Genomic DNA, 288358 nt, shown 5'->3' on the forward strand with positions numbered 1-288358 from the left:
AGCAGAATGGGCAAGAGAAAGTGATCGCATACGCAAGTAGGAAGCTCCGTCCGACTGAGAGGAACCCAGAGAACTATAGCAGCTTCATGTTAGAGTTCCTGGCCCTGGTCTGGGCCATCACTGAACGGTTCAAGCACTACTTAGCCTCCAGCAAGTTCACTGCCTACACTGACAATAACCCCTTGACCCATCTTGAAACAGCCAAGCTAGGAGTCATGGAGCAACGGTGGATGGCTCGGCTGTCAAACTACCAATTCACAATAAAGTACCGGGCGGGCCGCAAGAATTCCAACGCCGATGCCCTGTCTAGGATGCCTCACCAGTCAGACACTGAAGAAGAAGTCGATGACCAGGAAGAGATTGAACTACCTGCCTTTCACCGGAATGGGATGATCCACGAGCAACGAGCCTCCATGTGGCAGCATGGAAGACGTTAAACCCTTTGCCTCACCACAGCTGGAAAGAGACCCAGGACAGCGACCCGGTTGTCAGCCGTATTAAGGAGCTGATAACCCAAGAAGGTTCCTCCCTGGAGTAGGATGCATCTCTTCAAGCAAAACAGCTCTGGATCGGGAGAAGCTGTGCCGGATGTATGTCAACCCAAAGACCCATGAGATGGTATGACAGATAGTGGTCCCCAAGACAGACATCTGTGACGCCCTCCCTGAGCGAAGGGTTTACTCGGTACCAGGCCAATGTATGTTGGTGGTGGGATGTCGTCGTGGCCGTGACCCGATCCGTGCCCAGGGCTGTCACATGAACAATGGGCTTATTTGAGTAGTAAAGTTTGACTACGACACCTGTGGTGTCTGGTGAAGGCCACCAGCACTGCAGCAGTCCTCTGAGGCCGGAGTTATGGCAGCGGTGTTGGTATAGCTCCCCACAGGTGGAGCTAGGCTTCAGGGCAGAGTTTGTGGAACAGTGTGGAGGGAATGGTGGGTGCGGTGCCGCTCAATAAAGACAGATGGAGGCAGTAGATGAAGTCATCCCGGTCTTTTACTCACGTTAATGAATGGGGCAGCTGCAAAGCTTCACTCTGCCTCTTGCGGCGCGCTGAGGCCACCAGGTAGGGGTTCGGCATTCTACGGGTAGATCAGGAGCACCTATCAAGACCCCGCTCCAGAATGTTCCTTTTTGGTAGTAAGTTCTCCCACTGAGTCCTTTCCTGACAGTATGTGATGTGAACGTGGTGTAAGGCTGGGTCCCACTGGATAAACGCAGGTGGTGAGTTACAGGTGGCGACTCCGCTCCGTCTGTATCCCCATGGGAAACCTCTCAGCCTCCGGACTTCTCCAACAGTGACATAAAGTACAAAGTCAGATATCGGGGGCCGGTCACCCCTTTTGCGGCAGGAGTCCCTCTGACTAGGCCAGAGTGAAGAATACAGGTGGCGGCTCTGCTCCATCCGTATCCCCCTGGGATCCTTTTGCTTGTGGAGCCTCTCTCCTCTGCTCCCCTCCAAGGCCTTCTTAGTTCAGGACCCTGACCAGGGTAGAGTGCTCTAGTTACCTCCACCCTGCCCCTCGTCTCAAGGCCAGAGAGCGAGGGCCGTGACTCTTCAGCCAGCTACAGACACTTGCTGAGCCCCAACTGAAGAACTCACAATCAAAGACCTTGAACTTAAGATAGCTGGCTATTTTATATGCTCCTATTAAGTGCTTCAGTAAGTGTGTCCTCCACCCTCACCAACTACATGGTTCCCCCTCACTTTGGTTCTCCCCATCTCCACTATCCTGGCCCGGGGCAGCACCCTGGTGCTATATGGCCCCGTACAGAACTGGAGTGGTGTAGTGTTGAATGCGAAGGTGGGGTCCTGTGTGATGCTCCATCCTTACCTGTAGGAGGAGATACCACACCTCTTTATGAGGTGCAGTACCTCTGTGGCAACCGAACCCTCAGGGGCGCCACACATCCAGATGGTGTTGGAGGCCTACCACGATCAGGCGGGACACTTTGGCTGGAAAAAGCTAGAGACCCTGCTGAATTGTCGATTCTACTGGGTGGGAATGCGCAGCTCCATTGAGAGGTGGTGCCGAAACTGTGGACCCTGTAGCCTCAGAACAAAAGACTACAGCAGTCAGAAGGCTCCCCTGCACCCCATCAAGACGACTCGGCCCTTAGAGATTGTGGCCCTGGACCATGTCAAGCTGGCACCCAGCAGGTCAGGGTACTCCTATGCCCTGACCATGGTGGATCACTACTCACGTTTCCTGGTGGTCGCCCCCGTCAAAGACCTGACGGCAGAGACAGCAGCAAAGACGTTCCAAGCGTATTTCTGCAGACCCCATGGATACCCTGAGCAGGTGCTGACGGACCAAGGCCCGGCCTTTGAGGCCGAGCTGTTCAAACAGTTCTGCCATCTGTATGGGTGTAAAAAGATAAGAACTACACCGTACCACCCCCAAGCCTATGGTCTCTGTGAAAAGATGAACAACATCGTCATCGACCTGCTGAAGACCTTACCACTTGAGGAGAGAAATCAGTGGCCAGACCTACTACCTGACCTGGTAGATCTGTACAATCACATACCTGTAAGTTCCACCAATTGCACTCCAGCCTATCTCATGCGAGCAAGACCAGGAAAGTTGCCTATGAACCTGGAGCTTGGTGTTGTAGAACCAGAAGCAGATGTAACCACTGAGGACTGGGACACGTCCAGACAGGAGCAGTACAGAAGAGTGTCGAATACAGTCTCACTCGGGTGAGAGACAAGCAGGAAGCCCAATACAATAGAGGTGCACCAGCAGAACCCTTCACACCTGGAGAGGTAGTGTTAAAAAGAAAGAGAAGAAACCACAAACTTGATGACCAGTGGGAGAGAGAACCCTACACTGTGTTGAATTCAAGATTTGATTATAAAAAGACTTGTCTGATTAGCAAAGATGGGGGAAGAACAACTGCAACGATATCTAGAGACCACCTGAAGTTGTGTCCAGACCTGCTAAAGCCCCAAGAAGAAGTGCCGCTTATCATACCGGAGGAGCCTAAAGAAGCAGTAATACGCACTGAATTAGGAGATTTCCCGGCAGATTGGCCTCAACTAGAAGGAGCATTGATAATACCTGTGCTCCACTTCTTCCAACAGCCAGAAGGTCTGTGACGCCTCGCTTCCTGGCCCTACCCTGAGAGATGGGGGTACTCGGAACCGGGCCTCCTGGTGTACGGTGGATGCAGTCATGGCCTAGGCCCGGTCCGTGCCCAGGGTCGTCACAGTAAAAATAAGGGCCAGGAGGGACGGTGGTAATCGAGTGGATGTAATGACTACGCCACCTGTGGGGCCTGGTGATTCGCCACCAGCGCTGCGGCAGTCTTCTGAGGCGCGATGTCGTGGCAGCAGAAGATGGTACTACTCCCCACAGGCGGAGCAGGGCCTCAGGGCAGAGAAGACGGATCAGGGGGGTCGTAGTGGGTAGTGCGGTGTGGTGTGGCGCTGAAATGAGGAACCGGAGGCAATGGATGCAGTCTTCCAAACTTTACTCTCGTTGTTAGGTGTCAGCTGCAAGGCTTCTCCTTGCTCCTCACGGCACGCTGCGGCCACCAGGAAGGGGTTCAGCACACTCCGGGTAGTTCGGGTGCATCAATCAGGACCCCCTGCACCAGAGTGTTCCTAGACCTTCCCACTAGGTCCTCTCCTGTCCGTATGTGGTGCGTGTTACAAGGCTGGGTCTCCCTCTGGCTATACACAGAACAAGGGTATGTGTGGCGACTCCGCTCCGTCCGTTACCCGGCGGGATCCTCTAAGCCTCCGGGCTTTTCTGACTAGGACATGAAGTAGCAAAGCCAGATATCGGGGGCCGGTACCCCTTTTGCTGCAGGAGTCCCTCTGACTTGGCCAGAATAGTGAGGACAGGTGGCATATGCCGCTCCGTATGCATCCCCCTGGGATCCTTTTGCCTGTGGAGCTTGTCTCCTCTGCTCCCCTCCAGGCCTTCTTAGGTAGGGACCTTGACCGGGTAGAGACAGCCTTTAACTCTAGCCCGCTCCTCGCCTCAAGGCCAGAGAGCGAGGACCATGTATCTTCAATCAGCTGCAGGTTCCACCGGAAAGCCACGTTCAGTGATGAAGACCACAATCAAAGGACCATGAACCTAAGATGGTCGATGATTAAATATGATTGAATGAGTTCAACCGGGCGCCACATTCCCCCCTGGTGAAACACAGCACGTCCGCGGGCTGAAAAGAGAGCAAAGCATTGGTATAGACTTTTTAAATTTTTGCTTAACAGTAAAACCATCTTCCCTTTATGGGAGGCTCAATTCTTCAACGTTGCAATAATATATATACAATATAAATATAGAAAAATATTAAGTGACAGTTCTGTAGAAAACATTGTAGAATAGAGTCAGTTCAGCAGCATGAGGGACCTGTCCCAAACCCTAAACGTAGGCCCTGGGGTGGCTGCAGGGCATGGAGATGCTGGGTTGGACCTCCAGGAGAGCCACTGCAGACAGGTTTTGCTTCCGAGGTCTGAGGTAGTAGTAGAGCGGTCTTGCATAAAACCAATAGGGAGCACCTAAAGAGATGCAGAGCTATTTACAAAGTGAGTCTGTCTACTGCTTAGTGTCCGCAGGGACAAATGTCTCTTTAAACCAGGAGGAAAAACAAAATAACAACTTAAAACAGTAACTTAGTCAACAGGGAAGTACATCCTCCGGGGCTGCTCAGAAACGGTATCCCCACTTAGGAAAAGGCTCATTCTTGCCACCTGAGCCTGACCGGTCCTCTGTGGGCAGGGGAGCGGGGGCATCCCCTTTGAACACCCTGTGGACGTCCAGGGCGTACTACCCACGCTCCCTGTGGTGGCGGGTGTAGGACACCAAGTCGCCCGGGTAGAGGTTCCGGTCAGGGTGGCCTTGCTCCAGTTGTGGCTCGACGTCCCGCCGATTCACGAAAATGTCCCGGTGGAACTGGGAGCTGCGAATGAAGCCCCATCCGGCCTCCTGGTGGAATCTGACTATCAGGCCTTCCTCCCGGGGGCTTGGACGGGTGGCCTCTGCCTGGCGGGCCTGTGACTTTGAGGCCTTGGTCCGCACCTCCAGGCGCTCACAGCGGACCTCTGTTTGGCGTCGCTCTTTATCAAATTGGAGGAGCTGCCTTCTGCACATCTCCTCCCTCCTCCACGCTGCAGCCCGGGTCTCCTGGGGAAGCCCATCAGGTCCCCCCCCCTGGTTGTCCCAGGCCATCTCTTCTGCCGCCGGGCAGGTGACCAGGGGCGCGGGTAGCGGCGTCAGCAGGGGTTGCTGCTGGTCCTCGACCAGTACGGACCAGTCCGGGTTGGAGCTGGGAGTCTCCTCAGTAAGGGCAGGAGGTTGGCCGGGAGTCGGGAGACACAGCAGGCCTCCGGTGGTGGCGGTAACTTGGGCCTCCAGCTCCGGAGCTAGAAGCTGCTCCCACTGGATGGCGCCCGGGGACAAGGGTGCCGGCAGGATACTCAGGAGAGGTACAGTACGCCCTGCGCCTGGGACAGGGATTTCTTGCTTACCCGCTCCTGGGCTGCACGAGGCCTCCTGGGTTTCCTCTGTCTGGGCTACGGTTCCGCTGGACAGGCTTGCAGAGCTCTGGTGGCGGGCCCAAATCATGCGGAGCACCTCCTCTCGCCACTCTCCAGAGACCAATCGTTGCGCCTCTGCGATCCTCCTGGTGAGGTCCTGCGCTTCCTCGCGGAGGAACTCGGCTTCCTCCGGGGTCAAGTGGATTCCTCCCATGCCACGGAAGGTAGCAGCTTGTGGGCCAGCGCTGGAGGTTTCGGGAGAAATCTCCTCGGCGGCGTCCATCACTGCTGCAGGGTGCGGTGAGTCTCGGATTGTTGCGGCCACACCTCGTTGTTGCCTTCGTCTCCTCCTCTTTTCGGGGCGGCTGGCTGACAGGCACTCCCAGGGACATCCCATCTGCTTTGATGGACATTACCTTGCGGAGTGTCTCCACTGCAGGGGGCGGTCTGCACTTCAGAGTCCCTCTGACTAGGCCAGAATAGTGAGGATAGATGGCGTATGCCGCTCCGTCTGCATCCCCCTGGGATCCTTTTGCCTGTGGAGCTTGTCTCCTCTGCTCCCCTCCAGGCCTTCTTAGGTAGGGACCTTGACCGGGTAGAGACAGCCTTTAACTCTAGCCCGCTCCTCGCCTCAAGGCCAGAGAACGAGGACCGTGTATCTTCAATCAGCTGCAGGTTCCACCGGAAAGCCACGTTCAGTGATGAAGACCACAATCAAAGGACCATGAACCTAAGATGGCCGTTGATTAAATATGATTGAATGAGTGTAACCTAAAGTGCGTCCTCCACCCTCACCCACTACATGGTCCCCCCTATCTTTTGGTTCCCCCCATCTCCTCTCTCCCGGCTGGGGCAGCACTATGGTGCCTTAAAACCCCCCTCAGGACAGGAGTGGTGTAGTGTTGAATGGATCGCTGAGTCCTGAGAGGTGCTCCACCCTTACCTCAGAGAGGAGATACCACACCTCAGTCTGAGGTGCAGTACCCCTGTGGCGACTGAACCGTCAGGGGCACCACAGACCCTCCACAGCAAGTTGAACCTTTAAGTGCTGCAGAAGAGCCAGCTCCAGAAGAATCCCCGGGTGAAGGATCCCCGGCAGGAGAAGAGCAAGAAGGCCCAGCCAATGCTACACTTGCCAGGCCCAGAGAGAGGTTAAGGCAGATTTACAATTCCATCACATGTAGAGCAAACCGGGTAGCTGAAAATACAGATACCACACAGGCCACTGCACTACGCAGATAAACACGTAACACGAGAGGTCAACCCCCTATCAAATATACTGAATAGTTAAACTTCTGACAAGTGTAGATAGTTACCTCTGGGGTATTGTATAATATTGTATTATATTATATTGTGTGTCATATTGTGTCTTTTCCTATGTATGCATATTAACTTATATTTTTCCCTAATGGACAATTCAAGTGATATGGACACTTACCCCATTTACTTCCCATTACCCGTATGGGTACTTAAGAACTCTGTGGCTGAGGACTTTGTGCAGCCCAAAGACTTTTGCCTGTAAATATTTGCACTCCCTGGAGTGCCCCTTTGAGCAACCTCTCCGGAAGAGACTTGGACTTTCAAGGTTGCTTATTGCCCTGTATATATCTATTTATTACTTACCTATGTTTATATGCAATGTTTAAGAACTGAGCCTCCCATAAAGGGAAGAATTGTTATGGTTATTGTTATTGTTTATAAAATTTACTTCAGCCCGGGAGTGCTGAGCTTTGCTAGGGGAAAATGTGGCGCCCTGCTACGCATTGGTGCCACAGATCCCAGAGGGGTGCATGGACGGATTTCTCCACAAGAGGCCCTTACAGCATACACACACCTCCACCCTACCACCTCAGACCACCAGAGGGAGCCCGGATAGGGATATATATACGGAGGGTGGAGTTAGGCAGCTCAGAACAGAGTCCCTGCTCAGAGTCAGAGAGGGACAGTTCTCAGTCAGTTTCTAGTTCAGACTCAGTGAACTCAGAAAGCTCAGAATAGTGAGCCTAAGGTGTGCTGACGCCGTAAGAGCAGTGAAGAAGCAGCCAGCTAGCTGCTAGTGTGTAGCCTAGTGAGGGCCCCAAGTAGGCCAAAGGCTAGTGGAGTGAGTAGCATTGGGGGCAGAGGAGCTTTACCAGCTCACCCCAGAAAACATATACCGGACACCGGGTCCGCATCTACAGGGCCATATATTCCCCTGTAGAGACAACCCGGAATCCCCTGGAAGACTTCAGGTCCCAGGATCACCCAAGAGCTGATACGTACCAGAGCTAGGAGACACAAAGGCCCCGCATGCAGGGAGTGTGGACTCCAAGAGAAGGCCCTACAACAAAGTCAGCCGGTGCAGGACAGAGAACAAGTTAGGCCTAGCTCCAGGCAGGTCAGAAACTTACCAAGCAAAGGCAAGAGACAGGAGGCCCTACACCCGCTCACTGGGGAGAGTCCTGATATGCACCCCTCACCCTACAGTGCTCTGGATTGTGCCTTTAATACCACCAGTAAAAGGTACTGAAGTGACTATCGTGTGTGTCCCTGTTCTTACTCTGACCCGGCTGGGTCCCCTCTGTCCTGCAACCCCTGCTTCCACGCTGCCCTGAGGCCATGCTCCACCTGTGGGGAGCCATACCATCTTAGCTGCCAGAACACCTGCCTCAGAGGACTGCTGCAGCGCTGGTGGTCCTCACCAGAAACCACAGGTGGCGTCACGAACTTTCATTATCCCCTTTTTTAGAAGAGACCCCAGGGTACGGGCCCAGGAGCCGACTACCGCGACATCCCCTAACACCAGGCATCAAGGCCCGGGTGCCGAGTCGTCCCCATCCCCTGGGTGCTACGTGCTCTTCAAACTGATATAGTTACTTTGCTGAAGGCTGTAACTTGAGCCAAGTGGGCATGTCTGCCACTGGAAAGGTCTCCTGGATGTTATGTGTATAACCATGCCGGTGAGCCACTGAGATGGACTATGTTATGTGCAGTTATGAAGTGTAATAAACTTCTGGATGTCGTGTTACTGGAAAACGTGGCATGTATGCTTTAATTGACCCGGTGAAGCGAGTGTCCCCCAGCGGGATGAATAGCGCTACTGTGACACCCCAGGGGTCTGGTTGCCACAGTGATAGAGATATTACGTCTGAGAGCAGGTGGGAGGTCTCTTGGTCAGGGATCCTATGCATGCCACACCTCCTGCCCAGTCCTGGGAGGGGAAGAACTTCCCCTATATAAACCTAGGGCTGAGGCAGGGTGAGTGAGTAGAGAAGAAGTAGAGACAGAGAAGAGAAGCAGATCTAGGAAAAGAACATCAGGAGCTCTGTGGGAGCAGTGCTATAAGGAGTCAGGGGCTGGCAGCTGCAGAGCTCGCCCTGACTGGGAAGCTATCACCGGACCCGGAGTCCGAGGCTGTGGGGACTAATCTTTACCCAGCAGCAGAAACCGCCCGGCAGGGAATTTCAGGTCCTCTGGCCAAGAAACCCGAAGGCACGGTCACACGCGTGGGACCAGCACCGCCGTCGTGGAGCGGACGCCACTAGAAGGCCCCGAGTCACCGGCCATACGGGTGAGCACCACACAGTACACTCAGGGACGTGGGCTACTTATACCCGCCTCTAGCAAGGTAGCCAGAAGAGTACAGTCAGTTTGGGAGGCCTACAACTCCGCCTGGCCAGGGGAGATCCCATCTGCTCAAGGACTGACCAGGCCCCGTTCGCTAGCCAGTACTCCGGGGGGGTCTATCTTTATCACCAGTAAAGACCCTGAACTACACCGCATCGTCTCTGAGTGATTCCTGCTCCCCCATCATCCACGTCGGCTGCCCTGAGTCCATACCCCTCCCGTTGGGGGTGATACTATCACGCTTCACAATCCTACCACCGGCCTCAGCGGTCTGCCCTGCAGCGGCAGCTCCTTCGCTGCATTCAACGGGTGGCGTAGTCGTCCAACACCTACCGCTAATACAACGCTACTTAGTCTGACTCCCTGGGCACGGACCGGGTCACCGCCACGAGACTACAACCCTCAACAGATCCGGCTCCGGGTAAGCTCCTGCATGCGCAACGCTGTGCGACACAGGCCCAGGGGTGCGTCAACTTTTGGCGTAGTCGGCAGGATCTCGTGCCCGCAACCACCGGGTACTGCGTGCCTGAAAATGACTGTTCAAACTTACCAGTGGTGAAGATTCCCGCCATCCGTGGAGGTTTCCCGCCATCCGGCGCCATCTTCTACCTTCTTCCCGCCATCCGCGAAGTTTTCCCGCCATCCGGCGCCATCTTCTGCCTTCTTCCCGGCATCCGTGGAGTTTTCCCGCCGTTGGACGCCATCTTGAAGACGCCGCGCGGGAAGAAGAGGGGCATGGACTCCGAAAGCGCGCGAGAGCTGAAGCCCCGCCTCACGTCCGGACGTTGCGTAAGGTCCTGGAAGGAGCCCAGCAGACGCCGACGTCACAGGAGCGCGACGGAAGGTCCTCAACCCTGACGATCCACTGCGGAGCCGCGGCCTACGGAAGAGGATCATCGGAAGGTTGGCCACGGTCCACTAGGGGGGAGGAAGATGTCGGATACGGAGGAGAGCTTCACTGCCTCAACCCCCGCCAGCGCCACCGCTGCTGTAGTCATGCCTTTCACCATGCCCTATATCCCGGGAGCGGCCTGGCTACCCCAGTACTCAGGGGAGTCACATACCCTGCATGACTTTAGAGAAAAGCTGGATAGCCTCTTCCAGGTGTATCCCCTCACAGAAGAGCAAAAAGTGAGCATCCTGGTGGCCCAATTAACCGGGGCAGCCCAAAGGGAGGTAAAGTCCTGGCCACCTGGGGGGAGGACTGTTGCAGGGATACTAACCCAGCTGAGGGACACCTTTGATACCCGCACCTCAGCCGAGATCAAGCTTAGATTCTACGGGTGCAAGCAGCGAGCACACGAGAGTATAAGGGACTATGCCCTGAACCTGCAAGAGGCCCTGAGAGCCATTAAGCAGACCGACCCTGACGGCGTGGGAGACGAGGACAGGCTGTTGACTGAACAATTTATAGAGGGTTTATATTGCAATGCCCACCGAACCCAGTTGCGGGCAATGGCCTTACAGGACCCTCATCTGGGATTTGCACAGTTCAAGGACAGAGCCATCCGGGTGCTCCGAGAACCGGCACCAGGTGGCGTTGTGACCCATAGACGCCCCACTACCACTTACCACCAGGAGGCGGCACCCTTGTCGGCAGGGCCTGTGGGAGCTGATGCGCAGGCTTTGAACAATGACCCGGCTCCAGACCTGCACCATCAGGTCCAAGAGCTAGCTAAAAGCGTTGCCGCGCTAACCCGAACTGTGCAGTCTTTACAGGTTTCCACTCCAGTGAAGATCCAGCTGGCATCCGGACCGGAGGACATCCCGTGGCGTCGACCAAGGAGGACCCCACCGGCCAGAGGAAGACCCAGCGACCGATACAACGAGGACGGACAACCCATCTGCCGCCGCTGCAATCAACCCGGACATATGGCAAGGTACTGTCCTTTAAACTGGCACAACCTGGGGTAGAGGGCCAAACCCCAGGAAAAAGATCATCAGGCCCATCGAACTGGCGCGACAAATATGTGGGAGGACGTCCAGTCTTGCCTGTGGTACTGGATGGCATCCCCATGAGTGCCCTACTGGACACCGGGTCACAGGTTACCACTATCCCGTACGTGCTCTTCAAGCAGTACTGGAATGACTCGGATATCACCCGCTACCCTGACGACGACTTGAGTATCATCGCCAGCAATGGTCAGCCCGTGCCACAGATTGGATTTAAAGAGGTGACCATTAAAATCGGTAGAGTCGAATTGGCGGCACAGGGACTGATCATTGTAGACATTGACAAGCACGAGAGTCACCCAAAGATAACTCTAGGAACTAATGTAATTGAAAATTGTCTTGCAGAGGTGATTTTCCTTTTACAGCAGGTTGCCAAGAACGCCAGCTCCGGCCAGCAGCGAGTGCTCCAGAAAGAGATCCGGGCACTGATGCGACGGCAACAGATAGAACTCTCCGGTGGTGAGATTGGTAGCGTAAGAATGTGTGACCCTTTCCCTATTGCCATGCCCCCAAAAAGTGAAATGATGATTTGGTGCCGGGCAGCTATTGGTCTGAGAGGTAGAGATTACCAGGCAATGGTAGAACCAGTTTACTCAGACAGTAGGCCCACCATTTTGACAGCACGGGGGGTGGTCAATGTACGCCATGGGAGGGTGCCCGTTCGCATAATAAATATCGGGAAGAGGGAAGTGTACCTGCCCCGGTATGCCACGCTAGCCAAATTGTATACCATCAATCAAAATTCCATACAGTCCGTAGAACCCTTGCCTCCATCTTCCCCGGAGGAAAGTAACGGCTCTAAGGAAACAATGGAGGACTGGTGTCAGCAACTACATTTGGGTACTGACTCCACTCCCTCACACCAGAGACAGGGAGTCTATCGGGTGGTTCGAGAGTACGAGAGAGTGTTTAGTAAACACCCGTTAGACTTCGGGCGAGTCAAGGGGGTAGAACACCACATCCCCACGGGAGACCATCTTCCCATAAAAGAGAGGTATCGACCCGTACCCCCTGCACACTACCAACACGCCAAGGGGATGCTTAGGGACATGAAGGAGGCTGGGGTGATCAGGGATAGCTGTAGCCCCTGGGCAGCTCCACTAGTCTTAGTCAAAAAGAAAGACAACACCATGAGGATGTGTGTAGATTACCGGAAAATCAACCGTATCACACACAAGGATGCGTACCCCTTACCAAGGATAGAGGAGTCTTTGGCTGCTTTAAGATCTGCTAACTTCTTCTCTACCTTGGATCTCACTAGCGGGTACTGGCAGGTTCCTGTAGCAGAGGCGGACCGGGAGAAGACCGCATTCACCACCCCGATGGGACTTAGCGAGTTTACCTGCATGCCGTTCGGACTCTGTAACGCACCAGGAACCTTTCAACGATTAATGGAGTGCTGTCTGGGCCACAGAAACTTCGAGACGGTCCTGTTGTACCTGGACGATGTCATCGTATATTCCAAGACTTATGAGGACCACCTGAAACACCTGGCGGAAGTGTTCGAAGCTCTGGCAAACTACGGCCTAAAGGTAAAACCCTCCAAGTGTCACCTCCTAAAACCAAAGGTGCAGTACCTGGGACACGTGGTGAGCGCCGACGGAGTGGCTCCCGACCCTGATAAGATCACCGCAATTAAGGAATGGCCAAGTCCCTCCAGTGTAAAGGAAGTGCGGCAGTTCCTCGGGTTGGTAGGCTATTACCGCAGATTCATCCCCGGTTTCACCAAAAAGGCAGCTCCTATGCAGGACCTCCTGATAGGCCAGTCCCGGAAGGCCAAGAACCAGAAGCCGCCCTTCAAATGGGAGAAGTTAGAAGAAGAGTCCTTCCGCCAGCTGAAGATGGCCCTCACGGGGGATGAAATCCTGGCGTACCCTGATTACAGCCAGCCCTTTATCCTCTACACCGACGCAAGTAACATCGGGCTAGGAGCCGTACTGTCCCAGATCCAGCAGGGGAAAGAACGAGTAATCGCTTACGCCAGTCGAAAACTGCGACCCACCGAAAGAAACCCTGAGAATTACAGCTCATTTAAGCTAGAGTTCCTGGCAGTGGTGTGGGCAGTCACCGAACGCTTTAAGCACTACCTCGCTTCTTCCCGGTTCACCGTGTACACGGATAACAACCCGTTGACACACCTGGACATGGCAAGACTCGGTGCCCTAGAGCAGAGATGGATGGCCCGTCTGTCCAACTACGAGTTCACAATCAAATACCGGGCAGGACGCTCCAATACCAACGCGGACGCCCTGTCCAGGATGCCAAACCTACCGGACGTAGGAGAAGATCCAGAGGGACTGGAAGAAGTCGAACTCCCCGCGTTCCACCGTCATGGGACTATCCAGTATTCCCATCGGGTAAGGAGTAAGCAAGCCGCTACGTTTAACCCCTTGCCTCACTACAACTGGGAGGAAACGCAAGACAGTGACCCTGCCGTCCGACTGGTGAAGGAGATGCTGACTCGGCCAGAGGCTCGCCTTGACCCGGACGCTCCGGAGGAAGCCAAACAACTGTGGGCTGAGAAGAGTCGACTGTTCCTTTACAAGGGGAAGTTGTGCCGCAGAATGGTTAACTCCCGGACGCATGAACTAATCTGGCAAGTAGTGGTGCCACGAAGAGACGCAGCCATGGTGATGGAGGCATACCACGACGGGGCTGGACACTTCGGATGGAAGAAGCTGGAGTTCCTGCTGCGCGGGCGGTTCCACTGGGTAGGCATGAGGGGAACCATCGAGAGGTGGTGCAGAGACTGTGGCCCGTGCAACCTGAGAAGGAAGGACCGTGCCAGCCAGAAGACCCCCCTTCAGTCCATCGTCACCAAGCAGCCGTTGGAACTGGTAGCCTTGGATCATGTAAAACTGACCCCAAGCAGAAGTGGCTACGTCTACGCGTTAACCATTGTGGATCATTACTCCCGGTTCTTGGTTGTCGTCCCCGTTAAGGACTTAACAGCTCAAACAGCAGCTAGAGCCTTCCAGCAGCACTTCTGCCGTCCACACGGGTACCCGGACCAAGTGCTGACGGACCAGGGACCTGCCTTTGAAGCGGAGGTCTTCCAGGAATTCTGTAATCTGTATGGCTGCCGGAAGATAAGGACGACACCCTATCATCCGCAAACTAATGGACTTTGTGAGAAAATGAACCAGGTGGTAATGGATCTTCTGAAAACGTTGCCCCTGGAAGAACGCAGTCTGTGGCCTGAGAAGCTGCCCGACCTGGTGGACCTATACAACTACATCCCTGTAGGTTCCACCAACTGTACCCCGGCTTACCTAATGAGGGCAAGGCCTGGTAAGCTACCTGTTGACCTGGAGATGGGAGTCCTGACACCCGAGGACACTTCACCGGAAGCAGACTGGGACACAGAGAGGCAGCAGCAGTACCGGAAAGTACAGGAGAGCGTGGAGCGAAGTCTCTGTCAAGCTAGGGAAAGACAAGAGAAAACTTACAACCAGTATGCTCCCGCTGTTCCCCTGGTACCTGGAGAGCAGGTCTTGAAGAGGAAGAGACGGCTCCACAAGTTGGACGACCAGTGGGAGAAGGACCCGTACACCGTACTGCCCTCAAGCCACGACAACCCAAAGGTCTGTACCATCAGTAAAGACGGAGGGGAAACCACAGCCATTGTATCCCGGGATCACCTAAAGAAGTGTCCCGAGCAGCTACGGAACCCAGAAGGAGAGCAAGAAGCCCCTCGACCCGTAGAGGAAAGGGAAGATATGGTTAGTACTGTGCTCGGAGACTTCCCTCGGTCCTGGACTCAAGTCAATGGTGCAGTTGTGGTACCCGTCCTCACGTTCCTCCAATCAGCATCCCAAGTGCCTACGGAGCAACAGGTGGAGCTGGAAGAGCAGCCGGTCCAGGAGGCAGCAGACTCCACACAAGCAGAACAGGAGGATCAACCCTCTGCTCATAGTGAGCCTGCCGTACCCCTAGTGAGCCAAAGAGCCTGTAGACAGCTGCCCAGTTTACCCTTGACAGCTCCTACACCCTGTAGTTCAGGGCCAGATAGTCAGCTCCGTAGGTCCACTAGGGCCACTAGAGGCCAGTTACCCGCACGTTGGAGGATTTGAAGTGTTTAAATTGTTTTATTTGTGGTCACCTGTCTGTTACTTGTAAATAATTATGTGCTTCTAGTTATTTTTAGGAGTCCTTGGTGGATTTACTGGGAATCCTTGTACAATTAGTTGGAGCGTAACCCAGGATGGACTAAAAGACTGTTAAGGACTCGGGGCAGGACAGACCGCTACCTGGTTACGTCTCCCTGTTTTGGTGAAATGGACACCTTTGTTTTCTTCAAAGACTGCACCCGGTTGCGGACATGCCGTGACCATCCTAATGTCTTTCTTTATTGTACTGTTTTTGTTTATACCTTGTTATGTTTTTCTAAAAATATGTTTAGTCCCGGAGTACTAAATTTCACTAGGGGGGAATGTGACACCCCAGGGGTCTGGTTGCCACAGTGATAGAGATATTACGTCTGAGAGCAGGTGGGAGGTCTCTTGGTCAGGGATCCTATGCATGCCACACCTTCTGCCCAGTCCTGGGAGGGGAAGAACTTCCCCTATATAAACCTAGGGCTGAGGCAGGGTGAGTGAGTAGAGAAGAAGTAGAGACAGAGAAGAGAAGCAGATCTAGGAAAAGAACATCAGGAGCTCTGTGGGAGCAGTGCTATAAGGAGTCAGGGGCTGGCAGCTGCAGAGCTCGCCCTGACTGGGAAGCTATCACCGGACCCGGAGTCCGAGGCTGTGGGGACTAATCTTTACCCAGCAGCAGAAACCGCCCGGCAGGGGATTTCAGGTCCTCTGGCCAAGAAACCCCAAAGGCACGGTCACACGCGTGGGACCAGCACCGCCGTCGTGGAGCGGACGCCACTAGAAGGCCCCGAGTCACCGGCCATACGGGTGAGCACCACACGGTACACTCAGGGACGTGGGCTACTTATACCCGCCTCTAGCAAGGTAGCCAGAAGAGTACAGTCAGTTTGGGAGGCCTACAACTCCGCCTGGCCAGGGGAGATCCCATCTGCTCAAGGACTGACCAGGCCCCGTTCGCTAGCCAGTACTCCGGGGGGGTCTATCTTTATCACCAGTAAAGACCCTGAACTACACCGCATCGTCTCTGAGTGATTCCTGCTCCCCCATCATCCACGTCGGCTGCCCTGAGGCCATACCCCTCCCGTTGGGGGTGATACTATCACGCTGCACAATCCTACCACCGGCCTCAGCGGTCTGCCCTGCAGCGGCAGCTCCTTCGCTGCATTCAACGGGTGGCGTAGTCGTCCAACACCTACCGCTAATACAACGCTACTTAGTCTGACTCCCTGGGCACGGACCGGGTCACCGCCACGAGACTACAACCCTCAACAGATCCGGCTCCGGGTAAGCTCCTGCATTCGCAACGCTGTGCGACACAGGCCCAGGGGTGCGTCACTACCTTACATGAGATTATATATATAATCTCATGTAAGGTAGCGCTATTCATCCCCCAGTAGCGTTGGACGGAGTGAGGCCTGGTGAGGCAAGAAGCCTCGTCCCTGTGTATGGGACTCTACTAGCCTGAAGGCGAAGGCTGGATCCCTTATATACATACAAATGTACCATACACATGAAAAAAATAATAAGACATACTCATCATATCGTTATATGCATACTCATACTCACTTAGCGCTTGTCAAAAAACACTCCTAAAGTGAGCTTTCACTCAATAAAAAAGACTAAAGTTTGTAGTGCATTTAATATTTAACTTTTGTCTTTTAGGTTACAGATGAAAAAATGCAGAAAAAAATGTTAAATAAGAAAACTTGCTGGTTGCTGTCCACTATGCTGATAGCGCATTGTCACAGCATGGGTTGCAAGTGACACGCCCCCTGGGCCATGTTGTTAGGGATACCCGGAGCCGGATCAGATGGGGGTTGTAGTCTCCGAGTGGCTGTGACCCGGTCCGTGCCCAGGGTGTCAAACTCAGTGTGCGGCAGTCCTGGTAGTTGTTGTTTCTGTGTCGACTACGCCACCCGTTGATTTGCGGTCAAAAGGCCGCCGCTGCAGGATGGTCCGCTGAGGCTGGTGGTGTGTGTGCAGCTGTGGTAGTATAACCCCCAACGGGAGGGGTATAGCCTCAGGGGGTCAGACGTGGAGGATGGTGGTTGTGAAGGTGCAGCAAGGAGACTCAGAGGCATAAAATGCAGTTCCAGGGTTTTACTTACTGGTGTTGCTCGGGTCACTGTGTACAGCAGTGACCACCCAAGCCGTGCTGCGTCCACCAGGTGCGGGACTCGGTCAACTCCCGGGCAATTCCGGAGCGTGGTCCTGAGCTCCTTTCTGACTCTCCCTTCCTCTGGCCGTTCCCACCAGGGATCCACTTTTGGCCGGCTCCCTCGGGTCTCTTGGTGGTCAAGCCTCCTCTGGGCTCCCTGACCCTATGCTTGGTATGCCTTTCTAGTGGATTTGGTGAGGGTCGTGGCAGATCCTGCCCACGACCTCCGGTTCCTGGCTAAGGTGTGCTGTAGCCTCCGCCAGCTTGGGATCCGGTACCCTTTTGCCGACCCTTCACCCTTTTGTCCTTATTCTGGGATCTTGGGGTCCCCTCTCGTCCTGCGCCTCTGGGTCTCTCTTCCTTCTCCTCTGCTCTGCTTCTCAGGCTCTCAGACAGACTGTCTGACTGACTCACAGGCTGACTGACTGACTGACCCTGATCTAAGATGTTGCCCACCTTATATACTCCCTCTATGTGTGAGCTCAGGTGACCAGCACCCAATGAGCTCCTAGCTTTACCCAGGCTGCTCCCCCTATCTGCCCCTACACTACTGGGATGTTCCACCCCCCTCCCACTCCAGCCGGGGACAGACGCTGTCGTACCTGCACATATACTGGTGGGAGTACCGTTGTTCTGTCCCCCGGAAATGGGATGTATGTAGTGCATGCAGCCTACTAGCTCAGTTCCACACTCCATCCTTACCCGGGAGTGGAATACCACACCTCTGGGTTGAGGTGCAATACCCCTGTAGCAGCCGAATCCTCAGGGTGCTACACAAGCACCAGGACAAGACAAGTATGTCCCCCCCTAACTATGAACCATCAGCACTCCTTGAGTCCTTTCCAAAAGCCCAGTATTGCACATGTATTGCAATTAAAGGAAAATACTGATGTAATTATACTTTGCATTTTTATCTCTTAATTTTTTTCTACTTTTTGCTGAAATCAGATCTCAAATTTTAAAAATATAAAACTTTATACATTATTTTATTTGATTGCTTTTTATTTTCTTATTATATTTTTTATGTAACAATTTTATTACATTAGCCTTATTCCTAACCCTAACCATAATCCTAATCCTATCCTTAACCCTATTCCTAACTTGATCCCTAACCCCAGCATTAAGCCTAGCTCAAGCCCTAACCATAAGCCTAATCCTAAACCAGTCCCTTGCCTTACTTGTAACACAAGTTCGGGTGAGAAAAAATGTAAAACTATAAACGCAGCTCTAAGTAATAAATGAAGACAGTATTGAGCGGCAAAGCGAATGCCCAACCAACACTACTTATGCAGAGCACAGAAGAAGAGATGAGTTTGCCATGAGCGGCTGCTGCTCTCTACATAAGCAAAGATGGAAATTACAATGCTTATTATAATGAAATGAGCTTTATCATATAAGTTTCTGCCTATGCAGAGCACAACAGCCTATGTCAAACTCATCTCGAGTGCTTCACTCTACATAGGCAGAGACTGAGACAACAGAAACTCAGTAGCGAATGAATGAACATTGGTTATATGCACTGCACATGATTATAGCTGTCTCCAATAATTAGCTGCTCATTTCCTTTCATCTTGATCACTGCTTATACATAGCACTGAAGTCGAAATGAGTTTATCATAGACTTTTGCGCTCTGCATAGGCAGCAATCAAAACAAACATTATTGCACTTAGCTTTATCATTTCAGCCGCTGCTTATGTTGAGTACAGGAGTGGATTAGAAACTCATTTTGCTTGCTTTGTTCGCAGCCACTCGATGCAAATAAAGTAGAGCTCTCAACTCTTTCTCAATAAATACAATGGTCAGATATTTAGTTCATTGATTTTCATTTGGATAAATAATACAGCATATTGTTAAAATGGGCCCTAAAATCCTAAAATTATCTGTGAGATAATACTGAAGTGATGGAAAATAGAAAAAATAAAGTTTAAATCAACTAATTAAAAACAGTAGAACAGAAACAGATTTAATTTTATTACAACCCTTGGATCAAACTGATACAGTCCAATACTTATACTGTAGCATACACCTTGGAATCTTATTGGTCAGTTACTGATCACATGACCAGTGCCATCCAGGTGCCCGTGCGCTCAGTTGACAGTTGAGGAAAGTGACAGTTGAGGAGTTGACTGGTGATAGTGAAGAAGCTGTCTAGGATTGTGAGCAAAACGTTAATATGGAGAAAGAGGAGGTTGAAGGGAGGAAGAGAGTGAGGAAAAGAAGACATTTGGACTCATCGGCTGATGAGGAGTCTTCAATCAAAAAACCCCAAATGAAGGGAAATAAGAGGAAGAAACCAGACTCAGGACGGAAGATGTTTCCCACCCCAGAAATGGAGCGAGTGGATGAAGACGTCATTGCCCAGAGTGAAGAACTGAAGAAGAGAAGACATTTGGACTCATCGGCTGATGAGGAGTCTTCAATCAAAAAACCCCAAATGAAGGGAAATAAGAGGAAGAAACCAGACTCAGGACGGAAGATGTTTCCCACCCCAGAAATGGAGCGAGTGGATGAAGACGTCATTGCCCAGAGTGAAGAACTGAAGAAGAGAAGACATTTGGACTCATCGGCTGATGAGAAGTCTTCAATCAAGAAGCCCAAAGTGAAGGGAAAAAAGAGGAAGAAACCAGACTCAGGACGGAAGATGTCTCCCACCCCAGAGATGGAGCGAGTGGATGAAGACGTCATTGCCCAGAGTAAAGGACCGAAGAACAGAAGAATCAGCCTGGACTGTTCAGAGGAAGGAAAGACACCATCAATCCAGGCTAATAGCCAGAAGAAAGAAGACGTGGGAGGCTCAGGTAAGTAGAGAAATGTAACTAATAATTATAAGGAACATTATTGTACATGTTTATACCTCCACATGTAATCCAGGGATAAAGTCAGCAAAATGATTCCAAATCTACCTTTATAATGAAAAATTATCAAAAACAGTTTTATATTAGAGCAGATGATTACAGGGGTTGTAGGCAGTTTACCAATACAAAGTGGTCAGAGTTATCTGTTCCCAAATCATGGTGAAATGTTCTTATCATTGTGTAATGTTCAGGTTCAGTGCTGATGAGATTTACCACAATACATGGAAACTGCTGACACCTTTTTAAAGGGAATCTGTCAGAAGTTTTTTTTACCCTATCTGAGAGCAGCATGAAATAGGGACAGAGACTACTCATTGGGCTACATGGTATAATTTTGATAAAATCACAGTTTTATCTGCTACCGATTTACCAGTTCTCTGAATGCTGAGCTCTGCATAACCCTGCTAACAACACTACGCGGAAGCTTTCTGCATGTGTACCCCATGCATAGGCAGAAAGCTCCCGATCAGTGGTTGGGGGCGGGTTATACATAACTCATGAATATGGATGACTACCTGGCAGCAGTCCTCTAGAGATAATCTCCTGCTGATAAAGCTGTGATTTTATCAAAGCTTCAGTAAGCAGCCCAATAAGTGACACATTTATCTCTATATATTATATATCTATACAGTATATCTCTATATACTGTATATTATAGCTCAGATTACTTGTCAAAACCTTGGAGACATAGTCCCTTTAAATGCCGCAGTGCCTGAAATAAAATAAAAACACATACCTCCTGGACAGTTATGCCAAATTACTTTTTATTTTTTCTGGACAGCTTATCAAACAATCATGGACGGACAATATTTTGACAGACACATTGGAAAACCATAATAAATCATTACGATTATAAGCGACACATGTCTACAGCCCATAATTCTGATAATAACATCAGCTGCTTTATCTGTACACTGTAAAATAATGACAATTACAGTCAAAATAATCTGTATAAGTTTCTTCAAAAAAATCATGGGCACCTTACTTTTTTTTACGAACAGGTCTAAAAAAGTGTCCTATTTTTTAAGGACTGTCCTGGAATTTCTGGACGGTTGGCAACTCTGCTCCTGCAATGGCGCTATTCCAACGTTGTTGGCGCTGAGGAAAATATGAAGTGTTTTTACTTTATTTGTTGCACTCTAGCATTTCAGAGGAGGTTGACCAGTAGAGGAAAACCCCTTAAGTGACTCTCTCTGCAGAAAACTGTCCCAAAAGTTGCCAAATTTGTGCAAATGTTAGAATATTGCAATCTCCTTCTCTACTCCCCTCTTATCTCCTCTTCCCACAATCGCATACAAGATTTCTCCCGTGCATCCCCCCTACTCTGGAACGCTCTACCCCAACATATCAGACTGTCGCCTACCGGGAAACCTTCAAAGGAACCTGAAGACCCTCCTCTACTGACAAGCCTACAACCTGCAGTAACCCTCGCTCCACCATACTGCTGCACGACCAGCTCTACCCTCACCTACTGTATCCTCGCCCACCCCTTGTAGACTGTGAGCCCTCGCGGGCAGGGTCCTCTCTCCTCCTGGACCAGTCGCCGACTTGTATTATTCAAGATTATTGTACTTGTCTTTACTATGTATACACCATCTCACATGTAAAGTGCCATGGATTCAATGGCGCTATAATAATAAATAATAATAATAATCCTAGTGATAATTGTAGAGGATTGTCCATCTCTTAGGAGGTTTATTTCATGAGCATTGCAGTTTCTCCTCAGCACCATACGCCGTACATTTAGAAATTCTTGTGTACCTGCTGTAGCGGATGTGCCATGTCTGCGTTATCCGCCATATTGAGGTCTTCTCCTATATGGTTCCTGTAATGCAGACCACATCATCCATATTGCTAGATTCTCATCAATTGTCCTTGATGCCATCTCCTGACAGCAGTGGTGGATCAGTGACATAGAGCTGCAGTCCCCTGATGTATAATGCAGAGTCTCAGAGCCTCATTTATCAAACGGTTCATTACATTGTCTTTGTTGTCCATAGCAACCAACCAGAGCTCAGCTTTCATTTCTCAACCTGCTTTGGTAAAAGGAAAGCTGATCTCTGATTGGTTGTTATGGGCAAAATACTCACTCCTACTGTAAGGCTGTGTGCACACGTTGTGTTTTTGCTGCGTTTCTTTTCAGTGCAGATTTGTCACAAAACCTGAAGAGTTTCCTGATGCCAGCAAAATGAATGAGAATCCTGAAGTCTCATCCACACGTTGCTTTTTTGTGACGTAACCCCTTCACGTCGTAGATAATTTCCGTTTTTGTGCTTCCATTTTTCCTCCCTTTCTTCCCAGAGCCATAACTATTTTTCTGTCCACACTTGCGTATAAGGGCTTGTTTTTTGTGGTACTAGTTTTACTTCTGAATGAGACCATTCATTTTACCACTAGTGTACTCGAAAATGGGAAACAATTCCAAATGCAGTGAAATTGTGGAAAAAACGCAATTTGGACATTGCTTTTTGGGAATTGTTTTCATGGTGTACCTTTTGTAGTAAAAATTTCCTTGCAGTATTATTCTCCTCATCAATGCAATTACAGCGATACCCAACACATCCAATTTTTTTAGGGGTGAAAAAAAAATAAAAATTATGGGTTGTCGTCATTTTCCGAGACCACTAACATTTTGATTTTTCAGTCGATGGAGCTGTCTGATGACTTTTTTTGCGATGTAAGAAGACATTGTTATTAATACCATTTTGTGATCAATGTCACTTTTTTGATCGCTTGTTACAGCATTTTTTGTGGAATTGCAGAGACTAAAAAAATGAAACCACATATGTGTATTTTTTATTTTAATCTCTTTACTTTCAATGGGGGAAAGAGGTGATTTGAATTTTTATTTTATTTTTTTTTATTTGACCAACTAATAGCATATCAAACAAAGGGTGAATAAATATTATTTGCATATAAAACTCTTAAAATGTAACCTTAATTAAAGATAATTACAATTATCCATAGAAACAAATATTCCGAAGATCAAAGTGAAAAATAATAAATGTGCAAAACTAGTGATATAAAAATACAAAAGTATATGGATGATACACAATATACTGTATCAATGGGAACTAGTCTGCTCCTTTTGTCACCTATGATGACCCTTCCTGACCGCAAGGCTTGGCACCCTAAAATATAGTACGACAATGACGCCCCACTCACAAGTCGTCTATCCCTCAAAGTACCTATAAGTATAATCAACAGTGAGCAATAGATAAGGGCACCTTGGCGTCAGAGGATTACAGCGGGGGACACTTAGGACAGGTGAGTACATGGATTTTATTATTTTATTCTTGTTATAGGAGGAGGGGGATGAGTATGCACTCCATGCTACATACAGGGAATACCAATTACAAAATGTCCATATATGATAAATTGCATAAAATAATATTATACATTATATGATTAAATTTAAAATGCATATACGAAATCTTAATGTCATAACTTCATTGACCCCACTGAATAATATCAATATAATTTTATTTTTAATAAATATAGACCAAAAAAAGGATATATTGCACAAACAAGTATTATATTAAGTCTAAAGATTTAATGCTTAGATTATATATACCTATGTGCAAAAAAACTATTGTTCATCCAATGGATATAACCCAAGAAATATGCATAATGCATGTTATATATAAGTCTGCATGTCCAAACGTAATTCCACTGTTAATGCACAAAAATCTGCTATTTATAAAATGGATTTTATCCAAAAAATGCATTGTGCATGTTATATATATGCATGTGCATATCCATATATATTTAAATTATTTACGCAAAAATACAAATGTATGTATGTAAGGAACTATACATATCCAAACCACATGGTGAACAGTAAAAGTGATCACCATGTAATATCAAATGTCATAATGCAAAAAATAATCAAAGAGCAATAAGATCATAGTAAGTTTCATTTGTGCATATGAATAGGTACTGACCAGAGGCACATCATCACCCCCTCCACCTGCTCCAACGCACGTTTCGCTACCGCTTCATCAGGGAGTGAGGTGGAGGAGGAAGGGGCGATGTTTTATAGGGGGATTACGGCTGTGGTTACTTACAAATCAAGGGTGCCATGTTACCAGGCTCCATTACTGTCCCTCGCGTCCGGATAGCTGTCCTGTCTGCGACCGGATGTGCATCACCGAAGCGCGACCAAAGGTCGCAGTTCAATGACCAGACCCCAGTATCGGGCGCGAGAGCACACCGGAGCATGCGCAGTGTGGTGCACAGCAACCCTGCAGCCATAGTAGAAAAGGCCAAAAGTGTGGGTCAACATCAAAGCCGAAATATAATGAGAATAGCAAAATAGAACTGTATGAAATACAGAAAAAGATCTCTATATAATATAGTTAATGTGCGCACACACAATATTATGCCATATATAATGTGTATATGTCAAAGTGTATAAACACACTATAAACTCTCACCATGTATATGATACAGGTGAATAATTTGCTTAAATACTCTGTGCAGCACATGCGTAATATAACACACAGCGCCAGCGCAGCCAGGGTAAATCAGAGCAAAGATGGAGACAAAAAACCATAATAAAGTATGACTGTATGTATTAAAATGTTGATTCTTGTACGAACCCACAAAAATATGACATCTACAAATGAATATATCTAATTACCTTGTGTATGTATAGAGGTAAATGAATATACTAGCAGCTATTTATATGTGATAATTTAATATCCTTAATTCAATGTATAAGTGTATGTAAGTGATAGTTATATATGTGTATATACGAAAATTAAAAAAGCATAAAATATAATAAGAATATATATATGAAAAAGAGACGTGATCATGATAGAGAGGATAATACAAAAAATATATATCCAATGTTATACTTAGTGACGGAATTCATGTGAAACTGTATGGCTGTTTGGGCGATGATGATGATACAAAGAGTCCTCCAGTCTGAAAGAGATAATAAAAATTAGTATCCACATATATCCCATAAAAATACCTCCACAAACTCATAAACTACCATTTATATATACAATAAAACTAATAATACATGTATATATTATATTATTCAATCAAATCCACTATGACTATATAAATTATATGATTCGATTGATAATAAGGACAAGACACTGAAGATGAGAATATACCAAAAAATCCAAGTGTATATGTAGCACCCTGAGGATTCGGCTGCTACAGGGGTATTGCACCTCAAGCCAGAGGTGTGATATTCCACTCCCGGGTAAGGATGGAGTGTGGAACTGAGCTCAGTTAGCTGCATACACTACATACATCCCATTTCCGAGGGACAGACCGATGGTACTCCCACTAGGTATATGTGCAGGTACGACAGTGTCTGTCCCTGGCTGGAGTGGGAGGGGGGTGGAACATCCCAGTAGTGTAGGGGCAGATAGGGGGAGCAGTCTGGGTAAGGCTAGGAGCTCATTGGGTGCTGGTCACCTGAGCTCACACATAGAGGGAGTATATAAGGTGGGAACCATCTTAGATCAGGGTCAGTCAGTCAGTCAGTCAGTTCAGCCTGAGGAGAAGCCGAGCAGAGGAGCTCAGCCAGGAGGGCTGACAGGGAGCTGTGGCTCCTGCTGGGCCCAGCTCCAGGGCCAGGCTTGTAGTGGAGGAGGAAGAAGAAAGGCCCAGAGACGCAGAGCCAGAGGGAACCCTGAGATCCCAGAATTAAGCCAAAAGGGTGAAGGGTTGGCAGAAGAGGGCACCGGATCCCAAGCTGGCGGAGGCAAAAGTAACCCTTAGCCAGGAACCGGAGGTCGTGGTCAAGCTTTGCCACGACCCTCACCACATCCACCAGGAAGGTACACCAAGAGTAGGGTCAGGAAAGCCAGAGAAGGTTTTGCCACCAGGAGGCCCAAGGGAACCGGACAAAGGTGGATCCCTGGTGGGGACGGCCAGCAGAGAGAGAAAGAGAAGGGAGCTCAGGACCACGCTCCGGAACTGCCTGGGGGTTAGCCGAGTCCCACACCTGGTGAATGCAGCATGGCTCGGGTGGTCACTCAAGGCCAGAGTGACTGAAGGAACACCAGTGAGTAAAAACCCTGAAACTGCATCTCACGTCTCTGACTCTCCTTTCTGCACTATCACTACCCCCATCATCCGCACCAGCTGCCCTGAGGCCATACCCCTCCCGTTGGGGGTTATACCACCATCGCTGCACCCATACTACCGGCCTCAGCGGACTGTTCTGCAGCGGCGGCCTTGTGACCGCAAATCAACGGGTGGCGTAGTCGACACTTAACAACATCTACAAAGACTGCCACACACTTAGTTTGACACCCTGGGCACGGACCGGGTCACCGCCACGAGGACTACTACCCCTGTCAGATCCGGCTCCGGGTATCCCCTGAACATGGCCCAGGGGGTGCGTCATATACTTAAAGAAAACTCGAAAAACCCCACTGTTCGTTTAAACCTCTGAGGGTCATACTTCTTCGAGTGGTGATCCATTTACATTCAATCTGGGCCAGTTTTTTGGCTAGATTTTCCCTCCTATTCCCAGGATACAGATGGTCAATCCCTTTGACACGTAAGAGATGCCATTGATGAGGGTGGCAATCCCGAAAGTGTCTCGCCAAAGGTTTAAGTTTAGAAATAGCACCCACCTCATCTTGAGAAATTTTCTCGCTGCTCTAATATGTTTGATGTGTTACAAAGTACGTACCCTCAGCTCCTGAGTTAACATATCAATATACAAGAGTCCACAGGAACATGTGGCTTGGTAGATGACCATAGATGTTCTACAATTGATGAAATGCAGGATCTTGTAAATCTGCTCACCCATCGAATCCTGAAAGGTATCTGTTTTTTCAATATATCTGCCCACTTTGCAGTTGCCACACTTCCATGTGCCCCATTTGGGGCCCTTTGAGGCAAAGATATATGAAGACGTATCATGTACATGATGATTATGAACCAATATATCACGTAGTGTCTTATTACATTTAGCCGTAATAAATGGACGATTTGATAGAAAAGGAATTATTGTCTGATCCTGTTGGAGAATTGGCCAAAATTTGGAGATGATATTGGTCATCTCCTTCCACCTTGAATGATAATTCTTGATTGATCGAACATGCCCATAAGATTCCTTTTTCCTTTTAGTAATGAGAAGAGATTGTCTATTGGTGTGTTTGGCCCGATAGTAGGCCTGTTGAATATTTTACATTTTGTTCCCACGATGTAATATCACATGCCTGCTCTTCAAAAGCTTTGTCTTGGTCACAAATACGATGTGCCCTAATAAATTGCCGGTCGGTATTGCCCGTATTACATGTGCCAGATGTGATTTGGCATGCAAGAAAGCATTGACACTAGTTTTCTTGCAATAAATATTTGTATGCAACTGTCCATGGTCATCAACACGAATATCCAAATCCAGAAAATCACTTTTCTTTAGCTCAATGTGATGGGTTAGTTTAATATTCCATGCATTTGTCATTGAGATGTTTTAAGAATTTTTCAAGTTCCTCACAGGAGCCCTGCCAACTAAACAACACATCGTCTATGAATCTCATCCAAGATATCACTGATGCCAATGACTTATGTTCAATGTTTTGGATGTATTCACGCTCCCAAAATCTCAAGAAGAGATTGACGTAAGACAGAGGCATATCTAGGTGGGGCGCAGTCGGTTCGATGTGTCTTCTTTGCCGGCGGCTGCGTTCTGCCACCCCCCGGACTGGGAGTCGGCAGTTCTCTGAGCAGAGACCGCGCTCAGAGTAGCTGCATTGTGCCGGCTCCCAGCGCTGAAGCTCTGACCTCAGGTCATGTGATCACGCTGCTGATGTCGCTCGCCGGTGGGCAGCTGCAGAGGCGGCCATTGGTGAAAACTGCTCTGTGCTTCAGAGCTGAAGACACCGAAGATGGAATGGAAGTGAAGATTCATTGTGGGGGGTGATTTATAGTATGGCTGACGGCTGATTTGCTGTGGGGGGTGATTTATGCTAAGGCTGGGGGGGTGATTTACTATAGGGGGTGATTTATGCTAAGGCTGGGGGGTGATTTACTATAGGGGGTGATTTATGGTATGGCTGGGGGGTGATTTATGGTATGGTTAGGGGGTGATTTACTATTGGGGGTGATTTATACTATGGCTAGGGAGTGCCATACTATGGGGGTTGATTTATGGTGTTGCTAGGCTGTGATTTACTATGGAGGTGACAAAGGGTATGCTGGAGGGTGATTTATGACATGGCTGGGGCAAGATTTACTATGGGGGGAGATTTATTGTATGGCTGGGGGAAAATTTATTGTATGGGTGGGGGGATTTACAATGGGGGGTGATTTATGGTATGGCTTGGGGGTGACTTACTATGGAGGGTGATTTATAGAATGACTAGGGGTGATGGGCGGCACGGTGGCGCAGTGGTTAGCACTGCAGCCTTGCAGTGCTGGGGTCCTGGGTTCAAATCCCACCAAGGACAACATCTGCAAGGAGTTTGTATGTTCTCCCCTTGTTTGCGTGGGTTTCCTCCGGGTTCTCTGGTTTCCTCCCACACTCCAAAGACATACCGATAGGGAATTTAGATTGTGAGCCCCGATGGGGACAGTGACAATAATGTACTGTATGTAAAACGCTGGGGAATATGTTAGTGCTATATAAAAATAAAAAGATTTTAAAAAAAGAAGATTATTTACTATGAGGGGGGGTGATTTACTATAGGGGGTGATTTTTGGTATGGCTAGGGTGTAATTTACTATTGGGGGTGATTTATTGTATGGCTGTAGGGTGATTTACTATGGGGGGTGATTTACCATGGGGGTAATTTACTATACAGGGTGATTTATGGTATGGCTGAGGGGTGATTTACTATAGGGGGTGATTTATGGTATGGATTGGGGGTGATTTACTTTGGGGATAATTTATGGTATGGCTTGTGGTGATTTACAATGGGGGGTGATTTACTATAGGGGGTAATATATGGTATGGCTAGGGGAAGATCTGTGGCATGGCTAGGGGTGATTTACTATGGGGATGATTTATGGTACGGCTGGGGGATGATTTACTATAGGCAGTGATTTATGGTATGGCTGAGAGTGATTTACTATGAGGGGTGATTTATGGTATGGCTGAGAGTGATTTACTATGAGGGGTGATTTATGGTATGGGTGAGGGGTGATTTACTATTATGGGGGTGATTTATGGTATGGCTGGGGGTGATTTACTATGGGGGGTGATTTATAGTATGGCTGGGGGGTGATTTACTATGGGGGTGATTTATGCTATTGCTGTGTGTGTAACTTACTATAGGAGTGATTTATGGTATGACTTGTGGTGATTTACAATGGGGGGGTGATATATGCTGTTGCTGGGGGGTTGATTTTGCTATAGGGGGTAATTTGTGGTATGGTTGGGGGAAGATCTGTGGTATGGCTAGGGGGTGATTTACTATGGTGGATGATTTATGGTATGGCTGGGGGATGATTTACTATAGGCAGTGATTTATGGTATGGCTGGGGGTGATTTACTATTAGGGGTGATTTATGGTATGGATAGGGGGTGATTTACTATGAGTGTGATTTATGGTATGGCAGGGGGGGTTATTTACTATGGGAGGTGATTTATGGTATGGCTGGGGGTTGATTTATGGTATGACTGGGGGGTGATTTACTATGAGGGGTGATTTATGGCATGGGTGGGGAATGATTTACAAAGAGGGGTGATTTACTATAGAGGGTGATTTATGGTATGACTAGGGGGTGATTTACTATGGGAGGTGATTTATAGTATGACTGGGGGGTGATTTACTATGGGGGGTGATTTATGGTATGGCTGGGGGGTGATTTACTATGGGGGTGATTTATGGTATGGCTGTTGGGTGATTTACTATGTGGGTGATTTATGCTATGGCTGTTGGGTGATTTACTATGGGGGGTGATTTATGGTATGGCTGGGGGGTGATTTATGCTATGGCTAAGGGTGATTTACTATGAGGGGTGATTTACTATAGAGGGTGATTTTTGGTATGGCTAGGGGTGACTTAATATGGGAGGTGATTTATGGTATGGCTGTGGGGTGATTTACTATGGGGGTGATTTACCATGGGGGAGTGATTTATGGTATGGCAGGGGGTGATTTACTATAGGGAGTAATTTATAGTATGGCTTGGGGGTGATTTATAATATGACTGGGGGTGATTTACTATAGAGGGTGATTTTTGGTATGGCTAGGGGTGACTTAATATGGGAGGTGATTTATGGTATGGCTGTGGGGTGATTTACTATGGGGGTGATTTACTATGGGGGGTGATTTATGGTATGGCAGGGGGTGATTTACTATAGGGGCTAATTTATAGTATGGCTTGGGGGTGATTTATAATATGACTGGGGGTGATTTACTATAGGGGGAGATTTATTGTATTTATGGGGGAGATTTATTGTTTGGCTGGGGGCAATATACTATGATGGGTGATTTATGGTATGGCTGGGGGGTGATTTACTATGGGGGTGATTTATGGTATGGCTGAGTTGTGCTTTACTATAGGGAATGATTTATGCTATGGCTGGAGGTCATTTATGGTATGACTAGTGGTTGATTTACTAAGGGGATGATTTATGTTATGTCTTGGGGGTGACTTATTAGGGGGGGTGGTTTATGGAATGGCTAGGGGTGATTTAATATGGGAGGTAATTTATGCTATGGTTGGGGGGATGATTTACTATAGTGGTTGATTTATGGTATGGCTAGGAGGTGATTTATTATGGGGGGTGATTTATGGCATGGCTGGGGAGTAATTTACTATGGGGGGTGATTTATGGTATGGCTAGGGGGTGATTTACTATAGGGGGTGATTTATGGTATGGCTGGGGGGGGAGATTTATTATGGGGGGTGATTTGTGGTATGGCTAAGGGGTGATTTACTATAGGCGATGATTTATTGTATGGCTGGGGGATGATTTACTATGGGGCGTGATTTATGGTATGCTTGGAGGTAATTTACTATGGGGGTGATTTATGGCATGCTTGGAGGTAATTTACTATGGGGGTGATTTATAATATGGCTGGGGGTGATTTACTCTAGGGGATGATTTATGCTATGGCTGGGGGGGTGATTTACTATAGAAGTGATTTATGGTATTGGCTGGAGGGTGATTTACTATGGGGGGGATTTATGGTATGGCTGGGGGGTTATTTACAATAGAGGGTGATTTATGTATGGCTCGGGGGTGATTTACAATAGGGGTGAATTATGCTATGGCTGGGGGGTGGTTTACAATAGAGGGTGATTTATGGTATGACTAGGGGGTGATTTACTATGGGGGTGGTGATTTATGCTATGGAGGGGGAGGTGATTTAATATAGGAGGTGATTTATGTTATGGCTAGGGGGCGATTTACTATGGGTGGTGATTTATGGTATGACTGAGGAGTGATTGATGGTATGGCTGGGGGGTGATTTATGGTATGACTGTGGGGTGATTTATGGTATGGCTGGGGGGTGATTTACTATGGGGGTAATTTACTATTTAAGGTCATTTATGGTATGACTGGGGGTTGATTTACTATGGTGGGTGATTTATGGTATGGCTGGAGGGTGATTTACTATGAGGGGTGATATATGGTATGGCTGGGGAGGTGATTTACTATAGAGGGTGATTTATGCTATGGCTGGGGGGTGATTTACTATAGGGGGGTTATTTATGGTATGACTGGGGCTGATTTATGGTGTGTCAGGGGCTGAGGGGAGGATTTACTATGGGGGTGATTTATGGAATGGCTGGGGGGTGATTTATGGTATTGCTGGCGGGTGATTTACTATAGGGGCGTGATTTATGGTATGGCTGGGGGGTGATTTATGGTATAGCTTGGGGGTGATTTACTATGGTGGGTGATTTATGGTTTGGCTGAGGGGTGATTTATAATATGACTGGGGTGCTTTACTATAGGGGATTATTTATGATATGGCTAGGGTGTAATTTACTATTAAGGGGTGATTTATAGTATTGCTGGGCAGTGATTTATGGAATGGCTAGGGGTGATTTACTAAGGGGGTGATTTATGATATGGCTGGGGGGTGATTTACTATGGGGGTGATTTATGGTATGGCTGGGGGGTGATTTACTATAGTGGGTGATTTATAGTATGGCTTGGGGTGACTTAATATGGGGGGTGACTTATGGTATGACTGATGGGTGATTTATCGTGTGGTTGGGGGTGACTTACTATTGGGGTGATTTATGGAATGGCTATGGGTGATTTACTATGGGAGATGATTTATGCTATGGCTGGGGAGGTGATTTACTATAGGGGGTGATTGGTGCTATGGCTGGGGGGGTGATTAACTATAGGGGGGTGATTTATGGTATGACTAAGGGGTGATTTATGGTATGGCTGAGTGGTGATTTACTATGGGGGTGATTTATGGTTTGGCTGGGGGTGATTTACTATAGGAGATGATTTATGGTATGGCTGGGGGGTGATTTACTATGGGGGTGATTTACTATGGGGGGTGAATTACTATGGGGGAGTGATTTATGGTATGGCTGGGGAGTGATTTACAATGGGGGTGATTTATGGTATGGCTGGGGGTGATTTATGGTATGGCTGGGGGGTGATTTACTATAGGGGGTGATTTATAGTATTCCTGGGGGGTGATTTACTATGGGGGTGATGTATAATATGACTGAGGGTGATTTACTATAGGGGATGATTTTTGGTATGGCTAGGACGTAATTTACTATTGGGGGGGAGATTTATTGTATGGCTTGGGGGTGACTTTCTATGGGGGTTGACTTATGCTATGGCTGGGGGGGGTGATTTACTATGGGGGGTGATTTATAGTATTCCTGGGGGGTGATTTACTATGGGGGTTATTTATAATATGACTGAGGGTGATTTACTATAGGGGATGGTTTTTGGTATGGCTAGGACGTAATTTACTATTGGGGGGGTGATTTATTGTATGGCTGGGGGGTGATTTACTATGGAGGATGATTTATAGTATGGCTGGGGGGTGATATACTATGGGGTGATTTATGCTATTGCTGGGGGGGTGGATTTACTATAGGGGGGTGTTTTATGGTATGGATGGGGTCATTTATGGGATGACTAGGAGGTGATTTACTATGGGCATGATTTATGGTATGGCTTGGGGGTGACTTTCTATGGGGGTTGACTTATGCTGTGGCTGGGGGGGTGATTTACTATGGGGGCTGATTTATGGTATGGCTGGGAGGTGATTTACTATGGGGGATGACTTATGTTATGGCTGGGGGGTGATTTACTATGGGAGGTGATTTATTGTATGGCTGGGGGGTGATTTACTATGGGGGGTGATTTATGCTATAGCTAGCGGGTGATATACTATTGGGGGTGATTTATGGTATGACAGGGGGTGATTTACTACAGGAGGGTTATTTATGCTTTGGCTAGTGGGTTATTTACTATGGGGGCTGATTTATGGTATGGCTAGGGGGTCATTTATGGTATGACTAGAGGGTGATTTACTGTGGGGGTGATTTATGGTATGACTGGGGGGTGAATTACTATAGAGGGTGATTTATGGTATGGCTCAGTATTAATTTATGGTATGGCTGGGGGGTGATTTACTATGGGAGTTTATTTATGGTATGGCTGGGGGTGATTTACTATTGGGGTGATTTATGATATGGCTGGGGGGTGATTTACTATAGGGGGTGATTTAAGGTATGGCTGGGGGGTAATTTATGGTATGGCTGGGGTGTGATTGATGGTATGTCTGGGGTGATTTACTATGGGGGTGATTTATACTATGGCTGGGGGGTGATTTACTATAGGGGGTTATTTATGGTATGGCTGGGGGGTGATTTACTATGGGGGTAATTTATGGTATGGCTGGGGGGTCATTTATGGTATGACTAGAGGGTGATTTACTATGGGGGTGATTTATGGTATGGCTGGGCGTTGAATTACTATAGAGGGTGATTTATGGTATGGCTAGGGGTGATTTACTATGGGGGTGATTTACTCTGGGGGTGATTTATGGCATGTCTAGGGGTGATTTACTATGGGGGTGATTTATGGTATGGCTGGGGCGTGATTTATGGTATGTCAGGGGGGATTTACTATGGGGTGATTTTTGGTATTGCTAGGGGGTGATTTACTATGGGGGTAATTTATGGTATGGCTGGGGGGTGATTTACTATGGGAGGGTGATTTATAATATGACTGGGGGTCATTTACTATGGGAGGTGATTTATATTATGGCTGGGGGTGATTTATAGTATTGCTGGGAGGTGATTTACTATGAGGGGTGATTTATGGTATGGCTGGGGGGTAATTTATAATATAGCTGGGATGTGATTTACTATGGGGGGTGATTTATGGTATGGCTGGGGGGTGATTTACTATGGGAGGTGATTTATAGTAGGGCTGGGGGGTGATTTACTATGGGGGGTGATTTATGGTATGGCTGAGTTGTGATTTATTATAGGGGATGATTTATGGTATGATTGGGGGGTGATATACTATGGGGGTGATTTATGCTATGGCTTGGGGGGTGATTTATGCTATGGCTAAGGCTGATTTACTATGGGGGTGATTTATAATATGACTGGGGGTGATTTACTATAGGGGATGATTTATTGTATGGCTAGGGAGTAATTTAGTATTGGGGGTGATTTATTGTATGGCTGGGGGGTGATTTACTATGGGGAGTGATTTATGGTGTGGCTGGGGGTTGATTTACTATAGGGGGTGATTTATGATATGGCTGGGGGGTGATTTACTAGGGGGGTGATTTATGGTTTTGGCTGGCGAGTGATTTACTATGGGGGGTGATTTATGCTATGGCTGGGGGGTGATTTACTATGGAGGGTGATTTACTATAGGGGGTGATTCATGATATGGCTGGGGTGATTTACTATAGGGGGAGATTTATTATATTTAAGAGGGAGATTTATTGTTTGGTTGGGGGCGATATACTATGATGGGTGATTTATGGCATGGCTGGGGGGTGATTTATGATATGGCTGGGGGAAGATTTACTATGGGGGGAGATTTATTGTATGGCTGGGGGAAGATTTAGTGTGGGGGATGATTTATTGTATGGGTGGGGGGGATTTACAATGGGGGGTGATTTATGGAATGACTAGGGGTGACTTACTATGGGGGGGTGATTTATGCTATGGCTGGGGAGGTGATTTACTATAGGAGGTGATTTCTAGTATGGCTAGGGGGTGATTTACTATGGGAGGTGATTGATGGTATGACTGAGGGGTGATTTATGGTATGGCTGGGGGATGATTTACTATGAGGGGTGATTTATGGTATGGCTGGGGGATGATTTACTATGAGGGGTGATTTATGGTATGGCTGGGGGATGATTTACTATGAAGGGTGATTTACTATAGGGGGTGATTTATGCTATGACTAAGGGGTGATTAACTATGGGGATGATTTATTGTATGGCGGGGGGATGATTTACTATGGGGGTGTTTTATGCTATGGCTGCGGGGTGATTTACTATGGGGGTTATTTATCGTATGGCTGGGGGTGATTTATGGTATGGCTAGGGGTGATTTCCTATGAGCGGTGATTTATTGTATGGCGGGGGGATGATTTACTATGGGGGTGATTTATGTCATGGCTGCGGGGTGATTTAATATGGGGGTTATTTATGGTATGGCTGGGGGTGATTTATGGTATGGCTAGGGGTGATTTCCTATGAGGGGTTATTTATTGTATGGCTGGGGGATAATTTACTATGAGGAGTGATTTACTATAGAGGGTGATTTATTTTATGGCTAGTGAGTGACTTACTATGGGGGGGGTGATTAATGGAATGGCTAGCGGTGATTTACTATGGGGGGTGATTTATGGTCTGGCTGGGGGGTGATTTACTATGGGGGTGATTTATGGTATGGCTGGGGGTTGATTTACTATGGGAGGTGATTTATGGTATGGCTGGGGGATGATTTACTATGGGGAGTAATTTACTATGAGGTAGTGATTTATGGTATGGCTGGGGGGTGATTTACTATGGGGGTGATTTATGGTATGGCTGGAGGGTGATTTACTATAGGGGTGATTTATAGTATGGCTGGGGGGTGATTTACTATGGAGGTGATTTATGCTATGGCTGCGGGGTGATTTACTATGGGGGTTATTTATGGTATGGCTAGGGGTGATTTCCTATGAGGGGTAATTTATTGTATGGCTGGGGGATGATTTACTATGAGGGGTGGTTTACTATAGAGGGTGATTTATTTTATGGCTAGTGAGTGACTTACTATGGGGGGTGATTTATGGTCTGGCTGGGGGGTGATTTACTATAGGAGGTGATTTATGGTATGGCTGGGGAGTGATTTATGGTATGGCTGGGGAGTGATTTATCGTATGGCTGGGGGGTGATTTACTATGGAGGTAATTTACTATAGAAGTTGATTCATGTTATGGCTGGGGAGTGATTTATGTTATGGCTGGGGAGTGATTTATTGTATGGCTGGGGGGTGATTTACTATAAGGGGTGATGTACTATGAGGGGTGATTTACTATAGAGGGTGATTTATGGTATGGCTGGGTGCTAATTTATGGTAAGGCTGGGGGGTGATTTACTATAGGGGATGATTTATGGAATCGCTGAGGGGTGATTTACTATGGGGGGTCATTTATAATATGGCTGGGTGTGATTTACTCTGGGAGGTGATTTATGGTATGGCTGGGGGCAGATTTATGATATGGCTGGGGGGTGATTTAGCATAGGAGATGATTTATGGAATGGCTGAAGGGTGATTTACTATGGGGGGTGATTTATAATATGGCTGGGGGTGATTTACTATAGGGGGTAATTTATGGTATGGCTGGGGGAGATCTATGGTATGGCTAGGGGATGATTTACTATGGGGGTTGATTTATAGTATGGCTGGGGGTGATTTACTATGGGATTGATTTATGGTATGGCTGGGGCGAAATTTACTATGGGGAGTGATTTATAATATGGCTGGGGGTGATTTACTATAGAGGATGATTTATGGTATGGCTAGGGCGTAATTTACTATGGGGGGTGCTTTATAGTATGGCTGGGGGGTGATTTACTATGGGGGTTGATTTATAGTATGGCTGAGGGGTGATTTACTATGGGAGTGATTTATGGTATGGCTGGGGGTAATTTACTATGGGGGGTGATTTATAATATGGCTGGGGGTGATTTACTATAGAGGATGATTTATGGTATGGCTAGGGCGTAATTTACTAGGGGGGGTGATTTATGGTATGGCTGGGGGGTGATTTACTATGAGGCGTGATTCATGGTATGGCTGGAGGGTCATTTATGGTATGACTAGAAGGTGATTTACTATGGGGGGATTTAAGGTATGGCTGGGGGTTGATTTACAATCGGGGGTGATTTATGGTATGGCTTGGGGATGACTTACTATGGGTGGTTATTTATGGAATGGTTAGGGGTGATTTACTATGGGGGGTGATTTATGCTATGGCTGGGGAGGTGATTTACTATGGGTGGTGATAGATGGTATGACTGAGGGGTGATTTATGGTATGGCTGGGGGATAATTTACTATGAGGGTTGATTTATGGTATGGCTGTGGGATGATTTACTATAAAGGGTGATTTACTATAGGGGGTGATTTATGCTATGATTAAGGGTTGATTAACTATGGTGGTGATTTATTGCTTGGCGGGGGGGTTGATTTACTATGGGGGTGATTTATGGTATGGTTGGGGGTGATTTATGGTATGGCTGGGGAGTGATCTATGTTATGGCTGGGGAGTGATTTATGGTATGGCTGGGGGGTGATTTACTATAGAGGGTGATTTATGGTAGGGCTGGGGAGTGATTTACTCTGGGAGGTGATTTACAGTATGGCTGTGGGGTGATTTACTATGAGGGGTGATTTATGGTCTGGCTGGGGGGTGATTTAGTATAGGAGGTGATTTATGGTATGGCTGGGGGTGATTTACTATGGGGGTAATTTACTATAGAAGGTGATTCATGGTATGGCTGGGGAGTGATTTATGGTATGGCTGGGGGTGATTTACTATAAGGGGTGATGTACTATGAGGGGTGATTTACTATAGAGGGTGATTTATGGTATGGCTGGGGGGTGATTTACTCTGGGAGGTGATTTATGGTTTGGCTGGGGGCTGATTTATGGTATGGCTGGGGGGTGATTTACTTATAGGGGATGATTTATGGAATGGCTGAGCGGTGATTTACTATGGGGGGTGATTTATCATATGGCTGGGGGCGATTTACTATAGGGGTGATTCATGGTATGGCTAGGGGGTTATTTATGCTCTGGCTGGGGGATGATTTACTATAGGGGGGCGATTTATGTTATGGCTGGGGGGAGATCTATGGTATGGCTACGGGGTGATTTACTATGGGGGGTGATTTATAGTATGGCTGGGGGGTTATTTACTATGGGAGTGATTTATGGTATGGCTGGGGGGTAATTTACTATAGGGGGTGATTTATAATATGGCTGGGGGTGATTTACTACAGAGGATGATTTGTGGTATGGCTAGGGTGTAATTTACTATGAGGGGGTGATTTATAGTATGGCTGGGGGGTGATTTACTATGGGAGCGATTTATGGTATGGCTGGGGGGTGATTTACTATGAGGGGTAATTTATGGTATGTCTAGAGGGTGATTTACTATGGGGGTGATTTATGGTATGGCTGGGGGGTGAATTACTATAGAGGGTGATTTATGGTATGGCTAGGGGTGATTTACTATGGGGGTGATTTATGGTAGGTCTAGAGGGTGATTTACTATGGGGGTGATTTATGGTATGGCTGGGGGGTGAATTACTATAGAGGGTGATTTATGGTATGGCTAGGGGTGATTTACTATGGGGGTCATTTATGGTATGTCTAGAGGGTGATTTACTATGGGGGTGATTTATGGTATGGCTGGGGGGTGAATTACTATAGAGGTTGATTTATGGTATGGCTAGGGGTGATTTACTATGGGGGTGATTTATGGTATGTCTAGGGGTGATTTACTATGGGGGTGATTTATGGTATGGCTGGGGCGTGATTTATGGTATGTCAGGGGGGATTTACTATGGGGTGATTTTTGGTATTGCTAGGGGGTGATTTACTATGGGGGTAATTTATGGTATGGCTGGGGGGTGATTTACTATGGGGGGTGATTTATAATATGACTGGGGGTCATTTACTATGGGAGGTGATTTATATTATGGCTGGGGGTGATTTATAGTATGGCTGGGAGGTGATTTACTATGAGGGGTGATTTATGGTATGGCTGGGGGGTGATTTATAGTATAGCTGGGATGTGATTTACTATGAGGGGTGATTTATGGTATGGCTGGGGGGTGATTTACTATGGGAGGTGATTTATAGTAGGGCTGGGGGGTGATTTACTATGGGGGGTGATTTATGGTATGGCTGAGTTGTGATTTACTATAAGGGATGATTTATGGTATGATTGGGGGGTGATATACTATGGGGGGTGATTTATGCTATGGCTGGGGCTGATTTACTATGGGGGTGATTTATAATATGACTGGGGGTGATTTACTATAGGGGATGATTTATTGTATGGCTAGGGAGTAAGTTAGTATTGGGGGTGATTTATTGTATGGCTGGGGGGTGATTTACTATGGGGAGTGATTTATGGTATGGCTGGGGGGTGATTTACTATAGAGGGTGATTTATGATATGGCTGGGGGGTGATTTACTAGGGGGGTGATTTATGGTTTTGGCTGGCGAGTGATTTACTATGGGGGGTGATTTATGCTATGGCTGGGGGGTGATTTACTATGGAGGGTGATTTACTATAGGGGGTGATTCATGATATGGCTGGGGTGATTTACTATAGGGGGAGATTTATTATATTTAAGGGGGAGATTTATTGTTTGGTTGGGGGCGATATACTATGATGAGTGATTTATGGCATGGCTAGGGGATGATTTATGATATGGCTGGGGGAAGATTTACTATGGGGGGGAGATTTATTGTATGGCTGGGGGAAGATTTAGTGTGGGGGATGATTTATTGTATGGGTGGGGGGGATTTACAATGGGGGTGATTTATGGAATGACTAGGGGTGACTTACTATGGGGGGGTGATTTATGCTATGGCTGGGGAGGTGATTTACTATAGGAGGTGATTTCTAGTATGGCTAGGGGGTGATTTACTATGGGAGGTGATTGATGGTATGACTGAGGGGTGATTTATGGTATGGCTGGGGGATGATTTACTATGAGTGGTGATTTATGGTATGGCTGGGGGATGATTTACTATGAGGGGTGATTTATGGTATGGCTGGGGGATGATTTACTATGAAGGGTGATTTACTATAGGGGGTGATTTATGCTATAACTAAGGGCTGATTAACTATGGGGATGATTTAATGTATGGCAGGGGAATGATTTACTATGGGGGTGTTTTATGCTATGGCTGCGGGGTGATTTACTATGGGGGTTATTTATCATATGGCTGGGGGTGATTTATGGTATGGCTAGGGGTGATTTCCTATGAGGGGTGATTTATTGTATGGCGGGGGGATGATTTACTATGGGGGTGATTTATGGCATGGCTGCGGGGTGATTTAATATGGGGGTTATTTATGGTATGGTTGGGGGTGATTTATGGTATGGCTAGGGGTGATTTCCTATGAGGGGTTATTTATTGTATGGCTGGTGGATAATTTACTATGAGGGGTGATTTACTATAGAGGGTGATTTATTTTATGGCTAGTGAGTGATTTACTATGGGGGGTGATTTATGGTATGGCTGGGGGGTGATTTACTATGGGGGTGATTTATGCTATGGCTGCGAGGTGATTTACTATGGGGGTTATTTATGGTATGGCTACGGGTGATTTCCTATGAAGGGTGATTTATGGTAAGGCGGGGGGATGATTTACTATGGGGGTGATTTATGGTATGGCTGGGGGTGATTTCCTATGAGGGGTGATTTATTGTATGGCTGGGCGATGATTTACTATGAGGGGTGATTTACTATAGAGGGTGATTTATTTCATGGCTAGTGAGTGACTTACTATGGGGGGGGTGATTTATGGTCTGGCTGGGGAGTGATTTATGGTATGGCTGGGGAGTGATTTATGGTATGGCTGGGTGGTGATTTACTATGGAGGTAATTTATTATAGAAGTTGATTCATGTTATGACTGGGGAGTGATTTATGGTATGGCTGGGTAGTGATTTATGGTATGGCTGGGGGGTGATTTACTATAAGGGGTGATGTACTATGAGAGGTGATTTACTATAGAGGGTGATTTATGGTATGGCTGGGGAGTGATTTATGGTATGGCTGGGTGGTGATTTACTATGGAGGTAATTTATTATAGAAGTTGATTCATGTTATGGCTGGGGAGTGATTTATGGTATGGCTGGGGAGTGATTTATGGTATGGCTGGGAAGTGATTTATGGTATGGCTGGGGGGTGATTTACTATAAGGGGTGATGTACTATGAGGGGTGATTTACTATAGGGGATGATTTATGGAATCGCTGAGGGTTGATTTACTATGGGGTGTTATTTATAATATGGCTGAGGGGTGATTTACTCTGGGAGGTGATTTATGGTATGGCTGGGGGGTGATTTAGTATAGGAGATGATTTATGGAATGGCTGAGGGGTGATTTACTATGGGGGGTGATTTATAGTATGGCTGAGGGGTGATTTACTATGGGAGTGATTTATGGTATGGCTGGGGGGTAATTTACTATGGGGGGTGATTTATAATATGGCTGGGGGTGATTTACTACAGAAGATGATTTATGGTATGGCTAGGGCGTAATTTACTATGGGGGGTGATTTATGGTATGGCTGGGGGGTGATTTACTATGAGGCGTGATTCATGGTATGGCTGGAGGGTCATTTATGGTATGACTAGATGGTGATTTACTATGGGGGGGATTTAAGGTATGGCTGGGGGTTGATTTACAATGGGGGGTGATTTATGGTATGGCTTGGGGATGACTTACTATGGGTGGTTATTTATGGAATGGTTAGGGGTGATTTACTATGGGGGGGTGATTTATGCTATGGCTGGGGAGGTGATTTACTATGGGTGGTGATAGATGGTATGACTGAGGGGTGATTTATGGTATGGCTGGGGGATGATTTACTATGAAGGGTGATTTACTATAGGGGGTGATTTATGCTATGATTAAGGGTTGATTAACTATGGTGGTGATTTATTGTATGGTGTGGGTGATTTACTATGGGGGTGATTTATGGTATGGTTGGGGTGATTTATGGTTTGGCTGGGGAGTGATTTATGTTATGGCTGGGGAGTGATTTATGGTATGGCTGGGGGGTGATTTACTATAAGGGGTGATGTACTATGAGGGGTGATTTACTATAGAGGGTGATTTATGGTATGGCTGGGGAGTGATTTACTTTGGGAGGTGATTTATAATATGACTGGGGGTGATTTACTATAGAGTATGATTTATGGTATGGCTAGGGCTTAATTTAGTATTGGGGGTGATTTATTGTATGGCTGAGGGGTGATTTACTATGAGGGGTGATTTATGGTCTGGCTGGGGGGTGATTTACTATTGGGGGTGATTTATAATATAACTGGGGGTGATTTACTATAGAGTATGATTTATGGTATGGCTAGGGCTTAATTTAGTATTGGGGGTGATTTATTGTATGGCTGAGGGGTGATTTACTATGGGGACTGATTTTTGGTATTGATAGGGGGGATTTACTCTAGGCAGTGATTTATGATATGCCTGGAGGTGACTTACTATGGGGGTTGATTTATGGTATGGGTGAAGGGTGATTTATGGTATGGCTGGGGGGTGATTTACTATGAGGGGTGATTTATGGTATGGCTGGGGGATGATTTACTATGAGGGGTGATTTATGGTATGGCTGAGGGGTGATTTATGGTATGGCTGGGGGGTGATTTACTATGGGGGGTGATTTATGGTATGGCTGGGGGATGATTTACTATGAGGGGTGATTTATGGTATGGCTGGGGGGTGATTTACTATGGGGGGTGATTTATGGTATGGCTTGGGGGTGATTTACAATGGGGAGTGATTTATGGTATGACTGGGGATGATTTATGGTATGGTTGGGGGGTGATATACTATATGGGGGTGATTTATGGTATGGCTGGGGGGTGATTTATGGTATGGCTGGGGGTGATTTATGGTATGGCTGGGGGTTGATTTACTATGGGCGGTGATTTATGGTATGGCTTGGGGATGACTTACTATGGGTGGTTATTTATGGAATGGTTAGGGGTGATTTACTCTGGGAGGGTGATTTATGCTATGGCTGGGGAGGTGATTTACTATGGGTGGTGATAGATGGTATGACTGAGGGGTGATTTATGGTATGGCTGGGGGATGATTTACTATGAGGGGTGATTTATGGTATGGCTGGGGGATGATTTACTATGAAGGGTGATTTACTATAGGGGGTGATTTATGCTATGATTAAGGGTTGATTAACTATGGTGGTGATTTATTGTATGGTGGGGGTGATTTACTATGGGGGTGATTTATGGTATGGTTGGGGTGATTTATGGTTTGGCTGGGGAGTGATTTATGTTATGGCTGGGGAGTGATTTATGGTATGGCTGGGGGGTGATTTACTATAAGGGGTGATGTACTATGAGGGGTGATTTATGGTATGGCTGGGGGATGATTTACTATAGGGGGTGATTTATGCTATGATTAAGGGTTGATTAACTATGGTGGTGATTTATTGTATGGTGGGGGTGATTTACTATGGGGGTGATTTATGGTATGGTTGGGGTGATTTATGGTTTGGCTGGGGAGTGATTTATGTTATGGCTGGGGAGTGATTTATGGTATGGCTGGGGGGTGATTTACTATAAGGGGTGATGTACTATGAGGGGTGATTTACTATAGAGGGTGATTTATGGTATGGCTGGGAAGTGATTTACTCTGGGAGGTGATTTACAGTATGGCTGGGGGGTGATTTACTATGAGGGGTGATTTATGGTCTGGCTGGGGGGTGATTTACTATGGGGGGTGATTTATAATATGACTGGGGTGATTTACTATAGAGTATGATTTATGGTATGGCTAGGGCTTAATTTAGTATTGGGGGTGATTTATTGTATGGCTGAGGGGTGATTTACTATGGGGACTGATTTTTGGTATTGATAGGGGGGATTTACTCTAGGCAGTGATTTATGATATGTCTGGAGGTGACTTACTATGGGGGTTGATTTATGGTATGGGTGAAGGGTGATTTATGGTATGGCTGGGGGGTGATTTACTATGAGGGGTGATTTATGGTATGGGTGAAGGGTGATTTATGGTATGGCTGGGGGGTGATTTACTATGAGGGGTGATTTATGGTATGGCTGGGGGATGATTTACTATGAGGGGTGATTTATGGTATGGCTGGGGGGTGATTTACTATGGGGGGTGATTTATGGTATGGCTTGGGGGTGATTTACAATGGGGAGTGATTTATGGTATGGCTGGGGGGTGATTGTTAGAACCTTGCTGTTAGGTTTTTTTTCCTTTGCTGGTCACATGACCTTGTTGGCCTATTTAATCCTGCTCCGCCCTTCTGGCTTTGCTGGACTTCATTGTATATCTACTTTCTAGCTAGCCTGTGCTCTGTATCTAACTCTGTTAGTTTGCTTGGTCTACGGACCTCTAGGTTCTATCTATTTTGTTTGTTCGTCTGTCTGCTGCTATTTCTGTTAGGAGGTGTCCCATATTCCTCCCAGTCCTTAGTACTTGTAGGGATTCCCTCCCCAAATCTATAGGTCTCCGTACAGACTAGATTAGGACTTTAGCAGGTCTGATCGCAGGATCAGGTTCCCTGTTACATCGTAGGGATTCAGCTGAGTCTTATAGTAGGGACAGATCTCCTCTCTTTCCTTAGCTTTGGTAGCAGAACATAACAGTAAGTCCAGCCTGTAAATTCTCTAAGGAAAGATTTTTTTTTGTTCCATCATGGTGTCGGTTCAGGATTTGGCTAAACACCTGCAGGGACTCTCTCTGGAAGTGGCCGAGCTCCGTCAGCACGTGAGTAACTGTCCTGGAGCATATTTCTTGGAGCCTAAGGTATGTTTGCCGGATTTATTTTTTGGTGAACATCGAGAATTTTTTTCATTTAAAAATGCTTGCTTATTGTATTTTCGTTTGAGACCCAAGTCCTCTGGGGATGAATCCCAGCGCGTAGGGTTCATAATGTCACTTTTGCGCAAAGAGCCTCAGGAGTGGGCCTTTTCTTTGCAACCTAGTGATACATGCTTCAGATCAGTGGATAGTTTTTTTTCTGCTTTAGGACTATTATATGATGATCCTGACCGTGTGGCATCAGCTGAGACTGAGTTGAGACGTTTAAAACAAGGATCAGGTAATATGGAAAAATATTGTACACATTTTCGTCGTTGGTCCACTCAAACAGGGTGGAACGATTCTGCTCTGAAAAGTCTATTTCTTGCTGGGCTCAGTGAAAAGGTTAAAGACCTGCTAATTGCTTATCCTACACCTGAGGATTTGCAACAGGCTATGCAATTAGCTATACGGGTGGACAGAAGACTGCGTGCTAGGGTTAATGAGAGCAAATCCTCTGCTATGTCAGTTTCTGGTTATGATAATGTGTGTACTAACAGTGGTGAACCGATGGAGATTGGATCGGTGGCACCTCGCTCTCAAGAAAAACACCGTCGTTTTTCAGAAGGCTTGTGTTTCTATTGTGGAAAATCTGGTCATTTGATTAAAGGCTGTGAGCTTCGTATGAAGAAAGAAAAAAAAATGGTCAGTCACGCCCGTATTGCCTGTTTAAATTCCAAGGGTATATTTTTAGCTGCTTCCACGATTGCTCAGGAAAAATTAATGGAATTTCGGGTGTTTGTTGATTGCGGGTCTACACTGAATGTTATTGATGGGGGATTCGTGGAAAAACTCAATTTAAAACCTGAACCTTTATCATCCCCCATTGCTGTGGTTTCTGTGGATGGCTCCCCTTTGAAGAATATTACTCTCAAGGTCAGTGAATTTCCTCTCACTATTAATGGTGTTCACCATGAGAAATTGGATTTGGTAGTGTTGAATAACTTGCCTTCTCCAGTAATATTGGGTTTGCCCTGGTTAAAATTTCACAATCCTGTACTGGATTGGTCTACCAGTGAAATTAAATCCTGGAGCCATAAATGTTATGACAAGTGTTGTAACGGGCGTATTGCAGCTTTGGATAGGGGAGAATTGCCTGTTCCTATTCAGGATTTTTGGAGAGTTTTTTCTGAGAAAGAATCGCAGGTTTTGCCTCCCCATAGAGACTATGATTGTTCTATTGAATTTGTCCCTGGAGCGACTCTTCCTAAAAGTCGTTTATTTAACCTTACTATTCCTGAGAGGAAGGCTTTGGAGGAATACATACAGACAAGTTTGGCCGCCGGTCACATTAGGCCCTCTAAGTCTCCTGTGGCGGTTGGATTTTTTTTTGTAAAAAAAAAGGACGGCGGTTTACGTCCTTGTCTGGATTTTCGTGAGATTAACAAAATTACGGTACGCAATCCTTACCCACTGCCATTGATTCCTGATCTGTTTAACCAGTTATTGGGGGCCAAGTGGTTCTCTAAAATTGACCTTAAGGGGGCATACAATCTGTTGCGCATGAAGGAGGGTGATGAATGGAAGACTGCTTTTAACACTCCTGTGGGTCATTTTGAGAATCTGGTTATGCCTTTTGGTCTTACTAATGCTCCTGCATTTTTTCAGAATCTGATTAATGACATCCTTAGACCTTTGATCGGTAAAAATGTGGTTGTGTATTTGGATGACATTTTGATTTATTCGCCAGATCTGGAGTCTCATTGGCGGAGCGTGCGTGAGGTATTACAGTTATTAATGGACAATTCGCTTTTTGCTAAGCTGGAGAAATGTGAGTTCGCTGTACAGAGAATTAGTTTTTTGGGCTACATTATCTCCAGCAAAGGTTTTGAGATGGATCCGGTTAAGGTTCAGGCTGTGCAGGAATGGCCTAGGCCTATTGGTTTGAAATCAATACAGAGGTTTTTGGGTTTCGCCAATTACTATAGAAAATTCATAAAAAATTTTTCTAGTATTGTCAAACCTCTGACTGATCTCACCAGGAAAGGTGCTGATGCGGTTCAGTGGTCTTCTGAGGCCATTGAAGCTTTTGTGTATCTCAAGGAGAGGTTCACCTCTGCTCCCATCCTTATGCAGCCTGATGTTACTAGGCCGTTTTTGGTTGAGGTTGATGCTTCCTCTGTGGGGGTTGGCGCAGTATTGTCTCAGGATAACGGGGATGGATTACATCCCTGTGCATTTTTTTCAAAAAAATTTTCGGAGACTGAATTGAATTACGATATTGGTAATCGGGAATTATTGGCTATTAAACTCGCATTTGAACACTGGCGCCACTTCTTGGAAGGTGCGGAATTTCCCGTTCAGGTTCTTACGGATCATAAAAATCTGATATATCTTGACGCTGCCAAGCGCCTGAATGCCCGTCAGGCTAGGTGGGCACTGCTTTTCTCGCGGTTTAATTTCTCCGTTACTTACATCCCTGGTACTAAGAATGTTAAGGCGGATGCCTTGTCTCGCAGTTTTTCTCCCATAGTCGGTGCTGAGAAAGAGGAAAACATTTTACAAGAAGGTGTTGTGATAGCTGCTTTAGACTCCGTTTTGGAAGATGAGATTCTTAAAGCTCAGGAGAATGCCCCATCTAACACTCCTCATGGGAGGTTGTTTGTGCCTGGGACCTTTAGGAGAGATTTGTTTGTTGAGTGTCACGAATCTCGGTTGGCAGGTCATCCCGGAATCTCTGAGACCAAGAGACTGGTGGGTCGCAGTTTTTGGTGGCCTGGATGGCAGAAGGAAGTCATTAAGTGGGTGCGCCAATGTACTATATGTGCTAGATCTAAGTCCTCACATACTCCTGCTGCGGGGTTGCTTTGTCCTTTGGAGGTCCCCAGTGCTCCTTGGACACATTTGGCTATGGACTTTATAACTGACCTTCCCCCCTCTGAGGGTTTTACTGTCATCTGGGTGGTCGTGGACCGTTTTAGCAAGATGTGTCACTTGGTTCCCTTCGTCAAACTGCCCTGCGCTAAAACTCTCGCTAAGGCCTTTGTCAAGGAAATTGTCAGACTTCATGGCGTTCCTACTGACATTGTTTCTGATAGGGGTCCTCAGTTCGTGGCTCGTTTTTGGCGTGCCTTTTGTGACAGGTTGGGAATTCATTTGTCGTTTTCGTCCGGATATCATCCTGAATCTAATGGCCAGACAGAAAGGAAAAACCAGGATGTTGAGCAGTTCTTGCGTTGTTTTGTGGCAGACAATCAAGAGGGGTGGTCTGAGTTTCTGCCACTTGCCGAATTTGCTCTGAACAATCATACATCTTCTTCTGCTGGTTGTTCGCCTTTTTTTTGTTGTTCTGGGAGACATCCGTCGTTTGGGTCGTTCTCCAAGTTGGGATCTGCCGTGCCTGAGGAGGAGAATTTTTCCGGTGATTTGGAAAGAGTTTGGACGGATGTGCGTGGTAATCTTCAGGAGGCCAACAGAAAATCTAAAGACTACTTTGATAGGAAACGACAGGAGGTTTTGTTCGCTGTTGGTGACATGGTTTGGTTGTCCTCTAGGAATCTGCGGTTGAGGATTCCTTCTAAGAAATTGGGTCCCAAGTTTGTAGGGCCCTTTAAGGTGCTTCAGGTTGTCAACCAATCTGCTGTTAGGTTGGAGGTTCCTACCTCCTGGAGAATTAATCCGGTCTTTCATGTCTCTCTGTTAAAAAAAGCTGTTGTGTCGGATGGTGACGCCTCTGCCTCTGTTCCTCCGGTGGTGGAGGACGGGGAATATGAAATTTCTCGCATCCTTGACTCTAGACGGTATAGAGGTAGTTTGCAGTATCTTGTGGCCTGGAAAGGTTTCGGACCCGAGGATAACTCTTGGGTGAGGTCAGATGATGTTTCCGCGTCCAGACTTATCAGAGCGTTTCACAGGAGATTTCCTGATAAGCCTGGTCCTAGGGGATCCGGAGGATCCTCTTAGAAGGGGGGGTACTGTTAGAACCTTGCTGTTAGGTTTTTTTTCCTTTGCTGGTCACATGACCTTGTTGGCCTATTTAATCCTGCTCCGCCCTTCTGGCTTTGCTGGACTTCATTGTATATCTACTTTCTAGCTAGCCTGTGCTCTGTATCTAACTCTGTTAGTTTGCTTGGTCTACGGACCTCTAGGTTCTATCTATTTTGTTTGTTCGTCTGTCTGCTGCTATTTCTGTTAGGAGGTGTCCCATATTCCTCCCAGTCCTTAGTACTTGTAGGGATTCCCTCCCCAAATCTATAGGTCTCCGTACAGACTAGATTAGGACTTTAGCAGGTCTGATCGCAGGATCAGGTTCCCTGTTACATCGTAGGGATTCAGCTGAGTCTTATAGTAGGGACAGATCTCCTCTCTTTCCTTAGCTTTGGTAGCAGAACATAACAGTGATTTACTATGGGGGGTGATTTATGGTATGGCTGGGGGATGATTTACTATGAGGGGTGATTTATGGTATGGCTGGGGGGTGATTTACTATGGGGGTGATTTATGGTATGGCTTGGGGGTGATTTACAATGGGGAGTGATTTATGGTATGACTGGGGATGATTTATGGTATGGTTGGGGGGTGATATACTATATGGGGGTGATTTATGGTATGGCTGGGGGTGATTTATGGTATGGCTGGGGGTTGATTTACTATGGGCGGTGATTTATGGTAGGGCTGGGGGGTGATTTATGGTATGTCTGGGGGGTGATTTACTATAGGGGATGATTTATGGTATGGCTAGGGCATAATTTTGTATTGGGAAGATTTATTGTATGGATGGGGTTTGATATAATATGGGGAGGTGATTTATGGTATGTCCTGGGGTGATTTACTATGGGAGATGATTTATGGTATGGCTGGGGGTGATTTACCATGAGGGGTGATTTATGGTATGGCTGGGGGGTGATTTACTATGGGGGGTGATTTATGGTATGGCTTGGGGGTGATTTACAATGGGGAGTGATTTATGGTATGACTGGGGATGATTTATGGTATGGTTGGGGGGTGATATACTATATGGGGGTGATTTATGGTATGGCTGGGGGGTGATTTATGGTATGGCTGGGGGTGATTTATGGTATGGCTGGGGGTTGATTTACTATGGGCGGTGATTTATGGTATGGCTTGGGGATGACTTACTATGGGTGGTTATTTATGGAATGGTTAGGGGTGATTTACTCTGGGGGGGTGATTTATGCTATGGCTGGGGAGGTGATTTACTATGGGTGGTGATATATGGTATGACTGAGGGGTGATTTATGGTATGGCTGGAGGATGATTTACTATGAGGGGTGATTTATGGTATGGCTGGGGGATGATTTACTATGAAGGGTGATTTACTATAGGGGGTGATTTATGCTATGATTAAGGGTTGATTAACTATGGTGGTGATTTATTGTATGGTGGGGGTGATTTACTATGGGGGTGATTTATGGTATGGTGGGGGTGATTTACTATGGGAGTGATTTATGGTATGGTTGGGGTGATTTATGGTTTGGCTGGGGAGTGATTTATGTTATGGCTGGGGAGTGATTTACTATAAGGGGTGATGTACTATGAGGGGTGATTTACTATAGAGGGTGATTTATGGTATGGCTGGGAAGTGATTTACTCTGGGAGGTGATTTACAGTATGGCTGTGGGGTGATTTACTATGAGGGGTGATTTATGGTCTGGCTGGGGGGTGATTTACTATGAGGGGTGATTTATAATATGACTGGGGTGATTTACTATAGAGTATGATTTATGGTATGGCTAGGGCTTAATTTAGTATTGGGGGTGATTTATTGTATGGCTGAGGGGTGATTTACTATGGGGACTGATTTTTGGTATTGATAGGGGGGATTTACTCTAGGCAGTGATTTATGATATGTCTGGAGGTGACTTACTATGGGGGTTGATTTATGGTATGGGTGAAGGGTGATTTATGGTATGGCTGGGGGGTGATTTACTATGGGGGTGATTTATGGTATGGCTGGGGGATGATTTACTATGAGGGGTGATTTATGGTATGGCTGGGGGGTGATTTACTATGGGGGGTGATTTATGGTATGGCTTGGGGGTGATTTACAATGAGGAGTGATTTATGGTATGACTGGGGATGATTTATGGTATGGTTGGGGGGTGATATACTATATGGGGGTGATTTATGGTATGGCTGGGGGTGATTTATGGTATGGCTGGGGGTTGATTTACTATGGGCGGTGATTTATGGTAGGGCTGGGGGGTGATTTATGGTATGTCTGGGGGGTGATTTACTATAGGGGATGATTTATGGTATGGCTAGGGCATAATTTTGTATTGGGAAGATTTATTGTATGGATGGGGTTTGATATAATATGGGGAGGTGATTTATGGTATGTCTTTGGGGTGATTTACTATGGGAGATGATTTATGGTATGGCTGGGGGTGATTTACCATGAGGGGTGATTTATGGTATGGCTGGGGGGTGATTTACTATGGGGGGTGATTTATGGTATGGCTTGGGGGTGATTTACAATGGGGAGTGATTTATGGTATGACTGGGGATGATTTATGGTATGGTTGGGGGGTGATATACTATATGGGGGTGATTTATGGTATGGCTGGGGGGTGATTTATGGTATGGCTGGGGGTGATTTATGGTATGGCTGGGGGTTGATTTACTATGGGCGGTGATTTATGGTATGGCTTGGGGATGACTTACTATGGGTGGTTATTTATGGAATGGTTAGGGGTGATTTACTCTGGGGGGGTGATTTATGCTATGGCTGGGGAGGTGATTTACTATGGGTGGTGATAGATGGTATGACTGAGGGGTGATTTATGGTATGGCTGGGGGATGATTTACTATGAGGGGTGATTTATGGTATGGCTGGGGGATGATTTACTATGAAGGGTGATTTACTATAGGGGGTGATTTATGCTATGATTAAGGGTTGATTAACTATGGTGGTGATTTATTGTATGGTGGGGGTGATTTACTATGGGGGTGATTTATGGTATGGTTGGGGTGATTTATGGTTTGGCTGGGGAGTGATTTATGTTATGGCTGGGGAGTGATTTATGGTATGGCTGGGGGGTGATTTACTATAAGGGGTGATGTACTATGAGGGGTGATTTACTATAGAGGGTGATTTATGGTATGGCTGGGAAGTGATTTACTCTGGGAGGTGATTTACAGTATGGCTGTGGGGTGATTTACTATGAGGGGTGATTTATGGTCTGGCTGGGGGGTGATTTACTATGAGGGGTGATTTATAATATGACTGGGGTGATTTACTATAGAGTATGATTTATGGTATGGCTAGGGCTTAATTTAGTATTGGGGGTGATTTATTGTATGGCTGAGGGGTGATTTACTATGGGGACTGATTTTTGGTATTGATAGGGGGGATTTACTCTAGGCAGTGATTTATGATATGTCTGGAGGTGACTTACTATGGGGGTTGATTTATGGTATGGGTGAAGGGTGATTTATGGTATGGCTGGGGGGTGATTTACTATGAGGGGTGATTTATGGTATGGCTGGGGGTGATTTATGGTATGGCTGGGGGTTGATTTACTATGGGCGGTGATTTATGGTAGGGCTGGGGGGTGATTTATGGTATGTCTGGGGGGTGATTTACTATAGGGGATGATTTATGGTATGGCTAGGGCATAATTTTGTATTGGGAAGATTTATTGTATGGATGGGGTTTGATATAATATGGGGAGGTGATTTATGGTATGTCTTTGGGGTGATTTACTATGGGAGATGATTTATGGTATGGCTGGGGGTGATTTACCATGGGGGTAATTTACTATACAGGGTGATTTATGTTATGACTAGGGGTTGATTTACTACGGAGGTGATTTATGGTATGGCTGTGAGGTGATTTACTATAGGGGGTGATTTATGATATGGCTGGGTGTGTGATTTACTAGGAGGGTGATTTATGGTATGGCTGGGGGGTGATTTACTTTGGGGGGTGATTTATAGTATGACTGGGGGGTGATTTACTACAGGGGTTGATTTATGATATGGCTGGGGGGTGATTTACTATAGGGGGAGATTTATTGTATTTATGGGGGGAGATTTATTGTTTGGCAGGGGGCGATATACCATGATGGGTGATTTATGATATGGCTGGGGGAAGATTTACTATGGGGGTAGATTTATAGTATGACTGGGGGGAGATTTATTATATGGCTGGGGAAGATTTACTATGTGGGGAGATTTATTGTATGGCTGGGGGGAGATTTATTGTATGGCTGGGGAAGATTTAGTGTGGGGTAAGATTTATTGTGTGGGTGGGGGGGATTTAGTGTGGGGGGAGGGTGGGGAAGATTTTGTGTGTGGGTGATTGGTGCGGACACAGAATGGGGAGAATGGGTGCGTACGCAATATGGGGAGTGAAAGAGGTGAATGTATACGGACACATCATGGGGAGCGAGGGTGATGTGTGCAGACACAGTATGGGGAATTGGGGGTGTGTGTGAGGGTAAATATATGAGGTGACAGTATGGTTAGCAGTGGGATGTGAGAGAAGACAGTATGAGGAGGAGGGGGAAATAATGGGTGGAGAAAAGTGAGAGTGGACACAGAATAGAGACTGAGTAGTGTTGGGGGTATAGTATGGGGGGACAGTGTAAGGGCACAGCCAGGAAGGGACAGAAAGTCAAGGAGGGGGAGTGTGATGAGGGGGCACAGTATAGACACTGGGTCCTATAGGGGGGACACCGTGTGAGAGGGCAGTGTGAAGCGGAGGCCCAGTATGGTAAGGGGAGGGCAATGTGGAGGACATGTAGCATAAGAGGGGCACTGTGGGGGTGATATTTTGTGCAGGGAATATAGTGAGGGGCAATTATTTATTCAGGGGTTCAGCGTAGGGCAGATATTTTTATTCAGGAGCATCTGCTATCTTTAAGGGCATTGTGTGGGGATGTGCTGCAGAAGACCGGAGAAGATGAAAGTCTACAGAGACCAGCTGTGGATGAGAAAACTCATCATGGCGTTTGGTCAAGATGAAGAAGAAAGAACGATTCCAGAGACAACGTCATCTATCAGGTACCTGGATGTAAATGTTTTTTGTGATACTGACTAATTCTCATATTTTTATTTGTTAGAAGCATTAAAGGGGTTATTTAAGTTTGTGATGAGTCTGCAGTCATTCTATGTTACTGCAGACTTCTGACTTCTCACAGTGCGCACTGCACATTATCAGGATTCTCTCGTGCCGGCGATTTGTATACTTGCGGTCAGATGCCGACTAAACATGCGTGGCCTCACTCAATGACAACGAATTGAGCAATGCCGGACACGTCTAATCGGAATGTGGCCAGACATGTACAAATCACATACTTGTTCAAGGCAGAATCCTAAAAGTGTGCAGTGCATGTGCTGTGAGAATTCAGAAGCATGCAGTCACATAGAGTGACTGCAGACTTTAATCTCAAACCTGGACAAGCCCTTTAATTATACAATGAAGACTTGTAGCCAATCCTAACTGTGTGTAATATACTCGCTGTCAGGATTCAGCTCTGCTTGCAGCTGCCAGCAGCCATCACATGGATACCTCACTCATATGCGATTTTCATACTTACAGTCATGTGACAACTCGCTTCTCTTTCTGGTTCTCTCAGTTTTTCACTGAACATTGAGAGAATTAGGCAGAACAGCTCATCAGCACGTGACTAAGTGTGCAAATCGCATATGTGCTTGGGGGGAGGGGGGCGCCAAACTGAACTGTTACCCCGGGTGCCAGAAAGCCTAGATACACCTCTGTGGAAGATGAGGCCCAAGCGCCCATTGCCACTTCTCTCTTCTGTAGGTAATAGTGACCTTTGAATACAAAATAATTATGTAACAAAACATATTCCAAAAGAATCATGAGAAAATCCACAAGAGATTCATCCAAACGCAGTCTGATAGCAAAAACCTAGTAGAGGATAATCCATATTCATGTGAAATTCAAGTATATAATGATTCTACATCACGTGATGAGAAACATATCCAAATCAATATGAATATTATCCAATCTCTGTTAAACTTCTGTACTGTCTTTGATGAAAGATGGAAGTTCCATAGCAATAGGTTTTAGATAGTAATCCAAGAATCTAGAAATTGGTTCAGATAGACTCCCATTGCCGGAGACAATGGGGCGTCCTGGAGGGTCTTGAAGACTCTTATGGACCTTGGAGAGCAAGTGTAGGGTGGGAACAGAAGGTTCGTCCACCCGTAATATGATAACAGCGGGATTGAATAAATATCATAACATATCAATGATACTAGTCATCTCCTATTGTCCTCTAGGATGACCCTTCCTGACCACAGGGGTTGGCACCTTAGAATTTGTACAACAATCAGGCCTGGCGCCAGCACCCTGTGTACCCGGGCAAGTTCCGAGCCCTGAGCAGGCGGGGGGGGGCCCACTCGACTTCGGGGCACCCTGCTGCACTATGGGACCCGTGAGCGGAGGAGAGTGCTTACTCAGGGCCCCGGCAGCTGGCACAATACTTACCCCTTTCCGTGCCTCCGCAGCAGCTCCAGTCTCTTCCGCGTACTCTGACTGTGATGTCTCAGGACAGAGGGCGTGGACACACAGTGACATCTTTCCACCGTGCCTTCTCCTGAACCGTCACAGCGGGAAGATGCCGGCAACGCTGGAGTCCAGAGCTGAGCAGCGGCAGCAGGTGAGAAATGAGGTGTGTACTTGGGGCATTATAAGGGGGGGTGACATAATGCATGGGGCATTATAAGTGGGGGGTGACTTAATGCATGGGGCATTATATGGGGGGAACAGCATGCATGCGGCATTATAAGGGGGAACAGCCTGCGTGGGGCATTATGTGGGGGGGGACAGCCTGCATGAGGCATTATATAGGGGGAACAACCTGCATGGAGCTTTATGTGGGGGCACAGCCAGCATGGAGCGTTATATGAGGGCCAGTATTCTGTATGGAGCATTATATGTGGACCAGTATCCTGTATGGAGCATTATAAGGGGGCCAGTATCCGTATGGAATGTTATATTGGGGCCAGTATTCTGTATGGAGCATTTTATGGGGGCCAATATTGTATGGAGCGATACACCGGTTTCTGAGCTATTGTGGAATTTACTATAGATATCGCTCATGTAATGTAAGTGAATTATTTGGCCTTGTACTATATATACAGTATATATTTCTCTGCGGTATCTGTGCATCATGAATCGTGGCATGTGTTAAAGGGGCCCACTGAGACTCTTTCGCCCAGGGCCGACAAAAACTTGGAGCCCGCCCTGACGACAATGAAGCCTCCACTCACAAGTCGTCTATCCCTAAAAGTTCCTGAACACCAAAAGAGAGGGATAGCACAGGGCTAGTATGATAGTAACAGGATTATAAATATATATATATATATATATATATATATATATATATATATATATATATATATATATATATATATATATATATATATATATATATATATATATATATATATATATATATATATATATATATATATATATATATATATATATATATATATATATATATATATATAAATCATCCACTGTAACCACATAGAAACAATGTCTGCAGGGTATGAAAACAATATATAATATAAGACTAAGAGACAATCTCGAGTCCAAAATATGCAGAAAGGTCAGCAAGGCAGCAATATAATATTGAATATGCTTCAATGTCGATATACAGTGGGTACGGAAAGTATTCAGACCCCTTTACATTTTTCACTCTTTGTTTCATTGCAGCCATTTGGTAAATTCTAAAAAGTTCATTTTTTTATCATTAAAGTACACTCTGCACCCCATCTTGACTGAAAAAAAACAGAAATGTAGAAATTTTTGCAAATGTATTAAGAAAGAAAAACTGAAATATCACGTGGTCATGAGTATTCAGACCCTTTGCTCAGACACTCATATTTAAGTCACATGCTGTCCATTTCCTTGTGATCCTCCTTGAGATGGTTCTACTCCTTCATTGGAGTCCAGCTGTGTTTAATTAAACTGTTAGGACTTTATTTGGAAAGGCACACACCTGTCTATATAAGACCTCACAGCTCACAGTGCATGTCAGACCAAATGAGAATCATGAGCTCAAAGCAACTGCCCAAGGAAGTCAGAGACAGAATTGTGGCAAGACACAGATCTGGCCAAGGTTACAAAAGAATTTCTGCATTACTCAAGGTTCTTAAGAGCACAGTGGCCTCCATAATCCTTAAATGGAATACGTTTGGGACCACCAGAAGTCTTCCTAGACCTGGCCGTCCAGCCAAACTGAGCAATCGTGGGAGAAGAGTCTTGGTGAGAGAGGTAAGGAAGAACTCCAAGAACACTGGGGCTGAGCTCCAGAGATGTAATAGGGAGATGGGAGAAAGTTCCAAAAAGTCAACTATCACTGCAGCCCTCCACCAGTTGGCCCTTTATGGCACAGTGGTCCGACGGAAGCCTCTCCTCAGTGCAAGACATATGAAAGCTCGCATAGAGTTTGCTCAAAATCACATGAGGGGCTCCCTGACTATGAGAAATAAGATTCTCTGGTCTGATGAGATGAAGATAGAACTTTTTGGTGATAATTCTGAGCAGTATGTGTGGAGAAAAACAGGCACTGCTCATCACCTGCCCAATACAATCCCAACAGTGAAACATGGTGGTGGCAGCATCATGCTATGGGGTGTTTTTCAGCTGCAGGGACAGGACGACTGGTTGCAATTGAAGGAAACATGAATGCAGTCAAGTACAGAGATATCCTCTTCCAGAGTGCTCTGGACCTCAGACTTGGCCGAAGTCCAACAAGATAATGACCCTAAGCACACAGCTAAAATAACAAAGGAGTGGCTTCAGAACAACTCTGTGACCATTCTTGACTGGCCCAGCCAGAGCCCTGACCTAAACCCAATTGAGCATCTCTGGAGAGACCTGAAAATGGCTGTCCACCAATGTTCATCATCCAACCTGACAGAACTGGAGAGGATCTGCAAGGAAGAATGGCAGAGGATCCCTAAATCCAGGTGTGAAAAACTTGTTGCATCATTCCCAAGAAGACTCATGGCTGTACTAGCTCAAAAGGGTGCTTTTACTCAATACGGAGCAAAGGGTCTGAATACTTATAAATTTGCAAAAATTTCTACATTTCTGTTTTTTTCAGACATGATGGGGTGCAGAGTGTACTTTAATAAGAAAAAAAAATGAACTTTTTAGAATTTACCAAATGGCTGCAATGAAACAAAGAGTGAAAAATTTAAAGAGGTCTGAATACTTTCTGTACCCACTGTATATACAAGATATTACATCTCACAAATATGCCCATTGATTCATATGTAAATTCTTAGCCCTTGACCTCAAACGAGAAGTTATCCTGAACTCAGATAGAAGTCACAGACATCTGTTGTCTTCTGCTATGCGCTGCGCACATACGGTGCATAGCAGTGACGTTCAAAGGCCGCCGGCCAATCAAAGCCGCACGCGTCAGCGTTCGGCCACTGATAGGCCGGCGGACATTGAACGTCACTGGTACGCGCCGGGCGCTGATGTCAGTGCGCAGCGCATTGCAGTGATCTGAAGAGGCCTCTGGCCGGCGGGCTGCAGCCAGCGAGCAGCCTTTGATCGGTCGGCGGCCCTGTAGAAGACCACACCGACATGAAGCTGCAGAAGACGTGGGGAGCACAGGAAGGTATTTTTATTTTAATGAATGGGCAGGGTAGTGAGTGAATGGGGGGGGGGGTGATTCTATGTAGGGGCACATGATGGGGAGAGAGATGCTATATAGGGGCACATGATGGGGAGGGAGATGCTATATAGGGGCACATGATGGGGAGGGAGATGCTATATAGGGGCACATGATGGGGAGGGAGATGCTATATAGGGGCACATGATGGGGAGGGAGATGCTATATAGGGGCACATGATGGGGAGGGAGATGCTATATAGGGGCACATGATGGGGAGGGAGATGCTATATAGGGCACATGATGGGGAGGGAGATGCTATATAGGGGCACATGATGGGGAGGGAGATGCTATATAGGGGCACATGATGGGGAGGGAGATGCTATATAGGGGCACATGATGGGGAGGGAGATGCTATATAGGGGCACATGATGGGGAGGGAGATGCTATATAGGGGCACATGATGGGGAGGGAGATGCTATATAGGGCACATGATGGGGAGGGAGATGCTATATAGGGGCACATGATGGGGAGGGAGATGCTATATAGGGGCACATGATGGGGAGGGAGATGCTATATAGGGGCACATGATGGGGAGGGAGATGCTATATAGGGGCACATGATGGGGAGGGAGATGCTATATAGGGGCACATGATGGGGAGGGAGATGCTATATAGGGGCACATGATGGGGAGGGAGATGCTATATAGGGCACATGATGGGGAGGGAGATGCTATATAGGGGCACATGATGGGGAGGGAGATGCTATATAGGGCACATGATGGGGAGGGAGATGCTATATAGGGGCACATGATGGGGAGGGAGATGCTATATAGGGGCACATGATGGGGAGGGAGATGCTATATAGGGGCACATGATGGGGAGGGAGATGCTATATAGGGGCACATGATGGGGAGGGAGATGCTATATAGGGCACATGATGGGGAGGGAGATGCTATATAGGGGCACATGATGGGGAGGGAGATGCTATATAGGGGCACATGATGGGGAGGGAGATGCTATATAGGGGCACATGATGGGGAGGGAGATGCTATATAGGGGCACCTGATGGGGAGGGAGATGCTATATAGGGGCACATGATGGGGAGGGAGATGCTATATAGGGCACATGATGGGGAGGGAGATGCTATATAGGGGCACATGATGGGGAGGGAGATGCTATATAGGGCACATGATGGGGAGGGAGATGCTATATAGGGGCACATGATGGGAAGGGAGGTGCTATATAGGGGCACATGATGGGGAGGGAGATGCTATATAGGGGCACATGATGCGGAGGGAGATGCTATATAGGGGCACATGAGGGAGATGATGCTATATAGGGGCACATGAGGGAGATGATGCTATATAGGGGCACATGAAGGAGATGATGCTATATAGGGGCACATGAGGGAGAGGATGCTATATAGGGGCACATGATGGAGATGATGCTATATAGAGGCACATGAGGGAGAGGATGCTACATAGGGGCACATGAGGGAGGATGCTACATAGGGGCACATGAAGGAGATGATGCTATATAGGGGCACATGAGGGAGATGATGCTATATAGGGGCACATGAGGGAGATGATGCTACATAGGGGCACATGAGGGAGTGGATGCTATATAGGGGCACATGAGGGAGACGATGATATATAGGGGCACATGATGGGGAGGGAGGTACTATATAGGGGCACATGATGGGGAGGGAGGTACTATATAGGGGCACATGAGGGAGATGATGCTATATAACGGCACATGAGGGAGATGATGCTACATAGGGGCACATGATGGGGAGGGAGATGATGCTACATAGGGGCACATGAGGGAGACGATGCTATATAGGGGCACATGTTGGGATGGGAGGTGCTATATAGGGGCACATGAGGGAGATGATGCTATATAAGTGCACATGAGGGAGATGATGCTACATAGGGGCACATGAAGGAGATGATGCTATATAGGGGCACATGATGGGGAGGGAGGTGCTATATAGGGGCACATGAGGGAGATGATGCTATATAGGGGCATATGAGGGAGAGGATGCTATATAGGGGCACATGAGGGAGATGATGCTATATAGGGGCACATGAGGGAGATGATGCTATATAGGGGCACATGAGGGAGAGGATGCTATATGGGGCACATGAGGGAGAGGATGTTATATAGGGGCACATGAGGGAGATGATGCTATATAGGGGCACATGAGGGAGATGATGCTATATAGGGGCACATGAGGGAGTGGATGCTATATAGGGGCAAATGACGGAGATGATGCTATATAGGGGCACATGAGGGAGATGATGCTATATAGGGGCACATGAGGGAGATGATGCTACATAGGGGCACATGCGGGAGTGGATGCTATATAGGGGCACATGAGGGAGACGATGCTATATAGGGGCATATGATGGGGAGGGAGGTGCTATATAGGGGCACATGAGGGAGATGATGCTATATAAGGGCACATGAGGGAGATGATGCTACATAGGGGCACATGAAGGAGAGGATGCTATATAGAGGCACATGAGGGAGATGATGCTATATAGGGGCACATGAGGGAGATGATGCTATAAAGGGGCACATGAGGGAGTGGATGCTATATAGGGGCACATGAGGGAGACGATACTATATGGGGCACATGAGGGAGAGGATGCTATATAGAGACACATGAGGGAGATGATGCTATATAGGGGCACATGAGGGAGATGACGCTACATAGGGGCACATGAGGGAGATGATGCTATATAGGGGCACATGAGGGAGAGGATGCTATATAGGGGCACATGAGGGAGAGGATGCTATATAGGGGCACATGTTGGGATGGGAGGTGCTATATAGGGGCACATGAGGGAGATGATGCTACATAGGGGCACATGAAGGAGAGGATGCTATATAGGGGCACATGAGGGAGAGGATGCTATATAGGGGCACATGAGGGAAATGATGCTATATAGGGGCACATGAGGGAGAGGATGTTATATAGGGGCACATGAGGGAGAGGAGGCTATATGGGGCACATGAGGGAGAGGATGCTATATAGGGGCACATGAGGGAGATGACGCTACATAGGGGCACATGAGGGAGAGGATACTATATAGGGGCACATGAGGGAGAGGATACTATATAGGGGCACATGAGGGAGAGGATGGTATATAGGGGCACATGAGGGAGTTGATGCTATATAGGGGCACATGAGGGAGAGGATGCTATATAGGGGCACATGAGGGAGAGGATGCTATATGGGGCACATGAGGGAGAGGATGCTATATAGAGGCACATGAGGGAGATGATGCTATATAGGGGCACATGAGGGAGATGACGCTACATAGGGGCACATGAGGGAGAGGATACTATATAGGGGCACATGAGGGAGATGATGCTATATAGGGGCACATGAGGGAGATGACGCTACATAGGGGCACATGAGGGAGAGGATACTATATAGGGGCACATGAGGGAGAGGATGCTATATAGGGGCACATGAGGGAGAGGATGCTATATAGGGGCACATGAGGGAGAGGATGGTATATAGGGGCACATGAGGGAGTTGATGCTATAAAGGGGCACATGAGGGAGAGGATGCTATATAGGGGCACATGAGGGAGAGGATGCTATATAGAGGCACATGAGGGAGAGGATGCTATATAGGGGCACATGTTGGGATGGGAGGTGCTATATAGGGGCACATGAGGGAGATGATGCTATATAAGGGCTCATGAGGGAGATGATGCTACATAGGGGCACATGAAGGAGATGATGCTACATAGGGGCACATGAAGGAGAGGATGCTATATAGGGGCACATGAGGGAGAGGATGCTATATAGGGGCACATGAGGGAGAGGATGCTATATAGGGGCACATGAGGGAGAGGATGCTATATAGGGGCACATGTTGGGATGGGAGGTGCTATATAGGGGCACATGAGGGAGATGATGCTATATAAGGGCTCATGAGGGAGATGATGCTACATAGGGGCACATGAAGGAGAGGATGCTATATAGGGGCACATGAGGGAGAGGATGCTATATAGGGGCACATGAGGGAAATGATGCTATATAGGGGCACATGAGGGAGAGGATGCTATATAGGGGCACATGAGGGAGAGGAGGCTATATGGGGCATATGAGGGAGAGGATGCTATATAGGGGCACATGAGGGAGATGATGCTATATAGGGGCACATGAGGGAGATGACGCTACATAGGGGCACATGAGGGAGAGGATACTATATAGGGGCACATGAGGGAGAGAATGCTATATAGGGGCACATGAGGGAGAGGATGGTATATAGGGGCACATGAGGGAGTTGATGCTATATAGGGGCACATGAGGGAGAGGATGCTATATAGGGGCACATGAGGGAGAGGATGCTATATGGGGCACATGAGGGAGAGGATACTATATAGGGGCACATGAGGGAGATGATGCTATATAGGGGCACATGAGGGAGATGATGCTATATAGAGGCACATGAGGGAGATGATGCTATATAGTGGCACATGAGAGAGAGGATGCTATATGGGGCACATGAGGGAGATGATGCTATATAGAGGCACATGAGGGAGATGATGCTATATAGGAGCACATGAGGGAGATGACGCTACATAGGGGCACATGAGGGAGAGGATACTATATAGGGGCACATGAGGGAGATGATGCTATATAGGGGCACATGAGGGAGATGACGCTACATAGGGGCACATGAGGGAGAGGATACTATATAGGGGCACATGAGGGAGATGATGCTATATAGGGGCACATGAGGGAGAGGATGCTATATAGGGGCACATGAGGGAGAGGATGGTATATAGGGGCACATGAGGGAGTTGATGCTATATAGGGGCACATGAGGGAGAGGATGCTATATAGGGGCACATGAGGGAGAGGATGCTATATGGGGCACATGAGGGAGAGGATGCTATATAGGGGCACATGAGGGAGACGATGCTATATAGGGGCACATGAGGGAGATGACGCTACATAGGGGCACATGAGGGAGAGGATACTATATAGGGGCACATGAGGGAGAGGATGCTATATAGGGGCAAATGAGGGAGAGGATGCTATATAGGGGCACATGAGGGAGATGAAGCTATATAGGGGCACATGAGGGAGATGATGCTATATAGGGGCACATGAGGGAGATGATGCTATATAGGGGCACATGAGGGAGAAGATGCTATATATGGGCACATGAGGGAGAGGATACTATATAGGGGCACATGAGGGAGATGATGCTATATAGGGGCACATGAGGGAGAGAATGCTATATAGGGGCACATGAGGGAGAGAATGCTATATAGGGGCACATGAGGGAGAGGATGCTATATAGGGGCACATGAGGGAGAGGATGCTATATGGGGCACATGAGGGAGAGGATGCTATATAGAGGCACATGAGGGCGATGATGCTATATAGGGGCACATGAGGGAGATGACGCTACATAGGGGCACATGAGGGAGAGGATACTATATAGGGGCACATGAGGGAGATGATGCTATATAGGGGCAAATGAGGGAGAGGATGCTATATAGGGGCACATGAGGGAGAGGATGCTATATAGGGGCACATGAGGGAGATGACGCTACATAGGGGCACATGAGGGAGAGGATACTATATAGGGGCACATGAGGGAGAGGATGCTATATAGGGGCAAATGAGGGAGAGGATGCTATATAGGGGCACATGAGGGAGAGGATGCTATATAGGGGCACATGAGGGAGAGGATGCTATATAGGGGCACATGAGGGAGAGGATGGTATATAGGGGCACATGAGGGAGTTGATGCTATATAGGGGCACATGAGGGAGAGGATGCTATATAGGGGCACATGAGGGAGAGGATGCTATATGGGGCACATGAGGGAGAGGATGCTATATAGGGGCACATGAGGGAGATGATGCTATATAGGGGCACATGAGGGAGATGACGCTACATAGGGGCACATGAGGGAGAGGATACTATATAGGGGCACATGAGGGAGAGGATGCTATATAGGGGCAAATGAGGGAGAGGATGCTATATAGGGGCACATGAGGGAGATGATGCTATATAGGGGCACATGAGGGAGATGATGCTATATAGGGGCACATGAGGGAGATGATGCTATATAGGGGCACATGAGGGAGAAGATGCTATATATGGGCACATGAGGGAGAGGATACTATATAGGGGCACATGAGGGAGATGATGCTATATAGGGGCACATGAGGGAGAGAATGCTATATAGGGGCACATGAGGGAGAGAATGCTATATAGGGGCACATGAGGGAGAGGATGCTATATAGGGGCACATGAGGGAGAGGATGCTATATGGGGCACATGAGGGAGAGGATGCTATATAGAGGCACATGAGGGCGATGATGCTATATAGGGGCACATGAGGGAGATGACGCTACATAGGGGCACATGAGGGAGAGGATACTATATAGGGGCACATGAGGGAGATGATGCTATATAGGGGCAAATGAGGGAGAGGATGCTATATAGGGGCACATGAGGGAGAGGATGCTATATAGGGGCACATGAGGGAGATGACGCTACATAGGGGCACATGAGGGAGAGGATACTATATAGAGGCACATGAGGGAGAGGATGCTATATAGGGGCAAATGAGGGAGAGGATGCTATATAGGGGCACATGAGGGAGATGATGCTATATAGGGGCACATGAGGGAGATGATGCTATATAGGGGCACATGAGGGAGATGATGCTATATAGGGGCACATGAGGGAGAAGATGCTATATATGGGCACATGAGGGAGAGGATACTATATAGGGGCACATGAGGGAGATGATGCTATATAGGGGCACATGAGGGAGAGAATGCTATATAGGGGCACATGAGGGAGAGAATGCTATATAGGGGCACATGAGGGAGAGGATGCTATATAGGGGCACATGAGGGAGTTGATGCTATATAGGGGCACATGAGGGAGAGGATGCTATATAGGGGCACATGAGGGAGAGGATGCTATATGGGGCACATGAGGGAGAGGATGCTATATAGAGGCACATGAGGGCGATGATGCTATATAGGGGCACATGAGGGAGATGACGCTACATAGGGGCACATGAGGGAGAGGATACTATATAGGGGCACATGAGGGAGATGATGCTATATAGGGGCAAATGAGGGAGAGGATGCTATATAGGGGCAAATGAGGGAGAGGATGCTATATAGGGGCACATGAGGGAGAGGATGCTATATAGGGGCACATGAGGGAGATGACGCTACATAGGGGCACATGAGGGAGAGGATACTGTATAGGGGCACATGAGGGAGAGGATGCTATATAGGGGCAAATGAGGGAGAGGATGCTATATAGGGGCACATGAGGGAGATGATGCTATATAGGGGCACATGAGGGAGATGATGCTATATAGGGGCACATGAGGGAGATGATGCTATATAGGGGCACATGAGGGAGAAGATGCTATATATGGGCACATGAGGGAGAGGATACTATATAGGGGCACATGAGGGAGATGATGCTATATAGGGGCACATGAGGGAGAGGATGCTATATGGGGCACATGAGGGAGAGGATGCTATATAGAGGCACATGAGGGCGATGATGCTATATAGGGGCACATGAGGGAGATGACGCTACATAGGGGCACATGAGGGAGAGGATACTATATAGGGGCACATGAGGGAGATGATGCTATATAGGGGCAAATGAGGGAGAGGATGCTATATAGGGGCACATGAGGGAGAGGATGCTATATAGGGGCACATGAGGGAGATGACGGTACATAGGGGCACATGAGGGAGAGGATACTATATAGGGGCACATGAGGGAGAGGATGCTATATAGGGGCACATGAGGGAGAGGATGCTATATAGGGGCACATGAGGGAGATGATGCTATATAGGGGCACATGAGGGAGATGATGCTATATAGGGGCACATGAGGGAGATGATGCTATATAGGGGCACATGAGGGAGAAGATGCTATATATGGGCACATGAGGGAGAGGATACTATATAGGGGCACATGAGGGAGATGATGCTATATAGGGGCACATGAGTGAGAGAATGCTATATAGGGGCACATGAGGGAGAGAATGCTATATAGGGGCACATGAGGGAGAGGATGCTATATAGGGGCACATGAGGGAGTTGATGCTATATAGGGGCACATGAGGGAGAGGATGCTATATAGGGGCACATGAGGGAGAGGATGCTATATAGGGGCACATGAGGGAGATGACGCTACATAGGGGCACATGAGGGAGATGATGCTATATAGAGGCACATGAGGGAGATGATGCTATATAGGAGCACATGAGGGAGATGACGCTACATAGGGGCACATGAGGGAGAGGATACTATATAGGGGCACATGAGGGAGATGATGCTATATAGGGGCACATGAGGGAGATGACGCTACATAGGGGCACATGAGGGAGAGGATACTATATAGGGGCACATGAGGGAGATGATGCTATATAGGGGCACATGAGGGAGAGGATGCTATATAGGGGCATATGAGGGAGAGGATGGTATATAGGGGCACATGAGGGAGTTGATGCTATATAGGGGCACATGAGGGAGAGGATGCTATATAGGGGCACATGAGGGAGAGGATGCTATATGGGGCACATGAGGGAGAGGATGCTATATAGGGGCACATGAGGGAGATGACGCTACATAGGGGCACATGAGGGAGAGGATACTATATAGGGGCATATGAGGGAGAGGATGCTATATAGGGGCACATGAGGGAGAGGATGCTATATGGGGCACATGAGGGAGATGATGCTATATAGGGGCACATGAGGGAGATGACGCTACATAGGGGCACATGAGGGAGAGGATACTATATAGGGGCACATGAGGGAGAGGATGCTATATAGGGGCAAATGAGGGAGAGGATGCTATATAGGGGCAAATGAGGGAGAGGATGCTATATAGGGGCACATGAGGGAGAGGATGCTATATAGGGGCACATGAGGGAGATGATGCTATATAGGGGCACATGAGGGAGATGATGCTATATAGGGGCACATGAGGGAGAAGATGCTATATATTGGCACATGAGGGAGAGGATACTATATAGGGGCACATGAGGGAGATGATGCTATATAGGGGCACATGAGGGAGAGAATGCTATATAGGGGCACATGAGGGAGAGGATGCTATATAGGGGCACATGAGGGAGTTGATGCTATATAGGGGCACATGAGGGAGAGGATGCTATATAGGGGCACATGAGGGAGAGGATGCTATATGGGGCACATGAGGGAGAGGATGCTATATAGAGGCACATGAGGGCGATGATGCTATATAGGGGCACATGAGGGAGATGACGCTACATAGGGGCACATGAGGGAGAGGATACTATATAGGGGCACATGAGGGAGATGATGCTATATAGGGGAAAATGAGGGAGAGGATGCTATATAGGGGCACATGAGGGAGATGATGCTATATAGGGGCACATGAGGGAGATGATGCTATATAGGGGCACATGAGGGAGATGATGCTATATAGGGGCACATGAGGGAGAGGATGCTATATGGGGCACATGAGGGAGAGGATGCTATATAGGGGCACATGAGGGAGATGATGCTATATAGGGGCACATGAGGGAGATGACGCTACATAGGGGCACATGAGGGAGAGGATACTATATAGGGGCACATGAGGGAGAGGATGCTATATAGGGGCAAATGAGGGAGAGGATGCTATATAGGGGCACATGAGGGAGATGATGCTATATAGGGGCACATGAGGGAGATGATGCTATATAGGGGCACATGAGGGAGAAGATGCTATATAGGGGCACATGAGGGAGAGGATACTATATAGGGGCACATGAGGGAGATGATGCTATATAGGGGCACATGAGGGAGAGAATGCTATATAGGGGCACATGAGGGAGAGAATGCTATATAGGGGCACATGAGGGAGAGGATGCTATATAGGGGCACATGAGGGAGAGGATGCTATATGGGGCACATGAGGGAGAGGATGCTATATAGAGGCACATGAGGGCGATGATGCTATATAGGGGCACATGAGGGAGATGACGCTACATAGGGGCACATGAGGGAGAGGATACTATATAGGGGCACATGAGGGAGATGATGCTATATAGGGGCAAATGAGGGAGAGGATGCTATATAGGGGCACATGAGGGAGAGGATGCTATATAGGGGCACATGAGGGAGATGACGCTACATAGGGGCACATGAGGGAGATGACGCTACATAGGGGCACATGAGGGAGAGGATGCTATATAGGGGCAAATGAGGGAGAGGATGCTATATAGGGGCACATGAGGGAGATGATGCTATATAGGGGCACATGAGGGAGATGATGCTATATAGGGGCACATGAGGGAGATGATGCTATATAGGGGCACATGAGGGAGAAGATGCTATATATGGGCACATGAGGGAGAGGATACTATATAGGGGCACATGAGGGAGATGATGCTATATAGGGGCACATGAGGGAGAGAATGCTATATAGAGGCACATGAGGGAGAGAATGCTATATAGGGGCACATGAGGGAGAGGATGCTATATAGGGGCACATGAGGGAGTTGATGCTATATAGGGGCACATGAGGGAGAGGATGCTATATAGGGGCACATGAGGGAGAGGATGCTATATGGGGCACATGAGGGAGAGGATGCTATATAGAGGCACATGAGGGCGATGATGCTATATAGGGGCACATGAGGGAGATGACGCTACATAGGGGCACATGAGGGAGAGGATACTATATAGGGGCACATGAGGGAGATGATGCTATATAGGGGCAAATGAGGGAGAGGATGCTATATAGGGGCACATGAGGGAGAGGATGCTATATAGGGGCACATGAGGGAGATGACGCTACATAGGGGCACATGAGGGAGAGGATGCTATATAGGGGCAAATGAGGGAGAGGATGCTATATAGGGGCAAATGAGGGAGAGGATGCTATATAGGGGCACATGAGGGAGATGATGCTATATAGGGGCACATGAGGGAGATGATGCTATATAGGGGCACATGAGGGAGATGATGCTATATAGGGGCACATGAGGGAGAAGATGCTATATATGGGCACATGAGGGAGAGGATACTATATAGGGGCACATGAGGGAGATGATGCTATATAGGGGCACATGAGGGAGAGGATGCTATATGGGGCACATGAGGGAGAGGATGCTATATAGAGGCACATGAGGGCGATGATGCTATATAGGGGCACATGAGGGAGATGACGCTACATAGGGGCACATGAGGGAGAGGATACTATATAGGGGCACATGAGGGAGATGATGCTATATAGGGGCAAATGAGGGAGAGGATGCTATATAGGGGCACATGAGGGAGAGGATGCTATATAGGGGCACATGAGGGAGATGACGGTACATAGGGGCACATGAGGGAGAGGATACTATATAGGGGCACATGAGGGAGAGGATGCTATATAGGGGCAAATGAGGGAGAGGATGCTATATAGGGGCACATGAGGGAGATGATGCTATATAGGGGCACATGAGGGAGATGATGCTATATAGGGGCACATGAGGGAGATGATGCTATATAGGGGCACATGAGGGAGAAGATGCTATATATGGGCACATGAGGGAGAGGATACTATATAGGGGCACATGAGGGAGATGATGCTATATAGGGGCACATGAGTGAGAGAATGCTATATAGGGGCACATGAGGGAGAGAATGCTATATAGGGGCACATGAGGGAGTGGATGCTATATAGGGGCACATGAGGGAGTTGATGCTATATAGGGGCACATGAGGGAGAGGATGCTATATAGGGGCACATGAGGGAGAGGATGCTATATAGGGGCACATGAGGGAGATGACGCTACATAGGGGCACATGAGGGAGATGATGCTATATAGAGGCACATGAGGGAGATGATGCTATATAGGAGCACATGAGGGAGATGACGCTACATAGGGGCACATGAGGGAGAGGATACTATATAGGGGCACATGAGGGAGATGATGCTATATAGGGGCACATGAGGGAGATGACGCTACATAGGGGCACATGAGGGAGAGGATACTATATAGGGGCACATGAGGGAGATGATGCTATATAGGGGCACATGAGGGAGAGGATGCTATATAGGGGCATATGAGGGAGAGGATGGTATATAGGGGCACATGAGGGAGTTGATGCTATATAGGGGCACATGAGGGAGAGGATGCTATATAGGGGCACATGAGGGAGAGGATGCTATATGGGGCACATGAGGGAGAGGATGCTATATAGGGGCACATGAGGGAGATGACGCTACATAGGGGCACATGAGGGAGAGGATACTATATAGGGGCACATGAGGGAGAGGATGCTATATAGGGGCACATGAGGGAGAGGATGCTATATGGGGCACATGAGGGAGATGATGCTATATAGGGGCACATGAGGGAGATGACGCTACATAGGGGCACATGAGGGAGAGGATACTATATAGGGGCACATGAGGGAGAGGATGCTATATAGGGGCAAATGAGGGAGAGGATGCTATATAGGGGCACATGAGGGAGATGATGCTATATAGGGGCACATGAGGGAGATGATGCTATATAGGGGCACATGAGGGAGATGATGCTATATAGGGGCACATGAGGGAGAAGATGCTATATATTGGCACATGAGGGAGAGGATACTATATAGGGGCACATGAGGGAGATGATGCTATATAGGGGCACATGAGGGAGAGAATGCTATATAGGGGCACGAGGGAGAGGATGCTATATAGGGGCACATGAGGGAGTTGATGCTATATAGGGGCACATGAGGGAGAGGATGCTATATGGGGCACATGAGGGAGAGGATGCTATATGGGGCACATGAGGGAGAGGATGCTATATAGAGGCACATGAGGGCGATGATGCTATATAGGGGCACATGAGGGAGATGACGCTACATAGGGGCACATGAGGGAGAGGATACTATATAGGGGCACATGAGGGAGATGATGCTATATAGGGGAAAATGAGGGAGAGGATGCTATATAGGGGCACATGAGGGAGATGATGCTATATAGGGGCACATGAGGGAGATGATGCTATATAGGGGCACATGAGGGAGATGATGCTATATAGGGGCACATGAGGGAGAAGATGCTATATATGGGCACATGAGGGAGAGGATGCTACATAGGGGCACATGAGGGAGAGGATGCTATATAGGGGCACATGAGGGAGAGGTTGCTATATAGGGGCACATGAGGGTGATGATGCTATATAGAGGCATATGAGGGAGATGATGCTATATAAGGGCACATGAGGGAGAGGATGCTATATAGGGGCACATGATTGGGAGGGACAGGATGCTACGTAGGAGTCCATGATGAGGGGGGAGAAGATGGTAATATGTGGTCTGATCATAGTGTGACGGTATTTGTCCCCTTCTATGTGGTATTATTGGTCTTGGTATAGGAGTTTACGTTGTGTTTGGAGGATTCACTTGTTCTCTCTCATATCAATAAGTATAAGATCCTTTATTTTCAATAGAGATTAATTACATTGACATTTAACCCCTCCCTGTCCTGTGTCTATTACACAATAGCAAATATGCACTAAGAGAGGTTCTCCAGTGGAAACACATAATCGCTTATCCTAAGGCCACATTCACACGTTCAGTATTTGGTCAGGATTTTACATCAATATTTGTCAGCCAAAACCATGAGTGGGTGATAAATACAGACGTGGTGACGTGATTCTATTATACTTTTCCTCTGATTGTTCCTATCCTGGTTTTGGCTTACAAATAAGTGATGAAAAAATTCTGTGAACGTGACCTAAAAGTTATTGATTGGTGGGGGTCTGACTGCTGGGACCTGCACCTATCTGCTGAATGTAAAGTTTTTCTCCCCATTAGACTGGAGCTCATGGGCAACTCGACCACCGATCCATTCATTCCCTCAGTGGCTGCGAGCTCTGCTCTTGTTTTTTTCTGGAAGCCCCAAAGAGAATAAATGGAGCTGCGGTCAGATATCCCACATGCAGCTCCATTTTAAAATGGACATAAAAGTGTCCTGTCAGGGATAAAAGTTCCCCATTCTTCTGATCGGTGCGGTTTCCAATGGTCGGATTCCACCGATCAATAAGATATCTCCTACCTAACCTGTGAATTGGTGATAACTTGTTTTCATCAAAGAACCCCTGTAATATAAACTACCAGAATTGTACATCCCAGTTATAATGGTGCACAGTAGATGTGCAGGAGCTGCCTGTATTTTACAGGCGACGCTCCACTATAACAGGGGTAACGGATAACAGGTATTTGCATATAGCTGTAGGGTGGGTCCTTAGAGTCAATTTTTCCTGTGGGCCCCAGACACCCCAGTCCGACCGTGCGCATGTTTCACCCCCACCCTATCAAATGCCCTCGCACTGGTCGACTGCAGGTGTCTTGTTCTAGTGATCATGAGGGTCCCAGAAAAGGTGATAAGTAGAGAATGGATAATTTATTCAAGTGAAGTTGAATTTTACAAAAATCAGTATTCTTTTCCATATTTTTGTAGCTTGTAGGAATTCAGCAAAATGGTGGCCACCATCTTGTTGAACTGTACAGGGGCGACAAAAGGTTAAAAAACGAATGTCTCTGCTACTCATTCTCTCCCGTACGGTCCTCAACACCTCTACTTACCATCAACGTGCACTGACGCCTCTTCACACTAGGTTGGGAGTAGACCCTGGATGTCCCTGTGTCTGAAAGTCCTGGTCTAGAGCGCTCATCGTAAGATCGTGGCGCATGTCTTAACATCATGACTTGCTTCGTGACTCTAGACCAGAACTTCCAGCTGCGAGTAGGCCCGGGAAATTCCTTCGCACATGCAAGGACATCCCAGGCCTAGTCACGGCCAGAAGTCCTGTCTTAGTGTGAAGATGACCGGATTCCATCAGTGCACTCTGGTGGTAAGGAGCAGCGACAAGGACCTTGCGGGGGACAGAGAGCAGGAAAGGTGAGAAGTGAGGTGAGTATTAGTTTTTTGGGTTCTTTTTTTCTACATCTTACCTTTACTATGCTTTGGGAGTCTTTCCACACCCCAGTACTCCAGAGCTTAATAAAGGAAATTGAATTTGAGGAGTATAAATTCACTGTAAATCGAATGTCCTGGTAAAATCTATGCGATTTGTCGCTAGTGATAAGTGTCATTATGGAAAAACCCTTTAAATGTTCATATTGTTCAACCTAATCACAACCAAGTGTATAATGGAAATGGAATTATTTTATGACTTCTCCTCTTTAACAGACAAAACTATGTCAGATTGATTACATGAATACTAAGTTTCTTACTAATAAAATCCATTAAGACAATTTATAAAATGAAGTACAAGCTTTACTTAGAACAGAAGATTTCCTCAGTCTAAATAATGTCCTGTAAATGTTAGATTTATTGTAATATTTCCTATTTTTCTCCCCTGATAGGATGCAGCGGTGTTCGGCCATCCAGCTCCAGCACAATCTCTCATTCCATCAAAGAGAGATTATTATTCCACCATGTGCTCGGCATCGGAAGCTTTGGAAAGGTCCTGATGGCGGAAGATACTTTAACCCGCCAAGAATTTGCTATTAAGATCATCAGCAAAAGAGCCCTGCTAGCCGGAGGTGATAGGCTGGATGTCATGGTGGAGAGGCGAGTTCTTCAGCTGGCATCTGGAAGCCCCTTCCTCGTCCACGCGGACTTTGGATTCCAGACCAAGGTAGAATTGTGACTACTTAGTGGCCACTTCTCTTATGTTGATGACCTATTTGCCTAAATAGGAGCTATCCTGCTGTACCAGGAGCGACCACTAAACCTTGTTTGCTCTGTACACTGTTTACATCCGGCTTTTGGCAGAGATGGTAGCAGCTGATCGGACCCCCACAAAACTGATATTAATGACCTATTCTAAGGATAGGTACATCATAAGAGTGGAAAACCCCTTTAACAAATGTCACTGCATGCACTACAAGCTTCACTGCTCAATGGACAATACCTCTGCCAGGGACAAACTCTACAGAGGTGATGTACGGGGTATTAATGTTCAGAGCAAAATGGTTCTGTATAATCTTGAATGTGGCTAAGCTGAAATACCAGGCGCAGCTCATGGGCAGAAATACTTTTTTTCTGGAAGAAAAGCAAGTCTTTTTCCTAACCTGAACAACCCCTTTATCCCCATAAAGAAGGAGCAGAGGCTGTAAGAGAGCAGCAATTTTCATTTTTTTTTTCATCTCTGCAGTCTTAGGCTGCGTGCCCACTATGCGTTTTTCAAGCATTTTTGCCGCAGAATTTCCACAGCGAAAACGCTTAAACGCTTGGTTATACGTGCCCCATGGTCCCCAATAATAATCCGCATGTGCTGTGCATGTCCATTAATTTTGCGGACACGCAGCGTAATTGCCGCCATTGACTTGCATTGAATCGCTTAATATCCGTGTCAGCACATTTGCACACACGGATATTAAGCGTTTCAATGTGCGGATGGTACCCGGGGCTGGAGAAGAGGAGACTCTCCTCCAGACCCGGGTACCATAGAACCTGTAAAAAAAAAGAATTTAAAATTAAAAAAATAAAGATCATACTCACCTTCTGATGTCCCCCGGCCTCCTCAGCGATGCGCCCGGTCTCTTGCTCGCCTTGCGGTGGTGTGAGGACCTGTCAAATGACTCAATGACGTAATCGCAGGTCCTTTCACACTACCGCGAGACACCGGGGAGACCGGACGGAGCGGAGAAAACACCAGGGGCCATCGGAAGGTAAGTATAATCATTATTTTTTATTTTTTACCATTCCTATTCTTTTTTTTAACTATTACTTGGTCACAATATATAAATCCATGCCGGTTGCCTGGATTTATATAGTGTGACAAAGTTGTCAAGCACTTTCCAAGTGATGCTAAAATCGCTTGGAAAAGCGCTTGATAACCCGCATGCAGAAATGCATGGAAAAATGCTTGACAAACTCTTCTACCTGGCGGGAAAAACGCATGTAAAATCCGCATGCATTTTTCCTGCCAGGGAGAAGTGGAAAAAATATGCAGCATTTCTGCATCATGGGCACATAACCTAAAAGTGCAACTTTTCTATACTTCTATCACTATAGCTGTTTGAAAGTCTATATTTAATTTTGCATGACGTGTTGTATTTTTAATTGCACCATTTTAGAGTGCACATATTGTACTGGATAACATTTATTCATTTTCTAGGGTTGGATTGAAAAAAATAGCAAGTATGTTAGTATTTTGGGGGTTTTATGCTACTTACATAATATGTTAACTTTATTCTCAGGGTCTTTAGGATTATGGAAAAAACAGATTTATATAATTTTTATGTTTTGCTACATTAACATAGTGAAAAAATAAAACCAAACAAAAAAACAAACAAATATTTTTTGTGTTGCTGTTTTACAAGACTCATTGCTTTGTTGTGGTTATTAACATAGCTGTTTTTTTCTGCATAGCCTGGACTTTACTTTAGTATTATTATAAAGTACACAGGACTTTATAACTGTCTTTTAGGCTAAGTGCCCACGATGCAGAAATGCTCCGGATTTTTCCTGAGCGTTTCTGCATCTCCCTGGCAGAAAAAACACATGCGGATTGTACATGCGGATTTTACATGCGTTTTTCCTGCCAGGGACAAGCGTATGTGAAGCGTTTTTCACATGCGATTTCGCATGCGGGTTGTCGAGCGCTTTCCAAGCGATTTTAGCATCACTTGGAAAGTGCTTGACAGCTTGGTCACACTATATAAATCGATGCAACTGTCATTGATTTTTATATAGTGTGACCAAGTTAGTTAAAATAAAGAATAAAAATGGTAAAAAAACAAACAAAAACATATACTCATCTTCCGATGGCCCCCGGTCTCCTTATCCGATGCGTCCAGTCTCCCTGGTGTCTCGCGGTTGTGTAAAAGGACCTTCCATCTTCCATGACGTCATTTAGTCATGTGACAGGTCACGCGATTGTCAACGTCAGCGTGGGAGCCAGGACGCATCGCTATGGAGACCGGGGCCCATCGGAAGGTGAGTATAATGTATTTTTTTATTTTAAATTCTTTTTTTTTTGCAGGTACTATGTTACCCGGGTCTGGATGAGAGTCTCCTTTTCTCCAGACCCGGGTACCATTCACACATTGAATCGCTTAATATCTGCATGTACACATGTAGTCATGCGGATATTAAGCGATTCAATGCAAGTCAATGGCGGCAAAATCGCCGCGATTCCGCGAAATAATTGGCAGTGCTGCGGATTTTTCGGCAATGATAATCCGCAGCGGAAATTTCCGCAGCATGTGCACAGCACAAGCAGATTATCATTGGGGAACATTGCAGACTTTCTACCAAGCGTTTTTTAAGCGTTTCTGCTGCGGAAATGCGTAAAAAACGCATAGTGGTCATACAGCCTCATTCCACTTTTTGGGAAACAGAATGCACAGAAAACAGCTACTGTATAGCAGCTTTATACAAAACAGAGAGATAACATTATGTCCTTGATTCATCATTGCCTTTACGTCTGTTTTTTGTCTGGTTTTGCCCCTTCTTTTGTTTGAACTCAATTCTTCACTTTATTAGCGCCTTTTTTGAAGTCTATTTTATATGAGCTTGCCTGCTTTTCCACTTTTTTTTGCCAGAGTTTAGTGATTCCAGATGATTTTATCTAAATCATCAATTGTGAAGTCGCAAATATGACACAGCCTTCATTTCAGTCCCCCTTGGCGTATTTTTTGAGAAAGCCAGTTTTTTGGCCAAATTTTTGGGCCAATTTGCAATTTGTGTGATTTTTGAGGCCAAAAAGTTGCAAAAACAGTTCAAGGCAGAAACAAGACTATTTTTGACTTTTCACCAAATTCTTTAATCGTGTGCGCCATTTTGAAGAATTTAGCACCAAAATCAGCAACAAATACGGCAAGACAAGACAGGAAAGTGATTAAAAAAATGCAAATTATGAATCTGGGCCTATGTATCAATCAAGGTGAGGGAAGGAATAAGTGTACAAGAACAGGAAGAATAGGGGGAGCCCAACAACTAGGGCAAGGAGGAGTGGAGACCCCTATGCAGATCTAATATCACCCTGCCTACCCTATCGTCCCTATATAGGTTCTGCACATATCGCTGAGCAGGAACCTGAGCCCTGAATGTCCCTAGAGCTAGGCCCTAGATAGGAAGGGGACAGGGTGAGCACTAGTCAGGCCCCACTACAAACTAAAGACAACAAGGTAAACAAACAAAGGAGATACAATTAGCTTGAGCAGAAAGCAGAAAGATAACACCAACTGTCCCCCAAGAGCACCAAAAATGAGATTGGCTGACTGCTAGTACTCCAAGCCTGTACAGAGGTACATAGTGCCATCACTGGCGAGTCTCTGGAGAAACTGAGAGTTTTTAACTACCAAGCAAGGGTGTGTCAATCAGCAGCAGAAGGTGGAGGTCGCTGCTGGGTCCTGAAGGGCGAAGGATATAACTATACTGCAGAGATGAGAGGATTAAGAAGGTGTCTGCAATGCCAAGCGCAGTGACCTTCTACAGCTGGATCCAGAGCGACTGTCTGTCACACCTGACACATCCGTGACACTATGTCTATAATTAAATGAAAAATAATTATTACCAAACATTGGTTGAAACAAGAATTTCTAAATTTATTAATATATTCTATATCATTGTTTAGAATTTTATGGGTCGCAGCAGTTAAACCACCTTTTTATTGAGTGACTACATATCTTTGCAATATACTTTAACTTTCTTGGATGGAAACCCCCTTAAAGTACTGAATTGTGTATTTGCCTTTACTGTATAATAAATGAGAATGTTCCATGTTACAGATGAATGTTTTTCTTGGTATGGAATTCATGAGCTGCGGGGACTTTTACCAACTTCTACACAGGAAGGGGCCGCTTGACATCACCAGTGCCAGGTAATGTGTTAAAGGAGTTGTCCGGTCTCAGAAGAAAAGTCAGCAATCACTCTACATGATGGCAGACTGCCAAATCGTGTAAGTGTGCAATGCCCATACATAGAGTGACTGCAGACTTTTCTTCTGAGACCAGATAACCTCTTAAAAAAACCCTCTAAGTTACGTTGAATATAAAAGGGCAGTTAGATACTGTAGGTCACAGTGTTACTTCCACTCCTGACATGTCAGGTCCTGACTCCTGAGATTTTCTCTACTTCTGAATGTGGAAATACTTTATAACAGTCAAGAGCTCAGATTCATTCTCATTGTTGTGTAAAGTATCTGAAATGAAAATGCTTAGAATAATGAAAGAAAATTGTCCAATGACAGAATAATATAGAATGATGCTCCTATTGACTAATATCAATTCCTAAGTTTACTATTTATGGGATCTGATACTTATTAATTTTCTCCTTGTCAGATTTTATGCCGCCGAACTAGTGTGTGGGATCCAGTTCCTCCATTCTAAGGGCGTCATCCACAGGTAATGTAGTCAGTGTGAGGGTATGTGCACACGATGCAGAAATGAAGCAGAAAATTTCTGCATCATTTCTGCATCTCCCTGGCAGAAAAAATGCATGCAGATTGTGCATGCGTTTTTCCTGCAGAATACATGCGGATCCACATGCAGATTCACATGCGTTTCCGCATGCAGATTGACAAGCGCTTTCCAGGCGATTTTAGCATCACCTGGAAAGTGCTTGACAACTAGGTCACACTATATAAATCCATGCAAACAGCATGGATTTATATAGTGTGACCCGAGAGAGTGTATATACTTACCTCCGATGGCCCGCGCTGTCCTGCTTTACAAAGTTCCCGGCTGCCGGCAACTTTGAATTGAAAGACCTGCCGACATCAGCGTCACGTGACCCGTCACATGACTCTGACGTCCGCGCAGGTCCTACAACTCACTGCAAGTGCCGGGAACCAAGCGGGAGCGCTGTGCGGGCCGACAGAAGGTAAGAATACATTTATTTTTTATTTTATTCTTTTTTTACAGCTTTTTTAATGGTACCTGGGTGTGGATGAGACTCTCCTCTCCTCCACAGTCGGGTACCATCCGCATATTAGAACGCGCCAATAGCGCAAGTACAGATGCTGTCTTGCGGAATTGGCGCGTTCTAATGTAAGTCAATGGCGGCGAAATCGCCGCATTTCCGCAAAATTCATTGACATGCTGCGGATTTTTGACCGCAGCGTTCACGCTGCGGAAAAATCCGCATCATGGGCACAGCACATGCGGATTTCCATTGGGGAACATTGCTTCCCTTCTACCATGCGTTTTTCATGCGTTTCCGCGGCGTTTACGCAACTGCAAAAACGCCGCGGAAACGCATGAAATACGCATCGTGTGAACTCAGCCTGAGGCTGGGTCACACCAGCGTATATTCTCTCCAAATCGGGCATGCTGCGATCGGTCCGAGGAGAAAATCGACATGTACACGGGCCCATAGAATAATATTGGTCAAAGTGCTATCCGATGTTTTGTCAGATCACACTCTTTCCAAAAATACGGTCATGTGTACAAGCCCTTAAAGCTTGGCTGCACTCAGCTCCTCAACCCTGGTGATCCGCAGACTGATGTCCTGTAACTGGGGTCTAGTAGTCCTATCTGGTATCACTGTCAGGAAGCTGCAGCTGAGCGGCCGTCACATATAATACAATGATCCCTACAGTGATACAGTTAGGGCATACTGTAAAGGAGTTCTCAAATGAGGAAAGTGCAGCAGGAAGAGAAAATATGTTTATTCACGAATGTCATCATATGACCACCGATATAAGGACACTTACTTTATACTCAGGTTACTTTTATTTTTTCTTTCAGAGACCTAAAGCCCGAGAACATCCTGGTGGCTGATACGGGCCACATTAAGATCACGGATTACGGTCTCGCACTTGAAAACATGCATGGAGACCGAACAGCCACCGGTTTCGCTGGGACCATGGGTTACATGGCTCCTGAGGTGAGAATAGAATGTTTTTATTTTTTGTGTTTAGAAGGTCTTTGGATACTTTCACATTGATGAGCTTTATTTAGGCTAGTTCATCAATATAAAATCATTGGGGGACCGATCACACTGATTAGCTGTTCTTATCTCTGACTGCAACCTGATGTAATCAGAGCAGAACATCGCACCTCTGTACTGTATATTGGTCAGGACTGAGATCTGTAGATCAGTCCGTGTTCATTTCAGTAGGGGCTAATATGTAATACCAGCAGCTGCCACTAACCAGTAAACGGAGCTGTGACCTCTGTTTATTCGTTATTTTCAACCACCGGCGGAGGAGATAACAGCTAATCAGTGGGATTGCCGGGTGTTCCACCAATCTTATATTGATGACCTGTTCTGATCAACAATATAAAAGTAACCCCTTCATGACAAATGGCATACATGTTGGTCATATGTCATGTCCCTGCCTTTGATGCGGGGTCGCACGCCGAGCCCGCATCTTTTCCGGCTGATGATGGCTGATTTAATTGGAGATTGTGATTTTAACTATACATAGCAGTGCATCAGCAATCAGATAGTCGCAGCTTTAATTCCCCTAAAGGGACTAATAAATACAGTAAAAAGTAAAAAATGTTTTTACAAATATGAGGAAACTAAAAAACACAGAAAAGTTCAAATCACCCACCCATTTGCCCCATTAAAAATAAAAAAAACATTAAAAAAGTAAAAATACACATATCTGGTATTGCTGTGTTGGTAAAAGTCCGATCACTCTGCAACATTTTAATAAAATGCAATAAGAGGTGATCAAAACATTGTATCTACCTCAAAATGGTATCAGTAAAAATTTAATCACGTTTAGTATCTGCGTAATTGTACTGACCTCGATAATCATTTTGCCAGATCAGATTTATAGTGAACATGCTAAATAAAATAAAATGTAAAAAAAAATATTGAAATTGAATTTTTTTTGCAATTTTAATACATTTGATTTTTTTTTTACCACTTTCAAGTGCATCACATGATAAAATCAATGGTGTCCTTCAAAAGTACAACTCGTCCCGCAATAAACAAGCCCTCATATGGTTATGTAGATAAAAAATAAAGCTATTGTAAGAAGGGGGCGAAAAAATGAAAAATCACCCAGGGTGAAGAGGTAAAAGTCTGAGCCAGTAATACACTGAGCTGAGTGTTGTGTGTGCCATCACAATCATACATATTACATTCATTCTGATTTTTAATAACCTTTATTAATTTAATTTATGGCGCATAATTATGAGAGATACTTTTTGTCTCTTGATTAAGTAATAAGACTTCCTGTCATTTACTGTAGAATCACATAATAATATGAGTGACATATAAGTACGGTGACATACAAGAGGTAGCACTACTAATAATGCTTCTCTATGGCAGATCCTGGACATGGAGGAGTATAACGCCGGAGTAGACTGGTATTCGTTTGGAGTCATCTTAAACGAAATGCTGACCAGTGAGTGTAATTACCATCCAACACTCTTTGATGAATCTTCCTCCGGCGCCAAGGACATCATTGAACAGCTCCTCCAGGAAGATCCTGTCCAGCGATTAGGAGTCAATAGTAACATCCGAGAACACCCCTTCTTCCAGCGAATCGATTGGGTCTCAGTGGAAGCCCTTAGGATGGCCCCACCATACATCCCTGTAGTAAGTGAATGTACAGAATTGTTACATGGATCTGAATAAGATACTCTCCCACAAGCTTCCACGCTTTGGGCTCTGTGATACATTATGTTTAAGGTCAGGGTTGGAAAATGATTTAGACAGCGCTAATCTTTATATTACTATTATAGACGACTGGGCTGGTTGGACTATTTAATTTATTAGTGTGCATATCTAGTCTATAGTATTGTACTTCTTTCAGACTCTTACAGGTTATATGCAAATAAATAACTAGTCATATGTTCTGTCAGGTGCAAGCCATTTAATCTGGCAAAGCATTGCAAAGGGATCTGCAGCTGTAGCTAAAGAAGAAGATTCTTGGCTAAAAATAAATTTAAATGAGCTCTCCATAAGGACCAGTTCACAAAATTTTGATAACTTTTCAGGCAAACCTGGAAGTGCATCTAAAGAAGATTAGTTTACATTTTTCAATAATAATTCTCCTTTTTATAGTCTCCACTGGTGATTTTGACTAGAAGAAAAAATAAAACAAAAAATATGAACACATTTTTTAAAAACAAATGACTGATGGAGCTAGACCAATTTGGAAAGAGTCTGTTAACAGGTCAAAGTGTTCAGAGTTGAAGTAATAAGTACAGATTGTACTTATTTAGAAACTTCTCGTACTACCTGCACATAATTCTGCATCCTATGCATGATGAGACAGAAGTATGATTGGTCATAGAGATGATTAGTGGCACTGCAGCTCTTTGAAGTGACTCGACTGGAGCTGCAATACTCATGGTGCTGGTGTTGTCTCTAAGATATTTTATTTACATTTGAAAACATTCATTTAATATTGAGCCATTTTTTTCAATACTTCAAGTCAAGACTGTTTTGATTAGTCACCAAGTTCACCATTACTTTTTTCTGTATCTTTTCTATAGCCAACTAAGCCTAAACCCAGATTCCGTGCTTTTAAGCTTGACAAGATCCAAGCGGCAGAGGCTGCATTATCTATAACACCAAAGGACCAGGCCATGTTCAGAGGGTTTTCATTTGTCAACTAGAAAACCCTCAACAAGACACCAGCTCAATAATCTCAGAGCAAGCTGTGTACCTGAGCTTCCAGAAGACCATGGAGAGAAGACCAGAAGATAGGACGTCCAACATCATCAGGAACCTCCACATAGATATATCTATAAATGATAAGTGTAGGTAAATATAAGAAAGGATAAGTATAGGTAAATATAAGTAAGAAAATATAAGTAAGGATAAGTGTAGGTGCAAGAGGATAAGTATAGGAAAAAAATAATAAGTCTAAGTAAGATAGAATAACTATAGGTAAGTATTGGTAAGAAAGTATAAGTATAGGTAAATATAGGTAAGAAAGAATAAATATAGGCATCTATAAGTAAGAAAGTATAAGTATTGGTAAGAAGAAAGGATAAGTGTAGACAAAAAAGGATTTAAAATAGGCAAGAAGGTATATTTATAGGTTAAAAAGGATAAGCATATGTAAGTATAGGTAAAGAAGAATAAGTTTAGATAAAAAAGGATAAATATAGGCAAAAAACGAAGCATAGGTAAGTTTAGGAAATAAAAGGATTAGTATAGATAAAAAAGTGTAGGTAAGATAAGTATAGGTAAAAAAGGATAAGAATAAGTAATGAAGAAGTATATTTAAAATTTAATAAAAAAAAGATAAGTATAGGTAAAAGAGGAGAATTATAAGTGGGAAAGGATTAGAATAGGTAAAAAAGGATAAGTGCTGATAAAAAAGGATAAATATATTTAGCATTCAATAAAAAATAAAAAAGGATAAGCATAGTTAAGTAAAGTATATGTAAGAAAGGATAAGCATAGGTATGTAATAAGTATAGGTAAACCCCAATTCCCAAAAATCGACCAGTGTAGTGTCCCCTTGGTTAGACATAAGCATTAAAGGTTAGACATAAGCATTAAATAGCCTAGATATAAAGATAAGATAGACATATATGTGTTAGATTCATATAAAATATTCCATGTAAAGGTGTGACAGGGTCCCATCCAGAGCTGACACTGCAGTGAACCAGGGACTAGCCGATCGCCACTGCTTGGGGTCAGGAAGGAATTTTTCCCCACACATGGGGTTGTTTTGCCTTCCTCTGGTTCATATACTTTTTATGCAGTAAATCCTTTAAATGGCACTGGATGAAAAATGTAACTAAATTTGATAATAGATGAGAATAAAAATAAATTAATAAACTCTATTCATTGTGTCTGTGTCTTCTTTATATTCTATTCATTCCGCTGTGACCAATTTAATTTTTGACTGCTGTAGTGAATATGCACATGGCAAGGAATTTAGAGTTAATTCAACTTTTTTTTTGTGGGGAGTTGGGTCACATGATCTCGCTGCCGATTCTTTCCCATCATGACAGTGATGTTATGGCCATCTGTCATATGGCTTTCCCGAACTAATGTCACTGCCCCAATATGCACCACATCATCAACCACATGTTGTACATGAGTTACGTGCATGCTGCTAGGTTTAGATTGGGGTGAGACAGGTCTCATGAATTCTTGGAATCCTGGGATAACAGTTACTCAGAGCGTCCATACATTACAGCTTTCTCAGGCATAAGATGTATTCACTTGCTGGCACAGACACACTTGACAGAGTCCTCATGATCAGGTGAACAGTAGAATTTAATATAGAAGCACAGCCAGTACAAATCAAGTCCTTCTTCAACATTAAACAGCTTCTTCACAAAGGCACAGAAATCAACAGCATTCTTTATAGTACAGTGAGATGGAGGAGGGGGGAGGGTTTGGTGAGGGAGATGATCCCTGTGACACAATTCCTTCCAGTCTTTATCTTCTTGCCCGATGATAGACTTCCTCAACTAGCAGTACAATGTGATTCTGACCTTTTCCCAGCTTCACTCTGTACTGGAATCTTGATCCATTATGGTTCACTTGCCTGAACTTCTGTGAGAGACAGATCACACACCACTCATCCCTTTGGTTGCTGCCAGAATAGTAAACAAGTTCCCCACAATCGCCCTGGGGATCTGCTAACCACTCCCTGTTTCCTGTGACTGTGTTAACCCCTCTAGTTGCTGGATGCTTCTGAAGCAAACCACTTCCTGTCCCTGTGATTGTGTTAACTCTTCTAGTTGCTGGATGCTTTTGAAGCAAAAGCACTACTTCACACATGGGATAGGGCTAACATCATCAGCTACTGCTCTGTAACCCCAGTATAGTCTCCTCCACTAAATTCCCTGCATATCACAGTTCATGTTGAGAACGGTCATATTCCTTAGTCACTGTACTTACCCCACAGTCGCTCCAAACTGTGCACCATTTCAGTAGCCTCCAGCCCATCACATATGGAAAGGTGGACCTGGTGCAAGGGGATGTAATGGGAATCTATAATATAACTCTGCAAGTGTCCCTCTGTCTGAAACCTCTATAGACTGTGCATGCGTGATGTGCAGTCTGGCTCCAGACAGAAGAACGCATAGAGCCGTTACAGGAAAGAGGAGTGTATGGCACTGGAGATCACGGTATGAGTGGACACTGAACGAATACCGCGATCTCTGGCGCCATACTTACATATTTACCTGACCGGGAAGAGTGTTGCCGCGGTGCCTCTCTTCTCGCCGGACACCGTGGCAAGAGTGAAGGAGTCGGCGCATGTGCATAGCGCTATCCGGCGCCATTTTACTGAAGACACATTTGCAGTGTGTCTTCAGCAAAATGGCGCTGGACAGCGTGGTATGGGCATGCACATACTCCGGCGCTCACTCCTCCCCTGGCCTCCAGCAGAACATGACACTGCAACACTGGAGAACAGGGAAGAAAGGTGAGTATAAGTGTTTTTTTTGTATGTGTGCAGCGTGAAAGGGATGAGGGGTGCCATACATACCCGGATTGGGGGATGAGGGGTACGATACATACCAGGATTGGGGAATGAGGGGACCATGCATACCAGGATTGGGGGTTGAGGGGTACCATGCATACCAGGATTGGGGGATGAGGGGTACCATGCATACCAGGATTGGGGGGTGAGGGGTACCATGCATACCAGGATTGGGGGGTGAGGGGTGCCATGTATAACAGCATTGGGGATGAGGAGTACCATACATACCAGGATAGGAATGTGCGGTACCATGCATACCAGGATGATGGATGGGGTGCCATGCATGCCAGGATAAGGGGTACCATGCATACCAGGATGAGGGGTACCATGCATACCAGGATGAGGGGTACCATGCATACCAGTATTGGGGGTGAGGGGATGATGCATACCAGGATTGAGGGGTGAGTGGACCATGTATACCAAGATTGGGGGATGAAGGGTACCATGTATACTAGGATTGGGGGATGAGAGGGGCCATGCATACCAGGATTGGGGGTGAGGGGTGCCATGCATACCAGTATTGGGGGGTGAAGGGTGCCATGCATACCAGCATTGGGGATGAGGAGTACCATACATACCAGGATAGGAATGCGGGGTACCATGCATACCAGGATGATGGATGGGGTGCCATGCATACCAGGATGAGGGATACCATGCATACCAGAATAGGGATGAGAGGTATCATGCATACCAGAATCGGAATATGTGGTGCCATGCATACCAGGATTGGGGGATGAGGAGTGCCATGCATACCAGGATAGGGATGAGGGGGCCATACATGCCAGGATTGGTGATGTGGGAGCCATGCATACCAGGATGAGTGGTTGGGTGCCATGCATATCAGGATTGGAGGATGAGGAGGCCATACATACCAGCATTGGAGGATGAGGGGTGCCATACATACCAGAATTGGGATGTGGGGTACCATGCATACCAGGATGAGGGATGGGGAGCCATGCATACCAGGATGAGGGATGGGGTGCCATGCATACCAGGATGAGGGATGGGGTGCCATGCAAACTCGGATGAGCGGTACTATGCATACCAGAATAGGGATGAGGGGTACCATACATACCAGGATAGGAATGCAGGGTACCATGCATACCAGGATTGAGGGATGAGGAGGCCATACATACAAGAATTGGGATGAGGGGTGCCATGTATACTAGGATGAGGGGTACCATGCATACCAGAATAGGGATGAGGGGTACCATGCATACCAGGATTGAGGAATGAGGAGGCCATACATACCAGAATTGGGATGAGGGGTGCCATGTATACCAGGTTGAGGGGTACCATACATACCAGAATAGGGATGCGGGGTACCATGCATACCAGGATGAGGGATGGGGTGCCATGCATACCAGGATGAGGGGTACCATACATACCAGGATAGGGATGAGTAGTGCCATACATACCAGGATTTTGGATGAGGGGTACCATGCATACCAGTATTCGAGATGAGGAAGCCATGCATAGCAGGATGAGGTATTGGGTACCATACATATCAGGATTGGGGATGAGGGGTGCCATGCATAACAGGATTGGGGATGAAGGGTGCCATGCATACCTGGATTGGGGATGAAGGGTGCCATGCATACCTGGATTGGGGATGAAGGGTGCCATGCATACCTGGATTGGGGATGAAGGGTGCCATGCATACCAGGATTGGGGGTGAGGGGTGCCATGCATACCAGGATTGGGGATGAGGGTGCCATGCATACCAAAATTAGTGGTGAGGGGTGTCATGCATACAAGGATAGGAATAAGGCGTGCCATGCATACCAGGATAGGGATGAGGGCAGCACATAACAGGATGGAGGAACAGGATTGGGGAGCACAAATACCAGGATGGGGGCAGCACATACCAGCATGGGAGACCATATATTAATAAAAAAATGCTCACCACCCGGGCGTAGAACGGGCTCAATAGGTAGTAGAATATATTAGTGCAGCAAGAAAGGTATTCTGTGGTTATAGATGGAAAAAGGAGGTATAGTGGTGGGATAAAGATGATGGGAATGGAATACCACAATGTAAAGTTATAATTATGGTAAACTGAACTGGCAACATGACTTCAAACCTGAAAGCCAATGAGAGGCATGTGCCCAGGATAATGGTACCAGAAAAAACATCAAATCAAGAGAAAATGCATTGAAATAACTTTCAACACAAAAACATTTCAGGCTAAGAATTTCTTAACTCATAGAAAACCCCTTTAAGCATTAAACAGTCTAATAAAAGGGTATTTCCAACATAAATAGTTATTGCCTATCCACAGGATATGTCATCACTGTCTGATAGATGCACTCCAATTTACTATGAATAGAAAGATGATCGTGCATATTCGTGGTCTTCTTAATTGATTTACATGGGAGTTACGGAAAAAAATATAAAAGCAGGAGAGGGAACACCCATTCTGAAAAAAAGGTGTGGAGTACAAATGTGAAAACGGCATTTGTCAGACATTTATGGCATATTCTATGGACACAACTGTCTAAGATGGGAATACACCTTAAGAGTGGATCTGTTAGTCATGTCTTTTAAAGCTGATGAGACTGGTGTGCTTACCATGTAAATCAATATCAAAATGGCTGTCTAATTCTGAAATTTAAAACAGCATTTTATGAGTCCAGCTAGACCTAGACTCATAAAAACTCATTTTCAAATTAGGCAGGAAAGCTTTCATATAGCATCATACAGCCTGTCTTAAAAGGATATTCAAAGTCTAAGATAATGTATTCAGAATGTATCACGAAATTTGGTGACAGGTCCACTTTAACTTCTTTTATTTACTCCTTTTCCAAGTATATTTATGTAAAATTTTATGCCAACACTTCACGTAGCCTTCCTCTTGACACTGAAGTAGTTAAACCTCTCTGAACTGTTGTTAGGCCAAGCTAAGGGGTTCGCTTCAGTGGTTCAGTCAGTAGAGTAGAGGGGGAACTTAGTGCCCTGATCAAGCCTTGAGTGTTATAGAGCTTGTTCCTGGCATAATTCCTTGTGGGCTGCAGTACCTGTAACCAGCCACAAGATGCCACTGTCCTGGGTGCAGATGTCAGGTTGAGTCAGCTAGCAGTGTTACAGGCAGTGATGGGGTTAATGCTGTCTGATGGCAGCCCACAGAGGGTGGGCACATTAGGAAAATCCCTGCTTAGTTCCAAGAAGCAGGAAGTGATGGGCCAGAAAGAGTTAGGACAGTGAACTGTACGGGCAGCCTAACAATATGGTGGCTGCTAGGGTAGACGGGAGCTCCATACCCTCAGACAGTGGGATCACCAGTGCAAAGGTCTCCCTGCGCAACAGTCCTGTTAGACGGCCGGAGAAACTCAACAGAGATATTGAGGACCCGGGGCACTTCTAGTCTCCAGGTAGCAGAGGAAGATAAATAGGACTCCAGGCTAAGACGTGGGGGAGATATCAGATCCAGAACACTGTTGGTATTGCAGAAGAGTCTCTTGGGCTAGAGATAGAGTCACAGAGACGCTTCACTCAAAGAGAGAACCAGGGCTGAAGATGTTGCTGTAACGGGTCTGGGAGGTGGAACCTCTGAGCTACTATACAAAGGGGCAGTCCTTGTAAGGAAGCAGGTGGCTCCCAGGGAAGGCGGGCAGGTAGTCACGGCAAGTGACAGGGACAGTCTCTGGGTAGAAGGGCAGGAGGATACGGCAAGTGACAGGGACAGTCTCTGGGTTGAAGAGCAGGAGGACACGGCAAGTGACGGGGACAGTCTCTTGACAGACGGGTGGTCACGGCCTGTGACGGCAGAGCCTCCAGGTAGGCTAGCAGGCAAGTAGCAGATGTGCGCTCCCAGGTGAGCGGGCAAGAGTCTCTGGACAGGCAGGTGGTCACGGCACGTGACGGCGGAGCCTCCAGGTAGGCTAGCAGGCAGGTAGCAGGTAAGCGCTCCCAGGTGAGTGGGGAAGAGTCTCTGGACAGGCAGGTGGTCACTGCACGTGACGGCGGAGCCTCCAGGTAGGCTAGCAGGCAGGTAGCAGGTAAGCGCTCCCAGGTGAGTGGGGAAGAGTCTCTGGACAGGCAGGTGGTCACGGCACGTGACGGCGGAGCCTCCAGGTAGGTTAGCAGGCAGGTAGCAGGTGAGCGCTCCCAGGTGAGCGGGCAAGAGTCTCTGGACAGGCAGGTGATCACAGCACGTGACGGCGGAGCCTCCAGGTAGGCTAGCAGGCAGGTAACAGGTGAGCGTTCCCAGGTGAGCAGGCAGACAGATCCATAGACAGACTGGCAGGGCTGGTAGGCAGACTGTCGGACCGCAGGTAGATAAGAAACAGGCAGGAATCTGGCAGGTGACTGGCAGGTAACGGGACCTGAGGGCTGAAGCAGAGTTGAAAGGCATTGCAACAACATTGCTCGGGCACCTCCATCTTGGAAGAGGTGCCTTATATATGGAGAGGTCCTCCGGCCATCGGCCGGGGACTCCTTAGGGCGGCGCGCGCGGCCCCTTTAAGAGAGGGGGAGCGCGCGCGCGCCCTAAGCACAGTGACCGGGGAGGAGCGCGCGCTGCCAGCAGAGCAGGAGGAAGATGCCGGGCACGGAGCGGAGAGGTGAGGGGAATAGCGTCCCTGCCTAGCAGGAGGCAGGGACGCCGACGCTACAGTTGCCAGTGCCTGTGAGGGAGATAATAACCTGTCGGGCCTTATCCATTATATCTGCCTGTAAATATTGTACATATTCCTCTTCCCCAAGTAAAGTCACAGTTATGGTTATGAACATTGTATCCTCTGAATTTATTGCTGCCCTGGTCCCAGAAGAGAAATGCCTGGAGACAGCCATGATCGGATGGCTTGAAGTAAGTGGAGAGCACCACATACACAGCAACACTTCAGAGGGAGGACACGTATTGTCTGTAGGGTGCCAGAGCGAGCAGGGTCTACAGCTCGCCCACGACTACCTCGCTGAGGCACCCTACATTTGGCGAAGTCGGCAGGATGTGAGCTCCTCGCATGAAGAAAACGGGGAAGAGCCGACGAAGAACACTGAGGAGAAAGTGTTGGAAGACATGCGGCCCAAGATGGCGGCCCGAAGCATGGATTCCAAGATGGTGACAGTGGCGGTAAAGTCTAGGAGAAGAACCCCCTATCGTGGGAGTGGACGTCACCGGAGAGCATGAAAAGATGTCCAGCCCCTACGAGTTCTGGCCCAAAGAAGGATGGGCCCAGCAGTGAAGATGCGTCCCAGAATGGGACGTCCAGTGAAGAAGAGGGCACGGCACAAAACGAAGTCCGGCCCAGTGAATACCAGCGCGCCCAGAGAAGGGGCACGGCTGAAGGCGGAGCTGCTGACAGTTAGGTGTGACGCGATGGTCGCATCAGAAGGCCAGCCCAGAAAGAGGAGGAGTTGGACGCGCAGGACGCGCGTCATCAGCGAGCGACCAGCACCATTTTCGTCCCAGCGCATGTTATGATCTGCTACAAGCACTAAGGAAAGACAGGAGATCTGTCCCTACAATAGAACTAAACTGGATCCCTACGATGTAACGGGGAACCTGATCCTGCGATCAGACCCGCTAAAGTCCTCGGCTAGTCTGTACGAAGACCTATAGATGCAAGCGAGGGATCCCTACAAGAACTAGGGACTGGGATAAAGTTGGACACCTCTTAGCAGAAATTGTAGTAGTAAAAGACAAACACACAACATAGAACATAGAGGTCAGAAGACCTAGCAAAACTAACAGAGAAAGGTAACAGAGTACCAAGCTAGCTCAAGAGTAGAAAATACAATGAAGTCCAGCAAGGCCAGGAGGGCGGAGCCGGAGTAAATAGGCAAAAATGGTCATGTGACCAGCAAACTAGAAAAAACCTAACAGGAGAGTTCTAACAGCGCATGAGAGGTAAGGAGCTGGGGAAGATATCAGTTGTGATGACACACCGTGTTTACGAGCCAAGAGCCCAGCCTGTATTGAGAATGAGCATTGGCGGTGATGATGAAGAGATGGAAGGCATGAGCGGTGAGAGTCAATATGGGGACCCGTATGCAGTGGACGAGTACTGGCGGGGACTTGGAGTCTTTTGTCTGCCCTGGGGACCTGATCACCGCGATCAAGTAGTTCCAGACATATTACCATTCCCAGTTATTGTGGCTCAGCCTAAATGGAGGCACTCCGCGTACACCGCTCCAGGGACTGGAGCGTCCATGACCTCTCTAGAATACCAAGAAGAGGTGTGTCCCACTGCAGAAGTTATGCAAGCCTCAGCTCCATCCTGTTCAGTAAGGCCGGACGCAAGCCAGCAACTATTGCATGCTGCTCAGTTGCCAACCCAAAAAAGCTGCGGTGAATTCCTCAGTAGCATAGAGCGGTGGTATGCTGAGGGGAGGAAGATGGTAGAGGAGCTTCAGGAAGGACTTTGGGCCTTGACTTCACTCTGGGAGTCTGATGCAGATGTGCAGGTAGTTCCAGTGATAACTTCAGCTGGAAGTGGCTTGGTTCTGCCTGAGAGGAGTCTGGAAGAAAATGGAGAAATTCTGTGAGACACCTGAGCAGTGACCAAGGTGCCCTCTGGGCAGTTGCAGTTACTCGATTCATCCAGCAGGCTATTTTGAGGGGTCGAGTTTCGAGGAACCCCTAGTTAAAGGTTGAAGACCAGTCGAGTCTCAGGAAACGAAGTTTAAGGCGCCTCGCCTTTGTTATTCTAGGAAGGACTGTTGATACCTTCCTGGCCAGAAGGCCTGTGTGTTTTCTCTTTCTGAAAAGGAATCAGAGGGACTGTTTGAGATACCCTCGAGGCCAGGTGGGCCTGTAGTAGCAGCAGACAGTTGAAGGTTGGTTTGCGCCTTTTTCTGCTGGAATTTGCAACGCTGAGGCACACCTTGATGATGGCTATCTTCTAAACCTAAGAGACTTGCGGCCTAGCGGGAAGAACCGGTGACCCCCGCTAGGGCCAAGAAGAGAGAGACTCACGGGGTGTTCCCTGTGACCGTGTGCCTCAGAATGTAGCCTTCAAAGGAGATTGAAGGCCATTAGTGGGTGACTTGTCTTAAAAAATATGGACATGAACATTGCGTTTCCAGGGTCCTTACCAAGAAGGACCAGTATTGTTGAGCAAGAGTCAAGTGTTATAACAATGGACTGTCCTGAATTTCAGTTCCGGGGCCCTTAACCGAGAAGGGCCGGTCTCCTTCCCAAGAAGAAGACTTCAGGACCAGTCTTGTAGTAAAATGTTTTAGTAATATAGTAATGTGATATGATGCCATAAATGCTGATCTGTATTGATTGTTTAGTGTGGTCGGGGACGACCAACATTAAAGTGTGGGGGAATGTAATAGTGGGGAAGGATGTAGCCTTCCTCTTGACAATGAAGTAGTTAAACCTCTCTGAACTGTTGTTAGGCCAAGCTAAGGGGTTAGCTTCAGTGGTTCAGTCAGTAGAGTACAGGGGGGACTTAGTGCCCTGATCAAGCCTTGAGTGTTATAGAGCTTGTTCCTGGCATAATTCCTTGTGGGCTGCAGTACCTGTAACCAGCCACAAGACGCCACGGTGATATTGAGGACCCGGGGCACTTCTAGTCTGCAGGTAGCAGAGGAAGATAAATAGGACTCCAGGCTAAGACGTGGGGGAGATATCAGATCCGGAACACTGTTGGTATTGCAGAAGAGTCTCTTGGGCTAGAAATAGAGTCACAGAGATGCTTCACTCAAAGAGGGAACCAGGGCTGAAGATGTTGCCAGTGCCTGTGAGGGAGATAATAACCTGTCGGGCCTTATCCATTATATCTGCCTGTAAATATTGTACATATTCCTCTTCCCCAAGTAAAGTCACAGTTATGGTTATGAACATCGTGTCCTCTGAATTTATTGCTGCCCTGGTCCCAGAAGAGAAATGCCTGGAGACAGCTGCGATCGGATGGCTTGAAGTAAGTGGAGAGCACCACATACACAGCCACACTTCAGAGGGAGGACACGTATTGCCTGTAGGGTGCCAGAGCGAGCAGGGGCTACAGCTCGCCCACGACTACCTCGCTGAGGCACCTTACACATAAATTATTTATTCTGATGGTGAGTGGTATCTGGAGGTTTGGTCCATGGTGGGTAATAGATACAGTATACATCACAGGAGGGGCTTCTGCTACTGCTGTGGGTGGGACCGGAGGGCAGAGTACGCCGATACCATCCACAAAGTAGGATGTAATCATTTATTTTATGCACCGCAGCATTAAGTAGTGCCGGCAGTCAGCACAGAGCGCTGTGATCCCCGGCCCAAGCACTGCAGTCCCCAGGAACCTGCCCGGGGGCGGGAGAAAAGGAAATCTTGGGCCGTAAATGGCCTGCGAGCTGATGGTTCCCCACCACTGCCCTAATACATCATTTGGAGAGGGGTTGCCTTATTTTTAAAATCCCAGTAATGTATGATGTAAATGAAATATAGTGTTAAATAGTGTATATAACCAGGTCTTCATTGTACTCTGGAGTTTGTTTTTGCCATGATTCTACATTTTCTGAACCCTGGAAATATACAATTGCTGCAAAACATAGTAAAGTAGCCCAAAAGATAAAAAAAGCCAGCTAACCCATCATTTCTACAACTGTTGTAGGGCATACTGGTTTTACACTTTCTGTTTTTAGTCAGAGTAAAGGCAGCCATACACCTTAGATAGATGTCAGTGAAAGGGAATCTGTCACCAGGTCTTTGCTTCCCCATCTAAGAGCATTATAATACAGGGACAGAGACGCTGATTCTAGTGATGTATCACTTACTGCGCTGCTTATTGCAGTGGATAAAATCACAGTTTTATCTGCTGCAGATCTATCAGGTCTCTGAATGCTGAGCTGTGTATTACCCCGCCCACACCACTGATTGCCAGCTTTCTGTGTACACTGTGCATAGGCAGAAAGCAGCAGCCAATCAGTGGAGTGGCCGGGGTTATACAGAGCTCATGAATGTTGAGGACTACGTAGCAGCAGGTTTACTAGTCTTCTAGTGATAATCTGCTGAGAACTCCATAATTTTATAAAAACTACAGCAAACAGCCCATTCCATCACTGGAATTAGGGTCTCTGGTCCTACATTATGCTGCTGTCAGATTACATGATAAAAGTCTGGTGACAGATTCCCTTTAAACACTTCTTTGATTGACAGTTATCATCACTCACTAGTCCCCCATATGCATGCACTCCTGGAGCGGACAAGCGTGCACTTGTACAGCTGAACATGAGAATAAGCCGCTGCCAAGGTCTTCAGGATTATTTTGTCTCCTGTGAAAAGGAAAGATTCTGCATGCTGAAATCCAGCGCACCCGATCCGTATTTCCTACAGTATCTGTCATCGATGGAAATTATATAGCCTGCAGGTATGGGCTCATTAATATTATTTTCCCAATTGTAGAGGAAATTAATACAAATGTCATCTAAGTTTCTTCTTAATATTTAAAGAACTCATGTCTCATTTTTTTGATTGATGAGTCATTTTGTTGCATTAGTCATTTAGATCGTTCTCAGTTAGCAGCTCATGAGGAACCCCTGCCCCCTTTACAAGCCCCTCATCAGCCGCTGAGATAAACATACTTTTGATTACTGGTGAACAGACAGATTAGAAAACTAGTTAAATGGCCTGTGCATTACTTTATTTATACTTTAAAACTGGGTATACTGGATTTAAAATAATATATTATATTATATATATATATATATATATATATATATATATATATATATATATATATATATATATATATATATATATATATATATATATATATATAATGAAAAAATAGATATTCAACTACCTGACCCCTGCCATTTCTCCAACCTGCTGACTGCGTATCTTGCTGTAGAGCCACTGCAGACAGTCAGCAGCCACTGACTGAATGTCAATGTTGCAGCCAATCTGAACCAGGAAGAAACAGGGGATCTGTATGGGTAGGTCTGTGAAGGAGCGGTCTTGTAGTTGAGTATCTATTTATTTTCTTCATATTTTCAGACCACAATAGGCTTATTTTTAAAAAATAAAACTATATAGAAGACAACCTGTAGCATAGTGAGATAATCCAAGTGGTTCCAACTTTTTGTGACTTGCTTGTTGTGGTTGTGTGGCACCCCAGGGGTCTGGTTGCCACAGTGGTAGAAATACCATGTCTGAGAGCGAGCATGGGTTTTCCTGGTCAGGAGCAATACTGCATGCCACACCTCCTGCACCAGTCCAGGGAGGGGAGGAACCTGCCCTTTATAAACTGGATCTGGGGTGGTGTTAGGGAGTCTAGTTCCAGAGGAAGGGACAGAGCAGCAGCAAGGAGCTCTGTAGGAGCCAGGAGCTGAAGGCCAGGGATTGGAGCTGATAGAGCTCATCCTGGCAGAAGACGCAGAGAACCGAACACCGGAGTCCGAGGCTGTGGGGATATCTACATCCAGCAGCAGAAACCACCTGGCAGGGGATTTCAGGTCCTCTGGCCATAGAAAGCCCGGAGGCTCAGTTACACGCAAGGGACCGACACCGCCATCGAGGAGCGGAAGGAACCAAAGGCCCCAAGTCACCAGTCATACGGGTGAGCACCACACGGTACACTCAGGGACGTGGGCTACTACACGACTACAGCAGGGTAACCAGGAAGAGTGCAGTCAGACGGGAAGGCCTATACCTCCACCTGGCCAGGGGGACTCTTGTTCGCTCACAGACTGACCAGGCCTCTAATGTTAGCCAGTACTCCCGGCAGGGCCTTCTTCATCACCAACAGTAAAGACCCTGAACTGCACTGCACGGACTCTGAGTCATTTTTGCTGCGCCCACGCACCACAACACTCACCGTCTATAGACGCTGCCCTGAGGCTATACTCCTCCCGTGGGGAGTTATACTACCCTCTGCTGCGCACACAACATCGGTCTCAGCGGTCTGCCCCGCAGCGGTGGTTCTCAGTGACCGCAATCCACGGGTGGCGTAGTCAGACAATTAAACATTACCCTGAGCCACGGGACCGGGCCGCCACCACGGAGACTACAACCCCCAGTATTACACAGAGACCCAGCTCCAGGTGTTCCCCTACACACACGGCCCAGGGGGTGAGTCATTTGCGGTATACTAGAGGTCGTAATGCGATCTTTGGCTATGAAACCTGGGTTATGGTCAAAGTCACCAAGTAGCACCAGCCTTAGTAATGCCTAAGGATCTGAAACTTTCCTGGTGATATCCTCTATTGCATTCAGGTTCTTTTATTTTTTTATATAGAATTATATTTATAGATTACTTCTAGCTTCTATGAAAGTAATTAGAACTGCCATATACTACCAGGTGTTACGGATCCGGGTGGTGGAACCTCTGTGTTAGCGGTGCAAGGAGGGACCAGAGGGGCGTAACTGTGTATCAACTCGGACTGACTGGGGTCGTACGGCGGCTCAATCGACTCTGTGACCAGAGAAGGACCGAGCAGAGGGACCAGGTGCTACTCTGGGCCAGACCTTGTATGAGAGCAGGTGACTCCCACGGGTCAGAAGGTAGGGACTGACCGGTACAGCGGATGAACACGGCAGGCGGGCTTGACTGGTGATCCGGGTAGACAAGCTGGTGGCACAAGAGGTTGCAGGCAGGTGCTTCCAGGTAAGCGGGCTGGCAGGCACAGCAGGTAACAGGCAGGTGCTTCCAGGTAAGCAGGCTGGCAGGCACGGCAGGTAACAGGTAGGTGCTTCCAGGTAAGCAGGTGGGCAGAGCCCATAGACAGACTGGCGGACTGGACTGTAGACAGACTGTCGGGCAGAAGGGGGGTCAGGCTGGCGGACAGGACTGGTAGTCAGACTAGCAGCGGGACCTGAGGGCTGAAGCAGAGGTAAGTAGACAGAGCTACAACCTTGCATGGGCACCTCCATATTGGAGGAAGTGCCATTTATAGGGGAAGTCCTCCGGCCATTGTTCGGGGACTTTTCAGGACGGCGCACGAGGCCCCTTTAAGAGAGAGGGAGCGGGCGCGTGCGCCCTAAGCACAGAGCGGGGAAAGCTGCATGCACCAGCAGCAGCTGCAGGGAGGCCGGAAGACGCCGGAGCAGGACCATGGCGGTAAGAGTGACGGCGTCTCTGCCGGGCAGGAGGCAGAGACGCCGATGCTACACCAGGTATGACTCTGAATGAATGAACTGTAGGCAAAAACCTGGTGAACAACTAAATTGGAGCATGTCACTTGTGATGAAAGCCCAGACCAACTACATTATATTAGATACTAATCCTAATTTTCTGCCTATTTCTGAATTGCACGTGCATAAACTGTAATACATTCATATGTGAACAAGTCTCATTTAGTGATGAGCGAGCATGCTCGCTACTGATCGGTACTCGCCCGAGCATCTCACTGCTAGAGATGCTCGGCGCTCGCCGAGTATTTCCTGACTTGCTCAGCGGGAGCTCGGGCCCCCTCTCTGCATGTTTGGCGCTCCTTAGAGAGACAATGAACATGCAGCAATTGTCTGCGACACACTGTAATGCCACAGCCTTGTTGGTTGTGGCATTACAATGATTGGTTGGCCGCACAGAGTCATCGGGTCTATATCAGACCTTGTGCCGCCATGCTCGTCACAGTCACTGCATCATGCAGTGTAGGGAGAGGTGAGCTAAGGAGAGATTTGCTTGTTTCTTAGTTAGTGTAGTTATACAACCATATATTATACACATATCCATCTCTACTAACAGTCCTTCTGAGGACTAATCCAGCTGCATAGATATCAGTGCTAGGCAGGCAGGCAGTGTATGTGGCAGATTACAGTGCATATAGAAAGAGGGTCCATTCCAGTTCTGTCTGCTGCTGGTGCTTTTACAGATATTTCTAGAAATAGCTCCAGGTATCAGGGGCCAGGATTATTTTTTTTGGGATCTTAATCCTCATTATTTGCTTAAAAAGCAATCCAGAGAATACCATTTTTCTGCTCCATTTCCTTGTTGGCACTGCAGAATACAGCCAGATCCTTTCCATATTACAGTGCTAAAAATCCATCTACTTAAAACTGTGGATTGTCCATAACACGGATCACATATAAGTGCGCTGAAAATTCTGCCATTTCTGGCCTCCATTGAAATTTTCCTGCAGTGTGTCAGTGAAGTTTTTGACACGAGGTTGCTGTTAAAAATAGTTACCTACAGGTCAGCTATTTAAAACTGTGGTTTTCCGTCACACATATCACATATCGCTGTGGTTGATATCCAGCCATTTGTAGTGAACGTGGAAAATATTGTCCTCCATTTAAAATGGGCAAGTAGCTTGGCAAGGGACGGGGAAGTGGACGTGATGTTGATGATGGTGCATGCAGAGGACGAGGCTGAGGCCGTTGGCTAGCTGAAATTGTGCCACAACAAACATCCACATCTTCTCGCTCGACCTTCCTGTCCCAATTAATAGGGGACCGCAGAACACCACTATTGAACACAGAGCAGTGTGAAAAGGTTATTGGTTGGATAGCAGATAATGCTTCACTTTGCCACCACCACAACCACGCTGTCTTCCACACAGTCAAGTCTCAGTATACGCGAGTCTGGACCGCATATTCCTCACCCTGCTCCTCCTTTCTCACACCATGCAGAGCGCCCGGAGACAACTGATCCCACACTTGGACAATCCGAAGAGCTGTTCACTTTTCAATTTATAGATTCGGGCCTCTCACTCGGTCCACTTGAAGCGGGGCAAGAGGAGATTGCATGTAGCAATGCCCAAATATTTGAGCAGCCACGGTGGGAAACTGTCACAAGAGGTGGACGATGATGAGACACAATTGTCAGAAATTTAGGAGGAGGACCAGGGTGCGGAAGTGAAAGACGAGGTGGCGGATGATATCATAACTGACCCAACCTGACAGGGGGACATACAGAGTGAGGACAGCAGCACACAGGGGGAGAGAGGCATAGCACCCCAACAGGCAGGAAGAAGCAGTGTGGTGGCAGCAGACAGAAGGCGGGCAACCGTTCCCTGTAACATCAACTCAACGGAAGTTGCCAGTACAATTGTTAGGTCTTCCCGAGTCTGGTTGTTTTTCAATGACACTGCTGATAAACCCAAAAAGGTCATTTGCACCACCTGCCAGGCCAGCATCAGCAGGGGTAGCAAAGCTACCAGCCTGACCACCACCAGCATGATCAGGCATATGGCAACAAAGCACCCTAAGTGGGCTGAACCTCAGGGTCCAGGAACAGTGTCTGTGGGTGGCACCACTGCTTCTGACTCGCCCCCTGGGCCGAGAGGCACCCGGAGCCGCGCTTCTGGGGGGTTGTGGTATCCGTGGCGGTGACCCGGTCCCGTGGCTCATGGTGGTTAGGCCAATGACGGTATTTTGTGGGGTTTTAGGTTAATTGTCCGACTACACCACCCGTGGATTGTGGTCAGGGTGTACCGCCGCTGCGAGGCAGTCCACTGAGGCTGGTGTGGTGTGCGCAGCAAAAGATGGGATAACTCCCCACGGGAAGAGTATAGCCTCAGGGCAGGGAATGTGGATGATGAGGGTGATGGTGCACGGGAGTCCCAGTACTAGTAGTGCTGTATGAGGTGGGAAAGCAGGAATGACTCAGAGTCTTTGCAGTGCAGTTCAGGGTCTTTACTGATGATATTAAGGCAGACCCTCCCGGGAGTACTTGCTAGCATAAGGGGCCTGGTCAGTCTGCGAGCAAGCAGGAATTCCCCTGGCCAGGTGGAGCTGTAGGCCTCCCCGTCTATCTGCACTCTTCCTGGCTACCTTGCTGTAAGCGAGTGGAAGTAGCCCACGTCCCTGAGTATACCGTGTGGTGCTCACCCGTATGGCTGGTGACTTGGGGCCTTCTGGTAGCCTCCGCTCCTCGATGGCGGTGCTGGTCCCTTCTTTGTGGCTGAGCTTCCGGGCTTCTATGGCCAGAGGACCTGGAATCCCCTGCCGGCTGGTTTCTGCTGCTGGGTGAATATACGTCCCCACAGCCTCTGACTCCGATGTCCGGTACTTGGATTCTTCTGCCAGGGCGAGCCCTGCTCAGCTCCAGCCCCTGGTCTTCAGCCCCTGGCTCCTACAGAGCTCCTGCTGTAACTCTCCCTCTCCAGGCTCTGACTCCCTAATCCCGCCCCAGACCCAGTTTATAAGGGCAGATTCCTCCCCTCCCAGGTCTGGGCAGGAGATGTTGCATGCTTAAGGGCCCCTGACCAGAGAAACCTCCCACTTGCTCTCAGACGTAATATTTCTATTACTGTGGCAACCAGACCCCTGGGGTGCCACATTCCCCCCTAGCAAATTTTAGTACTCCGGGACTAAACACATTTTCAAGAAAACACAAATACAAGGGTATAAACAATAATACAACAACATATTTACAAGAAGCTTTAGTCTTTAGAGGTCACGGCGTGTCCGTAACCGGGTGTCCATGTCACCCAACAAGGTGAAGTCTTGGAACAGAGTAGGGGGACCTGTCCAAAGCAAACCCCAAACGTTGGCCCTGGGCGTGGCTGCAAGGCTGAGGCTAGCTACTTTGGGCCACATGGAGGGCATGACAGACAGGTTTTCTCTTCCGCGGCCATCTTCGTAAGAGGCACCAAGGTGCAACTATCTACAATGTAGTTCCGGTTATTCAACGTCCATAACCTGTCAGTCCAAATAAACCTGAAGGGTAACTAGAGAAACATAATTAGTAACCAGGTAACAAAATCATAAACTATTTTCAACATTTGCAATTTACAGATGACATTTTAGATTCTCCAGCGAGCGGGCATTTGTCCTCTAGTACTCCTGGTGGACCTACGTAACCCACTATCTGGCTCTGCACTACAGGGTGTAGGAGGTGTTGCGGGTAGGTCTGGCAGCTTTCTGCGTACTCTTTGGCTTACTCGGTGCACGGCAGGCTCACTACTAGCAGAGGGTTGATTCTCCTGGGCTGCTGGTATGAATTCTTCTGCCTCCTGGGCCGGCTGCTCTTCTGACACTCCCTGTTCCTCTGTAGGCCCTTGAGGGGCTGGCTGGAGAAAGGCGAGGACGGGTACCACGACTGCGTTGTTGATCTGAGTCCAGGACCGGGGAAAGTCTCCGAGTACGGTACTGATCATTTCTTCCCTTTCCTCTGCGGGTTGAGGGTTTTCTTGATCTTCTTCAGGGCTTTGTAGCTGCTCGGGACACTTCTTCAGGTGGTCTCTGGAGACAATGGCTGTGGTTTCTCCTCCATCCTTACTGATGACACAGACTTTTGGGTTCTCATGGCTTGAGGGCAGTACGGTGTACAGGTCCTTCTCCCACTGGTCGTCCAATTTGTGGAGCCGCCTCTTTCTCTTCAAGACCTGCTCTCCAGGTACCAGGGGAACAGCGGGAGCATACTGGTTATAAGCCTTCTCTTGCCTTTCTCTTGCTTGAGACCGACTCCGCTCGATGCTCTCCTGTACTTTCCGATACTGCTGCTGCCGTTTTGTATCCCAGTCTGCCTCTGGCGAGGTGGCCTCAGGTGTCAGGACTCCCATATCCAGGTCAGTAGGCAGCTTACCAGGTCTTGCTCTCATTAGGTAAGCCGGGGTACAGTTGGTAGAACCTACGGGGATGTGATTATATAAGTCCACCAGATCAGGCAGTTTTTCAGGACAGAGACTGCGTTCTTCCAGGGGCAACATTTTTAGCAAGTCTATCACCACCTGGTTCATTTTCTCACATAGTCCGTTGGTCTGAGGGTGATAGGGCGTTGTTCTCATCTTCCTGCAGCCATACAGATTGCAGAACTCCTGGAAGACCTCCGCTTCGAAGGCTGGTCCTTGGTCCGTCAGCACTTGCTCCGGATACCCGTGTGGACGGCAGAAGTGCAGCTGGAAGGCTCTGGCTGCTGTTTGAGCCGTTAAGTCCTTGACAGGGACCACCACTAGGAACCGGGAGTAGTGATCTACGATGGTGAGGGCGTAGACGTACCCAGATTTGCTTGGAGCCAGTTTCACATGGTCCAGAGCTACCAGTTCCAGTGGCTGCCTGGTGATGATGGGCTGCAGGGGAGTCTTCTGGCTGGCACGGTCCTTCCTTCTTAGGTTGCACGGGCCACAGTCTCTACACCACCTCTCGATGGCTCCTCTCATGCCTACCCAGTAGAACCGTTCACGCAACAGGAACTCCAGCTTCTTCCATCCGAAGTGCCCTGCTCCGTCGTGGTATGCCTCCAGAACCATAGCCGCGTCTCGTCTTGGGACCACTACCTGCAAGGCCAGCTCATGTGTTCTAGAGTTGACCATTCTCCGACACAGCTTCTCCTTGTAGAGAAACAGTCTACTTTTCTCCTTCCACAGTTGCTTGGTCTCCTCCGGAGCGTCTGGATCAAGACGGGCGTCAGCCTGTGTCAGCATTTCCTTCACCAGACGGACTGCGGGATCACTGTCTTGTGTCTCCGCCCAGCTGTAGTGGGGTAAGGGATTGAACGTAGCAGAGCGCCTGTCCCTTACACGGTGGGAATACAGGATAATCCCATGACGGTGGAACGCAGGGAGATCGACTTCTTCCAGATCTTTCCCTACGTCCGGTAAGTTTGGCATTCTGGAGAGGGCATCTGCGTTGGCATTTGAGCGTCCCGCCCGGTATTTGATGGTGAATTCATAGTTGCACAGGCGGGCCATTCATCTCTGCTCAAGGGCACCAAGTCTTGCAGTGTCCAGGTGTGTCAACGGGTTGTTATCCGTGTACACGGTGAACTTGGAAGAGGCAAGGTAATGCTTGAAACGTTCGGTCACTGCCCACACCACTGCCAGGAACTCTAGCTTGAATGAGCTATAATTCTCAGGGTTTCTCTCCGTGGGCCGTAGTTTTCGGCTGGCGTAAGCGATTACCCTTTCTTTCCAATGCTGGATCTGGGACAGTACGGCTCCTAGCCCGATGTTGCTCACGTCCGTGTGGAGGATAAAGGGATGGCTGTAGTCAGGGTACGCCAGGATTTTATCCCCCGTGAGGGCCATCTTCAGCTGGCGGAAGGACTCGTCTTCCAGCTTTTCCCACCTGAAGGGCGGCTTCTGGTTTTTGGCCTTCCTGGATTGACCTATCAGGAGGTCCTGCATAGGGGCTGCCATTTTGGTGAAACCGGGAATGAATCTTCGGTAGTAGCCTACCAACCCGAGGAACTGCCGCACTTCCTTTATGCTGGAGGGTCTTGGCCAGTCTTTAATCACGGTGTTCTTATCGGGGTCAGGAGCCACTCCGTCAGCACTCACCACGTGTCCCAGGTTCTGCACCTTTGGTTTCAGGAGGTGACACTTGGAGGGTTTCACCTTTAGGCCGTAGCTTGCCAGGGCGTCAAACACTTCTGCCAGGTGTTTCAGATGGTCCTCGTAGGTTTTGGAATAAACGATGACATCGTCCAGGTATAACAGGACCGTCTCGAAATTCTGGTGTCCCAGACAGCATTCCATCAACAGCTGGAAGGTTCCTGGTGCGTTGCAGAGCCTGAACGGCATACAGTTGAATTCGCTGAGACCCATCGGGGTGGTGAATGCAGTCTTCTCCTTGTCTGCCTCTGCCCAGGAACCTGCCAGTACCTGCTAGTAAGATCCAAAGTGGAGAAGAAGTTAGCAGATTTTTAATGCAGCTAAAGATTCTTCTATTCTAGGTAACGGGTACGCATCTTTGTGTGTGATACGGTTGACCTTTCTGTAGTCTACACACATTCTCATTGTGTTATCCTTCTTTTTCACTAGAAATAGTGGAGCTGCCCAGGGGCTACAGTTGTCCCTGATTACCCCAGCCTCCTTCATGTCCCGCAACATCCCCTTTGCATGCTGATAGTGTGCAGGGGGTACAGGTCGGTATCTTTGTTTTATGGGCGGATGGTCTACTGTGGGGATGTGATGGTCTACCCCCTTTACTCGCCCGAAGTCTAGTGGGTGTTTACTAAAGACTCTCTCATACTCCTGAACCACCCGGTAGACTCCCTGCTTTTGGTGTGAGGGAGTGGAGTCAGTACCCAAATGCAGTTGCTGACACCAGTCCTCCATTTGTTTCTTAGAGCCGCTACCTTCCTCTGGTTGAGATGGAACCAAGGGTTCTACGGCCTTTACAGAATTTTGTTTTATGGTGAACAATTTGGCTAGCGTGGCATACCGGGGCAGGTATACTTCCCTCTCCCCGATATTTATGATGCGGACAGGTACCCTCCCATGGCGTACATCGACCACCCCGCGTGCTGTCAAAATGGTGGGCCTACTGTCTCAGTAGACGGGTTCTACCATTGCTTGGTAGTTTCTACCTCTTAGACCAATAGCTGCCCGGCACCAGATCATCATCTCGCTTTTTGGGGGCATGGCAATAGGGAATGGGTCACACATTCTCACGCTACCTATCTCACCACCAGATAGTTTCACTTGTTGCCGCTTCATCAGTGCCCGGATTTCTTTTTGGAGGACACGCTGCTGGCTGGAACTGGCGTTCTTTGCAACCTGCTGTAAAATGAGAATCACCTCTGCAAGACAATTTTCAATCACGTTAGTTCCCAAGGTTATTCTAGGGTGACTCTCATGACGGTCAATGTCCACAATAATCAGTCCTTGTGCCGCTAGTTCGACTTTACCGATCTTAATGGTCACCTCTTTGAACCCCACCTGCGGCACGGGCTGACAATTGCTGGCGATTATACTCAGGTCGTCATCTGGGTAGCGGGTTATGTCCGAGTCATTCCAGTACCGCTTAAAGAGCACGTACGGGATGGTAGTCACCTGTGACCCGGTGTCCAGTAGGGCACTCATAGGAATGCCATCCAGTACCACAGGCATGACCGGACGCCCCCCCCACGTATTTATCACGCCAGCTCGATGGGCCTGATGATCTTATGCCTGGGGGTTGGCCCTCTACCCCAGGTTGTGCCCGTTTAAATGACAGTACCTTGCCATAAGTCCGGGTTGATTGCAGCGGCGGCAGATGGGTTGTCCGTTCTCGTTGTATCTGTCGCTGGGTCTTCCTCTGGACGTTGGGATCCTCCTCTGTCGGTGCCATGGGACGTCCTCCGGTCCGGATGCCAGCTGGATCTTTCCTGGAGGAGAGACCTGTAAAGACTGCACAGTTCTGGTTAGCGCGGCTACGCTTTTGTCAGTTCTTGGACCTGGTGGTGCAAGTCTGTAGCCGGGTTGTTATCCAAAGCCTGCGCATCAGCTCCCACAGGCCCTGCAGACAAGGGCGCCGCCTCCTGGTGATAGGTAATAGCAGGGCGCCGGTGGGTTACAGTGCTACTCGGTGCCGGTTCTCGGAGCACCAGGATGGCGCTGTCTTTGAACTTTGCAAATTCTAAACCAGGGTTCTGCAAGGCCATTGCACGTAACTGGGTTCGGTGGGTGTTGGACAGCAGACCCTCAATAAATTGCTCAGTCAACAGTTCATCTGCATTCCGCACACTGTCAGGGTCTGCCTGTTTAATGGCTCCCAGGGCCTCTTGCAAATTCAGAGCATAGTCTCTTATACTGTCTTGGGCCCACTGCTTGCACCCATAAAATTTCATTTTGATCACTGCTGAGGTGCGGGTGTCAAAGGTGTCCCTCAGCCGGGTTAAGATCTCTTTTATAGTCTCCTTGTCCCCGACTGACCAGGACTTCACTTCACGTTGGGCTGCCCCGGTTAGCTGGCCTATCTATATGCTCACTTTTTGTCCCTCTGTCAGGGGGTATACTTCAAACAGGCTGTACAGTCTCTCTTTAAAGTCGCTTAGGGTATGCGACTCCCCTGAGTACTGGGGCAGCCAGGCCGCTCTGGGGATATAGGGCATTGTAAATGGCATTACTGCGGCAGCGGCCGCGCAGGTGGTAGAGGGTCCCTCCGTGTCCGTCATCTTCCTCCCCCCTAGTTAAGTGTGGCCTACCTTCCATTGCTTCTTCTCCGTAGGCTGCGGCTCCGCAGACGATCGTCAGGGTGGAGGACCTTGCGTCGCGCTCTGATGACGTCAGCGTCGCTCTCTCTCCCTTCGAGGACCTTGCGCAGCGTCGGTGCGTAGGGCGGAGCTTCAGATCTCGCGCGCTTTCGGCGTCCACGCCCCTCTTCTTCCCGCGCGGCGTCCTGAAGATGGCGTCTGATGGCGGGAAACCGACTGAAGATGGCGGGGAACGGCTGAAGATGGCGGGATACGGCTCCGGATGGCAGGTACCTTCACCAGAACAGGTAGGACAGTCTTTTGAAGGCGCGCAGTACCCGGTGGTTGTGGGCACGAAATCCTGCCGACTGCGCCAAAGCTGACTCGCCCCCTGGGCCGACGGGCACCCGGAACCGGGCTTCTGGGGGGTTGTAGTATCCGTGGCGGTGACCCGGTCCCAGGTCAGGCCAATGACGGTATTTTGTAGGGTTTTAGGTTAATTGTCCAACTACGCCACCCGTGGATTGCGGTCAGGGTGTACCGCCGGTGCGAGGCAGTCCGCTGAGGCTGGTGTGGTGTGCGCAGTAAAAGATGGGATAACTCCCCACGGGAAGAGTATAGCCTCAGGGCAGGGAATGTGGATGATGAGGGTGATGGTGCACGGGAGTCCCAGTACTAGTAGTGCTGTATGCGGTGGGAAAGCAGGAATGACTCAGAGTCTTTGCAGTGCAGTTCAGGGTCTTTACTGATGATATTAAAGCAGACCCTCCCGGGAGTACTGGCTAGCATAAGGGGCCTGGTCAGTCTGCGAGCAAGCAGGAATTCCCCTGGCCAGGTGGAGTTGTAGGCCTCCCCATCTATCTGCACTCTTCCTGGCTACCTTGCTGTAAGCGAGTGGAAGTAGCCCACGTCCCTGAGTATACCGTGTGGTGCTCACCCGTATGGCTGGTGACTTGGGGCCTTCTGGTAGCCTCCGCTCCTCGATGGCGGTGCTGGTCCCTTCTTTGTGGTTGAGCTTCCGGGCTTCTATGGCCAGAGGACCTGGAATCCCCTGCCGGCTGGTTTCTGCTGCTGGGTGAATATACGTCCCCACAGCCTCGGACTCCGGTGTCCGGTACTTGGATTCTTCTGCCAGGGCGAGCTCTGCTCAGCTCCAGCCCCTGGTCTTCAGCTCTTGGCTCCTACAGAGCTCCTGCTGTAACTCTCCCTCTCCAGGCTCTGACTCCCTAATCCCGCCCCAGACCCAGTTTATAAGGGCAGATTCCTCCCCACCCAGATCTGGGCAGGAGATGTTGCATGCTTAAGGGCTCCTGACCAGAGAAACCTCCCACTTGCTCTCAGACGTAATATTTCTATTACTGTGGCAACCAGACCCCCGGGGTGCCACACTTCTTCTGCTGTTGTGCATGCAAGTCAATCCTCTGTCCATGGCACATGCGAAGATGCTTCCTAGCCTTCACCTGTTGTTGCACACTCTCAACTAGCACCATCAGCAAGCATGTCTATGTCCTTGTCCCAGCTCAGAATTCAGTTGTCCCTACCATAGTCCTTGGAACGCAAGTGTAAATACGCAGCCAATGCCCCACAGGCCACACTACTAAATTCACACATTTCGTGACTGCTTGCGCTCGAAATGTTGCCTTTTAGGCTTGTGAAGACGGAAGCTTTCCACAACCTGATGGCGGCGGCCGTCCTTTGGTACTCGGTCCCCAGCCGCCACTATTTCTCACAGTGTGCCATCCCCACATTACATGAGCATGTGTCCCTCAACATTAGCCGTGCCCACAAAAAAGCAGTTACTGGGAAAGTCCACCTAACCACGGACACGTGAACAAGTGCTTGTGGGTAGGGACGGTAAATCTCACTGACAGCACACTGGGTTAACATAGTGGAAGCCGGGACCCAGTCAGACTTTGGGACGGAACATGTCCTCCCGACGCTGAGGATTGCGGGCCCTGGGTCAATCAGGGTTGCCCCCACATTCTACAGCTCTTGCACCTTCTCCTCCTCTTCAGCATCCATCTCTGAAATTACCACATCAGTCGCAAGATGGAAGCACTGCAGCATTGCTTGGGCCAAGCGGCAGCAGGATGTGCTGAAGCTAATATGCTTAGGTGACAAACCACCCAACACTGAAGAGTTGTGGACAGCTCTGAAAGAGCAGGCAGATCTGTGGATGACACCGCTGAACCTACAGCTAGGCAATGTCGTGTGTGACAATGGCTGGAACCTGGTGGCAGCTCTGAGGCGAGGCGAGCTCACACACGTACCATGCCTGGCTCAAGTGCTTAACCTCGTGGTTCAGCGGTTTCTCAAAACCTACCCGGAACTGCCGGATCTGCTTGTCAAAGTACGCCGCCTGTGTGCCCATTTTAGAAAGTCATCTACAGCTTCCGCTGCCCTTGCCGTGTTTCAGCAGCGTTTGCAGTTTCCAGCTCACCGACTGATGTGTGATGTCCCCACGCATTGGAACTCTACATTGCAGATGTTGGAAAGGATTTGCGAGCACAAGAGGGCAGTTGTTGACTACCAGCATCAACAAGGCCATCGGTATTCAGTTCAGACTCCACACATAAGACCTGTCAAAAATATGTACTATCCTCCAAAACTTTGAGGACTCCACCAAGATGGTGAGCGGTGATGATACCATAATTAGCATCACCATCTTGCTTCTCTGTCTTCTGAAACTCTCTGCTCACAATCAAAGAGGATGCATTGCAGGTGGAGCATGATGAGATGGAGCAAGGAACCATACAGGGTGATTACACACAGCCCAGCCTCACCTCATCCCAATGTGTACTGGGTGAAAATGAGAAAGATTAGGAGGAGGAGCTAATTTCATGCTCTATAGATGGTACTACCTGCACAACTGTCATACCGTCTGTTTAGCGTGGATGGCCTGAGGACATGGAGGAGGAGGAGAGCATGGTCAGTCGTCCTCTTGGTGAGGACACAGAAGTCTTGCCTGTTAGCAATCTGGCATGCATGGCTGAGTTTATGTTACACTGCCTTTCCCATGACCCTCGCGTTTTCCAAATTTTGGATGACAGTCATTACTGGTTAATGACACTTCTAGACCCATGCTACAATGAGGACTTTCTATCTCTAATTCCCAAGGCGGGCAGGTCTACTAAAATGGGGCAGTACCAGAAGGCCCTTGTTGCGGAATTATTAAAAAAATTCCCATCTGAAAACGCTGGCGGTAGAGGTCACAGTTCATTGGCAACCAAGGAGTACAGACGAGAGAGACACAACTCCAATCCAGCAGAGGCAGGGGAACACTGCCAAAGTTCTGGGACAGTTTTTTCAGACCCTCCCATCTTACAGGTCTTGAGGCGCGGGCTACTCTCACAAGGAGTGCAAAGTTTGGGAAGATGATGAGGGAATACCTTGCTGACCATACCAACGTCCTCCGTGATTCCTTTGTGCCTTATAATTATTGGGTATCCAAGCTGGACACGTTGCATGAACTGGCTCTCTACGCCTTGGAGGTCCTGGCCTGCCCTGTCGCTAGCATTTTGTCAGAGCTGGTTTTTAGTGCCACTGGTGGAATTATAACTGATAAACACATCCGCCTGTCAACTGAAAATGCGGACAGGCTGATTCTTATAAAAATGAACAAGAGCTGGATTGGGCCAGACTTCTCAACACGACCGAATGATAGCTAGCAGTGTAACATAAACTCAAATCCAGTGTCTTTTTTTTGGGAGGTCTATTCCCATGCACCTCTTCACACCTATACATGGGTATACGCTTCCTGATATTGTCTATTTGCTCTTGTTCTCTGCCTTCTCCTCATCCTCTATCACCATAACATTCACCACCATATCTACCATATCACCTCCTCTACGTGTCTTGCAAGTTCCTCCAAATTTGTGGCAACTTTTGCATTCACTGCTTAGGAAAACACTATGGGAAACACACGTCCTAATAATAGGAACATTGTTTTTAGGAGGCTCTTTGACCTCTACGTCTCTTGCAAAGGGCATTGGAGTGCCTCCAAATTTTTAGCAGCTTTTGCATTCACTGCATAGGAAAACACTATGGGAGACCCACTTCCTAATAAACATTGTTTTTAGGAGGCTCTTTGACCTCTACGTCTCCTCCAAGGGGCATTGGAGTGCCTCCAAATTTTTGCCAGCTTTTGCATTCACTGCATAGGCAAACACTATGAGAGACCCACTTCCTAACAATGGGAAGATTGTTTTTAGGAGGCTCTCTGGCCTCTACGTCTCTAGCAAGGGGCATTGGAGTTCCTCCAAATTTTTGGCAGCCCCTTCAATAACTGTATAGGAGACCCACTCGTTAATAATGGGAACAACAAAGCATAGCCGGCTGATGGCTCTCTAATAATAGCGAGGGCCGACTGCTGGCCCTATAAAAATAGGCTTTGGGACTTTCAGAGTCCAAAAATGAAACAGGATGTGTCTGATCATGTCTCACACACCACATGGCCAATGTTAAAATGACATTTCCCGGTGAATGCATATGTCTTGGTTGAAAGCAATGCAAAAGTGCAAAAACGCATCAAAAACGCTACATGTGAACATAGCTCAAGGTGTGGAGGAGCATTTTGTTTTTGGTTATTCATTTTGCCTTATATACAAGTCATTTTCCTGGAAAGGATGTTCCTTAACATATTTCCCAGGAAAATCCATTTTGGTTTAGTTTTTGTATGTTTTATTGTGAGTCCGTAAAAGTGGCGTAATAGCTCTGACAACATTGTTGACAGCAGTGACATGGGAGTCAGAAATGCTTCCAGGTGTCTTCCCCATGCTGTTCCCATGTCATTTGAGCACTGTTCCCATCAATTTGTGCAAGTTTTAGGCCCTCTGCAGACCGCTGGGGGTAGTCACCGGAAAAATGCTTGAGTTTATATTGGGCTCATTGCTCTGGTCGAGCACCCGAGCATTCCAATTTGCTGGACCCGAGCATCGAGCACCCGAGCATTTTAGTGCTCACTCATCACTAGTCTCATTCCAGAAAAATCTCTGTCATAAGTGCCTCAGTTATAATACAAATAAAGGGACATGGGTCATTGCAGGTTTTGCTTCATACGTAGTGATTTTTGTGCCTTTTTTTCCTGCTGCTTTTTAGCGACGTCTTCTACAGGTGTCCACACCAAAATACTCAATAACAATTTTGTCTTATTGCATTTTTTTGCTGCATTTTCCTCTTTATTTGAATCAGCATTTTCAATGCATTTTTGGTACAGAAAAACTGCACAACTGCAAAACTCAACTGTGTTTTTTTCAAGATCCCCATAGATGACTGTAGAGAAAAAATGCACCAAAATATGCACATTTCAGCTGAGGTTATAGATGTACAGTGGGCAGTTTTCATGAAATTGTATTCACTTTGCTTGGACCGTTAAGGATATTTTTATTTTGTGGGAACATGACCTAACGGGATTGTTCCCTGGTAAACCACACAGGCATCTTAGACATGGCTTGTTTATTCCAGTAGGGTTTCCCACCTGCAGTAAGACACAACCATGATAGGTATCACTATGAGAGTCTTCTATGGATTAGTATAAATTACAGTGGCGTGTAAAAATTTGGGCACCCTTGGTCAAAATTACTGTTATTGTGAACAGTTAAGCAAGTTGAAGATGAAATGATCTCTAAAAGGGCTAAAGTTAAAGATGACACATTGCATTTGTATTTTAGGAAAAAATATATATTTTCATCTTTTACATTTTAAAAATTACAAAAAGGAAAATGGGTCAATGCAAAAGTTTGGGCACCCTGCATGGTTAGTTCCTAGTAGCACCCCCTTTTGAAATTATCACAGCGTGTAAATGCTTTTTGTAGCCAGACAAGAGTCTTTCAATTCTTGTTGGAGGGCACTGGCATATGGCCCATAGTGGCAGACTACGCTGCTGCTATGGGGGCCGTGAGACAGGGGGCCCAGGAGTCAGGAGAAGGTATCCACCTCTGAAAAAGTTGTGTTGTTCTGCACAAAGGATGCCTCACTGTCTGCTCTGTTAGAGAAGGAGAGGAGGTTCTAGCCTCCAGCAGAGCAGAGAGGCTGCTTACAGCATGGCCACTGCTCTCTCTGCCCACCCCTCTGTATATTATAGCGCCGCTCTCCCCCTCCAGCCCTGTAATCAGGGGCGTACATAGGAATCATGGGGCCCAGTAGCAGAAGTTCTAACTGGGCACCCCCCCTCCCCCAAAAAATATAAATAATTGTGGGGGTCACAGAAGAGTAGATCTCACAACTTTCCATCCTTTACATAGTAATTTTCCTCCTGCTGAAGTACTAGATTCCTCTTTTCTTGCCCCATAAAGTGTGATCCCAACAAAAGTGCACCCCAAACACAGTATGATGTCCCCATGGTGAATTCCTTCACACGCGCAGTATAATGACCCTACTGTACCCCACCTCAACTCACAGAGCAAAGTTTGCTGACCCCAACACAGTATGATTTCCCAACTGTGACCCCCTAGAGCTAGAGATAATGGTACATAATAAGGGAGGGTGTTATACATAATAAAAGAGGAAACTATATAACTAAGGACGAAGCTATACATAATAAGTGAGTACACTATATACTAAGGGAGTATGCTATACATAATAAGTGAGTACACTATATACTAAGGGAGTATGCTATACATAATTTGGCTACAATCCTGCATCTGTGTGCAGTGTCGGTGTGCTGCCCGCTTTTACAGACTCATTGAGCATGTCCTATTCTAATCCTCAAATTCGGATCTGAACAGAACTTTATCTGACCCTCACAGATCTCATTCTCACATCCGTGAATTTTCAAGGATGTGTGAATGGATTTATAAAACTGTACGAGTCCGTGGACCATCCGATGAAAAAATCTGGCAGCACACGAACATTTCACACAAATAAGAGAATGCAGCCTAAGGGATTTTACAGACAACATTATCACTCAAAGTCAAACAGTGCAGATACAGAATAATATTTACATCCAGGCACTTACCGCTGACGTCTCATATGATCAGAGTCTGTTTCTGCTGCTTCTTCTCCATCTGGTCAGACCTTCATGTCGACATCTCCCAGCCACGACTCATCTTGTCACGATGATCTCCAGCCTAGAAAATAACAAGGTCACATAAATTGTATAAATACATGCGCCCCTGAATACAGATATGCACCACCCACCCATTAATATACTATTAGCCACTTAGTAATCAAAATATAACGTGATAAGCAGCACTATGCTCGCCATTAACTATAATCTCCGGCGCCCAATTATATCAATTATTCAGTCTCTGTGACTCAATTAACTGAAAGGTTACGTTCACACGGAAAATATATAAGGCTTTACAGTACCAGTAAAGTGAAACCCCCATCATTGCTCTCTCCTAGCACCTCCATCATTGCTCTCTCTAGGATCCCCATCATTGCTCTGTCCCAGCACCCCCATCATTGCTCGGTCCCAGAACCTTCATCATTGCTCTCTTCCAGCACCCCCATCATTGCTCTCTCCCAGCACCCCATCATTGCTCTCTCCCAGCACCCCCATCATTGCTCTCTCCCAGCACCCCCATCATTGCTCTCTCCCAGCACCCCCATCATTGCTCTCTCCCAGCACCCCCATCATTGCTCTCTCCCAGCACCCCCATCATTGCTCTCTCCCAGCACCCCCATCATTGCTCTCTCCCAGCACCCCCATCATTGCTCTCTCCCAACACCTTCATCATTGCTCTGTCCCAGCACCTCCATCATTGCTCTTCCTCCTGCTGAAGTCCTAGATTTCTCTTTTCTTGCCCCATAAAGTGTGATGCCAAAAAAAGTGCACCCCAAACACAGTATGATACCCCCATGGTGAATTCCTTCACACGCGCAGTATAATGACCCTACTGTACCCCACCTCAACTCACAGAGCAAAGTTTGCTGACCCCAACACAGTATGATTTCCCAACTGTGACCCCCTAGAGCTAGAGATAATGGTACATAATAAGGGAGGGTGTTATACATAATAAAAGAGGAAACTATATAACTAAGGACGAAGCTATACATAATAAGTGAGTACACTATATACTAAGGGAGTATGCTATACATAATAAGTGAGTACACTATATACTAAGGGCGTATGCTATACATAATTTGGCTACATTCCTGCATCTGTGTGCAGTGTCGGTGTGCTGCCCGCTTTTACAGACTCATTGAGCATGTCCTATTCTAATCCTCAAATTCGGATCTGAACAGAACATTATCTGACCCTCACAGATCTCATTCTCAGATCAGTGATTTTCATGGATGTGTGAATGGATTTATAAAACTGTACGAGTCCGTGGACCATCCGATGAAAAAATCTGGCAGCACACGAACATTTCACACAAATGTGAGAATGCAGCCTAAGGGATTTTACAGATAACATTATCACTCCAAGTCAAACAGTGCAGATACAGAATAATATTTACATCCAGGCACTTACCGCTGACGTCTCATATGATCAGAGTCTGTTTCTGCTGCTTCTTCTCCATCTGGTCAGACCTTCATGTCGACATCTCCCAGCCACGACTCATCTTGTCACGATGATCTCCAGCCTAGAAAATAACAAGGTCACATATATTGTATACATACATGCTCCCCTGAATACAGATATGTACCACCCACCCATTAATATACTATTAGCCACTTAGTAATCAAAATATAACGTGATAAGCAGCACTATGCTCGCCATTAACTATAATCTCCGCCGCCCAATTATATCAATTATTCAGTCTCTGTGACTCAATTAACTGAAAGGTTACGTTCACACGGAAAATATATAAGGCTTTACAGTACCAGTAAAGTGAAACCCCCATCATTGGTCTCTCCCAGCACCCCCATCATTGCTCTGTCCCAGCACCCCCATCATTGCTCTGTCCCAGCACCCCCATCATTGCTCTCTTCCAGCACCCCCATCATTGCTCTCTCCCAGCACCCCCATCATTGCTCTCTCCCAGCACCCCCATCATTGCTCTCTCCCAGCACCCCCATCATTGCTCTCTCCCAGCACCCCCATCATTGCTCTCTCCCAACACCTCCATCATTGCTCTGTCCCAGCACCCCATTATTGTTCTGCCCCAGCACCTTCATCATTGCTCTCTCCCAGCTCCCCCATTATTGCTCTCTCCCAGTACCCCCATCATTGCTCTCTCCCAGCACCCCCATCATTGCACTCTCCCAACACCTCCATCATTGCTCTGTCCCAGCACCTTCATCATTGCTCTGTCCCAGCACACCCATCATTGCTCTGTCCCAGCACACCCATCATTGCTCTGTCCCAGCACACCCATCATTGCTCTGTCCCAGCACCTCCATCATTGCTCTCTCCCAGCACCCCCGTCATTGCTCTCTCCCAGCACTTCAATCATTGCTCTCCCAGCACCCCATCATTGCTCTCCCAGCACCCCATCATTGCTTTCTCCCAGCACCCCATCATTGCTCTGTCCCAGCACCTCCATCATTGCTCTCTCCCAGCACACCAATCATTGCTCTGTCCCAGCACTCCCTTCATTGCTCTGTCCCAGCACCTCCATCATTGCTCTCTCCCAGCACCCCCGTCATTGCTCTCTCCCAGCACCCCCGTCATTGCTCTCTCCCAACATTTCAATCATTGCTCTCCCAGCACCCCATCATTGCTCTCCCAGCACCCCTGTCATTGCTTTCTAACAGTACCCCGTCATTGCTCTGTCCCAGCACCCCTATCATTGCTCTCTCCCAGCACCAACGTCATTGCTCTCTCCCAGCAACCCCATTATTGCTCTCTCCCAGCACCCCGTCACTGCTGTCTCACAGCAACCCCCGTCATTGCTCTCTCCAAGCACCATCATTGCTCTCTCCCAGCACCCCCACCATGGCTCTCTCCCAGCACCCCATCATTGCTATCTCCCAGCATCCCAATCATTGCTCTCTCCCAGCAACCCGTCATTGCTCTCCTCGTCCCCACTATACCAATAATTGCTCTCTCCAGCCCCAACATCACCATCATTGCTCTCTACAGCCCCATCACTGCTCTCCCCATTGCCTCTATTCCCATCATTGCTCTCCTCAGCCCCCAGCCCCATCATTGCTTTCCCCATTCCTCCCTATCCCATCATTGCTCTCCCCAGCCCCACCATCCCATCATTGCTTTCCCCAGCCCCACCATCCCCATCATTGCTCTCCCCAGCTGCATCATTGCTCTCCGAAGCCCAATCAGCCCCATCATTGCTCCCCCATCCCCATCAGCTCCATCATTGCTCTCTCCAGCCCTATTATTGCTCTCCCCAGCCCCATCAGTCACATCATTGCTCTCCCCATCTCCATCATTGCTCTCCCCAGCCACATCATTCCTCTCACTAACACCTACAGCCCCATTATTGCTCTCCCCAGCCCAATCAGCCCCATTATTGCTCTTCCTAGCCCCACCATCCCATCATTCCTTTCCCCAGCCCCATTATTGTTCTCTTCAACCCCACCGTCCCATCATTGCTCTCCCCAGACCAATCAGCCCAATTATTGCTCTTCACAGCCCCAGCAGCCCCATCATTCCACCCCCAGCCCCATTATTGCTCTCCCCAGCCCCACCATCCCATCATTCTTCTCCCCAGCCCCAATATTGCACTCCCCAGCCCCACCATGCCATCATCGCTCTCCCCGCCCTATCATTGCTCTCCCAAGCCCCATCAGCCCCATAATTGCTCTCCCCAGCCCCACCAGCCCCATCATTGCTCTACCCAGCCCCATGATTGCTCTCCCCAGTCCCATCAGCCCCATTATTGCTCTCCCCAGCCCCATCAGTCTCATCATTGCTCTCCCCAGCTCCATCATTGCTCTCCCCAGTCCCATCATCGCTCTCCCCAGCCCCATCATTGCTCTCTCTAGCTCCCAAAAGCCCCATTATTGCTCTTCCCAGCCCCATCAGCACAATCTTTCCTATCCCCAGCCCCGTTATTGCTCTCCCCAACCCCACCATCCCATCATTGCTCTCCCCAGCCCAATCAGCCTCATTATTGCTCTTCCCAGCCCCACCATCCCATCATTCCTTTCCCCAGCCCCATTATTGCTCTCTTCAACCCCACCGTCCCATCATTGCTCTCTCCAGACCAATCAACCCCATTATTGCTCTTCACAGCCCCAGCAGCCCCATCATTCCACTCCCCAGCCCCATCAGCCTCATTATTGCTCTCCCCAGCCCCACCATTCCATCATTCCTCTCCCCAGCCCCAATATTGCTCTCTCCAGTCCCACCATCCCATCATTCCTCTCCCCAGCCCCATTATTGCTCTCCAAAGCCCCACCATGCCACCATTGCTCTCCCCAGCCCTATCATTGCTCTCCCAAGCCCCATCATTGCTCTCCCCAGCCCCATCAGCCCCATTATTGCTCTCCTCAGCCCCATCAGTCTCATCATTGCTCTCCCCAGCTCCATCATTGCTCTCCCCAGCTCCATCATTGCTCTCCCAGCCCCATCATTGCTCTCCCTAGCCCCTATAGCCCCATTATTGCTCTTCGCAGCCCCACCATCCCATCATTCCTTTCGCCAGCCCCATTATTGCTCTCCTCAACCCCACCATCCCATCATTGCTCTCCCCAGACCAATCAGCCCCATTATTCCTCTCCCCAGCCCCACCATCCCATAATTGCTCTCCACTACCTCCCTTCCCCAACGTTTCAGTAAAACAAAACGAAAAACAACAACTTACCTCAGCTCGGTCCCCTGCAGCATCCTCATGGTTGCGGCAGTATTCTGCCTAACCCAGGAGCGCCATGCATGATGACGTCATCAAGCTGCGCACGCCTGGGTCAGGGAGAAAGCAGAGGATGGATCCCTCCAGCTCTGCTGCTATTCTTCTCCTGTCAGCAGCGGAGCTGCAGAAATCGCTCCCTTCGTGCCGTGTGCAGGGAGAAGCTGGACTACTATGGGGCCCCGAAGACTCATGGGCCCCATAGCAGTTGCGTGGTCTGCTGCCATTGGCGGTACGCCACTGCCTGTAATTATAGTAAGACAGGAGCCAGCTCTGCAGTCGTGCCCCAGAGGAGTGGAGGCTGCACCACAGAGAAGATGGTGCATTCAGCAGGTTCTTCTCTCTGAAGACTGTACAGTGGGTACAGAAAGTATTCAGACCCTTTAACATTTTCACTCTTTGCAGCCATTTGGTAAATTCTAAAAGTTCATTTTTTTCTCATTAAAGTACACTCTGCATCCCATCTTGACTGAAAAAAAACAGAAATGTAGAAAAGTTTGCAAATTTGTTAAAAAAGAAAAACTGAAATATTACATGGTCATAAGTATTCACACCCTTTGCTCAGACACTCATATTTAAGTCACATTTCCTTGTTATCCTCCTTGAGATGGTTCTACTCCTTCATTGGAGTCCAGCTTTGTTTAATTAAACTGATAGGACTTGATTTAGAAAGGCACACACCTGTCAATATAAGACCTCACAGCTCACAGTGCATGTCAGACCAAATGAGAATCATGAGCTCAAAGGAACTGCCCAAGTAGCTCAGAGACAGAATTGTGGCAAGGCACAGATCTGGCCAAGGTTATAAAAGAATTTCTGCATTACTCAAGGCTCCTAAGAGCACAGTGGCCTCCATAATCCTTAAATGGAAGAAGTTTGGGACCACCAGAAGTCTTCCTAGACCTATTCGTCCAGCCAAATTGAGCACTCGTGGGAGAAAAGCCTTGGTGAGAGAGGTAAAGAAGAACCCCAAGATCACTGTGGCTGATCTGCAGTAGGAAGATGGGAGAAAGCTTCACAAAGTCAACTATCAGTGCAGCCCTCCACCAGTCGGCCCTTTATGGCAGAGTGGCTCAACGGAAGCCTCTCCTCAGTGCAACACATATGAAAGCCCTCATAGAGTTTGCTCCAAAACACATGAAGGACTCCCAGACTATGAGAAATTAGAATATCTTGTCTGATGAGACGAAGTTAGAACTTTTTGTTGATAATTCTAAGTAGTATATGTGGAGAAAGCCAGGCACTGCTCATCACCTGCCCAATAAAATCCCAACAGTGAAACATGGTGGTGGCAGCATCATGGTATGGGGTGTTTTTCAGCTGCAGGGACAGGACAACTGGTTGCAATTGAAGGAAACATGAAACATGAATGCGGCCAAGTACAGACATATCCTGGATGAAAACCTCTTCCAGAGTGCTCTGGACTTCAGACTTGATCGAAGGTTCACCTTCCAACAAGACACTGACCCTAAACACACAGCTAAAATAACAAAGGAGTGGCTTCAGAACAACTCTGAATTCTTGACTGACCCAGCTAGAGCCCTGACCTGAACCCAATTGAGCATCTCTGGAGAGACCTGAAAATGGCTGTCCACCAACATTCACCATCCAACCTGACGGATCTGGAGAGGATCTGCAAAGAAGAATGGCAGAGCATCCCCAAATCCAGGTGTGAAAAACTTGTTCCATCATTCCCAAGAAGACTCATGGCTGTACTAGCTCAAAAGGGTGCTTCTACTCAATACTGTAACATCCGTGGTGGCGTGCTTGCATAGTGCACCACCTCCCACTATGCAAGATCGCAATGTTACCCTTCAGTCCAGTCTGCAAACCTTGCTCCTGTTCATGCTGTGTGCATGCCTCTGGTCTGATTGCTTAGGGCGGCGGCCCAGTTACTTCCTGATTCTTATACCTGCTGTGGGCACACTCCTAATGCGTCCCCAGCCTATTGCTGTGAGTCACTGGATATTTAAACTCACTTCACCCTGAAGGAGGTGCCTGAGTAACACTATCATTCAGTGTGCTCCTTCGCCTCTGAGTTGCCAGGTCTTGTTCTGTTTCTTGTCTGTTTCGCCACTCTGGGGGCCGTTTACCCAGACCTGTTATCTGTGACTTCTAGTCTCTTTCCGCCATCCTGGGGGCAGTATGCCCAGGCCCGTTATCTGTATCTGTGACTTCTAGTCTGTTTCCGCCACCCTGGGGGCTGAGTTCCCAGGCTCGTTCCTTTACCTTGTTCCTGGTTCAGTCTCTGTCTGAACAGTGTCCTAGCTCGTTAGCTGTTTGTCTCTATGTCCGTACCTTCCCTTTTCCTGCAGTGTCTGAACCTGCCCCTAACTCCAACTCATTGTCTCTGTACTTCTGTTTGTGAGTTTAGAGTCCACTCGCTACTTCATTGTAAGTACCTTGTGTGTATCTGGTTCTGCTTGTCCCTTCCAGTCTGTTCCATGTGAACAGAGCCCTGTCCTCTCTGCCTGCACCTTCCGCCCTGTTCTGCTCTGCCTTGTCCACCGCACCCGAGGTTTCGCCCTGGTCCGCTTGCTCACCGCTCCAGCGGTTCCTCTCTGCTCTGCCTTGTCCACCACACCAGCGGTTTCGCTCTGCTTGCTTTCCGCTGCAGCGGTTCCCCTCTACTCTGCCTTGTTCACCGCTCCGGCGGTTCCTCTCTGCTCTGCCTTGTCCACCGCTCCGGCGGTTTTGCTCTGCTCTGCCTTGTCTACCGCATCTGCGGTTTCTCCCTGCTCTGCTTGCTCACTGCTCCAGCAGTTCCTCTCTGCTCTGCCTTCTCCTCCGCTCCGGTGGTTCCGCTCTGCTCTGCCTTGTCCACCGCACTTGCAGTTTCGCTCTGCTTGCTCACCGCTCCGGCGGATCCTCTCTGCTCTGTCTTGTCCACCGCTCCGGCGGTTCCTCTCTGCTCTGCCTTGTCCACCGCTCCGGCGGTTTCGCTCTGCTCTGCCTTGTCCACCGCACTTGCGGTTTCGCTCTGCTCCACTTGCTCACCGCACCAGCAGTTCCGCTCTGCTCTGCCTTGCCCACCGCTCCGGCGGTTGCTCTCTGCTCTGCCTTGTCCACCCCTCCTGTGGTTTCGCTCTGCTCTACCTTGTCCACTGCATCTGCGGTTTCGCTCTGCTCTACTTGCTCACCGCACCAGCAGTTTCGCTTTGCTCTGCCTTGTCCTCCGTTCCGGCGGTTTCGCTTTACTCTGCTTGTCTACCGCATCTGCGGTTCTGTTCCTGAATTCCAGTCTGTACTGGACCCTATCCAGCCTGCGCTCCAACCTGCTAGTACCTCCCTGTCTGCACGCCAGCTGTGCCTGCCAGTACCTCCCTGTCTGCACTCCAGGCATGCTTACCAGTACCCCCCTGTATGCATACCAGCCGTGCTTACCAGTATCCACCTGTCTGCATACCAGTCGTGCCAGTCAATACCCACCTGTCTGTATGCCAGCCTAACCTGCCTGTTCCTGCATTCACCGGTGTGGGTCAACAGCGGTGTCCGGGGTCTGATCTGGAGTAGCACATGGTCCCTCTGCTCGGTTCCTCCCTGGTGCACGGAGTCGACTGAGCCGCCGTGCGACCTTGGTCGGATCGGGTTGATACTTAGTTACGCCCCTCCAGGCACTCCCCGGTTCATGGTACAGTGGGATCACTAAATACACACACGCCAGTCAGTCCGGGCGTGTGCATAACAAATACTGAGCAAAAGGTCTGAATACTTATGACCATGTGATATTTCAGTTTTTCTTTTTTAATAAATTTGCAAAAATTTCTACATTTCTGTTTTTTTTCAATCAAGATGGGGTGCAGAGTGTACTTTAATGAGAAAAAAAGGAACTTTTTAGAATTTACCAAATGGCAGCAATGAAATAAAGAGTGAAAAATTTAAAGGGGTCTGAATACTTTCCGTACCCACTGTACATCCATGTGCAATCATCTGCAGGGAGGGTAAGTCCATGTGTAATGTGTGGGTATATACGGTATTTATATGTATGTATGTGTAATATGTTTGTATAGAGGTGTGTTATATGTCATCTCTATGTATTTGTGTACATACTAGATGGTGGCCCGATTCTAACGCATCAGGTATTCTAGAATATGTATGCGGCCGACCGGGCGCGACTAATCAGCGAAGCAATATTTAAATGGGTTGTGCACTACTTTAAATTAACCCCCCAATGTATCCCCCCGGGGCCCCTAATGAATTTTGTAATTATGTCATGTTGTCAATACTGCTTGTGACAACATCACTGACCACGCACAGCCAGCACGTAATTCCCCCGGCTGCAGCCGGCTCTTGCTTCCGCTTACATCACGACTATTTGCTGCTGCAGCCAGGAGTCTCCTGTTCCGCGTACCACGGTGAATGACTGACTGTGGGTGGGGTTATCCCCCATCGTGTCACACCCAGCATCCACTGCGCGCTCTGTCAATGAATGTGCGTGCTTGATCTCCCGACGGTGGCCTGTGTGTTTCAAATCCGGCGCCAATTCGTGGCCAGGCTGCCGCAACCAATCAGCAGAGGGGTGTTTAAATTTGGCGCCAATATCGACAATCGGCGAACAGTGTAAGTGAGGACCGGTAACCTCCATGCAGCTACCGTCAGTAGATCAGCGGCTAAGGCCGCTGATATCCCGACGGCAAGAGTGAAAGGAGGACCGGCGCCGCCTAGGCCGCCGGTCGGGGTACTTCCGCTGAGAGCAGCTAGCGCCGATCATCTCCCGGCTGCATCGCCGCTGACCTCCATGCGGCAGGACGGCCGCCATCTTGTTCTGAAATCCCGTGTCGCTGATTGTCCGCGGCCGGACCAATCAGCGACGCGGGATTTCCTGGACGGACAGAAAGACAGGATAAGCAGATTATATAGTAGATGTGTATGTGATGTCCATGTATTTATCTGTGGTACATCCATGTATTCTCCTGTGTTCATATGTAGCATTTCAGCTCCATTAAAACTTTGAGAAAGACCTGGTGTGGTGGGGCTGAAGTGCCACATATAAACATACAAGTGAATAAATACATTTTATGATGTCTGTGGTGCAGCACGCCCTAAAGTGAACCTGACATGATACATGCTGCTCCATCCACAGGCTCCGGCTGCTCCATCTGGCAGGATGATCTCAGCCAGCAATGTTTTACTCTGAAACGTGGCGGAGTTTCAGATAAAAACATACTTTAAAAGCCACAATGGAACTAGCCGCACGGTAGACTAGTTGGACAGACGTGACCCGATGGCTTTTCCCACCCGCTGCCAGTGACTGACCGGTCTCTCAATCATGCATGCAGTAATACTGGCAACTTGTCAGTCACTGGCAGCCGGTGGGGAGAAGCCGCAGAGTTATGTCTGTCCGATTCATCTGTGGTGCCCTGCTGCACATTGGTGCCACAGATCCCAGAGGGGTGCATGGACGGATTTCTCCACAAGAGGCCCTCACAGCATACATACACCTCCACCCTACCACCTCAGACCACCAGAGGGAGCCCGGATAGGGACGTATATTTACAGAGGGTGGAGTTAGGCAGTCAGTCTGCTGCAGCCAGTGAAGTGCTAAGGTCAGTTCAGACTCAGGTAGCTCCAGTTAGTGAGCATAAGGCTTGCCGACGCCATGACAGCGGTGAAGCGCAGCAAGCCTGCTGCTAGTCTGTAGCCTAGTGAGGGCCCCGAGTAGGCCGAAGGCTAATGGAGTGAGTAACATAGGGGGCAGAGGAGCTTTACAAGCTCACCCCAGAAAACATATACCGGAAACTGGGTCCGTGTCTACAGGGTCCAATATCCCCTGTAGAGACAACCGGAACCTCTGGAAGACTTCAAGTCCCAGGTTCACCAGAAGCTAATACGTACCAGAGCCAGGAGTCACAGAGGCCCCGCTACCAGAGAGTGTGATCTCCAACCAAAGGCCCTACCACAAGATCAGTCAGTGCAAGACAAAAAACAAGTTAGGCCTATCTTCAGGCAGGTCAGAAACTTACCAAGGAAAAGGCAAAGTACAGGAGGCCCTACACCCGCTCACTGGGGAGAGTCCTGATATGCACCCTTCACCCTACAGTGCTCCGGAACGTGCCTGAAATAACACCAGTAAAGGTACTGTAGTGAACTGTGTGTTTGCCTATCCTTCTTCCGACCCGGCTGGGTCCCCTCTGTCCTGAACCCCTGCACTTATGCTGCCCTGAGGCCCTGGTCCACCTGTGGGGAGCTACAACATCTAAGCTGCCAGAATACCGGCCTCAGAGGACTGCTGCAGCGCTGGTGGTCCTCACCAGACACCACAGGTGGCATCACAAACTTTCATTATCCCCTTTCTTTTAAAAGAGACCCCAGGGTACGGGCCCGGGAGCCGACTACCGCGACATCCCCCAAGACCAGGCATCAAGGCCCAGGCGCCGAGTAATCCCCATCCCCTGGTCATTACATCTCTCTTTCCTGGCGTCACGAACAGGATATCGTGCCCGCGACAATGACAGAGTGTTGTGCCCATTGCCACCGGGTACTGTGTGCCTTTAATAACGAACTGTATATTGAACTGTGGCGAAGATCGCCGCCATTGTTATGTCACTGCGCAAGAAGAAGGGCGTTACCGCAGGAAAACTAAGAAGCGTACCTGCAGTAGCGCGCAAAGTCTCAGACCCGCCCCACGCAGGTCCTGGCAGGAAGCCCCAGCGAGCGCTCTGACGGAGGACGCAAAGCGACGCAGGGTCCTAGCTAGAAGACCGTCACATGCGGCGCTGCGGCCTACAGAAAAAAAGGTAGGCCACGATTCGCTAGGGGGGCGCCACAATGTCGGAGGAGCAGCCCGACGCCGGGGCCCAGGTTAACAGCCCCGATAATCCACACGCGCTCAATGCCGCGCAGGCCGAAACAGCCGCTCCATCAGCAGGGCCTGTAGCCCCTGTCATGCCCATGGCCCTACCGTACGTCCCTGGAGCGAAGTGGCTCCCCCAGTACAGCGGCAAACCAGATACCCTGTCTGGATTCAAGCGGAAAATATGCGGTATACTGGACATGTACTCTATGACGGGCAAACAAAGAGCCGCTGTAGTTTTGGGACAATTGACTGGTGCTGCGGAGAGGGAAGTAGAAACTTGGTCGGCTGCAGACCAGGAGTCAGTGCCCGTAATCTTTAAAAAGTTACAGACTGTATTTGAGGATCGCACTGAGACAGACCTCCGGATGAGGTTCTACCACTGCTCTCAGCAACCGGAGGACAGTGTTCGGGACTATGCCTGGCGCTTACAAGGGGCGCTGCAAGCTCTGAAACAGATTAGTCCAACCAGCATAACTGATGAAAATAAAATGCTAAAAAAACAGTTTGTCCGAGGGCTGAGGTCCCAAGAGGAGAGCAGGACTGTGCGTTGGTGGTCCTTAGATCATCCAGATGCCACCTTTGACACCCTTAAGGACATTGGAAAAGTAATAAGGTAACACCAGCTCACCTGAACAATGACGTCCTGAAGCAAGGTGCAATGAACCATTCAAAGTAGTTCCACAGTATAAGGAGAAAGGATTACCAGCTTCATGAATAGTTCAAAAATAGGTTTCTTTATTGTGAAAAAAGCTCTGTAAAAACAGATTCCATAGTCACATAGTGTAGCCAGGGCAACACGTTTCGAACGCTAAAGATGCATATGTGTTTTCTTCTTTGTCATGTGATTGTTTTTACTATGCATATACTCTGCAAATTGGTTTTATATTTTTTGTATGCAAATTTATGTATCATGTGACTTCCATTTTGTATGCGATTGGTGAACAATGGTTTATATACCATGGGTATGCCATTTGCAAGCCGGTCTTGACAAAGAACGCATCTTTAGCGTTCAAAACACGTTGCCCTGGCTATACTATGTGACTATGGAATCTGTTTTTAAAGAGCTTTTTTCACAATAAAGAAACCTATTTTTCAACTATTCATGAAGCTGGTAATCCTTTCTCCTTATGCTGTGGAACTACTGCGAATGGTTCATTGCACATTGCTTTAGGACGTCATTGCTCAGGTGAGCTGGTGTTACCTTATTACTACTCCATTGTTGAACTTTATCACCGTGCACTCCAGATAACTAATTCTAAGTTGGAAGAAATTATGCTTATTTAAGCTTATTTCTTTGGACATTTAAAAAAAAAACTGAGTTTTTTTTTTTTCCTTCACTAAGACGTCTTGTAATAGTCCAAATATGACTGATATAAATGAAAATAGAGTTCGCAAAGCAGTGGAGGTATTTTCATTGGACACAAATTCCAGCAGTAGTTTACCAACAAAATTATCTGATGAATTTCATGACATAGAAAAATTAATTATGAGTGAAACAAAAATATGGTGGGATCACAAAACCCTCGAAAATTATGTTTCTAAAAACATGATACCTAGAGGACTTCGTTTAAAAAAAGTACCAACTACAGTTTATTCCCCTGCTTTTGTCAACAAGTGGAATCAAGCACTTTCAGACTGTTCTATAGTGCTGATCAAACTGATTATTGCGGAGGAAGAACTAAAATTGTCAAAATTAAATACTGATATTAAATCCCTAAAAAATTCACTCAAAGAGCGTTTTGATAAAACTATTTTTGAAAACAAAATGCAAAACATATATGTCAATGTCTCAAAGTTAGAAGAAGTTATTACTTTGAGAAAAAAAATCTAAATTCATCAGAGATAATAATGACTACCAGCTGGATCAGGTGTATGAATGGGGAAGGTGGGAAAAAGTCCACACACCCAGATCAATACTAAAACGTACACCTTCCTATAATTGTAAAAAACTCCACAGAAATCACATGTCAGTTTTAGTTCATTCGATCCAGATATATCGGATGGTAACACTAATGACTCAGATTCCAGTCACTTAACTAAGGATTTTTCCTATTACCAGAATATAAAAAAACGCAGAAGAAACGCAAACGAGGTGGACGGAAACATTCCAAGCACCTCAAGAATGACTTCTCGCTACAGAAAGTAACATGTGATTCATCCCCTACAAAGAATTTCCTGAATTTATCCAAACACCAGCTCACAAGTGAACAAATACAAGTTCTATCCTATGGACTGAATTTTGCACCTGATAGAAAATTTGATCTCTTTGGGACCTTGAAAGATGTCAATAAATTTGTAAGAAACCTGACGGTAAAAAGACATTTTTTGATGAGACTGAATCTGCACCTAACAATATAGATCATGACAAAATAACCAATGAATTTCGGACTCTTAATTTTCAGGAACAATCAGCATTACTACACCTTCAAGATTTGGAAAAAGAAAATTGCTCTCCACAACCTAGCACCAATTCAGCAGAGTTTTTTTCAGGGCGGAATCCTTTTTTTTATCCTATACAATCAAGAACGGGAGCAATGGATAAATTTCAGTAAACTATTCAACGTGAACTAAAAAATCTCCATATGCAGGTGGAAAATAACAGCTCAAAAAGTAATTTGAACAAAAAACAAATGAAGGCATTACAGGAACTAAAACGGATGGAGGATATCATTATTAAGATGTCAGATAAAGGCGGACTAGTAGTAGTTATGGATGCAGACATGTATCACAACCAAATGTTGGAGCTTTTCTCTGATACAACTACTTACACAAAGGTTCCATCAAATCCCTCCACAGATTACAAAATAATAACCCATGCTATAATAAACGAAGGCTTTGTTTTAGGGGTTATTACAGCTAAACAAAAAGACTTTCTCAATGTTGAGCATCGCATATGTGGCACCCCAGGGGTCTGGTTACCACAGTAATAGAAATATTATGTCTGAGAGCAAGTTGAGGTTTCTCTGGCCAGGAGCCCTAAGCATGCAACACGGCCCGCCCAGACCTGGGAGGGGAGGAATCTGCCCTTATAAACTGTGTCTGGGGCAGGATTAGGAGAGAAAGAGTTCAGTTCCAGACACAGGGAAAGTTACAACAGGAGCTCTGTAGGAGCAGGAGCGAGTGCCAGAGGCTGGAAGCTAGAAAGCTCGCCTTGGCTGAAGACACTAACCCGGACACGGAGTCCGAGGCTGTGGGGACATCCAGGTCCAGCAGCAGAATCCAACAGGCAGGGGATTCCATGTCCTCTGGCCTTAGAAACCCGAAGGCACTGTCACAAGCAAGGGACCAGCACCGCCATCGTGAAGCAAAGGCTAACGGAAGGCCCCAAGTCACCGGCCATACGGGTGAGCACCACACGGTATACTCAGGGACGTGGGCTACTTCTACCCGCATAGAGCAAGGTAGCCAGGAAAGAGTGCAGATAGTCGGGGAGGCCTACAACTGCACCTGGCCAGGGGAGATCCTGCTTGCTCACAGACAGACCAGGCCCCTACTGCTAACCAGTACTCCCGGGAGGGTCTGCGTTATACCATCAGTAAAGACCCTGAACTGCACCACACATCTCTGTGATTCCTTGTCGCACCAGCACCATTACTACCGGGACGCTCACACCATCACTCCCATCATCCACATTAGCTGCCCTGAGGCAATACTCCTCCCGTGGGGAGTTATCCCATACTCGGCTGCGCAAACAACATCAGCCTCAGCGGTCGGCAGCGCAGCGGCGGTCCCCACTGACCGCAATCCACGGGTGGCGTAGTCGGACATTGTTATTACTTAAGACCGCCACTGGTTTGACCGCCCTGGGCACGGACCGGGTCACCGCGACGGAGAACTACAACCCCCAGCGATCCGGCTCCGGGTATCCCCCTGCACAGCACAGGCCCAGGGGGCGCGTCAACTTTGGCGTAGTCGGCAGGATTTCGTGCCCGCAACCACCGGGTACTGCGTGCCTGAAAAAGACTTTTGAACTTACCTGTGGTGAAGTTTCCCGCCGTCCGGAGTAGTTTCCCGCCATCCAGAGCCGATTCCCGCCATCAGACGCCATCTTGGACCATTTCCCACCATCTTCTGCCTTCTTCCCGCCATCCGCGGCTGCTTCCCGCCTTCGGATGCCATATTCGGGACGCCGCACGGGGAGAAGAGGGGCGTGGACGCCGAAAGCGCGCGAGATCCGAAGCTCCGCCCCACGCTCCGCCCCACACTCAGACGCTGCGCAAGGTCCTGGAAGGGAGGAAGAGCGACGCTGACGTCATCGGAGCGCGACGCCAGGTCCTCAACCCCGACGATCGACTGTGGAGCCGCGGCCTACGGAAGAAGAGCATCGCAAGGTAGGCCACGGTCCACTAGGGGGGAAGGAGGATGTCGGACACCGAGGGGAGCTCCACTGCCACAGCCACTGCCAGCGCAACCGCTGCAGCAGTCATGCCATTCACCATGCCCTATATCCCGGGGGCAACCTGGCTACCCCAGTACTCAGGAGAGTCACATACCCTGAGTGACTTTAGGGAAAGACTTGATAGCCTCTTCCAGGTATACCCCCTCACAGAAGAGCAAAAAGTGAGCATTCTGGTGGCCCAGTTAATCGGGGCAGCCCAAAGGGCGGTAAAGTCCTGGTCACCTGGGAAGAAGAGGACTGTCAGAGAGATACTAGCCCGGCTGAAAGACACGTTTGACACCCGCACCTCAGCCGAGATAAAACTAAGATTTTATGGGTGCAAATAACGGGCACATGAAAGTATAAGAGACTATGCTCTAAACCTACAAGAGGCCCTGAGAGCCATTAAGCAGGCAGACCCTGACAGCGTGGGAAATAAAGACAAGCTGTTGACCGAACAATTTATAGAGGGTCTACTGTGCAATGCCCACCGAACCCAGTTGCGGGCAATGGCCTTACAGGACCCTGACCTGGACTTTGCACAGTTCAAGGACAGAGCCATCTGGGTGCTCCGAGAACCGGCACCAGGTGGCGCTGTGACCCACAGGCGCCCTGCTATCACTTATCACCAGGAGACGGCGCCCTTGTCTGCAGGGCCTGTGGTAGCTGATGCGCAGGTTTTAAACAGTGACCCGGCTACAGACCTGCACCATCAGGTCCAAGAGCTGACTAAGAGCGTTGCCGCGCTAACCAGAACTGTGCAGTCTTTACAGGTCTGTTCTCCAGGAAAGATCCAGCTGGCATCCGGACAGGAGGACGTCCCGTGGCGCCGACTGAGGAGGACCCCACCGGCCAGAGGAAGACCCAGCGACAGGTACAATGAGGACGGACGACCCATCTGCCGCCGCTGCAATCAACCCAGACATATGGCAAGGTACTGTCATTTAAACGGGCACAACCTGGGGTAGAGGGCCAACCCCCAGGCATAAGATCATCAGGCCCATCGAACTGGCATGACAAATACCTAGGGGGACGTCCGGTCTTGCCTGTGGTACTGGATGGCATTCCTATGAGTGCCCTACTAGACACTGGGTCACAGGTGACCACCATCCCGTACGTGCTCTTTAAGCAGTACTGGAATGACTCGGACATAACCCGCTACCCAGATGACGACCTGAGCATTATCGCCAGCAATGGTCAGCCCGTGCCACAGATAGGATTTAGGGAAATGACCATCAAGGTCGGTAAAATTGAACTGCCGGCACAAGGACTGATCATTGTGGACATTGACCGGCGCGAGAGTCACCCAAAAATCACCCTAGGTACTAACGTAATTGAAAACTGTCTTGCAGAGGTGATTCTTATTTTGCAGCAGGTTGCCAAGAACGCCAGTTCCAGCCAGCAGCGTGTGCTCCAAAAAGAGATCCGGGCACTGATGAAGCAGCAACAAGTGGAACTATCTGGTGGTGAGATAGGTAGCGTGAGAATGTGTGACCCGTTCCCTATTGCCATGCCCCCAAAAAGTGAGATGATGATTTGGTGCCGGGCAGCTATTGGTCTAAGAGGTAGAGACTACCAAGCAATGGTAGAACCCGTCTACTGAGACAGTAGGCCCACCATTTTGACAGCACGGGGGGTGGTCGATGTACGCCATGGGAGGGTGCCCGTCCGCATCATCAATATCGGGGAGAGAGAAGTATACCTGCCCCGGTATGCCACGCTAGCCAAATTGTTCACCATAAACCAGAATTCTGTACAGGCCGTGGAACCCTTGCCTCCATCTCAACCAGAGGAAGGTAACGGCTCTAAGAAACCAATGGAGGACTGTTGTCAGCAACTGCATTTGGGTACTGACTCCACTCCCTCACACCAAAAACAGGGAGTCTACCGGGTGGTTCAAGAGTACGAGAGAGTGTTTAGTAAACACCCGCTAGAATTCGGGCGAGTAGAAGGGGGTAGAACATCACATCCCCACGGGAGACCATCCTCCCATAAAGGAGAGATACCGACCCGTACCCCCTGCACACTATCAACACGCCAAGGGGATGCTAAAAGACATGAAGGAGGCTGGGGTAATTAGGGACAGCTGTAGCCCCTGGGCAGCTCCACTAGTCTTAGTGAAAAAGAAAGACAACACCATGAGAATGTGTGTAGACTACAGGAAGGTCAACCGTATCACACACAAAGATGCGTACCCGTTACCAAGGATAGAAGAGTCCTTAGCTGCATTAAAATCTGCTAACTTCTTCTCTACTTTGGATCTCACTAGCGGGTACTGGCAGGTTCCTGTAGCAGAGGCGGACCGGGAGAAGACCGCATTCACCACCCCGATGGGACTCAGCGAATTTAACTGTATGCCGTTCGGGTTCTGCAACGCACCAGGAACCTTCCAACCGTTGATGGAATGCAGTCTGGGACACCGGAACTTCGAGACGGTCCTATTATACCTGGACAATGTCATCGTCTATTCCAAAACCTATGAGGACCATCTGGAACACCTGGCAGAAGTGTTTGAAGCCCTGGCAAACTATGGCCTAAAAGTAAAACCCTCAAAGTGTCACCTACTGAAGCCAAAGGTACAGTACCTGGGACACGTGGTGAGTGCTGACGGAGTAGCCCCCGACCCTGACAAGATCACCGTGATTAAGGACTGGCCAATACCATCCAGCATAAAGGAAGTGCGGCAGTTCCTCGGGTTGGTAGGCTACTACCGAAGATTCATTCCCGGTTTTACCAAGAAGGCAGCTCCTATGCAAGACCTCCTGATAGGCCAGTCCAGGAAGGCCAAAAACCAGAAGCCACCCTTCAAATGGGAAAAGCTGGAAGAGGAGTCGTTCGGCCAGCTGAAGATGGCCCTCACGGGGGATGAAATCCTGGCGTACCCCGATTACAGCCAGCCCTTTATCCTCTACACGGACGCAAGCAACATCGGGCTAGGAGCCGTACTGTCCCAGATCCAGTAGGGGAGAGAACGGGTAATTGCTTACGCCAGCCGAAAACTGCGACTCACGGAAAGAAACCCGGAGAATTACAGCTCGTTCAAGCTAGAGTTCCTGGCAGTGGTGTGGGCAGTAACCGAACGTTTTAAGCATTACCTTGCCTCTTCCAGGTTCACCGTGTACACGGACAACAACCCGTTGACACACCTGGACACTGCAAGACTGGGTGCCCTGGAGCAGAGATGGATGGCCCGCCTGTCCAATTTTGAGTTCACGATCAAATACCGGGCAGGACGCTCCAATACCAACGCGGACGCCCTGTCCAGGATGCCAAACCTACCGGACGAAGGTGAGGATCCAGAAGAATTGGAAGAGATCGAACTCCCTGCATTTCACCGTCATGGGATTACCCAGTATTCCCACCGTGTAAGGGGCCAGCGATCCGCTACGTTCAACCCCTTACCCCACTACAACTGGGCGGAGACGCAAGACAGTGACCCCGCAGTCCGTCTGGTGAAGGAAATGCTGACCCAGGCTGACGCCCGCCTAGACCCGGACGCTCCGGAAGAGACCAAGCAACTGTGGACGGAGAAGAGCAGACTGTTCCTCTACAAGGAGAAGTTGTGCTGCAGAATGGTCAATTCCCGGACACATGAGCTGATCTGGCAGGTGGTGGTACCGAGACGGGACGCAGCTATGGTGCTGGAGGCCTACCACAATGGGGCAGGGCACTTCGGATGGAAGAAGCTGGAGTTCCTGCTGCGTGAACGGTTCTACTGGATAGGCATGAGAGGAGCCATTGAGTGATGGTGTAGAGACTGTGGCCCGTGCAATCTAAGAAGAAGGGACCGTGCCAGCCAGAGGACTCCCCTGCAGCCCATCATCACCAGGCAGCCGCTGGAACTGGTCGCTCTGGACCATGTTAAACTGGCTCCAAGCAGAAGCGGGTATGTCTACTCCCTAACCATCGTGGATCGCTACTCCCGATTCTTAGTGGTGGTCCCCGTCAAAGACTTAACAGCACAAACAGCAGCTAGAGCCTTCCAGCTGCACTTCTGCCGCCCACACGGGTACCCGGACCAAGTGCTGACGGACCAAGGACCAGCCTTCGAAGCGGAGGTCTCCCAGGAGTTCTGCAACCTGTATGGCTGCAAGAAGATAAGAACAACGCCCTATCACCCCCAAACCAATGGACTCTGCGAGAAGATGAACCAGGTGGTGATACATCTGCTAAAAACATTGCCCCTGGAAGAACGCAGTCTGTGGCCTGAGAAACTGCCCGATCTGGTGGACCTGTATAACCACATCCCGGTAGGTTCCTCCAACTGTACCCCGGCTTACCTAATGCGAGCAAGACCTGGTAAGCTGCCTGTTGACCTGGATATGGGAGTCCTGATACCCGAGGACACCTCACCAGAGACAGACTGGGATACAGAACGGCAGCAGCAGTACCGGAAAGTACAAGAGAGCGTCGAGCGAAGTCTCTGTCAATCAAGAGAAAGGCAGGAGAGGACTTATAACCAACATGCTCCCGCTGTTCCCCTGGTACCTGGAGAGCAGGTCTTGAAAAGAAAAAGGCGGCTCCATAAGTAGGACGACCAGTGGGAAAAGGACCCGTACACCGTACTGCCCTCAAGCCACAATAATCCAAAGGTATACGTCATCAGCAAGGATGGAGGAGAGACCACAGCCACCGTCTCCAGAGACCACCTGAAAAAGTGCCCCGAGAAGTTGCAAAGCACGGATGAAGATCAGGAAGACCCTCAACCCGTAGAGGAAAAGGAGGAAATGATCACCACTGTACTCGGAAACTTTCCCCGGTCCCGGACACAAGTAAACAACGCTATCGTGGTGCCCGTCCTCACCTTTCTCCAGCCAGCCCCTCAAGTGCCTACAGAAGACCAGGTAGAGCTGGAAGAGCAGCCGGCCCAGGAGGCAGAAGAATCCATACCAGCAGCCCAGGAGAATCAACCCTCTGCTAGTAGTGAGCCTGCCGTGCCCCTAGTGAGCCAAAGAGTGCGCAGACAGCTGCCCAGCTTACCCATAACACCTCCTACACCCTGTAGTGCAGGACCAGTTAGTGAGCTCCGTAGGTCCACTTGAGTCACTAGAGGTCAGATGCCCGCTCGCTGGAAAATCTAAACTAATGCACTGTGAATTTATCTGTTAACTGTTTATGGTTTTTGTTGTTGCCTGTTACTAATTATGTTTCTCAGTTACCCTGCAGATTTATTTGGACTAACAGGTTATGGACACTGGATAACCGGAACAGTTTTGTAGATAGTTGCACCTTGGTGCCTCTTGCGAAGACGGCCGTGGAAAAGAAAACCTGTCTGGCGTGGCCTACTTGTGGCCCAAAGTAGCTAGCTCCAGCATTGCAGCCACGCCCAAGGCCAACGCAAGGGGTTTGCTTTGGACAGGTCCCCTACTTCGCTTAAAACTTCACCTTGGGTGATATGGACACCCGGTTGCGGACACGCCGTGACCTTTAAAGAACTAAAGCTTCTTGTAAATATGTTATTGTATTATTGTTTATACCCTGTTATTATGTTTTAAAAATGTGTTTAGTCCCGGAGTACTAAAATTTACTAGGGGGGAATGTGGTACCCCAGGGGTCTGGTTACCACAGTAATAGAGCTATTATGTCTGAGAGAAAGTGGGAGGTTTCTCTGGTCAGGAGCCCTAAGCATGCAACACGGCCCGCCCAGACCTGGGAGGGGAGGAATCTGCCCTTATAAACTGGGTCTGGGGCAGGATTAGGAGAGAAAGAGTTCAGTTCCAGACACAGGGAAAGTTACAACAGGAGCTCTGTAGGAGCAGGAGCTTGTGCCAGAGGCTGGAAGCTAGAAAGCTCGCCTTGGCTGAAGACACTAACCCGGACACGAAGTCCGAGGCTGTGGGGACATCCAGGTCCAGCAGCAGAATCCAACCGGCAGGGGATTCCATGTCCTCTGGCCTTAGAAACCCGAAGGCACGGTCACAAGCAAGGGACCAGCACCGCCATCGTGAAGCGAAGGCTAACGGAAGGCCCCAAGTCACCGGCCATACGGGTGAGCACCACACGGTATACTCAGGGACGTGGGCTACTTCTACCCGCATAGAGCAAGGTAGCCAGGAAAGAGTGCAGATAGTCGGGGAGGCCTACAACTCCACCTGGCCAGGGGAGATCCTGCTTGCTCACAGACTGACCAGGCCCCTACTGCTAACCAGTACTCCCGGGAGGGTCTGCTTTATACCATCAGTAAAGACCCTGAACTGCACCACACGTCTCTGTGATTCCTTGCCGCACCAGCACCATTACTACCGGGACGCTCACACCATCACTCCCATCATCCACATTAGCTGCCCTGAGGCAATACTTCTCCCGTGGGGAGTTATCCCATACTCGGCTGCGCAAACAACCTCAGCGGTCGGCAGCGCAGCGGCGTTCCCCACTGACCGCAATCCACGGGTGGCGTAGTCGGACATTGTTATTACTTAAGACCGCCACTGGTTTGACTGCCCTGGGCACGGACCGGGTCACCGCCACGGAGAACTACAACCCCCAGCGATCCGGCTCCGGGTATCCCCCTGCACAGCACAGGCCCAGGGGGCGCGTCACATGCTACCACTTTTATATGGTCTACCCAAGACACATAAGGGCATCAATCCCCCCCCCCAGTGAGGCCAATCATTTCTAATATTAATTCTGTTACAGAGCATCTTGGTAATTGGATAGATACATTATTTCAACCGCTAGTGCAGAGATCTGCAGGTTTTCTTGATTCAAGAGACGTTCTGGACCAATTAACAAATATCACATGGCAGGAGGGATATACATGGTTGGGGTGTCATGCAGTGTCTTTGTACACAAGTATACCATATGATGTCGCTCTGCAAGCATTGGATTTCCATCTTAATAGGTATAGTAATTATACCTTGGATTTAATTAATTATCTTTTGTCTTGTACACAATACCTTATGACTAACAATTTTATTATGTACAATCAGGAATTTTATCTCCAATGTAGAGGAGTATCCATGGGATCTAGCTATTCCACATCTTTGGCAATATGGCAATGTCACATTGGGAATATGTTGCATTGTACACCTTTGCCAATCCATGGGCTCGTGATGTTTTCTGGTATGGCAGATACATCGATGATTTGATCTGTATTTGGAGTGGGGATGTGTCTGCCATACCATAATTCATCAAGTATTTAAATAACAATGAATTCAATCTTTCTTTCACTTACACCTTTGATTCTAAGTATATATCATTTCTTGATCTAAAATTGGAGATTCTTGACGGTTCCATCACTACTTCCACATTTTCCAAACCCATATCTGGGAATACCATTCTACACGCCAAAAGCGGACATCCGCGCCATACTATAAAAGCTATACCTGTGGGGGAACTGACAAGAATTAAACGTAACTGTAACAATGCAAATAAATTGGAGGAAGAATTCATCAGGTGTAAAAATAAATTGAAATCTAGGGGTTATCCGGATTGGTCTTTAACCCCTTTACCCCCGAGGGTGGTTTGCACGCTAATGACCAGGCCAATTTTTACAATTCTGACCACTGTCACTTTATGAGGTAATTACTCTGGAACGCTTCAACGGATCCCCCTGATTCTGAGATTGTTTTTTCGTGACATATTGTACTTCATGATTGTGGAAAAATTTCTTCGCTATCACTTGCGTTTATTTATGAAAAAAATGAAAATTTGGTGAAAATTTAGAAAATTTAGCAATTTTCAAAATTTGAATTTTTATGCCCTTAAATCAGAGAGATATGTCACACAAAATAGTTAATAAATAACATTTCCCACATGTCTACTTTACATCAGCACAATTTTGGAACCAAAATTTTTTTTTGTTAGGGAGCTATAAGGGTTAAAAGTTGATCAGCGATTTCTCATTTTTCCAACAAAATTTACAAAACCATCTTTTTAGGGACCACATCACATTTGAAGTCACTTTGAGAGGTCTTTATGACAGAAAATATCCAAAAGTGACACCATTCTAAAAACTGCACCCCTTAAGGTGCTCAAAACCACATTCAAGAACTTTATTAACCCTTCAGGTGCTTCACAGGAATTTTTGGAATGTGGAAGAAAAAAATGAAGATTTAACTTTTTTCACAAAAATGTTACTTTAGACCCAATGTTTTTTATTTTCGCAGGGGTAACAAGAAAAAAATGGACCCGAAAATTTGTTGTGCAATTTCCTCTGGGCACGCAGATACCCCACATGTGGGGAAAAAACACTGTTTGGGCGCACGGCAGGGCTCGGAAGGGAAGGAGCGTCATTTGACTTTTTGATTGTAAAATTTGCTTGAATAATTAGCGGACGCCATGTTGCGTTTGGAGAGCCCCTGATGTGCCTAAACAGTGGAAACCCACAAGTGGCCCCATTTTGGAAACTAGACCCCCCAAGGCACCTATCTAGATGCATAGTGAGCACTTGGAACCCCTAGGTGCTTCACAAATTGATTCGTAAAAATGAAAAAGTATTTTTTTTTCCACTTTTTCATTTTTACGAATCAATTTGTGAAGCACCTGAGGGTTCCAAGTGCTCACTATGCATCTAGATAAGTGCCTTGGGTGGTTTAGTTTCCAAAATGGGGTCACTTGTGGGGGAGCTCCAATGTTTAGGCACACAGGGGCTCTCCAAACGCGACATGGTGTCCGCTAACAATTTGAGCCGATTTTCCATTCAATTTGTTAGCGGACACCATGTCGCGTTTAGGCACATCAGGGGCTCTCCAAACGCGACATGGTGTCCGCTAACCAATTGAATGGAAAATCGGCTCAAATTGTTAGCGGACACCATGTCGCGTTTGGAGAGCCCCTGATGTGCCTAAACAGTGGAGCTCCCCCAAAAGTGACCCCATTTTGGAAACTATATCCCTCAAGGATTTTATTAAGGGGTATAGTGAACATTTTGAACCCAGAGGTACGACACAGAATTTGATAACATTAAGTCATCATATTGAATAAGTTGTCATTACTCTTGAGCGCAAGTGCTCGCTACTTGAGTTTGCATCGGGTACTCAGGTATGCACCATGTATCACGGGTGCTCAAGTGAAATGCTCGAGTCCCCGCCCACATGTTTCACGGTTATTAGACACCCCAAAAAAAACATGCGGGGATCGCTCGTGCATGGCAGGCAATCCCCGCGAGGTTTTTTTGGCCGCGAAGCATATGGGGCGGAGACTCGAGCACCCGCGATACTCAGTGCATACCCGAGCACCCGATGCAAACTCAAGTAGCGAGCACTTGCGTTCAACAATAGTTGCCATATCGTCATCTTTTTTTTTTTTTTTTTTTTACTTTTGAAAAAAAAAACAACCCCAACCCTAACATTAGCACAACCCCAACACCAGCCCTAGCGTTTATTTTTTACGACGTTCCTCGTGCGGTATAAGTGATGAGATTAATTTATTCTTCGGGTCGGTGCGATTACAGCGATACTAGAATCATATCGGGTTTTTATGACTGACAGCTGTCACACACTAAAAAGGCACATATTTTGTAAAATCTAGTTTTTGCATTGCCATATTTTGGCCTACAGAGTCATGTGATGGCTTGTTTTTTGCGGGACAAGATGACGTTTTCAGTGGTACCATTTTTATTTATATTCGTCTTTTTGATCGCGTGTTATTCCATTTTTTGGTTGGCGGTATGATAAAGCATTATTTTTTGCTTCGTTTTTTTTTTTTCTTTTTTTTTACCGTGTTCACTGAAGGCGTTAACTAGTGGAACAGTTTTATAGGTCAGGTCGTTATGGACGGGCGATATCAAATATGTGTACTTTTATTGTTTTTTTGCTTTTTTTTCATAATAATATTTATTGATGGGTACAATATATTTTTATTTTTAGTGGATTATTTTTTTTATTTATTTTTTAATATTTTTACAATTTTTTTTTTTTTTTTTCTTCACTTTCTGGGAGGTTTTTTACTTTTTTACTTTGTCCCACTATGGGACTTTCACTTTTTTTTCTATGATCGCCTGCATGGCACAGGAATGGAGCACCATCCCTGTGCCATGCAGGCTGTCAGCGCTGGACAGGGAGAAGATAGTTTGGAGATGCACTGAACATGTCCAAAAAATCTCCCTGCTTTCTGGTGACCCGGATGTTGTCATGACGACATCGGGTCGTCATGGCAACATCCTGGAAGCCATGGCAGACAGAGCTGGAGGCGAGTATCGGCGATCACCTCCCCTTGCCACAGCAATGCTGCGATCGACTTCGATCGCAGTATTGCGGGGGTTAATGTGCCGGAAGCGGTGTGGGACTGCTCCCTGCACATAGTACTGGGTGTCAGCTGTGACAATCAGCTGACACCCGGCGGCGATCGCGCCCGCACAGCCTGTGTGCGCGCGCGATCGCGATGACGTACTACTGTTCCATTATAGCGAGTAACTTTTCTATGCATATGTGATTTCTTCTTTGTCATGTGATTGTTTTCACTATGCATATACTCTGCAAATTGGTTTTATATTTTTGTATGCAAATTTATGTATCATGTGACTTCCATTTTGTATGCGATTGGTGAACAATGGTTTATATACCATGGGTATGCTATTTGCAAGCCGGTCTTGACAAAGAACACATCTTTAGCGTTCGAAACGCATTGCCCTGGCTACACTATGTGACTATGGAATCTGTTTTTAAAGAGCTTTTTTCACAATAAAGAAACCTATTTTTGAACTATTCATGAAGCGGGTAATCCTTTCTCCTTATGCTGTGGACCCTTAAGGACATGGCTATCAAGGGACTGAAACCCCTGGAAACAACAGATACTGCTATCCAACGTTACCAGGGTGGGGCCACTCCAACGCCTGCAGCACCCACCCTTTCCCCGCTGGCTGCTGAAGCTAAAGTGCAGGCAGCGCCCCCTAGTGAGCTGGACAGTCTGCGCTCAGAAGTGCGCCAGCTGACTAAAAACTTGGCCACTGTGATGAGTGCCCTGCAGCTACGGACGGAGCCAGAGACTGAAGAAAGGATCCTGCTAGCCGACAGCCCTGAGGATGTCCCATGGATGAGCAGGAGGAGGAGGACAACGCCGCCTTGGAGGAGGACAACGCCACCCCGTGGAAGGATCAACGACCAACGACACCCTCAAAGAAAGTTCATCTGCCAACGCTGCCAGAAGGCAGGCCACACAGTGCGTAACTGTCCTTTAAACGGGCAAACCCTGGGGCCGAGGGCTAACACCCAGGAGTAGACTCAGCAGGCCCCTCAGACTGGCACCACAGGTTCGTGGGAGGAAGACCTTTCCTGTCCATTATACTGGACGGCATTGCGATACCTGCCCTGCTGGACACTGGATCTCGGGTAACAATCATGCCTGATGTCCTCTACAAAAGATTCTGATCCATGGACGATCTCCACCCCCCAAATCCAGATCTTTCCGTACAGTCATGGCCAAAAGTATTGAGAATGAGATAAATAGTAATTTTTCCAAAGTTTACCGCTTCATTTTTTGTAATGGCAATTTGCATATACTCCTGAATGTCAAAGAGTGATCAGCTTAACAGCAATTACTGTACTTGCAAAGTCAATATTTGACCAGAAAATGAACTTTAACCCCCAAAACACAATTCAACATCATTGCAGTCCTGCCTTAAAAGGAGTAGCTAACATCGTTTTAGTGATTGATCCATTAACACAGGTGTGGGTGTTGATGAGGACAGGGCTGGCGATCAGTCATGATTAAGTAAGAATGACATCACTGGACACTTTAAAAGGAGGCTGGTTCTTGGTATCATTGTTTCTCTTCAGTTAACCATGGTTATCTCTAAAGAAACACGTGCAGCCATCATTGCACTGCACAAAAATGGCCTAACAGGGAAGAGTATCGCAGCTACAAAGATTGCACCTCAGTCAACAATCTATCGCATCATCAAGAACTTCAAGGAGAGAGCTTCCATTGTTGTCAAAAAGGCTCCAGCGCGCCCAAGAAAGACCAGCAAGCGCCAGGACCGTATCTTAAAACTGTTTCAGCTGCGGGATCGGACTACCAGCAGTGCCGAGCTTGCTCAGGAACGGCAGCAGGCTGGTGTGAGTGCTTCTGCACGCACTGTGAGGCGGAGACTCTTTGAGCAAGGGCTGGTTTCAAGGAGGGCAGCAAAGAAGCCACTTCTCTCCAGAAAAAACATCAGGGACCGACTGATATTCTGCAAAAGGTACAGGGAGTGGACTGCTGAGGACTGGGGCAAAGTCATTTTCTCTGATGAATCCCCTTTTCGATTGTTTGGGACATCTGGAAAACAGCTTATTCGGAGAAGAAGAGGTGAGTGCTACCACCAGTCTTGTCTCATGCCAACTGTAAAGCATCCTGAAACCATTCATGTGTGGGGTTGCTTCTCAGCCAAGGGAATCGGCTCACTCACAGTCTTGCCTAAAAACACAGCCATGAATAAAGAATGGTACCAGAATGTCCTCCAAGAGCAACTTCTCCCAACCGTCCAAGAGCATTTTGGCGCCCAACAATGCCTTTTCCAGCATGATGGAGCATCTTGCCATAAAGCAAAGGTGATAACTAAATGGCTCATGGAACAAAACAGAGATTTGGGGTCCATGGCCTGGAAACTCCCCAGATCTTAATCCCATTGAGAACTTGTGGCCAATCATCAAGAGACGGGTGGACAAACAAAAACCAACAAATTCTGGCAAAATGCAAGCATTGATTATGCAAGAATGGACTGCTATCAGTCAGGATTTGGTCCAAAAGTTGATTGAGAGCATGCCAGGGAGAATTACAGAGGTGTTGAAGAAGAAGGGGCAACACTGCAAATATTGACTTGCTGCATTAACTCATTCTAACTGTCAATATAACCTATTGGTACTCATAATATGTGTAACGGGTCTGGGAGGCAGAACCTCTGGGCTACTATACAAGGGGGCGGTCCTTGTAAGGGAGCGGGTGGCGACCAGGCAGGCAGTCACAGCAGGTGACCGGGACAGTCTCTAGAAGAACGGGTAGGAGGTCACGGCAAGTGACTGGGGCAGTCTCTGGATGAACGGGCAGATGGTCACGGCAAGTGACCGGGGCAGTCTCTGGGTGAACGGGCAGATGGTCACGGCAAGTGACCGGGGCAGTCTCTGGGTGAACGGGCAGATGGTCACGGCAAGTGACCGGGGCAGTCTCTGGGTAAAGAGTTGGTACGACCTGTGGCGGCTGATGGTAGACGTGAGCTCCCAGGTGAGCAGGCGAGAGTCTCTGGATAAACGGGTGGTCACAGCATGTGACGGCGGAGCCTCCAGGAAGACCAACAGACAGGCGGCAGATGAGCGCTCCCAGGTGAGCGGGCAGAAGTCTCTGGACAGGCGGGTGGTCACAGCACGTGACGGCAGAGCCTCCAGGTAGGCTAGCAGACAGGCAGCAGATGAGCGCTCCCAGGTGAGCGGGCAGGAGTCACTGGACAGGCAGGTGGTCACAGCACGTGACTGCAGAGCCTCCAGGTAGGCTAGCAGGCAGGTAGCAGATGTGCGCTCCCAGGTGAGCGGGCAAGCTGGTCCATAGACAGACTGACAGGAGTAGTAAGGCAGACCGTCGGACCTCAGGCAATCAGGCAAGTAGTTGATGTGCGCTCCCAGGTGAGCGGGCAAGCTGGTCCTTAGACAGACTGACAGGAGTAGTAAGGCAGACCGTCGGACCTCAGGCTAGCAGGCAGGTAGCAGAGTATCAGGCAGGAATAAGACAGCAGGCTGGCAGGAATCTGGCAGGTATCTGGCAGGTAACTGGCAACGGGACCTGAGGGCTGAAGCAGAGTAGTGAACAGTGCAACAACATTGCTCGGGCACCTCCATTTTGGAGGAGGTGCCTTATATATGGTGAAGTCCTCCAGCCATTGGCCGGGGACTCCTTAGGACGGCGCGCGCGGCCCCTTTAAGAGGGAGGGAGCGCGCGCGCCCTAAGCACAGTGGCCGGGAAGGAGCGCGCGTTGCCAGCAGAGCGGGAGGAGGACGCCGGGCTCGGAGCAGAGAGGTGAGGGGAACAGCGTCCCTGCCTAGCAGAGGGCAGGGACGCCGACGCTACAGTACCCCCCCCTTTAGGCCCCCCCTTTTTTAGGCCAGACAGAAATTTAGCAAGGATGAGAGGGGCATGGATGTTCTCCCGGGGCTCCCACGTTCTCTCTTCAGGACCAAACCCCTTCCAATCTACTAGAAAAAAGGTCTTCCCTCTTAGGCTTTTGGTGGCCAGAATGTTCTCTACCTCAAATTCGTTTTCAGCGGAAACCGGAGCAGGAGGCGTGCCTGTAGACTTGGAAAAAGAGTTAAGTACCACAGGTTTGAGGAGAGATACATGGAAGGAGTTAGGGATCCGCAAGTTGGCCGGAAGTTTCAATTTATAGGCCACCGGGTTGATCTGACTGATGACCTCCAGAGGACCGATGAACCGAGGCCCTAACTTATAGGAAGGAATCTTGAGCCGGACATACTTGGATGAGAGCCAGACCTTATCCCCTGGACGGAATTGAGGAGGATCCAGACGTTTTTTGTCAGCATGTCTTTTCATACGCTCGGATGACAGAAGGAGTGCGGACCGGGTACTCTCCCATGTGGAGGAAAATTTGTTAACAAGAGATTCCGCAGCCGGATTGTCCACCGAGGTGGAGACGGGAAACGGGATCCGAGGATGCTGACCGAAGACTACAAAAAACGGGGATTTGGAGGAAGATTCGCTCTCGTGATTGTTGTACGAGAATTCGGCCCATGGCAGGAGATCCACCCAGCCAGAATGGTGGGCATTAACGAAGTGCCGGAGGTAACTGGTCAGGATCTGATTGATCCGCTCCACTTGACCATTAGACTGTGGGTGGTAAGCGGAGGAGAAGTCCAGGGTGACGTCTAGCAATTTACAAGTGGCTCTCCAGAAACGAGAAGTGAACTGTACCCCACGATCCGACACGATGTGACGGGGCAGGCCATGAAGACGGAAGATGTGGCGGATAAAGTCTTTAGCCAGCTCGGGTGCAGACGGGAGGCCTGGCAGGGGAATGAAGTGAGCCATCTTGGAAAAGCGGTCAGCGACCACCCAAATGACCGTACAACCGGCAGAGACGGGAAGATCAGTTATGAAGTCCATCGCTATATGCTGCCAGGGGGCAGCAGGTACTGGCAGAGGAAGAAAGCGACCGGCTGGCAGGTGTCTCGGAACTTTGTTGCGGGCACAGGACACACAGGCAGAAACAAAGTCTATTACATCCTTGCGCAGGTTAGGCCACCAGTAGTGCCGGGAAATAAGCTGGAGGGTCTTTTTCTGACCGGCGTGGCCAGCTAGTTTAGACGAATGACCCCAGTGTAGGATCCTCTCCCGATCAGGTACCGATACGAACGTCTTACCGGGAGGGAGACTATTTAGACTCATGGGAGCCACCTGCATTACTCTGGCGGGATCGATGATATGTTTAGGTTCTTCCTCGAGATCAGATACCAGAAAGGATCGGGACAAGGCGTCTGCTTTGATGTTCTTGTCAGCCGGGCGAAAATGTAGAACAAAATCAAAGCGAGCAAAAAACAAGGACCACCGGGCTTGGCGTGGATTAAGTCTCTGGGCATGCTGGAGATAAGCCAAGTTCTTGTGGTCAGTGTAAATTATTACCGGATGAAGAGCCCCCTCGAGTAGGTAACGCCACTCCTCCAATGCCAGCTTGATGGCCAATAACTCTCGGTCTCCTATGGAATAATTGCGCTCTGAGGAGGAGAAGAGTTTAGAGAAGAAGCCGCAAGTTACCATCCTCCCGGAAGAAGATTTTTGAGTAAGTACAGCTCCGGCTCCAGAGGAGGAGGCGTCAACCTCCAGAAAGAACTGCTAGTTGCCGTCCGGACGATGCAGCACCGGGGCGGAAGAGAAGGCCTGTTTTAAGGAAAGAAAGGCCTCCTCTGCTTCGGGCGGCCACTCTTTGGGATTAGTACCCTTACGGGTGAGCGCGGAAATTGGGGCAGTCCGGGAAGAGAAGTGCGGTATGAAGAGGCGGTAGTAGTTGGCGAAGCCCAGGAACCGCTGAATGGCCTTCAACCCCTCCGGTCGGGGCCATTTCTCGATGGCAGACAGTTTCTCTGGATCCATTCGTAGGCCGGTCTGAGAAATAATGTAGCCCAAAAACGGAAGCGAGGTCTGCTCGAAGAGGCACTTCTCATATTTAGCGAAGAGGTGGTTCTGCCTGAGCCTGAGCAGGACCTGACGAACGTCCCTCCGGTGAGTCTGGAGATCCGGAGAGAAGACCAAGATGTCGTCCAGGTACACCACAACGCAGGAGTAGAGAAGGTCCCGGAAGATGTCATTGACCAACTCTTGAAAGACGGCAGGAGCGTTACAGAGACCAAAAGGGCATTACCAGATATTCATAGTAGCCGTCCCGGGTGTTGAATGCAGTCTTCCATTCATCCCCTTGACGGATACGGACCAGGTTGTACGCCCCACGGAGGTCCAGTTTGGTGAAGACTCTAGCCCCCCTCAGGCGATCAAATAATTCTGGAATGAGCGGAAGGGGGTACTTATTCTTCACCGTGATCTGGTTAAGGCCTCTATAGTCTATACAGGGACGGAGAGAGCCGTCCTTCTTTTTTACGAAGAAGAAGCCTGCTCCCGCCGGGGAGGTAGATTTCCGGATGAATCCCCTGGCCAAATTCTCCTCAATATATTCGGACATAGACAGGGTCTCAGCAGCGGACAATGGGTAAATACGCCCACGGGGAGGAGTAGTACCGGGTAACAGGTCGATAGGACAGTCGTATGGTCTATGAGGGGGTAATGTCTCTGCCTCCTTTTTATTAAAGACATCAGCAAATGACCAATAGGGAATCGGAAGTCCAGGTAGATTAGTTGGGGTAGGAGAAGGACGGACGGGATGAACAGGAACCAAACAAGTCTTATGACAGTCCTGTCCCCAGCGAAGGACTTCTCCGGTCTGTCAGTCAAGCACGGGTGCATGTCTCTGGAGCCAAGGTAGACCTAGTAAGAGGGCGTGAGAGAGTCCAGGCAGAACATGAAAAGAGATGCTCTCAGAATGCAGCATTCCCACCTGCAGAGTTACGGATTCGGTGATGAGTTGGATGGGACGTGGTAAGAGCCCCCCATCCACAGCAGCGACAGATATTGGTACAGCCAGAGGTTTGGTGGGAATGCGGTATTTTTCTACCAGGGACTGTGAGATAAGATTCCAGGCCGCTCCAGAGTCAAGTTGGGCTAGTTCGAAATAACGATTCTCCCCGCAGATAATAGAGACTGACAGTAGCAGAGATGGAGAGGATTTATTCTTGTCTAGGTTGACCTCTCTGAGCGAACCTAGACACAGGCGTTTCCCGACCTCTCCGGGCAGGTACGGATCCGGTGCTCCTTACTGCCACAGTAGAAGCAGCTCCCTTCGGCACGGCGTAAGTCCTGACGGGTTTTGACCATCTTGGTCTGGTCGACCTGCATAGGCTCAGGAGAGTGTACCTGGGGAGAGACGGATTTCTGAAAAGTAGGAGCTAGACGTGGAAACCTCCTCTCACGGGTGACCTCTTTGGCACGCTCCTGGAACCGTAGGTCAATCCGGGTGGCAAGAGTTATTAGGTCATCGAGAGTGGTAGGAATGTCCCGACCGGCAAGTTCATCTTTAATACGGCCGGACAGACCCTCCCAGAAGACGGATACCAGAGCGTCGTTATCCCAGGCCAGCTCCGAGGCAAGGGTACGGAACCGTATGGCATATTGGCCCACGGTGAGACTTCCCTGACGGAGGCGTAGCAGAGATGATGCGGATGAGGTCTTCCGTCCGGGTTCGTCGAAGACTTTCCGGAAAGCCATGAGAAAGGCAGGCAAGTCGGACACCAGGGGGTCTCCTCTCTCCCATAGAGGATTTAGCCAGGCCAGGGCCTCCCCGGTGAGATGGGACATGATGAAGGCAATTTTGGCCCGGTCGGAGTTAAACTGGTGGGACAGGAGTTCAAAGTGCAGGGTGCACTGATTTATGAAGCCCCGAGCCTGGGCGGAGTCGCCTCCGAAGCGAGGAGGTGCAGAAAGCCGGGGTCCGGGGTAGGATACCATGGTATTGGTGGACAGCGGAGCTGCCGGGTTGCGAGTCATGGCACTGGCGGTGGTTGCTGGTGGAGCAGTCAGAGTGTCCAGACGAGAATTGACATTCCGCAGGTGACCCAGGATGGACTCCTGTAGGGACCTCTGACGGGACAGTTCATGACAGAGGTCCGAGAGCGAGGGAGCTTGGGTGCCACCGGGTTCCATGGCCCGAGCAAACTGTAACGGGTCTGGGAGGCGGAACCTCTGGGCTACTATACAAGGGGGCGGTCCTTGTAAGGGAGCGGGTGGCGACCAGGCAGGCAGTCACAGCAGGTGACCGGGACAGTCTCTAGAAGAACGGGTAGGAGGTCACGGCAAGTGACCGGGGCAGTCTCTGGGTGAACGGGTAGGAGGTCACGGCAAGTGACCGGGGCAGTCTCTGGGTGAACGGGTAGGAGGTCACGGCAAGTGACCGGGACAGTCTCTGTGTGAATGGGCAGATGGTCACGGCAAGTGACCGGGGCAGTCTCTGGGTGAACGGGCAGATGGTCACGGCAAGTGACCGGGGCAGTCTCTGGGTGAACGGGCAGATGGTCACGGCAAGTGACCGGGGCAGTCTCTGGGTGAACGGGCAGATGGTCACGGCAAGTGACCGGGGCAGTCTCTGGGTGAACGGGCAGATGGTCACGGCAAGTGACCGGGGCAGTCTCTGGGTGAACGGGCAGATGGTCACGGCAAGTGACCGGGGCAGTCTCTGGGTGAACGGGCAGATGGTCACGGCAAGTGACCGGGGCAGTCTCTGGGTGAACGGGCAGATGGTCACGGCAAGTGACCGGGGCAGTCTCTGGGTAAAGAGTTGGTACGACCTGTGGCGGCTGATGGTAGACGTGAGCTCCCAGGTGAGCAGGCGAGAGTCTCTGGATAAACGGGTGGTCACAGCATGTGACGGCGGAGCCTCCAGGAAGACCAACAGACAGGCGGCAGATGAGCGCTCCCAGGTGAGCGGGCAGAAGTCTCTGGACAGGCGGGTGGTCACAGCACGTGACGGCAGAGCCTCCAGGTAGGCTAGCAGACAGGCAGCAGATGAGCGCTCCCAGGTGAGCGGGCAGGAGTCACTGGACAGGCAGGTGGTCACAGCACGTGACTGCAGAGCCTCCAGGTAGGCTAGCAGGCAGGTAGCAGATGTGCGCTCCCAGGTGAGCGGGCAAGCTGGTCCATAGACAGACTGACAAGAGTTGGAAGGCAGACCGTCGGACCTCAGGCAATCAGGCAGGTAGTTGATGTGCGCTCCCAGGTGAGCGGGCAAGCTGGTCCTTAGACAGACTGACAGGAGTAGTAAGGCAGACCGTCGGACCTCAGGCTAGCAGGCAGGTAGCAGAGTATCAGGCAGGAATAAGACAGCAGGCTGGCAGGAATCTGGCAGGTATCTGGCAGGTAACTGGCAACGGGACCTGAGGGCTGAAGCAGAGTAGTGAACAGTGCAACAACATTGCTCGGGCACCTCCATTTTGGAGGAGGTGCCTTATATATGGTGAAGTCCTCCAGCCATTGGCCGGGGACTCCTTAGGACGGCGCGCGCGGCCCCTTTAAGAGGGAGGGAGCGCGCGCGCCCTAAGCACAGTGGCCGGGAAGGAGCGCGCGTTGCCAGCAGAGCGGGAGGAGGACGCCGGGCTCGGAGCAGAGAGGTGAGGGGAACAGCGTCCCTGCCTAGCAGAGGGCAGGGACGCCGACGCTACAATATGATTGCAATTATATTTCTGTATGTGATATAAACAACAGACAAACACTAATAAAAACCAGAGGCCAGCAGATCATGTAAAAATATAATTTTGGTGTCATTCTCAAAACTTTTGGCCATGACTGTATATGCCTCTAACGGCCTCCCCCTTAACCTGATAGGGGTTAAAGATGTGGCGGTAAAGGTGGGGAGAGTGGAGCTGAAGGAGCAGGGACTCATTGTAGTAGAGACTATCTCTGATGAAACTGGACTGTATATGGTACTAGGCACTAACATTGTTGGTAACTATTTGGAGGAAGTGTTGTTTTTGCTCCAACAGCTAGCTGACGCGGCCAGACCGGGGTAGAGGAGAGCGCTCCAGAAAGAGATCCGAGCCCTGATGTACCAGCAGCAAGTAAAGCTATCCGGTGGTGAGATTGGTAATGTGCGGGTAACAGACCCGATACCTATTGTGATTCCCTCAATGAGTGAAATGCTTATTTGGTGTAGAGCAGCAATAGGTCTTAAAGGGCAGAACTACCATCCGGTAGTAGAACCCCTTAGCTCAGAACACAGACCTACGCTCTTAACTGCCAGAGGGGTAGTGGATGTATGCAATGGGAGGGTGCCCGTCCGTCTTTTAAACTATGGGGAAGACGAGGTCAGATTACCACGCTAAGCCACTGTTGCTAAACTACATACTGTAGATAACAACTCCATTCACACGGCGGAGTCCTTAACCTCACCAGATCAAGTGAAGGATAATTACCCGGCAACCCAGGTGGAGGATTGGTGTCAACAGATCCATATTGGGACAGACACCACGCCTGCCCACCAGAAACAGGGGGTACACCTGGTGGTACAGGAATACGTGCATGTATTCAGCAAGCACCCACTTGACTTTGGGAGGATTAAAGGGGTACAACACCATATCCCCACAGGCAACCATCCACCCATCAAAGAACGTTACAGACCTATACCACCAGCACACAACCAGAAGGCAAAGGAGATGTTGCACGACATGAAGAAGGCAGGGATAGTTGTAGTCCCTGGGCAGCTCCCCTAGTGCTAGTCAGGAAAAAGGATGGAAGCATGAGAATGTGTGTAGATTACAGACAAGTAAATCGCATTACACATAAAGATGCATACCCTTTACCATGTATTGAGGAATCCCTGGCTGCCTTAAAGTCTGCAAATTACTTCTCCACCCTTGACCTCACTAGTGGGTACTGGCAAGTAGCTGTTGCTGAGGAGGATCGGGAGAAGACGGCCTTCACCACCCCGATGGGACTCTGCGAGTTCAACAGTATGCCGTTTTGACTCTGCAACGCCCCCGGAACGTTCCAGAGATTGATGGAGTGCTGCCTGGGACACCGCAACTTCGAGACTGTACTACTATACCTGGATGACGTGATAGTGTACTCCAAGACGTACGAGGACCACTTGAAGCACCTGGCGGAAGTATTTGAGTCGCTGTCCCGGTATGGGATGAAGCTGAAGCCCTCAAAATTCCACTTGCTAAAGAGAAAGGTACAGTACCTGGGGCACATTGTCAGTCCAGAAGGAGTAGCACCAGACCCGGAGAAGGTCACTGCCATCCAGAAAAGGCCGGAGCCGAAGAACCTCAAGGAGGTGCGTCAGTTCCTGGGACTAGTAGGATACTACCGGAGGTTTGTGAAAGACTACACCAAGAAAGCAGCGCCTCTGCAAGACCTCCTGGTAGGACAGTCCCCCAAAGGCAGAAATCCCCCATTCCATTGGGGTAAGGAGCAAGCTGAATTGTTTAAGGAGATGAAGGAGATCCTGACCGGCGAAGAGATCCTAGCCTACCCTGACTACAGCCAACCGTTCCTGCTGTATACTGATGCCAGCAACGAAGGATTAGGAGCTGTACTGAGTCAGAAGCAGAATGGCCAAGAGAAGGTGATCGCCTATGCAAGCAGGAAGCTCCGCACAACCGAGAGTAACCCAGGGAACTATAGCAGCTTCAAGTTGGAGTTCCTGGCCCTGGTCTGGGACATCACTGAACGGTTCAAGCACTAGTTAGCCTCCAGTAAGTTCACTGCCTACACTGACAATAACCTCTTGACCCATCTTGAAACAGCAAAGCTAGGAGCCATGGAGCAACGGTGGATGGCTCGGCTGTCAAACTACCAATTCACAATTAAGTACCGGGCGGGCCGCAAGAACTCCGACGCCGATGCCCTGTCTAGGATGCCTCACCAGTCAGACACTGAAGAAGAAGTGGATGACCTGGAAGAGATTGAGCTACCCGCCTTTCACCGGAATGGGATGGTCCACGAGCAACAAGCCTCCAGGAGGCCGCGTGGTAAGACGTTAAACCCTTTGCCTCACCACAGCTGGAAAGAGACCCAGGACAGTGACCCCGTTGTCAGCCGTATTAAGGAACTGATAACACAAGAAGGTTCCTCCCTGGAGAAGGATGCATCTCTTCAAGCAAAGCAGCTCTGGAACGAAAGAAGCCGGCTGTTTATCTATTGTACGGCAGCGCTAGTCATCATACTGGGGTTACTCGCTTCGCTGCGTCAATCAATGCACACGTGCAATGTCTTTACGTATTTTCTCACAATGCTGCAGTTTATTACTTCATAAGCCACAGTTCGCCGGGTCCAACTCCGTGGCATGCCGACACACATTAACACAATGTTCATGAGCCAAGTGGCACACAGGCCCACTTGCACCAGGTTACAGCTTACGGCAAGGTAAAAATAGCAATGTTCATATCACAATGTCCATATAGCACAGGGTATTACCTTTACCGGGTTTAGCTGCTGCAGTCCATTACGCTTGCCACCACTGTGGCTTTGTGGCTTCCCAGTTAGGGGTCTCTTGCGGTCTTCCCCTCGTAGGCTACTGGTATGTCTTCCACACTTGACATCCAGCCTGCGCCTTTCAGGGTTCCTCAACAAGCCGGCTCTCCCCCAAAGGCCACTGGCATCCACGCACAGGATCCGGGCTCAGCCTTTCAGGCTGCCAGGCTTCACGCTCGGCCTCACTAGGCCTCTCAGAAACGGTGTCCCACACACACGGAGCACAGGCCTCACACCGAACACACCTGTCTCAAATCACCAGGGTTTATATATCCTGTGCACAGACACCCACATACTGACAGGACCTTGCTGATGTCACAGTCATGTGATCAGTCAGCTGTGTGTATAGGTCCTGTGTGCTGTCCCAGTCATGTGTACAGAGCTTTACTGTGCATACAGGACCTGTGTGATGTCACAGTCATGTGACCAGTCAGTTAAAGAGGAAGGTACATGGTCAGGTAAAACACATCCTGGGACCTTTTACAGTAATGCTAGCAAGCTGCTGCATTACACTATCGAGAGAAGCTGTGCCGGAGGTACGTCAATCCCAAGACCCATGAGATGGTGTGGCAGATCGTAGTGCCCAAGACAGACATCCAAATGGTGTTGGAGGCCTACCATGATCAGGCGGGGCACTTTGGCAGGAACAAGCTAGAGACCCTGCTGAAGTGTCGATTCTACTGGGTGGGAAAGCGCAGCTTCATTAAGAGGTGGTGCCGAAACTGTGGACCCTGTAGCCTCAGAAGAAAAGACTACAGTAGCCAGGAGACACCCCTGCAACCCATCAAGATGACTCAACCCTTGGAAATCGTGGCCCTGCACCATGTCAAGCTGTCACCCAGCAGGTCAGGATACTCCTATGCCCTGACCATGCTGGATCACTACTCCCGGTTCCTGGAGGTCGCCCTCATCAAAAATCTGACGGCAGAGACAGCAGCAAAGACATTCCAAGCGTACTTCTGCAGACCCCATGGATACCCTGAGCAGGTGCTGACGGACCAAGGCCCAGCCTTTGAGGCCGAGCTGTTTAAAGAGTTCTGCCATCTGTACGGGTGTAAAAAGATAAGAACTACACCGTACCACCCCCAAACCAACAGTCTCTGTGAAAAGATGAACAACATTGTCATCGACCTGCTGAAGACCTTACCACTTGAGGAGAGAAATCAGTGGCCAGACCTACAACCTGACCTGGTAGATCTGTACAATCACATACCTGTGAGTTCCACCAATTGTACTCAAGCATATCTCATGCGAGCAAGACCCGGAAAGTTGCCCATGGACCTGGAGCTTGGTGTGGTAGAACCAGAAGCAGATATGTCCACTGAGGACTGGGACATGACCAGACCGGAGCAGTACAGAAGAGTACAAGCCTGTGTCAAAGACAGTCTCACTCGGGTGAGGGACAAGTAGGAAGCCCAATACAACAGGGGTGCACCAGCCGAACCCTTCACACCAGGAGAAGTGGTGTTAAAAAGAAAGCGGAGAAACCACAAACTTGATGACCAGTGGGAGAGAGAACCCTACACTGTGTTGAATTCAAGGTTTGATAACAAAAAGACCTGTCTAATCAGCAAAGATGGAGGAAGAACGACTGCAACGGTATCTAGAGACCATCTGAAGTTGTGTCCAGACCTGCTAAAGCCCCAAGAGGAAGTGCCTCCCATCATACCGGAGGAGCCTAAAGAAGCAGTAATACACACTGAATTAGGAGATTTCCCGGCAGATTGGCCTCAACTAGGATGAGCAGTGATAATCCCTGTAATCCACTTCTTCCAACAGCCAGAAGACCCTCCACAGCAAGTAGAACCTGTAAGTGCTACAGAAGAGCCTGCTCAAGAAGGATCCCCGGTTGGAGCAGAGCAAGAAGGCCCAGCCAACAGTATACTTGCCAGTCCCAGAGAGAGGTTAAGGCAGTTTTACAATCTAGTCTCACATAGAGCTGGTAGGGCAACTGACAATGCAGACACTGATACCATGCAGAACCCCACACTACGCAGATCAACACGTAGCACGAGAGGTCAACCCCCTTTCAGGTACAGAGAATAAAGTAGAAACTCTGACAGTATAGATAGTTGCCCCTGGGGTATTGTATAGTATTGTGTATTATACTGTGCATGTATTTATTGATTCATGTGGTTATTAACTTGTATTTTTTTCCCTTGAAAATGTACAATTTAAGTGAAATGGACACTTTCCCTTTTATTTGCTTCCCATTACCCGTAAGGGTACATAAGAACTCTGTGGCTGAGGACTATGTGCAGCCCAAAGACTCTGCCTTGTAATTAGTTGCGCTCCCTGGAGTGCTCCTTTAAGTAACCTCACAGGAAGAGACTTGGACTTTCGAGGTTGCTTATTGCATTGTGCATATGTACATATTTATTCGTGTTTTATATGCAACGTTTAAGAAACTGAGCCTCTCATAAAGGGAAGATTTGTTATTGTTACTTTTATTGTTTATAACATGTGCTTCAGCCCGGGAGTGCTGAGTTTTGTTAGGGGGGAATGTGGCGCACAGCTGCGCATTGGTGCCACAGATCCCAGAGGGGTGCATGGACGGATTTCTCCACAAGAGGCCCTCACAGCATACATACACCTCCACCCTACCACCTCAGACCACCAGAGGGAGCCCAGAGAGGGACATATATATACAGAGGGTGGAGTTAGGCAGTCAGTCTGCTGCAGACAGTGAAGTGCTAAGGTCAGTTCAGACTCAGGTAGCTCCAGTTAGTGAGCATAAGGCGTGCCGACGCCATAAGAGCGGTGAAGCGCAGCAAGCCTGCTGCTAGTCTGTAGCCTAGTGAGGGCCCCGAGTAGGCCGAAGGCTAGTGGAGTGAGTAACATAGGGGGCAGAGGAGCTTTACAAGCTCACCCCAGAAAACATATACCGGACACCGGGTCCGCGTCTACAGGGTCCAATATCCCCTGTAGAGACAACCGGAATCCCTGGAAGACTTCAAGTCCCAGGTTCACCAGAAGCTAATACGTAACAGAGCCAGGAGTCACAGAGGCCCCGCTACCAGGGAGAGTGATCTCCAACCAAAGGCCCTACCACAAGATCAGCCGGTGCAAGACAGAAACCAAGTTAGGCCTAGCTTCAGGCAGGTCAGAAACTTACCAAGGAAAAGGCAAAGAACAGGAGGCCCTACACCCGCTCACTGGGGAGAGTCCTGATATGCACCCTTCACCCTACAGTGCATCGGAACGTGCCTGAAATAACACTAGCAAAGGTACTGAAGTGAACTGTGTGTTTGCCTATCCTTCTTCCGACCCGGCTGGGTCCCCTCTGTCCTGCACCCCTGCACTTACGCTGCTGTGGCTCCCTGCTGCGCAATGGAGCCACAGATCACTGAAGGGTGCATGGACGGATTTCTCAACATGAGGCCCTTACAACATACACACAGCTCCACCCTACCACCTCAGACCACCAGAGGGAGCCCGGATAGGGACATATATAGGGCACTGGAGGGTGGAGTTAGGCTGTCTGAGAGGAGCTCCTGCAGAAGTTAGACTGCAGTGAAGCTCAGTTAGGTCTAGTTCAGTTCCTGCTCACAGTCAGAGCAGAACAGTTCTCAGTCAGTTTCTAGTCAGACTCAAGTAACTCAGGTTAGTGAGCCTAAGGTGTGCCGATGCCATAAGAGCGGTGAAGAAAGCGCCAGCTAGCTGCTAGTGTGTATAGCTTAGTGAGGGCCTCGAGCGAGGCCGAAGGCTAGAGGAGTGAGTAGCATTGGGGGCAGAGTAGCTGTACAAGCTCACCCCATAAAACATATACCGGACACCGCGTCTACAGGGCCCTATATTCCCCTGTAGAGACAACCGGAGACCCCTGGAAAACTTCAGGTCCCAGGATCACCCAAGAGCTGATACGTACCAGAGCCAGGAGTCACGGAGGCCCCGCAAGCTGGGAGTGTGTACTCCAAGAGAAGGGCCTACCACAAGGTCAGTCGGTGCAGGACAGAGACAAAGTTAGGCCTAGCTCCAGGCAAGTCGGAAACTTACTACACAAAGGCAAGAAACAGGAGGCCCTATACCCGCTCACTGGGGAGAATCCTCAGATGGACCCTTCGCCCTACAGTGCTCCGGAATGTGCCTGAACTTCCACCAGTAAAATGTACTGAAGCGAACTGAGTGTGTTTGCCTATCCTTCTTCAGACCCGGCAGGGTCCCCTCTGTCCTGCATCCCTACATTTTCGCTGCCCTGAGGCCCAGCTCCACCTGTGGGAAGCTACACCATCCAAGCTGCCCTAACATTGACCTCAGCGGACTGCAGCAGCGCTGGTGATCCTGACCAGACACCACAGGTGGCGTCACGAACATTCTATAAACTTCCTTTACCCGGTGGCATCACGAACATTCTATAAACTTCCTTTACCCCCCTTTTAGGAGTTTCACCAGGGTACGGGCACGGGAGCCAACTACCGCGACATCCCCCAAGGCCAGGCAACAAAGCCCAGGCGCCGAGTCATCCCCATCCCCTGGGCTTGACAACTCTAACTGGCGTCACGAACAGGATTGCGTACCCGCGACAATGGAGGAAGTTGTGCCCGTTGCCACCGGGTACTGTGCGCCTTTAACAATAAACTGTATATTGACTGTGGCGAAGATTGCCGCCATTGTTACGTCACCGCGCGAGAAGAAGGGCGTAACCGCGGGAAACTTGGAGGCGTACCTTAAAAATCCCGCGAAGTCTCAGACACGCCCCACGTACTGACGCAGCGTCAGGTCCTGGCAGGTAGCCCCAGCGAGCGCTCCGACGGAGGACGTAAAGCAATGCAAGGTCCTAGCGAAAGACAGTCACCTGCGGAGCTGCGGTCTACAGAAAAGAAGGTAGGCCACGGTTTGCTAGGGGGGCGCCAGGATGTCACAGCAGCAGCCCGACGCCGGGACCCAGGTTGACAGCCCCGATAACCCACCCGCGGACGCAGTCGCGCAGGACCGAACAGCCGCTCCATCACCAGGACCTGTAGCCCCTGTCGTACCCATGACTCTACCGTACATACTTGGAGCGAAGTGGCTCCCCCAGTACAGCGGCAAACCAGACACCCTGTCTGGATTCAAGCGGAAAATATGCAGCATACTGGACATGTACTCTATGACGGGCAAACATAGAGCCGCTGTTGTTTTGGGACAATTGACTGGTGCTGCGGATCGGGAGGTAGAAACTTGGTCGGCCGCAGACCAGGAGTCAGAGTCCACAATCTTCAAAAAGTTACAGACTGTCTTTGAGGACCGCTCTGAGATGGACCTCCGGATAAGGTTCTATCACTGTGCTGAGAAACCGGAGGACAGTGTTCGGGAGTATGCCTGCCGTTTACAAGGGGCCCTGCGAGCTCTGAAACAGGTTAGTCCAACCAGCATAACTGATGAAAATAAAATGCTAAAAGAACAGTTTGTCCGAGGGCTGAGGTCCCAAGAGGAGAGCATGACTGTGCGTTGGTGGTCATTGGATCATCCAGATGCTACCTTTGACACCCTTAAGGACATGGCTATAAAGGGAAACAGCAGATACTGCTATCCAATGTTACCAGGGTGGGGCCACTCCAATGCCCGCAGCATCCACCTTTTCCCCGCTGGCCGCTGAAGCCAAAGAGCAAGCAGCGCCCCCTAGTGAGCTGGACAGTCTACCTTCAGAAGTGCGCCAGCTAAGGACGGAGCCAGAGAGGGAGGGAAGGATCCTGCTAGCAGACTGCCCTGAGGATGTCCCCTGGATGAGAGGGAGGAGGAGGACGCCGCCGCCCCGGAGGAGGATGCCACCGCCCCAGAGGAGGACAACGCCGCCTCGGAGGATTACAACGCCGCCCCGTGGAAGGACCAACAACCAACGCCACCCTCAACGAGAGTTTGTATGCCACCGCTGCCAGAAGGCAGGCCACACAGTGTGCCATTGTCCTTTAAACGAGCAAACCCTGGGTCCAAGGGCCAACACCCAGGAATAGACTCAGCAGGCCCCTCAGACTGGCACGGCAGGTTCGTGGGAGGAAGACCTTTCGTGTCCATAATCCTGGACAGCATTGCGATACCTGCCCTGCTGAACACTGGATCTCAGGTAACCATAATGCCTGATGCCCTTTACAAGAGATTCTGATCCATGGACAATCTCCAACCCCCAGATCCAGATCTCTCCGTTTATACCTCCAACGGCCTCCCTCTTAACCTAGTCGGGGTTAAGGATGTAGCGGTAAAGATGGGGAGAGTGGAGCTGGAGGACCAGGGACTCATTGTAGTAGAGACTATCTCTAATGAGAATGGACTGTACATGGTACTAGGCACTAACATTGTTGGTAACTGTTTGGAGGAAGTGTTGTTTTTGCTCCAACAGCTCTCTAACGCCGCCAGACCAGGGCAGAGGAGAGCGCTCCAGAAAGAGATCCGAGCCCTGATGTACCAGCGGCAAGTAAAGCTAACGGGTGGTGAGATTGGTAATGTGCGGGTAACAGACCCGATACCCATTGTGATTCCCCCAATGAGTGAAATGCTTATTTGGTGTAGAGGAGCGATAGGTCTCAAAGGACAGAGCTACCAGGCGGTAGTAGAACCCCTTAGCTCAGAGCACAGACCTACACTCTTAACTGCCAGAGGGGTAGTGGATGTACGCAATGGGAGGGTGCCCATCCTCTTCTCAACTATGGGGAAGACGAGGTCAGATTACCACGTTATGCCACTGTTGCCAAGTTACACGCTGTAAATAACAACTCCATTCACACGGCGGAGTCCTTAGCCTCACCAGACCAAGTGGAGGATAATGACCCAGCAACCCAGGTGGAGGATTGGTGTCAACAGATCCATATTGGGACAGACAACACGCCTGCCCACCAAAAACGGGGGGGTATACCGGGTGGTACAGGAATACGCACAGGTATTCAGCAAGCACCCACTTGACTTTGGGAGGATTAAAGGGGTACTACACCATATCCCCACAAGCAATCATCCACCCATCAAGGAACGTTGCAGGCCTATACCACCAGCACACTACCAGAAAGCCAAGGAGATGTTGCACGACATGAAGAAGGCAGGGGTAGTAAGGGATAGTTGTAGTCCCTGGGCAGCTCCCCTAGTACTAGTCAGGAAAAAGGATGGAAGCATGAGAATGTGTGTAGATTACAGACAAGTAAATCGCATTACATATAAAGATGCATACCCTTTACCACGTATTGAACCCTTTACCACGTATAGAGGAATCCCTGGCTGCCTTAAAGTCTGCAAATTACTTCTCCACCCTTGACCTCACTAGTGGTACTGTCAAGTAGCAGTGGCTGAGGAGGATCAGGAGAAGACGGCCTTCACCACACCAATGGGACTCTGCAAGTTCAACAGTATGCCGTTTGGACTCTGCAATGCCCCCGGACCTGGATAATAATAATAATAATTTTTATTTATATAGCGCCAACATATTCCGCAGCACTTTACAATTAAGCGGGGACATGTACAAACAATAAATTCAATACAGGTGAGACACTTTAACAGTAACATCAGGGGTGAGGTCCCTGCTCGCAAGCTTACATTCTACAAGGAAATGGGGGGACACAATAGGTGGAGAGTGCTTGTTATATCAGGTCAGGCAATTATAATAAGTCGGGATTGTCATATAAAGCTGTATGATCTGGTCATCAGCCTGTATGTTTAAGTGCAGTACTCAATTACCGGGTGCAGTTATGTGCATGGAGGGTATAGAGAAGGATGAACAGTGGGGAGTGATAGTGTACTCCAAAATGTATGAGGACCACTTGAAGCACCTGGCGGAAGTATTTGAGTCTCTGTCCCGGTATGGGATGAAGCTGAAGCCCTCAAAATGCCACCTGCTCAAGAGAAAGGTACAGTACCTGGGGCACATTGTCAGTCCAGAAGTAGTAGCACCAGACCCGGAGAAGGTCACTGCCATCCAGAAAAGGCCGGAGCCGAAGAACCTCAAGGAGGTACATCAGTTCCTGGGACTAGTAGGATACTACCGGAGGTTTGTGAAAGATTACACTAAGAAAGCAGCGCCTCTGCAAGACCTCCTGGTAGGACAGTCCCCCAAAGGCAGAAATCCCCCATTCCATTGGGGTAAAGAGCAGGCTGAATCATTCAAAGAGATGAAGGAGTTCCTGACTGGAGAAGAGATCCTAGCCTACCCTGACTACAGCCAACCGTTCCTGCTGTATACTGATGCCAGCAATGAAGGATTAGGAGCTGTCCTAAGTCAAAAGCAGAATGGCCAAGAGAAAGTGATCGCATACGCAAGTAGAAAGCTCTGCCCGACAGAGAGGAACCCAGAGAACTATAGCAGCTTCAAGTTAGAGTTCCTGGCTCTGGTCTGGGCCATCGCTGAAAGATTCAAGCACTACCTAGCCTTTAGCAAGTTCACTGCCTACACTGACAATAACCCCTTGACTCATCTGGAAACAGCCAAGCTAGGAGCCATGGAGCAACGATGGATTGCTCGGCTGTCAAACTACCAATTCACAATAAAGTAACAGGCTTGCCACAAGAATGCCAACGCCGATGCCCTGTCCAGGATGCCTGACCAGTAAGACACAGAAGAAGAAGTGGATGACCTGGAAGAGATTGAGCTACCTGCCTTTCACCGGAATGGGATGATCCACGAGCAACAAGCCTCCAGGAGGCAGCGTGGAAAGACGTTAAACCCTTTGCCTCACCACAGCTGGAAAGAGACCCAGGACAGTGACCCGGTTGTCAGCCGTATCAAAGAACTCATAACCCAAGAAGGTTCCTCCCTGGAGAAGGATGCGTCTCTCCAAGCAAAACAGCTGTGGAACAAGAGAAGCCGGCTGTTTATCTACCATGAGAAGCTGTGTCGGAGGTACGTCAATCCAAAAACCCATGAGATGGTATGGCAGATAGTGGTCCCCAAGACAGACATCCAAATGGTGTTGGAGGCCTACCATGATCAGGCGGGGCACTTTGGCAGGAACAAGCTAAAGACCCTGCTGAAGTGTCGATTCTACTGGGTAGGAATGCGCATCTCTATTGAGCGGTGGTTCCGAAACTGTGGACCCTGTAGCCTCAGAAGAAAAGACTACAGCAGCCAGAAGGCACCCCTGCAACCCATCAAGACGACTTGACCCCTGGAGATCGTGGTCCTGGACCATGTCAAGCTGTCACCCAGCAGGTCAGGGTACTCCTATGCCCTGACCATGGTGGATCACTACTCCAGGTTCCTGGTGGTCGCCCCCGTCAAAGACATGACGGCAGAAAGAGCAGCAAAAACGTTCCAAGCATATTTCTGCAGACCCCATGGATACCCTGAGCAGGTGCTGATGGACCAAGGCCCGGCCTTTGAGGCTGAGCTGTTCAAAGAGTTCTGCCATCTCTACGGGTGTAAAAAGATAAGAACTACACCGTACCACCCACAAACCAACAGTCTCTGTGAAAAGATGAACAACATTGTCATCGACCTGCTGAAGACCTTACCACTTGAGGAGAGAAATCAGTGGCCAGACCTACTACCTGACCTGGTAGATCTGTACAACCACATACCTGTGAGTTCCACCAATTGCACTCCAGCATATCTCATGCGAGCAAGACCAGGAAAGTTGCCCATGGACCTGGAGCTTGGTGTTGTAGAACCAGAAGCAGATGTGACCACTGAAGACTGGGACAGAACCAGACAGGAGCAGTACAGAAGAGTACAAGCCTGTGTCGAAGACAGTCTCACTCGGGTGAGAGATAAGCAGGAAGCCCACTACAATAAAAGTGCACCAGTAGAACCCTTCACACCAGGAGAAGTGGTGTTGAAAAGGAAGCGAAGAAACCAAAAACATGATGACCAGTGGGAGAGAGAACCCTACACTGTGTTGAATTCAAGATTTGATAATAAAAAGACTTGTCTGATTAGCAAAGACGGGGGAAGAACGATTGCAACGGTATCTAGAGACCACCTGCAGTTGTGTCCAGACCTGCTAAAGCCCCAAAAAGAAGTGCCTCTCATCATCCTGGAGGAACCTGAAGAAGCAGTAATCCATACTGACTTAGGAGACTTCCCGGCAGATTGGCCTAAAATAGGAGGAGCAGTCATAATCATAATCCCGGTACTCCACTTCTTCCAACAGCCAGAAGACCCTCCACAGGAAGTTGAACCTGTAAGTGCTGCAGAAGAGCCAGCTCAAGAAGAATCCCCGCATGAAGGATCCCCGGCAGGAGAAGAGCAAGAAGGCCCAGCCAATGGTGAACTTGCCAGGCCCAAAGGGAGGTTAAGGTAGTTTCTCAATACCATCACTAGTAGAACAAACCGGGTAGCTGACAATACTGATACCACACAGACCACCGCACTACGCAGGTCCATACATAGCACAAAAGGTCAACCTCCTGTCAAGTACACTGAGTAAAGTAGAAACTCTGACTAATGTAGATAGTTGCCCCTGGGGTATTATATAGCATTGTATTGTACAATATTGTATTATCTTGTATATTGCCATGTGTTTATTGATTTATGTGCTGACTAACTTATATTTTGCCCCCTAATGGACAATTCAAATGATATGGACACTTACCCCATTTACTTCCCATTACCCGTATGGGTACCTAAGAACTCTGTGGCTGAGGACTATGCGCAGCCCAAAGACTTTTCTTGTGAATATTTGCGCTTCCTGGAGTGCCCCTTTGAGCAACCTCTCCGGAAGAGACTTGGACTTCTAGGTTGCTTATTGCAATGTATATATATATATCCATGTTTTGTTATGCAACATTTAAGAAAATGTGCCTCCCGTAAGGGAAGATTGTTATGCTATTGTTGTTTTATTGTTTCATAAAATGTGCTTCAGCCCGGGAGTGCTGAGTTTTGCTAGGGGGAAATGTGGCGCCCTGCTGCGCAATGGAGCCACAGATCCCTGAGGGGTGCATGGACGGATTTCTCCACAAGAGGCCCTTACAGCATACACACACCTCCACCCTATCACCTCAGACCACCAGAGGGAGCCCGGATAGGGACATATATAGGGCACTGGAGGGTGGAGTTAGGCAGTCATAGAGTAGCTCCCGCAGAAGTTAGACTGCAGTGAAGCTCAGTGAGTACTAGTTAAGTTCCTGCTCACAGTCAGAGCAGAACAGTTCTCAGTCAGTTTCTAGTCAGACTCAAGTAGCTCAGGTTAGTGAGCCTAAGGTGTGCCAAGGCCATAAGAGCGGTGAAGAAGCAGCCAGCTAGCTGCTAGTGTGTATAGCCTAGTAAGGGCCTCGAGCGAGGCCGAAAGCTAGAGGAGTGAGTAGCATTGGGGGCAGAGGAGCTGTACAAGCTCACTCCAGAAAACATATACTGGACACCGCGTCCGCGTCTACAGGGCCCTATATTCCCCTGTAGATACAACCGGCGACCCCTGGAAGACTTCAGGTCCCAGGATCACCCAAGAGCTGATACGTACCAGAATCAGGAGTCACGGAGGCCCCGCAAGCTGGGAGTGTGTACTCCAAGAGAAGGCCCTACCACAAGGTCAGCCGGTGCAGGACAGAGACAAAGTTAGGCCTAGCTCCAGGCAGGTCAGAAACTTACTACACAAAGGCAAGAAACAGGAGGCCCTATACCCGCTCACTGGGGAGAATCCTGATATGCACTCTTTGCCCTACAGTGCTCCGTAATGTGCCTGAACTTCCACCAGTAAAATGTACTGAAGCGAACTGAGTGTGTTTGCCTATCCTTCTTCAGACCCGACTGGATCCCCTCTGATACTGCATCTCTACATTTACGCTGCCCTGAGGCTCAGCTCCACCTGTGGGGAGCTACACCATCCAAGCTGCCCTAACATCGGCCTCAGCGGACTGCCACAGCGCTGGTGATCCTCACCAGACACCACAGGTGGCGTCAAGAACATTCTATAAATTTCCTTTACCCCCCCCTTTTAGGAGTTTCCCCAGGGTACGGACCCGGGAGCCGACTACCGCGACATCCCCCAAGGCCAGGCAACAAGGCCCGGGCACCGAGTCATCCCCATCCCCTGGGCTCGACACTGCTCTGAGGCCCTGCTCCACCTGTGGGGAGCTACAACATCTAAGCTGCCAGAACACCGACCTCAGAGGACTGCTGCAGCGCTGGTGGTCCTCACCAGACACCACAGGTGGCGTCACGAACTTTCATTATCCCCTTTCTTTTAAAAGAGACCCCAGTATATGGGCCCGGGAGCCGACTACCGCGACATCCCCCAAGACCAGGCATCAAGGCCCGGGTGCCGAGTAATCCCCATCCCCTGGGCATTACACATCCACTGTGCGGCTCAGTCCCCAACAGCTTTCAAAATACGTTCTTCTTGTAAACACCGCAGGGTTCCAGAGTCAGACATACCTGGCTCAGATCATACAGCCCGTGCCTGATACCTGCTGCCCGTGGATGATGGGAGTCAGCTGTCAGGTTGCATTTGAAGGTGTAATGCAAAATAATGAAAGCACTGTACCCCAGCAATAAGACATGTCCATTAAAGAGATTATCTGGTAAAGGGTTTTCATGAGGGCTTAGGGTATGTGCCCATGATCTGGAGTAGCAGCGGTTTGGACGCAGCTCACCTACACTGTGTCCAAACTGCTGCGTTGTACAGTAGAAGGACAGTGGATGGATTTATAGAAATCCCATGCCCACTGTGCTTCTATTTGCTGCTGCGTAAACTCACCAGTGGTGCAGCTTTACGAGCCGCAGCATTTTAATGTCACATGTGGATTTACCTGCTGGCTCGGACACAGTGAAAATACGCTGTGTCCAAAGCGCTGCTGTAGCCGGATCGTGGGCACATACCCTTTGATTTTGTAAAAATAAAAACAACAAAATTAGTCTTAGGCTGTGTGCACACGATGTGTTTTTAATGTGTTTCCGCAGCGTTTATGCTGCGCTCAAAAATCCGCAGCATGTCCATTAATTTTGCGGAAACGCGGCATTTTCGCCGCCATAGACTTGCATTAGAACGCGCCAATACCGCAAGACTGCTTTTGTACTTGCGTTATTGGCGCGTTCTAATGTGCGGATGGTACCCGAGTGTGGAGAAGATGAGACTCTCCTCCACACCCAGGTACCATTAAAAAGCTGTAAAAACAAGAATAAAATAAAAAATAAGATATATTCACCTTCCGACGGCCCCCGGTCTCCTTCCCTCTGCTTACGTGCAAGACTGAAGGACGTCACAGTCGGTGACGTCACAGTCATGTGACCGCAGGCCCTTCAGCGCAGTGTCTCGCGATATCCCGGCAGCCAGGAACAAGCCCGGCAGCACACGCCGGGCCATCGGAGGGTAAGTATAGCTTTATTTTTTTATTTTTAAACATTCTTTTACGGTCACACTATATAAATCCATGCCGGTTGCATGGATCTATATAGTGTATAGTGTGACCTAGTTGTCAAGCACTTTCCAGGTGATGCTAAAATCGCCTGGAAAGCGCTTGTCAATCCTCATGCGGAAACGCATGTGAATCCGCATGTATTCCGCAGGAAAAACGCATGTACAATCTGCATGCGTTTTTTCTGCCAGGGAGATGCAGAAATGATGCAGAAATTTTCTGCTTCATTTCTGCATCGTGGGCACATAGCCTTACACACCTGCAGTCACCCTCCTTGATTCAGTGCAGACTGATCTGTGATAAGTCACAATAATGTCACCGTTCTACCAGACACAGGAGCACTGCAGCTTGTGATAGGCCGCAACGGTCAGGTAACTTGAACTGCATGCATCTTATGCTCACACTAGGGATCCAGTCTCTCTGCCCTTGTCCATATGTATGTCACTTGACAAATGGTAAGGTTTTTAATATTAGAGTTAGGACTGTCCCATAAGGGTTGCTGTGAAGTGGCGGGATGGCTTTCACATTATTTTGATCAAAATTATGTTAACTAAATACCCTTTATTATTTATCATTATTTTTTCACTGTGCGATTTATACATTTACTTTCAGTTATTTGGGTATTTTTCTTGTCTTTGGTTTCTCTCCGTTTAATGGCCTTGTGTGAACATGCATTTACATTTTGCATGCACATCTACTTACGTTTCAGTTCAGACCTTCAGGTTTTTTCTATGCATCCCAAGCTGTAGCAGTCGTGTGTCTGGTAAAACAGTGTCATAATTAATGATGTTGCAGACCATAGGGCTGTCTGCACTGAGTCCAGGAGGGGGACAGTAGCTGAGTATGATTTATTTTGTTATTTTTACAGAATCTGGCCTCCAGGCAATGAGCACTTTTGCCTGGACAACCCCTTTAATAAATGTATAGATACTCATCTTCCTAACTCCTGGCAGCTTTAATGTCACATTCCCTGATGCTTTTGTTTACAATTGCTGCAGAAATCTCACCCCAGATGCCCCATGTGACATCTCCAGCCAATCACTGGCTTCATGGTCTTGAGCCTTAAACCACTGACATGCTGCAAAAGACACTTAGGGCGTCCAGGTTGTGTGATCTGCAGCCCATGTAAATAGAATCATCAGTGACATGGCACTGGAGATCTGCAAACGATCAGTATAGGGCAGCAGGAGAAGCTGAACACCATATGTACAACGTATTTGGCTTCCCATCATGGAAGGAGCGCATAACAACATATGTCTCATCTACTTCCTGACCCACAACGATCTGTATGATCAGAAGTGGAGGCTTAAAGTGATGTGTACTTTTCTATACACTTCCAGAACATTGTTATCATATAGGTCTAAGGTGGACTCTGAGAATTAATATCACTGGTGGGCCCTATATACCCCAGTCCGACAGTGAATAAAATGGTGCAACAGGGATCTGTCTGATCCTTTCTCTACCATTCAGCTTGTATGTCTGAGTCCCAGCACAGCAGGCACAATTACATCACAAGATGGAGCCTGCTGCACAGAGCCTCAGTTCACGCGAATGGAGCAGCACAACAGTGGAACGTGGCTAGGTGAGTGATATTTTTTTTATCAGTCAGTACTTATAGGGCCATCATACTCTGTGGTGATGGGGACCATTGTGGGAGCGTTCATGTGTGTTTGGGGAAATTGTACTGGTAGGGCCATTATACTATATGAGGTGATATGGCGGTCTCATTATGTGGGGGTATATACTGTGGGGACATCATACTGTTTTGGAGTTCATGTGTGTTTGGGAGAATTCATTGTTGGGTGGGGGTATCATTCAGTGTGCTGGATGCATTCTTAGAGACATTATACTGTATGGAGCCTCAAAAGGTGTATTGTAGTGAGTGAAAACAGTAAGGGGCTTAAGAAGGAGCAAAATGGGAAGTGAGAGTTGCGTCTGGCCATAACTGTCATGATAACCTGAATAATCGCAGATTCAATCTTTTTCTTTTCATTAGGGATCCCTTTCAGCTCAGTCTCCTCTTTACTCTATTTCACTTCATGGGGCAAGACGGAAATAATGCTCCCTTGGATTGTTGGTCTACAGACTGCTGAATCAGAGCAGGACAATTTTGGGAGCAGCTGTACAGTTCAACAGATGAGACCTTCTGGTAAATGACATTATACAGATTGTCAAGTCTGGACCTGAGAACCTCTGAAGGAGGGTCCTGCACAGCTTCTTTCTTTTCAAAGCAAAACAGATGGGACCAACCATGACTGGTCCTTCTATTACCAAGTGCACCATAACTGCCCCGTCGTCTCCCTGCATGGTATGTATGCCTTGTCGATTGTTCAGTGGCTTCATAAAAGTTACCTGCTTCAATGGTACAATATTTCACTTCCACTTCTAATATTGCAGGCTATGTTCATATCCACTTGCCAGAGAGGCAAAAACAAGAATCCGGACATGCATAGGTGATAATCTTGTTGTTGGTGGAGGGATAACCCTTTTAAATGATGTTTAGAAACAAACTAGGAGTGTCTAACTGAGCACATTTTTTATTTTAAATTTAATTAATTTGGTTAAAAGAATGGTCATGTGAAAAGATATTTTATTATTACCCTTGTGGTTTTAGTTTGGAAATTTGAAAGAAGTGTGAAAATAATGCCCTCAAAAAATAAAAAAAAATGTTTAGGCCTTGTAGTTATGCCTTAAAGCTTTGATTTGTTGGTGGTGGGCGGGTGAGGGTAGAACGTTTGTTATCAAACTGGTTCATGGTTAGAGGATGGGGGACATTGTTACAGAAAGGAATTAGGATGGGAGATATTATTATCATTATAGAAAGAGACCCAGTATGGGGGACATTATTACAGGAAGAGGCCAGGATGATGAACATTATTACAGTGAGACCCGAAGTTCAATGCATTGAAAACCATGGGAAGTGTGGAGGCTCCACTTCCTGCAGCAGCGACCCAACCTTCTCGGACCCCGATCCACCACAGTTTCCCTCCCCCCGGTAAGCTATCATAAAAGCAGACTATAAGATGAACCACCATTTTATTAAAAATATTTTTTTCCTATTTTCCTTCTCAAAATTTGGGGTGCATCTTATAACCTGCAAAATACAGTATATACTAAAAATAGCTCTAATGTTCATGAAAATGAATGCAAGTTTGTTGCTGATGTAAGGAGGCTAATGGTCACGTAGACGATGGGAGGTATGTATCACAGAGATGGCTGGTCTCTGTAATGTAACCCAGAGTGCTTTCTCTAGTGCACGCATGCACTAAGAGGACTAATTGGTGCACCTGGGAGACGGGTTACGGGTTGTTAGGAGAGAATGGGCGGCTCTAGCAACCCACATACCTCACCTCTGGGTGTGGTTAACAGCCTATAAAATGGAGGCTGTTTGGCACATGGGCTGTGTTTGGAGGGAGAAGGTCTCCTGTTTGTTGTCTCCAGACTGAGCTGAGTGCTGGACCAGAGAACCAGCCTGTGTGACCATAGGTCTGGTTTACCAGAGACTTTGCTAAAGGACTGTCTTACTTTTGCTTTTGCCTGGACTAAAGGCTGTTTGTTTGCATTTTTCTTTTCACAGTTCATGAAGCCAATAAACCGCTACGGACATTTAAAGAAACATGCCTCCTTTTTGCCTGTCATCGCACCTGAGTGAGTACAATCCCTACACTGTGTGTCAGTGTTAAAACCTTTATGTAAGACTTAGGCTATGTTCACATGTTCCATTTTTGCTGCGTTTTTTTTTCTGCAGGCAAAACCTGCTCTCTTGGCAGTAAAGAAGGTGTTTACAAAAAGCAGGCTTTGCTGGATTTTTTTTGCTGGATTTTTTAGGATCCCAAAGTTCAGCTTTGCTTCCACCACTGAAGCATGAACACAGAGTACCAATGCAAGACATGTGTGAAAACATAAAACCACTTTTGGAAAAAAGTGCAATTTGATCAAATTATTTATTTGAAAAAGATCTTTATGTCTGAAAAGATAGTGACTATTCTAGCTGTTATGCTCACGCCCGGACTGTTTGGCGTGAACGTGGTTAGTGGTCCCACTGGGCCACGAACCGAGGAGCTCCTGGAGGGGCATGACTAGGGGCCTCGCCAGATCTGACCACAGATGCACGGCGGCTTAATTGACTCCGTGGTCTGAGGAGGAACGAGGGAGGTGGCCCAGGTGCTACTCCAGGTCAGACCCTGATCACACAGCTGTTGACCCACACCGGGGAATGCAGGAACAGGCAGCTACTGGCAGGTAGGTAAACAGGTTGGATAGTGACCAGTACAGACTGGGATACAGGAACGGAGGCGCAGGTGCCGAGGACAAGCAGAGCAGAGCGGAGCTGCAGGTGCCGAGGACAAGCAGAGCCGCAGGTGCCGAGGACAATCGGAGCAGAGCTCTGTTCACATGGAACAGACTGGCAAACACAGTGTGGCGCCCAGCTGCGCTTGGAGCCACAGATCCTAGAGGGGTGCATTAATGGATTCCTCCACAAGAGGCTCCCATAAACATTAACACATCTCCACCTTCCACCTCAGACCAGCAGAGGGAGCCCGTTAGGGATATAAATAGGGAAGGTGGAGCTAGGCAGAGAGAGTCTGAAGTGCACAGTGAGTGAAGAGCTGTGTGTGAGAAGAAGCACGCAGGTTGCTGTGTGAGGCAAGTTAGGCCTCCAGCGGTCCTGAAGCCCAGTCCAGACTCAAGGAGCTCAGGTTAGAGCCCAAGGCATGCCGACGCCGTAAGAGCGGTGAAGCGCGGCAAGCTGCCGTGAGTGTGAGTAGCCTAATGAGGGCCCGAGCATGGCCGAAGGCGAGTGGAAAGTGAGTAGCAGTGGGGGCAGAGGAGCTTAACCAGCTCACCCCGAAGCATATACCGGACACCGGGTCCGAGCTTACCGGGATCTCTATGACCCAGTAGGACATAACTGGAATCCCTGGAGAACTACAGGTCCCAGGATCACCAGAGAGCTGATACGTAACAGAGCCAGGAGACCCATAGGCCCCGTAAGCTGGGAGCGTGCACTCCAAGAGAAGGCCCTACCACAATGTCAGCCGGTGCAGGACGGAGACAAAGTTAGGCCTAGCTTCAGGCAGGTCAGGAACTTATTATGAAGAGTCAAGAATCAGGAGGCCCTATACCCGCTCCCTGGGGAGAATCCTGAAATGCACCCTTCACTCTGCAGTGCTCCGGGATGTGCCTGAATTTCCATCAGTAAAAGGTACAGAAGAGAACTGTGTGTGGCTGCCTGTCTTTCAGTAGTCCCTGCTGGGTCTCTTCTGTCCTGCATTCCCCCTCTCCATATGCTGCCCAAAGGCCCAGCTCCACCTGTGGGGAGCTATACCAACAAGCTGTCTTATCACCGGCCTCAGCGGACTGCTGCAGCGCTGGTGATCCTCACCAGATACCAAAGGTGGCGTCACGAACTCATATAATTATCCATCAACCCGCTTTTAAAGAGAGGCCCAGGGTACGGGCCCGGGAGCCGACCACCGCAACATCCCCCAAGGTCAGGCCTCAACAAGGCCTGGGCGCCAGGTCCTCCCCATCCCCTGGGCGCGACATTCTCTTAGAACACAGGAGGTAGGGAAACAGGACAAGCAGAACCAGATACACACAAGGTACTTGCTATGAAGTATTGAGTGGACACAAAACTCAAACACAGAAGTACAGAGATGAGTAGGAGTTAGGTGCTGGTTCAGACACTGCAGGAAAAGGGACAGAGACAAACAGGTAACTGGCTAGGACACAGTTCAGACAGGAACTGACACAGGAAAAAGATACAGGAACGAGCCTGGGCATTCAGCCCCCAGTGTGGCGGTAATAGACTAGAAGTCACAGATACAGGTAACAGGCCTGGTTACTCAGCCCCCAGGGTGGCGGAAACAGAGGCTGGGGACGCATTAGGACTGCGCACACTGTAACTTTAAGAATCAGGAAGTGCCAGCGCCGCCGCCCTAAGCCAGCAGACAAGAGACATGCACACAGCAGGTAGACGAGCATAGTGTGCAGCCTGGACTGGTAGGTAAGTTGGCGGTCTTGCATGGTGGGAGATGGTAAGCCATGCCAGCACGCTGCCAGGGATGTTAAACTAGCTTTTGTGAACAAAAAAAGCTCATATGAGTTCATGAAAAAATACACAATTACAAATGTAACAGCCGGAGGGAGGTGAATTGGTTGGAAATATTTTCCTTTAGACATTGGCAAAGCATTGAGATTGTAGGACACTGTTTACTTTCACCCTTTGGTAAGCCCTTGAGTTGCTCAGGTATTGTTCAATTTAACACCTTGGTGAGCCAATGATTCCTTTCACATATCACTAATTTAATTAAGCTGTACTAATCCTAATTGCAATGCTCATGTTAGGACATCAAGACATCATGATTTAAACTTGGGAAAATCACAAAAATAAATGTATTTCACATAATGCTGTACCCGCTTTTTTCACTAAAAACGCTGCAAAACCTGATACTTGCTTTTTTTTTGCTGCATTTTTGCACTTACTAATTGCTTTCTTTTAGGAGAAAAAACGCTGCAAAAATTCAGAAAAAAGTGACATGCTGCCTTTTTTTTGAAAAACGCAGCAGTTTTCCAATGCAGTCAGGAAAAAAAATCTTATGTGTGTGCATAAGATTTCAGAAATCTTGTAGCTTTCTGCTGGTACTGTAAAATGCAACATATAATGTTACATAAATTTTCATTAAAAAACACAGCAAAATCGCAACGTGTGAACATAGTTTTAATTGGCACTGGTAGAAACATTGGGTTAGATCAGGTGTGAGCAATTAATTTTTCCTGGGGCCACATGAGACACCGTGACTTGTGGAGGGCCGAGCCAATAGGCTGAAATTAATTCATACTTAATTCTGAATTAATTCAGAAGACATCCCCCTATACAGTATGAGCATGCACACAGCCCCCCTACTAGGGCCGCTGATCTCCCGACGGTAAGTGTGAAGGGAGGACCGCGGAGCGAGACCGCCGGTCGTGGTACTTCTGCTGCGAGCAGCCAGGAGATGACTGGCTAGCACCGGTCATCTCGCGGCTGCGTCGCCGCTGATCTCCTGATGGTGGCCTGCGTGTTTCAAATCCGGCGCCAATTCGCGGCCAGGTTGCGCCAGTCGCTAGGCTAGGTCCGCTGATCTCCCAACGGCAAGTGTGAAGGGAGGACCGGGGAACTTCTGCTGTCATGACCTGCAACATGAACTAAGGAAAGATGGGGAAGGCTGTCCCTACAATAAGACTAAGCTGAATCCCTACTATGTAGCGGGCTGTCTGTTCCTAGCAAACAGACCCACCTTAGTCCTCCGCTAGTCTGAACAGAGACCTATAGCATTAAGGAAGGGTTCTCTAAAAGAACTAAGGACTGGGACAAAAATGGGACACCTCCTAAACAGAGAAGTAGTTGCAGAACACAAAAATACAAACTGACAAAAAGGTACTAAAGGTCCCAGAAGGACCAAGTGAGCTGCCAGATAGGCACAGAAGCACCTGGCTAGAGAAGCAGTCAAAAACTGAAGTCCAGCACAGCCAAAAGGGCGGAGCTGGAATATAATGGCAAATGGTCACATGACCGCAAAACACAGGAAGGAAAAGAAAACAAACAGGAGGGTTCTAACAGTATCCCCTCTTTATGAGGATCCTCCAGATCCTCCAGGCCCAGGCCTATCCGGAAACCTCCTGTGGAAAGCTTTGACAAGTCTAGGGGCAGAGACATCATCCGCCCTTACCCAGGAGTTATCCTCGGGACCGAAACCCTTCCATGCGACGAGATACTGCAATCTCCCTCTATGCCATCTCAAATTCAGGATACGAGAAATTTCATATTCGCCGTCTTCCACCACAGGAGGAACTGTGACAGTGGCATCCCTATCAGATACACTACCGTTCAAAAGTTTGGGGTCACCCAGACAATTTTGTGTTTTCCATGAAAACTCATACTTTTATTTATCAAATGAGTTGCAAAATAATTAGAAAATATAGTCCAGACATTGACAAGGTTAAAAATCATTATTTCTATTAGAAAGAATAATTTTCTCCTTCAAACTTTGCTTTCGTCAATGAATGCTCCCTTTGCAGCAATTACAGCATTGCAGACCTTTGGCATTCTGTTAATTTGCTGAGGTAATCTTGAGAAATTTTACCCCATGCTTCCTGAAGCCCCTCCCACAAGTTCGATTGGCTTGATGGGCACTTTTTGCGTACCATATGGTCAAGCTGCTCCCACAACAGCTCAATGGGGTTGAGATCTGGTGACTGTGCTGGCCACTCCATTACAGATAGAATACCAGCTGCCTGCTTCTTCCCTAAATAGTTCATGCATAATTTGGAGGTGTGCTTTGGGTCATTGTCCTGTTGTAGGATGAAATTAGCTCCAATCAAGCGCTGTCCACAGGGTATGGCATGGCGTTGCCAAATGGAGTGGTAGCCTTCCTTATTCAAAATCCCATTTACCTTGTATAAATCTCCCACTTTACCAGCACCAAAGCCACCCCAGACCATCACATTACCTCCACCCTGCTTGACAGATGGCGTCAGGCACTCTTCCAGCATCTTTTCAGTTGTTCTGCGTCTCGCAAATGTTCTTCTGTGTGATCTAAACACCTCAAACTTTGATTTGTCTGTCCATAAAACTTATTTTGCAATCTTCCTCTGTCCAATGTCTGTGTACTTTTGCCCATATTAATCTTTTCCTTTTATTAGCCAGTCTCAGATATGGCTTTTTCTTTGCCACTTTGCCCTGAAGGTCAGCATCCTGGAGTCGCCTCTTCACTGTAGACGATGACACTGGCATTTTGCGTGTACTATTTAATGAACCTGCCAGTTGAGGAGCTGTGAGGCGTCGATTTCTCAAACTAGAGACTCTAATGTACTTGTCTTGTTCCTCAGTTGTGCAGCGGGGCCCCCCCACTTCTTTTCTACTCTGGTTAGAGCCTGTTTGTGCTCTCCTCTGAAGGGAGTAGTACACATTGTTGTAGGAAATCTTCAGTTTCTTGGCAATTTCTCGCATGGAATAGCCTTCATTTCTAAGAACAAGAATAGACTCTCGAGTTTCACATGAAAGTTCTCTTTTTCTGGCCATTTTGAGAGTTTCATAGAACAAACAAATGTAATGCTCCAGATTCTCAACTAGCTCAAAGGAAGGTCAATTTTATAGCTTCTCAAATCAGCCAAACCGTTTTCAGCTGGGCTAACATACTTGTGCAAGGGTTTTCTAGGGTTTTCTAAACATCCATTAGCCTTCTTACACAGTTAGCAAACACAATGTACCATTAACACACTGGAGTGGTGGTTGTTGGAAATGGGCCTCTATACACCTATGTAGATATTGCAATAAAAACAAGACGTTTGCAGCTAGAATAGTCATTTACCACATTAACAATGTATAGAGTGTATTTCTGATTCATGTAATGTTAGCTTCATTGAAAAAAAAATGTTCTTTTCTTTCAAAAATAATGAAATTTCTAATTGACCCCAAACTTTTGAACGGTAGTGTACATCAACCTTTTTCAACAAGGAAACATGAAACACAGGATTAATCTTCCAGGAAGTAGGGACATCCAACCTAACAGCAGACGGGTTAACCACCTGAAGCACCTTAAATGGCCCCACAAACTTAGGACCCCATTTTTTAGAGGGAATCCTCATCCGCAGGTTCTTTGAGGACAACCAAACCATGTCACCCACAGTAAACAAAACCTCCTTACGTTTTCTGTCAAAATACTTTTTGGACTTCTTGTTAGCCTCTTGAAGGTTGCAACGTACATTAGTCCAAACTCTCTCCAAATCACCAGAAAAATTCTCCTCCTCCGGCACCGCCGACCCCAATTTGGAGAACAAACCAAAAGATGGATGTCTCCCAGTACAACAAAAAAAGGAGAACACCCAGCAGAGGAGGATGTATGGTTGTTAAGAGCAAATTCTGCGAGAGGCAGAAACTCAGACCACACCTCTTGATTGTCTGCCACAAAACAACGCAAAAACTCTTCAATATCCTGGTTCTTTCTTTCAGTCTGTCCATTAGACTCAGGATGATACCCAGACGAAAATGACAAATGGACTCCCAACCTGTCACAAAAAGCACGCCAAAAGCGAGCCACAAACTGAGGTCCTCTATCAGAAACAATATCCGTGGGAACGCCATGGAGCTTGACAATCTCCTTAACAAACGCCTTAGCGAGTGTCTTGGCGCAGGGCAACTTAATGAATGGAACCAAATGACACATCTTACTAAAACGGTCCACGACCACCCAGATGACAGTGAAACCTTCGGACACAGGAAGATCAGTAATAAAATCCATTGTGAGATGCATCCAAGGCGCACTAGGAAACTCCAGAGGGCAAAGCAACCCCGCAGCAGGGGTATGTGAAGCCTTTGACCTGGCACACACAGTACATTGACGCACCCACTTGATGACTTCCTTCTGCCATCCAGGCCACCAAAAACTGCGACTTATAAGTCTCTTAGTCTCAGAAATTCCTGGATGACCTGCCAACCGAGACTCATGACCAGGGGTGGATTAAGAGTAGCAAGGGCCCTGGGCAGTTTAGAAGTCGCGGGCCCCCCCCCCACACACACACCTGATTTATCACGTGACATGTCACATGATCCCCTGTGATAGATCATGTGATAGTTCACGGGAAATTCATTTGGCACAATATTAATTGTGCTGCCCCATCAGAGCAGCACAATATAGGGGCAGATGCCCTGTTTCCAGCGATGTGTCACTTTTTCAGCTGCTTGTTGTCATTTTGAGAAAATCACCGTTTTATCTGCTGCAGATCTAGCAGCTCTCTGAATGCTGCGCTCTGTATAGCCCCACCCACACCACTGATTGGCAGCTTTCTGCCCATGCTCAGTGTACACAGAAATCTACTGATCAGTGATGGGGGTGGGGTCCTACAGAACTTACTAGTCATCTAGTGATAATTACCTTCTGACAAATCAATGATTTTATCAAAACAACACGAAGCAGCCCAGTAAGTGACACATTACTGGAATCAGTGCCTCTAACCCTACATTATGCTGCTCTCAGATTAGGTGGCAAAAACCTGATGACAGATTCCCTTTAAAGGAGCAGTAAACACAAAAAAAGTTTGCATTAAAAAAATACAAGCCATTTGTGAAATTAACTTTTTTTCATTGTTAACCACTTCGCACCAGAGCCTGTTTTTGCCTTCGTGACCGGGCCAATTTTTTCAATTCTGACCACTGTCACTTTATGAATTAATTACTCTGGAACGCTTCAACGTATTCCCCTGATTCTGAGATTGTTTTTTCGTGACATATTGTTCTTCATGACAGTTGTAAAATTTCTTTGATATAACTTGCGTTTATTTGTGAAAAAATCGGAAATTTGGCGAAAATTTTGCAATTTTCAAACTTTGAATTTTCATGCCCTTAAATCAGAGAGATATGTCACACAAAATAGTTAATAAATAACATTTCCCACATGTCTACTTTACATCAGCACAATTTTGGAACCAAAATTGTTTTTGTTAGGGAGCTATAAGGGTTAAAAGTTGACCATCGATTTCTCATTTTTCCAACAAAATTTACAAAAACATTTTTTTAGGGACCACATCATATTTGAAGTCACTTTGAGGGGTCTTTATGACAGAAAATACCCAAAAGTGACACCATTCTAAAAACTGCACCCCTCAAGGTGCTCAAAACCACATTCAAGAACTTTATTAACCCTTCAGGTGCTTCACAGGAATTTTTGGAATGTGGAAGAAAAAAATTAACATTTAACTTTTTTCACAAAAGTGTTACTTTAGACCCAATTTTTTTTATTTTCACACGGGTAACAGGAAAAAATGGACCCAAAATTTTTTTGTGCAATTTCTCTTGAGCGTGCTGATACCCCATATGTGAGGGAAAACCACTGTTTGGGCGCACTGCAGGGGTCGGAAGGGAAGGAGCGCCATTAGACTTTTTGAATGTAAAATTTGTCTGAATAATTAGCAGACGCCATATTGCGTTTGGAGAGCCCCTGATGTGCCTAAATAGTGGAAACCCCCCACAAGTGACACCATTTTGGAAACTATACCCCTTAGGGAACTTATCTAGATGTGTGGTGAGCACCTTGAACCCCAAGGTGCTTCATAGAAGTTTATAATATTGAGCTGTAAAAATAAAATGTTTACATTTTTCCCACAAAAACGTTTTTCATCCCTTAATTTTGTATTATCATAAGGGTAATTGGAAAAATTGCACCATGAAATTTGTTGTGCAATTTCTCCTGAACACGCTGATACCCCATATGTGGGGGAAAACCACTGCTTTGGTGTACGGCAGGGTTCGGAAGAGAAAGGAGCGCTATGTTGGCTGGGATAGGCAGCAGACACCATGTCACATTTGAAGAGTCGCTGACATGCCGAAACAGCAGAAACCCCCACAAGTGACCCCTTTTTGTAAACTACACCTCTCAAGAAATTCATCTAGGGAAGTAGTGAGTATTTTTTAATTTATACCATTGGGCAGTGAAAAAAGCATAATTATATTTTTACCACAAAAAAATGTTTTACTCTCAGATTTTACATTTTCACACAGGGCAACGGGTAAAAATGGTGCCGAAATGTGTCACACAATTTCTTCTAAAAGTGTCAATACCCCATATGTGGCTGTATCGTACCGCTCAGCCATACGGCGAGATCTGGGGGGGAGGAGTGCTATTTGACAATTGGAGAACAAATTATTGTAGAATAGGCATTTGGATTTGGGAGCACAAAATTTTCTGAATTTCTTTTGGGGGGGCAAGGGCCATTTCGCTTTTCCAGAGCCTTTCTGCTACCAGTAACTTGGAAGTCCCTTATATTTTTAACAGATGATGGACCTGAGTGGGGACTAGCTTTTTTTGAGGACTGAGTTGAAGCTTTTATTGGGAACATTTTACGTAACATTTATCCGGCGCTCTAGGCTGAGCACTTACATCGGGGTTTCCATCTAAATTTCCAAGTGATGTAATTCAGATGAAACCCCTGCCGGATCCATTCACTGTAATGAGGCAGCAGAGTTACTCTGGACTCTGTCTGGCCTCTGTTTAGCGGTGTCCTTTTTTTCAGAAGTGCACAAAACTGTGGCCAACCGCACTTTTATGCACGCCTAAAACAAATGACACCGTGGGATCACAGGCCAGACGGCGTCCACAGTGGCCTATCCTATATCTGCCTCATTACAGGGAATCTTCCGTCATGGGTTCCGGCTGAATCACGTATTTCAGAGATTTATACGGAAACTCTGGTGTAAGCGCTCAGCGCAGAGCACAGGATAAATGTGAGCAGAGCCTTACTGCGATCTTTGGGAGACATAATAAACAAATCAGTAGCAGGTGAAGAATTTGTTTTATTTATTTTTTACGCCGTTCCTAGTGTGATATAACTGATTAGATTACTTTATTCTTCAGGTCGGTGCGATTACAGAGATACCAGATTTATATCGGGTTTTTATGACCGACAGCTGTCACACACTAAAAGACGCTTTTTTTTGCAAAATCTAGTTTTTGCATCACCATATTTTGAGAGCTATAATTTTTCCATATTTCGGCCGACAGAGTCATGTGACAGCTTGTTTTTTGCGGGACAAGTTGACATTTTTATTGGTACCATTTTTATTGGTACGTGACATTTTTTGATCGCTTTCTATTCCGTTTTTTGGGAGGTAAAATTAACAAAAACAAACAATTCAGGAATGATTTTTTGAGTTTTTTTTTATGCCATTCTGCGTGTGGTAAAAGTGATCAGGCAGCATTATTCTTCGGATCAGTACGTTTACAGCGATACTACACTTACTGTATTTTTTTTTATGTTTTGGCGCTTTTACACAATAAAACAATTTTATAGGAAAAACAATTTTTTTGCATTGCTTTATTCTGAGCGCTATAACTTTTTTACTTTTTGGCTGATGGAGCTGAGTGGCGGCTTTTTTTTTGCAGAACAAGATGACGTTTTCAGCGGTACCATTTTTATTTCTATTTTGTTTTTTGATCGCATTTTTTTCCACTTTTTGTTTGGCAATATGATGAAAAAGCATATTTTTTTGCTCCGTTTTTTATTTATTTTTATTACGGTGTGCACAGAAGGAGTTAATTAGTGTGACACTTTTATAGCTCGGGTTGTTTTGGACGCGGCGATACCAAATATGTGTACTTTTTTTGGTTTTGTAAAAATATACGGATTTATTGGTTTAATATTTTATTTATTTATTTTGTGATTTTTTTTAATAGTTTAAAAACTTTTTTTTTACATTTTTACTTAGTCCCTGTATGGGACATTAATTTTTATTTTTCTGATCACTGATCTCATGTAATGTAATAGACATATATTACATTAAATGAGATCTTCGCTGACTGTGTCACAGTCAGTCTCCTGCCTGGCTTCAGCTGCAGGCTGAGCCAGGCAGGACACCATATATGGCAGAGCTGGAGGCGGTCATGTGACCTCCAGCTGCCATAGCAACGCCAGGTCCTGGAAGGTATCAGGGGTCGTCGGAGAGGTAAGTAAGACGACCCCCTCTCCTCCTTCTATCTGCCGCGATCACTATAGATCGCGGCATATAGAACATAGCAAAGGGTTAACATCACTGGGACCTGATCCAATCAGGTCCCGATGATGTTCCCTGTCAGAGCTAACGCTCTGCACCGGAATCGCAGCGCTTGCAGGACCCTGGGGGGTCCTGAGCGCTGCGAGACCACCCACCGTTTTTAAACGTCGGCGCTGCACAGAGCCCAGCAAGCGCCGACGTTTATCTACAGTGGGCGGTCGGGAACCGGTTAATTCACATTTGACTGTATCTTCAACACTTTTGTCAGCAGGTCTTATTACAGACTCTGAATAGGGCAGCTCTCTCCCTCTCCCTCAGCAGAAAGTCACAGCATGGTTAAAAAACGGGATCTTTTATGATTTTCTCATAATAAATAAAAAAGGACATGCAAGTCCTCCAAACTATTTTCCGTTTCTCTATAGGGGAGGTCCTAAATCTTTCTTGTTCTTTAGTTGATCACATGTCAAAAAAGGCAAAGCATTTACTATGAACTCGCCTAAAAAAATATACACTTGGAGAGTAATATCATCATCTGCATGTAAATATTCCTGGACTCTAAGGGCTCGCTCACACTGTCGTATAACACGGCCGAATGCTATGTGATGTTTTATCGGATAGGATTCGGCCCTATGTTATACTATGGGACAGTGCAGATCTGCGATTATTGGCATGAGAAAATAATCTCATTCGATATTCGGACCATGTGCACCCATACAAGTCTATGGGTGCACGTAAAACATTGGACTGCACTCGGATGTCATCCAAGTGCAGTCCGATGAACACTCACAGAGACTATGGAGAAGATGGAGAAATTAAGTTCTCCATCTTCTCCATATCTGTGCTGCGAGAGAATCAGATCACACTCAGTTGAAACTCTGACAGAGTTTGAGCCGAGTGTCATTAGCATAATTGGCCCTATTCTCTTGCATGAGAGAATATATGGCTTAGTGAGTGGACCCTAAAACTGAATAGTAGTGACGGACAGGCACCTCACAAGCGGCATCCATGTAGCTCTCAGATGTCATGTAGGTAGGGCTTCATTCCATGGGGTAGGGCTTAATTTCAAGGTATGTAAAAAAATGGACTTCAAATAAAAATTAAATGAACACAAAAAGCACTAATTGAATTATTTTTTTCGTATTTATGTTTGCAGCCCCTTTAAAAACCCTTTGAGGACCAAGGCACATATATGTCCCATAGTTTTAAACTGGAAAAAAATTTGATTGAATAAAATTTAAGGTCCTCCAAGGTTTAAGTAGGTCATAAATTCATATGAATACTTGCTCATACAATTGCACATGCCAAAAGATGAAGAAGAACAGAATCAAAAATATGACATTAAGTGGAGCACTTACAGGTATTCAAGGTAAAAGAGACCAGCAAAGGCATCGTCTCGAATGACAGTAAATGAGTTAGAATTCAGCAAGCTGAAAATGAAGACAGCAGGTTAGAAGCGAACCAGACTTTATGGTGCTCAGAATTAGTCAAGCAGAATTTATTGACTGCTCTTGCAAAGCACTGAGACTCCCGCTGTGTATAGATGGCTACGTGCGGCCTCCCACTGTGTATAGATGGCTACGTGCGGCCTCCCACTGTGTATAGATGGCACCGTATAGATGGCTACGTGCGGCCTCCTGCTGAGTATATGTGTATAGATGGCTACGTGCGGCCTCCTGCTGAGTATAGATACCGCACGGCACCCCCCCCAGAGACAGCAGGAGGCCGCATGGTCCCATCTATACTCAGCAGGGGGCCGCACGGCGCCATCTATACACAGCAGGGGGCCGCACGGCGCCATCTATACACAGCAGGGGGCCGCACTGCGCCATCTATACACAGCAGGGGGCCGCACTGCGCCATCTATACACAGCAGGGGGCCGCACTGCGCCATCTATACACAGCAGGGGGCCGCACTGCGCCATCTATACACAGCAGGGGGCCGCACTGCGCCATCTATACACAGCAGGGGGCCGCACTGCGCCATCTATACACAGCAGGGGGCCGCACTGCGCCATCTATACACAGCAGGGGGCCGTATTGCGCCATCTATACACAGCAGGGGGCCGCACGTCGCCCCCCCAAGAGACAGCAGGAGGCCGCACGGCACCAACTATACTCAGCAGGGGGCCGCACGGCGCCCTCTATACACAGCAGAGGGCCGCACGGCGCCATCTATACACAGCAGGGGGCCGCACGGCGCCCCCCCCAGAGACAGCAGGAGGCCGCACGGTGCCAACTATAGTCAGCAGGAGGCCACATGTATGCAGTCACGCACACACACAAACATACATACACGCATAAACACATTTGAAACACAAAAATACATATAAACAGACATCACACAATGATATCTGCGCACGCACGCACGCACGCACACACTTTCTGCCGAACTACAGTTGGACCAACAGAACAAGATGCCACACCCAACAGCATGGGTTCCTCAGTTAACTCAAACCTAGGTGCCCTTGACCCCAGGCCCCCTGGAAATTGGAGTGTCTCCTTATGTCTCTGGCAAAGACGGCGGTTAACACACAAACGCCTCTTCAAAAAACCAACACCTCAGACTCCAGAACTAGGCAGCATAAATCTAACACTGGGAATTCCAGAATGCCAGAGGCGAGCATATATAGGAGAGGGGAGAGGCCAACACTGAACAGCTGGAAAGCTCTAGCAGCTCTCAACTGAACAGATTAACCTTTGCACTGCTAGCAGAAACCTTCACGGTTTAATATGATAGTGAAGTGCTTCTAATCAGTGCAGGAGCTCAGACGCCGCAGACTTCTGGCCCCTCTAGTTACGGTAAACCCGTGGTACCTGGATTCCAGCGATGTGTCACTTACTGAGCTGCTTGATGCAGTGTTGATAAAATCCCTTTATTAGCTGCAGATATTCTGCCTATGCACAGGGCACACAGAAAGCTGTCAATCAGTGGTGCGGGTGGGGTTATATATAGAGCTCATGAATGTGGAGGACTACATGGTAGCAGGTTTACTAGTCCTTGAGTGATAAAACTAAAACAAGCAGCCAGTTATTGAGACATGGCTGGAATCAGAGTCTCTGTCTCTATATAATCAGAATCTAATAAGAGTATAGATGCAAGTGTACAATAAATCTGGAACAATAAAGAAGTAACAGTATATCATAAATTATATCTACCTTACAGGTAGCATATGCATTATAATTATATACAACGTCACTAAGAAAAAGTACCTCATTTGCGTCGACCACCAATAATACACCTTGGCATGCAGAAAGGGACCTTGAAACTTCATAGCTAAAATCAACATGACCCTACAAAAGTACAAAAACTTTAAAAGGGAAAACATGTTGGACAAATATGGATTGATGGATACAAGGCGCATTCTTAAATAACCATATTTAAATGTGAGGGGAGTCATTTCGTATGTAGATGGACAAAGAATGCTGAGCGTGTGAAACATGTTGCTATGTTGCATAAGTTTTTCACTTGAACCTTGTGGATTAATGGACTTTTAAAGATGAAATAATGAAGATGGATTTTATGGAGCTGGAGTTCCTTTTCTTTTTCCTGTGATTTACACACGTGAGGCCACACGATCTCCGGGCTTCAGCACGCCGAGAGCCGCTGTGGGTGAGCTGGGTTTTTTTTTTCTATAGCATTCTTAAATAGGCTGTGCCAAGATCCCAACTTTATGGCTATTCTGTACGGGTGTGACAACCGGGACCTCCAATGATCAGAAGAACTGATGTCTCACATCCCCTTTTTTAATGGAGTGGTGCCATTGTCTACGGGACAGATGGAGATAGCTGAGCTGTGAATTCGGCCATCTTCGGCAGCCCATTAGCCTTTGAGTGGAGCAGCAGTGCACACGCTCATCTGCCAATCCATGGGCGTAATATGGCTCGTGCACCTGATTTCCTGTGATTGGGAGTCCCAGAGATGGGTCCCCCAGCAATTAGCAAGCAATCTGTTCTGTGGATAAGTTGTAATCTGAGAGCAAACTCTTTCAATGTTAAAATATTGGATAGCTCTTATGGGCGTCTATAAAAAAACAAAAAAAATTAAAAAAAAACAGTGTTATATCTACAGCAGAGGTCTCAAACACGCGGCCCGAGGGCCGCATGCAGCCCCTGAGGCTGCTTAGTGCGGCCCCCAGGCACCGGAGCCCCCGTAATGATTGCGGCCTGGTCCTGAGGGCCGCTTAAGTCAGTGATTCTTTTCAGTTGAATGTTCTACAAGTTAGGGACCAGCATGGACACTTACTACAAGATGAGCACCAGGATGGGCATATTACTACAAGATGAGGACCAAGATGGGCACATTACTACAAGATGAGGACCAGGATGGGCACATTACTACAAGATGAGGACCAGGATGGGCACATTACTACAAGATGAGGACCAGGATGGGCACATTACTACAAAATGAGGACCAGGATGGGCACATTACTACAAAATGAGGACCAGGATGGGCACATTGCTACAAAATGAGGACCAGGATGGGGGACATTACTACAAAATGAGGACCAGGATGGGGGACATTACTACAAAATGAGGACCAGGATGGGGGACATTACTACAAAATGAGGACCAGGATGGGCACATTACTACAAGATGAGGACCAGGATGGGGGACATTACTACAAAATGAGGACCAGGATGGGGGACATTACTACAAAATGAGGACCAGGATGGGGGACATTACTACAAAATGAGGACCAGGATGGGCACATTACTACAAGATGAGGACCAGGATGGGCACATTACTACAAGATGAGGACCAGGATGGGCACATTACTACAAGATGAGGACCAGGATGGGCACATTACTACAAGATGAGGACCAGGATGGGCACATTACTACAAGATGAGGACCAGCATGGGCACATTACTACAAGATGAGGACCAGCATGGGCACATTACTAAAAGATGAGGACCAAGACTGGGGACATTACTACAAGAAATTGGTTAGAATTACTATATGGTGCTAATTGTGAGAAAAAAAAAAATCACTGTATGTGGCCAATTAGGGGGCACAAAAAGTAAATACAAATTGTAAAAACTGTAAACTTGTAAAAACTATAAAACTGTACCATAGGCCATAAAATGAATGCCATTTAAAAGAATAAAATAAAAAAAAAAAAACAATGGTCAAAAAATAATCAAAAGGTGTATAGAAAAAACAATATGGTATCATTAAAAATGTCATATCATCCTGCAAAGAATGCGGCCCTTCAAATTCACATTTTTTCTATGTGTGGCCCATATAGTTAGCCGAGTTTGAGACCCCTGATCTACAGGGTGGGCTATTTATAGGATACACCTAAATTAAATGGGAATGGTTGGTGATATCAACCTGAAACAACGGATACTGGAAGCCTGTGCTAGCATTTCTTCTGCGATGTTGCCATCAGTGTGTCAAGAGTGGGAGAAGAGGGCTGCATGGACAATCCAACACAATGGGCAGCACTTTGAACACATTTTATAAGTGGTCATAAACTTGTAGAAAACTCATGAAAGAATAAAGTTACCTTAAAACCAAGCACACCATTGTTTTTCTTATGAAATTCTCAATGAGTTTGATGTGTCACATGACCCTCTTCCCATTTAAAAAAATAAAGTTGGATCCAAAATGGCTGACTTCAAAATGGCCACCATGGTCACCACCCATCTGGAAAAGTTTTCCCCCTCCCATATACTAATGTGCCACAAACAGGAAGATGATATCACCAACCATTGCCATTTAATTTAGGTGTATCCATATAAATGACCCACCCTGTAAATTAATTATTATTATTATTATTATTATTATTATTATTAGAGCAGCTGCTGCATTTTGTATAACTCATTCAGTATCTGAACATCCGCAACAAGACCACAGAGAAACAAATCAAGAAGAAACGTCACACTCACCGGAGTGTGGATCAGGTTCAGGAGATACTTCTTTCCCTGGTAAGTGTAAAGCAGAGACGCAGTCTGGGCCTTCACCGTAATCCCGGCTCCCTCTCCACCTGCAGCTTGGCCAGAACTTGCTTATTGGAGGCGGCTTTTGGAATACACCCTGAGGGAAGGAGCGAGACACCAGAATCCACACTGTTAGCTCGTGGTGGCAGTGTCCCCCTCCATAATAGTCTGTCAATGGTAGCTTGTTTCTGTGTTTTATATATGTATTTTAGGTGTGTAAACCCTCTTCATGTGTACAGCAGCCTGGAATGAACGCTGCTTAAAAAAATAAACAATAGAGTAAGGCCTCATTCAGACCACAGTGATTTCTCTTGTAGGTAAAAAAAAAAAAAAAGACCGATTTTCATCAGCTTTGTTTTGCATCCGAGAAGTTCTAAACTTTGATTTGGATCAAAATCCGACAGGTCAACGTGTTTCGGTGAAAAATACGCGGCCCGCAGAAATATGTGAACAGCCCTAGACTATAATAGATATGAGCTCTGTGAAAAACAAGGATAGAGCTCGTACGAGATCCAACATTTCATTCTATAAATCTACATAAATAATTAAGTAATGTGCCAAATTGCTTTTTTTTTTGTTTATGTTCTGCGTGTACGGAGGGAAAGTTCCCAGTGCTAGTGTCTATGGTGCTCCATTAGGCTAGGGCTACCTTGTGACTAAGTGTGGCGCTACTGATTGAGCAATAGCTCCAGTTCAAAGCAACACACTAATTTTAAAAGGAAATCTTCTAAACCTCAGATGTGGGCATGCAGGCCTTTGAAATGTAAATCTAAACCAATGGACACTTTTATATCTTCTATCTGTTGCTGCACTTCTAAGTAAATAGCATTTTGGTTCACATGCAAATAAGGAGTTAAGTCTCTGTCTCCTGAGATTATCTCCCACATCAAGCATCAGTCTCTTTAGGCTACGTTCCCATTGCTTTTGGTGAGTTTTCGATGTTGCAGATTTTCTACAGCATTCCTGCACCTATTAAGTAAAATAGGTTACTTGTTTTTTTTTTTGCTTTAAATCTGTAACATCAAAAACTCACGAAAGCTCATGGTGGGAACTTAGCCTCAGGTGTCAATGACAGCTCACAGTTTTTTGGAACGTCAGGCACCAGGCAAGGAAAATCAGACAGTGAGCTATCAATCAAGATAAAGAGGCTGGTGCTGGGCAGGGAAGCAACCTTGGAAGGCTGAGGCTCGGTAAGTGCTCCGTTACACCCAGAGCACTCAAATGCAGCAACAGATAAAAGATATAGAGGTGTCTATGGATTTAGCTTTCCAAATCCTGCATGGTCATGAATGGGAATAGGAGGGAGGGGTATATTAATTAATCATTAGCGCTACAAAAATTTTCACTTCAAGCATCAGTAAAACAGAGGCCAAAAACGAATCCTTAGAGGCATCTGGTAACTATTAGTGATGATCGAGAGTGTTCTATCAACCCCTTCGGCGAGCACGTTCGGGTGCTCGCTGAATATTTTGGCATGCTCGAAATTTCTTTTAAGGTCGCCGTGCCTGCAAGTGCCACGGCTGTTAGACAGCGTGCTCGCCGAAGGGGTTAATAGAACACGCTCAATCATCACTAGTCAATATACATTAGTATACCATAAAAAACAACAACATATTACATAGTGAATAACACAGACAGTGAAAGTAAAAAATAGTTTTCCAGCACACGATGTAGAAAAATTAGAAAAAGCCTTTATTTAATCCATCGTTAAAAAATACAATTCCAACAGAGATAAAAGCATGTGTAAGCTTCCGCGTTTCGGATCATATTTGACCCTTAGTCATAGCATAAAGTACTGAATAAATGTTGCACTTTTCAAGGAAAACAGTCAAGGGAGCTGCCAAGGGTAACACCCACCAAAATCAGCTGTGATATTAGCTCACTAATTCAAGGCTAGCAGTGATCTAAACACTAGTATAACCCTATACTACATCCATCCTCTACAAACATATTACAATGTGAACTGTCACTTAGTAATGCACTAATTATTTGATCACTTTTTACCCAAGTTTTTTATATATATGAATTCATTGAATAAACAATTGATGCACTATTTAAATATATATGTAACAATAAGAGCTTCTAAAGATATCATTACCTATTTTCTAAAAATTATTGTTCTAACATTTGATTTCAAGGGCATACTTTTCCCCCAAAAAAATAAAATAATATCTCTATTTTAAAACCATATGAGAATGGCTGGAAATTATTACAAAACGTAATTAGCATGCTTTGTTTTGTATACTATTGATTATAGAGTCCCCTAGATTGATCACAAAAAATAAAAAAAATAAAAAATGTATTTAATAAATTCCTCAATTTGTCCCAACTTTTTTAATATAGATACATCAATTCATGTCTTAGATTTAGTCCTGCTGGGTATCTGGTATTTAGTTTTAGAATCCATCGAGCTTCAGTCATCTGGAGTAATTTAACCCTATCTCCACCTCGCCGGGGAGCAGAAACAAATTCCAAAGCACTTACTCGAAGGCTACTTAAATCCCCCTTGTGTTCATTCAAAAAATGTTTGGAAGCCCCCGAAAGACTGCGGGTAGTGACATTGTTAATGTCATAAATGTGCTCCGACAGTCTTTTTCTTACACTGCGGCTTGTAGATCCCACATATTGTTTTCCGCATATCGTGCAAAAAATGATATAAACCCAGTGGTCAGTAGCACAGTTCATGAAAGTCTTAAGATTAAATACTTGACCCTCATTACTTATGACAGACTTGTTATTATTTATCATGAATTTGCATAAACCACATGACTTCTACCCGCATCTAAATGAGCCCTTAGTGGACTCATTTAAAAAATGGTTGTAAATTTGTTCCAAAAAAATCCCTGACAATAGGAAATGTAATCTCCCTGAGTGAACTCAGAGAAAATACAGGCAAAATAGGTCGTACATGGTTGTCCACTAAGGGCTCATTTAGATGCGGGCAGAAGTCATGTGGTTTATGCAAATTCATGATAAATAATAACAAGTCTGTCATAAGTAATGAGGGTCAAGTATTTAATCTTAAGACTTTCATGAACTGTGCTACTGACCACTGGGTTTATATCATTTTTTGCACGATATGCGGAAAACAATATGTGGGATCTACAAGCCGCAGTGTAAGAAAAAGACTGTCGGAGCACATTTATGACATTAACAATGTCACTACCCGCAGTCTTTCGGGGGCTTCCAAACATTTTTTGAATGAACACAAGGTGGATTTAAGTAGCCTGCGAGTAAGTGCTTTGGAATTTGTTTCTGCTCCCCGGCGAGGTGGAGATAGGGTTAAATTACTCCAGATGACTGAAGCTCGATGGATTCTAAAACTAAATACCAGATACCCAGCAGGACTAAATCTAAGACATGTATTGATGTATCTATATTAAAAAAGTTGGGACAAATTGAGGAATTTATTAAATACATTTTTTATTTTTTTTTTATTTTTGTGATCAATCTAGGGGACTCTATAATCAATAGTATACAAAACAAAGCATGCTAATTACATTTTGTAATAATTTCCAGCCATTCTCATATGGTTTTAAAATAGAGATTTTTTTTTATTTTTTGGGGGGAAAAGTATGCCCTTGAAATCAAATGTTAGAACAATAATTTTTAGAAAATAGGTAATGATATCTTTAGAAGCTCTTATTGTTACATATATATTTAAATAGTGCATCAATTGTTTATTCAATGAATTCATATATATAAAAAACTTGGGTAAAAAGTGATCAAATAATTAGTGCATTACTAAGTGACAGTTCACATTGTAATATGTTTGTAGAGGATGGATGTAGTATAGGGTTATACTAGTGTTTAGATCACTGCTAGCCTTGAATTAGTGAGCTAATATCACAGCTGATTTTGGTGGGTGTTACCCTTGGCAGCTCCCTTGACTGTTTTCCTTGAAAAGTGCAACATTTATTCAGTACTTTATGCTATGACTAAGGGTCAAATATGATCCGAAACGCGGAAGCTTACACATGCTTTTATCTCTGTTGGAATTGTATTTTTTAACGATGGATTAAATAAAGGCTTTTTCTAATTTTTCTACATCGTGTGCTGGAAAACTATTTTTTACTTTCACTGAGGATTTTTCTCCCAGATGGGGATGGACTAATTCCAAGCACCGAGATCATGGAAAGGAGGACTGGCAGGCTGGGCCAGGTGAGCTGAAGATCTTTTTCTTACTTGCTGAATAACACAGACACTACTCAATACAGCAGGGTTGAGAGGTATTTTGTGGGACAAAATTACAGCATTTTTGAAAGACACCATTCACTTTACTGTGCAAGATATAGAAAACAAGGGCAATGAATTCTAAATAAAGTGAAATGGTGCAGAAGAAAAAAACAAAAACATTTTACTGCTTTTAAAAAATTCTAAACTTTGCAAACAAATTGTTTGGCTTGTGTTTCAATTTTCTAAGACCCGTTTTTAATACTTACCATTTTGGGGAACAACTTTTTGATTGCTCCATCAAATGAATAGTCGTTACTTACCGGTAACGACGATTTTTCAGAGACCATGACAGCACCACGAGAGAGGGGATCCGCCCACCAAGGAGAGGAAACCTACAGGCTTAAAAGGGCATCACCTCTCTCCCGCCTCAGTTTGGATTACAGAGCATTGAGAGGACCGCCAGGTTAATGAACACAGCAAACCATCACAAAATTGCCATACCACACGACACCTATTGAGTGTGAGATTATAATTAATAAAAGGGGAGTGCTCCCACAAACGTGAAGGGAGGGAATGTAAGGGTGCTGTCATGGTCTCCGAAAAATCCCATTACCGGTAAGTAACTTACGATTTTATCGGTCGACCATGGCAGCACCACGAGAGAATTACAGAGATGAAGTAATCTATTGAAGGACCACAGCCTGGAACACTTCTCCTAGAGGTGAGGTCAGCCGATATACCCATAGCTAACATATATAGTGTCTATGGAATGTAGAGGGACAGGACCAGGTAGCAGCCCTACATATGTCTTCTGTCAAGACACCTGTCTTCTCAGCCCAGGAGGTCGCCACAGCCCGGGTGGAATGAGCCTTCAGCCCTTCTGGCACTTCCTCGTCGCTAGATGTATATGCTAGAGAAATGGCCTCCCTATTCCATCTAGCTATGGTGGACTTCGTGACTTAAGACCGTTTCCTAGCCCCTTGGTAGGATATAAACAACGAGTTATCTTTTCTAAAGCTTTTGGTAACTGAAAGGTACCTAACCACACATCTCCTCACTTCTAAAGTATGCAACTCCACCTCTTTCTGGTTACTAGGATTTGGACAAAAGGAGGGTAGGAGGACTTCATGAAGTCTGTGGAAACGAGTGGCTACCTTAGGGCGAGAGAGTGATTTTTAGACCAGATCCTGCCTATCATCCAGAATTTGAGTAAACGGCGGGGCCATAGACAGGGCCTGGATGTCACTAATGCTCCTGGCCGAGGTTAAAGCTATTAACAAAGTGGTCTTAAGGGAGAGGGATTTAAGGGTTGCTGACTATTGGCTCAAACGGCGAGCTAGTCAAGGCCTTTAGAACCAAATTTAAATCCCAGGGAACCAAGCTGCTTTCAATAGATCTAGATCTAAAAGCTGCCTTAATGAACAGACAAACCCAGTAGTTACCCGCTAGATCACAGCTATATAGGGCACCCAAGGCAGAAACCTGAACTTTAAGGGTGCTGGTGGATAACCCTAGTTCATGACCTTTTTGTCAAAACTCCAAGATGTTTCCTATTGGCGCCCCCCCATCAACCCCAGAACCAGAGAAAGACAAAAACTTTCTCCAAGTTCTGGCATAAATATGGGTTGCAACAGGTTTTCTGCTGTGCATCAGGATGGTTTCTAGACCTTGGGAAAAACCTTTCCGATTTAGCAGTGTCCTTTCAAGTTCCACACCGTCAAGTGGAGGCCAGTTGCTTGAGGATGGAATATCGGACCCTGGAGAAAGATACGGAATCTCTGGAAGAACCCAAGGATCGGAGATGGACATGCTCCTCAGGCATGAGAACCAGGGCCTCCTGGGCCAAAAGGGTGCGATCAGCAGAACCCTGGCCTTGTCCTCCCTGATCTTTCTTATGACCATGAGAAGAAGAGCCAACCAGGGTGGGGGAGGCATACGCCAGGCTGAAATCCCAATGTATCAGGAGAGCGTCCACAGCTAGGGGATTTAGGGAACACAAGATCTTTGTCTTCCGATTTAGTTTTGTGGCAAACAGATCTACCTGACAGGAGGCTATTTGGGTAAAAATTCCTTGATTTAGTTCCCATTCCCCTTGCATCAGAGGATAGCAGCTTAGGAAATCTGCTCTGGTGTTTTCTTTTCCCCTTATATGGAGGGCCATCAGGGAAAGGAGGTGACTTTCTGTAATCTGGAAGAGATGATCTGTCCCTTTCATCAGCTATCTTGACCATGTACCCCCCTGGTGGTTCACATATGCTACCGCAACTAGGTTATCCAAGAGGATCTTTACATTCTGGCCCTGAAGGAAAGGTAAGAAATTATTCACCGCATTGTCTACCGCCAGAAGTTCTTTTGCATTGGAGGAGAGACCCTTTTCGATATCTGACCAGGTCCCCTGGGCTACCATGTCTCCCAGATGGGCTCCCCACCCTCTGGGACTCGCATCTGCAGTAATTGTTCTAGTGACCATAAGAACACAGGGAACCCCTCGAGATAGGTTAGGCTCATCCTGCCACCACTATAAAGATTTTACTGACCGGGGTGATAAGGACATCTTCCCTTCCAAGTGCCCCTTAAGAGAAACTTCATTATGTAGCAGATCCCACTGTAGAACCCTGGAATGGTATTGTGCTCACAGAACCCCTGGGAAGCACGATGTCAGGGTACCCAACAGGTACAATGCACCTCTAAGGGACCTGACAGAATTTGCTATGGCTTTCTTCACCTGGCCCCTCATTTATTGCATTTTAGCTTCCGGTAGGTAGCAGTCTTGAGATTCATAATCCCCAAAAAGTGCTCAACTGTCGAGTAATCTGGATCGTGTGCTCGCGATTCAGGACGAAATCCGTGACACAGTGACGGCAGGATGAGATATTGCGTGATCGCCCCGGTGTCGTCTGAGGAATCCCTGACGCTGCGCATTAAAAAGAATATTGCACAGTGACAAGATCCTGCTGAGCAACTGAGAGTTGGAATTGACAACCGACACATGCGCAGAGTAGCAAGGACTAGCCCAGCCCCTGAAACAGGCATCACTGATGACGCTTCATTCAGGGTGCGGAAAGAGGCAGCAGCAGTGACCGCAGCCTCTGCTCCCTGATCGCGTCCGTCTTCATATCCCAGGATGCACTGGGGATTTTCAAACTAAATCTTATCAAACAGGAAGTTAGTAAAAAAAACAAATATATACACACACACATACAAACACACCTCAGTTAAATAAATTCAGATTAACTTTTAAATTAAAGTATATTAGAAAAGCAATTAGATTATTAAATTAAATAGAGATTTAGAATTAAATCAGTGTTGGTTTCAGACAACCCCTTTAAATTGTTAATTGAAATAAAAACAGTTCCCCGTTGTATTAATAAGGCAGTGATTCCAACTGTATTACCACTGGGAGACCCCCAACTCACACTCCTATTTCCCGAGTGCCTTCCATGCCAAGCTTGGTTATGGAGGCTTTGGATTACAATCCATACTGTTCAGCACAGATCATGCTTCTTACAGTGGTGGCCAAAAGTATTGGCACCCCTGCAATTCTGTCAGATAATACTCAGTTTCTTCCTGAAAATGATTGCAATCACAAATTCTTTGGCATTATTATCTTCATTTAATTTGCTTGCAAGGAAAACACACAAAAGAGAATGAAGCAAAAAATCAAATCATTGATCATTTCACACAAAACTCCAAAAATAGGCCAGACAAAAGTATTGGCACCCTCAGCCTAATACTTGGTTGCACAACCTTTAGCCAAAATAACTGCGAACAACCGCTTCCGGTAACCATCAATGAGATTCTTACAATGCTCTGCTGGAATTGTAGACCATTCTTCTTTGGCAAACTGCTCCAGGTCCCTGATATTTGAAGGGTGCCTTCTCCAAACTGCCATTTTGAGATCTCTCCACAGGTGTTCTATGGGATTCAGGTCTGGACTCATTGCTGGCCACCTTAGAAGTCTCCAGTGCTTTCTCACAAACCATTTTATACTGCTTTTGGAAGTGTGTTTTGGGTCATTGTCCTGTTGGTAGACCCATGACATCTGAGGGAGACCCAGCTTTCTCACACTGGGCCCTACATTATGCTGCAAAATTTGTTGGTAGTCTTCAGACTTCATAATGCCATGCACACTGTCAAGCAGTCCAGTGTCAGAGGCAGCAAAGCAACCCCAAAACATCAGGGAACCTCCACCATGTTTGACTGTAGGGACCGTGGTCTTTTCTTTGAATGCCTCTTTTTTTTTTCCTGTACACTCTATGTTGATGCTTTTTGCCAAAAAGCTCTACTTTTGTCTCATCTGACCAGAGAACATTCTTTCAAAACGTTTTAGGCTTTCTCAGGTAAGTTTTGGCAAACTCCAGCCTGGCTTTTTTATGTCTCGGGGTAAGAAGTGGGGTTTTCCTGGGTATCCTACCATACAGTCCCTTTTCATTCAGACGCCGACGGATAGTACGGGTTGACACTGTTGTACCCTCGGACTGCAGGGCAGCTTGAACTTGTTTGGATGTTAGTCGAGGTTCTTTATCCACCATCAGCACAATCTTGCGTTGAAATCTCTCGTCAATTTTTCTTTTCCGTCCACATCTAGGGAGGTTAGCCACAGTGCCATGGGCTTTAAACTTCTTGATGACACTGCGCACGGAAGACACAGGAACATTCAGGTTTTTGGAGATGGACTTGTAGCCTTGATATTGCTCATGCTTCCTCACAATTTGGTTTCTCAAGTCCTCAGACAGTTCTTTGGTCTTCTTTCTTTTCTCCATGCTCAATGTGGTACACACAAGGACACAGGACAGAGGTTGAGTCAACTTTAATCCATGTTAACTGGCTGCAAGTGTGATTTAGTTATTGACAACACCTGTTAGGTGCCACAGGTAAGTTACAGGTGCTGTTAATTACACGAATTAGAGAAGCATCACATGATTTTTCAAACAGTGCCAATACTTTTGTCCACACCCTTTTTTAGGTTTGGTGTGGAATTGTATCCAATTTGGTTTTAGGACAATTCTTTTTGTGTTTTTTCATTGAAGACAAATTAAATGAAGATAATAATACCAAAGAATTTGTGATTGCAATCATTTTCAGGAAAAAACTGAGTATTATCTGACAGAATTGCAGGGGTGCCAATACTTTTGGCCACCACTGTACACTGTGTTCCAAATTATTATGCAAATAATATTTTCTCAGATTTTCCCAAATTACCTATATGAATTGCAGTCATTGTATTTTTCCACTCAAATAACTATTAGAGCACAATTGAAAGGTTTTTGTACAAACTGCCTATGATAACAGTATATTTTTAAAAAAATAAAAAACTCAAACTGCATGTTCCAAATTATTATGCACAGCAGAGTTTTCAACCTTTTCATTTTAATAAAGAACAAAAAAATTGTCATTTTTGAAATTATAAGCATTAGCAGGTTATTACAAACTGAAATCAAACAGTTTTCAACTCAAAACTTTATTCTAGGTGATGTTACATTTGCACATAGGACCCCTTGTTCGAAAGGAGCTTCTGAACTCTCTCATCCATTGAATTTATCAGGTTTTGGATGGTTTCTGCTTTAATTGTTTTGCATGAGGACAGAATACCCTCCCAGAGCTGTTGCGTAGATGTGAACTGCCTCGCGCCATCATAGACACTACTTTTGATGATGCTCCAGAGGTTCTCAATGGAGTTGAAGTCAGGGGAGCATGGGTGCCACACCATAAGTTTGTCCCATTTTGTGCCCATAGCAGCCAGAGATGCAGATGTGTTATGTGCAGCATGAGACGGGGCATTATCATGCATGAAATGATCTCAATGGTCCAGATGGATGGAGTGGAGGATGGCTGGTTGATGGACACCCCATGCAAACACGGCTACGGCGCTAACAAGGAGGAGGTGGAGTAATGTTTTGGGCTGGAATCATGGGGAGAGATATTGTCGGTCCTTTTAGGATCCCTGAAGGGGTAAAGATGAACTCCATAATGTATGTCGAGTTTCTCAAACAGCACTTCCTTCCATGGTTCAAGAAGAAGAAGCGTGCATTCCGTAGCAAGATCATTTTCATGCATGATAATGCCCCGTCTAATGCTGCACATAACACATCTGCATCTCTGGCTGCTATGGGCATAAAAGGGGGCAAACTTATGGTGTGGCACCCATGCTCCCCTGACCTCAACTCCATTGAGAACCTCTGGAGCATCATCAAAAGTAGTGTCTATGATGGCGGGAGGCAGTTCACATCTAAGCAACAGCTCTGAGAGGGTATTCTGTCCTCATGCAAAACAATTGAAGCAGAAACCATCCAAAACCTGACAAATTCAATAGACGAGAGAGTTCAGAAGCTCCTTTCGAACAAGCGGTCCTATGTGCAAATGTAACATCACCTAGAATAAAGTTTTGAGTTGAAAACTGTTTGATTTCAGTTTGTAATAACCTGCTAATGCTTATAATTTCAAAAATGACAATTTTTTTGTTCTTTATTAAAATGAAAAGGTTGAAAACTCTGCTGTGCATAATAATTTGGAACATGCAGTTTGAGTTTTTTATTTTTTTAAAAATATACTGTTATCATAGGCAGTTTGTACAAAAACCTTTCAATTGTACTCTAATAGTTATTTGACTGGAAAATTACAATGACTGCAATTCATATAGGTAATTTGGGAAAATCTGAGAAAATATTATTTGCATAATAATTTGGAACACAGTGTATGTCTTCACCCATCCCCCAGAACACAGCCCTGTATTACAGCGTCCTTCAGGCTTTGTCCAATTATTTTCTCCAAATTAGTTTGCCGATCAGTGGCAAGAGGCTGTTGAGCTACTCAATCTCCTTGTTCCTTTGGAAAATTGGCACACTCTTGCATATAACAGTAGAGAGCGGCCAAATCTTACGGAGACACTGGTAGATCGCAACGCAACATGAAGAAAGCAGATGTTCATCAGTGAACTTGGAACATAACAGCTCCCTTCAGCTGCTCGTAAAACTCGGCCCTTTAATCTGGGCCCATTAACTCCCTACACTATGTGTGCTGGAGCCTGCTTCTTCGGGTCCTACATCACCATCACTTCGGGGACATATAGATCCCATCCACGACCTGTCCGGCAGCAATCTTACAGTGTGCTGCACTGAGTTAGACCAGAATTGAACCAGAAGATAACTGAAGGTAACTGCACAGCCATAGTAAAAAATGTTTCTCTTGGTTTTCACTCTCACCACTATAGTCCTACACGTTCTACTAACCCTTCTCATCCATACACCTAGTAATGAAGCGGTCATCTCTCCCTCCATCTCACCTCCTCAGATTTGTTCCTCAACATACAATCCTCTGTCTCCAAACACAGACAGCCACCTCACGCTCTCCTGCTCCCACTAATATCACTTTCTCTGCTCCTCCTCACTGCTGGCGATATCTCTCCAAATCATGGCCCTCCTCAACACATCCCCACAGTCACTTCTACCTCTCATCCACAATCTATCAAATTTCCGCAACCTTTCTAACCCTATACCTATTGCCCATCCCCCGCTTCACCAATCCCACTAACAGGAGCTCTATGGAACGCTGGCTCTGTCTGCAACAAACTTTCCTACATCCATGACCTTTTCATTACTAACAAACTTTCCTTCCTTGGCATCAATGGTATCTGACTCACCCCCTCTGACATGGCCTCTTCAGCTGCACTTTCATACGTTGGATTCCACCTTTCCCACACCCCTCGCCCCATCGGCAAGCATGGCAAAGGAGTTGGTTTTCTCCTGTCAGATAACTCTACTCTGCTGCCCGACTAATCCACCTGTCCCCCCGCTATTCCCTGGCCTCTCCCCTCTGTCAATCCCTTCACTGGCTCCCCATTATCCAGAGACTCCAGTTGAAAACGCTAACCTTGGAATACAAAGCCATCCACAACCTGTCTCCTCCATATAACTGTGACCTAGTGTCCCTGTACTTACCTGCACGCAACCTCCGATCCTCACAAGATCTTCTCTACTTACCTCTTATCTTCTTTTCCCACAATCGCACACAAGATTTCTCCCGTGCATCCCCCCTACTCTAGAACTCTCTACCCCAACATATTAGACTGTCGCCTACCGTGGAAACCTTCAAAAGGAAGCTGAAGACCAACCTCTTCCGACAAGCCTATAACCTGCAGTAACCACTGCTCCACCATACTGCTGCACGACCAGCTCTACCCTCACCTACTGTATCCTCACCCATTCATTGTAGAATGTAAGCCCTCACGGGCAGGGTCCTCGCTCCTTCTGTACCAGTCGGTGATTCGTTTTTGTTTAAGATTATTGTACTTGTTTTTTGCTATGTATATCCCTTTTCACATGTAAAGCTCTATGTAATAAATGGCACCATAATAAATAACTTAATAGGGGGGAGGTTAATTTGCTGTTTAGACTTCAGGACTCCGAAGAAAGTCCAGCAAGTCCCTGTATCACCTCCTACATAGATTCAGCTATGGAATTGGTTCAACACCAGTGCAGAGCTTGCTCAAGAATGGCAGCAGGCAGGCGTCAGTGCTGTTAGGGGCATATGGAAGAATGAATGTCCGGAGAAGAAAAGCTGAGCGCTACTTTGAGTCCTGTGTTATGCCAACAGTAAAGCACCCCGAGACGAGTCATGTGTGCAGTTATTCATCATCAAAAGGGAGTGGGCTCACTCACAATTTTGCCTAAGAACACAGCAGGAGCATTTTGGTGATTAACAATGCATTTACCAGCATGACGGAGAATATGTCACAAGACAAAAGTGACAACTAAGTGTCTGGGTAACATTGACATTTTGGGTTCATGGCCAGTAAACTCTCCAGATCTCAATTTGATTGTGGTCAATCCTCAAAAAGCAGGTGGACAATCAGAAATGTATGTAGTCAGCTCCAAGCACTGATTAGACAAAAATTGTCCGTCGTCAGTCAGGATTTGGCCCAGCAGCCGATATCCAGCTGCCAGGGCGAAGGGAACAAGTCTTGAAAAAAAAGGGTCAACACTGTGAATATTGAATCTTTCCATAAACTTGATGTATTTGTCAATAAAAGTGTAAAACTTATAAAATGCAGATAATTGTACTACAGTAACCACAGAAACATCTGACTAAAAGATCTAAAAACACTAAAGTGAACACCACAATTGTGTATCAGTCACAAGACTTTTGGCCACGACTGTACATAAAGTGACACAAAACAAGATACAAGACATAGATAAAAAAAAATTCTCCATCTCTTCCATTACGTCAATCCATGAAAAATGGGACTGCACTCAGATGTCATCTGAGTGCAGTCCGATCTTATCCAAGGACTCATTAACTCGCATGGCCGAGCGCGATCCGTATATTAGATGAAACTCAAGCATAGTGATTTTTGTCCTCGGACAGACTGTCTATGGGGCCGTGCACATGTCTGATTTTTCTCCTTGGACAAACACTGGTCAGAGTGCGATTCAATGTTTTGTCAGATCGCACTCCGACCGAAGACACGGTTGTATGCACCTGCCTTAACATTTCAACGCTAACAATAGTGATCTCAGCAAGGACTGCTGGGAGATTTCAGCTCAGAAGCCTGCAGATCTCTGAACGCAGCTCTAGACTATAACACTGGCTGTAACTCAGGATTAGTAATCAATACCTTTTTCGAAAGTTACACAATAAACTATAATAAATTACTCTCATGTAAACACAAATTCTAAAGGAGAACTCCAACACTAAGATATTAACTTAAGGACGAATTCACACATCCGTGGTGGGACGAGACCACCCGGCCCGACCCTCTGGACCTGATCCATGCCTCATCTATTCCTAGGAGATAATCACAGATCAGCACTGGTGACCCCGCGGTTGTCAGATCTGAGCTCGGTCCGTGGAGCAGAGATGTGTGAATTCAGCCTTACATAAGTTTTCCCAGAGTAGAAAGCCAGAGCTGTTGGATTACAGCGCCACCCCTGGGCACAGGCTGTGTGTGGCATTACAGCTCAGCACCTGTCACGTCACTAGACCAGAGCTGTAGTACCAGACACAACCTGTGGCCAGGACTGGCGCTCTGTGGTCCTTTTCCTCCTGGACAAACACTGTGCAGAAAAATACAGAATCCGGGAACCTCCAAACATGGCAGAAATCGCTAAGTTCTAACAGTGCATCATGGGCAGAGCTCCAGCCATACTGTCAGTGACTGGAAACCTGGTTTATAGTCCAACTGCTGAGAGGTGAGAGGCTGCGGCTCCCTGTAATCCCCGGCTCTGACCCGTCACCGACCATTGCTGCTATACAGCAGTCTATGTGCCGCTCTCTATAGTGCAGAGGACTAACCACATCCACAGGAAGCCAGGCTGCCCCCCCCAGGAGCTCAGTGTGGGGTGCGCAGTCATCCGCCATGTCTCCCACCACGGTAAACGCTAGAATGTATTAACTCCTTCCAGGTCTGGCGTCATTTCCGGGGGGCGTGTCCTGACTGCATTATGGACGTGTTCTAGTTTAGCACCAGACTCCATAGTCTCAGGCAGAGAGACACAGCTGCCGGTGAAGCTGCAGGAGGAAGTCAGTGTTGTGGGCTCTGGAGGGATGCTGCGGGTTTGTGGGGGCTCTGGGGGGGATGCATGCTTGGGGCTCTGTGGGGGCTAGTGGTGGCTATGTGGGGACGGGCTCTGGAGGGATGCTGGGGGCATGCTGCGGGCTCTGGGGGGATGCTGGGAGCTCTGTGGGGACATGCTGCGGGCTTTGTGTGGCTGGTGAGGGCATGCTGCGGGTTTCTGTGGGGAGATGCACGCGTGGGGGTGCTATGCTGCTGGCTCTGGGTGCTATGCTGCTGGCTCTGGGTGCTATGCTGCTGGCATGCTACGGCTCTGTGGCAGCTCTGGGGGCATGCTGCAGGCTCTGTAGAGGCTCTGGGGGATGCTGTGGGTTTGTGGGGGCATGCTATGGGCTTGTGGCTCTGTGAGGGGCATGCTGCGTGCTCTGTGGGTGCGTCACAGAAGTTTATAACATAAAGACGTGAAAAAAAAAAATCTCAAAATTTTCTTTTAGCCCCCAATTTTTTATTTTCACAAGGTTAACAGGAAAAAATGGACCCCAGAAGTTTATGTGCAATTTCTCCTCAGCAAGCCAATACCCTATATGTGGCAGAAAACTACTGTTTGGGCGCACGGCAGGGTTCGGAAGGGAAGGAGCGCCATTTGACTTTTTGAATTCAAAATTTGCTGGAATAATTAGCGGACGCCATGTTGCGTTTGGGGAGCTCCTGATGTGCCTAAACAGCGGAAACCCCCACAAGTGACCACATTTTGGAAAATAGACCCCTCAATGAACTTATCTATATGTGTGATGAGCACTTTGAACCCTCAGGTGCTTCACAGAAGTTTATAACATAGAGACGTGAAAAAAAAAATCACAAAAATGTATTTTTAGCCCCCAATTTTTTATTTTCACAAGGGTAACTGTAGAAAATGGCCTCTCATTTTGTTGTGGAATTTCTCCTGAGTACGCCAATACCCTACATGTAATTGGCAACTACTTTTGAGGCACAGTGCAAAGGCCAGAAAGGATAGAGCACCATATTATAGTATAGATTTTATTGTTATGGTTTGAGGGTGCCATGACCCACTAGAAGATCCCCTGAGGTGCCGTAACAGCAGATTTCCCCATAAATGACCCCATTTTACAAACTACACGTCTCAATGAACTCATCTAGGGGGGCAGTGATCATACTGACACCAAGGGTGTCACAGAATTTTATTCCATTGGGCAGTGAGGAAAAAAAAATTACATTTTTACTGCAAAAATTTTGTTTTAGCCCAAGATTTTACATTTTCACACTGGGATAATGGATAAAAATGGCACCAACATTTGTCCCATAATTTCTGCTGAATGTGGTAATACCTCATATGTGTCTGTACAGTAATGCTTGGCCATACCGCGACACTCGGGAGGGACGGAGCGCTGTTTGCCTGCTGGAGCGCAGATTTTCCTAGAATAGTTTGCGGACTCCATATACCGAAACCCCTAAATGCTAGAAGAGCAGAATCCCCCCTCAAGTGACCTCATTTTGGAAATAATACCCCTGCCAAACATGTGGACACTAAATGTGGTTTAGACACGCTGCAGTGCTCAGAAGGGAGGGGGGATGTGGATTTGGGAGCACAGAATTTGCTGAATTTCTTTTGGGGGGTCATACCAGTAATTACTGAACAGTGTTCTATGATAACACTTCCTGGCACAAGTAATTCTCACACCCAGTACCAGTAATTACTGATCGGTGTACTATGGTAACACTTCCTGGCACAAGTCATTCTCACACCCAGTACCAGTAATTACTGATCGGTGTACTATGGTAACAGTAATTACTGGTATTATGTGTAATAATGACTTGTGCCAGGAAGTGTTAGCATAGTACACCGATCAGTAATTACTGGTATTAGGAGTGATAATGACTTGTGCCAGGCAGTGTTATCATAGTACACCGATCAGTAATTACTGGTATTAGGAGTGATAATGACTTGTGCCAGGCAGTGTTAGCATAGTACACGGATCAGTAATTACTGGTATTAGGAGTGATAGTGACTTGTGCCAGGCAGTGTTATCATAGTACACCGATCAGTAATTACTGGTATTAGGAGTGATAATGACTTGTGCCAGGCAGTGTTACCATAGTACACCGATCAGTAATTACTGGTATTAGGTGTGATAGTGACTTGTGCCAGGCAGTGTTATCATAGTACACCGATCAGTAATTACTGGTATTAGGTGTGATAATGACTTGTACCGGGCAGTGTTACCATAGTACACGGATCAGTAATTACTGGTATTAGGAGTGATAATGACTTGTGCCAGGCAGTGTTATCATAGTACACCGATCAGTAATTACTGGTATTAGGTGTAATAATGACTTGTGCCAGGCAGTGTTATCATAGTACACCGATCAGTAATTACTGGTATTAGGTGTAATAATGACTTGTGCCAGGCAGTGTTACCATAGTACACCGATCAGTAATTACTGGTATTAGGAGTGATAGTGACTTGTACCAGGCAGTGTTACCATAGTACACCGATCAGTAATTACTGGTATTAGGAGTGATAGTGACTTGTGCCTGGCAGTGTTATCATAGTACACCGATCAGTAATTACTGGTATTAGGAGTGATAGTGACTTGTACCAGGCAGTGTTACCATAGTACACGGATCAGTAATTACTGGTATTAGGAGTGATAGTGACTTGTGCCAGGCAGTGTTATCATAGTACACCGATCAGTAATTACTGGTATTAGGAGTGATAATGACTTGTGCCAGGCAGTGTTATCATCGTACACCGATCAGTAATTACTGGTATTAGGAGTGATAATGACTTGTGCCAGGCAGTGTTACCATAGTACACCGATCAGTAAAGACTGGTATTAGGTGTGATAATGACTTGTACCGGGCAGTGTTACCATAGTACACGGATCAGTAATTACTGGTATTAGGAGTGATAGTGACTTGTGCCAGGCAGTGTTACCATAGTACACCGATCAGTAATTACTGGTATTAGGAGTGATAATGACTTGTGCCAGGCAGTGTTACCATAGTACACCGATCAGTAATTACTGGTATTAGGAGTGATAGTGACTTGTGCCAGGCAGTGTTATCATAGTACACCGATCAGTAATTACTGGTATTAGGAGTGATAATGACTTGTGCCAGGCAGTGTTACCATAGTACACCGATCAGTAATTACTGGTATTAGGTGTGATAATGACTTGTGCCAGGCAGTGTTACCATAGTACACCGATCAGTAATTACTGGTACTGGGTGTGAGAATGACTTGTGCCAGGAAGTGTTACCATAGTACACCGATCAGTAATTACTGGCATTATGTGTAATAATTAGTGTTGAGCATTCCGATACTGAAATATCGGGTATCGATCGATATTCGCGGTATCGGAATTCCGATACTTAATTCCGATACTTTTGCAATATCGTATACCAGAATCGGAAGTTCCCATAATGCAATGAGCCATTTTCATTTTATTCAGCCAATGAGGATCCTAAGAAGTGTGGGCACATCCTGTTAGGCATGTAGGCATCTTAACTAATGGCATGGCTGTTATTGGCTGCTGAAATGATGTCATGATGCACTATAAAAGCCGCCGCCGCCATTTTGAGCTCACTCTGCTGTGAATTCAGTTAGGGATAGGACGCTGTTGTTCTGAGGGACAGTTTTAGCTACCTATTTGGTCTATTCTGCTTTACCCAAGCTACTTTATAAATCGCTGTGCTTTGCAGTGCTAGTGCACAGTTCTCTGTACTGTTCACCGCTGTCTGCAAGGTCTGGTGTGTGAGTGCAGCTCACCCTGTAGTGTGTGCTTCAACCACGTCTGGTTGTAGTGCACTAAGTGTGTGTCACTGCCTCATACATTGTCCTTTTTTGCCAATTCATAATTTTTCCTGATTTCTCCTATTAGTGTGGTGGTTCCATCCGTATTCAGCTAAATTGGTTCCAAACACACTATATAGGAGTAGTTAGAGGAGCCTTTCTGCAGCATTGGGCCCTGCAGCCCCAGCCAGATTAGTATTAGCCTATTTTTTGCAGCCTCATCTATTGCATTGTAGGTTACCTTCCTACATTGTAATAGCTACAAAAAGTTTGTGATACTATCGTTATTACATCTTTAGGCACATCCAGTGTCTTTTTGTGACAAAAAAAAACTAAATAAAGTTCACCAAACACTCCACTTTACAGTTGTGTAGGCCACATTAGCTCATATTAAAGTCTAGTCCACACGTTATAAAATTAGTGTTTCTTATACCTGTTAGCAGCTGTTCAGGAATAAGCACACTAAGCCCTTAGTACTTTTCTGCCTATCTTTTTCAGTCTACCAAGATGAAGAAGGCAGGGAGTAAGGCATGTGGTCGTGGGCGTGGGCGTGGAGTTTCTGCAGGGAGAGGACGTGAGGATTCTGTGCCTGCAGGGAGAGGACGTGGGGATTCTGTGCCTGCTGCGGGCACCAGTGACTCAGCATCCCCCAGTTTTACCAGGGAACAGTCCTTTATGCGCAGCTTTGTAGGAGCTAGCTGTACCCCACTGCTGCGGGAGGACCAAATTGAAGCCGTTGTCGGATGGATGGCAGCTAACGCATCGACTTCAATTAGTTCCAGATCCTCTCAGGTCCTGAGCACTGAAGAGCACCCATCTGTCTCTTCACCACCTGCCAAATTGCCCAGGCAGTCAGAGAGCCCTGGACAGGAGCCATCTCTACTTCTGTTCTCTGAATCTCTTGGCTTGGAAAGAGGGGGCCAGCCAAGCAGAATTTGAGAATTTGAAGAAGAGGTAGTATGCAGTGATGCGCAACCGTTTTGTCTCTCTGAATCTGAAGAGGCGGGTGGGCCAGTGCCTATGGTCAGCAGCACACCTCAGTACGCATCTGATGATGAGACTCAGGTGCCACTTTCTGGTGCGTACTGTGCTGTCGAGACTACCCAGGAGAAGCAGTTGTTTGAAGAGGGTGGTGTAGATGATGAGGTCCTTGACCCATCATGGCGTGAGGGACAGGAAGGTGGTGGGAGCAGCTCTGAGGAAGAGATTCCCCAAACAGCCCAAAAAGGAGGGAGAGGGAGGGGGCAGACTTGGTTGCCTGTAGCCTCCATTTCGGCACCCATTAGGAGCATGGCTCTTCCAAAATCCAAAGCGGGCGCTCCCAAGCCTTGCAGTGCCTGGTCCTTTTTTGACACAGTTGCAGATGACATTTGCTTTGTCAAATGCAAGCTGTGTAATCAGAAGGTGAAAAGAGGGAAAAGTGTCAGCAACCTCAATACCACAAATATGTGGAAACATGTGCGGACCAAGCACGTGGTGGAGTTACAAAAACACACTGAAGACCTAGGCCAACCTACAGCGCCACCTGCCACCTCTTCAGCTCGTGTTGTAGCCTCTTCCTCCAGCTCACACACAGCTGGTTCGGCTTCCTCACAGGATCGCCATGGAAGAATCTCTGGCACTGTTGTACAGAGACACAGTGTAATTCCACCCACAGCACCACTTTCCCAGTCATCCTCACACTCCCAGGCCAGTCTACAGCCATCGTTAGCACAGGCATGGGAGAAAAGGCGCCCATACTCGGCAAACCACCCCCGAGCACAGGCTCTGAATGCTGGCATTGCTAAACTACTGGCCCTTGAAATGCTATCATTCAGGCTGGTGGAGACTGACACCTTCCGTAACTTTATGGCATTGGCAGTCCCACAATACAACGTGCCCAGCCGCTTTTATTTCAGCAGGCAAGCTGTCCCTGCCCTGCAACATCATGTGGAGGGAAAAATTAAACATGCGCTACAAAACGCCGTCAGTAGCAAGGTCCACCTGACCACCGATGCGTGGACCAGTAAGCATGGACAGGGACGATACCTTTCCCTCACTGCCCATTGGGTAAATGTTGTGGAGCCGGGTACAGATCTTGAGAGTGGCGCTGTACGTGTTCTGCCAACTCCAAGTATTGCAGGAATCCAGTCTGTACACATTGACTCCTCCTCATACTCCAGTTCCTCTGAATCAGCGCTGCAGGAGCCGTCACGGTCTACCTCCACATTGACCCGTGAACGGTTACCTGTTATGATGACCGATATGAGCACAGCCGTGGCCAAACGTCAACAGGCCGTATTAAAATTAATTTCTTTGGGGAATCGAAGGCACATAGCGCAGGAGCTCTGGAATGCCATCAAGCAGCAGAGCGACGTGTGGTTTGTGCCAGCGAATCTCCAGCCAGGCATGGTAGTGTGTGACCATGGCCGAAATCTGGTGGCAGCTCTGGGCCTAGGCAACCTCACTCACATCCCATGTCTGGCACATGTGCTCAACTTGGTCGTGCAGAGTTTTTGAGGGACTATCCGGATCTTGATGCACTGCTTCACAAGGTCTGCATAGAGTGCGCTCACTTGCGGCGTTCCAGCAACGCAAGATCACGCATTGCAGCTCTGCAGCGCCGATTACGTCTTCCGGAACATCGCATCATATGTGACCTACCCACCAAGTGGAATTCAACGTTACATATGTTGGAGAGGTTGTGTGAGCAGCAGGCAGCAGTAATGGAGTACCAGCTGCAGCAGGCGCAAACAAGTCGCAGTGCGCGCTGTTCACACTTCACCACCACTGAGTGGGCCTCTATGAAGGACATTTGCCATGTTTTGCGTGCCTTCGATTATTCCACGCGGATGGCGAGTGCAGATGATGCACTAGTCAGCATGACTATCCCCCTTATCTGCCTGCTTGAAAAAACACTGCAAGCACTAAGGGACGAGGTTTTGGAAGAGGTGGAGGATGAGGAGTCACAAATGCCATCTGCTTCTCTACAGTCTGCGCAACGTGGTTCCTCACAAAGGCCTAGGCAGGGGACACTTTGTGAGGAGGATGAGGAGGAGTCAATGGATGAGGAAGACATCTGTCCAGAGGAGGGAGGTACACAATGCTCTAGTAGTCAGTATCTAGAGCGAGGGTGGGGTGATGCAGAGCAGGCAGAGATCACGCCTCAAGCAGGGGACAGCGTTTCTTGGCCAGTTGGCAGTCTGCAGCACATGGTTGATTTCATGCTGCAGTGCCTGAGAAACGACCGCCGCATCGCCCACATTCTCAACACGGCTGATTATTGGGTGTCCACCCTCCTAGATCCTCACTACCGGGACAACTTACAAAGCCTCATAACACCGTTGAACCGGGAGCGTAAAATGCGGGAATACCAAGACGCACTGGTGCATTCCATCATGTTCTCCATTCCAACCGAGAGCAGTGCTGCTAGTGCTTTACAAAGCAGCTCAGTGCGTCGAGGCAGTGGAGGAAGCTCTGCACAAAGAGGGAGCAGAAGCAGCGCCTCAGCACAAGGCAAGACCACTATGGCCGAAATGTGGCAAAGTTTTGTGTCCCCGCCGCCACAAATGTCTACACCATCACAGATGGCTCCAGTCAGCAGGAGGCAACGTTTCCGTCAGATGGTGACAGACTACATGTCTTGCCCTCTTAGTGTACTCCCAGACGGCTCTTCTCCCTTCAAGTTTTGGGTCTGTAAGCTGGATACAGGCCAGAGCTTAGTCAGTATGCATTGGAGGTGCTGGCTTGCCCTGCTGCTAGTGTATTATCGGAACGCGTCTTTAGTGCCGCAGGTGGTGTACTAACAGACCGTCGCATGCGACTATCCTCCGATAACGTTGACCGGCTTACTTTTCTCAAAATGAACAAGGCCTGGATCTCTCATGAATTTGCCAGTCCTCTTCCAGAATAAATAATTGGTTGGCAACAGTATCCAGGTCTCCTGTTGTGTTCATGTTTCTACCACCTGAACTGTAATCCCTGAGCTCCAACACCGCCAGTTGGCGCTCGGAAGTGCCGTCTGCACAGTCAACACTTGCTGCCGTGTTATTGGGGTTCAGTAACGTCAGCTGTTCCCCTGCTGTGCGGACGGCAATTTCTCCTGCTCTGTCCACATTCTCACTACTACAGATTTTAAAGTTGCTCCAATTACACCTCTGGCTCCTCTGTTTTCAGTATTATCCCTGAGCTCCAACACCGCCAGTTGGCGCTCGGAAGTGCCGTCTGCACAGTCAACACTTGCTGCCGTGTTATTGGGGTTCAGTAACGTCAGCTGTTCCCCTGCTGTGCGGACGGCAATTTCTCCTGCTCTGTCCACATTCTCACTACAACAGATTTTAAAGTTGCTCCAATTACACCTCTGGCTCCTCTGTTTTCAGTATTATCCCTGAGCTCCAACACTGCCAGTTGGCGCTCGGAAGTGCCGTCTGCACAGTCAACACTTGCTGCCGTGTTATTGGGGTTCAGTAACGTCAGCTGTTCCCCTGCTGTGCGGACGTCAATTTCTCCTACTCTGTCCACATTCTGACTACTACAGATTTTAAAGTTGCTCCAATTACACCTCTGGCTCCTCCGTTTTCAGTATTATCCCAGAGCTCCAGCACCGCCAGTTGGCGCTTGGAAGTGCTGTCTGCACAGTCAACACTTGCTGCCGTGTTATTGGGGTTCAGTAACGTCAGCTGTTCCCCAGCTGTGTGTCCGGCAAATTCTCCTGCTTTGTCCACATCCACTGTACTACTGATTTAAAACTTGCTCCAATTACACCTCTGGCTCCTCTGTTTTCAGTATTATCCCTGAGCTCCAACACCGCCAGTTGGCACTTGGAAGTGCCGTCTGCACAGTCAACACTTGCTGCCGTGTTATTGAGGTTCAGTAATGTCAGCTGTTCCCCTGCTGTGCGGACGGCAATTTCTCCTGCTCTGTCCACATTCTCACTACTACAGATTTTAAAGTTGCTCCAATTACACCTCTGGCTCCTCTGTTTTCAGTATTATCCCTGGGCTCCAATACCGCTAGTTGCTGCTCAGAAGTGCCGTCTGCACAGTCAACGCTTGCTCCAGTGTTATTGGGGTTCAGTAACGTCAGCTGTTCCCCAGCTATGTGTCCGGCAAATTCTCCTGCTTTGTCCACATTCACACTACTACAGATTTTAAAGTTGCTCTAATTACACCTCTGCTCCTCTGTTTTCAGTATTATCCCTTGGCTCCAATACCGCTAGTTGCTGCTCAGAAGTGCCGTCTGCACAGTCAACGCTTGCTCCAGTGTTATTGGGGTTCAGTAACGTCAGCTGTTCCCCAGCTGTGTGTCTGGCAAATTCTCCTGCTTTGTCCACGTCCACTGTACTACTGATTTAAAACTTGCTCCAATTACACCTCTGGCTCCTCTGTTTTCAGTATTTACCCTGGGCTCCAATACCGCTAGTTGCTGCTCAGAAGTGCCATCTGCACAGTCAACGCTTGCTCCAGTGTTATTGAGGTTCAGTAACGTCAGCTGTTCCCCAGCTGTGTGTCAGGCAAATTCTCCTGCTTTGTCCACATCCACTGTACTACTGATTTAAAACTTGCTCCAATTACAACTCTGGCTCCTCTGTTTTCAGTATTTACCCTGGGCTCCAATACCGCTAGTTGCTGCTCAGAAGTGCCGTCTGCACAGTCAACGCTTGCTCCAGTGTTATTGGGGTTCAGTAACGTCAGCTGTTCCCCAGCTGTGTGTCCGGCAAATTCTCCTGCTTTGTCCACATTCACACTACTACAGATTTTAAAGTTGCTCCAATTACACCTCTGGCTCCTCTGTTTTCAGTATTATCCCTGGGCTCCAATACGGCTAGTTGCTGCTCAGAAGTGACATCTGCACAGTCAACGCTTGCTCCAGTGTTATTGGGGTTCTGTAACGTCAGCTGTTCCCCAGCTGTGTGTCCAGTAAATTCTCCTGCTTTGTCCACATCCACTGTACTACTGATTTAAAACTTGCTCCAATTACGTCTCTGGCTCCTCTGTTTTTAGTATTTACCCTGGGCTCCAATACCGCTAGTTGCTGCTCAGAAGTGCCGTCTGCACAGTCAACGCTTGCTCCAGTGTTATTGGGGTTCAGTAACGTCAGCTGTTCCCCAGCTGTGTGTCCGGCTAATTCTCCTGCTTTGTCTACATCCACTGTACTACTGATTTAAAACTTGCTCCAATTACACCTCTGGCTCCTCTGTTTTTAGTATTATCCCTGGGCTCCAATAACGCTAGTTGCTGCTCAGAAGTGCCGTCTGCACAGTCAACGCTTGCTCCAGTGTTATTGGGGTTCAGTAACGTCAGCTGTTCCCCAGCTGTGTGTCCGGCAAATTCTCCTGCTTTGTCCACATCCACTGTACTACTTATTTAAAACTTGCTCCAATTACACCTCTGGCTACTCTGTTTTTAGTATTTACCCTGGGCTCCAATACCGCTAGTTGCTGCTCAGAAGTGCCATCTGCACAGTAAATGCTTGCTCCAGTGTTATTGGGGTTCAGTAACGTCAGCTGTTCCCCAGCTGTGTGTCCGGCAAATTCTCCTGCTTTGTCCACATTCACACTACTACAGATTTTAAAGTTGCTCCAATTACGCCTCAGGCTCCACTCTGTTTTTAGTATTTACCCTGGGTTCCAGCACCGCCAGCTGTTTCCCAGCAGTGTCTTTGGCACGAGTACTCCCTCCTGCCCAGCCTGGTTCCAGCACGCCAGCTGTTTCCGGGTAGTGTCAACGTCACTTTGCCTCCAGTGCGTTGTCCTGTCGTGTTGCAGTCGGGTTAGCCGACTCTATGGTGCCTGCAGTTTAAGTGACTCCTATGTGGGCTGCGGGATCTGGCAATGAAGTTTGGTTCCATAGTGCCAATAGGACAAGCACCCCCTGTAGGACTGTGGGTTTTGGTAACTGCGGCCGGCTCGCGGCCTTGAAACTTTTTTTTACATGGGTACCTTATGCTACCCATCCGGGTTCCAGTACTGTCAGCTGGTTCTCGGCAGTGCCTTTGGATTAGGTGCCTCCTTCTCGGTATTCAAGTTCCACCAACGTCTGCTGGTCCTTGGAAGTGCTTTCTGGCACAGGTACCTCCTGCTTAGTAACTGAGTTCCAGTACCGTCAGCTGGTCTTTGGTAGTTCCATTGGCTCTTGTACCTTCTGCTACCCATCCGGGTTCCAGTACCGTCAGCTGGTCCTCGGTAGTTCCTCAGCCTTCTTGTACCTTCTGCTACATTTCCAAGTGCAAGCTTTTTGAAATTGTTCTTGGTAATCACTCTGGATATCCCTGATGAGGACCCTGAAGACGAGGACCCTGAAGACCAACCTGAAGAAGACGAGGACCCCGAAGACAACGACCCTGAAGACGAGGACCCTGAAGACCACCCCGAAGAAGACGAGGACCCTGAAGACGAGGACCCCGAAGACGACGACCCTGAAGACGAGGACCCCGAAGAAGACGACGACCCTGAAGACCACCCCGAAGAAGACCAAGAAGATGACACTGAAGAAGTTGACCAAGAGGACAAAGAAGAGAAGACAACCACCAAGATACAGAAGAACAAGAGACAGAAAACCAAGAAGCAGAAGTATAAGAAGCTGCAGAACAAAAAGCGGAAGAACATTAAGCATAAGACTAAAAATCAGAGCAAAAGATAATATCTAAATTATAAGCAGAAGATGACTAAGCAGTTTAGGGGGGCGAGTCCGTTCCTCCTCGTGGTGCCCCTGGAAAAGACCTGCTGCTGCAGGTAAAACTGAACGCGGACAAATCCTGTTGTAAATCTTTTGTGACGGGCAGAACAAAAGGTGTAATGTCCAACCTTTTATAGATAACAACTACAGGAATGCCTGTCACAAATAAGAATATGATGAAGAAGAAGAATATGAAGAAGATGAAGAAGTAGAATATGAAGAATGTAAAAAAAAAGAATAATACGAAGAAGGTGAAGAAGAAGAAGATGAAGAAGGTGAAGAAGAAGTGGATGAAAAAGATGCTGAGGATGATGAAGGAGAAAGTGTGGGAGAAGTAAAAAAGAAGGTGAAGAGCATGGAAGTAGTGAAACATAAATATCTGACAAAATATAAAAATACTTAACATAGTCAATATTTCCGTAACTCAGAACGTCTTAAAAAAAATATTAATTCCAGAAAGGGGCTGGAGGCAGGGCAACCTAGAAGGAAGCCCCACATGACCGGGATGGGCCAGCAGGGTGTAATTTGAATCCCAATAATTGGGATTGGGTAGAGGTCAGGAAGGGCGGGCATTGGGACGGGGGTGGAGATGGGGGAAGAGAGGTATAAGAAGCAAAAGTGCGGGAAACGGTTAGTCCAGAGGAGAAGAGCATAGGAAAAAGTAACAGAGGAACACTTTAAAAAAAAAAAAAAATCTTATCTTAATTCCAAATCGTTTGGGACGCTTCTCTGGCTGTCATGGAGTCTGTGGAGTCCCTTGTCGCTAGGTTGAGGGAGACAGCAAGATCCAGGCGAGGAGGATGGCTCGAGGCCCAGCTGTCCGGTCTGCTGGGGAATGCAGGTGAAGAAGAATCCACGTCGGGATCAGGAAGAACCGCCAGGAGGATGCGGCCACCCGAGAGGCTCTCCCCGGAGATGGTGGGTACGGGCCGCAGGCGCAGGCTGCGGAGCCCCTCAGGGGACCCTGCGTCTGGTGACCATGCCGGCGGAACCCCCCGCCAGCGTTCACGCCGCGGCAGGAATCTGCCCAGCCGCCCTGCTGGCTCCAAAAGTGTCGGGTTGCGGTCCAGGAAGATGGTGCCCCGCTCCGTTGTGGAAGGAAGGCCCATGCTGCAGACGCGTCATCCAGGGGGCGGGGCCTCACCGGAAGGGCGGCCCACGTCACTTCCGCCCCAGGAAACAGACAGCAGGAACGACAGGCCTATCAGCGGCGGGCGCGCGGACACGCCCCCCGCTCCAAGATCCCGCGGCAACGTGCGGAGCGGGAAATTCAAAAGACGGAACACCAGCGCTACTGCAGAGGCGGATAACGGAGGGAACACTAGCGCTGCAGGCACACCTGGCGAGGTACCTGTCGGGGTGCCTGCTAGACAGACCAGCAGGGGAAGGATGCAGCAGAGGCACACGGGCAGGCAGCAATTCCAGGACCTCCTGCCTGGCCCAAGTCACACCAGGCAGAGGGATGAGGCGGCAGGCAGCAGCATGGGGTTGCCTGGCAGTTTTTCGCTGTCTGACACCGATCGGGCCAGGGAGTCCGGATCTGTTAATCAAGACCGTACATGGATGGCGGTGAGGACCGGCGCAGAGATGAGTGGAGGACGAGCGGCTGGGACATCAACATGGGCTCGGGTCCCCCCTGGTGACGTGGAGGCCAGGGGCGCGGGCCCTGAGCGCATGGAGGCGGGCGCATTGGACTTCGGTGGAGATCAAGGCGAAGCAAGGAATCGTCAGGACTCGGGGCGTATGGCTGGCGGGGACACAGCACCCGTGCAGCTCGGTGAGTATGCATCTATGTATGGTTTGTCGCCCGCGGGGTGTTTAGCGGACGGGGTGGGGGATAGGCAGTTGGCGGGCCCCAGCGGGGGAAATGTTAGAGGAGGTAGTGGGTCTGATGTATGCGGGATTAGGGATATGTTGGTTAACATGTCGCGCATTCTGGCCAGATTAGAAGGCGAATCGGTCAGGTCAGCGGCGGTGGCAGCCGGGATACCGTCTGGGGTGTCGGTGTGTGTGCAGACGGAAAAGGAGAAAGGGGATACCGTAAAACTGGATGATAGGGCGAAAGGGGAAGTATATGTGTGTTTTGAGGGGCCGTTAGGGGCGCATTTAAAAAAAGAGGTTAAGGAAAAAATTTGGCGGGATGAGTATGTGGAAATTTTTTCCCTTCTTCCGTTGGAAAAGTTTAACCTGGATAAGGGAAAAAAGGACGACAGTAAGAAAGAGGAGGAAGAAAAGCGCAGGTGGAGGTTGATTCCACAGACGTTTGTTAACTGGTTACAAGCTTTTGCGATAATGGCTAGCGTTATTGGGGAAAAGGCTCCTGATAATTGCTCAGGGCTGTTTTGCTACTTGGACGCCATTGGGGAGGCTCATAGGACTTATGGGGGTCAGGCATGGTTACGGTATGACGAGCATTTTCGTCAGAGGAAGGCAGTTCGCCCGGAGATTAGATGGGATCAAAAGGACATTGGATTGTGGCTGAAGGTTATGGCCCCAGTGAGGTATGGGCAGTCCTTTCACGGGAGCAACAGTTGCGGGAACCAATCAGCAGGACATGGGGGAAACCGTCAGGGGGCACAAAGCACTAAGAAAGAAGCGGGAACTTGCTGGCAATTCAATGATGGCCATTGCAAATATGGGAGCTCCTGTAAATTTAAACATGTGTGCTCCCATTGTAGTGGAGGGTCACACGGAGCAACAAAATGTTTTAAAAAGGGTAAGGGAAAGCCGACAGTGGGTACCGGTCAAGGGGGTGACTCCAGTGAGGGGGCACGTGATGGCCCCCTTTCTAAGTAGGTATCCGGATCAGTTGAAGGCTAAGGTTATTTCGGACGGTTTTTTGGAAGGTTTTAGAATACCTCTTCCTGAGCACGAGGTCCCCGTTTCAGTAAAAAATTTGTTGTCTGCCTCCCTTCATCCTGATGTGGTCAGTGTGAAATTGGCTAAGGAAGTGGAGTTGGGCAGGATGCGGGACCGTTTCAGGACTTACCTAGTAGCAAAGTGATTTTCTCGCCACTGGGGGTTGTGCCCAAAAAAGAGAGGAATAAGTTTCGGTTAATTCAGCATTTGTCGTACCCGAAGGGGCTCTCGGTGAACGATGGCATTGCACAAGAATTGTGTTCAGTTGAATATACTTCATTTGATGCTGCGGTGCAATGGGTACTGCGATATGGGTCAGGATCGTTGCTAGCAAAAACGGATATCGAGTCGGCTTTTAGGTTGCTGCCAGTTCAGCCGGATAGTATCCCGTTGTTAGGTTGTTTTTGGAATGGGGCATATTACGTGGATAGGTGTTTGCCAATGGGTTGTGCAATTTCTTGTTCTTTGTTTGAAACGTTTAGTACATTTTTGGAATGGGTTGTGAAGGACCTGGCATCAGTTAAGTCAGTCATTCATTATTTGGATGATTTCTTGTTTATAGGCCCTCCGCAATCGTTGTTGTGTAGGAATTTATTAGGTACTATGGTGTGGGTGGCAGAGCATTTTGGCGTACCATTGGCTGAAGAAAAGACAGAAGACCCTTGCACAACCATAAGTTTTTTGGGCATTGTAATTGATACAGAAAGAATGGAGTGTCGGTTACCGGAGGACAAATTGATTTTGCTCAAGCAGGAGGTTGATAGAGTCGGGAGGTTGCGCACGGTGACCCTGAGGGAGTTGCAATCGCTGTTAGGGCGACTGAATTTTGCATGCTGGATTATGCCAATGGGCAGAATATTTTGTCGCAGGTTGTCAGGCGCGACAGCAGGAGTGCGGGCCCCCCATCATTTTATTCGGCTAAATAGGGAACACAAGGAGGATCTAAAGGTTTGGAAGCTGTTTTTGGAAAGTTATAACGGCAGGTCATTAATCCAGCAGGAGTTCTTAAGCAGCTTTGATTGTGAGATATTTACGGATGCGGCAGGAGGTGCTGGTTATGGGGCCTATTGGAAAGGGAGGTGGAGTGTTGGAGTATGGCCGGGCGAGTGGACGGAGAAGGGTCTTACGAAGAATTTGGCTTTTTTGGAATTGTTTCCCATCGTTGTTGCGGTTACTATTTGGGATGAGTGTTTTGCCAACAGGAGAATTCGGTTTCATTGCGACAACATGGGAGTGGTGTCTGTCATCAACAGCTTGTCTGCCTTGTCCCCGCCTGTGATTAGGCTGCTGAGGGAACTAGTTCTTTGTTGCCTTAACTTGAGCGCTTGGATTACAGCAGTACATGTTCCAGGTGTGCAAAATACCATAGCAGATGCCTTGTCTCGTTTTCAGTGGGACCGTTTTCGGGCGCTAGCACCAGAGGCCGAGGATGCGGGACAGGAATGCCCTTCGCATTTGTGGCAGCTGGTTATGGAAGAGCAGGACGTTTAATACAGGAGTCCATTGCAAGGCAGACTTGGGCATCATAAGAGGCATCATGGCGAGTATGGCAAAGCTGGATTTTGCAGTGGGGTGGCGTGGAGAGTGAGGGAGATAGAGAGATGGAGGTGTTGTTTCTTGTGGGAAAGGCAGCGGAGAGCGGATGGTCTGTTTCAAAAGTTAGTAAATTTGTTGCAGGATTGGCATTCGGTTTTAGATTACAGGGGTTAAAAGATGTTACAAAATCGTTTTTAGTGAAACAAGCAATTAAGGGCTTTAGGAGGGGAAGTAAAGTGTTAGATAAACGAAGACCGGTGACTTTTAGTATTTTAGAGCAGTTGGGTTTTGCGTTGGATAAGATCTGTTGTTCGGTTTTTGAAGCCACACTGTTTAGGTTGGCTTTTTCATGGGCGTTTTTCGGCGCACTAAGATTAGGTGAGTTGGTGGCACCAAGTAGGAATAAGGTTGGGGGTTTGTTTGCCGAGGACGTGAGCGGTCGGGACAGGTGCATTGAATTCTGGATCAGGAGGGGGAAGACGGATCAATTGGGCAGAGGCAAGCCAGTGGTATTGGGGGAAGTTGATGGATCGTTTATGTGTCCTAGGAGATGTTTAATGGCTTATTGGCAAGTCTGGTCAGGACGTAAGGGCCCATTATTGTGTCATAAAAATGGTGAGTTTTTGTCTCGTTTTCAATTTATTGCAGTGTTTAAGAAAGGGATCATAGAATTGGGCCTTAGCCCTGAGGTTTACGGGTCGCATTCGTTCAGAATCGGTGCGGCGTCAGAAGCGGACGGTTTGGGTTTAGGAAAGGATGTGATAAAACGCATCAGGAGGTGGAGTTCAGATCGTTATCTGTCCTATGTACGGCATTAGGTGTGCAGGCTTATGTTTTATCTGGTCAGAAGTGAATACAATTCTTTGGTTGTCTTTTTGCAGGTGGCATCCCGTTATTAGTCTGGATTCTCGGACACTCTTTCGTTCATTGGGGGGCCGAACGGTAGGCAATTGGGTTTTAGCAGGGAGCAAGCGGTGGTTCGGTGGCTGGGTTTTCGAGGGATGGTATGGAGAAGGGTGCTGTCTGAATTCCATAAGGCGGCTCGTTTGGACCGGGCGCCGGATATTTTTGTAGTGCATTTGGGGGGGAATGATTTGGGGTCTCGGCCGGTTAGGGAATTGATGAGGGATATTCGGATTGATTTTTTAAGGTTGTGGACATCTTTTCCGGGGGTGTTAACGGTTTGGTCTGACATTGTACCGAGGAAAAAATGGAGGGAGGCTAGATCAGTGAAGGGCATTAACAGGGTACGAGTTAAGTTAAATAGGGCCATAGCAGCGTTTGTCGGTAGGAACGGGGAAATAAGTGTTCGGCATCTTGATCTTGAGGCGGGGGTTGGAGAATTTTGGGCTAAGGATGGCGTACATCTGAACGATGTTGGAATTGATTTGTGGACATTGGCTATACAGGAGGGGATTGAGAGGGCCATGGCGGTGTTGGGGCGCTCACAAGCCTGAGGTGGTCAGGGCTGTTCGTTTGTGGCGGGGGGTGGGGTTCTTGGAGTTGGCACAGAAGTGTCGGTGGAAAATTATTTGAATTTTACAGGCAGTGCCTTGATTAAGCGGGGTGATCTGGCATCTGGTTTTTGGGGCTCTGGACGGGGTTTTACCCTGGGAGCTTTTGGTGCCCTCGAGCTGGTGATGGACGGCTGAGGGTAACACGGTGGTTCAACTTCGGTTTAGTTTTGCCAGATCAATTTTTAACTCCAAGAACCCTCCCTTCTTATTTATTTCATAATAATGTATATATGTTAATGTTGTTTGTTAATAAAATGGCCGCTGTGGCCAAATTTATCCAAAGAAAATTACAGGTGCAGTGTTTTTATTTGTAAAGTATGTAAGTGTGGTAAGATGGGGGTGGAGGCATATGAACAGTGGAACCCGGGTTGGCCGTATACGGTCATGCTATTCCATTTGATTGGGCTAAACCTCTATGCCTTTATTGTCTCCCCCACCTCCCCCAATACATTCTACATTATTCTTAGTTGTTTTCCTTCATGTAGAATTAACCTACAAGGAAAGAAAGGGTTTATTTTCATTCCGATATTTCTGTCCCATTGACTTGCATTGGTTTCCGGTATCGGAATCGGCGATATCCGATACTTTTTGGGTATCGGCCCGATCCAATCCGATCCGATATTTCCCGATATCGGAAGGTATCGCTCAACACTAAATACCAGTAATTACTGATCGGTGTACTATGGTAACACTGCCTGGCACAAGTCACTATCACTCCTAATACCAGTAATTACTGATCGGTGTACTATGATAACACTGCCTGGCACAAGTCACTATCACTCCTAATACCAGTAATTACTGATCGGTGTACTATGGTAACACTGCCTGGCACAAGTCACTATCACTCCTAATACCAGTAATTACTGATCAGGATACTATGGTAACACTGCCTGGTACAAGTCACTATCACTCCTAATACCAGTAATTACTGATCAGGATACTATGGTAACACTGCCTGGCACAAGTCACTATCACTCCTAATACCAGTAATTACTGATCGGTGTACTATGATAACACTGCCTGGCACAAGTCATTATCACATCTAATACCAGTAATTACTGATCGGTGTACTATGATAACACTGCCTGGCACAAGTCATTATTACACCTAATACCAGTAATTACTGATCGGTGTACTATGGTAACACTGCCTGGCACAAGTCATTATCACATCTAATACCAGTAATTACTGATCGGTGTACTATGATAACACTGCCTGGTACAAGTCACTATCACACCTAATACCAGTAATTACTGATCGGTGTACTATGGTAACACTGCCTGGCACAAGTCACTATCACACCTAATACCAGTAATTACTGATCGGTGTACTATGATAACACTGCCTGGCACAAGTCACTATCACACCTAATACCAGTAATTACTGATCGGTGTACTATGATAACACTGCCTGGTACAAGTCACTATCACACCTAATACCAGTAATTACTGATCGGTGTACTATGGTAACACTGCCTGGCACAAGTCATTATCACATCTAATACCAGTAATTACTGATCGGTGTACTATGATAACACTGCCTGGTACAAGTCACTATCACACCTAATACCAGTAATTACTGATCGGTGTACTATGGTAACACTGCCTGACACAAGTCATTATCACATCTAATACCAGTAATTACTGATCGGTGTACTATGATAACACTGCCTGGCACAAGTCACTATCACACCTAATACCAGTAATTACTGATCGGTGTACTATGATAACACTGCCTGGTACAAGTCACTATCACACCTAATACCAGTAATTACTGATCGGTGTACTATGGTAACACTGCCTGGCACAAGTCATTATCACTCCTAATACCAGTAATTACTGATCGGTGTACTATGGTAACACTGCCTGGCACAAGTCACTATCACTCCTAATACCAGTAATTACTGATCGGTGTACTATGGTAACACTGCCTGGCACAAGTCACTATCACTCCTAATACCAGTAATTACTGATCGGTGTACTATGATAACACTGCCTGGCACAAGTCATTATCACACCTAATACCAGTAATTACTGATCGGTGTACTATGGTAACACTGCCTGGCACAAGTAATTATCACATCTAATACCAGTAATTACTGATCGGTGTACTATGATAACACTGCCTGGTACAAGTCACTATCACACCTAATACCAGTAATTACTGATCGGTGTACTATGATAACACTGCCTGGCACAAGTCATTATCACTCCTAATACCAGTAATTACTGATCAGTGTACTATGGTAACACTGCCTGGCACAAGTCACTATCACTCCTAATACCAGTAATTACTGATCGGTGTACTATGGTAACACTGCCTGGCACAAGTCATTATCACTCCTAATACCAGTAATTACTGATCGGTGTACTATGATAACACTGCCTGGCACAAGTCATTATCACACCTAATACCAGTAATTACTGATCGGTGTACTATGGTAACACTGCCTGGCACAAGTAATTATCACATCTAATACCAGTAATTACTGATCGGTGTACTATGGTAACACTGCCTGGTACAAGTCACTATCACACCTAATACCAGTAATTACTGATCGGTGTACTATGATAACACTGCCTGGCACAAGTCATTATCACATCTAATACCAGTAATTACTGATCGGTGTACTATGGTAACACTGCCTGGCACAAGTCACTATCACACCTAATACCAGTAATTACTGATCGGTGTACTATGATAACACTGCCTGGCACAAGTCATTATCACACCTAATACCAGTAATTACTGATCGGTGTACTATGGTAACACTGCCTGGCACAAGTCACTATTACTCCTAATACCAGTAATTACTGATCGGTGTACTATGGTAACACTGCCTGGCACAAGTCACTATCACACCTAATACCAGTAATTACTGATCAGTGTACTATGATAACACTGCCTGGCACAAGTCATTATCACACCTAATACCAGTAATTACTGATCGGTGTACTATGGTAACACTGCCTGGCACAAGTCACTATTACTCCTAATACCAGTAATTACTGATCGGTGTACTATGGTAACACTGCCTGGCACAAGTCACTATCACACCTAATACCAGTAATTACTGATCAGTGTACTATGATAACACTGCCTGGCACAAGTCATTATCACATCTATTACCAGTAATTACTGATCGGTGTACTATGGTAACACTGCCTGGTACAAGTCACTATCACACCTAATACCAGTAATTACTGATCGGTGTACTATGATAACACTGCCTGGCACAAGTCATTATCACATCTAATACCAGTAATTACTGATCGGTGTACTATGGTAACACTGCCTGGCACAAGTCACTATCACACCTAATACCAGTAATTACTGATCGGTGTACTATGGTAACACTGCCTGGTACAAGTCACTATCACACCTAATACCAGTAATTACTGATCGGTGTACTATGGTAACACTGCCTGGTACAAGTCACTATCACACCTAATACCAGTAATTACTGATCGGTGTACTATGATAACACTGCCTGGCACAAGTCATTATCACATCTAATACCAGTAATTACTGATCGGTGTACTATGGTAACACTGCCTGGTACAAGTCACTATCACACCTAATACCAGTAATTACTGATCGGTGTACTATGATAACACTGCCTGGCACAAGTCATTATCACATCTAATACCAGTAATTACTGATCGGTGTACTATGGTAACACTGCCTGGTACAAGTCACTATCACACCTAATACCAGTAATTACTGATCGGTGTACTATGATAACACTGCCTGGCACAAGTCATTATCACTCCTAATACCAGTAATTACTGATCGGTGTACTATGGTAACACTGCCTGGCACAGTCATTATCACACCTAATACCAGTAATTACTGATCGGTGTACTATGGTAACACTGCCTGGCACAAGTCACTATCACTCCTAATACCAGTAATTACTGATCGGTGTACAATGGTAACACTGCCTGGCACAAGTCATTATTACACCTAATACCAGTAATTACTGATCGGTGTACTATGGTAACACTGCCTGGCACAAGTCATTATCACACCTAATATTAGTAATTACTGATCGGTGTACTATGGTAACACTGCCTGGCACAAGTCATTATTACACCTAATACCAGTAATTACTGATCGGTGTACTATGGTAACACTGCCTGGCACAAGTCATTATCACACCTAATACCAGTAATTACTGATCGTTGTACTATGATAACACTGCCTGGCACAAGTCATTATCACACCTAATACCAGTAATTACTGATCGGTGTACTATGATAACACTGCCTGGCACAAGTCATTATCACACCTAATACCAGTAATTACTGATCGGTGTACTATGGTAACACTGCCTGGCACAAGTCATTATCACACCTAATACCAGTAATTACTGATCGGTGTACTATGGTAACACTGCCTGGCAAAAGTCATTATCACTCCTAATACCAGTAATTACTGATCGGTGTACTATGGTAACAATGCCTGGCACAAGTCATTATCACACCTAATACCAGTAATTACTGATCGGTGTACTATGATAACACTGCCTGGCACAAGTCATTATCACACCTAATACCAGTAATTACTGATCGGTGTACTATGGTAACACTGCCTGGCACAAGTCATTATCACACCTAATACCAGTAATTACTGATCGGTGTACTATGATAACACTACCTGGTACAAGTCACTATCACTACTAATACCAGTAATTACTGATCGGTGTACTATGGTAACACTGCCTGGCACAAGTCACTATCACTCCTAATACCAGTAATTACTGATCGGTGTACTATGATAACACTGCCTGGTACAAATCACTATCACTACTAATACCAGTAATTACTGATCGGTGTACTATGGTAACACTGCCTGGCACAAGTCATTATCACTCCTAATACCAGTAATTACTGATCGGTGTACTATGGTAACACTGCCTGGCACAAGTCACTATCACTCCTAATACCAGTAATTACTGATCGGTGTACTATGGTAACACTGCCTGGCACAAGTCATTATCACACCTAATACCAGTAATTACTGATCGGTGTACTATGATAACACTGCCTGGCACAAGTCATTATCACATCTAATACCAGTAATTACTGATCGGTGTACTATGGTAACACTGCCTGGCACAAGTCATTATCACTCCTAATACCAGTAATTACTGATCGGTGTACTATGGTAACACTGCCTGGCACAAGTCACTATCACTCCTAATACCAGTAATAACTGATCGGTGTACTATGGTAACACTGCCTGGCACAAGTCATTATCACATCTAATACCAGTAATTACTGATCGGTGTACTATGATAACACTGCCTGGTACAAGTCACTATCACTCCTAATACCAGTAATTACTGATCGGTGTACTATGATAACACTGCCTGGCACAAGTCATTATCACTCCTAATACCAGTAATTACTGATCAGTGTACTATGGTAACACTGCCTGGCACAAGTAACTATCACTCCTAATACCAGTAATTACTGATCGGTGTACTATGGTAACACTGCCTGGCACAAGTAACTATCACTCCTAATACCAGTAATTACTGATCGGTGTACTATGGTAACACTGCCTGGCACAAGTCATTATCACACCTAATACCAGTAATTACTGATCGGTGTACTATGGTAACACTGCCTGGCACAAGTCATTATCACATCTAATACCAGTAATTACTGATCGGTGTACTATGGTAACACTGCCTGGTACAAGTCACTATCACACCTAATACCAGTAATTACTGATCGGTGTACTATGGTAACACTGCCTGGCACAAGTCATTATCACACCTAATACCAGTAATTACTGATCGGTGTACTATGATAACACTGCCTGGCACAAGTCATTATCACATCTAATACCAGTAATTACTGATCGGTGTACTATGGTAACACTGCCTGGCACAAGTCATTATCACTCCTAATACCAGTAATTACTGATCGGTGTACTATGGTAACACTGCCTGGCACAAGTCACTATCACTCCTAATACCAGTAATAACTGATCGGTGTACTATGGTAACACTGCCTGGCACAAGTCATTATCACATCTAATACCAGTAATTACTGATCGGTGTACTATGATAACACTGCCTGGTACAAGTCACTATCACTCCTAATACCAGTAATTACTGATCGGTGTACTATGATAACACTGCCTGGCACAAGTCATTATCACTCCTAATACCAGTAATTACTGATCAGTGTACTATGGTAACACTGCCTGGCACAAGTAACTATCACTCCTAATACCAGTAATTACTGATCGGTGTACTATGGTAACACTGCCTGGCACAAGTAACTATCACTCCTAATACCAGTAATTACTGATCGGTGTACTATGGTAACACTGCCTGGCACAAGTCATTATCACACCTAATACCAGTAATTACTGATCGGTGTACTATGGTAACACTGCCTGGCACAAGTCATTATCACATCTAATACCAGTAATTACTGATCGGTGTACTATGGTAACACTGCCTGGCACAAGTCATTATCACACCTAATACCAGTAATTACTGATCGGTGTACTATGATAACACTGCCTGGCACAAGTCATTATCACACCTAATACCAGTAATTACTGATCGGTGTACTATGATAACACTGCCTGGCACAAGTCATTATTACACCTAATACCAGTAATTACTGATCGGTGTACTATGATAACACTGCCTGGCACAAGTCATTATTACACCTAATACCAGTAATTACTGATCGGTGTACTATGGTAACACTGCCTGGCACAAGTCATTATCACACCTAATACCAGTAATTACTGATCGGTGTACTATGATAACACTGCCTGGCACAAGTCATTATCACACCTAATACCAGTAATTACTGATCGGTGTACTATGATAACACTGCCTGGCACAAGTCATTATCACACCTAATACCAGTAATTACTGATCGGTGTACTATGGTAACACTGCCTGGCACAAGTCATTATCACACCTAATACCAGTAGTTACTGATCGGTGTACTATGATAACACTTCCTGGCACAAGTCATTATTACACCTAATACCAGTAATTACTGATCGGTGTACAATGGTAACACTGCCTGGCTCAAGTCATTATCACTCCTAATACCAGTAATTACTGATCGGTGTACTATGATAACACTGCCTGGCACAAGTCATTATCACACCTAATACCAGTAGTTACTGATCGGTGTACTATGATAACACTGCCTGGCACAAGTCATTATTACACCTAATACCAGTAATTACTGATCGGTGTACTATGATAACACTGCCTGGCACAAGTCATTATTACACCTAATACCAGTAATTACTGATCGGTGTACTATGATAACACTGCCTGGCACAAGTCATTATTACACCTAATACCAGTAATTACTGATCGGTGTACTATGGTAACACTGCCTGGCACAAGTCATTATTACACCTAATACCAGTAATTACTGATCGGTGTACTATGGTAACACTGCCTGGCTCAAGTCATTATCACACCTAATACCAGTAATTACTGATCGGTGTACTATGGTAACACTGCCTGGCACAAGTCATTATTACACCTAATACCAGTAATTACTGATCGGTGTACTATGGTAACACTTCCTGGCACAAGTCATTATCACTCCTAATACCAGTAATTACTGATCGGTGTACTATGATAACACTGCTTGACACAAGTCATTATCACTCCTAATACCAGTAATTACTGATCGGTGTACTATGGTAACACTGCCTGGCACAAGTCACTATCACTCCTAATACCAGTAATTACTGATCGGTGTACTATGGTAACACTTCCTGGCACAAGTCATTATCACACCTAATACCAGTAATTACTGATCGGTGTACTATGGTAACACTTCCTGGCACAAGTCATTATCACACCTAATACCAGTAATTACTGATCGGTGTACTATGATAACACTGCCTGGCACAAGTCATTATCACACCTAATATCAGTAATTACTGATCGGTGTACTATGGTAACACTGCCTGGCACAAGTCATTATCACACCTAATACCAGTAATTACTGATAGGTGTACTATGATAACACTGCTTGGCACAAGTCATTATCACACCTAATACCAGTAATTACTGATCGGTGTACTATGGTAACACTGCCTGGTACAAGTCACTATCACACCTAATACCAGTAATTACTGATCAGTGTACTATGATAACACTGCCTGGCACAAGTCAGTATCACACCTAATACCAGTAATTACTGATCGGTGTACTATGGTAACACTGCCTGGCACAAGTCATTATCACACCTAATACCAGTAATTACTGATCGGTGTACTATGATAACACTGCCTGGCACAAGTCATTATCACACCTAATATCAGTAATTACTGATAGGTGTACTATGATAACACTGCCTGGCACAAGTCATTATCACACCTAATACCAGTAATTACTGATAGGTGTACTATGATAACACTGCCTGGCACAAGTCATTATCACACCTAATACCAGTAATTACTGATAGGTGTACTATGCTAACACTGCCTGGCACAAGACACTATCACTCCTAATACCAGTAATTAGTGATCGGTGTACTATGGTAACACTGCCTGGCACAAGTCATTATCACACCTAATACCAGTAATTACTGATCGGTGTACTATGGTAACACTGCCTGGCACAAGTCATTATTACACCCAATACCAGTAATTACTGATCGGTGTACTATGCTAACACTGCCTGGCACAAGACACTATCACTCCTAATACCAGTAATTACTGATCGGTGTACTATGGTAACACTGCCTGGCACAAGTCATTATCACTCCTAATACCAGTAATTACTGATCGGTGTACTATGATAACACTGCCTGGCACAAGTCATTATTACACCTAATACCAGTAATTACTGATCGGTGTACTATGATAACACTGCCTGGCACAAGTCATTATCACACCTAATATCAGTAATTACTGATCGGTGTACTATGATAACACTGCCTGGCACAAGTCATTATCACACCTAATATCAGTAATTACTGATCGGTGTACTATGGTAACACTGCCTGGCACAAGTCATTATCACACCTAATACCAGTAATTACTGATCGGTCTACTATGATAATACTGCCTGGCACAAGTCATTATTACACCTAATACCAGTAAATACTGATCGGTGTACTATGATAACACTGCCTGGCACAAGTCATTATCACACCTAATACCAGTAATTACTGATCGGTGTACTATGATAACACTGCCTGGCACAAGTCATTATCACACCTAATACCAGTAATTACTGATCGGTGTACTATGGTAACACTGCCTGGCACAAGTCATTATCACACCTAATACCAGTAATTACTGATCGGTGTACTATGATAACACTGCCTGGCACAAGTCATTATCACACCTAATATCAGTAATTACTGATAGGTGTACTATGATAACACTGCCTGGCACAAGTCATTATCACACCTAATACCAGTAATTACTGATCGGTGTACTATGATAACACTGCCTGGCACAAGTCATTATCACACCTAATACCAGTAATTACTGATCGGTGTACTATGATAACACTGCCTAGCACAAGTCATTATCACACCTAATATCAGTAATTACTGATCGGTCTACTATGATAACACTGCCTGGCACAAGTCATTATCACTCCTAATACCAGTAATTACTGATAGGTATACTATGATAACACTGCCTGGCACAAGTCACTATCACTCCTAATACCAGTAATTACTGATCGGTGTACTATGGTAACACTGCCTTCCACAAGTCATTATTACACCTAATACCAGTAATTACTGATAGGTGTACTATGATAACACTGCCTGGCACAAGTCATTATCACACCTAATACCAGTAATTACTGATCGGTGTACTATGGTAACACTGCCTGGCACAAGTCATTATCACTCCTAATACCAGTAATTACTGATCGGTGTACTATGGTAACACTGCCTGGCACAAGTCATTATCACACCTAATACCAGTAATTACTGATAGGTGTACTATGATAACACTGCCTGGCACAAGTCATTATCACACCTAATACCAGTAATTACTGATCGGTGTACTATGGTAACACTGCCTGGCACAAGTCATTATTACACCCAATACCAGTAATTACTGATCGGTGTACTATGATAACACTGCCTGGCACAAGTCTTTCTCACTCCTAATACCAGTAATTACTGATCGGTGTACTATGATAACACTGCCTGGCACAAGTCATTATTACACCTAATACCAGTAATTATTGATCGGTGTACTATGATAACACTGCCTGGCACAAGTCACTATCACACCTAATACCAGTAGTTACTGATCGGTGTACTATGATAACACTGCCTGGCACAAGTCACTATCACACCTAATACCAGTAGTTACTGATCGGTGTACTATGGTAACACTGCCTGGCACAAGTCATTATCACACCTAATACCAGTAATTACTGATCGGTGTACTATGGTAACACTGCCTGGCACAAGTCATTATCACACCTAATACCAGTAATTACTGATAGGTGTACTATGATAACACTGCCTGGCACAAGTCATTATCACACCTAATACCAGTAATTACTGATCGGTGAACTATGGTAACACTGCCTGGCACAAGTCATTATTACACCCAATACCAGTAATTACTGATCGGTGTACTATGATAACACTGCCTGGCACAAGTCATTATCACACCTAATACCAGTAATTACTGATCGGTGTACTATGGTAACGCTGCCTGGCACAAGTCATTCTCACTCCTAATACCAGTAATTACTGATCGGTGTACTATGATAACACTGCCTGGCACAAGTCATTATTACACCCAATACCAGTAATTACTGATCGGTGTACTATGATAACACTGCCTGGCACAAGTCATTATTACACCTAATACCAGTAATTATTGATCGGTGTACTATGATAACACTGCCTGGCACAAGTCACTATCACACCTAATACCAGTAGTTACTGATCGGTGTACTATGATAACACTGCCTGGCACAAGTCACTATCACACCTAATACCAGTAATTACTGATCGGTGTACTATGGTAACACTGCCTGGCACAAGTCATTATCACACCTAATACCAGTAATTACTGATCAGGATACTATGGTAACACTGCCTGGTACAAGTCACTATCACTCCTAATACCAGTAATTACTGATGAGGATACTATGGTAACACTGCCTGGCACAAGTCACTATCACTCCTAATACCAGTAATTACTGATCGGTGTACTATGGTAACACTGCCTGGCACAAGTCATTATCACACCTAATACCAGTAATTACTGATCGGTGTACTATGATAACACTGCCTGGCACAAGTCATTATCACATCTAATACCAGTAATTACTGATCGGTGTACTATGATAACACTGCCTGGCACAAGTCATTATTACACCTAATACCAGTAATTACTGATCGGTGTACTATGGTAACACTGCCTGGCACAAGTCATTATCACATCTAATACCAGTAATTACTGATCGGTGTACTATGATAACACTGCCTGGTACAAGTCACTATCACACCTAATACCAGTAATTACTGATCGGTGTACTATGGTAACACTGCCTGGCACAAGTCATTATCACATCTAATACCAGTAATTACTGATCGGTGTACTATGGTAACACTGCCTGGCACAAGTCACTATCACTCCTAATACCAGTAATTACTGATCGGTGTACTATGGTAACACTGCCTGGCACAAGTCATTATCACACCTAATACCAGTAATTACTGATCGGTGTACTATGGTAACACTGCCTGGCACAAGTCATTATCACATCTAATACCAGTAATTACTGATCGGTGTACTATGGTAACACTGCCTGGCACAAGTCATTATCACACCTAATACCAGTAATTACTGATCGGTGTACTATGGTAACACTGCCTGGCACAAGTCATTATCACATCTAATACCAGTAATTACTGATCGGTGTACTATGGTAACACTGCCTGGTACAAGTCATTATCACACCTAATACCAGTAATTACTGATCGGTGTACTATGATAACACTGCCTGGCACAAGTCATTATCACTCCTAATACCAGTAATTACTGATCAGTGTACTATGGTAACACTGCCTGGCACAAGTCACTATCACTCCTAATACTAGTAATTACTGATCGGTGTACTATGGTAACACTGCCTGGCACAAGTCATTATCACTCCTAATACCAGTAATTACTGATCGGTGTACTATGGTAACACTGCCTGGCACAAGTCATTATCACTCCTAATACCAGTAATTACTGATCGGTGTACTATGGTAACACTGCCTGGCACAAGTCATTATCACACCTAATACCAGTAATTACTGATCGGTGTACTATGATAACACTGCCTGGCACAAGTCATTATCACTCCTAATACCAGTAATTACTGATCGGTGTACTATGGTAACACTGCCTGGCACAAGTCATTATCACTCCTAATACCAGTAATTACTGATCGGTGTACTATGGTAACACTGCCTGGCACAAGTCATTATCACACCTAATACCAGTAATTACTGATCGGTGTACTATGGTAACACTGCCTGGCACAAGTCACTATCACTCCTAATACCAGTAATTACTGATCGGTGTACTATGGTAACACTGCCTGGCACAAGTCATTATCACACCTAATACCAGTAATTACTGATCGGTGTACTATGATAACACTGCCTGGCACAAGTCATTATCACTCCTAATACCAGTAATTACTGATCGGTGTACTATGGTAACACTGCCTGGCACAAGTCATTATCACTCCTAATACCAGTAATTACTGATCGGTGTACTATGATAACACTGCCTGGCACAAGTCATTATCACACCTAATACCAGTAATTACTGATCGGTGTACTATGATAACACTGCCTGGCACAAGTCATTATCACTCCTAATACCAGTAATTACTGATCGGTGTACTATGATAACACTGCCTGGCACAAGTCATTATCACTCCTAATACCAGTAATTACTGATCGGTGTACTATGGTAACACTGCCTGGCACAAGTCATTATCACTCCTAATACCAGTAATTACTGATCGGTGTACTATGGTAACACTGCCTGGCACAAGTCATTATCACTCCTAATACCAGTAATTACTGATCGGTGTACTATGGTAACACTGCCTGGCACAAGTCATTATCACTCCTAATACCAGTAATTACTGATCGGTGTACTATGGTAACACTGCCTGGCACAAGTCATTATCACACCTAATACCAGTAATTACTGATCGGTGTACTATGGTAACACTGCCTGGCACAAGTCATTATCACTCCTAATACCAGTAATTACTGATCGGTGTACTATCATAACACTGCCTGGCACAAGTCATTATTACACCCAATACCAGTAATTACTGATCGGTGTACTATGATAACACTGCCTGGCACAAGTCATTATTACACCTAATACCAGTAATTACTGATCGGTGTACTATGGTAACACTGCCTGGCACAAGTCATTATCACACCTAATACCAGTAATTACTGATCGGTGTACTATGATAACACTGCCTGGCACAAGTCATTATCACACCTAATACCAGTAATTACTGATCGGTGTACTATCATAACACTGCCTGGCACAAGTCATTATTACACCCAATACCAGTAATTACTGATCGGTGTACTATGATAACACTGCCTGGCACAAGTCATTATTACACCTAATACCAGTAATTACTGATCGGTGTACTATGGTAACACTGCCTGGCACAAGTCATTATCACACCCAATACCAGTAATTACTGATCGGTGTACTATGATAACACTGCCTGGCACAAGTCATTATTACACCTAATACCAGTAATTACTGATCGGTGTACTATGATAACACTGCCTGGCACAAGTCACTATCACACCTAATACCAGTAGTTACTGATCGGTGTACTATGGTAACACTGCCTGGCACAAGTCATTATTACACCTAATACCAGTAATTACTGATCGGTGTACTATGGTAACACTGCCTGGCACAAGTCATAATCACACCTAATACCAGTAATTACTGATCGGTGTACTATGGTAACACTGCCTGGCACAAGTCATTATCACACCTAATACCAGTAATTACTGATCGGTGTACTATGGTAACACTGCCTGGCACAAGTCATTATTACACCTAATACCAGTAATTACTGATCGGTGTACTATGGTAACACTGCCTGGCACAAGTCATTATCACACCTAATACCAGTAATTACTGATCGGTGTACTATGGTAACACTGCCTGGCACAAGTCATTATCACACCTAATACCAGTAATTACTGATGGGTGTACTATGATAACACTGCCTGGCACAAGTCATTATCACACCTAATACCAGTAATTACTGATCGGTGTACTATGGTAACACTGCCTGGCACAAGTCATTATCACACCTAATACCAGTAATTACTGATCGGTGTACTATGGTAACACTGCCTGGCACAAGTCACTATTACTCCTAATACCAGTAATTACTGATCGGTGTACTATGGTAACACTGCCTGGCACAAGTCACTATCACACCTAATACCAGTAATTACTGATCAGTGTACTATGATAACACTGCCTGGCACAAGTCATTATCACATCTAATACCAGTAATTACTGATCGGTGTACTATGATAACACTGCCTGGCACAAGTCATTATCACATCTAATACCAGTAATTACTGATCGGTGTACTATGATAACACTGCCTGGTACAAGTCACTATCACACCTAATACCAGTAATTACTGATCGGTGTACTATGATAACACTGCCTGGCACAAGTCATTATCACATCTAATACCAGTAATTACTGATCGGTGTACTATGGTAACACTGCCTGGCACAAGTCATTATCACACCTAATACCAGTAATTACTGATCGGTGTACTATGGTAACACTGCCTGGTACAAGTCACTATCACACCTAATACCAGTAATTACTGATCGGTGTACTATGATAACACTGCCTGGCACAAGTCATTATCACTCCTAATACCAGTAATTACTGATCGGTGTACTATGGTAACACTGCCTGGCACAAGTCACTATCACTCCTAATACCAGTAATTACTGATCGGTGTACTATGATAACACTGCCTGGTACAAGTCACTATCACTACTAATACCAGTAATTACTGATCGGTGTACTATGGTAACACTGCCTGGCACAAGTCATTATCACTCCTAATACCAGTAATTACTGATCGGTGTACTATGGTAACACTGCCTGGCACAAGTCACTATCACTCCTAATACCAGTAATTACTGATCGGTGTACTATGATAACACTGCCTGGCACAAGACATTATCACACCTAATACCAGTAATTACTGATCGGTGTACTATGGTAACACTGCCTGGCACAAGTCACTATCACACCTAATACCAGTAATTACTGATCGGTGTACTATGATAACACTGCCTGGCACAAGACATTATCACACCTAATACCAGTAATTACTGATCGGTGTACTATGGTAACACTGCCTGGCACAAGTCATTATCACACCTAATACCAGTAATTACTGATCGGTGTACTATGATAACACTGCCTGGCACAAGACATTATCACACCTAATACCAGTAATTACTGATCGGTGTACTATGATAACACTGCCTGGTACAAGTCACTATCACTCCTAATACCAGTAATTACTGATCGGTGTACTATGATAACACTGCCTGGCACAAGTCATTATCACACCTAATACCAGTAATTACTGATCGGTGTACTATGGTAACACTGCCTGGCACAAGTCATTATCACACCTAATACCAGTAATTACTGATCGGTGTACTATGATAACACTGCCTGGCACAAGACATTATCACACCTAATACCAGTAATTACTGATCGGTGTACTATGATAACACTGCCTGGTACAAGTCACTATCACACCTAATACCAGTAATTACTGATCGGTGTACTATGGTAACACTGCCTGGCACAAGTCATTATCACACCTAATACCAGTAATTACTGATCGGTGTACTATGATAACACTGCCTGGTACAAGTCACTATCACACCTAATACCAGTAATTACTGATCGGTGTACTATGGTAACACTGCCTGGCACAAGTCATTATCACACCTAATACCAGTAATTACTGATCGGTGTACTATGATAACACTGCCTGGCACAAGTCATTATCACATCTAATACCAGTAATTACTGATCGGTGTACTATGATAACACTGCCTGGTACAAGTCACTATCACACCTAATACCAGTAATTACTGATCGGTGTACTATGATAACACTGCCTGGTACAAGTCACTATCACACCTAATACCAGTAATTACTGATCGGTGTACTATGATAACACTGCCTGGTACAAGTCACTATCACACCTAATACCAGTAATTACTGATCGGTGTACTATGATAACACTGCCTGGTACAAGTCACTATCACACCTAATACCAGTAATTACTGATCGGTGTACTATGATAACACTGCCTGGTACAAGTCATTATCACACCTAATACCAGTAATTACTGATCGGTGTACTATGGTAACACTGCCTGGCACAAGTCATTATCACTCCTAATACCAGTAATTACTGATCGGTGTACTATGGTAACACTGCCTGGCACAAGTCACTATCACTCCTAATACCAGTAATTACTGATCGGTGTACTATGATAACACTGCCTGGTACAAGTCATTATCACACCTAATACCAGTAATTACTGATCGGTGTACTATGGTAACACTGCCTGGCACAAGTCATTATCACTCCTAATACCAGTAATTACTGATCGGTGTACTATGGTAACACTGCCTGGCACAAGTCATTATCACATCTAATACCAGTAATTACTGATCGGTGTACTATGATAACACTGCCTGGTACAAGTCACTATCACACCTAATACCAGTAATTACTGATCGGTGTACTATGGTAACACTGCCTGGCACAAGTCATTATCACTCCTAATACCAGTAATTACTGATCAGTGTACTATGGTAACACTGCCTGGCACAAGTAACTATCACTCCTAATACCAGTAATTACTGATCGGTGTACTATGGTAACACTGCCTGGCACAAGTCATTATCACACCTAATACCAGTAATTACTGATCGGTGTACTATGGTAACACTGCCTGGCACAAGTCATTATCACATCTAATACCAGTAATTACTGATCGGTGTACTATGATAACACTGCCTGGTACAAGTCACTATCAGACCTAATACCAGTAATTACTGATCGGTTTACTATGGTAACACTGCCTGGCACAAGTCACTATCACTCCTAATACCAGTAATTACTGATCGGTGTACTATGGTAACACTGCCTGGCACAAGTCACTATCACTCCTAATACCAGTAATTACTGATCGGTGTACTATGGTAACACTGCCTGGCACAAGTCACTATCACTCCTAATACCAGTAATTACTGATCGGTGTACTATGGTAACACTGCCTGGCACAAGTCATTATCACACCTAATACCAGTAATTACTGATCGGTGTACTATGGTAACACTGCCTGGCACAAGTCATTATCACATCTAATACCAGTAATTACTGATCGGTGTACTATGATAACACTTCCTGGTACAAGTCACTATCACTCCTAATACCAGTAATTACTGATCGGTGTACTATGGTAACACTGCCTGGCACAAGTCATTATCACTCCTAATACCAGTAATTACTGATCGGTGTACTATGGTAACACTGCCTGGCACAAGTCACTATCACTCCTAATACCAGTAATTACTGATCGGTGTACTATGGTAACACTGCCTGGCACAAGTCATTATCACACCTAATACCAGTAATTACTGATCGGTGTACTATGGTAACACTGCCTGGCACAAGTCATTATCACACCTAATACCAGTAATTACTGATCGGTGTACTATGGTAACACTGCCTGGCACAAGTCATTATCACATCTAATACCAGTAATTACTGATCGGTGTACTATGATAACACTGCCTGGCACAAGTCATTATCACACCTAATACCAGTAATTACTGATCGGTGTACTATGGTAACACTGCCTGGCACAAGTCATTATCACTCCTAATACCAGTAATTACTGATCGGTGTACTATGGTAACACTGCCTGGCACAAGTCATTATCACTCCTAATACCAGTAATTACTGATCGGTGTACTATGGTAACACTGCCTGGCACAAGTCATTATCACTCCTAATACCAGTAGTTACTGATCGGTGTACTATGGTAACACTGCCTGGCACAAGTCATTATCACTCCTAATACCAGTAGTTACTGATCGGTGTACTATGGTAACACTGCCTGGCACAAGTCATTATCACTCCTAATACCAGTAATTACTGATCGGTGTACTATGGTAACACTGCCTGGCACAAGTCATTATCACACCTAATACCAGTAATTACTGATCGGTGTACTATGGTAACACTGCCTGGCACAAGTCACTATCACTCCTAATACCAGTAATTACTGATCGGTGTACTATGGTAACACTGCCTGGCACAAGTCATTATCACACCTAATACCAGTAATTACTGATCGGTGTACTATGATAACACTGCCTGGCACAAGTCATTATCACTCCTAATACCAGTAATTACTGATCGATGTACTATGGTAACACTGCCTGGCACAAGTCATTATCACTCCTAATACCAGTAATTACTGATCGGTGTACTATGGTAACACTGCCTGGCACAAGTCATTATCACTCCTAATACCAGTAATTACTGATCGGTGTACTATGATAACACTGCCTGGCACAAGTCATTATCACTCCTAATACCAGTAATTACTGATCGGTGTACTATGATAACACTGCCTGGCACAAGTCATTATTACACCCAATACCAGTAATTACTGATCGGTGTACTATGATAACACTGCCTGGCACAAGTCATTATTACACCTAATACCAGTAATTACTGATCGGTGTACTATGGTAACACTGCCTGGCACAAGTCATTATTACACCTAATACCAGTAATCACTGATCGGTGTACTATGGTAACACTGCCTGGCACAAGTCATTATCACACCTAATACCAGTAATTACTGATCGGTGTACTATGGTAACACTGCCTGGCACAAGTCATTATCACTCCTAATACCAGTAATTACTGATCGGTGTACTATGGTAACACTGCCTGGCACAAGTCACTATCACACCTAATACCAGTAATTACTGATCGGTGTACTATGATAACACTGCCTGGCACAAGTCATTATTACACCTAATACCAGTAATTACTGATCGGTGTACTATGGTAACACTGCCTGGCACAAGTCATTATCAAACCTAATACCAGTAATTACTGATCGGTGTACTATGATAACACTGCCTGGCACAAGTCATTATCACACCTAATACCAGTAATCACTGATCGGTGTACTATTGTAACACTGCCTGGCACAAGTCATTATCACTCCTAATACCAGTAATTACTGATCGGTGTACTATGGTAACACTGCCTGGCACAAGTCATTATCACACCTAATACCAGTAATTACTGATCGGTGTACTATGATAACACCGCCTGGCACAAGTCATTATCACACCTAATACCAGTAATTACTGATCGGTGTACTATGATAACACCGCCTGGCACAAGTCATTATCACACCTAATACCAGTAATTACTGATCGGTGTACTATGGTAACACTGCCTGGCACAAGTCATTATCACACCTAATACCAGTAATTACTGATCGGTGTACTATGATAACACTGCCTGTCACAAGTCATTATCACTCCTAATACCAGTAATTACTGATCGATGTACTATGGTAACACTGCCTGGCACAAGTCATTATCACTCCTAATACCAGTAATTACTGATCGGTGTACTATGGTAACACTGCCTGGCACAAGTCATTATCACTCCTAATACCAGTAATTACTGATCGGTGTACTATGATAACACTGCCTGGCACAAGTCATTATCACTCCTAATACCAGTAATTACTGATCGGTGTACTATGGTAACACTGCCTGGCACAAGTCATTATCACACCTAATACCAGTAATTACTGATCGGTGTACTATGATAACACTGCCTGGCACAAGTCATTATTACACCCAATACCAGTAATTACTGATCGGTGTACTATGATAACACTGCCTGGCACAAGTCATTATTACACCTAATACCAGTAATTACTGATCGGTGTACTATGGTAACACTGCCTGGCACAAGTCATTATTACACCTAATACCAGTAATCACTGATCGGTGTACTATGGTAACACTGCCTGGCACAAGTCATTATCACACCTAATACCAGTAATTACTGATCGGTGTACTATGGTAACACTGCCTGGCACAAGTCATTATCACTCCTAATACCAGTAATTACTGATCGGTGTACTATGGTAACACTGCCTGGCACAAGTCACTATCACACCTAATACCAGTAATTACTGATCGGTGTACTATGATAACACTGCCTGGCACAAGTCATTATTACACCTAATACCAGTAATTACTGATCGGTGTACTATGGTAACACTGCCTGGCACAAGTCATTATCAAACCTAATACCAGTAATTACTGATCGGTGTACTATGATAACACTGCCTGGCACAAGTCATTATCACACCTAATACCAGTAATCACTGATCGGTGTACTATTGTAACACTGCCTGGCACAAGTCATTATCACTCCTAATACCAGTAATTACTGATCGGTGTACTATGGTAACACTGCCTGGCACAAGTCATTATCACACCTAATACCAGTAATTACTGATCGGTGTACTATGATAACACCGCCTGGCACAAGTCATTATCACACCTAATACCAGTAATTACTGATCGGTGTACTATGATAACACCGCCTGGCACAAGTCATTATCACACCTAATACCAGTAATTACTGATCGGTGTACTATGGTAACACTGCCTGGCACAAGTCATTATCACACCTAATACCAGTAATTACTGATCGGTGTACTATGATAACACTGCCTGTCACAAGTCATTATCACTCCTAATACCAGTAATTACTGATCGATGTACTATGGTAACACTGCCTGGCACAAGTCATTATCACTCCTAATACCAGTAATTACTGATCGGTGTACTATGGTAACACTGCCTGGCACAAGTCATTATCACTCCTAATACCAGTAATTACTGATCGGTGTACTATGATAACACTGCCTGGCACAAGTCATTATCACTCCTAATACCAGTAATTACTGATCGGTGTACTATGGTAACACTGCCTGGCACAAGTCATTATCACACCTAATACCAGTAATTACTGATCGGTGTACTATGATAACACTGCCTGGCACAAGTCATTATTACACCCAATACCAGTAATTACTGATCGGTGTACTATGATAACACTGCCTGGCACAAGTCATTATTACACCTAATACCAGTAATTACTGATCGGTGTACTATGGTAACACTGCCTGGCACAAGTCATTATTACACCTAATACCAGTAATCACTGATCGGTGTACTATGGTAACACTGCCTGGCACAAGTCATTATCACACCTAATACCAGTAATTACTGATCGGTGTACTATGGTAACACTGCCTGGCACAAGTCATTATCACTCCTAATACCAGTAATTACTGATCGGTGTACTATGGTAACACTGCCTGGCACAAGTCACTATCACACCTAATACCAGTAATTACTGATCGGTGTACTATGATAACACTGCCTGGCACAAGTCATTATTACACCTAATACCAGTAATTACTGATCGGTGTACTATGGTAACACTGCCTGGCACAAGTCATTATCAAACCTAATACCAGTAATTACTCATCGGTGTACTATGATAACACTGCCTGGCACAAGTCATTATCACACCTAATACCAGTAATCACTGATCGGTGTACTATGGTAACACTGCCTGGCACAAGTCATTATCACTCCTAATACCAGTAATTACTGATCGGTGTACTATGATAACACTGCCTGGCACAAGTCATTATTACACCTAATACCAGTAATTACTGATCGGTGTACTATGGTAACACTGCCTGGCACAAGTCATTATCAAACCTAATACCAGTAATTACTCATCGGTGTACTATGATAACACTGCCTGGCACAAGTCATTATCACACCTAATACCAGTAATTACTGATCGGTGTACTATGGTAACACTGCCTGGCACAAGTCATTATCACACCTAATACCAGTAATTACTGATCGGTGTACTATGATAACACCGCCTGGCACAAGTCATTATCACACCTAATACCAGTAATTACTGATCGGTGTACTATGGTAACACTGCCTGGCACAAGTCATTATCACACCTAATACCAGTAATTACTGATCGGTGTACTATGGTAACACTGCCTGGCACAAGTCATTATCACTCCTAATACCAGTAATTACTGATCGGTGTACTATGGTAACACTGCCTGGCACAAGTCATTATCACATCTAATACCAGTAATTACTGATCGGTGTACTATGATAACACTGCCTGGCACAAGTCATTATCACACCTAATACCAGTAATTACTGATCGGTGTACTATGATAACACTGCCTGGTACAAGTCACTATCACACCTAATACCAGTAGTTACTGATCGGTGTACTATGGTAACACTGCCTGGCACAAGTCATTATCACTCCTAATACCAGTAGTTACTGATCGGTGTACTATGGTAACACTGCCTGGCACAAGTCATTATCACTCCTAATACCAGTAATTACTGATCGGTGTACTATGGTAACACTGCCTGGCACAAGTCATTATCACACCTAATACCAGTAATTACTGATCGGTGTACTATGGTAACACTGCCTGGCACAAGTCACTATCACTCCTAATACCAGTAATTACTGATCGGTGTACTATGGTAACACTGCCTGGCACAAGTCATTATCACACCTAATACCAGTAATTACTGATCGGTGTACTATGATAACACTGCCTGGCACAAGTCATTATCACTCCTAATACCAGTAATTACTGATCGATGTACTATGGTAACACTGCCTGGCACAAGTCATTATCACTCCTAATACCAGTAGTTACTGATCGGTGTACTATGGTAACACTGCCTGGCACAAGTCATTATCACACCTAATACCAGTAATTACTGATCGGTGTACTATGATAACACTGCCTGGCACAAGTCATTATTACACCCAATACCAGTAATTACTGATCGGTGTACTATGATAACACTGCCTGGCACAAGTCATTATTACACCTAATACCAGTAATTACTGATCGGTGTACTATGGTAACACTGCCTGGCACAAGTCACTATCACACCTAATACCAGTAATTACTGATCGGTGTACTATGATAACACTGCCTGGCACAAGTCATTATTACACCTAATACCAGTAATTACTGATCGGTGTACTATGGTAACACTGCCTGGCACAAGTCATTATCAAACCTAATACCAGTAATTACTGATCGGTGTACTATGATAACACTGCCTGGCACAAGTCATTATCACACCTAATACCAGTAATCACTGATCGGTGTACTATGGTAACACTGCCTGGCACAAGTCATTATCACACCTAATACCAGTAATTACTGATCGGTGTACTATGATAACACCGCCTGGCACAAGTCATTATCACACCTAATACCAGTAATTACTGATCGGTGTACTATGATAACACCGCCTGGCACAAGTCATTATCACACCTAATACCAGTAATTACTGATCGGTGTACTATGGTAACACTGCCTGGCACAAGTCATTATCACACCTAATACCAGTAATTACTGATCGGTGTACTATGATAACACTGCCTGTCACAAGTCATTATCACTCCTAATACCAGTAATTACCGATCGATGTACTATGGTAACACTGCCTGGCACAAGTCATTATCACTCCTAATACCAGTAATTACTGATCGGTGTACTATGATAACACTGCCTGGCACAAGTCATTATCACTCCTAATACCAGTAATTACTGATCGGTGTACTATGGTAACACTGCCTGGCACAAGTCATTATCACACCTAATACCAGTAATTACTGATCGGTGTACTATGATAACACCGCCTGGCACAAGTCATTATCACACCTAATACCAGTAATTACTGATCGATGTACTATGGTAACACTGCCTGGCACAAGTCATTATCACTCCTAATACCAGTAATTACTGATCGGTGTACTATGATAACACTGCCTGGCACAAGTCATTATCACTCCTAATACCAGTAATTACTGATCGGTGTACTATGGTAACACTGCCTGGCACAAGTCATTATCACACCTAATACCAGTAATTACTGATCGGTGTACTATGATAACACTGCCTGGCACAAGTCATTATTACACCCAATACCAGTAATTACTGATCGGTGTACTATGATAACACTGCCTGGCACAAGTCATTATTACACCTAATACCAGTAATTACTGATCGGTGTACTATGGTAACACTGCCTGGCACAAGTCATTATCACACCTAATACCAGTAATTACTGATCGGTGTACTATGGTAACACTGCCTGGCACAAGTCATTATTACACCTAATACCAGTAATTACTGATCGGTGTACTATGGTAACACTGCCTGGCACAAGTCATTATTACACCTAATACCAGTAATTACTGATCGGTGTACTATGGTAACACTGCCTGGCACAAGTCATTATTACACCTAATACCAGTAATCACTGATCGGTGTACTATGGTAACACTGCCTGGCACAAGTCATTATCAAACCTAATACCAGTAATTACTCATCGGTGTACTATGATAACACTGCCTGGCACAAGTCATTATCACACCTAATACCAGTAATCACTGATCGGTGTACTATGGTAACACTGCCTGGCACAAGTCATTATCACTCCTAATACCAGTAATTACTGATCGGTGTACTATGGTAACACTGCCTGGCACAAGTCATTATCACACCTAATACCAGTAATTACTGATCGGTGTACTATGATAACACCGCCTGGCACAAGTCATTATCACACCTAATACCAGTAATTACTGATCGGTGTACTATGATAACACCGCCTGGCACAAGTCATTATCACACCTAATACCAGTAATTACTGATCGGTGTACTATGGTAACACTGCCTGGCACAAGTCATTATCACACCTAATACCAGTAATTACTGATCGGTGTACTATGGTAACACTGCCTGGCACAAGTCATTATCACTCCTAATACCAGTAATTACTGATCGGTGTACTATGGTAACACTGCCTGGCACAAGTCATTATCACATCTAATACCAGTAATTACTGATCGGTGTACTATGATAACACTGCCTGGCACAAGTCATTATCACACCTAATACCAGTAATTACTGATCGGTGTACTATGATAACACTGCCTGGTACAAGTCACTATCACACCTAATACCAGTAATTACTGATCGGTGTACTATGGTAACACTGCCTGGCACAAGTCATTATCACTCCTAATACCAGTAGTTACTGATCGGTGTACTATGGTAACACTGCCTGGCACAAGTCATTATCACTCCTAATACCAGTAATTACTGATCGGTGTACTATGGTAACACTGCCTGGCACAAGTCATTATCACACCTAATACCAGTAATTACTGATCGGTGTACTATGATAACACCGCCTGGCACAAGTCATTATCACACCTAATACAGTAATTACTGATCGGTGTACTATGGTAACACTGCCTGGCACAAGTCATTATCACACCTAATACCAGTAATTACTGATCGGTGTACTATGGTAACACTGCCTGGCACAAGTCATTATCACACCTAATACCAGTAATTACTGATCGGTGTACTATGATAACACTGCCTGGCACAAGTCATTATCACACCTAATACCAGTAATTACTGATCGGTGTACTATGGTAACACTGCCTGGCACAAGTCATTATCACTCCTAATACCAGTAATTACTGATCGGTGTACTATGGTAACACTGCCTGGCACAAGTCATTATCACACCTAACACCAGTAATTACTGATCGGTGTACTATGGTAACACTGCCTGGCACAAGTCATTATCACTCCTAATACCAGTAATTACTGATCGGTGTACTATGATAACACTGCCTGGCACAAGTCATTATTACACCTAATACCAGTAATTACTGATTGGTGTACTATGGTAACACTGCCTGGTACAAGTCACTATCACACCTAATACCAGTAATTACTGATCGGTGTACTATGGTAACACTGCCTGGTACAAGTCACTATCACACCTAATACCAGTAATTACTGATCGGTGTACTATGATAACACTGCCTGGCACAAGTCGTTATCACACCTAATACCAGTAATTACTGATCGGTGTACTATGGTAACACTGCCTGGCACAAGTCATTATCACACCTAACACCAGTAATTACTGATCGGTGTACTATGATAACACTGCCTGGCACAAGTCACTATCACACCTAATACCAGTAATTACTGATCGGTGTACTATGGTAACACTGCCTGGCACAAGTCATTATCACTCCTAATACCAGTAATTACTGATCGGTGTACTATGGTAACACTGCCTGGCACAAGTCATTATTACACCTAATACCAGTAATTACTGATTGGTGTACTATGGTAACACTGCCTGGTACAAGTCACTATCACACCTAACACCAGTAATTACTGATCGGTGTACTATGGTAACACTGCCTGGCACAAGTCATTATCACTCCTAATACCAGTAATTACTGATCGGTGTACTATGATAACACTGCCTGGCACAAGTCATTATTACACCTAATACCAGTAATTACTGATTGGTGTACTATGGTAACACTGCCTGGTACAAGTCACTATCACTCCTAATACCAGTAATTACTGATCGGTGTACTATGATAACACTGCCTGGCACAAGTCATTATCACTCCTAATACCAGTAATTACTGATCGGTGTACTATGATAACACTGCCTGGTACAAGTCACTATCACTCCTAATACCAGTAATTACTGATCGGTGTACTATGATAACACTGCCTGGTACAAGTCACTATCACTCCTAATACCAGTAATTACTGATCGGTGTACTATGATAACACTGCCTGGCACAAGTCATTATCACACCTAATACCAGTAATTACTGATCGGTGTACTATGGTAACACTGCCTGGCACAAGTCATTATCACTCCTAATACCAATAATTACTGATCGGTGTACTATGGTAACACTGCCTGGCACAAGTCATTATCACTCCTAATACCAGTAATTACTGATCGGTGTACTATGATAACACTGCCTGGTACAAGTCACTATCACTCCTAATACCAGTAATTACTGATCGGTGTACTATGATAACACTGCCTGGTACAAGTCACTATCACTCCTAATACCAGTAATTACTGATCGGTGTACTATGATAACACTGCCTGGTACAAGTCACTATCACTCCTAATACCAGTAATTACTGATCGGTGTACTATGATAACACTGCCTGGCACAAGTCATTATCACACCTAATACCAGTAATTACTGATCGGTGTACTATGATAACACTGCCTGGTACAAGTCACTATCACTCCTAATACCAGTAATTACTGATCGGTGTACTATGATAACACTGCCTGGTACAAGTCACTATCACTCCTAATACCAGTAATTACTGATCGGTGTACTATGATAACACTGCCTGCTACAAGTCACTATCACTCCTAATACCAGTAATTACTGATCGGTGTACTATGATAACACTGCCTGGCACAAGTCATTATCACTCCTAATACCAGTAATTACTGATCGGTGTACTATGATAACACTGCCTGGTACAAGTCACTATCACTCCTAATACCAGTAATTACTGATCGGTGTACTATGGTAACACTGCCTGGTACAAGGCACTATCACTCCTAATACCAGTAATTACTGATCGGTGTACTATGATAACACTGCCTGGCACAAGTCATTATCACACCTAATACCAGTAATTACTGATCGGTGTACTATGGTAACACTGCCTGGCACAAGTCATTCTCACACCTAATACCAGTAATTACTGATCGGTGTACTATGATAACACTGCCTGGCACAAGTCATTATCACACCTAATACCAGTAATTACTGATCGGTGTACTATGATAACACTGCCTGGTACAAGTCACTATCACTCCTAATACCAGTAATTACTGATCGGTGTACTATGATAACACTGCCTGGTACAAGTCACTATCACTCCTAATACCAGTAATTACTGATCGGTGTACTATGATAACACTGCCTGGTACAAGTCACTATCACTCCTAATACCAGTAATTACTGATCGGTGTACTATGATAACACTGCCTGGCACAAGTCATTATCACTCCTAATACCAATAATTACTGATCGGTGTACTATGGTAACACTGCCTGGCACAAGTCATTCTCACACCTAATACCAGTAATTACTGATCGGTGTACTATGATAACACTGCCTGGCACAAGTCATTATCACACCTAATACCAGTAATTACTGATCGGTGTACTATGGTAACACTGCCTGGCACAAGTCATTATTACACCTAATACCAGTAATTACTGATCGGTGTACTATGGTAACACTGCCTGGCACAAGTCATTATTACACCTAATACCAGTAATTACTGATCGGTGTACTATGGTAACACTGCCTGGCACAAGTCATTATCACTCCTAATACCAGTAATTACTGATCGGTGTACTATGGTAACACTGCCTGGCACAAGTCATTATCACTCCTAATACCAGTAATTACTGATCGGTGTACTATGGTAACACTGCCTGGCACAATCACTATCACTCCTAATACCAGTAATTACTGATCGGTGTACTATGGAAACACTGCCTGGCACAAGTCATTATCACACCTAATACCTGTAATTACTGATCGGTGTACTATGATAACACTGCCTGGCACAAGTCATTATCACACCTAATACCAGTAATTACTGATCGGTGTACTATGGAAACACTGCCTGGCACAAGTCATTATCACACCTAATACCAGTAATTACTGATCGGTGTACTATGGTAACACTGCCTGGCACAAGTCATTATTACACCTAATACCAGTAATTACTGATCGGTGTACTATGGAAACACTGCCTGGCACAAGTCATTATCACACCTAATACCAGTAATTACTGATCGGTGTACTATGGAAACACTGCCTGGCACAAGTCATTATCACACCTAATACCAGTAATTACTGATCGGTGTACTATGGTAACACTGCCTGGCACAAGTCATTATCACACCTAATACCAGTAATTACTGATCGGTGTACTATGGTAACACTGCCTGGCACAAGTCATTATTACACCTAATACCAGTAATTACTGATCGGTGTACTATGGTAACACTGCCTGGCACAAGTCATTATCACTCCTAATACCAGTAATTACTGATCGGTGTACTATGATAACACTGCCTGGCACAAGTCATTATCACACCTAATACCAGTAATTACTGATCGGTGTACTATGATAACACTGCCTGGCACAAGTCATTATCACACCTAATACCAGTAATTACTGATCGGTGTACTATGGTAACACTGCCTGGCACAAGTCATTATCACACCTAATACCAGTAGTTACTGATCGGTGTACTATGATAACACTTCCTGGCACAAGTCATTATTACACCTAATACCAGTAATTACTGATCGGTGTACAATGGTAACACTGCCTGGCTCAAGTCATTATCACTCCTAATACCAGTAATTACTGATCGGTGTACTATGATAACACTGCCTGGCACAAGTCATTATCACTCCTAATACCAGTAATTACTGATCGGTGTACTATGATAACACTGCCTGGCACAAGTCATTATCACACCTAATACCAGTAGTTACTGATCGGTGTACTATGATAACACTGCCTGGCACAAGTCATTATCACACCTAATACCAGTAGTTACTGATCGGTGTACTATGATAACACTGCCTGGCACAAGTCATTATTACACCTAATACCAGTAATTACTGATCGGTGTACTATGATAACACTGCCTGGCTCAAGTCATTATCACACCTAATACCAGTAATTACTGATCGGTGTACTATGGTAACACTGCCTGGCACAAGTCATTATTACACCTAATACCAGTAATTACTGATCGGTGTACTATGGTAACACTTCCTGGCACAAGTCATTATCACACCTAATACCAGTAATTACTGATCGGTGTACTATGATAACACTGCCTGACACAAGTCATTATCACTCCTAATACCAGTAATTACTGATCGGTGTACTATGGTAACACTGCCTGGCACAAGTCATTATCACACCTAATACCAGTAATTACTGATAGGTGTACTATGATAACACTACCTGGCACAAGTCATTATCACACCTAATACCAGTAATTACTGATCGGTGTACTATGGTAACACTGCCTGGCACAAGTCATTATTACACCTAATACCAGTAATTACTGATCGGTGTACTATGGTAACACTTCCTGGCACAAGTCATTATCACACCTAATACCAGTAATTACTGATCGGTGTACTATGATAACACTGCCTGACACAAGTCATTATCACTCCTAATACCAGTAATTACTGATCGGTGTACTATGATAATACTGCCTGGCACAAGTCATTATCACACCTAATACCAGTAATTACTGATCGGTCTACTATGATAATACTGCCTGGCACAAGTCATTATCACACCTAATACCAGTAATTACTGATCGGTGTACTATGGTAACACTGCCTGGCACAAGTCATTATTACACCCAATACCAGTAATTACTGATCGGTGTACTATGATAACACTGCCTGGCACAAGTCATTATTACACCCAATACCAGTAATTACTGATCGGTGTACTATGCTAACACTGCCTGGCACAAGACACTATCACTCCTAATACCAGTAATTACTGATCGGTGTACTATGGTAACACTGCCTGGCACAAGACACTATCACTCCTAATACCAGTAATTACTGATCGGTGTACTATGATAACACTGCCTGGCACAAGTCATTATTACACCCAATACCAGTAATTACTGATCGGTGTACTATGCTAACACTGCCTGGCACAAGACACTATCACTCCTAATACCAGTAATTACTGATCGGTGTACTATGGTAACACTGCCTGGCACAAGTCATTATCACACCTAATACCAGTAATTACTGATTGGTGTACTATGGTAACACTGCCTGGCACAAGTCACTATCACTCCTAATACCAGTAATTACTGATCGGTGTACTATGGTAACACTGCCTGGCACAAGTCATTATCACACCTAATACCAGTAATTACTGATCGGTGTACTATGATAACACTGCCTGGCACAAGTCATTATCACACCTAATACCAGTAATTACTGATCGGTGTACTATGATAACACTGCCTGGCACAAGTCATTATCACTCCTAATACCAGTAATTACTGATCGATGTACTATGGTAACACTGCCTGGCACAAGTCATTATCACTCCTAATACCAGTAGTTACTGATCGGTGTACTATGGTAACACTGCCTGGCACAAGTCATTATTACACCCAATACCAGTAATTACTGATCGGTGTACTATGATAACACTGCCTGGCACAAGTCATTATTACACCTAATACCAGTAATTACTGATCGGTGTACTATGGTAACACTGCCTGGCACAAGTCACTATCACACCTAATACCAGTAATTACTGATCGGTGTACTATGATAACACTGCCTGGCACAAGTCATTATCACTCCTAATACCAGTAATCACTGATCGGTGTACTATGGTAACACTGCCTGGCACAAGTCATTATTACACCTAATACCAGTAATTACTGATCGGTGTACTATGGTAACACTGCCTGGCACAAGTCATTATCAAACCTAATACCAGTAATTACTGATCGGTGTACTATGATAACACTGCCTGGCACAAGTCATTATCACACCTAATACCAGTAATCACTGATCGGTGTACTATGGTAACACTGCCTGGCACAAGTCCTTATCACTCCTCATACCAGTAATTACTGATCGGTGTACTATGGTAACACTGCCTGGCACAAGTCATTATCACACCTAATACCAGTAATTACTGATCGGTGTACTATGATAACACCGCCTGGCACAAGTCATTATCACACCTAATACCAGTAATTACTGATCGGTGTACTATGATAACACCGCCTGGCACAAGTCATTATCACACCTAATACCAGTAATTACTGATCGGTGTACTATGGTAACACTGCCTGGCACAAGTCATTATCACACCTAATACCAGTAATTACTGATCGGTGTACTATGATAACACTGCCTGGCACAAGTCATTATCACACCTAATACCAGTAATTACTGATCGGTGTACTATGGTAACACTGCCTGGCACAAGTCATTATCACTCCTAATACCAGTAATTACTGATCGGTGTACTATGGTAACACTGCCTGGCACAAGTCATTATCACACCTAATACCAGTAATTACTGATCGGTGTACTATGATAACACCGCCTGGCACAAGTCATTATCACACCTAATACCAGTAATTACTGATCGGTGTACTATGGTAACACTGCCTGGCACAAGTCATTATCACACCTAATACCAGTAATTACTGATCGGTGTACTATGATAACACTGCCTGGCACAAGTCATTATCACACCTAATACCAGTAATTACTGATCGGTGTACTATGGTAACACTGCCTGGCACAAGTCATTATCACACCTAATACCAGTAATTACTGATCGGTGTACTATGGTAACACTGCCTGGCACAAGTCATTATCACTCCTAATACCAGTAATTACTGATCGGTGTACTATGGTAACACTGCCTGGCACAAGTCATTATTACACCTAATACCAGTAATTACTGATCGGTGTACTATGGTAACACTGCCTGGCACAAGTCATTATCAAACCTAATACCAGTAATTACTGATCGGTGTACTATGGTAACACTGCCTGGCACAAGTCATTATCACTCCTAATACCAGTAATTACTGATCGGTGTACTATGGTAACACTGCCTGGCACAAGTCATTATTACACCTAATACCAGTAATTACTGATCGGTGTACTATGGTAACACTGCCTGGTACAAGTCACTATCACACCTAATACCAGTAATTACTGATCGGTGTACTATGATAACACTGCCTGGCACAAGTCATTATCACACCTAATACCAGTAATTACTGATCGGTGTACTATGATAATACTGCCTGGTACAAGTCACTATCACTCCTAATACCAGTAATTACTGATCGGTGTACTATGGTAACACTGCCTGGTACAAGTCACTATCACTCCTAATACCAGTAATTACTGATCGGTGTACTATGATAACACTGCCTGGCACAAGTCATTATCACTCCTAATACCAGTAATTACTGATCGGTGTACTATGATAACACTGCCTGGTACAAGTCACTATCACTCCTAATACCAGTAATTACTGATCGGTGTACTATGATAACACTGCCTGGCACAAGTCATTATCACTCCTAATACCAGTAATTACTGATCGGTGTACTATGGTAACACTGCCTGGTACAAGTCACTATCACTCCTAATACCAGTAATTACTGATCGGTGTACTATGATAACACTGCCTGGCACAAGTCATTATCACACCTAATACCAGTAATTACTGATCGGTGTACTATGGTAACACTGCCTGGCACAAGTCATTATCACTCCTAATACCAATAATTACTGATCGGTGTACTATGGTAACACTGCCTGGCACAAGTCATTCTCACACCTAATACCAGTAATTACTGATCGGTGTACTATGGTAACACTGCCTGGCACAAGTCATTATCACTCCTAATACCAATAATTACTGATCGGTGTACTATGGTAACACTGCCTGGCACAAGTCATTATCACACCTAATACCAGTAATTACTGATCGGTGTACTATGATAACACTGCCTGGTACAAGTCACTATCACTCCTAATACCAGTAATTACTGATCGGTGTACTATGATAACACTGCCTGGTACAAGTCACTATCACTCCTAATACCAGTAATTACTGATCGGTGTACTATGGTAACACTGCCTGGTACAAGTCACTATCACTCCTAATACCAGTAATTACTGATCGGTGTACTATGATAACACTGCCTGGCACAAGTCATTATCACTCCTAATACCAGTAATTACTGATCGGTGTACTATGGTAACACTGCCTGGTACAAGTCACTATCACTCCTAATACCAGTAATTACTGATCGGTGTACTATGATAACACTGCCTGGCACAAGTCATTATCACACCTAATACCAGTAATTACTGATCGGTGTACTATGATAACACTGCCTGGCACAAGTCATTCTCACTCCTAATACCAGTAATTACTGATCGGTGTACTATGATAACACTGCCTGGCACAAGTCATTATTACACCCAATACCAGTAATTACTGATCGGTGTACTATGATAACACTGCCTGGCACAAGTCATTCTCACTCCTAATACCAGTAATTACTGATCGGTGTACTATGATAACACTGCCTGGCACAAGTCATTATTACACCCAATACCAGTAATTACTGATCGGTGTACTATGATAACACTGCCTGGCACAAGTCATTATTACACCTAATACCAGTAATTATTGATCGGTGTACTATGATAACACTGCCTGGCACAAGTCACTATCACACCTAATACCAGTAGTTACTGATCGGTGTACTATGATAACACTGCCTGGCACAAGTCACTATCACACCTAATACCAGTAATTACTGATCGGTGTACTATGGTAACACTGCCTGGCACAATTCATTATTACACCTAATACCAGTAATTACTGATCGGTGTACTATGGTAACACTGCCTGGCACAAGTCATTATTACACCTAATACCAGTAATTACTGATCGGTGTACTATGATAACACTGCCTGGCACAAGTCATTATCACACCTAATACCAGTAATTACTGATCGGTGTACTATGGTAACACTGCCTGGCACAAGTCACTATCACACCTAATACCAGTAATTACTGATCGGTGTACTATGGTAACACTGCCTGGTACAAGTCATTATTACACCTAATACCAGTAATTACTGATCGGTGTACTATGGTAACACTGCCTGGCACAAGTCATTATTACACCTAATACCAGTAATTACTGATCGGTGTACTATGGTAACACTGCCTGGCACAAGTCATTATTACACCTAATACCAGTAATTACTGATCGGTGTACTATGGTAACACTGCCTGGCACAAGTCATTATTACACCTAATACCAGTAATTACTGATCGGTGTACTATGATAACACTGCCTGGCACAAGTCACTATCACACCTAATACCAGTAATTACTGATCGGTGTACTATGGTAACACTGCCTGGCACAAGTCATTATTACACCTAATACCAGTAATTACTGATCGGTGTACTATGGTAACACTGCCTGGCACAAGTCATTATTACACCTAATACCAGTAATTACTGATCGGTGTACTATGGTAACACTGCCTGGCACAAGTCATTATCACTCCTAATACCAGTAATTACTGATCGGTGTACTATGGTAACACTGCCTGGTACAAGTCACTATCACTCCTAATACCAGTAATTACTGATCGGTGTACTATGATAACACTGCCTGGCACAAGTCATTATCACACCTAATACCAGTAATTACTGATCGGTGTACTATGGTAACACTGCCTGGCACAAGTCATTATCACTCCTAATACCAATAATTACTGATCGGTGTACTATGGTAACACTGCCTGGCACAAGTCATTCTCACACCTAATACCAGTAATTACTGATCGGTGTACTATGGTAACACTGCCTGGCACAAGTCATTATCACTCCTAATACCAATAATTACTGATCGGTGTACTATGGTAACACTGCCTGGCACAAGTCATTATCACACCTAATACCAGTAATTACTGATCGGTGTACTATGATAACACTGCCTGGTACAAGTCACTATCACTCCTAATACCAGTAATTACTGATCGGTGTACTATGATAACACTGCCTGGTACAAGTCACTATCACTCCTAATACCAGTAATTACTGATCGGTGTACTATGGTAACACTGCCTGGTACAAGTCACTATCACTCCTAATACCAGTAATTACTGATCGGTGTACTATGATAACACTGCCTGGCACAAGTCATTATCACTCCTAATACCAGTAATTACTGATCGGTGTACTATGGTAACACTGCCTGGTACAAGTCACTATCACTCCTAATACCAGTAATTACTGATCGGTGTACTATGATAACACTGCCTGGCACAAGTCATTATCACACCTAATACCAGTAATTACTGATCGGTGTACTATGATAACACTGCCTGGCACAAGTCATTCTCACTCCTAATACCAGTAATTACTGATCGGTGTACTATGATAACACTGCCTGGCACAAGTCATTATTACACCCAATACCAGTAATTACTGATCGGTGTACTATGATAACACTGCCTGGCACAAGTCATTCTCACTCCTAATACCAGTAATTACTGATCGGTGTACTATGATAACACTGCCTGGCACAAGTCATTATTACACCCAATACCAGTAATTACTGATCGGTGTACTATGATAACACTGCCTGGCACAAGTCATTATTACACCTAATACCAGTAATTATTGATCGGTGTACTATGATAACACTGCCTGGCACAAGTCACTATCACACCTAATACCAGTAGTTACTGATCGGTGTACTATGATAACACTGCCTGGCACAAGTCACTATCACACCTAATACCAGTAATTACTGATCGGTGTACTATGGTAACACTGCCTGGCACAATTCATTATTACACCTAATACCAGTAATTACTGATCGGTGTACTATGGTAACACTGCCTGGCACAAGTCATTATTACACCTAATACCAGTAATTACTGATCGGTGTACTATGATAACACTGCCTGGCACAAGTCATTATCACACCTAATACCAGTAATTACTGATCGGTGTACTATGGTAACACTGCCTGGCACAAGTCACTATCACACCTAATACCAGTAATTACTGATCGGTGTACTATGGTAACACTGCCTGGTACAAGTCATTATTACACCTAATACCAGTAATTACTGATCGGTGTACTATGGTAACACTGCCTGGTACAAGTCATTATCACTCCTAATACCAGTAATTACTGATCGGTGTACTATGGTAACACTGCCTGGTACAAGTCATTATTACACCTAATACCAGTAATTACTGATCGGTGTACTATGGTAACACTGCCTGGCACAAGTCATTATTACACCTAATACCAGTAATTACTGATCGGTGTACTATGGTAACACTGCCTGGCACAAGTCATTATTACACCTAATACCAGTAATTACTGATCGGTGTACTATGGTAACACTGCCTGGCACAAGTCATTATTACACCTAATACCAGTAATTACTGATCGGTGTACTATGATAACACTGCCTGGCACAAGTCACTATCACACCTAATACCAGTAATTACTGATCGGTGTACTATGGTAACACTGCCTGGCACAAGTCATTATTACACCTAATACCAGTAATTACTGATCGGTGTACTATGGTAACACTGCCTGGCACAAGTCATTATTACACCTAATACCAGTAATTACTGATCGGTGTACTATGATAACACTGCCTGGCACAAGTCACTATCACACCTAATACCAGTAATTACTGATCGGTGTGCTATGGTAACACTGCCTGGCACAAGTCTTTATCACACCTAATACCAGTAATTACTGATCGGTGTACTATGGTAACACTGCCTGGCACAAGTCATTATCACACCTAATACCAGTAATTACTGATCGGTGTACTATGGTAACACTGCCTGGCACAAGTCATTATCACACCTAATTCCAGTAATTACTGATCGGTGTACTATGGTAACACTGCCTGGCACAAGTCATTATCACACCTAATACCAGTAATTACTGATCGGTGTACTATGATAACACTGCCTGGCACAAGTCATTATCACACCTAATTCCAGTAATTACTGATCGGTGTACTATGGTAACACTGCCTGGCACAAGTCATTATCACTCCTAATACCAGTAATTACTGATCGGTGTACTATGGTAACACTGCCTGGCACAAGTCATTATCACACCTAATACCAGTAATTACTGATCGGTGTACTATGATAACACTGCCTGGCACAAGTCATTATTACACCCAATACCAGTAATTACTGATCGGTGTACTATGGTAACACTGCCTGGCACAAGACACTATCACTCCTAATACCAGTAATTACTGATCGGTGTACTATGATAACACTGCCTGGCACAAGTCATTATCACACCTAATATCAGTAATTACTGATCGGTCTACTATGATAATACTGCCTGGCACAAGTCATTATTACACCTAATACCAGTAATTACTGATCGGTGTACTATGATAACACTGCCTGGCACAAGTCATTATCACACCTAATACCAGTAATTACTGATCGGTCTACTATGATAACACTGCCTGGCACAAGTCATTCTCACTCCTAATACCAGTAATTACTGATCGGTGTACTATGATAACACTGCCTGGCACAAGTCATTATTACACCTAATACCAGTAATTACTGATCGGTGTACTATGATAACACTGCCTGGCACAAGTCATTATCACTCCTAATACCAGTAATTACTGATCGGTGTACTATGACAACACTGCCTGGCACAAGTCATTATCACACCTAATACCAGTAATTACTGATAGGTGTACTATGATAACACTGCCTGGCACAAGTCATTATCACACCTAATACCAGTAATTACTGATCGGTGTACTATGATAACACTGCCTGGCACAAATCATTATCACACCTAATACCAGTAATTACTGATAGGTGTACTATGATAACACTGCCTGGCACAAGTCATTATCACACCTAATACCAGTAATTACTGATCGGTGTACTATGGTAACACTGCCTGGCACAAGTCATTATCACACCTAATACCAGTAATTACTGATCGGTGTACTATGATAACACTGCCTGGCACAAGTCATTATCACACCTAATATCAGTAATTACTGATCGGTCTACTATGATAATACTGCCTGGCACAAGTCATTATCACACCTAATACCAGTAATTACTGATAGGTGTACTATGATAACACTGCCTGGCACAAGTCATTATCACACCTAATACCAGTAATTACTGATCGGTGTACTATGGTAACACTGCCTGGCACAAGTCATTATCACACCTAATACCAGTAATTACTGATCGGTGTACTATGATAACACTGCCTGGCACAAGTCATTATCACACCTAATATCAGTAATTACTGATCGGTCTACTATGATAATACTGCCTGGCACAAGTCATTATCACACCTAATACCAGTAATTACTGATAGGTGTACTATGATAACACTGCCTGGCACAAGTCATTATCACACCTAATACCAGTAATTACTGATCGGTGTACTATGGTAACACTGCCTGGCACAAGTTATTATTACACCCAATACCAGTAATTACTGATCGGTGTACTATGATAACACTGCCTGGCACAAGTCATTCTCACTCCTAATACCAGTAATTACTGATCGGTGTACTATGATAACACTGCCTGGCACAAGTCATTATCACACCTAATACCAGTAATTACTGATCGGTGTACTATGGTAACACTGCCTGGCACAAGTTATTATTACACCCAATACCAGTAATTACTGATCGGTGTACTATGATAACACTGCCTGGCACAAGTCATTCTCACTCCTAATACCAGTAATTACTGATCGGCGTACTATGGTAACACTGCCTGGCACAAGTCATTATCACACCTAATACCAGTAATTACTGATCGGTGTACTATGGTAACACTGCCTGGCACAAGTCATTATTACACCCAATACCAGTAATTACTGATCGGTGTACTATGATAACACTGCCTGGCACAAGACACTATCACTCCTAATACCAGTAATTACTGATCGGTGTACTATGGTAACACTTCCTGGCACAAGTCACTATCACACCTAATACCAGTAATTACTGATCGGTGTACTATGATAACACTGCCTGGCACAAGTCACTATCACTCCTAATACCAGTAATTACTGATCGGTGTACTATGATAACACTGCCTGGCACAAGTCATTATCACACCTAATACCAGTAATTACTGATCGGTGTACTATGATAACACTGCCTGGCACAAGTCATTATCACACCTAATATCAGTAATTACTGATCGGTGTACTATGATAACACTGCCTGGCACAAGTCACTATCACTCCTAATACCAGTAATTACTGATCGGTGTACTATGATAACACTGCCTGGCACAAGTCATTATCACACCTAATATCAGTAATTACTGATCGGTCTACTATGATAACACTGCCTGGCACAAGTCATTATCACACCTAATACCAGTAATTACTGATCGGTGTACTATGATAACACTGCCTGGCACAAGTCACTATCACTCCTAATACCAGTAATTACTGATCGGTGTACTATGATAACACTGCCTGGCACAAGTCACTATCACACCTAATACCAGTAATTACTGATCGGTGTACTATGATAACACTGCCTGGCACAAGTCATTATCACACCTAATACCAGTAATTACTGATCGGTGTACTATGGTAACACTGCCTGGCACAAGTCATTATTACACCTAATACCAGTAATTACTGATCGGTGTACTATGGTAACACTTCCTGGCACAAGTCATTATCACACCTAATACCAGTAATTACTGATAGGTGTACTATGATAACACTGCCTGGCACAAGTCATTATCACACCTAATACCAGTAATTACTGATCGGTGTACTATGGTAACACTGCCTGGCACAAGTCATTATTACACCCAATACCAGTAATTACTGATCGGTGTACTATGATAACACTGCCTGGCACAAGTCATTATCACACCTAATACCAGTAATTACTGATCGGTGTACTATGGTAACACTGCCTGGCACAAGTCATTATTACACCCAATACCAGTAATTACTGATCGGTGTACTATGCTAACACTGCCTGGCACAAAACACTATCACTCCTAATACCAGTAATTACTGATCGGTGTACTATGATAACACTGCCTGGCACAAGTCATTATTACACCCAATACCAGTAATTACTGATCGGTGTACTATGCTAACACTGCCTGGCACAAGACACTATCACTCCTAATACCAGTAATTACTGATCGGTGTACTATGGTAACACTGCCTGGCACTAGTCATTATCACACCTAATATCAGTAATTACTGATCGGTGTACTATGATAACACTGCCTGGCACAAGTCATTATCACACCTAATATCAGTAATTACTGATCGGTGTACTATGATAACACTGCCTGGCACTAGTCATTATCACACCTAATATCAGTAATTACTGATCGGTGTACTATGATAACACTGCCTGGCACAAGTCATTATCACACCTAATATCAGTAATTACTGATCGGTGTACTATGGTAACACTGCCTGGCACAAGTCATTATCACACCTAATACCAGTAATTACTGATCGGTCTACTATGATAATACTGCCTGGCACAAGTCATTATTACACCTAATACCAGTAATTACTGATAGGTGTACTATGATAACACTGCCTGGCACAAGTCATTATCACACCTAATACCAGTAATTACTGATCGGTGTACTATGATAACACTGCCTGGCACAAGTCATTATCACACCTAATATCAGTAATTACTGATCGGTCTACTATGATAATACTGCCTGGCACAAGTCATTATTACACCTAATACCAGTAATTACTGATAGGTGTACTATGATAACACTGCCTGGCACAAGTCATTATCACACCTAATACCAGTAATTACTGATCGGTGTACTATGGTAACACTGCCTGGCACAAGTCATTATCACACCTAATACCAGTAATTACTGATAGGTGTACTATGATAACACTGCCTGGCACAAGTCATTATCACACCTAATACCAGTAATTACTGATCGGTGTACTATGGTAACACTGCCTGGCACAAGTCATTATTACACCCAATACCAGTAATTACTGATCGGTGTACTATGATAACACTGCCTGGCACAAGTCATTCTCACTCCTAATACCAGTAATTACTGATCGGTGTACTATGATAACACTGCCTGGCACAAGTCATTATTACACCCAATACCAGTAATTACTGATCGGTGTACTATGATAACACTGCCTGGCACAAGTCATTCTCACTCCTAATACCAGTAATTACTGATCGGTGTACTATGATAACACTGCCTGGCACAAGTCATTATTACACCCAATACCAGTAATTACTGATCGGTGTACTATGATAACACTGCCTGGCACAAGTCATTATTACACCTAATACCAGTAATTATTGATCGGTGTACTATGATAACACTGCCTGGCACAAGTCACTATCACACCTAATACCAGTAGTTACTGATCGGTGTACTATGATAACACTGCCTGGCACAAGTCACTATCACACCTAATACCAGTAATTACTGATCGGTGTACTATGGTAACACTGCCTGGCACAATTCATTATTACACCTAATACCAGTAATTACTGATCGGTGTACTATGGTAACACTGCCTGGCACAAGTCATTATCACACCTAATACCAGTAATTACTGATCGGTGTACTATGGTAACACTGCCTGGCACAAGTCATTATCACTCCTAATACCAGTAATTACTGATCGGTGTACTATGGTAACACTGCCTGGTACAAGTCATTATTACACCTAATACCAGTAATTACTGATCGGTGTACTATGGTAACACTGCCTGGCACAAGTCATTATTACACCTAATACCAGTAATTACTGATCGGTGTACTATGGTAACACTGCCTGGCACAAGTCATTATTACACCTAATACCAGTAATTACTGATCGGTGTACTATGGTAACACTGCCTGGCACAAGTCATTATTACACCTAATACCAGTAATTACTGATCGGTGTACTATGATAACACTGCCTGGCACAAGTCATTATCACTCCTAATACCAGTAATTACTGATCGGTGTACTATGGTAACACTGCCTGGCACAAGTCACTATCACACCTAATACCAGTAATTACTGATCGGTGTACTATGGTAACACTGCCTGGCACAAGTCATTATTACACCTAATACCAGTAATTACTGATCGGTGTACTATGGTAACACTGCCTGGCACAAGTCATTATTACACCTAATACCAGTAATTACTGATCGGTGTACTATGGTAACACTGCCTGGCACAAGTCATTATCACACCTAATACCAGTAATTACTGATCGGTGTACTATGATAACACTGCCTGGCACAAGTCACTATCACACCTAATACCAGTAATTACTGATCGGTGTACTATGGTAACACTGCCTGGCACAAGTCATTATTACACCTAATACCAGTAATTACTGATCGGTGTACTATGATAACACTGCCTGGCACAAGTCACTATCACACCTAATACCAGTAATTACTGATCGGTGTGCTATGGTAACACTGCCTGGCACAAGTCATTATCACACCTAATACCAGTAATTACTGATCGGTGTACTATGGTAACACTGCCTGGCACAAGTCATTATCACACCTAATACCAGTAATTACTGATCGGTGTACTATGGTAACACTGCCTGGCACAAGTCATTATCACACCTAATTCCAGTAATTACTGATCGGTGTACTATGGTAACACTGCCTGGCACAAGTCATTATCACACCTAATACCAGTAATTACTGATCGGTGTACTATGGTAACACTGCCTGGCACAAGTCATTATCACACCTAATTCCAGTAATTACTGATCGGTGTACTATGGTAACACTGCCTGGCACAAGTCATTATTACACCTAATACCAGTAATTACTGATCGGTGTACTATGATAACACTGCCTGGCACAAGTCATTATCACACCTAATACCAGTAATTACTGATCGGTGTACTATGGTAACACTGCCTGGCACAAGTCATTATCACACCTAATACCAGTAATTACTGATCGGTGTACTATGATAACACTGCCTGGCACAAGTCATTATCACACCTAATACCAGTAATTACTGATCGGTGTACTATGATAACACTGCCTGGCACAAGTCATTATTACACCCAATACCAGTAATTACTGATCGGTGTACTATGATAACACTGCCTGGCACAAGTCATTATTACACCCAATACCAGTAATTACTGATCGGTGTACTATGGTAACACTGCCTGGCACAAGACACTATCACTCCTAATACCAGTAATTACTGATCGGTGTACTATGGTAACACTGCCTGACACAAGTCATTATCACACCTAATATCAGTAATTACTGATCGGTCTACTATGATAATACTGCCTGGCACAAGTCATTATCACACCTAATACCAGTAATTACTGATCGGTGTACTATGATAACACTGCCTGGCACAAGTCATTATCACACCTATTACCAGTAATTACTGATCGGTGTACTATGGTAACACTGCCTGGCACAAGTCATTATCACACCTAATATCAGTAATTACTGATCGGTCTACTATGATAATACTGCCTGGCACAAGTCATTATTACACCTAATACCAGTAATTACTGATAGGTGTACTATGATAACACTGCCTGGCACAAGTCATTATCACACCTAATACCAGTAATTACTGATCGGTGTACTATGGTAACACTGCCTGGCACAAGTCATTATCACACCTAATACCAGTAATTACTGATAGGTGTACTATGATAACACTGCCTGGCACAAGTCATTATCACACCTAATACCAGTAATTACTGATCGGTGTACTATGGTAACACTGCCTGGCACAAGTCATTATCACACCTAATACCAGTAATTACTGATCGGTGTACTATGGTAACACTGCCTGGCACAAGTCATTATCACACCTAATATCAGTAATTACTGATCGGTCTACTATGATAACACTGCCTGGCACAAGTCATTATCACACCTAATACCAGTAATTACTGATCGGTGTACTATGATAACACTGCCTGGCACAAGTCACTATCACACCTAATACCAGTAATTACTGATCGGTGTACTATGATAACACTGCCTGGCACAAGTCATTATCACACCTAATACCAGTAATTACTGATCGGTGTACTATGGTAACACTGCCTGGCACAAGTCATTATTACACCTAATACCAGTAATTACTGATCGGTGTACTATGGTAACACTTCCTGGCACAAGTCATTATCACACCTAATACCAGTAATTACTGATAGGTGTACTATGATAACACTGCCTGGCACAAGTCATTATCACACCTAATACCAGTAATTACTGATCGGTGTACTATGGTAACACTGCCTGGCACAAGTCATTATTACACCCAATACCAGTAATTACTGATCGGTGTACTATGATAACACTGCCTGGCACAAGTCATTATCACACCTAATACCAGTAATTACTGATCGGTGTACTATGCTAACACTGCCTGGCACAAGACACTATCACTCCTAATACCAGTAATTACTGATCGGTGTACTATGATAACACTGCCTGGCACAAGTCATTATTACACCCAATACCAGTAATTACTGATCGGTGTACTATGCTAACACTGCCTGGCACAAGACACTATCACTCCTAATACCAGTAATTACTGATCGGTGTACTATGGTAACACTGCCTGGCACTAGTCATTATCACACCTAATATCAGTAATTACTGATCGGTGTACTATGATAACACTGCCTGGCACAAGTCATTATCACACCTAATATCAGTAATTACTGATCGGTGTACTATGATAACACTGCCTGGCACTAGTCATTATCACACCTAATATCAGTAATTACTGATCGGTGTACTATGATAACACTGCCTGGCACAAGTCATTATCACACCTAATACCAGTAATTACTGATCGGTGTACTATGCTAACACTGCCTGGCACAAGACACTATCACTCCTAATACCAGTAATTACTGATCGGTGTACTATGATAACACTGCCTGGCACAAGTCATTATTACACCCAATACCAGTAATTACTGATCGGTGTACTATGCTAACACTGCCTGGCACAAGACACTATCACTCCTAATACCAGTAATTACTGATCGGTGTACTATGGTAACACTGCCTGGCACTAGTCATTATCACACCTAATATCAGTAATTACTGATCGGTGTACTATGATAACACTGCCTGGCACAAGTCATTATCACACCTAATATCAGTAATTACTGATCGGTGTACTATGATAACACTGCCTGGCACTAGTCATTATCACACCTAATATCAGTAATTACTGATCGGTGTACTATGATAACACTGCCTGGCACAAGTCATTATCACACCTAATATCAGTAATTACTGATCGGTGTACTATGGTAACACTGCCTGGCACAAGTCATTATCACACCTAATACCAGTAATTACTGATCGGTCTACTATGATAATACTGCCTGGCACAAGTCATTATTACACCTAATACCAGTAATTACTGATAGGTGTACTATGATAACACTGCCTGGCACAAGTCATTATCACACCTAATACCAGTAATTACTGATCGGTGTACTATGATAACACTGCCTGGCACAAGTCATTATCACACCTAATATCAGTAATTACTGATCGGTCTACTATGATAATACTGCCTGGCACAAGTCATTATTACACCTAATACCAGTAATTACTGATAGGTGTACTATGATAACACTGCCTGGCACAAGTCATTATCACACCTAATACCAGTAATTACTGATCGGTGTACTATGGTAACACTGCCTGGCACAAGTCATTATCACACCTAATACCAGTAATTACTGATAGGTGTACTATGATAACACTGCCTGGCACAAGTCATTATCACACCTAATACCAGTAATTACTGATCGGTGTACTATGGTAACACTGCCTGGCACAAGTCATTATTACACCCAATAACAGTAATTACTGATCGGTGTACTATGATAACACTGCCTGGCACAAGTCATTCTCACTCCTAATACCAGTAATTACTGATCGGTGTACTATGATAACACTGCCTGGCACAAGTCATTATTACACCCAATACCAGTAATTACTGATCGGTGTACTATGATAACACTGCCTGGCACAAGTCATTCTCACTCCTAATACCAGTAATTACTGATCGGTGTACTATGATAACACTGCCTGGCACAAGTCATTATTACACCCAATACCAGTAATTACTGATCGGTGTACTATGATAACACTGCCTGGCACAAGTCATTATTACACCTAATACCAGTAATTATTGATCGGTGTACTATGATAACACTGCCTGGCACAAGTCACTATCACACCTAATACCAGTAGTTACTGATCGGTGTACTATGATAACACTGCCTGGCACAAGTCACTATCACACCTAATACCAGTAATTACTGATCGGTGTACTATGGTAACACTGCCTGGCACAATTCATTATTACACCTAATACCAGTAATTACTGATCGGTGTACTATGGTAACACTGCCTGGCACAAGTCATTATTACACCTAATACCAGTAATTACTGATCGGTGTACTATGATAACACTGCCTGGCACAAGTCATTATCACACCTAATACCAGTAATTACTGATCGGTGTACTATGGTAACACTGCCTGGCACAAGTCATTATCACTCCTAATACCAGTAATTACTGATCGGTGTACTATGGTAACACTGCCTGGTACAAGTCATTATTACACCTAATACCAGTAATTACTGATCGGTGTACTATGGTAACACTGCCTGGCACAAGTCATTATTACACCTAATACCAGTAATTACTGATCGGTGTACTATGGTAACACTGCCTGGCACAAGTCATTATTACACCTAATACCAGTAATTACTGATCGGTGTACTATGGTAACACTGCCTGGCACAAGTCATTATTACACCTAATACCAGTAATTACTGATCGGTGTACTATGATAACACTGCCTGGCACAAGTCACTATCACACCTAATACCAGTAATTACTGATCGGTGTACTATGGTAACACTGCCTGGCACAAGTCATTATTACACCTAATACCAGTAATTACTGATCGGTGTACTATGGTAACACTGCCTGGCACAAGTCATTATTACACCTAATACCAGTAATTACTGATCGGTGTACTATGGTAACACTGCCTGGCACAAGTCATTATCACACCTAATACCAGTAATTACTGATCGGTGTACTATGGTAACACTGCCTGGCACAAGTCACTATCACACCTAATACCAGTAATTACTGATCGGTGTACTATGGTAACACTGCCTGGCACAAGTCATTATTACACCTAATACCAGTAATTACTGATCGGTGTACTATGATAACACTGCCTGGCACAAGTCACTATCACACCTAATACCAGTAATTACTGATCGGTGTGCTATGGTAACACTGCCTGGCACAAGTCATTATCACTCCTAATACCAGTAATTACTGATCGGTGTACTATGGTAACACTGCCTGGCACAAGTCATTATCACACCTAATACCAGTAATTACTGATCGGTGTACTATGGTAACACTGCCTGGCACAAGTCATTATCACACCTAATACCAGTAATTACTGATCGGTGTACTATGGTAACACTGCCTGGCACAAGTCATTATCACACCTAATTCCAGTAATTACTGATCGGTGTACTATGGTAACACTGCCTGGCACAAGTCATTATCACACCTAATACCAGTAATTACTGATCGGTGTACTATGGTAACACTGCCTGGCACAAGTCATTATCACACCTAATTCCAGTAATTACTGATCGGTGTACTATGGTAACACTGCCTGGCACAAGTCATTATCACACCTAATACCAGTAATTACTGATCGGTGTACTATGGTAACACTGCCTGGCACAAGTCATTATCACACCTAATACCAGTAATTACTGATCGGTGTACTATGATAACACTGCCTGGCACAAGTCATTATCACACCTAATACCAGTAATTACTGATCGGTGTACTATGATAACACTGCCTGGCACAAGTCATTATCACACCTAATACCAGTAATTACTGATCGGTGTACTATGATAACACTGCCTGGCACAAGTCATTATTACACCCAATACCAGTAATTACTGATCGGTGTACTATGATAACACTGCCTGGCACAAGTCATTATTACACCCAATACCAGTAATTACTGATCGGTGTACTATGGTAACACTGCCTGACACAAGTCATTATCACACCTAATATCAGTAATTACTGATCGGTCTACTATGATAATACTGCCTGGCACAAGTCATTATTACACCTAATACCAGTAATTACTGATCGGTGTACTATGATAACACTGCCTGGCACAAGTCATTATCACACCTATTACCAGTAATTACTGATCGGTGTACTATGGTAACACTGCCTGGCACAAGTCATTATCACACCTAATATCAGTAATTACTGATCGGTCTACTATGATAATACTGCCTGGCACAAGTCATTATTACACCTAATACCAGTAATTACTGATAGGTGTACTATGATAACACTGCCTGGCACAAGTCATTATCACACCTAATACCAGTAATTACTGATCGGTGTACTATGGTAACACTGCCTGGCACAAGTCATTATCACACCTAATACCAGTAATTACTGATAGGTGTACTATGATAACACTGCCTGGCACAAGTCATTATCACACCTAATACCAGTAATTACTGATCGGTGTACTATGGTAACACTGCCTGGCACAAGTCATTATCACACCTAATACCAGTAATTACTGATCGGTGTACTATGGTAACACTGCCTGGCACAAGTCATTATTACACCCAATACCAGTAATTACTGATCGGTGTACTATGATAACACTGCCTGGCACAAGTCATTCTCACTCCTAATACCAGTAATTACTGATCGGTGTACTATGATAACACTGCCTGGCACAAGTCATTATTACACCCAATACCAGTAATTACTGATCGGTGTACTATGATAACACTGCCTGGCACAAGTCATTATCACACCTAATATCAGTAATTACTGATCGGTCTACTATGATAATACTGCCTGGCACAAGTCATTATCACTCCTAATACCAGTAATTACTGATCGGTGTACTATGGTAACACTGCCTGGCACAAGTCATTATCACACCTAATACCAGTAATTACTGATCGGTGTACTATGATAACACTGCCTGGCACAAGTCATTATCACACCTAATATCAGTAATTACTGATCGGTCTACTATGATAATACTGCCTGGCACAAGTCATTATCACACCTAATACCAGTAATTACTGATAGGTGTACTATGATAACACTGCCTGGCACAAGTCATTATCACACCTAATACCAGTAATTACTGATCGGTGTACTATGGTAACACTGCCTGGCACAAGTCATTATCACACCTAATACCAGTAATTACTGATCGGTGTACTATGATAACACTGCCTGGCACAAGTCATTATCACACCTAATATCAGTAATTACTGATCGGTCTACTATGATAATACTGCCTGGCACAAGTCATTATCACACCTAATACCAGTAATTACTGATAGGTGTACTATGGTAACACTGCCTGGCACAAGTTATTATTACACCCAATACCAGTAATTACTGATCGGTGTACTATGATAACACTGCCTGGCACAAGTCATTCTCACTCCTAATACCAGTAATTACTGATCGGTGTACTATGATAACACTGCCTGGCACAAGTCATTATCACACCTAATACCAGTAATTACTGATCGGTGTACTATGGTAACACTGCCTGGCACAAGTTATTATTACACCCAATACCAGTAATTACTGATCGGTGTACTATGATAACACTGCCTGGCACAAGTCATTCTCACTCCTAATACCAGTAATTACTGATCGGCGTACTATGATAACACTGCCTGGCACAAGTCATTATTACACCCAATACCAGTAATTACTGATCGGTGTACTATGATAACACTGCCTGGCACAAGACACTATCACTCCTAATACCAGTAATTACTGATCGGTGTACTATGGTAACACTTCCTGGCACAAGTCACTATCACACCTAATACCAGTAATTACTGATCGGTGTACTATGATAACACTGCCTGGCACAAGTCACTATCACTCCTAATACCAGTAATTACTGATCGGTGTACTATGATAACACTGCCTGGCACAAGTCATTATCACACCTAATATCAGTAATTACTGATCGGTCTACTATGATAACACTGCCTGGCACAAGTCATTATCACACCTAATACCAGTAATTACTGATCGGTGTACTATGATAACACTGCCTGGCACAAGTCACTATCACACCTAATACCAGTAATTACTGATCGGTGTACTATGATAACACTGCCTGGCACAAGTCATTATCACACCTAATATCAGTAATTACTGATCGGTCTACTATGATAATACTGCCTGGCACAAGTCATTATCACACCTAATATCAGTAATTACTGATCGGTCTACTATGATAACACTGCCTGGCACAAGTCATTATCACACCTAATACCAGTAATTACTGATCGGTGTACTATGGTAACACTGCCTGGCACAAGTCATTATTACACCCAATACCAGTAATTACTGATCGGTGTACTATGATAACACTGCCTGGCACAAGTCATTCTCACTCCTAATACCAGTAATTACTGATCGGTGTACTATGGTAACACTGCCTGGCACAAGTCATTATCACACCTAATACCAGTAATTACTGATAGGTGTACTATGATAACACTGCCTGGCACAAGTCACTATCACTCCTAATACCAGTAATTACTGATCGGTGTACTATGATAACACTGCCTGGCACAAGTCATTATCACACCTAATACCAGTAATTACTGATAGGTGTACTATGATAACACTGCCTGGCACAAGTCATTATCACACCTAATACCAGTAATTACTGATCGGTGTACTATGGTAACACTGCCTGGCACAAGTCATTATTACACCCAATACCAGTAATTACTGATCGGTGTACTATGGTAACACTGCCTGGCACAAGTCATTATTACACCCAATACCAGTAATTACTGATCGGTGTACTATGATAACACTGCCTGGCACAAGTCATTATTACACCTAATACCAGTAATTATTGATCGGTGTACTATGATAACACTGCCTGGCACAAGTCACTATCACACCTAATACCAGTAGTTACTGATCGGTGTACTATGATAACACTGCCTGGCACAAGTCACTATCACACCTAATACCAGTAATTACTGATCGGTGTACTATGGTAACACTGCCTGGCACAAGTCATTATTACACCTAATACCAGTAATTACTGATCGGTGTACTATGGTAACACTGCCTGGCACAAGTCATTATTACACCTAATACCAGTAATTACTGATCGGTGTACTATGATAACACTGCCTGGCACAAGTCACTATCACACCTAATACCAGTAATTACTGATCGGTGTACTATGGTAACACTGCCTGGCACAAGTCATTATCACACCTAATTCCAGTAATTACTGATCGGTGTACTATGGTAACACTGCCTGGCACAAGTCATTATCACACCTAATACCAGTAATTACTGATCGGTGTACTATGGTAACACTGCCTGGCACAAGTCATTATTACACCTAATACCAGTAATTACTGATCGGTGTACTATGGTAACACTGCCTGGCACAAGTCATTATTACACCTAATACCAGTAATTACTGATCGGTGTACTATGGTAACACTGCCTGGCACAAGTCACTATCACACCTAATACCAGTAATTACTGATCGGTGTACTATGGTAACACTGCCTGGCACAAGTCATTATTACACCTAATACCAGTAATTACTGATCGGTGTACTATGGTAACACTGCCTGTCACAAGTCATTATTACACCTAATACCAGTAATTACTGATCGGTGTACTATGATAACACTGCCTGGCACAAGTCACTATCACTCCTAATACCAGTAATTACTGATCGGTGTACTATGATAACACTGCCTGGCACAAGTCATTATCACACCTAATATCAGTAATTACTGATCGGTCTACTATGATAACACTGCCTGGCACAAGTCACTATCACACCTAATACCAGTAATTACTGATCGGTGTACTATGATAACACTGCCTGGCACAAGTCACTATCACTCCTAATACCAGTAATTACTGATCGGTGTACTATGATAACACTGCCTGGCACAAGTCATTATCACACCTAATATCAGTAATTACTGATCGGTCTACTATGATAACACTGCCTGGCACAAGTCATTATCACACCTAACACCAGTAATTACTGATCGGTGTACTATGATAACACTGCCTGGCACAAGTCACTATCACACCTAATACCAGTAATTACTGATCGGTGTACTATGATAACACTGCCTGGCACAAGTCATTATCACACCTAATATCAGTAATTACTGATCGGTCTACTATGATAATACTGCCTGGCACAAGTCATTATCACACCTAATATCAGTAATTACTGATCGGTCTACTATGATAATACTGCCTGGCACAAGTCATTATCACACCTAATACCAGTAATTACTGATCGGTGTACTATGGTAACACTGCCTGGCACAAGTCATTATTACACCCAATACCAGTAATTACTGATCGGTGTACTATGATAACACTGCCTGGCACAAGTCATTCTCACTCCTAATACCAGTAATTACTGATCGGTGTACTATGGTAACACTGCCTGGCACAAGTCATTATCACACCTAATACCAGTAATTACTGATAGGTGTACTATGATAACACTGCCTGGCACAAGTCACTATCACTCCTAATACCAGTAATTACTGATCGGTGTACTATGATAACACTGCCTGGCACAAGTCATTATCACACCTAATACCAGTAATTACTGATAGGTGTACTATGATAACACTGCCTGGCACAAGTCATTATCACTCCTAATACCAGTAATTACTGATCGGTGTACTATGATAACACTGCCTGGCACAAGTCATTATCACACCTAATACCAGTAATTACTGATCGGTGTACTATGGTAACACTGCCTGGCACAAGTCATTATTACACCCAATACCAGTAATTACTGATCGGTGTACTATGGTAACACTGCCTGGCACAAGTCATTATTACACCCAATACCAGTAATTACTGATCGGTGTACTATGATAACACTGCCTGGCACAAGTCATTATTACACCTAATACCAGTAATTATTGATCGGTGTACTATGATAACACTGCCTGGCACAAGTCACTATCACACCTAATACCAGTAGTTACTGATCGGTGTACTATGATAACACTGCCTGGCACAAGTCACTATCACACCTAATACCAGTAATTACTGATCGGTGTACTATGGTAACACTGCCTGGCACAAGTCATTATTACACCTAATACCAGTAATTACTGATCGGTGTACTATGGTAACACTGCCTGGCACAAGTCATTATTACACCTAATACCAGTAATTACTGATCGGTGTACTATGATAACACTGCCTGGCACAAGTCACTATCACACCTAATACCAGTAATTACTGATCGGTGTACTATGGTAACACTGCCTGGCACAAGTCATTATCACACCTAATTCCAGTAATTACTGATCGGTGTACTATGGTAACACTGCCTGGCACAAGTCATTATCACACCTAATACCAGTAATTACTGATCGGTGTACTATGGTAACACTGCCTGGCACAAGTCATTATTACACCTAATACCAGTAATTACTGATCGGTGTACTATGGTAACACTGCCTGGCACAAGTCATTATTACACCTAATACCAGTAATTACTGATCGGTGTACTATGGTAACACTGCCTGGCACAAGTCACTATCACACCTAATACCAGTAATTACTGATCGGTGTACTATGGTAACACTGCCTGGCACAAGTCATTATTACACCTAATACCAGTAATTACTGATCGGTGTACTATGGTAACACTGCCTGTCACAAGTCATTATTACACCTAATACCAGTAATTACTGATCGGTGTACTATGATAACACTGCCTGGCACAAGTCACTATCACACCTAATACCAGTAATTACTGATCGGTGTACTATGGTAACACTGCCTGGCACAAGTCATTATCACTCCTAATACCAGTAATTACTGATCGGTGTACTATGATAACACTGCCTGGCACAAGTCACTATCACACCTAATGCCAGTAATTACTGATCGGTGTACTATGGTAACACTGCCTGGCACAAGTCATTATCACACCTAATACCAGTAATTACTGATCGGTGTACTATGGTAACACTGCCTGGCACAAGTCACTATCACACCTAATACCAGTAATTACTGATCGGTGTACTATGGTAACACTGCCTGGCACAAGTCATTATTACACCTAATACCAGTAATTACTGATCAGTGTACTATGATAACACTGCCTGGCACAAGTCACTATCACTCCTAATACCAGTAATTACTGATCGGTGTACTATGATAACACTGCCTGGCACAAGTCACTATCACTCCTAATACCAGTAATTACTGATCGGTGTACTATGGTAACACTGCCTGGCACAAGTCATTATCACACCTAATACCAGTAATTACTGATCGGTGTACTATGATAACGCTGCCTGGCACAAGTCATTATCACACCTAATACCAGTAATTACTGATCGGTGTACTATGGTAACACTGCCTGGCACAAGTCATTATCACACCTAATACCAGTAATTACTGATCGGTGTACTTTGGTAACACTGCCTGGCACAAGTCACTATCACACCTAATACCAGTAATTACTGATCGGTGTACTATGATAACACTGCCTGGCACAAGTCACTATCACACCTAATACCAGTAATTACTGATCGGTGTACTATGGTAACACTGCCTGGCACAAGTCATTATTACACCTAATACCAGTAATTACTGATCGGTGTACTATGATAACACTGCCTGGCACAAGTCACTATCACACCTAATACCAGTAATTACTGATCGGTGTACTATGGTTACACTCCCTGGCACTAGTCATTATCAAACCTAATACCAGTAATTACTGATCGGTGTACTATGGTAACACTGCCTGGCACAAGTCATTATTACACCTAATACCAGTAATTACTGATCGGTGTACTATGGTAACACTGCCTGGCACAAGTCACTATCACACCTAATACCAGTAATTACTGATCGGTGTACTATGGTAACACTGCCTGGCACAAGTCATTATCACTCCTAATACCAGTAATTACTGATCGGTGTACTATGGTAACACTGCCTGGCACAGTCATTATCACTCCTAATATTAGTAATTACTGATCGGTGTACTATGATAACACTGCCTGGCACAAGTCATTATCACACCTAATACCAGTAATTACTGATCGGTGTACTATGGTAACACTGCCTGGCACAAGTCATTATTACACCTAATACCAGTAATTACTGATCGGTGTACTATGGTAACACTGCCTGGCACAAGTCATTATCACACCTAATACCAGTAATTACTGATCGTTGTACTATGATAACACTGCCTGGCACAAGTCATTATCACACCTAATACCAGTAATTACTGATCGGTGTACTATTATAACACTGCCTGGCACAAGTCATTATCACACCTAATACCAGTAGTTACTGATCGGTGTACTATGATAACACTGCCTGGCACAAGTCATTATCACACCTAATACCAGTAATTACTGATCGGTGTACTATTATAACACTGCCTGGCACAAGTCATTATCACACCTAATACCAGTAGTTACTGATCGGTGTACTATGATAACACTGCCTGGCACAGTCATTATCACTCCTAATATTAGTAATTACTGATCGGTGTACTATGATAACACTGCCTGGCACAGTCATTATCACTCCTAATATTAGTAATTACTGATCGGTGTACTATGATAACACTGCCTGGCACAAGTCATTATCACACCTAATACCAGTAATTACTGATCGGTGTACTATGGTAACACTGCCTGGCACAAGTCATTATCACACCTAATACCAGTAATTACTGATCGGTGTACTATGATAACACTGCCTGGCACAAGTCACTATCACACCTAATACCAGTAATTACTGATCGGTGTACTATGATAACACTGCCTGGCACAAGTCACTATCACACCTAATACCAGTAATTACTGATCGGTGTACTATGGTAACACTGCCTGGCACAAGTCACTATCACTCCTAATACCAGTAATTACTGATCGGTGTACTATGGTAACACTGCCTGGCACAAGTCACTATCACTACTAATACCAGTAATTACTGATCGGTGTACTATGATAACACTGCCTGGCACAAGTCATTATCACATCTAATACCAGTAATTACTGATCGGTGTACTATGTTAACACTGTCTGGCACAAGTCATTATCACTACTAATACCAGTAATTACTGATCGGTGTACTATGATAACACTGCCTGGCACAAGTCACTATCACACCTAATACAAGTAATTACTGATCGGTGTACTATGGTAACACTGCCTGGCACAAGTCACTATCAGACCTAATACCAGAAATTACTGATCAGGATACTATGATAACACTGCCTGGCACAAGTCATTATTACACCTAATACCAGTAATTACTGATCGGTGTACTATGATAACACTGCCTGGCACAAGTCATTATCACATCTAATACCAGTAATTACTGATCGGTGTACTATGATAACACTGCCTGGCACAAGTCACTATCACACCTAATACAAGTAATTACTGATCGGTGTACTATGTTAACACTGTCTGGCACAAGTCACTATCAGACCTAATACCAGAAATTACTGATCAGGATACTATGATAACACTGCCTGGCACAAGTCATTATTACACCTAATACCAGTAATTACTGATCGGTGTACTATGATAACACTGCCTGGCACAAGTCATTATCACACCTAATACCAGTAATTACTGATCGGTGTACTATGGTAACACTGCCTGGCACAGTCATTATCACTCCTAATATTAGTAATTACTGATCGGTGTACTATGGTAACACTGCCTGGCACAAGTCATTATCACACCTAATACCAGTAATTACTGATCGTTGTACTATGATAACACTGCCTGGTACAAGTCACTATCACACCTAATACCAGTAATTACTGATCGGTGTACTATGATAACACTGCCTGGCACAGTCATTATCACTCCTAATATTAGTAATTACTGATCGGTGTACTATGGTAACACGGCCTGGCACAAGTCATTATCACACCTAATACCAGTAATTACTGATCGGTGTACTATGGTAACACTGCCTGGCACAAGTCATTATCACACCTAATACCAGTAATTACTGATCGGTGTACTATGATAACACTGCCTGGCACAAGTCATTATCACACCTAATACCAGTAATTACTGATCGGTGTACTATGATAACACTGCCTGGCACAAGTCATTATCACACCTAATACCAGTAATTACTGATCGGTGTACTATGGTAACACTGCCTGGCACAAGTCATTATCACACCTAATACCAGTAATTACTGATCGGTGTACTATGATAACACTGCCTGGCACAAGTCATTATCACACCTAATACCAGTAATTACTGATCGGTGTACTATGGTAACACTGCCTGGCACAAGTCACTATCACACCTAATACCAGTAATTACTGATCGGTGTACTATGATAACACTGCCTGGCACAAGTCACTATCACTCCTAATGCCAGTAATTACTGATCGGTGTACTATGATAACACTGCCTGGCACAGTCATTATCACACCTAATACCAGTAATTACTGATCGGTGTACTATGATAACACTGCCTGGCACAAGTCATTATCACACCTAATACCAGTAATTACTGATCGGTGTACTATGGTAACACTGCCTGGCACAAGTCACTATCACACCTAATACCAGTAATTACTGATCGGTGTACTATGGTAACACTGCCTGGCACAAGTCACTATCACACCTAATACCAGTAATTACTGATCGGTGTACTATGATAACACTGCCTGGCACAAGTCATTATCACACCTAATACCAGTAATTACTGATCGGTGTACTATGGTAACACTGCCTGGCACAAGTCACTATCACACCTAATACCAGTAATTACTGATCGGTGTACTATGATAACACTGCCTGGCACAAGTCATTATCACACCTAATACCAGTAATTACTGATCGGTGTACTATGATAACACTGCCTGGCACAAGTCATTATCACACCTAATACCAGTAATTACTGATCGGTGTACTATGATAACACTGCCTGGCACAAGTCATTATCACACCTAATACCAGTAATTACTGATCGGTGTACTATGGTAACACTGCCTGGCACAAGTCATTATCACACCTAATACCAGTAATTACTGATCGGTGTACTATGGTAACACTGCCTGGCACAAGTCATTATTACACCTAATACCAGTAATTACTGATCGGTGTACTATGGTAACACTGCCTGTCACAAGTCATTATTACACCTAATACCAGTAATTACTGATCGGTGTACTATGATAACACTGCCTGGCACAAGTCACTATCACACCTAATACCAGTAATTACTGATCGGTGTACTATGGTAACACTGCCTGGCACAAGTCATTATCACTCCTAATACCAGTAATTACTGATCGGTGTACTATGGTAACACTGCCTGGCACAAGTCATTATCACACCTAATACCAGTAATTACTGATCGGTGTACTATGATAACACTGCCTGGCACAAGTCATTATCACACCTAATACCAGTAATTACTGATCGGTGTACTATGGTAACACTGCCTGGCACAAGTCTTTATCACACCTAATACCAGTAATTACTGATCGGTGTACTATGGTAACACTGCCTGGCACAAGTCACTATCACACCTAATACCAGTAGTTACTGATCGGTGTACTATAATAACACTGCCTGGCACAAGTCACTATCACACCTAATGCCAGTAATTACTGATCGGTGTACTATGGTAACACTGCCTGGCACAAGTCATTATCACTCCTAATACCAGTAATTACTGATCGGTGTACTATGGTAACACTGCCTGGCACAAGTCATTATCACACCTAATACCAGTAATTACTGATCGGTGTACTATGATAACACTGCCTGGCACAAGTCATTATCACACCTAATACCAGTAATTACTGATCGGTGTACTATGGTAACACTGCCTGGCACAAGTCATTATCACACCTAATACCAGTAATTACTGATCGGTGTACTATGGTAACACTGCCTGGCACAAGTCTTTATCACACCTAATACCAGTAATTACTGATCGGTGTACTATGGTAACACTGCCTGGCACAAGTCACTATCACACCTAATACCAGTAGTTACTGATCGGTGTACTATGATAACACTGCCTGGCACAAGTCATTATCACTCCTAATACCAGTAATCACTGATCGGTGTACTATGATAACACTGCCTGGCACAAGTCACTATCACACCTAATGCCAGTAATTACTGATCGGTGTACTATGGTAACACTGCCTGGCACAAGTCATTATCACTCCTAATACCAGTAATTACTGATCGGTGTACTATGGTAACACTGCCTGGCACAAGTCATTATTACACCTAATACCAGTAATTACTGATCGGTGTACTATGATAACACTGCCTGGCACAAGTCATTATTACACCTAATACCAGTAATTACTGATCGGTGTACTATGGTAACACTGCCTGGCACAAGTCATTATCACTCCTAATACCAGTAATTACTGATCGGTGTACTATGATAACACTGCCTGGCACAAGTCATTATTACACCTAATACCAGTAATTACTGATCGGTGTACTATGATAACACTGCCTGGCACAAGTCATTATTACACCTAATACCAGTAATTACTGATCGGTGTACTATGATAACACTGCCTGGCACAAGTCATTATTACACCTAATACCAGTAATTACTGATCGGTGTACTATGGTAACACTGCCTGGCACAAGTCATTATTACACCTAATACCAGTAGTTACTGATCGGTGTACTATGATAACACTGCCTGGCACAAGTCATTATTACACCTAATACCAGTAATTACTGATCGGTGTACTATGATAACACTGCCTGGCACAAGTCATTATTACACCTAATACCAGTAATTACTGATCGGTGTACTATGATAACACTGCCTGGCACAAGTCATTATTACACCTAATACCAGTAATTACTGATCGGTGTACTATGGTAACACTGCCTGGCACAAGTCATTATTACACCTAATACCAGTAATTACTGATCGGTGTACTATGATAACACTGCCTGGCACAAGTCATTATTACACCTAATACCAGTAATTACTGATCGGTGTACTATGGTAACACTGCCTGGCACAAGTCATTATTACACCTAATACCAGTAATTACTGATCGGTGTACTATGGTAACACTGCCTGGCACAAGTCATTATTACACCTAATACCAGTAATTACTGATCGGTGTACTATGGTAACACTGCCTGGTACAAGTCATTATCACACCTAATACCAGTAGTTACTGATCGGTGTACTATGATAACACTGCCTGGCACAAGTCATTATTACACCTAATACCAGTAATTACTGATCGGTGTACTATGATAACACTGCCTGGCACAAGTCATTATTACACCTAATACCAGTAATTACTGATCGGTGTACTATGGTAACACTGCCTGGCACAAGTCATTATTACACCTAATACCAGTAATTACTGATCGGTGTACTATGGTAACACTGCCTGGCACCAGTCATTATTACACCTAATACCAGTAATTACTGATCGGTGTACTATGATAACACTGCCTGACACAAGTCACTATCACACCTAATACCAGTAATTACTGATCGGTGTACTATGGTAACACTGCCTGGCACAAGTCACTATCACACCTAATACCAGTAATTACTGATCAGGATACTATGATAACACTGCCTGGCACAAGTCATTATTACACCTAATACCAGTAATTACTGATCGGTGTACTATGATAACACTGCCTGGCACAAGTCATTATCACACCTAATACCAGTAATTACTGATCGGTGTACTATGATAACACTGCCTGGCACAGTCATTATCACTCCTAATATTAGTAATTACTGATCGGTGTACTATGGTAACACTGCCTGGCACAAGTCATTATCACACCTAATACCAGTAATTACTGATCGTTGTACTATGATAACACTGCCTGGTACAAGTCACTATCACACCTAATACCAGTAATTACTGATCGGTGTACTATGATAACACTGCCTGGCACAGTCATTATCACTCCTAATATTAGTAATTACTGATCGGTGTACTATGGTAACACTGCCTGGCACAAGTCATTATCACACCTAATACCAGTAATTACTGATCGGTGTACTATGGTAACACTGCCTGGCACAAGTCATTATCACACCTAATACCAGTAATTACTGATCGGTGTACTATGATAACACTGCCTGGCACAAGTCATTATCACACCTAATACCAGTAATTACTGATCGGTGTACTATGATAACACTGCCTGGCACAAGTCATTATCACACCTAATACCAGTAATTACTGATCGGTGTACTATGGTAACACTGCCTGGCACAAGTCATTATCACACCTAATACCAGTAATTACTGATCGGTGTACTATGATAACACTGCCTGGCACAAGTCACTATCACACCTAATACCAGTAATTACTGATCGGTGTACTATGGTAACACTGCCTGGCACAAGTCACTATCACACCTAATACCAGTAATTACTGATCGGTGTACTATGATAACACTGCCTGGCACAAGTCACTATCACTACTAATACCAGTAATTACTGATCGGTGTACTATGATAACACTGCCTGGCACAAGTCATTATCACACCTAATACCAGTAATTACTGATCGGTGTACTATGGTAACACTGCCTGGCACAAGTCACTATCACACCTAATACCAGTAATTACTGATCGGTGTACTATGATAACACTGCCTGGCACAGTCATTATCACACCTAATACCAGTAGTTACTGATCGGTGTACTATGATAACACTGCCTGGCACAAGTCATTATTACACCTAATACCAGTAATTACTGATCGGTGTACTATGATAACACTGCCTGGCACAAGTCATTATTACACCTAATACCAGTAATTACTGATCGGTGTACTATGGTAACACTGCCTGGCACAAGTCATTATTACACCTAATACCAGTAATTACTGATCGGTGTACTATGGTAACACTGCCTGGCACCAGTCATTATTACACCTAATACCAGTAATTACTGATCGGTGTACTATGGTAACACTGCCTGGCACAAGTCACTATCACACCTAATACCAGTAATTACTGATCGGTGTACTATGGTAACACTTCCTGGCACAAGTCATTATTACACCTAATACCAGTAATTACTGATCGGTGTACTATGATAACACTGCCTGGCACAAGTCATTATCACATCTAATACCAGTAATTACTGATCGGTGTACTATGATAACACTGCCTGGCACAAGTCACTATCACACCTAATACAAGTAATTACTGATCGGTGTACTATGTTAACACTGTCTGGCACAAGTCACTATCAGACCTAATACCAGAAATTACTGATCAGGATACTATGATAACACTGCCTGGCACAAGTCATTATTACACCTAATACCAGTAATTACTGATCGGTGTACTATGATAACACTGCCTGGCACAAGTCATTATCACACCTAATACCAGTAATTACTGATCGGTGTACTATGGTAACACTGCCTGGCACAGTCATTATCACTCCTAATATTAGTAATTACTGATCGGTGTACTATGGTAACACTGCCTGGCACAAGTCATTATCACACCTAATACCAGTAATTACTGATCGTTGTACTATGATAACACTGCCTGGTACAAGTCACTATCACACCTAATACCAGTAATTACTGATCGGTGTACTATGATAACACTGCCTGGCACAGTCATTATCACTCCTAATATTAGTAATTACTGATCGGTGTACTATGGTAACACGGCCTGGCACAAGTCATTATCACACCTAATACCAGTAATTACTGATCGGTGTACTATGGTAACACTGCCTGGCACAAGTCATTATCACACCTAATACCAGTAATTACTGATCGGTGTACTATGATAACACTGCCTGGCACAAGTCATTATCACACCTAATACCAGTAATTACTGATCGGTGTACTATGATAACACTGCCTGGCACAAGTCATTATCACACCTAATACCAGTAATTACTGATCGGTGTACTATGGTAACACTGCCTGGCACAAGTCATTATCACACCTAATACCAGTAATTACTGATCGGTGTACTATGATAACACTGCCTGGCACAAGTCATTATCACACCTAATACCAGTAATTACTGATCGGTGTACTATGGTAACACTGCCTGGCACAAGTCACTATCACACCTAATACCAGTAATTACTGATCGGTGTACTATGATAACACTGCCTGGCACAAGTCACTATCACTCCTAATGCCAGTAATTACTGATCGGTGTACTATGATAACACTGCCTGGCACAGTCATTATCACACCTAATACCAGTAATTACTGATCGGTGTACTATGATAACACTGCCTGGCACAAGTCATTATCACACCTAATACCAGTAATTACTGATCGGTGTACTATGGTAACACTGCCTGGCACAAGTCACTATCACACCTAATACCAGTAATTACTGATCGGTGTACTATGGTAACACTGCCTGGCACAAGTCACTATCACACCTAATACCAGTAATTACTGATCGGTGTACTATGATAACACTGCCTGGCACAAGTCATTATCACACCTAATACCAGTAATTACTGATCGGTGTACTATGGTAACACTGCCTGGCACAAGTCACTATCACACCTAATACCAGTAATTACTGATCGGTGTACTATGATAACACTGCCTGGCACAAGTCATTATCACACCTAATACCAGTAATTACTGATCGGTGTACTATGATAACACTGCCTGGCACAAGTCATTATCACACCTAATACCAGTAATTACTGATCGGTGTACTATGATAACACTGCCTGGCACAAGTCATTATCACACCTAATACCAGTAATTACTGATCGGTGTACTATGGTAACACTGCCTGGCACAAGTCATTATCACACCTAATACCAGTAATTACTGATCGGTGTACTATGGTAACACTGCCTGGCACAAGTCATTATTACACCTAATACCAGTAATTACTGATCGGTGTACTATGGTAACACTGCCTGTCACAAGTCATTATTACACCTAATACCAGTAATTACTGATCGGTGTACTATGATAACACTGCCTGGCACAAGTCACTATCACACCTAATACCAGTAATTACTGATCGGTGTACTATGGTAACACTGCCTGGCACAAGTCATTATCACTCCTAATACCAGTAATTACTGATCGGTGTACTATGGTAACACTGCCTGGCACAAGTCATTATCACACCTAATACCAGTAATTACTGATCGGTGTACTATGATAACACTGCCTGGCACAAGTCATTATCACACCTAATACCAGTAATTACTGATCGGTGTACTATGGTAACACTGCCTGGCACAAGTCTTTATCACACCTAATACCAGTAATTACTGATCGGTGTACTATGGTAACACTGCCTGGCACAAGTCACTATCACACCTAATACCAGTAGTTACTGATCGGTGTACTATGATAACACTGCCTGGCACAAGTCACTATCACACCTAATGCCAGTAATTACTGATCGGTGTACTATGGTAACACTGCCTGGCACAAGTCATTATCACTCCTAATACCAGTAATTACTGATCGGTGTACTATGGTAACACTGCCTGGCACAAGTCATTATCACACCTAATACCAGTAATTACTGATCGGTGTACTATGATAACACTGCCTGGCACAAGTCATTATCACACCTAATACCAGTAATTACTGATCGGTGTACTATGGTAACACTGCCTGGCACAAGTCATTATCACACCTAATACCAGTAATTACTGATCGGTGTACTATGGTAACACTGCCTGGCACAAGTCTTTATCACACCTAATACCAGTAATTACTGATCGGTGTACTATGGTAACACTGCCTGGCACAAGTCACTATCACACCTAATACCAGTAGTTACTGATCGGTGTACTATGATAACACTGCCTGGCACAAGTCATTATCACTCCTAATACCAGTAATCACTGATCGGTGTACTATGATAACACTGCCTGGCACAAGTCACTATCACACCTAATGCCAGTAATTACTGATCGGTGTACTATGGTAACACTGCCTGGCACAAGTCATTATCACTCCTAATACCAGTAATTACTGATCGGTGTACTATGGTAACACTGCCTGGCACAAGTCATTATTACACCTAATACCAGTAATTACTGATCGGTGTACTATGATAACACTGCCTGGCACAAGTCATTATTACACCTAATACCAGTAATTACTGATCGGTGTACTATGGTAACACTGCCTGGCACAAGTCATTATCACTCCTAATACCAGTAATTACTGATCGGTGTACTATGATAACACTGCCTGGCACAAGTCATTATTACACCTAATACCAGTAATTACTGATCGGTGTACTATGATAACACTGCCTGGCACAAGTCATTATTACACCTAATACCAGTAATTACTGATCGGTGTACTATGATAACACTGCCTGGCACAAGTCATTATTACACCTAATACCAGTAATTACTGATCGGTGTACTATGGTAACACTGCCTGGCACAAGTCATTATTACACCTAATACCAGTAGTTACTGATCGGTGTACTATGATAACACTGCCTGGCACAAGTCATTATTACACCTAATACCAGTAATTACTGATCGGTGTACTATGATAACACTGCCTGGCACAAGTCATTATTACACCTAATACCAGTAATTACTGATCGGTGTACTATGATAACACTGCCTGGCACAAGTCATTATTACACCTAATACCAGTAATTACTGATCGGTGTACTATGGTAACACTGCCTGGCACAAGTCATTATTACACCTAATACCAGTAATTACTGATCGGTGTACTATGATAACACTGCCTGGCACAAGTCATTATTACACCTAATACCAGTAATTACTGATCGGTGTACTATGGTAACACTGCCTGGCACAAGTCATTATTACACCTAATACCAGTAATTACTGATCGGTGTACTATGGTAACACTGCCTGGCACAAGTCATTATTACACCTAATACCAGTAATTACTGATCGGTGTACTATGGTAACACTGCCTGGTACAAGTCATTATCACACCTAATACCAGTAGTTACTGATCGGTGTACTATGATAACACTGCCTGGCACAAGTCATTATTACACCTAATACCAGTAATTACTGATCGGTGTACTATGATAACACTGCCTGGCACAAGTCATTATTACACCTAATACCAGTAATTACTGATCGGTGTACTATGGTAACACTGCCTGGCACAAGTCATTATTACACCTAATACCAGTAATTACTGATCGGTGTACTATGGTAACACTGCCTGGCACCAGTCATTATTACACCTAATACCAGTAATTACTGATCGGTGTACTATGATAACACTGCCTGACACAAGTCACTATCACACCTAATACCAGTAATTACTGATCGGTGTACTATGGTAACACTGCCTGGCACAAGTCACTATCACACCTAATACCAGTAATTACTGATCAGGATACTATGATAACACTGCCTGGCACAAGTCATTATTACACCTAATACCAGTAATTACTGATCGGTGTACTATGATAACACTGCCTGGCACAAGTCATTATCACACCTAATACCAGTAATTACTGATCGGTGTACTATGATAACACTGCCTGGCACAGTCATTATCACTCCTAATATTAGTAATTACTGATCGGTGTACTATGGTAACACTGCCTGGCACAAGTCATTATCACACCTAATACCAGTAATTACTGATCGTTGTACTATGATAACACTGCCTGGTACAAGTCACTATCACACCTAATACCAGTAATTACTGATCGGTGTACTATGATAACACTGCCTGGCACAGTCATTATCACTCCTAATATTAGTAATTACTGATCGGTGTACTATGGTAACACTGCCTGGCACAAGTCATTATCACACCTAATACCAGTAATTACTGATCGGTGTACTATGGTAACACTGCCTGGCACAAGTCATTATCACACCTAATACCAGTAATTACTGATCGGTGTACTATGATAACACTGCCTGGCACAAGTCATTATCACACCTAATACCAGTAATTACTGATCGGTGTACTATGATAACACTGCCTGGCACAAGTCATTATCACACCTAATACCAGTAATTACTGATCGGTGTACTATGGTAACACTGCCTGGCACAAGTCATTATCACACCTAATACCAGTAATTACTGATCGGTGTACTATGATAACACTGCCTGGCACAAGTCACTATCACACCTAATACCAGTAATTACTGATCGGTGTACTATGGTAACACTGCCTGGCACAAGTCACTATCACACCTAATACCAGTAATTACTGATCGGTGTACTATGATAACACTGCCTGGCACAAGTCACTATCACTACTAATACCAGTAATTACTGATCGGTGTACTATGATAACACTGCCTGGCACAAGTCATTATCACACCTAATACCAGTAATTACTGATCGGTGTACTATGGTAACACTGCCTGGCACAAGTCACTATCACACCTAATACCAGTAATTACTGATCGGTGTACTATGATAACACTGCCTGGCACAGTCATTATCACACCTAATACCAGTAGTTACTGATCGGTGTACTATGATAACACTGCCTGGCACAAGTCATTATTACACCTAATACCAGTAATTACTGATCGGTGTACTATGATAACACTGCCTGGCACAAGTCATTATTACACCTAATACCAGTAATTACTGATCGGTGTACTATGGTAACACTGCCTGGCACAAGTCATTATTACACCTAATACCAGTAATTACTGATCGGTGTACTATGGTAACACTGCCTGGCACCAGTCATTATTACACCTAATACCAGTAATTACTGATCGGTGTACTATGGTAACACTGCCTGGCACAAGTCACTATCACACCTAATACCAGTAATTACTGATCGGTGTACTATGGTAACACTTCCTGGCACAAGTCATTATTACACCTAATACCAGTAATTACTGATCGGTGTACTATGATAACACTGCCTGGCACAAGTCATTATCACATCTAATACCAGTAATTACTGATCGGTGTACTATGATAACACTGCCTGGCACAAGTCACTATCACACCTAATACAAGTAATTACTGATCGGTGTACTATGTTAACACTGTCTGGCACAAGTCACTATCAGACCTAATACCAGAAATTACTGATCAGGATACTATGATAACACTGCCTGGCACAAGTCATTATTACACCTAATACCAGTAATTACTGATCGGTGTACTATGATAACACTGCCTGGCACAAGTCATTATCACACCTAATACCAGTAATTACTGATCGGTGTACTATGGTAACACTGCCTGGCACAGTCATTATCACTCCTAATATTAGTAATTACTGATCGGTGTACTATGGTAACACTGCCTGGCACAAGTCATTATCACACCTAATACCAGTAATTACTGATCGTTGTACTATGATAACACTGCCTGGTACAAGTCACTATCACACCTAATACCAGTAATTACTGATCGGTGTACTATGATAACACTGCCTGGCACAGTCATTATCACTCCTAATATTAGTAATTACTGATCGGTGTACTATGGTAACACGGCCTGGCACAAGTCATTATCACACCTAATACCAGTAATTACTGATCGGTGTACTATGGTAACACTGCCTGGCACAAGTCATTATCACACCTAATACCAGTAATTACTGATCGGTGTACTATGATAACACTGCCTGGCACAAGTCATTATCACACCTAATACCAGTAATTACTGATCGGTGTACTATGATAACACTGCCTGGCACAAGTCATTATCACACCTAATACCAGTAATTACTGATCGGTGTACTATGGTAACACTGCCTGGCACAAGTCATTATCACACCTAATACCAGTAATTACTGATCGGTGTACTATGATAACACTGCCTGGCACAAGTCACTATCACACCTAATACCAGTAATTACTGATCGGTGTACTATGGTAACACTGCCTGGCACAAGTCACTATCACACCTAATACCAGTAATTACTGATCGGTGTACTATGATAACACTGCCTGGCACAAGTCATTATCACACCTAATACCAGTAATTACTGATCGGTGTACTATGGTAACACTGCCTGGCACAAGTCACTATCACACCTAATACCAGTAATTACTGATCGGTGTACTATGATAACACTGCCTGGCACAAGTCACTATCACACCTAATACCAGTAATTACTGATCGGTGTACTATGATAACACTGCCTGGCACAAGTCACTATCACTACTAATACCAGTAATTACTGATCGGTGTACTATGATAACACTGCCTGGCACAAGTCATTATCACACCTAATACCAGTAATTACTGATCGGTGTACTATGG

At 45.9% G+C, this 288358-nt stretch overlaps 1 long non-coding RNA gene across 4 annotated transcripts; it reads right to left on the reverse strand.

Moving 5' to 3' along the window:
* Nucleotides 1–24938: 24938 nt before the first annotated feature.
* LOC141222237 (uncharacterized) lies at nucleotides 24939–200601 on the reverse strand. Of its 4 annotated transcripts, XR_012290076.1 has the most exons (9): nucleotides 200476–200601; nucleotides 185959–186106; nucleotides 183279–183359; nucleotides 181424–181495; nucleotides 115349–115460; nucleotides 113888–113999; nucleotides 83432–83510; nucleotides 82177–82351; nucleotides 24939–25090 (listed from the first exon to the last, which is right to left on the reverse strand). It is a non-coding gene; the product is annotated as an uncharacterized lncRNA (long non-coding RNA). The 4 variants fall into 4 exon arrangements; XR_012290075.1 differs by lacking the exon at nucleotides 24939–25090 and having other exon boundaries at nucleotides 81716–82351; XR_012290077.1 differs by lacking the exons at nucleotides 24939–25090; nucleotides 181424–181495; nucleotides 183279–183359 and having other exon boundaries at nucleotides 81716–82351.
* Nucleotides 200602–288358: the final 87757 nt, after the last annotated feature.

Source organism: Phyllobates terribilis, unplaced genomic scaffold (assembly GCF_046119375.1).
Source record: "Phyllobates terribilis strain yellow unplaced genomic scaffold, ASM4611937v1 Scaffold_348__1_contigs__length_1988982, whole genome shotgun sequence".
Lineage (NCBI taxonomy): Eukaryota > Metazoa > Chordata > Amphibia > Anura > Dendrobatidae > Phyllobates > Phyllobates terribilis.